General features: G+C 43.7%; 1 protein-coding gene across 1 annotated transcript; it reads right to left on the bottom strand.

Annotated features, from left to right (window-relative positions):
- Nucleotides 1-19,737: 19,737 nt before the first annotated feature.
- Nucleotides 19,738-181,736, bottom strand: LOC126474303 (prolactin-releasing peptide receptor-like). Its single transcript, XM_050101769.1, has 3 exons — nucleotides 180,165-181,736; nucleotides 62,057-62,896; nucleotides 19,738-23,193 (listed from the first exon to the last, which is right to left on the bottom strand). Exons 1-2 carry the CDS (start codon nucleotides 180,495-180,497, stop codon nucleotides 62,057-62,059), a joined length of 1,173 nt encoding a protein of 390 aa, XP_049957726.1. The 5' UTR covers nucleotides 180,498-181,736; the 3' UTR covers nucleotides 19,738-23,193.
- Between the last annotated feature and the right edge of the window lie 106,622 nt (nucleotides 181,737-288,358).

Below are 288,358 nucleotides of genomic sequence, written 5' to 3' on the forward strand. Positions count from 1 at the left end.
GTGTAGTACTGCAGTGGGAAACATAAGTTATCTGGTGCAAACCCTGCATCATTCTGAGACGATCCCTGGATGAATAAATAAATCAAAGCACATGACTAACTAGATATTACTAGACTAAGTAGATAATAATAATGGCATCCGTCCATCCTTGAGGGATGATGGTGTAGCATGCTTGGTTCAGAGTCTGCAGCGTCTGCTGTGGCTAAAAAGTCCCACTCGAGAGTGGCAGTCCCTACTGCAATTTGGACATGTGAAATTTGAGGGGCTTCGAACAGAAGCCGCTCTGTCTCCTCGCCTTGTCCTCTTCCTGATTTGTTCCTGTGTGCGTTCGTCCTCTGAGAGCTTGACGCCGTTGCGCACAGTTACTCGCGACTTGACACGGTCATCTGCAATGCTTTCCCAGCAACTTGGATTGATTCTGGTCTTGGTCAGGTCTCTCTTGCAGACATCCTTGAAACGAAGATGCGGTCGTCCCACTGGCCTCACACCTTCCTGAAGTTCGCCGTACAGCAGCTGTTTCGGTATCCGTTCAGGATCCATGCGCCTGACATGTCCCAACCATCTTAGACGTCGATAACTGAAGAGTGCAAAGATGCTGGTTGTGCTTGCACAATGAAAGACTTCGATGTTGGGTACTCTATCTCTCCAAGAGATCTGAAGGATCTTCCGGAGACAGCGGAGATGGAAGGTGTTGAGCCGAGATTCATGCCTAGAACGAGTTCTCCATGTCTCACAGCTATAGAGAAGGGTGCTTATAACACAAGCGTTGTAGACTTTAAATTTAGTTTTTGTGGTAAGCAGTCCGTTGTTCCATACTCTGTTTTTCAATCTAGCCATGACAGTTGATGCCTTTGCGATTCTGTTAGTAATTTCAGTGTCCATGGACAAGTTGCTACATATTGTGGATCCCAAGTAGGTAAAGTCATCAACTACCTGGAGAGGATTGCCATCAATGCTGATGGATGGAAGGTTGGTACAGCTCTGCGCCATGATCTTAGTCTTTTGAAGGCTGATGAGTAGACCAAATTTTTCACAGACATGTGATAATTTGTTGATTATATACTGCAGCTCATCTTCTGTGTTAGCTACTAGAGCTGCATCGTCCGCATATAACAACTCACGGATAACAACTGCATTTACTTTGGTCTTGGCCTTGAGGCGAGCAATGTTGAAAAGATTTCCATCAGACCTCGTATGTAGATACACTCCCTCCTCACAGTCTTCTAAGGCAAATCTGAGCAGAAGGGAAAAGAAAATCCCAAATAATGTAGGAGCTAACACACACCCCTGTTTCACACCGCTATTAACAGGGAATGCTTCTGATGTTTTACCGTTGTAGCAGATTGTTGCTTGTGTTTTCTCACGGAAAGAGACAATTATCTGTAGTAGTTTAGGTGGGCATCCAATCTTCTGCAACAGTTTGAAAAGCCCATTTCTGCTCACTAAATCAAACGCTTTAATAAGGTCAATGAAAGCAATATAAAGTAGCCTCTGCTGCTCACGACATTTCTCTTGTAGCTGTCTTAAGAAGAAGATCATATCTTCGGTTGATCGGCCGGGCCTGAAGCCACACTGAGATTCTGGGTAGATTCTGGAAGCTAAGATTTGTAATCGCATTAGGATGACTCTTGCATAGGCATAAGTAGATATTACTGCAGTATTCACTGGATAAAATTTCCACATAAACTGCTGCACGGTATGCAAAAAGCTTGAGATTTCAAGTGATACTTTCCGCAAAGACATTACTGTATAACATGGACAGCCATGGTCCTATTACACTCCCCAGCGCAGATATTGCTTCAGTTTCTGTAGATGACCGTGCGTTCAGAATAGCGTGCTGCGTCACTCGGAAATTCTCGAACCAATCGTAGAACTATTCAGGTATGCCGTAGTAAAGGATTTTCCTTAGGCGACATTGATATGGTACTGAATCAAAAGCTTTCAAGCAGTCTAGAATCACCGAATCAATTTGGCTTTCCCTGTAAATGGCACTGAGTTTATCATGTGAGAATGTTGCGTGTTGACTTCGTGAGCGATGTTTTTGGAATCAATTTTGATTCCGATTTTGTTTCGAGACAAAAGTGATGAAAATAAGGAAGGAGGAAGCTCCAATTAAAATAGTACTAAGCGTAAAAAAACTCAGAAGAACTAAAATTCCTTCGAGTAGCTGGGAAGTGTAATGCCATGGAATGGAAGCTGTACAGAAGACAAAGAGGGAAGATTTGTGTGGGAATGAGAGCATTAGGAAAGGTGAAGCAGGTACTAAGATCTAGAAGAAACTATTTGACAAATATTACGTCTACAGTGTCGTGTTACACAGCAGTGGATCATGGACAGTTAAAAAGAAAGAAGAAAGATATTTAGAAAGTCTTGAAACATAGGTATCGAGAAGAATACTTAGGGTAAAGTGGACTGAAAGACTTAAGAATGAGGAAGCAATGAAGATAATAGGGGAGGAAAGAAGATTATTGGAAGTGATCAGAAAGAGAAACGTATCTTTGCTGGGACATATACCGCGTAGGAATCGGCTGCGACAAAGAATTATAGAGGGAAAAGTGGACGGAGTGAGAGAAAGAGGTAGGAAGAGAACTGGAATGATGGACGACATTAGAAGAGGAAGAACGTACAGGTGAAGGAAGATGCTCAGAAAAGGACGCGATGGGGAGCCTCTAGTTGAAACCTATTAAAAGATAGGTACACTAGAGGAGAATAAGGTAGACCATTATGTTTGGTCTACGTCAGTAGCTGAAAGGCCAAAGCGCCTGACTGCCATATGTAACATCCAAATTCGATTCCCAGCACTACCAGAGCTTTCCCGTTGGTGGGAGGGCAGGAATGGGACCCAGTCACCCTTGTGAGGCCAACTGAGCTATCTGAGTGAAAGGTAGCGGTTCCTAGGCCAAAAAAGTCGACAACGGTCAGGAAATGTGGTGTGCTGAGTCCACTCCACTCCATACCTCAACTGAATGATGTCATAATGTCAGGGGACGACACGGCAGCCGTTCGGCATCGCGTCGTCCTCTGGGGACTGATCGCGGAGTTTAGTTTTTTTGGTTTTCGCCCACAGTTTTTGAAATGTGAATGGTATAGGACGGTAGTTACGTGGATTAGTTCTCCTTTCTTCTTTAGTGATGGGTGTTCTAAGCTCTTTCCCAAACATGCGAATTTACCTCTGGTCAAGGAATCTGAGGTACTGTAGGGTTAGGTGCTCAGTTCTCACAAATGTTGTATATAGGACATGACAGGGACTCTGTCAGACTCTGGAACCTTAGTGAGATTTTGTGATTTGTCCTCCTTTTCAACACCGCAGTTATTGATTACTATGTCAATCAACGGCGGCATGGACATTGAATGACGTAAATATCACTTAATTTCCGTTTGTGAATTAATACATTCCAAAACAAAGAAAAAAGGGGCACCACGAAGGAATTATCCGAATGACAGATGCGATGTACATCTGCAGACAAACAAATGATAACAATTCCAGAAGAACTGGGTGATCTGTTCAAGAGAAAGAGCTTCTCAAATTGTTCACGTCAATAACGTGTAGCCGGCCGCGGTGGCCGTGCGGTTCTAGGCGCTTCAGTCCGGTGCTGCGGTGCTGCTACGGTCGCAGGTTCGAATCCTGCCTCGGGCATGGATGTGTGTGATGTCCTTAGGTTAGTTAGGTTTAAGTAGTTCTAAGTCTAGGGGACTGATGACCTCAGATGTTCAGTCCCATAGTGCTTAGAGCCACTTGAATAACGCGTAGGTCCGCCTCCGGCCCTTGTGGAAGCATCTATTCGACTTGGCACTGATTCATAGAGTTATTGGGTATGTGCAGAAAGGAGAAATTGCAATCTGCGCCGCATTCGTGCAATGAAATAACTCCTTGACGACAAATGAAAATTGTACCAAGGACGGCATTCGGAGTCACGTCTCCTGCATTCTGGGCAGATGCGTTAACGATCTACGCCACCTTTGCACAGTGATTAGGCACAACTGCACGTAATCCAAGCACGCCTCCGTCCTCTATCCAAATTCCCATTTGCCACACACAACCCAAGTAGCGTCTCATAGCCCTTTTTCCTCTTTTTGCTCGTCGCATCACGCCAAGTCCCACACGAGGTCGGGCCAAGAGTACTCTGCACTGAATAATGGTATTAGCCTTCTGGGCAGATATGTATATATAAAAGAGCAGCCACCATTCATATAATGTTACTGGATGTCCTCTCGAGGGATATAATCCCAAATGCTGCCCAACTGACACGTTAAATCCCCAACTTGGACAGCTCTGCTCCAAACGTTCTAAACTGGGGAGACATCTAGCGACCTTGCTGGCCTAGGTACGGTGTGGCAAGCATGAAGACAGCCAGTAAAAATTCTCGCCGTTTGGGGGCTGGCATTATCTTGCTGAAACGTAACCCCAGCATGGCTTGTTATGAAGGGCCACATACGGGGCATAGAATATCGTCGATGTACCACTGTGTCGTAAGGGTGCCGTGGATGACAACCAAAGGGCCTTCGACCTGGAATCTCATTGGCTGTAGCAGAACAGTCTTCAGTGGCGAGTCTTGCTTTGAACTGAGCCCCGATGAGCAGTGGAGATGTGTCAGTAGCAGCCCCAGACAGCAGTGGTGTACCAACTTCAGTGTTGCCCGTCATACGGCCCGACAACCAGAAGTGATTGTCACAGCGGTACTTCGACGATATTCTACGCCCCGTTTTGTTACCCTTCATTGCAAGCCATCCTGAGCTTACATTTCAGCAAGATAATGGCCGCCCGCACGCAACAATAGTTTCCATTGTTTGTCTTAGTGCTTACCAAACTCTACCTTGGCCAACAAGGTTGTGGGTCACTCATCAATTCAGAATGTTCGGACCATTATGGGCAGGGCCCTACAACCACCTCGGGATTTTGACGACCTAACGCACAAGTTGGGTAGAATTTGGGACGATATCTCTGAGGAGGCCATTCAACGACTCTATCAATCAGTGCCAAACCGAACAACTGCATGCGTAAGGACCAGAGGTGGAGCAACGCATTATTGATGTGCTCAGTTTGTGAAGCTCTTTCTCTTGAATTGTACTTTTTTCTGAAACTGTAATCATTTGATCATCTGTACATGCACATCACATCTACCGCTTTCCGTTCTATTCAGATAATTCCTTCGTGGTATGTCGTTTTTTTTTTTCCAGTTTGCTACCTCATTCCGTCTCATTAACTGAGTTTTGTGCTCCTCACAGACGTAACATACGATCAGAATTTCTTTGAGTTTCTAGACAGATTCCGTGTTGAGTCTACATAATACGAGTATATAAAAGTGCATTCGGCTGACCCTGCAGCATATAAAACGGCACACGTCATGTTTCCGGCTACAGTACTCCATTCTCCCCCCCCCCCCCACCCCCCCACCCCTCTGTCCACCGGTTACCAGTTTTCTTGTCAGGCGAGCTGTCATTTGGCGCTGAAAAAGCTCGCTTTATTTGTTCACCCGAGGCGCCTTCATTTCCGGGTCGATCGTAACTCTCCGTGGAAGATACGACGCCAGAGGGAGAGAGAGACACACACAAATAGAGATACCAGAACAATAGCGGAGACAGGCGAGTCCGTATCTCTTCGTAACTGGGAGTCAACAGATAGTTGCGATCTGGTGGCGCAGGACAAGTTGTGTGGCTCCTCATTCACTGGAGTCGGCATCGTATGTCACTTCCAGTCTGAACGTTACACCACGAACAGAAAATCTAGTAACAGGATGCAGTCAGACGGCAGAGGCGGGGTTGGATTGTCCGCGTATATTCCCAAAGGTATAGACATCAAGAGACGTATATTATTATAAAATATTCATATCTAAGGAGTCATTATTAATTTCTAGTTTTTGTCGAGAGAGTCATTAACGCATTCTTCGGAATTTTAAATATAAATCCTTAGATGCTTGAATCAAATTAACATCATCACTGAAAATTATCAAATACTATTAGAAGAAATATAAACTGTATTTGCGTTATGTTTTTGAGACTTTAATAGGCAGACGCTGAAAGGTGACAAAATAGGTGCCAAAAAAACATATTTCTTTACTCCCTGTAGCTCACCACATCACAAGGATGGGGCCCCTCCACGCCCACACCAACGTGGTGACCAAACCAAAAGTTCTACTGTCACCTCCGTAAACATGTTAGTTTTTGAATCAGGCGTCACAGGATGCGGGCTGTGATGTTGTCCAAGCGTCTGGGTAAGATTACTCATTAACATGGTCCATCAGGAGATAGAAGTGGTCGAAAACGATTGAAGGGTAGCGGTTGTAAGGTTCAAATGGTTCAAATGGCTCTGAGCACTATGGGACTCAACTGCTGGGGTCATTAGTCCCCTAGAACTTAGAACTAGTTAAACCTAACTAACCTAAGGACATCACAAACATCCATGCCCGAGGCAGGATTCGAACCTGCGACCGTAGCGGTCTTGCGGTTCCAGACTGCAGCGCCTTTAACCGCACGGCCACTTCGGCCGGTGCGGTTGTAAGGGCAGAGGAAAAAAAGTGCCAAGGCAAGAGCTAAGGGAAAAAAACCTCTGCGACAGTAGGACGGGTAGTAAGGGCAGTAGCGGCTTGCTATCTGCGACAGTGCATGCAAGGTGTGGTTATGTTAGTTCGAGGTATCGTGCATCGTTACCTTTGTCGTTGTTGGAGCTTGTTGCGGCGCTTGCTGCAGTTGCTGCGTCCCTGCAACAGTTCAAGGTCGTTGTGGATTAGTGGGCGATCGGTCATAGATCGGCTCACAGACTGTGTAGGGGGTGTGTGTGGCTGGTTTGCGTGCTGTGTACAGTACGGTTTCCCTGCGGTTGCCTGTTTTTCGGCTAGTCGCACATCTGGGCTTCCAGTAATAACTGTGTTGCAGGGGCTCGCCAGTACTGTCGGGTTAGCGTTCTATAGACCATAGATGTTCAGTTCCTAGCCAGTAATGTCTTTGGTCTGTTATGCTTCCATCTATGGTTGTGGTCGTAGTTACCCAGAGAAAGGATAAACGGGTTGCGCGAGTGTCTCGTGTTATTGTACAGTCGTGTGGAGAGTTTTTGGAATACCTGCAAGATAGTATCTAGCCGGTATTCCCGGTGAAGGTCCGCGATGCGTGTGTAGCGCGGAGCGTTGCTTATGATTTTGAGTACTTTGTTTTGTATGAGCTGCAGACGGCGCAGGCGAGTTGGCGCAGCGTATCCCCAGACAGGGGCTGCGTACGTCATCAGGGGTCTAGTAAGTGTCATGTACATGAACCTAGACACCCTCCTGTTCAGTGTGCTACGCCTGTTAAGCATAGGGTAGAGTTGTTTGAGCCTCGCGTTAGCTTTGTTGGTCACGTGTTGAATGTGGTCCCCCCCAGAGTAGTTCCCTGTCCAGCCAGACACCGAGGTATTTGACCTTCTCGCGGAAACGTATTGGGCGTGTGTGTAGTGTTATTGGGTTGCAGTGCTGATGTTTGCGCAGTTGCTTCGGTCTTCTAGTGAACAGAACGGCCTCGCACTTGTCGACGTTTACTCTAACACGCCATTTCACCAGCCAAGGCTCCGCCGTTCTGAGTGCGGTCTGTACTCGTGAGTTAATGTTAGACGGCTTCCAATCTTGCGCAAGGATGGCAGTGTCATCCGCGTAGATTGCTACCGTTGTGTTATGTGTAGCTGGGAGGTCGTTAATGTAGAGGTTAAACAGTAACTTCCTTGGGGTACTCCTGCCTGTATACCATGTCGTGTCGATTGTTTGCCCTGCACGTCAGTGTTGAAACTCCTGTCCGTGAGATATGAGTGTATGAGACGTACGAGCCCGTCAGATAACCCTGCGTCACTAAGTTTGCGTATTAGGCCGTTGTGCCATAGACGATCGAAAGCCTTTTCGATGTCCAGGAACACCGCCCCAGTTGCCTTGCTTGTGTTGTATCCGTGTGTTATGTATTCAACGACGCGGAGGAGTAGTTGTGTTGTTGAGTGGTGATCCCTGAAACCGAATTGCTCCGGTCTCAGGGTGTCGTTTGTGATGCAGTGCCTGGTCAGTCGTTTTAATATTACCTTCTCAACGATCTTGCTGAGCGCGCTCAGCAGACTGATGGGTCGGTAGTTTTGTGGGAGGGAGTGGTCTTTCCCCGGCTTCCTGAACATCAGGACCTTGGCCGTCTTCCAAAAGGCGGGGAAGTGTTGGTGCTTGAGTATGGCATTCGTAATGTGTGCTAGGTAGTCTACAGCTTTGTCCGTGAACTCCTGGAGGACCGGTTTTGAATGCCATCGTGACCAGGGGCCTTCCTAGCGGTGGTATGCATGATGGCCCATTTGACTTCAGCTGTGCTAGCTTGTCGGATAATGTTGTGCGCTGATTGGGCCAAGATGCGTGTGACCTCCTGGTCCGTAGCAAGTGTGAACGCCGGGTCTCAGGGATCCAGGTTCGGTGTGAATGACGCTGCGAGTGTGAGGGCCATCAGTTCCGCTTTTTCTTCCGCAGAATATGCTGGTCCGTCTGGCCCTTGTAACGTGGGGGTGTGCAGTTTCTCCCTGGTGAAGTGTCGGGCTAGCTGCCACACGCCAGGCCGCGTAGTGTCTAGCCCTTCGAGTTTCTGGTCCCACTGTTGTGTCTTGAATGTTTGTATTTTTTCCCGGATTATACCCTGGAGCCTGTTAATGTGCCGTTTGAAGTGCTGGCGCCTGGTACGCTGCCAGTGTCTCCTGAGGCGGTTCCTCATTGAGATCAGGCCCAGGATTTCCTGGGGCAGGGCAGGACTGTGTTGTTGTGGCGTGCGGATTGGTATGGTGTCGGCTATTGCGTCCTGGACGGCGCCGGTGAGGGTTTAGACTGCCTCGTCAATTTGGGCTGTCTCGTTAATCGCGTGGGTTGGTGGGATGCGACTGTCAAGCGTTTCCTTGAACTGGGTCCAATTCGCGCGCCTGTGGTCTAACATCCTGCGTTGTTCCATGTTCTGCAGTGTTTCTTCAACGTACAGTATAACGGGTTGGTGATTTGAGGGCAGATCGTTTTCAACGGCAACGTTGAGTGTCGTTGTTATGCCCTTGATGAGGGCCATGTCTAACACGTCTGGCCTGTGTCCCCTCCGGTAGGGAATGTGCGTCGGTTCGGTCGGCGCTAGTGTGATGTAGTTTCGTCCTAGTGCGTGTTCGTATAGTTTCTTGCCGTTGGAGTTTCGTATTCGTCAGTTCCAGTCCGGGTGTTTTGCGTTAAGATCCCCAGCGGCTATTACGAGCGGTGATATGTTGAGTATTGTGCTGATGTCGCGTGTATTGATGTTTTTAGGGTTGTTGTATACTGACACCAGTGTAGTGTAGGCTCCGTTGAACATGACCCTGACGGCGGTTGCCTCTAGTTTTTCGAGTTCAGGGAGCACTATGTTTGTGTGTTCTATGTCTTTGTGTATGATGATGGCTGTTCCGCCGTGACCGGAGCCGTCCGGTCGGTCGGTACGATAGACGCAGTAGCCGGTGAAGTTTAGTTGGTTGCGTGGTTTGAGCTTAGTTTCGCTCAGCAGTGCGATAAGGATACCCTTACGCTCCATGAGCGCGGCAAATTCCGCCCTTTTGTTGTTAATCCCGTCTGCATTCCAGAACAGGATCTGTGTCAGTGTCTGGTTGTTTGCGATGGGGGCGGGGTGTGGTGTGTTATCCATGTATGGGTGTAAACAGTGTGGTGAACGCTGTTTGTATGGCAGTCAAGTACTGCCCGGGTTGAGCAGTCGTGAGCTGTGTGAAGAGTGTGCCGACGGCCGCCAAGATCTTGTGAAGGGTCTGGGTGGTCGTGTGACGGGGGAATAGTGTTTCCAATAAACCCCCAGATGTTGTGTTGGCGTTGTGTGTGTCGGCCTGTGGCTCGGTTGTGGTGCTGGCGGCCGCTGGTGCGGGTGTTGGCGTTATGGATGGGCTGGCGTTTGTGTTGTTGTTATGTGGAACATTTTGAGGTGCCTGTGTGTCAGACGTGGTGGGGGGTGGAGTAGTGCGTGTGCTGGTATTACTGGCTTGCTGACTGTGTGTCTGTGTGTCAGTGTTTTGTTGTCGCTGGGTACTTTGTTGTGGTGCACGTGTGTTCCCGCTCCTGTTTCCACGTGGTCGCCTACGCCTTCTCTGGGTTTTTGGTTCTGGGGTTCCTTGTGTTAGTGTGTTTTCTTGTGTGTCATGTGTAGGTTCGCAGGCAGTGGCTACAGGTGGTGGGGTCGTGTTGTTTCTGGGGGCTGGTGTTGGTACCGGTGTGGGTGCAGTGTCGTGTGTTGGCTGAGACGATTGTGTTGCTGTCGCAGCGGTTGTGATAGGTGCGTGTGCTGGGCGCAGAGGTTCCGCGGCCTGCACCGCTCCTCCAGGGCGTGTAGCCATGGCGAACGACACTCCGTTCCTGACAGGGTTTGGTGCGGGCGTTGGTCGTGTTATGACGTTGGGTGGCTTCGACTGTTGGTTTTTGCGCCTCTGCGCCTCTCTGTATACGTTGCAGCCCCTGTAGTTGGCCGCATGGGCTTGGCCACAGTTGGCGCAACGGCGTATGTTTTCGTGTATTAGTGTACATGCGTTGGATGCGTGCTTGCCAGGGCATCCGCGGCAACGGGGTGCCAGGCCGCAGCGGAGGGCCGAATGACCGAACCGCTGGCAGTTGTTACATTGTTGAGGGACCTGTGGCGGTTCGTAGATTTCTACCCTTACGTCCATCCGCAGAAGGCTTTTTATCTGCAGAAGGCCGCGGGAGGCGGCCGTGTCGGCCATCTCGACCAGGTAGTGTGGTAGACGGTGGTGGGAGCGGAAGCCTGTCATCCTGGAAGCACTTTTGCAGTCGAATCCAAGGAAGTTAACCGCCGCTTGTACTGTGTTGTTTGGGGTGTTGGGGTCCACTCCCTTTTACCACGTACTGCTGTGTCCGTTCTTCGGCGGTCCTGTACGCATAGTGTTCGATTTCCTTTTCTTTGAGGAAGATAAGGAGATCTTTATATTCACTGTTAGTTGATACGTACAGTGAGGCCCTATCCCCAGAGTACTTCGTGTGTAGCGTGCAAGGTGAGTGCCTTTCCGCGAATGTTGTGTTGAGGACGCTGAGGTCCCCGTAGTTCTGGATTACGACTGGGGGAAAACCAGTCCTCTGTTGTACGGGCGTAGCTGCGGTTGGTACTTGCGTGGTGTTGCTGACCGCAAGTCGGGTCGTGTTTGTTGTTGTATTGGTGTTCCTAACTGGAAGTGCGGGTTTTGGTGTAGGTAGCAGCGCCTTTCGGCTACCTTGCGAGTGTGGTGGCTCGCTTGTTTGCGTGGTGTTTCTCTGTTTGCGTCGTGGGCCCTCCACCTGCCAGGGCCCAGTGTAGTGTTGTTCTGTGTCCGCATCTGCGGCTGCTGGTTCCGCCGTTGGAGTCAGCTGCCGCAGTGGGACAGTGGTGCATGAGTCACCAGATGCAGGTGAATGTAGTGTTATGTGCAGTGTACTTGTCCGCGTGGGGGACTCACTTGTGCCGCAGAGGTCGGTTATCAATCGACGCTGGCTCAGCAGTTCCTGCGCTTGCGCAGCGATCTGCCGGTCCTTGTCGGCCAACACCTCCTCAACGGCGGCAAGCGGGACGCTGACGTCGACGGGAACAGCCGACTCTCGCGCCTCTTTAGCTGCAGCCTTGCTGCGGGTTAGGGCGGGGGAAACACCGGCGGAATCTGCCATCGTGGTGTTTGCAGGAGCTTTATTTGGTATGGGTGGGCACGACAATTATGCTTTTTCTGAAAAGAAAAGGCTAATAGTAGGTCCTACAGAAGAGGGGGAATACCCTACGGCCTAGCGTGCGCCGTTGGTGCAGTGGCGCGGCACCTAAAGGAGGTGCGGAGGAAGAGAAGTGGCCTACAGTACGCGGGGTGGTCCGACGTGAACGGGCCCCTGGCACTGATCAACCCTAACACAGAACGAGAGAGTCTCGCTAGGTTTGTAACCGAAGTTACGGGTTACTGTGAGTCAGTGACTCTTGACGACAATAGAGCTTCTCCGCGAGCTACGCGGCTTTTCGACGAAAGGGAGCAAGCTCAACCTTCCGCCGATCCACCGAGCGCTACTGGCGCCTCGAAAGGAACTCTCTGGAGAGCAGAGCGGTCAGCGAGGCCTAAACTCCAATAGCTACCGTTGCACCGGCCATCACCGGCTGAGAGCTCCTTCCGCTACGACGGCAGGAGCGCGTCTTGGGGGTAGCTCACCATGTCTTTTCTTGATTGTCCTAAACTCTGTGTGATATTCTATGGATTCTACCTCCAGCTGTTTTTCAGTTGTTTTGAGAAGAGCTGCAGAAGAGTAGCTCACCATGTCTTTTCTGCAGCTCTTCTCAAAACAACTGAAAAACAGCTGGAGGTAGAATCCATAGAATATCACACAGGGTTTAGGACAATCAGGTCCTGTGCAGAACAAATCAACTATCTGAAGCTAATGTTTCATGAAAGGACTAAGAGACCGAAAGAATACTGCTATACATACGTAGATTATAAAATGGCATGCATCTCTATATACAGGCTGTTTTCATTCAGAAACCTGGAAGAATTTGGAACAGATAAGAAAAAACGGAATTCTTAAAAGAAAAACTAACAGGAAAAATTTCGGATCAGTTTGCGATTGAACACGCGTTTTACAAGGCAACGGCCAATCTCCAATGTTTTTCAACCATGTACTTGAAAAAGAGATTCGAGAGCAAGAAACTGACAGCATCTAACATCGAAAGTGGAATATAAATTGAGCAGAAAAGAGATAATGTCAAATTTGATTTATAGATTTCCTGCATGCTGGACTAGTTACGGGACAACAACTTGTGTCAATCAGTTTGACGTAGAACACAGCCAAAGTTGCAACATTTAGTTTTTTTATTTAGTAGATGATTAGTTTCAAGTCACCTGAACCCATTTTCAAATCATCCTGTGACACAGAAAGTTAATATTACAATTTCTCCAATAAATTATCATTAAAACTGAGTGCAGTTACAGGATACAGGGTATTGGCGGAGTACATCGGGAAAGCTCAAAGAAGGGCAGCACGTTTTGTATTAACGCGAGGTAGGGGAGAGTGTGTCACTGAAATGATACAGGATTTGGGATGGACGTCATTAAAACGAAGGTGTTTTTTGTTGCTGCGGAATCTTCTCACGAAATTTCAATCGCCAACTTACTCCTCCTAATGCGAAAATATTTTGTTGACGCCGACCTAAATAGAGAGAAACGATCACCATAACACAATAAGGGAACTCAGAAATCGCACCGAAAGATATAGGTGTTCGGTTTTTTCACGCGCTGTACGAGATTCGAATAATAGAGAATTATTCTGAAGGTGCTTCGATGAAGCTTCGGGCAGGCACTTAAATGTGATTTGCAGAGTATCCATATAGATGTAGATGTATATCATACCAGGAATATACATACCAAACAGACAAAATGGTATAGTCTGTAATAGTGTGCAAACCACGTTAAGATTGTACATACGCATATATCAAAATAAAATTTTACTATGAACATTGGCAGGACAGGCAAATAACTGATTGTCTACTCTCTACACTGCCTCAGGTTGTGAGTGCCCTACGAGAATGCAGGAAATTTCTTTATTACAACTTCCACTCATCAAGAACAAAAAAATTTAATACAGTAAAAATACAGGTCAACTACCACATTCCAACTTTTAAATTTTCCCAGAAACAGCAGTTCATTTAAAAGCTCTTTAATTTTTTTTCTGAAAAGAACAGGACATCTAAAAACAATGAATAGTAAAAAATGGCTCTGAGCACTATGGGACTTAACTTCTCAGGTCATCAGTCCTCTAGAACTTAGAACTACTTAAACCTAACTAACCTAAGGACATCACACACATCCATGCCCGAGGCAGGATTCGAACCTGCGACCGTAGCGGTCGCGCGGTTCCAAACTGTAGCGCCTAGAACCGCTCGGCCACTATGGCCGGCAATGAACAGTAAACAACGGCAGCGTCACATTAGCGTATACAAAGAAAAGTCCTATGTACAGCGACAAATAACATCGTCCATTGTAATCCGTAAATACTGTGGAAATAAAGATAGTATCACACTGAAAAAAACATCACCTTCCGAATTATTTCGCTCTTGTAAAACATCTAACAAGAAGCAAACCTAACAGAAAACATATCTATAAATATATGTTTAATAACACTTCATAGGTAAAACAAAAATTAAAATGCTGGGTTGTCTCTTCCACTGTACCAAATGCTTTCCCTTCACCTTCCCTAGCCCCATCCCCCACGTTTTTCTTTTCTTGGAAGTGCTTCCATTCCTTATCACTCCACAGGATGCCCGTTGATCTTTGACCTTAACCCAATACATATTTTACACATCTGACATCCCTACACTACTGTTGGATTAAACAGACAATCAGGTTTTCATGTGTCGTTACAGCCCCCGAATTTGGTACTGTGGAAGAGGCAACCTGGCATCTTAATTTCTATTTTACTTACGAAGTGTTATTAAAAATATTTTTACAGATACATATTGTGTTAGGTTTGCGTTTGATTGGGTATTCTACGAGTACAAATTAATTCGAAAAATGATTTTTTCAATGTCATACGGAGTCTCTTTCCCAGCTATTTATGATTCACAATGAACGACGTTATGTGTCGCTATGCTTACGACTTTTGTTTGTATACGCTGTATGCAGCGCTGCTGTTGTTTACTGTCCATCGCTTTTAAACGTCTCGCTGTTTTTTTAAAAAAAGAACTTATAGAGCATTTAAATGTCCTGCAATTTCTGGTAAATTTTAAAAAGTGGGAATGTGGTAGTTGACTTGCTTTTTTATCGTATTAAATTTTTTGTCTTTGATGGATGGAAATAGTAATAGACAAATTTCCTGCATTATTGTAGCCTTGGATCTATCTTACATTCAGTGGCAAGTACCTGAGCTACCATGTATGAAGACATGCAGATCCAGTAATACACAGTTTTTGAGGATATACTTACCTTTCAGATTTTAGTTCATTTCTTGTAGAGGCACAGGTCCACAACTTGTCATCACACTTTAAGAGGTTTCTATTGCCGAATAGCCAAGTGAATAAAACAACAGAAAAACTTTGCTTAATATCTGTTTATCACTAACACAACAAAAACATATTAATGCAGATAAACAACCCTTGTGTTGACAAGAATGGGAACAACTCCTCAATATGTTCTTACTTGCTGGTCATCACAGCACATGGCATATGTATAACACAAAAAACGCGAACACTGCTCCCAGCCGCAACTGCATTACCTTCATATCCCTAAAAGAATGTCCCAGGTCTTATCCTAGCAACCCTTGCAACACGTTACAACATCATACTCTCCACAGGCTGTAAGTCATACAAAATCTTCATACTCCTGATTTACCTCTAACTCAATGAGTACTATAACCATACTTCCTCACATTTATCCATCAGCACTATCTCAGTGTTTATCAGGGTCTTTATCCTCTCTCAACACAACCATAAAACCTGAACCAGCTCCTATCCCTTCTTTAACCAGAGTGGATTCTTCTGCAACTTTTTCTCTGATGTCGGGCAACTGCTGTACCCAAGAAAAGAAATAAACGCGATTTTGGTGTCCTTTGACCTCGGAAAAGCCCATGAGCATGTGTGGCATTATGATCTCCTCTTCAAAGTGCTGACATACATTATGTAATTAAAAGTATCTGGACACCACCAAAAACATACCTTTTTCATATTAGGTGTATTGTGCTACCACCTCCTGCCAGATACTCCATATCAGCGACCTCAGTAGTCATCAGACATTGTGAGAGCAGAATGGGGCGCTGTGCAGAATTCATAGACTTCGAACGTGGTCAGGTGATTGGGTGTTAGTTGTGTCATACGTCTGTAGGCGAGATTTCCACACTCCCAAACATCCCTAGGTCCTCTGTTTCTGATGGGATAGTGAAGTGGAAACGTGAAGGGACACGTACAGCACAAAAGCCCACAGGCCGACCTCATCTGTTGACTGATAGAGACCGCCGACAGTTGAAGAGCGTCGTAATGTGTAATAGGTAGACATATATCCAGATCATCACACCGGAATTCCAAACTGCATCAGGACCCATTGCAAGAACTATACCAGTTAGGCAGGAGGTGAGAAAACTTGGATTTCATGGTCGACCGGCTGTTCTTAGGCCACACACCACGCCGGTAAATGCCAAACGACGCCCCGCTTGGTGTAAGGAGAGTAAACATTGGACGATTGAACAGTGGATAAACGTTGTGTGGAGTGACGAATCACGGTACATAATGTGGTGATCCGATGGCAGGGTGTGGGTATGGTGAATGCCCGGTGAACGTCATCTGCCAGCGTGAGTAGTGCCAACAGTCGGAGGCGGTTGTGTTATGGTTTAGTCATTTTTTTCATGGAGGGGGCCTGCACCCCTCGTTGCTTTGCGTGGCACTATCACAGCACAGGCCTACATTGATTTTTTAACCATATTCTGGCTTCCCACTGTTGAAGAGTAATTCGGGGATGGTGATTGCATCTTTCAGCACAATGAGCATTTGTTCATAATACACGGCCTGTGACGGAGTGGTTTCACGACAATAACATCCCTGTAATGGATTGGCCTGCACAGAGACCTGACCTGCATCCTACAGAACGTGTTTTGGAACGCTGACTTCGTGCCAGGGCTCACCGACCGACATAGACACCTCTCCTCAGTGCAACACTCCGTGGAGAATGGACTGCCATTTCCCAAGAAACCTTCCAGCGCCTGACTGAACGTATGCCCGCGAGAGTGGAAGCTGTCATCAAGGCTCAGGGTGGGCCAACACCATATTGAATTCCAGCATTACCGATGGACGGCACCACAAACTTGTTAAGTCATTTTCAGCCAAGTCTGCGGATTCTTTTGATCACATAGTGTATTCTCTTCCAATTAACTGTGCTCACTTTATTGTTTCCGTTCTTTGTCGTTAATAACAATACCTGTTCACGTATCTACATATCTAATACACTCTTGCAGTTGTGCCCCGATTCTCTGTCCTCTCTCCTTTCCTTCATTTATCCTCTACGCTGCCAATACGCCTAAATCACCTTCTGCTTTGCACTTAATTCAGTACACTGAAGACATTGCTTTCCTAGCCCTCTAACCAACACTCCAGAAGTCCAAACAGTTGATCCAACTCCATTTTACACAGCTTTTTTCTGGTGTAACCAGTGGCTATTGAGATAAAACCCCTCCTAAACCCAGGCAATAATTATAAGAAAGCCCACACAGAATTTCCGTAGCCATGGCATTTACGTGTGTAGCCATCTGCGAATGGGCTGTTGGTGCTTAGTATCATCTTTAGATTTCAGATCTGTTCTGCCCACGATATGTACTGTAGAAACTCGATATTAACCTGTCTGTTCTGTCTCTTACTTAAAGTATATTGGCATTTCATTACCAACCGTGCTTAGCTAATTTTTTAAGGTTGAATAACAAGTACACAGTTTTGGTCTACTGATTTTCGTTTACTTCTAACGAGTTTTCTGCTTATTAGGTCATCTTAGGGAAGCAACTGACTACCGTTTGCAGGGGACACTATTTCTTAGATAACCAATAATTACAAGCAAAGATGCTGTTCACTTGCACAGAATGTTGCGTACCAAATTTGTTTTTTAACGTTGAAATTTCACTTTAGGCAATGTAAACGTTAAAAACGAATTTGGTGCACAAAATTGTGTGCAAGTGGATTGTATCATATTGTGGATAGAGTCCCTTGTGTACGCTAGTCAGTTGTTTCTTGAAGATGGCCTAATAAGCCGAAAACTAGTTATAAATTTTAACAAAAATCAGTAGAAAAAACAGTGTACTTGTTATTCAACCTTAAATATGGAATTTTTATAACAAGAAGTAACAAAAGAATCCATAAATAAGACTAATTTATTACTGTGAGAAGGATTGGTCTATATTTATTACTGTACACTGTTTGTACTGAAAGAGGCTGAAAGAGTGCAGCCCTTAATATCAAAACAGTTTACTGGCACAGCACCAGTTGTTTTCAACTGTTTACATCGTTTAAAATATTGTCAGAGTCAAAGTAGTACCTCACGCCCAACATGCTTTTCTTATTACTTCAGTAATTTCAGTTAAAATTTCCTTAGATTTTTCCTAGCACACTTACCTTTACATATGCACCTGCTGCACACGTAAAACAGTATTCGATCACACCACCAAATTAACTGAGCGCCAAGCGCCAGCATAAACTATAAATTGCCCATTGCAAAACATAAACTGTTCATGGCTGCCATGCTACAAAGCCTCTGACACTCTCAAAAGTAAAAAAAATATCTGTCTATCTATGAGGTGACGTCTTTATCTTACAACTTCAAAGGAGATTTGCCACACCCAGGAGCCACAACTTCTTATTTTGTCACTTCTGTGGCTCTAAATGCCATCTTCTCACAATGTCTTTCATTCGCTACCCCAAACTTTCCCTCAGTCCATCTCATTTCTTTTTCTTTGCAGGGCTGCATTTTCGAGTTACCTGTGGCAGCTCCTCCGTCAATAAACTTATGTCACAATACCATGGTAACTGCTTCTCTCCTACAGCATCACAAAGTTATTTTTTAAATTTGCAATTTTCTCTCAATTTCAGTCAACCCAATTTTATCTCGTAACGTCATCTCACAGCATTGTCTACAAAACCTGTTTCCTACTCTCCTGATTCCTGATTTTATTTTGCTGGAGAGGATCCATACTTGTGAACCGTAGGTGACAGTGCTCTCCAGAGATGATGTGGACGTATGGCCTTTTTCTTAATGTTAGTACTACACAATGATTAGTTTAGCTGACTCGTTACAGTTGTTCCTAGTCCAACTTTATATATATCGTTTTCATCAGTGACTCCCCAATCAACTGAATTTCTGCGTATTTTTTTATTCTTCATAGTTTTCTCCAAGTTGTTTTCGATGTCTGTTTCCCTGTATTGCACATTCCTCAATGCGTTTTGTCACCATCTTGCACAGCCAGGTCATCAGGAAACGATAGGTCATGTGGGTATCTTTCTCCATGGTGAACACTCATTTTTCTAGAATAGTGTTCAGGTTTTTCACTAACACATACTTTAAAAAGTGTTTGTGAAAGATATGAACATAGTCTGTGGCCCTCATTTATGAAGACGTGACCTGAAAACCCTTTGCATATTTTAGCTTTAGCCATATTATCATATAAGCATTTCACAGTATTAACATGTTTTGTATGTATACCACTTGACGCTATTGCTGTACAGAATTTAACTATTAGTACACAGTCAAGTGCTCTTATAGTTAAGTGAATAATAAGTTTAGTTCTTAAGACACTCCAATGTTTTCTCTGTTATTTGTTTACGAATAAACAGATACTATTGACACTGATGGTGCTGAGAGTACAAAATTATTTTCATTTACGCCTAACCGACATTTAGACACCCTCTCTCTCTCTCTCTCTCTTTCTCTTTCTCTCTCCCTCTCTCTCTCTCTCTCTCTCTCTCTTTCTCTTTCTCTCTCTCTCTCTCTCTCTCTCTCTCACACACACACACACACACACACACACATACACTGTTAGGGATACCTAAAGGTAAATGTACAAATCTAAAACTAATAATATACAAATCGTTAGCAGAAGGAAAAAAAAATTAATAATAACTGCAGGGTGTTGCAAACTCGTTTCTGCTCTACATACCAACGTTATCTTTATTGTTATAAAGAAAGAGGCAACGTCGTTTCTGCTGTAAAAAAACAGTTAGTTTTATTGATAAAGTGAAAAATGTAATGAAACAATAACTTTTTCCTCAAATATGTTACGTACATTCATTTGTGCGACAGACATTTTGGATAAGTACCAAACATATAGACTAGTCATAGATGTATTTCACTTGTGTATTATTGAATCCAGAGTAGAACGAGCATACATTTAGTTGTGTTCATGTCACTGTTGTTTCGTTCAAGGTACGAATGCTAGATGCAATAGAAAAAGCAAATAAATTCTACATCATTTCCCAAAATTACTGTCTTCTTAACAGAATCGCTCGTTGTGTTTCACAGTTTGAATGGTGAACGTATGTGACAAAATTATCGTATAATCAGACATCAAACTGTCAGACACTACACTTATACAACTGTTACAATTATCAGGTTACTTGGAGTAGACAATACGAAAGTTTGCGAAACTCAAGAATAAAAAGAAATTAAATCAAGGCTGCATTGCATCTTTTTGCTGCATACAGTATGTGTGCACACTAAAATAAAGAGGTTATAGTAGTTTAATAGAGCAAGGAGAAAATCAACTAAAACAATGAAGAGGAAAGGCAAAGTGAAACAAATGTGCACACAGTTGGTAAGGAAACTTTGTGATTGACAGCTGGGGCAGAAGGATGCGGTGTTGCTAGTTGGCATGCAGTTAGGATGCACAATTGCCTTGTCAACATTACTTTCTACAGAAATGATAACTGAGTGGAATGAAGACCAAAAGAATGCCTGAAAGAGAGCCTTTAGGAAGATGGTATTTCTCACTGTTATTCTAAATAATCACTTGAACCAAATAATAATATCCATAAACACTAGAGATTTGCAGAAGCATCACATAGTAACCGCTATGCCTGGAAGTAAACTTCGATTACATTATTCCATACATGATAATGTAGTTATGAAACAAGCTTTCTACATTCATTACACATAATCTACATTAGCTGAAGTTTTTACTTGCTTTTGTGTGAGATCTGGCCACTTATCATCACAGCAAGTACTACTCAGTTCACTCTATTCAAAAATGCGCAGAACAGATGCTTTTCACACAGACTTAGTGGTACACTTCTGACTAGCAATGGTGTCAATACTGTTACATCCCTCTGTGTGGTAAAGGGATTATTGATACAGAAATACAAAAGCAAAAATGCACTGCATCTCTGAAATGTATTGCATGCAAACCAATGAAAACACCAGCAATATTTTTATGGATTACATATAACCTTAACAGCTGTGAAAAAACCACACATTGTAGACGAATCTGAAGTCTTCACAAGTCTCTTGCTGAGAGTTAGCTGTTAAGTCAATGAAGCTTAGCATGCCATTCAACACTTGACATATTTGGGGTACATGTTGATTAATGCATGAAATTTTTATTTTCTAAAGTTTTTTTTTGGCACCACAGTCATAAAGTATTTCACAGAAAAATATTCAGTTTGAGACAACATCCACTTTCTTTAATTTGTGATGAGAAGGAGCGGTACACTTCAAAGCTACATTATCAACTACTTGTAGTGTATCAGTATATCATTACTTTAATTGCCTCCAATTTCACTGAATAAAAGGACTCAGTTGTTTGCGATAATTATTTATGAGATTTATCCACAATGTTTAATAATGATAATTACAATATATTATACACACAACCCAATTTGAGTGAACATGCTTCCGTCAGGAGGCAAAACCCACACAAGAATCTTACAGACAAAATATAAACAAACAAATAAAAACAAACAAATGAAATGGATTTTATTTGTTTGCTTCTCTTATTAACCTACAGATGGCCAAAGTAAACTAAAACTGGCAATTTCTGTGAACAGTGAAATGTCAGTCTGGTTTCGTCAGCAATGTAATCACTTTCTGTGGTGTCATGTTCGTAGTGATCCTTAACTTGTTTTCGTTTCGGATTGTGGAGAAGATTCTGAAGGTGACCAGAAGCTCTTTGTCAAGTTGTTACACCTACTGGGCTTCAGAGGTGAATGGCAGAAAAGGGTGAATGCGATAACGGGGTGCACGTGTAGAAAATTCAGTACTGACGTGGCTGCTTCACCATCATATGATAATTTTACAAACCATTTCTTCCGTGCTGTGACTGTTGCAAATAGCGATTTTTTCTTCTTATATATTCACAGTTCATAATCCTCTAAAAGAGATTCAAACGCAGTTAAGGAAGCCAACAAATGCGACGCCCCATACTAAGTGGTGCTATGAAATGACTATGATAAAAGTGGGCAGACAAAAGACCATTACTGGGGAAAAAACCAGAATAGTGTACACAAGGAACCGATGGCAAAATGGCGAGTTCCAGCAACGCAAAAACGTTTTCTGAGCTGGAAGTACCATTAGCTTGGTGAACATACATCGAGAGAAACAGTGTCTCTCCAAATGGCAGTTAAATGTGAACATAGAGTGAAAATCAGTACTCATACAAGCACATTGAACGTTGGAAATTCTGACCCGTTAGCATTACGTGGTGTATGTTCTGTTTGTTGACGTTTTGCCTCAGTTTTCTCTTGACTGCTGCCCCTTTCTCTGTATATGTATTACATGTGCAAATATGTGGTCCCTCCTTTATATGAGATTGTTAAAAGAATGTATTTTATAGGCAAGGTTATCAAGCTATTGTAGGTTCCCACATCTTTACTGCACCAAGGCGAAATTTTAAAATGGAGAGCGGTCCAAAATAAGTCGTTCTGAAAAAAAAGGATAGTAGTGAAGCTGAAGGTGTCTCACGATGATGTCACTCAAACATTGGTTGAATTGGGGATATAGGTAACAACAGAAATGTACAATAAATTTGCATAGCAGTAGGGGACAATGAAAGCGTAACAGTAATTCTTAAACATGATGTTCCTAAAATTACTATTGCCTATAGATTTTGAGGATTATAGAATTGCGTATGCACTTAACGGGTTGTCTGTGAAAGGGCCTCAGTTGTACATAAAGCTAGCATCCTACATACAGGTATAAGGACTTTCGACTTTCGACCTTCTTTGTTTTACAAACACTAAAGATGCACAGAAATATTCCCACTGAGCTGAATGATTTTGTAAGTATATGGTCAGCCAGTATCTTCAAATCATTTCGCTAGTTCTGTTGTATTAGTAGGTGACAGCAGTGGGACAGATCTATTGAGACTTGTTAGATGTGCACGCCTGAGGATTTTTTATAGGCCTTCCCACTGTTTATTCATACACCAATGTTCCATGAAACTGTATTTCAGAGACCTAGTCTTATATGCGTAGACTGTTGACCTTATTGGTTTTGCAACTGCCCTAGAGGAGGAAGTCTTCCAGTAGGCGATCTGTATCGTAGCCCATCTCTGGTGTGCCCAGTAGCTCGATATCATGGTCATTACTATCTGTAAGAGGCAGGTCCTTTGCGTAGAATGGCTGTGGCAGACTCTGGATGGGCTGGACTCCCACAGATGTGGCTGGAATATAGGCGGCCTGGTCGTGCGGGGTAGAGGCACTGTCAGGCGTCTCGATCCCAGCCGGACACCAACCCTGTGGACAGCAAATCCCATGATCAGACTCCTGTCCACTAACAGCCAATAGTCCTCATTTGGCTAGGAGAAAGCCGTCTCAATGAAAAAAAATTCTGTTTTTTCATTCTTTTCTACATTTCCTGTTTTTTATTACTAATTAGTTTTTATATTGTGCATTACAACATTTCAGCTATGTAGTCACTCTCCAGGAAAATGATTTAGCATTTTGCTTGAGAATGGGTACTACTAGTTAATGAGTTAAACATTTAGCTAGAGGATGACTACAAATCCAAAACATTGCAGTACACAAAATAAAATAGTAATAAAAAACAGAAAATGGAGTAAATTTCTTCCTTCAAGAAATTTATGGCAGGTGTGGACCCTAAAATGTTTGTAATTGTATGATGTTATGCCACTGTCAGGAATATGGTATGTCAATTGTATTTTCTATTCTTTTAGTGTCCTACATGGACTGTCAATGTACATACAGGGTGTGCACATACCCACCACATTGCATCATTGTTAGGGAAGCTATTATATTTTGAACTTTCCGTTCTGTTGTGCAGATCATGATTTGCTGACAAATGGAAGCAAACAAAGCAATTTTTATTTGATCTAAGTAACTTTAGCATGTGTATTTGTTCGAAACAGCTCATTATCTGCCGAAACACCAGACAAAGTGTGCCTGACAACTGTTTAGAGAGACACAGAGGTCCCCAAAAGGAAAACACCAGGAAACTTTACAGGCAGGTTCCTTAAACGAAAACAAGAAGCAATGTACACTTAACACGGGCTTTAAAATACATACCATAAGAGATGTGAGTGCTTGTTGGGTAGAAGAAGAGAGGTAGTTCACACTAGTGAATGTTAAATTTAGGCAGATAACTCAGTTTTACAAACATTTGTAGGCCAGCATCTCCGGCGGAATATGTGACTTCACAGTCCAGTACTATCGCTAAATCGTCCACAGAAGCAAAGCAAGAGATCTGAATGTCATCTTTTGGTCTCCAAATTAGGTAGGCTTCAAGAGATTTTGGCTTTTTAAATCATTTTCCCTTTTCCTTATGCCTTGTCTAGGATGAGTCTGAAGGCGAGTTGCAACATTCCATCTCCTTGGCGAACACCGTCGTTAATTCTTGTGGGCTCTGATCTTTTCCCATAAATTTTACTTTGCACTTCTTGTCCATGAGGGCTTACTGTAATTGACGATTGGAAATTGACGATATATATATACAGGGTGTTACAAAAAGGTACGGCCAAACTTTGAAGAAAGAAAATACGTTATGTGGACATGTGTCCGGAAACGCTTACTTTCCATGTTAGAGCTCATTTTATTACTTCTCTTCAAATCACATTAATCATGGAATGGAAACACACAGCAACAGAACGTACCAGAGTGACTCTTCAAACACTTTGTTACAGGAAATGTTCAAAACGTGCTCTGTTAGCGAGGATATATGCATCCAGCCTCCATCGAATGGAATCCCTGATGCGCTGATGCAGCCCTGGAAAATGGCGTATTGTATCACAGCCGTCCACAATACGAGCATGAAGAGTCTCTACATTTGGTACCGGGGTTGTGTAGACAAGAGCTTTCAAATACCCCCATAAATGAAAGTCAAGAGGGTTGAGGTCAGGAGAACGTGGAGGCCATGGAATTGGTCCGCCTCTACCAATCCATCGGTCACCGAATCTGTTGTTGAGAAGCGTACGAACACTTCGACTGAAATGTGCAGGAGCTCCATCGCGAATGAACCACATGTTGTGTCGTACTTGTAAAGGCACATGCTCTAGCAGCACAGGTAGAGTATCCCGTATGAAATCATGATAACGTGTTCCATTGAGCGTAGGTGGACGAAACTAAAATGAGTTCTAACATGGAAATTAAGCGTTTCCGGACACATGTCCACATAACATCTTTTCTTTATTTGTGTGTGAGGAATGTTTCCTGAAAGTTTGGCCGTACCTTTTTGTAACACCCTATATATGAAAATGAATATATTCTATGAAATCGTTTTTATTATTTTCAACCCTATCTACCAATAACAGCACACACACTTGCTGTTTACAAAGTGCAAGCAGCTGACTTTGCAGTTGCAGAGTCTTTTAACTGTCAGCTATATCACGTTTATAAATTGGTGGTACTGGTTGTACGGTCTGGGATTTGGTAGGACACACCAGATCTGGAAATTGGTAAAACTGGCTGTAAATTTGGCAGTTAGATAGGATGCCAGATCGCAGAAACAGTAAACTGGATATATAACTGGTGAACTGGCGTCATACTCCACGTATGCCCCAACTGCTCCACAGTCTCACCACAATTACGCTATGCATAAGCCTCAGATACGCCAAAGAATACACCACGTACACACCATACATACACCATACATAGACTGCACACAGGATGTGTGTATGCCATACATACATGGTGGTAAGACAGTACTAAACAATGGGATCACAGCATACAGCACATCTCAGATATCATACATTTGCTGTTGAGTCTCTCTCCAGTTGCGTGATATACATGGACAGATCCATTTGGTGAGCTGGAAAATACCGTCTCAACGTAAATATAACTTGGTCCCAGTACGAAAGCTGCTTCCTTCTGTACGCCAGTACGAAGTTTAATTCAGCAGCCTTATGCTACTCTTTCAAGATTTCCTTAACGGCCGATTTTCGTCCATACCTTCCTTTCTCGTTGAGATGACAATGTATATTCAAGCTGCTCATGCACAGCTGACGGGTGTTCCTAATTTCTGTGCTGATCGTGAAAGTATCTTCATAACTACAGTGGAATACACTAGTGTCTTGATCCTTCATCCACCATCCTCTTTGTGCAGTCCTAAAGCATCGACTGCACACAGACCAGTGCAGCGCCACGAAACGGCATCAAGAGGCGCTGACCCACGCGCCACTGGAAAGAGCGGGCAGCGCCACACCTCCACGAAGACAGAGTTCAGCGCCCCCTGTCAACACTGATGTAATCAGCCGCCAATCGCTGGTCGGCCTCAGTTTAGTCGCAGACTGCGAGAGCGTCAGTGGTTGAGTAATAGGAAGACGTTACTTAGCTGCGATGTGCGAGTAGAAATGTGAGTGATGTGGCTGCGTGTAGGAGGCACAGGAAACACAGGAGAAGTTAAGCTCATTTCTTATTAGAAGTAAATTGTTCATTTCTTCAAGTGTTATGTACAAATCTACATCTACATAGATATCTAGATGTATAATCTGCAAATCACATTTAAGTGCCTGGCAGAGGGTTCATCGAACCACCTTCACAATTCTCTATTATTCCAATCTCGTAAGGCGCGCGGGAAGAATGAACACCTACATCATTCCGTACGAGCTCTGATTTCACTTATTTTATCTTTGAGATCGTTCCTCCCTGTGTAAGTCGGTGTCAACAAAATATTTTCGCATTCGGAGGAGACAGTTGGGTGATTGGAATTTCATGAGAAGATTCCGTCGCAACGAAAAACGCCTTTCTTTTAATGATGTCGATCCCAAATCCTGTATCATTTCTGTGACCCTCTCTCCCCTATTTCGCGATAATACAAAAGACTAATAGAAGCCGACCTCGGGGAAGATCAGTTTGGATTCCGTAGAAGTGTTGGAACACGTGAGGCAATACTGACCCTACGACTTATCTTAGAAGAAAGATTAAGGAAAGGCAAACCTACGTTTCTAGCATTTGTAGACTTAGAGAAAGCTTTTGACAATGTTGACTGGAATACTCTCTTTCAAATTCTGAAGGTGGCAGGGGTAAAATACAGGGAGCGAAAGGCTATTTACAATTTGTACAGAAACCAGATGGCAGTTATAAGAGTCGAGGGGCATGAAAGGGAAGCAGTGGTTGCGAAGGGAGTGAGACAGGGTTGTAGCCCCTCCCCGATGTTATTCAATCTGTATATTGAGCAAGCAATAAACGAAACAAAAGAAAGTTCGGAGTAGGTATTAAAATCCATGGAGAAGAAATAAAAACTTTGAGGTTCGCCGATGACATTGTAATTCTGTCAGAGACAGCAAAGGACTTGGAAGAGCAGTTGAACGGAATGGACAGTGTCTTGAAAGGAGGGTATAAGATGGACATCAACAAAAGCAAAACGAGGATAATGGAATGTAGTCGAATTAAGTCGGGTGATGCTGAGGGAATTAGATTAGGAAATGAGACACTTAAAGTAGTAAAGGAGTGATATAAAATGTAGACTGGCAATGGCAAGGAAAGCGTTTCTGAAGAAGAGAAATTTGTTAATATCGAGTATAGATTTAAGTGTCAGGAAGTTGTTTCTGAAAGTATTTGTATGGAAGTGAAACGTGGACGATAAATTATTTGGACAAGAAGAGAATAGAAGCTTACGAAATGTGGTGCTACAGAAGAATGCTGAAGATTAGATGGGTAGATCACATAACGAATGAGGAGGTATTAAATAGAACTGGGGAGAAGAGGAGTTTGTGGCACAACTTGACAAGAAGAAGGGACCGGTTGGTAGGACACGTTCTGAGGCATCAAGGGATCACCAATTTAGTACTGGAGGGCAGCGTGGAGGGTAAAAATCGTAGAGGGAGACCAAGAGATGAATACACTAAGCAGATTCAGAAGGATGTAGGCTCCAGTAGGTACTGGGAGATGAAGCTTGCACAGGATAGAGTAGCATGGAGAGCTGCATCAAACCAGTCTCAGGACTGAAGACCACAACAACAACAACAACAAAACATGCTGCCTTTCTCTGAACTTTTTCGATGTACTCAGTCAGTCCTATGTGGTAAAGATCCCACACCGCGCAACAGTATTGTAAAAGACGACGGACAAGCGTAGTGTAGGCAGTCTCCTTAGTAGACCCGCTGCATTTTCTGAATGTCCTGCCAATAAAACGCAGTCTTTGGTTAGCCTTCCCCACAACATTTTCTATGTGTGCCTTCCAATTTAAGTTGTGTGTAATTGTAATACCTAGGTATTTAGTTGAATTTACGGCTTTTAGATTAGACTGATTGATCGTGTAACCGAAGCTTAACGAATTCCATTTAGCACTCACGTTGATAACCTCTCACTTTTCGTTATTTAGGATCCACGACCAATTTTGCGCACCATAGAGATATCTTTTCTAAATGGTTTTGCAATTTGTTTTGATCTTCTGATGACTTTATCAGTCGATAAACGACAGCGTCATCTGCAAGCAACAGAAGACGGCTGTTAATTTTGGATTCCTGCCTTTGGCCATTGCAACTTCTCTCCTCCCTTGTTTGTGTTGCTGTGACTCCCACAGTAGCCAACATAACTCTTCACCCAGAGATGAATCACAGATTTGCTGTGTTCTAGGGGACGGCAAATGTCACTGGTACAGTATCCATCTTCATAAAGTGCAAGAATGCGACCTTAATAAAATTCCTTCAGGTGTGACATATCGCCATGACGCATGTAAGTACCTACTGAAGCACTTCGGAAAAGATTCATAAATACCTTCCTCGTAAGTATTACTTCAAATGTTGTGGAAATGTATTTTTTCTTTAAACATCACAGCTAGTAATAAAGTCAGGCCTTTCAGAGACTGAAAGTGAAATTTAGTGAATCAGGTCATATTGCTAGAGCTATCGCATGCTTTTAGTCAACTGTGCCACCCGATGTTTCAGACCATGCAAGTCGATAACAGCACCGCACTTAAGTGAAAGAATGGAGTAGTGAATTAAGAGGTAAGTCGAAACCTATAACTGTTGGGTTCGAATTCTGCTAGTTTTAGAAATTTTTATTCGTTGTAAACAAAGAATTATTAGTTTAAGAGGAGAACGTAGTTGTGGCGTTCAAAGTATTCATAGTGTTGTGTACATTTGAGTGTATGGACTCCAATTCTCACTCGAGGAATGTGTACACAATTAGTCTCCACTAGCTGCCATATTTTAAAGACGCCTCAGTTTGAGGATAAACTCAGCATTCAGTTGATTATCTTATTCTAGTTTTAGCAAAACCGTGGGGGTGAAGCTGATTCCTGCACATGGTGCCCCTGCATAGGTATCTGAAATAGGTACTAAACTGAACATCAGCATTCCAGAAGCACTTATGAGTTCAAACAAGACACGTGTAAATAAACGGTTCTTTTTAGAAACTGTTCTGACAGTTATTTCAGTAAATACTGAAGGCATGTCACAACCTAAGCGACAGCTGCTTCAATAACTGCGCCATGAACAGAAGTGTGACGTACTGTGCATACAAGAAACTCACAGAGATACCCAGCAAAGACGACCGAAAATACCTGGTTTGCAGCTAGCTGCAGAAACACCTCATGCTTAATATGGAAGTGCTATTTTGGTCAAGCCAGAAATCCAAGTCTTGTGTCCCTATTGTACACTTGACAATAAAATCGAGGTCATCACCTTGGAACTCAGCAACTGTGTGATCACATCAATGTACAAGCCTCCTTCCGAACAATTCTCCTTTGTTCCTCCTAAAAACTTTGATTCGCGGAAGATATCTGTGGTAATAGGGGATTTTAATAGCCACATCCATGCCTGGGGATACACTCGAGAAACATGAGAATGGTGAAGCCGTTATATCTTGGGCTGAAACTAACTCCCTCTCCCCCATTCATAATAGTAAACTACCTCCAACCTTCGACAGGGGAAGGTGGCAACGAGGATACAACCCTGACCCTTTATTTGTGAGTGAAACTGAAGCGCAACAGTGCCACAAATCAGTGTGTCATCCCATACCTAACACACAACATAGACCAATAATGTGCGGACTTCTTCCAATCATAAGACCCCGAGAAATTGGTTTTAGACGAACGTATAATTTCAAGAAGGCAGATTGGCCGATACTTTCTAAACTGCTGGACGATAAAATTCATACAATTAAGACTGTGCCTGAAGAGTATGAACACTTTATTGAGCTTGTTAAATTCTGCTCGCGAGCATGTATCCCGAGAGGCTGCAAGACAAACTGCCTGCAGGGTGTAACTTCAGAAACAGCTACATTGCTCGAGAAGTATTATACCCAATACAATGAAAACCCATTCAGTGAGGAAACTCCCCAAATAGCTAGATCTGTCCTCTCCTCAATCTCCGAGGCAAAGAGAACACAGTGGGAGAAACCGATGGAAGACTGTGATATGAGTAGAAGTAGTCACGAGGCCTGAAGGCTCCTACAACGCTTGAATAATGATCCTTCACAGACGAATATGCATGTAAATGTCCGAGCTGATCAAATTGCACACCAGCTCATACAAAATGGGAAACTACCTTATTCAACCAGGGCTGGTAAGAAGACATGTGAGAGACGACCCGACCAAGAAACCAATACTCTGATTCTGCCATTTACCCAGACTGAGGTGGATCACGCTTTGAGTAAGTGCAAAAATGGGAAAGCGGCAGGCCTTGATGATATAAGAGTTGAGCAGATAAAGAACTTTGGGCCGATAACAAAAGCATGGCTGAGAGACCTAATGAACAACTGTGTCCAATCCTGCAAGATTCCTAAACTCTGTAGGAAAGCCAGGCAAGGACCAAAATGATCCTAAAAGCTACCGCCCTATATCTCTCCTATGTCATCTGTATAAACTTCTTGAAAGACTCATCCTACACCGACTAACGGAGAAGCTAGAGACAATATACATTCCACAGCAGGCTGGATTCAGACAGGGTAAGAGCTGCACATCTCAAGTGTTGAAATTAACACAGCACATCGAAGATGGTTTTGAAAGGGAAGAGATCACAGGAGCTGTATTTATAGGTCTAACAGCAGCTTATGACACAGTTAATCATAGAAGACTTCTTATGAAGCTGTACAATGACACTAGAGGCTACCAGCTAACCTGTTTCATAAGGAATCTCCTTGAAAATAGAAGATTTTTTGTTTAATTCCAGGGCAAGAGAAGCAGATGGAGATCACAGAAAGACGGATTACCCCAGGGAAGCGTGCTTGCTCCAGCTTTGTTTTACATCTACACAAATGATCAACCACTACCTGAAGGAACACAGAGCTTCATCTATGCAGACGATTGTGCTATCACCGCCCAAGCCCGCTGCTTTGAAAGTGTTTAAGAGAATCTGTTCAAAGCATTGAGAGAACTGTCAGCATATTACAGGGAAAACCAGTTGAGACCAAATCCTGGAAAAACACAGACTTGCGCTTTCCATCTTAAAAACCGGCAGGCAGTTAGAGCCCTCAAAATCACCTGGGAAGAAACATCACTAGAACACTGTACGTATCCCAATACCTAGGGGTCACCCTTGACCATGCGTTAACATATAAGAGGCACTGCCTAAATACCAAGCACAAAGTGCAGCCAGGAACAATATCATCAGAAAGCTAACAGGCACAACGTGGGGAGCACACGCCAACACTGTGCGAACCTCTTCCCTTGCATTGTGTTACTCTGCCGGAGAATACGCAAGCCCAGTGTGGCTAAATTCTTGCCATGTCAAAACCGTAGATGTCGTTCTTAATGATACTTGTCGTATCATGACCGGGTGCCTGAAGCCTACTCCTCTGGATAAACTGTACAGCCTCAAGGGAATTGCGCCCCCCGACATCCACCGAGAGGTAGCAGCAAAAAGTGAGAAGAAAAAATCAGAAAATTCTGAAGCTCACCGCCTATATGGATATCAACCAGCAAACCCACGATTAAAATCCGATTAAGAGCTTCCTCAGATCAACCGAGGCTCTAGCTGGGGCACCACAGCAATGCCGAATTGAAGTATGGCGTGCAAGGCTTACCAGTACTGTGGGATGGATTACACCAATCGAAAGACTACCACCCGGCTACACAGAGAAGTGGAATACATGGAAATCCCTCAACAGACTACGCTTGGGTGTCACGAAATGTAAGAGCAATTTGACTAAATGGGGTTTCCTAGTTGAGCCGCCGCTCTGTGAGTGTGGAGCAACGCAGATGACCTTCCACCTGCTCCAGTGTACCCAATGTCCAGCAACATGCACAACAGAAGACCTGCTACATGCAACGCCAAATGCAATAGAGGTCGCTAACTTCTGGGCGGTAAAAGTGTAAATAATTGTCTTGTAAATATAAATACACACGACATGTAAATAGTGTACATTATTTTATACATCGTAAATGCTTCTGACACGAATAAATAAATAAATAGCAGAACTGTACCCATAGGTATGAAACACATTTGCAGCTAATAATTTCCACAGCAACAGGGACACGACTATTGTGTGTTTAAAATTACTTGACAGTTGATGTCTGTCACTTTTCGCTACAGTCTTGCCAAACCGGTCGCCGGCTACTGCTCGGTTCTAGGTAACACACAATCACGGCCAGCCACTTCAGAAATGCTGTTAATGCGGAGCAATTTTTGAAGTGGCCTCCGCAAGGTATGTCGGAAACGCGAGATTCTCTGTCAATAACTGACTTTAAGTCGAATGACAACTGTGACAGGAGACTGATTTTGTAGCCCCGAATTTAAACTCATGTTCTAACAAAAATCTCGTGCGTTGGAACCGAGAAAGTGGTGGTCAACAATCTGCAGAAGAACTAAAATCACGTTCGCTTTGATCACGGTTATGAAAGCTAACCTCTACGAACAAACCAAGGCAGAAAAAGTTCAGTTTTAGCTTCAAAAGCGAACTGTAAGTCATTGCTATCATTGGTTACCTAAAACTGGCTACAAGACCTGTCACGTTACCAACTGATCAGCAGTTCTCGTTGGCACTTGGTTGCAGATTATAGATGACACAGGCAGATTCCAGACGAAAGTAGAACGTTAGGTAGAAAAATAAAAAAGTCAATACGATGATGAAAATGGCGTGGCAAACAATTAGAAATAAAAAATTACATTTAAATCGATTAATTAAATAAAAATGATGATCAAGCTCTTTTGATTAGATTCAGAAATAAAAAGAAACCCTGGTATTTGATGAGATTCGAACCTACGACCTTCAACATTACAACTTTTTACGCTAACACTTGCGCTATGGCACAACCCTGAGTGACAATGTTGTATTTTTAACTGTAATCATGCAGTTCGTAATGATGAATTTCAGCCTTATAAAACTCGGGTTCACGCAGTGTCGTCCGAAACTTATCTAATGTAAGCCATCTCTGTGTTTATGATAACCGCATAGGTGACGTTGAATCGCGTCTTGAGCGGAAGCATCCAATAGTGTTTAGTTAAGGTGTGTATGAAACGTATGTATTTCATTAGCATCGTTATTTGTGTGTTGTTTGTGGCGTGATTGTCATTTATGATGAAATACGATATAAATGTGCCAGACCCATGATTCGGGGCACATAACACATCAACAAAGAATGCCGGACAAGGAACTTGAAGTGATCTGACGAATTATTGTGGCAGTTTTGCAATGGTGAACGGACGCTGAGCGCTCTGATTGGACGAAACCAGTTCCAACGCTTCAAGTGTCAACTATCAAGTAATTTTAATCGGACTGTTGTGTCAACTCTTACGCAAAATACTTGTGGTGTGCTACCAGACGAAACGATCGATCTGGCCTAAGATATGCAGACTTTGTTTTTAAAACTCTTACTAGCTGAGTAACGAGCTTTTGTTATTAGATAGATTTGTGAATGTTGTTACTTTAGAAGTTTTTAGAGGAAACTAAGCCCCTTCACCTACGATGAACGTTAAAAGCTTCTTAACAGCAGTAAACAGGGGTTTGTGAATCGATTTACTGGCCTCATTTTGTTGCGTTTCGCTGGCTGAAAAGGAAAACCTGACTGACTGAAAATAGAAAAAAATTAAGTATGCGTGACGATCTGCTTCCGAACTATGCAACATTTTTTTTTTACATTCTTGAAGAGGATAGTCAGTTTAAACTAATTCAGGAAACTGTGAACTTGGACCACGTAGAATGCTAAAATTTGAGTTTATTGCAACGAAGACAGTTGAAATGCTGCAATATTTTATAGCTTTTTTTTTGAGTTATCAGTCTTCAGAATGGTCTGATGCGGCCCACCACGAATTCCTCTCCTGTGGCAACCTCTTCATCCCAGAGTAGCACTTGAAACCTACAGTTTTTGCCTTCTACAGCTCCGTCTAGTTCCATGGAAGTCACTCACTGATGTCTTAACAGATGTCCTATCATCTTGTCCTTTCTCCTTGTCAGTGTTTTCCACATACTCCTTTCCTCTCCAATTCTGCGAAGAACCTCCTCATTCCTCACCTTATCAGTCCACCTAATTTTCAACATTCGTCTGCAGCGCCACATCTCAAACACATAGATTCTCTACTGTTCCGGTTTGCCCAGAGTCCATGTTTCACTACCATACAATTCCGTGCTCCACGCATACATTTTCAGAACTTTCTTCCTCAAATTAAGGCCTATGTCTGATACTTGCCAGACATGACCTTTTTGCCAGCGCTAGTCTGCGTTTGAAGTCCTCCTTGCTCCGCTTATACTATTTGAAATAGGTGACGTCAAGGAAATCATCTGGGAAGAATGATCATAGCAATTACCGGAAGACATTAACATCGTCTAGCTTTTGATTCGGCATTTACCAACATTTTCAGCATTCTACAAGCGTCATTTCTAAGTGGAAGAAACTGAAGTAATGCAGCACGATTTCTGATATCAGTTAATTTAGTTTTAACGTAATGTCAATGAACAGTTAAGATAAGTCCGATACTAACTCGAAAAGTAGCAAAAGCAGTTAGATATGGAAAGAAATTACTTAGGTAGATTAGTTACTTAGAAATGGAATGAACTAACTAAATTAACTGTTTAAGGGCAGTTGCTTCTAAAAATGGCCAAAAAAGAATTAATTTAAATTTCACGCCCTTCTGAGCGTAAAATTGAAACTGAATGACATTTGGATCTCGGTGCTGAGGAATATGTGTACCAGGCTCCCACCATGGGGTGACAGCAACAGCGGACGACGACAATCGACGACGGCGAATTGCGCTCGGGTATTCGAAATGTGTGACGTAACGCCACAGCGCGGCAGCACGCCTAAACGGAATTTTGCTGCAGTCAGTAGGGAGCCAGGGTGAGAATGGGACACTCGAAAAAGCTTATACCCCCGTTGAAAATTTCCTCTGAATATGGTAACGAAAAGTTGGTTATGAATGCGAAATCCATTCGACCACGGCATAATAAACTACTGGCTATTAAAATTGCTACACCACGAAGATGACGTGCTACAGACGCGAAATTTAAAAAATGGCTCTGAGCACTATGGGAATTAACATCTGTGGTCATCAGTCCCCTAGAACTTGGAACTACTTAAACCTAACTAACCTAAGGACATCACACACATCCATGCCCGAGGCAGGATTCGAACCTGCGACCGTAGCAGTCGCGCGGTTCCGGACTGAGCGCCTAGAACCGCGAGACCACCGCGGCCGGCCGCGAAATTTAACCGACAGGAAGAAGATGCTGTGATATGCAAATTATTAGCTTTTCACAGCATTCACACAAGGTTGGCGCCGGTGGCGACACATACAACGTGCTGACATGAGGAAAGTTTGCAACCGATTTCTCATACACAAACACCAGTTGACCGGCGTTGCCTGAGAAAACGTTGTTGTGATGCCTCGTGTAAGGAGGAGAAATGCGTACCATCACGTTTCCGACTTTGATAAAGGTCGGATTGTAGCCTATCGCGATTGCGGTTTATCGTATCGCGACATTGCTGCTCGCGTTGGTCGAGATCCAATGACTGTTAGCAGAATATGGAATCGGTGGGTTCAGGAGGGCAATACAGAACGTCGTGCTGGATTCCAGCGGCCTCGTATCACTAGCAGTCGAGATGACAGGCATCTTATCCGCATGGCTGTAACGGATCGTGCAAGCACGTCTCGATCAGCAGATGGGGACGTTTGCAAGACAATAACCATCTGCACGAACAGTTCGACGACGTTTGCAGCAGCGTGGACTGTCAGCTCGGAGACTGTGGCTGCGGTTACCCATGACGCTGCATCACAGACAGGAGCGCCTGCGATGGTGTACTCAACGACGAACCTGGGTGCAAGAATGGCGAAACGTCATTTTTTCGGATGAATCCCGGTTCCGTTTACAGCATCATGATGGTCGAATCCGTGTTTGGCGACATCGCGGTGAACGCACACTGGAAGCGTGTATTCGTCATCGCCATACTGGCGTATCACCCGGCGTCTCGGTCACCTCTTGTTCGCACTGACGGCACTTTGAACATTTCAGATGTGTTACGACCCGTGGCTCTAACCTTCATTAGATCCCTGCGAAACCCTACATTTCAGCAGGATAAAGCACGACCGCATGTTGCAGGTCCTGTACGGGCCTTTCTGGATACAGAAAATGTTCGACTGCTGCTCTGGCCAGCATATTCTCCAGATCTCTCACCAATTGAAAACGTCTGGTCAATGGTGGCCGAGCAACTGGCTCGATACAATACGCCAGTCACAACTCTTGACGAACTGTGGTATCGTGTTGAAGCTGCATGGGTAGCTGTACCTGTACTTGCCATCCAAACTCTGTTTGACTCAATGCCCAGGCGTATCAAGGCCGCTATTACGGCCAGAGGTGGTTATTCTGGGTACTGATTTCTCAGGATCTATGCACCCAAATTGCGTGAAAATGTAATCACATGTCAGTTCTAGTATAATATATTTGTCCAATGAATACCAGTTTATCATCTGCATTTCTTCTTGGTGTAGCAAGTTTCAGTGGCCAGTAGTGTAGCCCGAAACATTTAATTAACTGTCAGCACCTCTTCTACAGACGCCAATCTGAAGGATAAGTATAGCGTCGCCAGCTACCGGAACTTCATGAAACTACAGGGACTGCAGAGGGAATATTTCAAGACGCCCTACAACAAATTCTTTCATTTTTGAACCGCAACTGGAAGAGGAAAAAAAAGTTGCTTTAATTATTGAGTGCCCCTCGTATAATAGTGTCCAGTCACATCAATGTGACCACCCGCCTTCAACGTGCAACAGCCACTCACCTGCGCCAGGTGGCAGCACTAGCAGTGGAGATTACACAAAGCGTGTCGGGGGATCGCAGACAACAGTGTAGTCTTTGTTGTAATGCGGAAACAGAGTGATTTATCTGACGTCCAAAAGGACGTGCCGAGGGCGGAAGCATTTCCCAAATGGTTAAGTTTGTAAACTGTTCGCGTTCTGCGATGGTTAAGGTATAGCGTACACGTCAAAACGGCGCTATCGAAAACTGGTGCCGATGCAGTTGGGTTGCATCACGGGCCATAGGTGACAGGGGTGAATGACGGCTGCGGAGATTTGTACGGGCGAGTAGACGAGCAACTGTTGCGCAACTGACCGCCCGGGTGAGACAAGGGGCTGCCAGCAGTGTCTCCTCAACGATCGTTCAGCGAACGTTGCTGCGCACTGTAACGCTTCGCACGTGTAGGTGAGTGATTCGGTCATACACTATTGGTACGGTGTAGGAATGAAACTGTTGTACCGCTGAACGGTACCAGGCCCAGGGCTCAGGGCGCGCTAGGCGACCGGTACGGGCGAGTCCAGGTACAAAGATGAGCAGCTTTGCAAGAAATGGGAAGGTAACAAAGCTGGAAATTTGGAAGGCTGTTGCTCGCATGGCCTTCGTGCAGACGATGCTTCAAGAAATGGCGGATGTCAGACAAGCTGAAAGTTGGCTTTTTGTAGCTTCATAAGTATCTACAACAACTCACAGTCAAGTATTAAAGCAAATCTGAACACATCTGCGATCTCAGATACATGAGGCACATCCAATGATACATCAATATTTCCAATATCTTTAAAACTACAGGAGTTAATACTTCACAGTGACTGAACATTTTCACAGTGAACCTCTGAATTAACAACTTTTAAACGGTTCAGGTGATTATAACATTCGATACTCAGATGATAGCATAGCTGTCATCTCTGAAAAGTATGGATCTGTATCTATTTGATTTATTAGATTTTTATATCTCTTCAAATGGTTCAAAATGGCTCTGAGCACTATGCGACTTAACTTCTGAGGTCATCAGTCGCCTAGAACTTAGAACTAACCGCGGTTCCGGACTCAGCGCCTAGAACCGCTAGACCACCGCGGCCGGCTTATATCTCTTCATTATGCAAATATTTGTGAGAACTTGTAACATTTTCCTCTTGTGTAAGCTGACTATGTGTTTGAATTACCCGTCTGACAGACACAATCTGGACTTGTACCTGTTTGTGGCATGAGAAATTGTGGGGACATGTATTTACAAGCGGCTTCTGGGTTAGTCGGGATCTGTATTTTGTGGCTGATGGGTCAATCAGGACTTTTATTTATTGGTGGTTTAGCAAACAGGTCGGACTTGTAATTTTTCGTGGATCTTTAAACAGGGGCTTATTTTGAGTATCGGCGCAGACGATTTAGAAACTTTACAACGTATGAGGTTCAAATAGCTCTGAGTACTATGACCCTTAACTGCTGAGGTCATCAGTCCCCTAGAACTTAGAACTACTTAAACCTAACTAACCTAAGGACATCACACACATCCATGGCCGAGGCAGGATTCGAACCTGCGACCGTAGCAGTCGCGCGGTTCCAGACTGTAGCGCCTAGAACCGCTACAATGTATGAGGACTCGTGAGTCAGTCTACAGACTTTTAAATTTTTTAAGCACGCTTGGCGCTGGTTTGTACTAGTGGGACCAAAATGAGAATTATGGTTTACAGTACGTAACAGTAGCTAACGTTGTGATACTTCCAAATAAACTCAGGTATTCAATCGCAAATAGTTTTTCTCGACTAGAGTAATTTATAATAATTTGTTGTCACCATCATAGTATTTACTTATTGTACACTTCCAGGAAATTGCGTGCTAGTATTTTATTTATTATTCTGCCTGTAGCTGACGTAATTACCCTATAGACAATTAAGAACTGAGAAAAAATAGTGTGGTTGCATTTTATTTCAAACGGTGTTATGATAGCCGCACATTACGTGATATTTTTATTATTGGCAGCCACAGATGCATTACAAGGTGCAGACGAAAAATGCATTGCAGTTCACCCATTCTCACGATCTATAGCCGTAGATTTACTCTGTTTCTGGTAAAAGTTAGGTGCAAGTCTTACACAGACATCAAATACGGACTCTTCCCACTTTCTGACGCCACTATAGCGCCATGGACCACAATTCAGTACACACCTCAAAGAACAGCAGTTTGAGCATAAAGTGCCAACGCATCTTACAACCAAGCCAGGTACCTGCAATGCTTAGCAAGACGCTGGACCACCGCATGTAACTCGTGATGTTTCCAGGTGGCCAACAGTGTCGTAATCAGGACAACATTTATTGAATACAGCAGTGGGCGGACAAGCATTCATATAACCTCTGTCCCACGCCGTGGTTTTTGTTGTCATAGACTCCCCTGTCTCACTTGGCGGCCAGAGCTGCCTCTGAGTCCACGGCAGAGGGCTCCAAACACTGTCCTGCGTTCCCAATAGGCACCTCTATGTTTGACAAGACCCTGAGATCAGCAGGATGTGCCTAAGCAGGCATTGACAGTAGCGCCAGCAACAGCAGTCAGTCTCTACACAGAGGCCCCTACTTTCCAATCAGGCAGTTCCAGCAGGTGACAGTCCCCATTTACCATATGAGGTTGGGAGGTTACACCACTGGAGCTGCAAAGTCCGTGGCTTGACTGAGTGAGGTCTTCCGTTGAGTGGGCCCTGATAAACCTAGAGCCGTCTGATCTGGGCCTAGTTCATCAGCAGGCCTCTCGTCGACTTCTTATGGACATCATCCGTCATACCGAGCACTCTGTGAATGTCAACCCCTCTCAAGATGATCCCAGCCCAGTTCCAGGGCGGAGGTCGACTTGCATAGCCAGCACTAGGATCCGCATTGCTGCCACTGGTGGCAGATACCGAAATTTTTGGGGAGGATCATGGGGTCAATCAACGTGCAGCTATCGAGGATAAATCTTCTGGCCCTTCCAAGCTCAGGCACAGACCTGTATGTTCCTCATTATACTATGTGTCACTTTTACCTTGTGGCAGAAAATTTATTGTAGGAATTGCTTATTGAGGTTGGGTTGTCATTAACATAGCGTTTAATCGTTACTACCTGTTCTTTAGAAGAGAATCATTTCATAATACTGAGTCCAAATATTCCGATAAACTGTAGGAGGAGTGGCTAATAAGATACTCTTTTACTCTGGTATTGAACTCTAGGGTTTCCAATTTTGTACTCAATGTCTATCTTCAACCCAGAGCAGAACTTTGCACCATATTGGGAAACGATATAAAGAGATTTCTAAGTGTAAAGCAGGCAGAACTGACGTTTTTGATCAATTTATTCACTAGTTTCCTGTTCTTCTGGGTGGCTGTAAGTTTCACACAGTTTCATTTATTGTGTGCCTATCGATCTCTGCTTCTGGTCAAGCTGTTCTTTGTGAACCAGTTGCAAGCCCCATGTACTATTCGACTGGGTGTATCTGGTATGGATACACTCCTGGAAATGGAAAAAAGAACACATTGACACCGGTGTGTCAGACCCACCATACTTGCTCCGGACACTGCGAGAGGGCTGTACAAGCAATGATCACACGCACGGCACAGCGGACACACCAGGAACCGCGGTGTTGGCCGTCGAATGGCGCTAGCTGCGCAGCATTTGTGCACCGCCGCCGTCAGTGTCAGCCAGTTTGCCGTGGCATACGGAGCTCCATCGCAGTCTTTAACACTGGTAGCATGCCGCGACAGTGTGGACGTGAACCGTATGTGCAGTTGACGGACTTTGAGCGAGGGCGTATAGTGGGCATGCGGGAGGCCGGGTGGACGTACCGCCGAATTGCTCAACACGTGGGGCGTGAGGTCTCCACAGTACATCGATGTTGTCGCCAGTGGTCGGCGGAAGGTGCACGTGCCCGTCGACCTGGGACCGGACCGCAGCGACGCACGGATGCACGCCAAGACCGTAGGATCCTACGCAGTGCCGTAGGGGACCGCACCGCCACTTCCCAGCAAATTAGGGACACTGTTGCTCCTGGGGTATCGGCGAGGACCATTCGCAACCGTCTCCATGAAGATGGGCTGCGGTCCCGCACACCGTTAGGCCGTCTTCCGCTCACGCCCCAACATCGTGCAGCCCGCCTCCAGTGGTGTCGCGACAGGCGTGAATGGAGGGACGAATGGAGACGTGTCGTCTTCAGCGATGAGAGTCGCTTCTGCCTTGGTGCCAATGATGGTCGTATGCGTGTTTGGCGCCGTGCAGGTGAGCGCCACAATCAGGACTGCATACGACCGAGGCACACAGGGCCAACACCCGGCATCATGGTGTGGGGAGCGATCTCCTACACTGGCCATACACCACTGGTGATCGTCGAGGGGACACTGAATAGTGCACAGTACATCCAAACCGTCATCGAACCCATCGTTCTACCATTCCTAGACCGGCAAGGGAACTTGCTGTTCCAACAGAACAATGCACGTCCGCATGTATCCCGTGCCACCCAACGTGCTCTAGAAGGTGTAAGTCAACTACCCTGGCCAGCAAGATCTCCGGATCTGTCCCCCATTGAGCATGTTTGGGACTGGATGAAGCGTCGTCTCACGCGGTCTGCACGTCCAGCACGAACGCTGGTCCAACTGAGGCGCCAGGTGGAAATGGCATGGCAAGCCGTTCCACAGGACTACATCCAGCATCTCTACGATCGTCTCCATGGGAGAATAGCAGCCTGCATTGCTGCGAAAGGTGGATATACACTGTACTAGTGCCGACATTGTGCATGCTCTGTTGCCTGTGTCTATGTGCCTGTGGTTCTGTCAGTGTGATCGTGTGATGTATCTGACCCCAGGAATGTGTCAATAAAGTTTCCCCTTCCTGGGACAATGAATTCACGGTGTTCTTATTTCAATTTCCAGGAGTGTATATTTGGGCCCTTTATCGACATATTTCCGTTTTAGAAAACATGGCAGCTTTTGAGGAGTCCACCGAAGGACATATAAATCATTTATATACTTTGAAAGAAGAGAGGACCAAGCGCCAGATTCCTGTTGAACACGATATTTAATGTTTCCACACTCTGGAACTAGTTTCATTCCTTTTGTATTATTTGTTAATATGGCCCTCGTGATTATATTGCTAAGATATGACTGTATTTATGCAAGAGGGACGGTTGCAAACAAGTAATATTTTTCGTACCAATGAAAAAGTTCGTATGCAAAGTTCCCTAATGAGTATGAGATTCTTCAACAAAATAAGCAAACGGCATAACGATTTATAATAAGTTAACGACTCCACGCAAAGTGTTTCGCCCACGTCCGGAAGACACATTAAGAATAACTCTTTTCTGCTCTGCTGAGTTACCTGCTTCTTTGTATACTGGTGAATTTCTCCTCAGTTGCCTGGCGTACTTACTTCCTCAGTCTGGAACGGATGCCCTCCTCAAGACAATAAGCTGAGGGCTGATTACGTAGCCGCAATTTGCATCGTGACGTAGCGTCCGCAGACACTTGCCGGGTTTCCGAGCTTGTGCATCGCTTCAGCACCCTCTTACGTACTCGGAAAGGGAATCACATGTCTCGCATCGCAAATAATGTCACATGCGTTAATCGGAGCTGGTAGTAAGAACGGATGGCACAGAAACACTCTGGACTCCTCCAAGAGGAGGAACATGACCTTGAACTGCATTAACACGGAAAAACAAAGCTGTTTACACGAAAGTTTGTGAAGTTAGCTTCTACCTAACAACTTTCGCAGTTAATACCGTCCTCGATGACAAATTTAAACAATATGAATAGCAACGGTTTCCAGTTACACGTTCACCAAATAGCACACTGGTGCCGGCCCGTGTGGCCGAGCGGTTCTAGGCGCTTCACTCTGGAACCGCGCGACCGCTACGGTCGCAGGTTCGAATCCTGCCTCTGGCATGGATGTGTGTGATGTCCTTAGGTTAGTAAGGTTTAAGTAGCTCTAAGTTCTAGGGGACTGATGGCCTCAGATGTTAAGTCCCATAGTGCTCAGAGCCATTTGAACCATTTTTTAGCACAATGGTGCAAACACAAACGGGTGATTACGTTGCAGTGAAACGTAGTGCCGTGGGCTCGACGAATCGCAATATGCAGCAATATTTCATGGCGCAAATAAATTGTTGTTAACTGGAGTCTGTAGTATGAGACACGTAAGGTTGTATGGTGATATAAGGACGCTGTTATATCGTACATTTCTATCTACACTGCCTGATCCAAAGTATCCTGACACCCCTGTGTAATGCGGAATTGACCACTAGATGTCACGAGTGTTGACCCACCAGTATAAAAGGAGGCGATGAGTGTTGTGTTGTCAGTAGAGAAGCAACAACAGTAGAGTGAGTCCTTCAGGACAGCTCAGCGACTTGGAACGTGGACTACTCACTGGATGTCCTCTGGGTAACAAATCCATCACGGACATTTCAACCCTTACAGAGCTACCCACATCCGCTGTTGGTGAAATCACTGTAAAGTGGAAACGCGGAGGAACAACGACAACGACACCAAGACCAGGTAAACCAGATGTACTGACGGACAGGGACATTTAGTAGTGCGTAGGGTGGTTGAGAAAAATAGCATGAAAACAGCGGAAGAACCATTCATGAGTTACAAATTACTACCATCGGGCTAGCTAGCGCAGTGACTGTACGTAGGGAGTTAAAAAGAATGGGCTACAATGGTCAAGTAGCTCCTCCTAAGCCACATATTTCTGAAGTCAGCGCTAAGCGACATTTGAGGTGGCGTAAAGGGCGACCACACTGTACACTGGATGACTGGAAATGGATGAGGTGGAGTAATGAATCACGCTATAGCCAGTGACAATCCGACTGAAGGGTTTGGGTTTGTCGAATGCCTGCAGAACGTTACAAGCTACGATGGGCTGAGCCAACAGCGAAGGTCGGGGCAAATGGTGTTACGGTATGGGGGTGTTCTTGCATGTGGTCCCCATATTGCGCTTAAGCAAATACTAAATGCGGAAGGATGCGACAACACTTATGTACTGCGCACAGTAGAGCAACACTTCTGGGTTGATGATTGTTTGTATCAGCATGCCAAGGAACAACGTCATCAAGCAGTATCTGTTATGCAACGGTTTGTGGACAATAACATTTCTGAAATGGTTCAAAATGGCTCTGAGCGCTATGGGGCTTAACATCTATGGTCATCAGTCCCCTAGAACTTAGAACTACTTAAACGTAACTAAACTAAGGACATCACACAACACCCAGTCATCACGAGGCAGAGAAAAATTTCTGAAATGGACCGTCCTGCCTAGATTCCCGAGCTGAGCCCAACAGACCATCTTTTGTTAAAGTCAGAAGGCCGACTTCGCTCCAGACCCAAGCGTCCAGCAGCATTACCCTCTCTGGTTTCGGCTCTTGAGTAAAAATGGGCTGCCATTCCTTCACAGACATTCAAACACCTCATTAAAAGCATTCCCAGCAGAGGTCGTGCCATTACTTATTAATGTCCACTGCTAGGTGTCCAGACACTTTTCACCAGACAGTGCATACACCGTTGCCCACATCTGAAAGACTCTAGAACTAATCGGACTGACAAGTGTCCAATAATTTTCCGTTTTCAGCATACTCCCTAAGCTGCATAAGTCCGTGTGAAGGACAAGCTGGACCTTTCAGCATCGAGCTTTACATTTTCCACCTTCTTCAGCACAGGACTAAAAATCATCATTTTATGTCTATAGAGCGAAGCAGTGAGTGAAAACTTATACCAAGGCTGGGAATCGCACCCGGGTCTCCTACTTACAGGACAGCTGCTCTAGCCGCTAAGCCAGCTTGGCACAACAGTTCGCACAGCTGCACGGATTGTCCATCCAGATTCTCACTGCCGCCCCAGTTTACTTTAAATTTCTCCTTAGACACGAACGGAATTACCGAGGCTCTCCACGTTCTGAAATAGCACCTCAGCACCGAACGTAAATGAGGGATCCAGCCTGAACACTGGAGCAGGTACTTATACAAATGAAATGACACAGTTTCATAGACATTAGTTGTCTCATGCAGATGTGATTTTATATATATATAGATTGAAGCGGCAAGTGAAAATTTGTATCAAGACCGGGAATCGACTGGGGCGGCAGAGAGAATTTGGATCGAGGAGGGAGGTGTGCGAGGGTAATCGGTGCAGTTGTGCGAAAAGCCGTGTCAATGTGGCTTAGTGGCTAGCGCATCTGCCTAGTAAGCAGAAGACCGCACTTCGATTCCCGGCCTTGGTACAAATTTTCACTCGCCGCTTTAGTCTATATAAATACACTACTGGCCATTAAAATTGCTACACCACGAAGATGACGTGCTACAGATGCGAAATTTAACCGACAGGAAGAAGATGCTGTCATATGCAAATGATTAGATCTTCTCTATTTCTTTGTTAAGGCTAGACTGACTCGCGAAGTCAAGAATAGATCACACGAGGGTTTTTCTTACACCCAAAGCTCCAGATGTCAGACTCTCAGATCGGTACCAAACGTCGTATGTCGATACAGGATCAACCAAAACACCGATATAGTTCGTACTGTGTGCCGTCGTCCAGTAGAACATGTGTGAATTGTAACTGAAGGTAACATCAGAACTACGGAGCACAGGAAATGCGTATCTGTGAGTGACTAACATGTATAGCTTCCGTGGGGAAGTGGTAGAGCGTTATATCGTCATACAGACGGACGTGGTGTCATACCCAATGATGACCTTTTTTTTACTGTATTATGCGTCAGAGTGTTATATGTGACTATTGATACTTCCGCATGTGGGGTGCAATAGTTTTTTATTCTACTGTTCCGATTGTTTATGTTTATTCTGTGAAACTACTAATGCACTAACTGCTTCGTCACGAATGTTGTCTGTTCTCTTGTACATGCCCAGTACAGTATCACACCTATCTGTACAATTGTACAAGGTATACAACTTTGCTTCCGCCTTTTTTTCCCCAACATATGAGGCTGTAAGGAAACAAATTTGTTACACATGTATCATTCAAAGTATTTTCCATCGCTGGCCACTACCTTCTCCCATCTTTCGGCCAGTTTACGAATCCCGCGCCGAAAAAATTGTTCATCTTTTGAAGCGATCCACGAATCGATCCAATTTGTGACTTCATCATGAATCGGAAGTGTTGGTCCGACAGGCCATGCGCCATTGATCTAAACAGGTGATAGTCAGAGGGAGCAATGTCTGGTGAATACATCGGGTGGGGTAGGACTTCCCATTTTAACGTTTCCAAGTATGTTTTGACCTCTTTTGCAACATGGGATCAAGCGTTGTCGCGCTGCAAAATCACTTTATCGCGCTTCCTGCTGTATTGCGGCCGTTTGTCTTTTAATGCTCTGCTCAAACGCATTCATTGCGTTCGATAACGAGCACCTGTGATGTTCCACTTGGTTTTAACACCTCATAGTACACGACGCCGAGCTGGTCCCATCAAATGCAGAGCGTGATAGAGCCGTGAATACTCGGTTTGGCCGTCGACGTGGATGCATGGCCGGGATATACGCACGATTTTTTGCGTTTAGGGTTATCGTAATGAAACCATTTTTCGTCCCCGGTCACAATGTGATGCAGAAATCCCTTCCGTTTTTGCCTCTGAAGCAACTGATCACAAATACACAAACGCCGTTCAACGTCTCTTGGCTTCAGCTCACACGGGACCCAAGTTCCTTCTTCCTGAATCATGCCCATAGTCTTGAGACGTTTTGAAATGGCTTGCTCTGTCACCTCCACTAATCGTGCCAATTCTTCTTGAGTATGACGCGAGTCTTCACTCAGCAATGTCTCCAATTCTGCATCTTCAAAAACATTCTCTCTTCCACCACTATGCCGGTCTACGACGTTAAAATCGCCGTTCTTGAAGCGTTGAAACCACTCAAGACACGTTCTTTCACTAATAGCGTCCTTACCATACATACTTGACAGCATTCGATGAGACTTGCCCGCTGTTTTCTTCATACTGAAACAAAACAGTGCCACCTCCCGCAAATGAAGAGAATTAGGCTCGTAAACTGACATTGTCAATCAAGAACAACTTTATGATGCAGACACAAATCAACTAATGTTTGAATGAGGTTATATTGACCAAGGTCTAAACTAACTGACTGACGCCTGCGATCTGTTTCTTTCGACCGCTACTTACCGTTGTCGCCACCTATCGGCAAATGGCGGAGGCAAAGTTGTACACCTTGTACTCTACAGGTTTCCTACTTTCAACTAACGAAGCAGACTTCCAAAAGAACATTGCTACAAATTCCGAAAAGTTCTTTTACGTGCCATGAAGATGTTCTCCCATAGAACAGTTACACGCGTAAACAGATAAATTAAATAGTCATCAGTGGGGTTTGAATGCGGAACTTTTGCCGTGATGGCCTCACCCTCTACCCAGGCACCCACGCGAGATCTACAAAACGATCACTCACAGATATGCTTCTTATGTGCTCTGTAGGTCTGGTGTTACTTTTAATTGCCGTTTACGCACGTTCTACTGGACGACAGTGCATAGTACGAACTAAATCGGTGTTTTGCTTGATACTCCATGCTACGGCGTAAAGTGCTGCATGACAAAGCAGAGGTGGCTGTGAGAAGAAGTCAGCCAATCGCATGCTGACAGGACCTCCCTCCAGGACGACAACGCAGCAGCGGCCCCTATGTGAAGAGGACATAAGCACCGCAACCAGTTGGTGACGCCTCCTCTCTACCCCCCGCCCGTTTCCGCTCTTCTATCGCTGTATCCCTCACTCTCTCCACCTCCACACCCTCCTTCATCAGGGCAACTTCCAGCGCCTCCCCCCCACAGATGATGAACTTTGCCGGGACATATACCCTTCCTTCCAACTGTAACCTGGCCTTGTTCCCCCCCCCCCTCCCCAGGGCCCCCTTTTTCCTCTCCGCTCCTTCTCCCAGAGCGGATTTTCCTCGTTCTGCGCCGCCCCCCCCCCCCCCCCCCCAAGACCCCGTCCTCACCTCTTTCCCTTCCACGTCCCTCCCTCCCTGGCCCTCTTTGGCGCGACCCCCGCCCATCTCCCACCCTCTCTTCTCCTCCCTCCCTGCTTCCCTTCTCCATTATCTTCTAGCGCCTGGCAGATCCTCCATTTTGATCATCATCAGTGTGCCACATCAGTGTTGTGTTTAGTGATGTTTCTCCTGTGTGGCAAGAGGTGTGATTTTAATTGTGTGCTGGCCTTGTACTTAGTGTTACTGTCAGTGATTGTTCTGTGCTACGCCATCCGTCGATCCTTTTACGCTCTGGTCATACTGCGCCTTGTGGTCTTTTAGTTGTCCCAGTGTGTGGTTTTTGTGTGCGCTACTTTTTTATGGTTTTTATCTCCGTTTTACAGTCGCCCCTTTTTGCCTATTGTCTTCCATATTTCCCCTTTTTTATATCTATGTACACCATGTTTTCTCCTTTATGTTATTTTTAAATGTCTTCTATTGTTTGTTCTATGTTTTTCGGCTGAAGAGCAGAGTATATGCTGCTGCCAGCTCGCCCCGATGATTAATTGAAATACAATAAAGAAAATAAAGAAAAAAAATTAAAAAATTGGTGAAGCCCCGGTTCAACAGAAGCTTCAAGACTGGCGACTTGGATAGCAGCGTCAGCTCTAGTAACTTTGCTTGCATTTTCTATGTAGCAGAGACTTGGGGTTGTTTATGCGAAAGAAGATTAATTACTTTCTATGTCGTTCTTTGCTTGTGACACATGTGTGTAATTGCAAAACTGTATTGTAATTTTCTTTTTGTAATAAAACTCGTTAATGCGACTTGTTTGTTTGTCTAACGATCCGAGTTGGCAGGCTTCCTAGGCACCACATTCGATCTACATACAACCTTTGGCACCGATCTCAATGTCTCACATCTTGAGATTGGGGTGTTAGCTTCATGGGGTGGACGAAAATATGGAAGCACCAAAGCACAAAATATTAACACGCCTAGTACGGTCTAGGAAAACCAATCGCATTCAAAACAGCTTCCTGTCATCTCACAGTGCATAAATATAGGTTCTGTATGGTTTTCATGGGGATTGTATTCCAATCTTCCTGCAAAATAGCGCGGAGTTCAGGAAACGATGAGGCGGAGAGCGATCACGCACGCAAAGTAGACCACAAAGGCTCAATTGGGGACTGTGATGGACAAGGCAGACGCGACCTTTCATCCTGGTCCCCACAAAACCAGTCGTGCACGATGCGAGCTTGGTGAATAGTGCCCCTGTCGTCATGGAATACAGCTTCACCCTAAGCTGTACCACGGGATGGACCTGATCCGCTAAAATGATCTCATAATACCTGGCAGTAATCCAACACTGTAGGATAGCCATGTGGTCCATGGAACAACACAATACGGCTGCCCAAAACATCACCGAACTCCCACTGTGTTTCAATCTTGGGCCATGTAAACTCGTCCAGAAGTTGGAAACAGTGGAAAAGAAGACTGTTCCGACCAAATGCCTCTCTTCCATTGCTCCACAGTCCAGGTCGCCACGTTTTCCTGTTACAGGTACTTGCATCATTGATGAGTGTTTTGGGATTCCAGCTCGCTCTAGAATTCCCTACTTATGGAGCTCCCTTGCTGACAGACATCGCGAGGGGGATATTCAGCTCTGCAGTGACCTTTTCAGCTGTCGTCCTCTTAATGTTTCGTCACAATCCACTTCAATGACCGTCCGTCACGATCACTCGAAACATACACTCCTGGAAATGGAAAAAAGAACACATTGACACCGGTGTGTCAGACCCACCATACTTGCTCCGGACACTGCGAGAGGGCTGTACAAGCAATGATCACACGCACGGCACAGCGGACACACCAGGAACCGCGGTGTTGGCCGTCGAATGGCGCTAGCTGCGCAGCATTTGTGCACCGCCGCCGTCAGTGTCAGCCAGTTTGCCGTGGCATACGGAGCTCCATCGCAGTCTTTAACACTGGTAGCATGCCGCGACAGCGTGGACGTGAACCGTATGTGCAGTTGACGGACTTTGAGCGAGGGCGTATAGTGGGCATGCGGGAGGCCGGGTGGACGTACCGCCGAATTGCTCAACACGTGGGGCGTGAGGTCTCCACAGTACATCGATGTTGTCGCCAGTGGTCGGCGAAAGGTGCACGTGCCCGTCGACCTGGAACCGACCGCAGCGACGCACGGATGCACGCCAAGACCGTAGGATCCTACCCAGTGCCGTAGGGGACCGCACCGCCACTTCCCAGCAAATTAGGGACACTGTTGCTCCTGGGGTATCGGCGAGGACCATTCGCAACCGTCTCCATGAAGCTGGGCTACGGTCCCGCACACCGTTAGGCCGTCTTCCGCTCACGCCCCAACATCGTGCAGCCCGCCTCCAGTGGTGTCGCGACAGGCGTGAATGGAGGGACGAATGGAGACGTGTCGTCTTCAGCGATGAGAGTCGCTTCTGCCTTGGTGCCAATGATGGTCGTATGCGTGTTTGGCGCCGTGCAGGTGAGCGCCACAATCAGGACTGCATACGACCGAGGCACACAGGGCCAACACCCGGTATCATGGTGTGGGGAGCGATCTCCTACACTGGCCGTACACCACTGGTGATCGTCGAGGGGACACTGAATAGTGCACGGTACATCCAAACCGTCATCGAACCCATCGTTCTACCATTCCTAGACCGGCAAGGGAACTTGCTGTTCCAACAGGACAATGCACGTCCGCATGTATCCCGTGCCACCCAACGTGCTCTAGAAGGTGTAAGTCAACTACCCTGGCCAGCAAGATCTCCAGATCTGTCCCCCATTGAGCGTGTTTGGGACTGGATGAAGCGTCGTCTCACGCGGTCTGCACGTCCAGCACGAACGCTGGTCCAACTGAGGCGCCAGGTGGAAATGGCATGGCAAGCCGTTCCACAGGACTACATCCAACATCTCTACGATCGTCTCCATGGGAGAATAGCAGCCTGCATTGCTGCGAAAGGTGGATATACACTGTACTAGTGCCGACATTGTGCATGCTCTGTTGCCTGTGTCTATGTGCCTGTGGTTCTGTCAGTGTGATCATGTGATGTATCTGACCCCAGGAATGTGTCAATAAAGTTTCCCCTTCCTGGGACAACGAATTCACGGTGTTCTTATTTCAATTTCCAGGAGTGTATTTTCGTCAGCGTTGTGACTTGGGAAATGACGTTTTTCCGCTTTCTCTGTCTGCGCTATAAATCTTCGAGATGGTGTCTCCTAAAACGTGAGACATTTGAGTTATCTTGGGTTACCGGACTACCCACCACACGAGCAACAACACTTTGCCCACGTTCGATCGGTTTGTCTGTAGACACAATTATGGCTGTCACGGAAATGGATTGGATGTGGGCGGGGCATGGAGCCACATCTGGCTGTTTTCGAAGATATAGCACAAGAAGTTTATAAAACGTGTACAGCGACGATCTCTTACCATAATTTACTTCACGTTCGCCGAGGGGATCATACAAAAACAACCTTACGATACCATTTGGCGCCGGCATTACGTACTGACACATACACAGAACACTGTTCCGACCCCCTCTGGCAGTTGAAACCTGTTGAGGACATTCCACAGGTGCCGTTAGTGGCGAAACAGAGCAGCGTAACCTGCTGGCTTTGCTAGCATCTGCATTTATGTTCAAGCATTTTCACGGCGTTCCCATATTTTTCTATAACCCCAGTGTATATACGGCGAGTCCCTACACCAAGCACGATTCCTTTGTTTATATTCCTACACTTTGCTACAGTTTTCTGGCGTTGCAACTTTCCTTCCGACAACGGCACCACCTGCTACGTCACGGAACTTCCTACAGTATCGACCGCATAATTCACACGGTGACAATTATTGAACTATAGGGAAAAAAACGAAACTAGTTACAAATTACGGCGTGCACACTCTTCATTCAACATGTAAACTTCACTACAGATATTCGGATTTACACTACTGACCATTAAAATTGCTACACCACGAAGATGACATGCTACAGACGCGAAATGTAACCTACAGGAAGAAGATGCTGTGATATGCAAATGATTAGCTTTTCAGAGCATTCACACAAGGTTGGCGCCGGTGGCGACACATACAACGTGCTGACGTGAGGAAAGTTTCCAACCGATTTCTCATACACAAACAGCAGTTGACCGGCGTTGCCTAGTGAAACGTTGTTGTGATGCCTCGTGTAAGGAGGAGAAATGCGTACCATCACGTTTCCGACTTTGATAAAGATCGGATTGTAGGCTATCGCGATTGAGGTTTATCGTATCGCGACATTGCTGCTCGCGTTGGTCGAGATCCAATGACTGTTAGCAGAATATGGAATCGGTGGGTTCAGGAGGGTAATACGGAACGCCGTGCTGGATCCCAACGGTCTCGTATCACTAGCAGTCGAGATGAGAGACATCTTATCCGCATGGCTGTAACGGATCGTGCAGCCACGTCTCGATGCCTGAGTCAACAGATGGGGACGTTTGAAAGACAACAACCATCTGCACGAACAGTTCGACGACGTATGCAGCAGCATGGACTATCAGGTCGGAGACCATGGCTGCGGTTACCCTGGACGCTGCATTACGGACAGGAGTGCCTGCGATAGTGTACTCAACGACGAACCTGGATGCACGAATGGCAAAACGTCATTTTTTCGGATGAATCCAGGTTCTGTTTACAGTATCCTGATGGCCGCATTCGTGTTTGGCGACATGATGGTGAACGCACATTGGGAGCGTGTATTCGTCATCGCCATAGTGGCGTATCACGCGGCGTGATGGTATGGGGTGCTATTGGTTACACATTTCAGATGTGTTACGACCCGTGGCTCTACCCTTCATTCGATCCCTGCAAACCCCTTCATTTCAGCAGGATAATGCACGATCGCATGTTGCAGGTGCTGTACGGGCCTTTCTGGATACAGAAAATGTTCGACTTCTGCTTTGGCCAGGACATTCTCCAGATCTCTCACCAATTGAAAACGTCTGGTCAATGGTGGCCGAGCAACTGGCTCGTCACAATACGCCAGTCACTATTCTTGATGAACTGTGGTATCGTGTTGAAGCTGCATGCGCAGCTATACCTGTACACGCCATCCAAGCTCTGTTTGACTCAATGCCCAGGCGTATCAAGGCCGTTATTATGGCCAGAGGTCGTTGTTCTGGGTACTGATTTCTCAGGATCTATGCACCCAAATAGCTTGAAAATGTAATCACATGTCAGTTCTAGTATAATATATTTGTCCAATGATTACCCGTTTATCATCTGCATTTCTTCTTGGTGTAGCAATTTTAATGGCAGTAGTGTAGTTACAAACTACGGTGTCCACACACTTTATTCAACATTTAAAAATCACTAAGATATTCGGATTTTGGTTATGATATGTTCGATGTATCTTCCATCATTGGCGACGATGTGGCGCAGACGAATAGCGAAATTCTGCATGACCCGCTGAAGTGTCGGAACATCGATGCTGTCGATGACCTCCCTAATGGCTGTTTTCAGCTCAGCAATGGTGTTGGGATTATGCTGTACACCTTATCTTTAATGCAGCCCCACAAAAAAGTAGCATGTATTTAGATCCGGAGAATATGGCGGTCAATCGAGGCCCATCCGCCGCGCGGGATTAGCCGAGCGGTCTTGGGCGCTGCAGTCATGGACTGTGTGGCTGGTCCCGGCGGAGGTTCGAGTCCTCCCGCGGTCATGGGTGTGTGTGTGTGTCCTTAGGATAATTTAGGTTAAGTAGTGTGTAACCTTAGGGACTGATGACCTTAGCAGTTAAGTCCCATAAGGTATCACACACATTTGAACATTTGAGGCCCATTCCAGTCACCTCTGAGTACCCCAGAGCCAGAATGTGGTCCCCGAAGTACTCCTCCAGGACATCAGACACTCCCCTGCTTCCATGGGGTCGAGCTCCGTCTTGCATGAACCACATCATATTGAAATCAGCGTCACTTTTGATAATGGGGATGAAATCGTCTAATAGCCTACCAAAACCTTCACTTACCGTCATTGTGCCATCAGGGAATATCGCACCGATTATTCCGTGGCTGGACATTGCACACCACACAGTCACTCGTTGAGAGTGAGGAGACTTCTCGATCGCAAAATGGGGACTCTCAGTCCCCCCAATTCGCCAATTTTGCTTATTGACGAACCCATCCAAGTAAAACTGGGTTTCGTCGTTAAATCAAACCGTGCAATTCCCATCATGCCCCGCGGCCAACCGCTCAGTTTGAACGCCCTAACGCAAGTCGTTCAGAAGTTATGACGATTTTATTTCATGTAGTTCAATAATTGTCACCCTGCACACAAATGATGTAGCGGAAGGGGTAGCCAGCGGTCTAGAACGATTTTCTGGTGATGCTGTGGTCTATAGTCAGCTGGTGTCCTTGGTGGACTATAGGAGGATACAATTTGACTTAGAGAAAATTTCTATTTGTCGTGGTGAATTGCAGCTAGCTGTAATAGGAAAATGTAAGTTAATGAAGATGAGTAGGAAAAACATACCCATAATGTTCGAGTACAGCATTAGTAGAGTTCTGCTTGGCACAGTCACGTCGGTTAAATATCTATGCGTAGCGGTGCAAAGTAATGTGAATGGAATGAGCATGAAAGAATTGTACTTGGGAAGGCTAATGGTCGACTTCAGATTACTGGGGGAATTTTAGGAAAGTGTGATTTCGTCTGTAAACGGGACCGCATATAGGACGCTGGTGCGACCTGTTCTTGAGTACTGCTCGAGTGTTTGGGATCCGTCCCAGGTCGGACTGAAGGAAGACATCGAAGCAGTTCAGAAGTGGGCTGCTAGATTTGTTACCTGTAGGTTCGAACAACATGCAAGTGTTGCGGAGATGCTTACGGAACTCAAATAGGAACCCCAGGAGGGAAGGCGACGTTCTTTTCGAGGAGCATTATTGAGAAAATTTAGAGAACAGGCATTTGAGGCTGACGGCAGAACGATTCTACTGCCGCCAACGTACACTACTGGCCATGAAAATTGCTACACCACGAACATGACATGCTACAGTCACGAAATTTAACCGACAGGAAGAAGATGCTGTGATATGTAAATGATTAGCTTTTCAGAACATTCACACAAGGTTGGCGCCGGTGGCGACACCTACAACGTGCTGACATAGTAAAGTTTCCAACCGTTTTCTCATTCACAAACAGCAGTTGACCGCCGTTGCCTGGTGAAACGTTGTTGTGATGCCTCGTGTAAGGAGGAGAAATGCGTACAATCACGCTTCCGACTTTGATAAAGGTCGGATTGTAGCTTATCGCGATTGCGGTTTATCGTATCGCGACATTGCTGCTCGCGTTATAGATATCCAATGACTGTTAGCAGAATATGGAATCGGTGGGTTCAGGAGGGTAATACGGAACGCCGTGCTGGATCCCAACGGCCTCGTATCACTAGCAGTCGAGATGACAGGCATCTTATCTGCATGGCTGTGACGAATCGTGCAGCCACGTCTCGATCCCTGAGTCAACAGATGGGGACGTTAGCAAGACAACAACCATCTGCACCAACAGTTCGACGACGTTTGCAGTAGCATGGACTATCAGCTCGGAGACCATGGCTGCGACTACCCTTGACGCTGCATCACAGATAGGAGCGCCTGCGATCGTGTACTCCACGACGAACCTGGATGCACGAATGGCAAAACGTCAGTTTTTCGCATGAATGCAAGTTCTTTTTACTGCATCCTGATGGTCGTATCCGTGTTTGGCGACATGATGGTGAACGCACATTGGAAGCGTCTATTCGTCATTGCCATACTGGCGTATCACCCGGCGCAATGGTATGGGGTGCCATTGGTTACACGTCTCGGTCACCTCTTGTTCGCACTGACGGCACTTTGAACAGTGGAAGTTACATTTCAGATGTGTTACGACCCGTGGCTCTACCCTTCATTCGATCCCTGCAAATCCCTACATTTCAGCAGGATAATGCACGACCGCATGTTGCAGGTCCTGTACGGGCCATTCTGGATACAGAAAATGTTCGACTGCTGCCCTGGCCAGCACATTCTCCAGATCTCTCACCAACTGAAAACGTCTGGTCAATGGTGGCCGAGCAACTGGCTCGTCACAATACGCCAATCACTACTCTTGATGAACTGTGGCATCGCGTTGAAGCTGCATGGGCAGCTGTACGATCCATGCAAGCTCTGTTTGACTCAATGCCCAGGCGTATCAACGCCGTTATTACGGCCAGAGGTGGTTGTTCTGGGTACTGATTTCTCAAGATCTATACACCCAAATTGCGTTAAAATGTAATCACATGCCAGTTCTAGTATATTTGTCCAATGAATACCCGTTTAACATCTGCATTTCTTCTTGGTGTAGCAATTTTAATGGCCTGTAGTGTGTATTTCGCGTAATATCCACGAAGGTGAGGCTAGAGAGATTAAGGTTCGTACGGACTTATGTAGACTCTAGTTTTTCGCTTGCTCTCTTTGCGAGTTGAACAGGAAAGGAAATGACTAATAGTGGTGGAGTATATCCACCGCCACAGCCCATAAGGCGGCTTTCGTGTACGAATGTAAATGTAGATGGTTTACCTATTACTGACCCTATGTTATTGTTCAATTTCATACCGTTACGGAGGTGAAAATTGGTGATTGAAATTTCGTGAAAAATTCTCACCGCATCTAAAACCGTCTCTTTTTTAATGATTGCCACAAAAAATCGTGCATCATATCCGTGCCACTCTCTCCGCTATTTCGCCATAATACGAAACGAAACGCCCTTCTTAGAACTTTTTCGATGTCCTCCGTCAATCCTATCTGGTAAGAATCCCATATCGCACAGCAATACTCCAAAAGAAGACAGACAAGTGTAGTGTAGGCACTCTCTTTAGCATCTTATAAGTGTTCTTCCAATAAATCGCAGTCTTTGATTCGCTGATGAGATCGTTCCGTTTTAAATTACTCATAAGCGTAATCCTTGCGTATTTAGCTGAATTAACATCTTTAGGTTTGCATTATTTGTCGTTCAAAGTAAATTTAGTGGATTCTTTTTAGTACTCTTTTGCATGACCTCACACTTTTCGTATTTAGAGTCAATTACTCCTTTTTGCAACATACCGATATCCCGTCTAAATCATTTTGCAACTGATTTTTAACGTCTGATGAACTTACAAGATGGTAAACGATAGCATTATCTGCAAACAGAGCCCTAACACAGTTCCATGTGGCACGCATGAACTTGCTTATACATCTGCCGACGATTCCCCGTTCAAGATGACACGCTTCTTCCTCCCTACCAATCCTATCACGATTAAATATCTCAAAACTTATTTTCCGTCTCAGTCAACAAGAACAATAATGTAGTGATAAACGGTGTAGCACGAACAGGAAGTCACAAATCTTTTGGCTCAAAGTTATGCAGACTGTCGAGAATCGTACATTGAGTTCTTTCAGCTAAACAACCAATGGTCGTAAATGTGTATTTAGTTCATTATTGATATAGGCGAGTTATACTGAAACAAAAACCCTTCAGAGAAATAACTACCAGTCTCAATATGCGCGTAACAGCATATTCCATTGAAGAAACTGATTTCTGGGTTCAGAATCACTTGACCCCATCGTTTGTATACTGAATTCCTGCTCTACCAGCAGTCTTCAAACATTGTATTTTTCGAAGCGTGCTCTATCATGGACATAATGTGTGCTCATTGATGAACCTACTCTCACATGCTCCAACGACGATTCTACAAATTCTACTGTGCAGATCTTCCTTATCGAGATCCTTGACATACTCTGTTGACTGAATGACTCAGTTCCAGTTAAGTTTCCGTCCATAGCGATAAATTTCCTGGAGTTACTTCGATGACCATCACGAAACTTTTCTTTGCAAACAGGTTTGGCCTGGCATGCTCTAGATATTGTTACACCATACGTTATATGCATGTCAGTTTGCAAGTTCTTCTAACCTGTAACGTCACGGATTTGACAACTATTCAAGAACTGAAACTTCCTGGCATATTAAAACTGTGTGCCGAACCGAGACCCGAACTCGTGACCATTGCCTTTCACGGGCAAATGCTCTACCAACTGAGCTACCCAAGCACGACCCTCTACCTGTCCCCACAGCGTCAATTCTGCCAGTACATCGTCTCCTACATTCCAAACTTCACAGAAGCTCTTCTGCGAACCAGATGCCTGCACTTGGATGCCGGACTGTTTGGGTCTGCCAAGCGTTGTTGTACAGGGGGGTGTACTCAGCCCCTGTGAGGCCAATTGAGGAGCTGCTTGAGTGAGAAGTAGCGGTTCTGGTCAGGACAATTAACAATGGTCAGGAGAGCAGTGTGCTGCCCACATGCCCATCCATATTCACATCCAGTGATGCCTATCAAGTGAGCATGACACGGCAGTTGGTCAGTACCGTTGGATCCTCTGAGGCTTGTTCAGATGGAGATGGAGAGAGAGAGAATGAGAGAGAGACAGACAGACAGACTTATGCCACCTATAAACAGAAGATATTTTGAATCACCTCCCATGTTTGATGACAGATGATTGATAAATAGCGTGTAGCAAAAATACACAGACAAATTTCAAGGTTTGCAGAGGCTGTAGGAAAGACAAGGAGATGATAGAAACCTATATCTAAAAACGATGCTCTACAGTGTCATGCTTATGGAGGTCTGTGTCTGCTGCTAGGCCACCTATTTGGCAGCAAATGTGAGCTACGAGAAGAGGGGACGTGTTATGAATACCATCAGACCTGTTGCAAGGATGTTTGTTTTTGATCTGACAGTGTATAACCTCACATTCGCTTCCAACGGTGAGGTCTATAACATTTTTGTGGTCTGTAGTATTGCTGAATGACTCTTAAGGACTTGAGCTTCTAACTCAGTTGGTTCATCAAGAAACCGTCTAGATATTGAAGTTTGATACTATAATGGGCTCAGAACAGAGCCCTGTGGGACCCCACTTCTTGTCCAACAGTAATCTGTAAAATGTATATTTCAGGTGTAATATAATGAGTGCATATTATTGAGAGTCCTCAATGTATAGATAAGTAAGTTTTCAGTGACTCATTTTCGTTTGTCATAACATGATTTCTGGAAATCCTGCAAGTGTTTCACGATTTAAACAAAAACTACAGCATTTATTTATTTTTTCATGATTAGCGGAATGCATTTAGAGAATTTATTCCAATTTTCATGGGCATTTCTTCACAATATTTTTTTTTTTTTTTAGGTTTGCAAGTGTGATTTTCCTTCTCTCTTGCATTGTACGGGGTGTTCAGAATGTCTCTCTGCAGTGCCTTATTATTGTTAACCGCGTGTGCCATATGCTCCAGTGAATATACCGAAATGAAATTCATTGAAATACAAGTTATTACTTTACTGAATATTCATTTTTACTTATAAATTTTCACATTAAATGTGGAAAGTGCCCCCCCCCCCCCCCCTGTTGTTGAATACACTGTTCAGTTCGTTTAATCATGTTTCCAAACACAAGCTGTAACATTTCTTCTGTAACAGAAGCAGTGAAAGTGGATATTGCAGTTTTCAATTCATCGATGGATTTTGGATGGTTTTTATAGACAGTTGCATTCGTTTCACCCCAGAAGAAAAAGTCAGGTGGTGTTAAGTCAGGCGATCGTGGAGGCCAAAGTCGCTGTGAAATTGTGCGATCACCAAAAACATCAGCAAGCAGTGACATTGAAACGCGAGCTGTATGCGCGGTTGCACTATCTTGTTGAAAATAACCGTTCAGTATTTCACTTAACACAAGTTCTGCTATGAATGGGTACAGAATATCACTGCAATATCGTTGTGCGTTTATTTTTTCGTTGACAAATATGGGACCCACAATCCGACGCCTAGAAGTTGCAATTCAAACTCCTATTTTTCACAGAATGAAGTGGTTCCTCATGAATACACAATGGATTTGCAGCACTCCCCATGCGAGAATTTTGCGAGTTCGTGAACCCAGATAAATGAAACCATCCTCATCAGTGAAAAACGTTTCATTAAGAATATCCCTTCCATTTTGTTGAACGAAATTTTAGAATCATTGACAGTAACACAGTCTCTTGCCATGCTCAGTGTTTTTCAGTTTCTGCACGTCTGTCACTTTGTATGGGAAAAGCTCTAATTTTTTCCTTACAGCTGTGTGGGCCGTTCCGACACTAACATCGATTTCCTGGGCGAGTTTTCTTACTGACTTGTTCGGACTCATGGACATTTTATCGGAAATATCGAGTAGTTTATACACAGACAAAACGTTAGAACGATCGCTTCTCGGTGCATCTGTCACTGAACCTGTATTTCGAAATTTGTTAATCAAATCTCGCACAGTATCGCGAAGTGGGAGTGTTGTCTCCGAGAAAACTGAATTAAATGTTTGACGAACTGAAACTGTGTATTTACCGCCAGCTTTGAACACTTATTCGACTAAAAACACACGTTCTTCAATTGTTAGCATTTTAACAGTGACAAAGACGAAACAAGCGAACAAAGGAACTAAACTCAAACGTTCACGTCAATAAGTAACGACACACATCAACGATACTACTGACGCTGGCTGAGATAAACGAAACAGTGGAATGTTGGGAGAGTCCACTTGGACGGAAGTATCCCAGGCAGGCGAACAATCATACGGCACGCGTGGCAAACGATCGTACGGCACTCTGGAGAGACTTTTTTGAACACCCCGTAGTTTTCTGTAGGAGGTTATAGTACAATCGGTTAATTGCACAAAATGGAATCTTCTTAGATGCTCTGTTTGAGATTGTATTTTTGTTTGTCTGCTTCCAAGATTGTGACTCCTCCATTACGGAGAAAATGACACAGGCAAATCATTTATAATGTTTTTTTTTTTTTTTGTTTTTGTAATCGAAACATGCTACAGAGGTATTACGACATTATGGTTTCGTAAAGACTTTGCACACAGCCAGAGGTGTTATACTTTATGTAGATTATATTATATATACGAAGACGTTGAATATAAAATTTATTTTGCCATCATTGCTCTCTCTCTCTCTCTCTCTCTCTCTCTCTCTCTCTCTCTCTCTCTCTGAGAAAATGTACATATTTATGAAACTTAGTACTGTTATCACACATTTAGAAAGAAATTTTTAAAAAATTACTGATTCGCTATGCACTTTACCACTGAATCTGTTTTCAACTAACTTTTTGTGCTGTACAATAATTTCGAGCTGCACCATTAAACACCTTTGACTGTGGACAAACTCTTTGTGAATCCATAATGTTGTAATACCTCTGTAGCTTGTTTTGATGACAGAAACAAACAGTGTAAATGATGCTTTGCTTCTGGGTGCTATTCTGAGTAATGGTGGAGGCACAATACTTGTCAACAGAAAAACAAAAATACCATCTCAAACACAGCATAGAGGAAAATTTCGTTTTGTCCTATTTCCCAGTTGCACTATAGCCTCACAAAGACAACTACAACGCAAGACAGGCAGAAAAACAGATATGAGAACGTCAAAAAAACATTTATGTAAAAAATACATTTGGAAATGAGAATAGATTCTAGAAACGTGTTGTGCTAAGCATTAAAAAATGAATGACAGGTGCAGTTTTTCATTCTTTAGATGGTGAAGTTTTCAATATATGAAGAATACCGGATCTATGTCCACCCCTGGCAGCCGAAGAAGGCGCATGAAGGAGAGCGAATGGAAGGGCTAGAAGGGGAGATGGGAGGCCCTAAGGGAAAGGAAAAAAAAAGTGGTCAGTGTGACAGAATGTCAATCCTAAGGGCCCGGGTTCGATTCCCGGCTAGGTTGGAGATTTTTTCCGATCAGGGACTGGGTGTTTCCTAATCATCGTCATTTCATCTCCATAGACGCGCAAGTCGCCGAAGTGCGTCAAATCTAAAGACTTGTACCTGGCGAACGGTCTACCTGACGGGAGGCCCCAGTCACACGACATTTTTACTGGATCCATGAGGAGTAAATTGTGGAGTTTTTCATTATGTAGATGACGAAATTTTCGATATATGAAGAATACCAGATCTACAAGGAATGTCAGTTATGGAGACTGACCTAGATGGAGGGAGAGAGGTCCAGCAGGTTCTCGACAGTCGAGAAGTGGACGACCTCGCCAGAAGCGCAGTAGGAAACGACGGGGACCGCGACGACGCCGACGTCGGACTCTGGCAGCAGCGTCTGCGCCGACTGGCCGGGGTCGCAGGCGCCGGCGACGACGTCATCGGCGTGGGCACCGCCCGCGCCCACGCCCCCGCAGCAGCAGGGCAGCAGGCGGCGGAACTCGCGCCGGAAGTTGTCGTTGAGCCAGGCGTACAGGAATGGGTTGTAGCAGGCCGAGCTGGTGGCGAGAACGTGCGCCACGAAGAAGCCGAGGTGGAAGAAGCGCCAGCGTGTGGCGCGCGCGCTCAGGTCGGCGGCCAGGTTGAGCAGCGCCAGCGGCAGCCAGCAGGCGGCGAACACCGCCACGACGGCCACCAGCAGGCGCAGAGTGCGCCGCGCGCGCGCTCGCGCAGCCTCGCGCACCGCGACGGGCGGGCTAGCGGCGCTGGCTGCGCGCCGGTCGCGCTCCCGCGCGCGCAACCGCAGCCAGACGCGGCCGTAGCAGAAGGCGGCGACGGCGAGCGGCACGGCCAGCTGCGCGCAGAAAGTGGCTGCGCCGAAGGTGGCGCGCGCGCGCGCCGACGGCCAGTGTTCCTCGCAGGCGCCGTCGGCCGGCCGGTGCTGCACGTGCAGTGCGTACGGCAGCGCGCCCGCGCACGCGCACAGCCACACGGCCGCCACGGCGAGGAGGCAGCAGGCGCCGCGCGGCCGCGCGCGCAGCGGCTGCGTCACCGCCACGTACCGGTCCGCAGCCACCACCGCCAGCGACAGCGACGACACGTACACGCTGGTGCCCTGCACACACGCACGCATAACAGGCACATGCGCGCGCTCCGCTGTCACGACAGCCGCTCTCCTCCCTGCACTACATCAGCACTTGACATCACAGTAACATCCACCACACCCAGAAGGGTAAGAAGAATTGGGAGCATTTTGGGCCGCACACAGACCAAGAATGAAGTGCTAAGACACAGATGCAGTCTTTCGACCCTACTGTTCAATCTCTACACCGAAGAAGCAATTATGGAAACAAAAGATAGCTTCAGGAGTCGAATTAAAATTCAGTGTCAAAGGATGGCAACAATACAATTCGCTGATGACATTGTTGTCCTGAGTAAAGTGAAGAAAAATTACATGATCTGCTGAATGGAATGAACAGTGTAATGAGTACAGAATATGGACTGAGAGTAAATCGAAGAAAGAGGAAACTAATGAGAAGTAGCAGAAATGAGAACGGCGAGAAACTTAACATGAGAATTGATGGTCATGATGTAGACGAAGTTGAGGAATTCTGCTACCTAGGCAGCAAAAAAATTAATGGCAGATGGAGCAAGGAAGGCATCAAAAGGCATTCCTGGCCAAGGGAAGTCTACTAGTATCAAACATAGACCTTAATTTGAGGACGAAATTTCTGAGAATGTACTTTTGTAGCACAGTAATGTATGCTAGTGAAACATGGACTGTGGGAAAACTGGAACACAAGAGAATCTAAGCATTTCAGATGTGGTGCTACAGACGACTGTTGAAAATTAGGCGGAGTGATAAGGTAAGGAGTGAGAAGGTCCTGTGCGGAATCGGAGAGGAAAGTAATGTGTGGAAAACACTGATAAGGAGAAGGAATAGGATGATATGGACATCTGTGAAGACATCGAGGAATTACTTCCATGGTACTACAGGGAGCTGTAGAGGATAAAACTGTAGAGGAAGACAGAGATTGGAATACATCCTGCAAATAACTGAAGACATATATTGCAAGTGCTAATCTGAGATGAAGAGATTGGCTCAGGAGAGGAATTCGTGATGGGCCACATCTAGCTAGTCAGAAGGCTGATGACTCAAAAAAAGAAAAATCGCACAATGGGCACCAAATTTATTCTGGCAAGATTACAGTCAACTCGCTGCCATGTCTATTATAGATCAGAAATGAGGTCTGTTGCTCATTTTAAACTAATGAGTGTCACCTACAATGTTACCGCGCTGGGTAGCCGAGCGGTCGGGTGCGCATTGTCATGGTCTGCGTGGCTCCCCCTGTCGGAGGTTCGAGTCCTCCCTCGGGCATGGATGTGTGTGGTTGTCCTTACCGTAAGTCAGTTTAAGTTAGATTACGTAGTGTGTAAGCTTAGGGACCGATGACCTCAGCAGTTTGGTCCCATAAGACCTTACCACAAATTTCCCACTTTTTAATGTTATTTATTTATTTATTTTTTATTTATTTATTTATTTATTTATTTATTTATTTATTTATTTATTTTTTTTTTTTTGCCTACATTGTCACCTCCGAACTCACTGCTTTGGTATACTTGGAGACTCCACTGACCAGTCTTACGCCACTGCCCATTTAAACAAAAATTAGTCACTTGAGTCTTTCGTTGGCTGCAAGTGGCCTATCCCAGTACAGAATTTCGTTTTATTGGCAGGACACTTAGAAGATGTAACAGACCTACTAAGGAGACTGCCCACACTACACTTGTCCGTCCTCTTTTAGAATACTGCTGCATGGTGTGGAATCCTTACCAGATAGGACTGACGGAGCACATCGAAAAAGTTCAAAGGAGGGCAGCACGTTTTGTATTATCGCGAAATATGGGAGAGAGTGTCACAGAAATGATACAGGGCTGGAAATCATTAAAAGAAAGGCGTTTTTCGTTGCGACAGAATCTTCTCACGAAATTCCAATCACCAAGTCTCTCCTCCGAATGCGAAAATATTTCACTGTACATAATGTCAGCCCTATATGTATCTTCGATAACAACTGTATTACAACAATTGGTCTATAAGACCACAAATATGTTTTTTTGATGATGACATGTCACAGACCAGTCTGAAATATTTTAATATTTCAAGATGTACTTGAAAAGGCTATAATGACGAAAACATGATTGTGTAAAATACATGAACAATGAAGTCAAATGGTGTACATTGGTCAGAAAACTTTTCACATGATTCGCTTGATTACGAATGACACATCTGCGAATGCACTGCCCTTTCATACCCTGTATACGCGATACTACCACCATCTGTATACAGGGTGTTACAAAAAGGTACGGCCAAACTTTCAGGAAACATTCCTCACACACAAATAAAGAAAAGATGTTATTTGGACATGTGTCCGCAAACGCTTAATTTCCATGTTAGAGCTCATTTTAGTTTCGTCAGTATGTACTGTACGTCCTCGATTCACCGCCAGTTGGCCCAATTGAAGGAAAGTAATGTTGACTTCGGTGCTTGTGTTGACATGCGACTCATTGCTCTACAGTACTAGCATCAAGCACATCAGTACGTAGCATCAAGAGGTTAGTCTTCATCACGAACGTGGTTTTGCAGTCAGTGCAATGTTTACAAATGCGGAGTTGGCAGATGCCCATTTGATGTATGGATTAGCACGGGGCAATAGCCGTGGCGCGGTACGTTTGTATCGCGACAGATTTTCAGAACGAAGGTGTCCCGACAGGAAGATGTTCGAAGCAATTGATCGGCGTCTTAGTGAGCACGGAACATTCCAGCCTATGACTCGCGACTGGGGAAGACCTAGAACGACGAGGACACCTGCAATGGACGAGGCAATTCTTCGTGCAGTTGACGATAACCCTAATGTCAGCGTCAGAGAAGTTGCTGCTGTACAAGGTAACGTTGACCACGTCACTGTATGGAGAGTGCTATGGAAGAACCAGTTATTTCCGTACCATGTACAGAGTGTGCTGGCACTATCAGTAGCTGATTGGCTTCCACGGGTACACTTCTGCGAATAGTTCATCCAACAATGTGTCAATCCTCATTTCAGTGCAAATGTTCTCTTTACGGATGAGGCTTCATTCCAACGTGATCAAATTGTAAATTTTCACAATCAACATGTGTGGGCTGACGAGAATCCGCACGCAATTGTGCAATCACGTCATCAACACAGGTTTTCTGTGAACGTTTGGGCAGGCATTGTTGGTGATGTCTTGATTAGGCCCCATGTTCTTCCACTTACGCTCAATGGAGCACGTTATCATGATTTCATACGGGATACTCTACCTGTGCTGCTAGAACATGTGCCTTTACAAGTACGACACAACATGTGGTTCATGCACGGTGGAGCTACTGCACATTTCGGTCGAAGTGTTCGTACGCTTCTCAACAAAAGATTCGGTGACCGATGGATTGGTAGAGTCGGACCAATTCCATGGCCTCCACGCTCTCCAGACCTCAACCCTCTTGACTTTCATTTATGGGGGCATTTGAAAGCTCTTGTCTAGGCAACCCCGGTACCAAATGTAGAGACTCTTCGTGCTCGTATTGTGGACGGCTGTGATACAATACGCCATTCTCCAGGGCTCCATCAGCGCATCAGGGATTCCATTCGACGGAGGGTGGATGCATGTATCCTCGCTAACGGACGACATTTTGAACATTTCCTGTAACAAAGCGTTTGAAGTCACGCTGGTACGTTCTGTTGCTGCGTGTTCCCATTCCATGATTAATGTGATTTGAAATTCTGAAGGTGGCAGGGGTAAAATACAGGGAGCGAAAGGCTATTTACAATTTGTACAGAAATCAGATGGCAGTTATAAGAGTCGAGGGGCATGAAAGGGAAGCAGCGGTTGCGAAGGGAGTGAGACAGGGTTGTAGCCTCTCCCCGATGTTATTCAATCTGTATATTGAGCAAGCAGTAAAGGAAACAAAAGAAGAATTCGGAGTAGGTATTAAATCCATGGAGAAGAAATAAAAACTTTGAGGATTGCCGATGACATTGTAATTCTCTCAGAGACAGCAAAGGACTTGGAAGAGCAGTTGAACGGAACGGATAGTGTCTTGAAAGGAGGATATAAGATGAACATTAACAAAAGCGAAACGAGGATAATGGGATGTGGTCAAATTAAGACAGGTGATGCTGAGGGAATTAGATTAGGAAATGAGACACTTAAAGTAGTAAAGTAGTTTTGCTATTTGGGGAGCAAAATAACTGATGATGGTCGAAGTAGAGAGGATATAAAATGTAGACTGGCAATGGCAAGGAAAGCGTTTCTGAAGAAGAGAAATTTGTTAACATCGAGTATAGATTTAAGTGTCAGGAAGTCGTTTCTGAAAGTATTTGTATGGAGTGTAGCCATGTATGGAAGTGAAACATGGACGATAAATAGTTTGATCAAGAAGAGAATAGAAGCTTTCGAAATGTGGTGCTACAGAAGAATGCTGAAGATTAGATGGGTAGATCACATAACTAATGAGGAGGTATTGAATAGGATTGGGAAGAAGAGGAGTTTGTGGCACAACTTGATAAGAAGAAGGGACCGGTTGGTAGGACATATTCTGAGGTATCAAGAGATCACAAATTTAGCATTGGAGGGCAGTGTGGAGGGTAAAAATCGCAGAGAGTGACCAAGAGATGAATACACTAAACAGATTCAGAAGGATGTAGGTTGCAGTAAGTACTGGGAGATGAAGAAGCTTGCACAGGATAGAGTAGCATGGAGAGCTGCATCAAAACAGTCTCAGGACTGAAGACCACAACAACAACAACAATAAAATGAGCTGTAACACGGAAAGTAAGCGTTTCCGGACACATGTCCACATAACATATTTTCTTTCTTCGTGTGTGAGAAATGTTTCCTGAAAGTTTGGCCGTACCTTTTTGTAACACTCTGTATGTGCATATTATTATCCCATGACTTTTATTTTCTCCTGTGGCCTTTTCCTAAAAAAAAAAAGAATGGCTCTGAGCACTATGGGACTTAACATCAGTCCCCTAGAACTTAGAACTACTGAAACGTAACTAACGTAAGGACATCGCACACATCCATGCCCGAGGCAGGATTCCAGCCTGCGACCGTAGCAGTCTGTGGAATTGCATCACTGCCACTGATTGCGTATTCTTTGATTTATAGTGTTTTTTTACAAATATACGTCGCGTCAGTTCTTTCGGACATGTCTCGAAGGACAGGCACTATTTTGATCCATCTGTTATTACTAATTAGACCCAAAAGAATTACAGACATTAGCTGTGAGCTATTGATTGAAATCGATTAGGAGAATTGAACATTAGTGTCAGACTGGGATTCGAACCCAAACCTCTTGCTTACTAGGCAGATACTTTGACCACTAATAATCCGAACACATTAGTCATTGCAACCGCGTGGACTACCCTAGCACGCCAATCGATTTCAATGAATTCCCGCTCGCAACCAATGTCTGTCATTTATTTGTGTCTTTGTTTACAAGTGGTTGCAACGCAGTAAAGCTTACGAGAGTTGTGTGTAGATCTATTACTACAATCTGCGCAAGCCTCCTTCCAGTAAAGTATAATTACTACACTTTAATAAAATGAGTTTAGTTGCGGTCAGCCCGCAGCTCGTGGTCGTGCGGTGGCGTTCTCGCTTCCCACGCCCGGGTTCCCGGGTTCGATTCCCGGCGGGGTCAGGGATTTTCTCTGCCTCGTGATGGCTGGGTGTTGTGTGATGTCTTTAGGTTAGTTAGGTTTAAGTAGCTCTAAGTTCTAGGGGACTGATGACCATAGATGTTAAGTCCCATTGTGCTCAGAGCCATTTGATTTTTTTTTTAGTTGCGGTCTGGCTGTAACGTCATCCGACGCATCCCGTAATGCGATGTTTGACTGACATGGACCTTATGGTAGCTGGGTGCGAAGTGAATTTAAGTCACTGCCTCTCTGGCTGTATTTATATACAAGCGCAGCGGACGGCCAAGGGAACGCCTGTTGTCATCCGCCTTATGCCACCAGTCGTAGCCTCTAAATGGCCGCTTCTTCGGACAGATAATATTTTATAACAATGCCATGAATCAATTTAGAATCTTCGTAATTTTTGTATGAACGGCTAAAATCATAGAAAAAGTTTTAGCTCGACTGCATTTAAACTTTCCAGTCTAGAATTTTTTGAACGGAACTGACAGTAGCACATGAGCTCTGAACTACGAGTTTAAGTGACCTTACATTTGTTTTTATTTACATCCAGGTCTTGAAACTTGCCATAGCGCTATTATGTAATAGGTCTCATTACGTGTTGTAATCAGACCTTTCTAGCATTAATATAACAGATACATAATTTACTACAAATAAGGACGTTGTTCTTCCAAATTTAGTTTTCAGTAAATTATTCGAAAACCATTGGAGGTAGCTTAATGGGGGTCATGTAGTTCCTATTTTTATGCTAAACTGAAGTGTCACACAAATTTTCATATTTCTAAGTCTAATATTTAGCGCCTTCAATTTTTCTTAGAAACGTAGATTGTGACCAAAAGATTGCTGTAAGCCCGTTGACACTTATACCAGTTAATTTTGAAATGCATCTGCAAATTATAGCTTTATTATTTAGCACCACTTATTTTTTTCTTAATGCCATGTATTTAGAGAAAGATACTTATCCGATTAATCTCAGATTTGAAAGTTTAAACATTAATATGCTAAAACACATGCCGACAAAATTAGGAAAAGCAACTTTAACTTTTAATTTCATTCTTAAATTATGGGGCAATGCTCATGTACTACGCACAGACGCATTAAGGTGACGTGGCGCTACTAGCAGTGAACTGGGGTAAGTCCCGGCACACTCGCTCGCCTGTGTATCTCTCAAACAATACAGCGCTTGTTTCGCCACAGTGTGAATGTAATGAGTTTTAGATTGTGTAATTGTGAATGTTTTTAAGGAACGTGTTCATTGCAGCACTAAAGCGAATAATCTTTCCAATGACACATGTGCTAGAACATCCTACGTACCCGTCTGTGGCAGCTTTCGTAAAATGCTAAGTGACAGCTGACCATGTAGCCGAAACAGGTCTGGTTCAGCCGTAAGGCAGCTGCTGGTGGAATGGAAACAGGACGGATGTATCATATTGTGAAAATGGAGAAAGATCGCTACGTCGCTATCTTCAGTTATTCAGATGTGAAGAACACATTTACCGTCTCCAGGATAAGGCGCATTCAAGCCAATATTGCGGGATTCCGTAGCTAATGGGTAATAATAATGACTTAAACAACAATAAGGATTCCTGTCGGTTGCTTTTAATGCAAACATAGACGAAAATCACAGTCGTGATACTATTTAATCCATAACTACTGTGAATACCCGCAAGTGTAAGGTCGGATATCCGCATCTACGCAGATTTTTGTCTTCACAGTTAATAGGAGTGGAGTTCAATAACGTTCTATGTGTAGTTGATCGCAAACCGCTATTTCAGCGCTATGGTGTCCTCGGTGGTCCGTTGCATGTCCCTAAACTTGATCCAGTTGCCAAACCATGGAGAGTCTTCCAAACATGAATTAGTGCAGGGGACAGGCAAAATAATGCGAGGGTGGTTGTCTTTGACGGTCAACAATGCAGGTAAGGCACGTCGCGCTGGACTGTGCGTGTTCAGAATGGACTTGGCATCAGTGCAAGTTGTTAACGAGTAGTGCACTCGGTCTTCAGGCTACGAGTGGCCTACCGGGACCATCCGACCGCCGTGTCATCCTCAAGGGGGATGCGTATAGGAGGGGTGTGAGGTCAGCACACCACTCTCCCGGCCGTTATGATGGTATTCTTGACCGAAGCCGCTACTATTCGGTATAGTAGCTCCTCAGTTGGCATCACGAGGCTTAGTGCACTCCGAAAAATGGCAACAGCGCATGGCGGCCTGGATGGTCACCCATCTAAGTGCCGACCACGCCCGACAGCACTTAACTTCGGTGATCTCACGTAAACGGGTGTAACCACTGCGACAAGGCCGTTGCCTTATGAGTAGTGCACACTTCGTGTTCGCGTTCAGAGACCGAGGTCGACATGCAGTTAAAAGACCCATCTGAGTTCTAAAGAGAGCAGATTGTGGGCGCCCGATTAGCTGGAGCATCAGTAACCGAGACAGCCAACTTATTAAATATTTCAAGAGCAACTGTTTCGAAAGTCATGACAACCTTCAGAAAAGATGGAAAGTCATCATCGTTGAAATGTAATAGTGGGCGCAAATCAAAATGACAGAGATCGTCATACGCTAACACGTATTGTGTCAAAACAACACAAAACTACGGCGGCTAAAGTGACTGCAGAGCTCAATAGCCATCTTCGAGACCCCGTATCTATCGACACTGTTCGCCGAGGACTCCATAAAGCGAAAATTAATGAACGAGTTGCTATACCGAAATCAATAGTGACGACAACCAACGCAAAGAAGCGTAAAACATGGTGTCTTGGTCAGCTGATAAGTGGAAACACGTCACATGGTCCGATGAGTCAACGTTTTCGTTATTTCCAACATCGGGCAGGGTTTACGTCTGGAGAACGCCAAGAGAAGCCGATAATCCTGACTGCTCGATTCCAACGGTTAAGCATGGAGGTACAAGTGTGACGGTGTGGGCAGCCATGACATTGTATTCTGCTGGTCCCATTATTACTCTCAAAGGCCGAGTTACAGCCAACGATTATGTGAACATTTTAGATGATCTGGTGCACTCCATGATTCAAATGTTGTTCCCAACAATGAAGCCATATTTCAGGACGATAATGCACCCATTCACACAGTCAGGGCAGTACAATCGCGGTATGAGGAGCATGCAACTGAACTGCAGTGTCTTTCCTGGCCAGCACAGTCCCCGGACTTGAACGTTATCGAACCCTCGTGGTCGGTATTGGAGCGCAGACTCCGTAGCAGATTTCCGCCTCCGTCATCACTGTAGGAGTTCGAAGAAGTTCTGATCGAAGAGTAGCATAACATTCCATTACGCAGTCATTATATGCCAGTATTCCAAGATGAATCGCAGCTATATTACGGGCAAATGGCGGTCCAGCTCCTTATTAATAAACCATTTCCATGTAAGTACAGGTATTCACATTATTTTACCTATCCCCTGTAGATGGCGCATGGTTTTTGTGTCAAGCGCCCGCATCTCGTGGTCGTGCGGTAGCGTTCTCGCTTCCCACGCCCGGGTTCCCGGGTTCGATTCCCGGCGGGGTCAGGGATTTTCTCTGCCTCGTGATGGCTAGGTGTTGTGTGATGTCCTTAGGTTAGTTAGGTTTAAGTAGTTCTAAGTTCTAGGGGACTGATGACCTAAGATGTTAAGTCCCATAGTGCTCAGAGCCATTTGAACCATTTTTTTGCGTCAAGCTGTGCTTCCCTTTGGGGATCTAAAATTTAAAACACATGAGAAGTGGTTTTTGTTGACTAAAGCTATATTTCTGTATGTATGTCACCACAAATAAAACGTGTTACATCAGTATTAATGGCACTTGGAAGAAAAACTACCTTTTTGATATTTAGCTGGAAACTCACATTTTAGAGTCCGTGGTTGTGTACAAAATAGGAGTCTTGCAAAGACGAAATCAACAACCATCCACTTTTAGTAATGTTATTTATCTACGAAGACAGACACGTTCATCATCAGACAGCTGCTCACGTATATATTAGATTTGTTGATGTTTACACTAGTTGTTGAAAAATAAACGGGCAACTAATGTACACAACAGCAAATGTAATATAAACGTGAACAACCATCTGAAGATGAAACAGTCGGTTCGAAAACCGATGTAACGGGACATCCTGCTCCAGCATTACTTTTCTTCAACAGTAGTTGTCAATACCAGTATTATTTTTTTGAATTTTGGACACGTCAGTATTATCTCAATTGCTTTTCTGAAAACTTGCATTTAATTTTATACACAGTATATTATACTTCAAGCTAAAATTTAAGAAAATGAATTACTAAAATAAGATGTTTTAGTCTTGATGTTATATTCGATAAGTACTAGTTCTAAATGTAGGGTTAAAATTATTTTTTTTAGAAACATTTGAAATTACAAACTATTGGCACATTTAAAATTTTTTTATTAATTACGCAATACTGTACTGGTTACTATGGTTATTTCAGGATTCATTTATGAAATAATAGTCGAAAGTAATAATATAACAGAAACTAGTAGAAATTCATTTGTTAAGAAAAATTGTAAACCCTTCGGAATATAGTTATTTTCGCAGAGTGTGAGAATCGTAAGCATGCCTCTGATGTGATCGGACGCATTTTTGTATTTTGTGCGAACAATGTACTCTCGGCTTTGTTAATGTGAAAAATCAAAAAACTCTATGGTATACTAAAATGTGAGAAAATGTAATTACGTAAAAACAAAAATTCTGCAACAACGATCTTCAAATTTATTGAGTTCAATCCAACCGCGAGGACCTAAAACGTGACATTTTGAGCTTCGAGAATTAGACCCCTAGACAAGAAGAATTGGAGCCTACTCTGCGTGACAAGCTAAGTAAACTAGAAAGCTTATTGTAGTCTTCCCTCCTCTCAAATCTTCATAAAAGACTAATGTGAGCAATAGATAGAATTAGCAAGGAGGGGGGAGATTAAACCGGTAGCGGCGCTGTTTATGTAAATATGAGGGCTACTTTTTTTTTCTTTTTTTTTTTTTTTTCAAGGTCTGATCTGTCGCGGAATAGAAACCACAGTGATAATCAAAAATGTTTTATTTGTAACATTTTTAAAAGGTATCAGATAGATTATATAATGGTAAGACAGAGATTTAGGAACCAGGTTTTAAATTGTAAGACATTTCCAGGGGCAGATGTGGACTCTGACCACAATCTATTGGTTATGACCTGTAGATTAAAACTGAAGAAACTGCAAAAAGGTGGGAATTTAAGGAGATGGGACCTGGATAAACTAAAAGAACCAGAGGTTGTACAGAGATTCAGGGAGAGCATAAGGGAGCAATTGACAGGAATGGGGGAAATAAATACAGTAGAAGGAGAATGGGTAGCTTTGAGGGATGAAGTAGTGAAGGCAGCAGAGGATCAAGTAGGTAAAAAGACGAGGGCTAGTAGAAACCCTTGGGTAACAGAAGAAATATTGAATTTAATTGATGAAAGGAGAAAATATAAAAATGCAGTAAGTGAAACAGGCAAAAAGGAATACAAACGTCTCAAAAATGAGATCGACAGGAAGTGCAAAATGGCTAAGCAGGGATGGCTAGAGGACAAATGTAAGGATGTAGAGGCCTATCTCACTAGGGGTAAGATAGATACCGCCTACAGGAAAATTAAAGAGACCTTTGGAGATAAGAGAACAACTTGTATGAATATCAAGAGCTCAGATGGAAGCCCAGTTCTAAGCAAAGAAGGGAAAGCAGAAAGGTGGAAGGAGTATATAGAGGGTCTATACAAGGGCGATGTACTTGAGGACAATATTATGGAAATGGAAGAGGATGTAGATGAAGATGCAATGGGAGATATGATACTGCGTGAAGAGTTTGACAGAGCACTGAAAGACCTGAGTCGAAACAAGGCCCCCGGAGTAGACAATATTCCATTGGAACTACTGACAGCCGTGGGAGAGCCAGTCCTGACAAAACTCTACCATCTGGTGAGCAAGATGTATGAAACAGGCGAAATACCCTCAGACTTCAAGAAGAATATAATAATTCCAATCCCAAAGAAAGCAGGTCTTGACAGTGTGAAAATTACCGAACTATCAGCTTAATAAGTCACAGCTGCAAAATACTAACACGAATTCTTTACAGACGAATGGAAAAACTAGTAGAAGCCAACCTCGGGGAAGATCAGTTTGGATTCCGTAGAAACACTGGAACACGTGAGGCAATACTGACCTTACGACTTATCTTAGAAGAAAGATTAAGGAAAGGCAAACCTACGTTTCTAGCATTTGTAGACTTAGAGAAAGCTTTTGACAGTGTTGACTGGAATACTCTCTTTCAAATTCTGAAGGTGGCAGGGGTAAAATACAGGGAGCGAAAGGCTATTTACAATTTGTACAGAAACCAGATGGCAGTTATAAGAGTCAAAGGGTATGAAAGGGAAGCAGTGGTTGGGAAGGGAGTGAGACAGGGTTGTAGCCTCTCCCCGATGTTGTTCAATCTGTATATTGAGCAAGCAGTAAAGGAAACAAAAGAAAAATTCGGAGTAGGTATTAAAATTCATGGAGAAGAAATAAAAACTTTGAGGTTCGCCGATGACATTGTAATTCTGTCAGAGACAGCAAAGGACTTGCAAGAGCAGTTGAATGGAATGGACAGTGTCTTGAAAGGAGGATATAAGATGAACATCAACAAAAGCAAAACAAGGGTAATGGAATGTAGTCTAATTAAGTCGGGTGATGCTGAGGGAATTAGATTAGGAAATGAGGCACTTAAAGTAGTAAAGGAGTTTTGCTATTTGGGGAGCAAAATAACTGATGATGGTCGAAGTAGAGAGGATATAAAATGTAGGCTGGCAATGGCAAGGAAAGCGTTTCTGAAGAAGAGAAATTTGTTAACATCCAGTATTGATTTAAGTGTCAGGAAGTCATTTCTGAAAGTATTCGTATGGAGTGTAGCCATGTATGGAAGTGAAACATGGACGATAAATAGTTTGGACAAGAAGAGAATAGAAGCTTTTGAAATGTGGTGCTACAGAAGAATGCTGAAGATTAGATGGGTAGATCACATAACTAATGAGGAAGTATTGAATAGGATCGGGGAGAAGAGATGTTTGTGGCACAACTTGACCAGAAGAAGGGATCGGTTGGTAGGACATGTTCTGAGGCATCAAGGGATCACCAATTTAGTATTGGAGGGCAGCGTGGAGGGTAAAAATCGTAGAGGGAGACCAAGAGATGAATACACTAAGCAGATTCAGAAGGATGTAGGTTGCAGTAGGTACTGGGAGATGAAAAAGCTTGCACAGGATAGAGTAGCATGGAGAGCTGCATCAAACCAGTCTCAGGACTGAAGACCACAACAACAACAACATTTTATACCTTCCACCTACTTATCTACGTAATCGGTACTCCGACTTAATGCTCTGCAGTTCGTTCGTTGTCTGTGTGTTCCGAAGTGAAAAGTGCGACATGACGCGATCGACAGGCGTATCAGGGCTACTGCGCAACACATCTGCGCAAAGATTCATCGGATTTTCAGTGTGGTTTAATTTCGCGACCGCTCAGACCTTGAAAAACGAAATAGCCCCCGTAAACAGTAGTATCAGCAGTCGCTTGTTGTTTTCTTCTTCGCAACAATCAGCTTGTAAGACCTTTCGTATTGGTACTTAGAGCCCGCATCTCGTGGTCGTGCGGTAGCGTTCTCGCTTCCCACGCCCGGGTTCCCGGGTTCGATTCCCGGCGGGGTCAGGGATTTTCTCTGCCTCGTGATGGCTGGGTGTTGTGTGCTGTCTTTAGGTTAGTTAGGTTTAAGTAGTTCTAAGTTCTAGGGGACTTATGACCACAGCAGTTGAGTCCCATAGTGCTCAGAGCCATTGGTACTTAGAACCAGTCAGTTTTCTGCTGTGGCGCTTAGAACGGTCTTAATAAAGCATTTATTTTCTACTTTGTTTTTGCGTTGACTCGAGGAACAGCATAATCCTCAATTTTTGGAAACAAATCAGATATGTTCAAACAGGGATATGTTATTATTATTATCATTATTATTATTACTCGAAAAGCTCCCAGAGTGGAAGACGCTAAGTAAAGATGGTTCACTTTCCGTTCTTCTTGTTCTTCTGATTCTTTTTATTTGCCCACCAGTTTCTCATTGTTTGCGAGAATTTAGCTCTTCTTCCATCGCTCCATTTTGTTCCGGTTCTTCGGGCTTTTGTCTCTGGATTAATCTCCCAGTTTTCTACTTTTATTCTAAAATTTTTCCTTACGTCTATTTCTTCTTTAGTGATTTTGGCTAATTCCAAGTCTTTGTTAACATTTTGGATCCATTCTCCTCCATTAGCGAGGGAATCTACGTATTTTACTATTCTTTCTGTTAGTCTGTGTTCGGGAAGCCTCGTTATCTAGCCACAGAATTTCAGGCGTCATTTCCTCATGTCCGTCTCTGTGTTAGAATATTCTTCAATTTTGGACGTTTCCTGTAGTCTATATCCATTCTCGGTCTATCTTGGTCCCAAAATTTTTCTAATTATTTTTCTTCTTTCTTTAGATTTTCTATATCAGTTTTCCTGTTTAGTGCCAAGGTTTCGCTGGCATATAACATTTACGGTTTAATGACTTTTTTGTAATGTCTAATTTTGGCATATAAAGACAAGCATTTCTTATCATAGAGGTTTTTCACTAATCCTATACTTTTTGTATTCTTTCTTGTTGTGCATATTTTCAAAGATGATTTCTCCTAGATATTCAAAGTGTGATTCTATGTTAATTTCTCCGTATTTGGTTTGTAATTGGAAAATTTCTAAATTTGTTGTTTTAAACACTGTATTTTCAAACAATATCTACAGGCCGACTTTCTCTGCACATTCTTTTAGAGTTTCTGTTTGTTTTATAGCCACCTCACAAGAATCTGTCATTATTGCGAAATCGTCCGCAAAGTCTAAGTAGGGGATTCGTAGGTTATTTTTTTGGCTCCTAATGAAATTGGTTTCCAGCAATTTTCTTCTTCAGGTTTCTTTTCCCATTCTTCCATGACTCTATCTAGAACTACACTGAACAACAAAGGCGATAACCCATCACCTTGTCTAACCCCAGGTTTCATCTCGAATGGTTTTGAAAGTTTTCCCATAAATTTCACTTTGGATGTTATTATTTATTCTCCACGTAAATGTCAGATTTTGAACTTACAAGTTTTTGTTTTACTGAGAATATCGGTATTTATCTACATCTGAACAGAGTCCTGTCCATACCCTTCTAAGTGTACGTATGCTCAACAGTGAAGATTTAATTAAAGAAATAGACAACATACTTAACCCAATAGCATGGCTTAAGAATAAACAAAGCAGTGAAGTACACCAGTGGCCACTAAAATTGCCACACCACGAAGATGACGTGCTACAGACGCGAAATTTAACCGTATTGACGGCACTTTGAACAGTGGACGTTACATTTCAGATGTGTTACGACCCGTGGCTCTACCCTTCATTCGATCCCTGCGAAACCCTATTTTCAGCAGGATAATGCACGACCGCATGTTGCAGGTCCCGTACGGGCCTTTCTGGATACAGAAAATGTTCGACTGCTGCCCTGGCCAACACATTAACCAGATCTCTCACCAATTGAAAACGTCTGGTCAATGATCGCCGCGCAACTGGCTCGTTACAATACGCCAGTCACTACTCTTGATGAACTGTGGTATCGCCCGCCGAAGTGGCCGTGCGGTTCTAGTCGCTACAGTCTGGAGCCAAGCGACCGCTACAGTAGCACGTTCGAATCCCGCCTCGGGCATGGATGTGTGTGATGTCCTTAGGTTAGTTAGGTTTAATTAGTTCTACGTTCTCGGCGACTGATGACCTCAGAAGTTAAGTCGCATAGTGCTCAGAGCCATGTGAACCATTTTTTGAACTGTGGTATCGTGTTGAAGCTGCATGGGCAGCTGAACCTGTACACGCCATCCAAGCTCTGTTTGACTCAATGCCCAGGCGTATCAAGGCCGTTATTACGGCCAGAGGTGGTTTTTCTCGGTACTGATTTCTCAGGCTCTATGCACCCAAATTGCGTGAAAACGTAATCACATGTCAGTTCTAGTATAATATATTTGTCCAATGAATACCCGTTTATCATCTGCATTTCTTCTTGGCGTAGCAATTTTAATTGCCAGTAGTGTAGTAAAGGAAGAATAGTTGCAACGCTAATAATGATCTGGAGCGCCACAATGACCAAAGAAATGGAAGTGTTCTCTTATCTTGGAAGTAAGATCACAAAGAATGGACGAAGCAAGGCAAGTATCAGAAGTCGATCGCCGTAGATGAAGAAAGCTGTCCTCAGCAAAACGTGTACTGGTACCAGATAACCATATGCAAATGAGGAAGAAGCTGCTGAAAGCGTAGGTCTGGAGGTCGACGTTGGACTGTAGTGATAACCTCTGCCTGCGCGAGTTGTGGTCAGCCGCAGCCTTGTCATAACAGGCAGACGCTAAGGCCACTGCGTCTGCCTCTGCAGAGCCACACAGCTCTATTAATTCACAACAAAATCTGCGGCTAAATTCTACAGAGCGCCGTCCACTTGTCGCGCTTGTCCTCGGTAAGCACAGATGTCGCCAATGCGTCTCGTTGTCAGTTTGGAGGCAATGGGATACCATAACATGCAGTAAATTTTTGTGCTTACGATACTTTGTTAGGCAACGGCCTTGCCGCAGTGGATGCACCGGTTCCAGGGAGATCCCCGAAGTTAAGCGCTGTTGGGCGTGGCCGGCACTTGGATGGGTGACCATCCAGCCACTATGCGCTGTTGCCATTTTTCGGGGTGCACTCAGCCTCGTGATGCCAATTGAGGAGCTACTCGACCGAATAGCAGCGGCTTCGGTCAAGAATACCATCTTACGACCGGGAGAGCGGTGTGCTGACCCCATGCCCCTCCTATCCGCATCCTCCACCGAGGATGACACGGCGGTCGGATGGTCCCGGTAGGCCACTCGTGGCCTGAAGATGGAGTGCTTTTTTTACGATACTTTGTTCAAGAGTGTAGAAGGCTAAAGAAAGCATTAAGTGAACAATGCCACAAGTATTACATGTCAGCAAACTATACATATGACAATATAAATGTACTTATTGTTTCTCTTGTTCCTGAAAACGTGAGCATTACGATTTAAAAATAAAAAAATCCTTTTCAGAACATTAAGTAAATAATTCTGTCATGAAAAAGCAAATCGTTTGGCAAATGACATATGTTGTCAAGGTTCACTGATAATGTGTTCGTCAATATTTCGAACGAAACGTGTTTTCTTTTGTTTCCAAAAACAACTAACAGGTATTACGGCAACACAACCACGCTGACAACGTTAAACTATTGTACCAGAATAACGAAGGAGTAAAGTGGTTGTTACGTTAGTACTCAATATTTTGCCGGCCGGTGTGGCCGTGCGGTCTAGGCGCTTCTGTCTGGAACCGCGTTACCGCTCCGGTCGCAGGTTCGAATCCTGCCTCGGGCATGGATGTGTGTGATGTCCTTAGGTTAGTTAGGTTTAATTAGTTCTAAGTTCTAGGCGACTGATGACCTCAGAAGTTAAGTCGCATAGTGCTCAGAGCCATTTGAACCATTTGAACTCAATATTTTCCCACGGTCGAACGAAAACATAGTTACGTCACTGGCAATACAAGTCAGCTCTTTCGCCATCATAACTTCCCCCAATCGGTCGCAAGGAAAGTTTACAACATAGAGCGCTAACGACACGTCGTATACTTTAACCAAATCGGTATACATTTTGTGGGAGTTTCGTATATGTTCCACAGCAAGTTTGCGAATTTCAATTAAAAATGCGCTATTATCTCCCACGAATTTACATTTCTGTTGCGCTGACATCACAATGAAAGTTCGTCGGAATGCAGTTGAAGCCGTACAGCGGCAACTGTAGTTCCGAATTTACACTGACTGATGGACCTCAGAAGTTAAGTCCCATAGTGCTCAGAGCCATTTGAATCATTTTATACTGTTGAATTTCTACTTTTCCTTCAATTGGCTCAGCAGCGCAATTGTCTGTTTACAGCAAAATGTTGTCAGCTAAGGGGCAGCACGAGTGTAGCTGCAGTGTGTTGAGTCCGGGAGTCTGCCCTAAGGGCGTGAAAGGCAGTTTGTGAACGAGAAGGCGGCACCTGGCGCAAAGGGCAAAAAAAGGAACGGCAGGGCAATTTTCTGGTCGCAGTTCGCTTCTTGAAAAGGCACAGTGGGGGCGGAGTTTCACCGCCACGCATTCACTGGGACTTGAAGTCGGCTTTACATTTCCAAGAAACGCAAGAGCCCACGAAGGGCTTAATAACCTTCTCGGAAAACGACTGCCGAAAGTATGTAGCTGCCGCACATGCGACTGGACAAACTTACAAGATTACACCTAATTGTGGAGTTAAAGCTTGGTATTTATTGAAATCCACAGCCTCCAGATGCTTAATAAACAAACATAGCCCATAGAAGAAATTTGCGCAGTAATATTTTATCTCAATGTAGGGTGTCTAAAGTGTTAGTTATCCGTGTGACACATGCAGACAATGTAGTGCTTTTCAATGTTGGTGTTACAAGTACTTGATAATGACAAGTAGTCGAAATTAGCTAATCGTACGATTAAATAAAAGTCACGCTACGGCTTACTACGGACCGTGTTTACGTTTATTAACTGTGAACTGCTGGATCAGTTTCGTAGTGACAATTAAACGACACATTTTAGCATAAGTGCATATACCGGTATGTTACACGTTAGTTTTGAAGTTTACGTCTTTAATATCAAAGAAAAAAAGAATATTCTGCCATATTTGATTCATACTTTGAGAAAAATAAAAGAGACAACGTTTACAAAATGGAAGCCTAGCTGATATCTTCCGTTCAGTTCTGCAGTTTAGACCTTTCCCCTTTTACTCGTTATTTATCGGTCTCTTCTCTCGATGTCACTTAGTAGGAATATCTATGCAGTGACCATAGTGGACTACACATGTCGGAAACATAAAACTGCGATTGTCACGTGACTTCCGTATAACGCTGTTTACTTACGTTTTGCACCAAGACTAAAACGCTTGCCCTGTTTTTACACATTTATTTATCAGTAGCAGCAGTCGTGAATCACTGTTGTTGCTATAGATGCAAATCCACATACGCCATGGCGGGAAACAAATATTCGTACCCAAGTACAACTAAGGTCTAATCACAGTTAATCATACTAGTTAGAGGCGGTATATGAAATATATCGAGACACAGTCTATAAATAGTTAATACTGTAGGGTTAATTTATATGACTGTAGCCGGCCGTTGTGGTCGAGCGGTTCTAGGCGCTTCAGTCTGGAACCACGCAACCGCTGCAGTCGCACGTTAGAATCCTGCCTCGGGCATGGATGTGTGTGATGTCCTTAAGTTATGTTTAAGTAGTTCTAAGTTCTAGGGGACTGATGACCTCAGATTTAAGTCCCATAGTGCTCAGAGCAATCATCCATATGACTGTATAGCTGTTTACTGACGAGACAATTGCTAGATAAATCTGATAGTGCGCTGTCCGTCAAACTGTACAATGTACACACATTTCAAACAGTTTTAACCGGCAGGTAAGATTTGTATCTAAGAGATCTGTTCAAAAATTCCGGAACATTCGTAGTTTCGCGCCAGTGGTGTGTTGGAGCGAAATGCGGTTGGCAGCCTTGCACACGCCTGTGTTTAAAGTGGAACTGCCGGAAGTTTCATTGTTGTACGTCTGTTAGTTGTTGTTCAGTGCTGTATTGAGTAGAAAGTTGTGTCGCACAGTTTGCGAATTCCGAGATGGCAGAGTTAGAGGAGCAACGCGTCTGCATTAAATTTTGCGTGAAACTCAAGAAGATGATTATGGCCTTGAGTTCATGATACGACATTTATTTATATCAGGAATACAACAGATGGAGACTGCAAATGAGTCTAACAAAAACAGAGTATCTGGTGGTGATTAGTGATGCTGAATTTGACGTACACATCAATGACAACGCAGTTATGACACCAATAGAGAAATTTAAATATCTCGGGGCACATATTGATAAAAATGGATAGGGCCATACAGAAGTAAAATATAGAATACCGCAAAGCAGAAATGAGTTAGGGTGTATTAATTCTTTTTGTGGCATAAGAATAGTTCCAACAGCAATAAGAAAAGAGTAGGTAAGATAGTTGTTGAATCTGTGGTATGATATGTATCAGAACTATGGAGCTTAAATGCGGATCTCAAAAGAAGACTAATAGCTGTGGAAATGGATTATTTGCGTAGGAGTGCCAGAATATCAAGGATCGAAAGAAAAACTAATGAGGAAGCAAGAGCTAGAATGAAGGCAAATGATGCAGTGATAGAATTGAAAGAAAATCATTAAAATGGTTCGAGCATATGATGAAAATGCCAGATCATCGGTGGCCAAAGGAGGTTTATGGATGGAAACCACCCTGCAGACGTTCTTGGACAGACCACATAAATTGGAGTAATGGAACATAGCAGCATCGACAAGGGGTTTGGGGTTGTTTGGGGGAAGAGACCAAACTTCGAGGTCATCGGTCTCGGGAAGGACGGGGAAGGAAGTCGGCCGTGCCCTTTCAAAGGAACCATCACGACATTTGCCTGGAGCGATTTAGGGAAATCACGGAAAACCTAAATCAGGATGGCCGGACGTGGGATTGAACCGTCGCCCTTCCGAATGCGAGTCCAGTGTGTAACAACTGTGCCACCTCGCTCGGTCATCGACAAGGAAGATGCGCTGGATAAAGAGGCTTGGCATAGGATAACAGGAATACAACAATATGTTGTTATTAATTAATCTTTGTATTGATTAATCGTGTAATAATAATAACAAACTCAAGAAAACATTTACAGACAGACACCAAATGATGCAGGAAGCCTATGGTGATGAGTGCTTTAGCCGTACTCGGTGTTTCGAATGGTTCACACGGTTTAAGAATGGCCGGACGGAAGTTAAAGACAAAACCATCGTTCAGGACGTCCTTCGACGTCTACCGACGACGCTCATGACAGGAACGTAAGCGAAATTGTGCGTGCCAGTCGAAGACTGACTGTCTGAGAGACTGCAGAAGAATTTCAGTTGAATCATGCCGCGAAATATTGTCAGAAGCAAACGGCCTGAAACCTGACGAGACAATTCATGGCCCCTGAGTCAGTACAACGCCCCCGGACAATTATCCCTGTAGGTGTGTGACTGTTGCACAAAAAGCGAAATCACTGAGCTGCCTCATCCTCCGTACTATCCAGACCTGGCCCCTTCGAACTTTTTTTTATTTCCAAAGTTCAAAACCTTGCAACGGCAGACAAGATAAAGGAAAATTCGCAAACGGTGCTTCGCGCGACGCAGCAAGAGGCGTACAAAGACTGCTTTCGGAAGAGAAAACGGCGTTGGGCACGATGGAGGAGAATATTTCGAAGGAGACTACGCACAATAAGTAAAAGGTAAGCGTAGAAAAATTTTGTGGAAAAGTTCCAGAATTTTTTGAACAGTCCACGTACATCTACAGGGTGGTCCATCGATCGTGACCGGGCCAAATATCCCACGAAATAAGCGTCAAACGAAAAAACTACAAAGAACGAAACTTGTCTAGCTTGAACGGGGAAACCAGATGGCGCTATGGTTGGCCCGCTAGATGTCGCTGCCATAGGTCAAACGGATAACAACTGCGTTTTTTTTTTGTTTTTTTTTTTTTTTAATGGGAACCACCATTCTTTACGTACCACACGAATATGTAATAAAAATGGGGGTTCCTACTTAAAAAAACGCAGTTAATATCCGTTTGACCTATGGCAGCGCCATCTAGCGGGCCAACCATAGCGTCATCTTGTTTCCCCCTTCAAGCTAGACGAGTTTCGTTCCTTGTAGTTTTTTCGTTTGATGCTTATTTCGTGAGATATTTGGCCCGGTCACTATCAATGGACCACCCTGTATACGTACATGACTATCTACACTTCATAATTAAGAGCCTGGCAGAGGGGTTCATCGAACCATGCTCCACTCTCGAACAACGCCTGAGGAAAAGGAACACTTGAATCTTATCGTACGAGCTCTGATTTGTCTTATTTTATTACAATGATCATTTCTCGCTAGTTATGTGGGAGCCAACAAAATATTTTCGCGTTCAGAGGAGAAAGCTGGTGATTGAAATATCGTGAAAATCTCCCGTCACAACGAAAAATGCCTTTGTTTTATTGATTGTCACTCTACATCGAGTAACATATTCGTGGCACTCTCTCTGTTTTGCAATAATACGAAACGAGCTGCCCTTCTTTGAACTTTTTCGATGTCATCCTCAATCCTATCTGATGCGGATCCCATATCCCGCAGCAATACTCCAGAAGGGGACGGACAAGCGTAGAGTAGGCAGTATCTTTAGTAGATCTGTTGCAGCTTCTAACTGGTCTGTCCATGGAGGTATAATAAGGGGAGTTGTAATTACGTCACAAACTGGGAGCTGAGTTCCGTCATATTAGTTGTCTCAAACATTAGCTTCTGATGGAAATGCTTTGATCACAGCTGCCATCCTGGGTCATTTACAGATGTACTAATCATTATGATTATGGTCTCAAGTGCTATGAAATCACATTTCATTCATAAGTGGGCCCGTTAAGCGATATACCGGATGATCAAAAAGTCAGCATAAATTTGAAAACTTAATAGACCACGGAATAATGTAGATAAAAATTGACACACATGCTTGGAATGACATGGAGTTTTATTAGAACAAAAAAAAAAAAAAAAAAAACGCGTGAAAGATCTCTTGAGCGTGTCGTTTGGTGATGATCGTGTGCTCAGCCGACACTTTCGTCATGCTTGGCCTCCCAGGTCCCCAGTCCGTGCGATTATTGGCTTTGGGATTACCTTAAGTCGCAAGTGTATCGTGATCGACCGGCATCTCTAGGGATGCTGAAAGACAACATCCGACACCAATGCCTCACCATAACTCCAAACATGCTTTACAGTGCTGTTCACAACATTATTCTTCGACTACAGCTATTGTTGAGGGATGCGGTGGGCATATTGAGCATTTCCTGTAAAGAACATCATCTTTGCTTTATCTTACTTTGTTATGCTAATTATTGCTATTCTGATGAAGCGCCATCTGTCGGACATTTTTTGAACTTTTGTATTTTTTTGGTTCTAATAAAACCCCATGTCATTCCAAGCATGTGTGTCAATTTGTACCTCTCTATCTACATTATTTCGTGATTTATTCAGTTTTCAAATTTATACAGACTTTTTGATCACCCGGTATTTGCTTATTTGTATGAATTTTGGTTCCGCTGTAATTTTACTGTACATAGTGCTTTTATTTCCGCCATTCAACTTTAGATTTCCTGTCAGTCCAACTCGAAACTATCGCTGAGTGAACGCTGTGAGAAGGAAAGACTGGAAATCGACTAAAACATAACTAAATATGCTCAGAGCATTTTCGGGAACAGGGCATAGAACGTCAATTACTTTACTCCGTGTTTAAGAGAATACCGAATTACGTAAGCAGCCTTTTCATATCACATAAATCTCTTCTTGGTTATTCGAAACGTGTAACAAAAAGAAATTTACGTTAACATTGCGAAATGCGTCGTATTACTGGGTCAAATATGCTCTTAAGACCAGAAAAATGTCTGAAAATGTCTTATAGACGCTGTGTTATTCACTAAAGCATTATAACATTTTCTACGTAAAACAACTGCTGCGTGCGCACGACAGAAATTAAGAACAAGAAGTAATCGTCTGCTAATGTTGCGGAGCATCTAACATGGCGACGCCGGCTTCAAAGCAACGTACAGTATGTATCGTCATTTCTCCTTATTATACCTCCATGGTTCCGCCAACAAATCGCTTTCACCGAGCGATGTGGCGCAGTGGTTAGCGAACTGGACTCGCATTCGGGAGGACGACGGTTCAAACCCGCGTCTGGTTATCCAAATTTAGGTTTTCTGTGATTTCCCTAGATCACTCCAGGGAAATGCGCGATGGTTCCTTTGAAAGGGTTACGGCCGATTTCTTTCCCCATCCTTGACACCACCCGAGCTTGTGCTCCGTCACTAATGACCTCGATGTCGATGGGACGTTAAACGCAGTTTTCATTCCTTCCTTGGTTCAGTTTGCGCACAACATTATCTGTGTTCGTTACAACTAAATTTATTCTGAAATATAATCCTTAAAATACTTAACTGAATTCAAAGCCTTTACATTTACGTGATTTATCGTGCAACGGAAAGCATTGGGTTCCTTTTAGTATTCATGTGGATGACTTCATACTTTTCATTATTTAGAGTCAGCTGCCACTTTTCACACCACACAGATATCTTGCCTAAATCACTTTGCAGTTGCGTTTGATCACTTGATGACTTTACGAGACAGTCTAAGTGATTTTATTCGTGTTATTCACATCTCCAAACCATTCCGCTTGTTTTAAAGTGGTCATAAAGATCGTATGATGTGGTGAACGATTAAGCACGATTCATATTTTAGTTTGTCAGGATGAACAAAAATTTAAAAGGTTGTACCAGAAAATAGAAATGGAAGAATTTCGTTCATAAAAATATTTCAAAGAGAAATTAAACGCTAATTTTCCGCATATTATAGCTCCAAATTCGAACTTTTTGGGACACTTTCTCTCTGGCGTACTAAGAACACATTTCGCAATGTCACCGAAGCATCATTTATTAAAACAGACTCGGCAATATGATCAAGTGCAACATCTGATGTGTTCCACTCGTCGCAAACAAGTCCCTTCTTCTCTTCAAAGGTTTAAGGTTTTAGCTAAGTTCGTTGCAGATGTCGAAAGTAAATTGTTAAGATACATATGAATACAAAATTGACGACACTTTTGAAAGAGACCTGCTTTAAATAGCGTTGCAGTTACACTCCGTATCTGCACGGCGTCTCTGGAGAGTCCTCAACGCTGTAGTACGGTCACGTGACTTTGGAGGCAATGTATAAATGTTGTCGATGAAAATATTGTTCTGTGCAACTCAAAGACCTTGTAAAAACTAACTAGACTCACTGATGGCGCTGCAGTCGCGGGATAATTCAAAACCTTCGGCTGGACGCCATTATAGTGGTTGTAGTCTGATGTGTTGTGTAGTATTGTTGTTTATGAAGACCCTGATTCAACGTTTTATATTTATTGGGGCGTACATACAGTATTTGTTACTTGTAATTCAACTGTCTGTACGTTCCAATCAAAAGAAGTACAATGGTGAAGAGTTGTGCAGCGATTAATTGTACAAATAAATTCGAGTAAGGAACGAATATTACATTTCACAGATATGAGAATATTTTAAGTTGTTTTGTTTGTCAGTGCACTTGCTTAATAAATGTTTTTGTAACACGGTATTAGCATAATGTCTGTGCATCTATTTGCAGGTTTCCTTTCTCAAAACCACAGCTGTTACAAAAATGGTTACAAGCTGTCAGGAGGCAAGATTTCCGACCGACAGAATACCATTTTATATGTTCTGTTCATTTTGAAGAAAGTTGGCTGATCGGTAGTGTTTTCATGGTCTAGATTAGGTTGAAACTTGATAATTTGGTCGTGAGTTGCCAAAGCACTATGCCATATATAACGCACTTCTCGTCATAAAATCTAAAGCAAGGTAGAGTCAGAAAATGTCTATTAATATAGTGGGCAAATCTTCGAGTATTTTGATGCATTTTGCGTACATCTATCGTAAATGAACTACGAAAAATGCTAGGGGTCCAGTGCATAACTTTTAGCTACGGCAGATTCCATGTAGTACGTAAGATAAATTCATAAACAGTGACTAGTTGCTGTTTGTTCATAAATTAAGAAGTATAATGTAGTAACGTATTTAAATGAGGCATTATGTTTGTGACCTAACTCAAGGGAAGGCATTTTATAACCAAAAGCGATGTATAAACATTCGAACTCCGCGCGTCAGTTTACCACTCTAATGGCCGCCGTCCAGCTATTCAATTTGTCCGCTCTTCACAGTCGACCACTTTTGCGGTTGTGGGGGCCTGGTGCAACTGTATGCTCACTCCATAGATGTTCTTACCGTACTCTATTCTGTAGCCAGAGAACTCACTTGAGAAATGATGCAACAGTCAGATGTCTCCGAAACACGAAGACAAGAGAAAGGAGATCGGCAAATTATTCGCTTGTAGGAACAGAAATAGCGTGACTGATTTCTTTCATTTGTAATAAGTAGTTACTACAATTCGAATTTTATCATTATTATTAATATACAAGCCCTCAGATCTTTAGCGATGTGTAACGAGTCGCGATATACGTTGGCACAAGGTAAGTAAATCATGGACTGTATACCGTATCAACAGTAAACTGGCAATACGGTATTCTTGCTACTGCCTGCTAATTTTAATTAACTACTTTGGAAAAAATATGTTGTCATTTCAGTTATACTGAGTAGCTGCTGTTCCTTTCCTATTGGTAACTTAATATTCCTTTGCTTATATGGCCATTTTTCAAAGAAAATGGTTATCCGCATCTGTAAATATAGAGCTCTGACTCCAGTACATTACAAATTGCCATGTATCTTCAAAACGAACGCTGCTACTTGCCATGTTACTATCAGAAATTTTCGATCTTTGAATCTAGATATTCAGATAATTTGCTAATGAGGTAGCTTACGTTATTAATTTTCTTTTCAACTGGCTAAGATTCTCAATTTTTTGCTTTCTATTACTTGGAAGTTTCTTGAATGTATCTGCACCAGAGTTCGTAGCTTCACTCTGAGTCGTAGACAGGGAGGCAAAGTCTACATAAAAATTACTTTTGTGCCTTACATTTTGATTGTGAAGATGACAGTTCAGCTGAAATTGATTTTTATTAGCAGAACTAAAAACCTTTTAAGTAGTAAACGTATGGGTAAGTGAGTGCAAGAATTCCAAGATTCTTAAAAACTCTTTTGTAAGATGCACAATGTTTCTACTGCCTACTTCTGCAGATTAAACATTATTTATTCTTGTACTATTTTATTTTTGCCCCAGAAGACAATTCCATAACACAACGAAGAATAAAAATATGCAGAATAAACCAACAAATTTGTCTTCAGGTAAACGCATTGAGTGATACCTCTAAGGATAAAACAAGCTTATCTGAGCTTCGTGTTTAATTTATCATGTGTTGACTCCACGTTAACTGGTTATTCAACTAGACCCCAAGGAATTTTACACATTACAGTGCACTATGTGTATGAGGTTTAATGCCTATTTATGATGCTATAAAGAAGTTTTTTTAGCTTGTTTGATACCGCATAACACTAATATTTGTGATATTGAGACTTAAACTGCTAAGAAGCACTTTTAGGAGTGCTGAGCTGTTATCTGAACTGTGTCTAGCAAGGTTGAGTTTGGACTTTTGATTATTATGCTTGTGTCAACAGCAACCATAACAGTTTTTGAGCAGTTCTTTGAAGTTGGAAGATCATTTTTGTACGTTAGAAACAAGAGTGGACCCAAAGCAGATCCTTGTTAGATCTCACACACGTTATTACGCTACCCTATTTTGAGCTCAGTTTAATGTTTGTGACTGTCTGGCCCTCTGATTTCTGTTATAAAATTAAGCTCCATCTATGCAACAGGGATGCTGTTAATGATGCAGGCCTTACTCTTTAGTTCGTAAAGTAAAATTCTGTGATCCACACAATCAAAAGTTTCGCCAAGGTCACGAAATATACCAACAGGGTACTTTTTCTTGCTTAACTCTGCCTGGACTACATTTGTAAGCTATTGCATTGCTTTCTCCGGGGATAATCCTTTACTGAAGCTAAACTGAGAGGCAGTTGACAATTTGTGCCCAAATAAATGAGTATTCTGTCCTAGACCATTTTATGTAACATTTTTTAAAAGACTACGCAGACTGGAATAGTTACGTAACTAGAGGTGGTTTGCTTTGCTTCAGTTCAATAGATGGTATTACTATAGCATATCTGTCTTTCAGGAAATACGTCCTGATTGATTAAAAATAGAAGATAAGGGGAAGTCTATCAATTCAACACAAAATTTTTAATTTTCTGCTAGAAATATCATCATTGTTATCAGATATACAACTTTTAGTTACTCGAATTTCGTACTCTTCTTACGGGTTGTATTTTCGAAGGAGAAAACCATTTGTGTTCGTAGCGTCTGCTCAATCAAATCTAATGCATCTGTATTTGATTGTATATTAGCGGGTGCAACGCTTGCTGCTACTCCAAGAAATTAATAATTTGAAAGTGTTACCATTTCTACCAGAGCTATTTTCGGTGGGTTCAGCTTTATTTAGGTCGCTATTTATGTTTGTAGTTTGTTTAATAACTTTCCAAAATTTTTGTCTTACTGTTGGAGTATTTTATTTGGAGTTACTTACAGTATTACTGGTATTGGAGTTTCAGGTGTTGACTACAACTTGTCTTCTGAATTGGGTAGATCTCTCTCTTCTTAGCACAAGATACTTTTAGCCAAAGTGTTATCCATCCTTGATCGTAATTTACTACTCTTGTTATTTCAATGCGATAAAAAGACTCAGAGTGCTGTAGGAATATGTTTAACTCTTCATTACTGTGTTGGAGTTTCATACACAGCAGTGGATGTAGTTCTCAATATTGTCATGAGATTGCACATAATTTGTACTTGAACACTTCGGCAGCTATTTTTTTAGTTATTATTATCTGCAGATGACGTTACTGTAGCTAATGTCAATTTGGCTTCGTTTGTGGAGGAAGATAGACGCATTTTTCGTCGCTGGTATTTGTCAAAAGCGAATTTTGCTGCAGCCAATGTACATGTGGTACTGTTTTCAAACACTGGACCTAATATGAAGAGAAGCGAATTCCTAAATACTTAAGGTGGTAGAAATTTGTATCCAACGCAAAACAAAAGTCATCAAGTAGATTGCCAAGAGATCTTCGTCTCAGGCAGAAAAGGAAATTTAACACAATTCGAGTTAAACTGTCTCTAAAATAAAATAATCCGAAAGCATGTGCATGGCATGTCTTTGATCCAAAGATAGGAGCGCCAGACATCAGTGCCGTATGTATAGTAAATTTTTGTGTTTAGAATATATTATTCCAACGTATGAAAGGTGTTATCATAATGAAGAAGATACTGAACGAACACTGTTCCAAATATTATATGTAAGAAAGCTATACATTATAATTAAAATTAGAACAATATAAGCATACGTATTATTCGTCCTGTTTTTGACAATAATATCATTATGACTGTAAATTACAAAACTTTTCAAAACTTCATGAAAATACTGTAATGCTGTTACGGAAAAATCAAAACTTTCTGTAACTGATGTATGTTCTGCAGGCTCATTAATCATAATAGGGGGAGCTGTAACTGATTAATCAGTAAATCAGGACTCCAACTCACGAGTATAAAACAACTTCAAACGTCTGATTATTTTACAGACGACCTGATGTGTTGAGTATTTGAGGTTAGATTCGAAACGAGGAAAATATCAGGAAAAGTTTGAAATTGTGTCTAAAGTTTGTTGGGTGTCGATAAGTGTTCTCACTATCGAATACTGAGTGAGCACAGTCCGGCTAATTCGCGCTCCGTTTTAAGCAAGAGGTAGTTTTTCACGTTTTTCAATCTTTATGATGATCCAGAGTGAGATTTTCACTCTGCAGCGGAGTGTGCACTGATATCAAAACTTCCTGGCAGATTAAAACTGTGTGCCCGACCGAGACTCGAACTCGGGACCTTTGCCTTTCGCGGGCAAGTGCTCTACCATCTGAGCTACCGAAGCACGACTCACGCCCGATACTCACAGCTATACTTCTGCCAGTATCTCGTCTCCTACCTTCCAAACTTTACAGAAGCTCTCCTGGAACCTTGCAGAACTAGCACTCCTGAAAGAAAGGATACTGCGGAGACATGGCTTAGCCAAAGCCTGGGGGAGGTTTCCAGAATGAGATTTTCACTCTGCAGCGGAGTGTGCGCTGATATGAAACTTCCTGGCAGATTAAAACTGTGTGCCCGACAGAGACTCGAACTCGGGACCTTTGCCTTTTGCGGGCAAGTGCTCTACCATCTGAGCTACCGAAGCACGACTCACGCCCGGTACTCACAGCTTTACTTCTGCCAGTATCTCGTCTCCTACCTTCCAAACTTTACAGAAGCTCTCCTGCGAACCTTGCAGAACTAGCACTCCTGAAAGAAAGGATACTGCGGAGACATGGCTTAGCCACAGCCTGGGGGAGGTTTCCATAATGAGATTTTCACTCTGCAGCGGAGTGTGCGCTGATATGAAACTTCCTGGCAGATTAAAACTGTGTGCCCTGCAGGAGAGCTTCTGTAAAGTTTGGAAGGTAGGAGACGAGATACTGGCAGAAGTAAAGCTGTGAGTACCGGGCGTGAGTCGTGCTTCGGTAGCTCAGTTGGTAGAGCACTTGCCCGCGAAAGGCAAAGGTCCCGAGTTCGAGTCTCGGTCGGGCACACAGTTTTAATCTGCCAGGAAGTTTTATGATGATGTTTGGATTGTGGGGCGCTCAACTGCGCGGTCATCAGCGCCCGAACAAAGTCCCAATTTTTACACAGTCCAACTCCTACACAATCCAATCTAGCCACTGCCACGAATGATGATGATGATGAAATGATGAGGACAACACAAGCACCCAGTCTCCGAGCAGAGAAAATCCCCCAACCCGGCCGGGAATCGAATCCGGGACCCCGTGATCCAGAGACAGCAACGCTAGCCACCAGACCACGAGCTGCAGACTTCAATGTTTATGATGTCTTATCTCCATGTCGTTTAATGAAATAATTCTGCGTGTACGATCAGTGGTATATGTGGAAATTATCTGCAAAATGAATTGTATGCTGAGCTTTACTGTACATATAGCGAAAATATGCTAACCGATAAACTGCTTTTCTTTCATCATTTTGTGGGGGTTGTCAGCGAGAAAAAGTTTCGTAAAGGATTGAAATTATTTGTAAAGTTTCATTTGGCTCTGAAATTTACACCGTTTTCTAATTACTTTACGAAGCGTTTCGGTCTGAATTGCAGACTGGCTTTGTAAAAAACGATTCCATTTACGCAATACATCCGCACTTCATTTCGTGTTGAAAATTATTGCAAAAATTGTTCTAACCACCAGCTAACTTCAGGGAATATTTCTGGTACATAACACTACTGCAGGAAACAGTATATTCTGGAAGAGTAAGTGAATGGCTGTTCCATAAGAACTTTGTTTGGTGTCTGATGTGGGAACACAGGATTACTTTATCAAGGAGTAGCGACTTGACGATGTTGAAGACTCACATTCTGCTCCAGTAAATAAGATGAGCGTTCGAAATGTTGGGTAACGTTTTGTTTGTGATGTCATCTCAGAGCGAACGAGGAAGAGAGATTTCCGATATTCTTCTAGTCACAATAATGAATTGAAGTTGAAAGAATTTTCAAAACTTCATAAATGTTTTGGCTGACAAAAGAAAACCATTTATTCCAGACACTACAGAAATTGTAACTTACATGGTTAATAGACTGTAGCTAGATGAAAATTGGCACTGAAACTGGTAACAAAATTTCGAATCTGTCGGAAACTCTAATCTTGTTCACGTTCGTCCCTGTTAAACTCAAACTGGAACAATTTTTAGTGTAGTTTTCCCATATTGTTGTACATATATTCACTAGCTGCCTAAAGTTTGATTTGTTTTAGTACAAATCATTTACCCATATTTGATAACAGGTTTGTGACGTATTTAACTGGAAGAGATCGTGAATGTAGTAAATCGTTACTAAGCAACCATAACTTTGGAATGTGCGCAACACTATGGTGAATGTAACAGGGCATGGTCAACAAATAAGGAGATTAGTAAAAGATACTAAAAAAGCCCTCATTTATGTATAGCTCAATTTACCTTTTTTATTTGTTGAAATAATATAAATATACCTACAAGCGCACTCCGCAACGGCGAGCCGCAGAGGGCATATGATATACTGGAATCAGTTTATTCATTTCTTATGCTATTGGTCACTTCTTTCATGCGAAGAAAGATTATCCTTTTCTATAGCTCCAATTTCTCTTATTTTACCCTTGTGGTGATTGGACGATATGTAAGTTAAAATAAATAATACAGTGCTCGCCATTAAAGTTATGATATCAGGACGGATAGCAATAATTAATAACGAAATTTTACTTATTGTATTTATACACTATACTAGGAGGGATTGAATCTCTAAGTGATTTGGGCATATACTGGGTGCGAAATTCAGCGCACAGAGCCACCATCTCTTGCAGCAACAGTCGCTTTATTGTGGCTTGGTATGGAGTGGAACTGAGCCTGGATGAGAGATTCAAGCAAATCATTCGTGCTGTTTCAGCTCTGCGCGACAGTTAGTCAATCGTAGTAACTGATGAGAGGCGGTGTGTCAGTTTCTCGTCAGCCTGGAGATGCCGAGGTCCGGAGAACGTAGTGACCAGGGTAAAAGTCGAACGCCGTTCTACGTATATGGAGGCAGGCCACGGCAGTACAGCCAACACGCAACATACAGTCCTGTGTAAACGCCACAGAGACTTCGAAGTTAGGAATGAAACGTCTACTGTCCAAATTACTGTCTATGCAAACCAAACGTGATCTGTTGTGTAACCATTGGTACCTTATAACCACCTGCACTGGGTTATGGTCCGTATGACGAACGCAATCGGGATAGGTTTGTTATTATCAGAGCCCCCGTACATGTGATGCTGCAAGCAGAACGGGGTTTCGCCCTAGGAGACAATGTGGTGTCACTCCTCTATCAGTCCACTCTTGTCGTTGGGCGCACCACTGCCTCTGCTGCTACGTCAAAGGGAAGCCGCAACAACAGTCGTATTGACAGTTCGTAGTGCCCCAGCTGTCGTGGATACTTGTCTTACTGCAGACAAGCCCATTTCCTGGCTCAAAGTAACTGACACGCTGTGCGATCCTGTGCAGCTGAGCGAAGAATACCTCTATCCTCTCAGGCGCTAGTCGCGTGCGGCCTTAAAGATGCTGATTGAAATTACTGTGCCCTCCTGAAACCTCTCATTCAGTGTTTGCGCGACAGTCGCTGTATCACGACCAAAAGAGAGCAGCAACATCGCAGATCGATAAACCAGACCACTGTATCGAGAGGCCACAGTGTCGACCTCATGGTGGCAGACGTGGCACAGACGAGGCATAGTAGGATATTCTCAGGAGCAGTCAACAGTCAAATACGCTTTCTGTGTGGGAAACCCGCTCCGTAATCTCTCCTTACAAGCAGAATGTAGAAAGCGTTAGTGCTTACTGTTTCACTTCATTTTAATTTGACATTTATTGCATAGTCTACACTGTTGCAATTTTTATAGCCAGCAGTAGGCAGAGTGAATCTCTGATGTATACTGGTATTGACTTACTAGTGTCTGTTGCAGGGTGTTTTCTTTCAGACGTATCACACCGTACACCTTTCGCCACTTAGTGCACGTGTAGTTGAGGTATTGGCATACAAATTGCAGCCTTGATCGCCAATGAACAGCAGTCAGCCTCAAGGGCGCCCATACTGTAGTTTGCAGGGGGTGGGGGCGAGAAATGGGGCTGTGGAGGATTCTTAAAATCTTGGAACACTAATGGTGACTTGTAAGTTGCTATAAAAGTGTTCAGTTCCAATTCTGTTAAAAACCTGCATAATACCAACTTTGTAATAATTTTCCTGAAAGAAAATCACGTGGCTACACTATTTTTTTTCCTTTCCCTGAGAGGTAGTGGGAGCCCCCCTCCCCCTTTCTTGCTCCCAGTATGGGGACCCTTGCTCAGCATGGGTGCATGAACCAGGCGCGGAAGTACATACCCTGCAACGTTCGCTTAACGGTCGTCCACGAGACACTGCTGGTGGCCCCGTGGTTCATCTGCGCGGTCAGGTGCTCGATAGTTGCATGTCTACTAGGCCGTACACATCTCCGCAGCCGTCGTTCACCCAGCTATGTGGCCTGTGATGCACCACAGTTGACTCCGCGCCGATTTCGAATACCGCCATTTTGCCATGCACGGTATTCTTTCACCGCGGCGACACCCAGACAGTTTTCGAACATAGCTGTTTCGGGAATGTTTCCAAGCTTGACCCGAAAGGCAATGATCATGCCGGCCGGGGTGGCCGAGCGGTTCTAGGCGCTACAGTCTGGAACCGCGAGACTGCTACGGTCGCAGGTTCAAATCCTGCGTCGGGCATGGATGTGTGTGATGTCCCTAGGTTAGTAAGGTTTAAGTAGTTCTAAGTTCTAGGGGACTGATGACCTCAGTAGTTGAGTCCCATAGTGCTCAGAGCCATTTTTTTGCAATGATCATTCCCTTATGGACTTCAGATAAATCTCCCCCTTTCTGCATTTTGACAACAACTCCGCTGTTCTTCCGGGTCCCCCCCCCCCCCCCCCCTAACATGCTTTATAAGCCCTCCACTGCTAGTGCTGCCACGTGTCTTCTGTAAGTGGTTACTACACTCTGACGTCGCACATATGCATCGGTCACATTTATATGAGTGGACCGTCTCTATCTTTGAACAGTACGCTGTCCGGGAAGCCAACAAGCTTCTTGTAGCGTATTACACTGCCGTTGGTTCCGTAAACTTACGGTGCGTGAAGGTAACATTCGGCCACAGTTCTAACAATAAATACGGAAGTACGAGTATTAACAAAAGCATCAGACGTTCTACACTCATGAGCAGTACCTGCATTAGGGGTTAAAATTGACGCAGAGGGATAGAGAAACAATTAAAATCGCTCAAAAGAGGAAAGGCCTCTGGACCTGATGGGATACCAGTTCAATTTTACACAGAGTACGCGAAGGAACTTGCCCCCCTTCTTGCAGTGGTGTACCGTAGGTCTCTAGAAGAGCGTAGCGTTCCAAAGGATTGGAAAAGGGCACAGGTCATCCCCGTTTTCAAGAAGGGACGTCGAGCAGATGTGCACAACTATAGACCTATATCTCTAACGTCGATCAGTTGCAGAATTTTGGAACACGTATTGTGTTCGAGTATAATGACTTTTCTGGAGACTAGAAATCTACTCTGTAGGAATCAGCATGGGTTTCGAAAAAGACGGTCATGTGAAACCCAGCTCGCGCTATTCGTCCACGAGACTCACAGGGCCATAGATACGGGTTCACAGGTAGATGCTGTGTTTCTTGACTTCCGCAAGGCGTTCGATACAGTTCCCCACAGTCGTTTAATGAACAAAGTAAGAGCATATGGACTATCAGACCAATTGTGTGAATGGATTGAGGAGTTCCTAGATAACAGGACGCAGCATGTCATTCTCAATTGAGAGAAGTCTTCCAAAGTAAGAGTGATTTCAGGTGTGCCGCAGGGGAGTGTCATAGGACCGTTGCTATTCACAATATACATAAATGACCTTGTGGATGACATCGGAAGTTCACTGAGGCTTTTTGCGGATGATGCTGTGGTGTATCGAGAGGTTGTAACAATGAAAAATTGTACTGAAATGCAGGAGGATCTGCAGCGAATTGACGCATGGTGCAGGGAATGGCAATTGAATCTCAATGTAGACAAGTGTAATGTGCTGCGAATACACAGAAAGATAGATCCTTTATCATTTAGCTACAAAATAGCAGGTCAGCAACTGGAAGCAGTTAACACCATAAATTATCTGGGAGTACGCATTAGGAGTGATTTAAAATGGAATGATCATATAATGTTGATCGTCGGTAAAGCAGATGCCAGACTGAGATTCATTGGAAGAATTCTAAGGAAATGCAATCCGAAAACAAAGGAAGTAGGTTACAGTACGCTTGTTCGCCCACTGCTTGAATACTGCTCAGCAGTGTGGGATCCGTACCAGATAGGGTTGATAGAAGATATAGAGAAGATCCAACGGAGAGCAGCGCGCTTCGTTACAGGATCATTTAGTAATCGAGAAGCGTTACGGAGATGATAGATAAACTCCAGTGGAAGACTCTGCAGGAGAGACGCTCAGTAGCTCGGTACGGGCTTTTGTCAAAGTTTCGAGAACATACCTTTACCGAAGAGTCAAGCAGTATATTGCTCCCTCCTACGTATATCTCGCGAAGAGACCATGAGGATAAAATCAGAGAGATTAGACCCCACACAGAGGCATACCGACAATCCTTCTTTCCACGAACAATACGAGAATGGAATAGAAGGGAGAACCGATAGAGGTACTCAAGGTACACTCCGCCACACACCGTCAGGTGGCTTACGGAGTATGGATGTAGATGTAGATGTAGATTTTTACATTGTAGCAACATAACTTTATTTTTTTAAATTTAAATTTGTGGTAAGGTCTTATGGGACCAAACTGCTTAGGCCACCGGTCCCTAAGCTTACAAACTACATAATCTAACTTAAACTAACTTACGCTAAGGACGACGCACACACCCATGCCCGAGGGAGCACTCGAACCTCCGACGGGGGGTAACTTCACTCTTGACGAACAAAAAACAAAAAGTAATCAAGTATTATATTAAGGTCGATGTCCAGTAAATAAAAGCTTGGAACTTTTCTTACAAAGCCTATAACAGATGTTAAATAATCCGATTTAAATGAAACACTGTTCGATATTCGGAGTTGGCAATGTATCACTTATTTTGATCCTTTACGGAAAATTGTGTACTCTGAGGTGGGAGGCAGTGTTTGCTTACAAGCGCGGTCGACTTTCCAAACAGTGCAGTGCCACGCAAAAATAATACCAGTTTTGATATAATGACAGCTTGTGATTTTTCACTACGCGAAAGGTGAATCGCCGGTCGTTGTGGCCGAGCGGTTCTACGCGCTTCAGTCTGGAACCGCGCATCCGCTAGGGTCGCAGGGTCGAATCCTGCCTCGGGCATGAATGTGTGTGATGTCCTTAGGATAGTTAGGTTCAAGTAGTTCTAAGTCTAGGTGACTGATGACCTCAGATTCTCATAGTGTTCAGAGCCATCTGAACCATTTTGAAAGGTGAATCAAATAGACAAATTGATGCTGCGCTCAACAGGGCTAAGAGTACAGGGGTCAGAATACGGTGACAGATATCGTCAGACGATTCAAAAACGAGGACCGTATAGACTGTTTACCTCAAAAGGGCCAACCGAAGAAGGTGGATGCACGTGAAAAGTCGATTTTAATACCAAAAATAATAAAAAATTATCTTACATTCAGTAGACCCAGATTAGGAAGCGAGCTGCTAAACGAGACTAGAAAAAAGGAACATCTTCAAACGATTTACAGAGCATTGAAAGGTAGTGACTGTAGTGGAAGAGTGGCTAGAAAGGAACCGTATGTGAATGAACTGAACCGAAAGAAGAGATTGGACTAAGGTGATGACTGTATTAGGAGGCATCGTGAACGAGTCATTTCACCGCCGAAAGTAAATTTAACATTTTTATGTCAAATGGACTAAGGATGGTGTCGGAAGAAGAAGAGTCAAGAGTTTATTGTCACAAATATTAAAGTATGGAGCTAGCAGTGTTATTGTCTGGGGCTGCATATCCACGTTTGGACGGAGCGAATTAGTGTTCATGGACGGTATTACGGGCAAACATGTCCATATGAACGCACTAAAATGCAATTTGCTGAAAAAATGGGGATACTAAACACGTTCACATTTTACTAGAGTAATGACCCGAAACATAAGGCTCGCATTCTGCACGGATATTTGTTGTACAATTGCCCGAAAGTCTTACAACCACGACCCCAATCACCAGATCTCCACCCTACTGAGAATGTATGGGGAGAACTAGAGCGACGTATTAGAAAAACACCTCTATCCTAAAAGAAACTTCGAAGCATTCATTAGAAGAAGACTGAGTGGGCCTATGTACTGACTATTTAAAAAAGGTCATCAGTAGTACGCCCCAGCGTTTGAAAGAAGTGATACAACAGAACGGCTACCCGACAAGATATTGAAACACAAATTTTTCGTAAAAATTTCTCTTCAAGTAATTAGCCCTGGAAAGTGTCCGAACATTAAAGTAATGTAAAAATAGGACCTAGTTTTATCTAAATCGTATTACTAAACAACTTTTGTAACTGACGTTAATAAAGATTATTCTATTATTCACAAGATATAAAACTTCATATAACACTTGGTTATGTTTTCTGTTTGTTTTGTTAAGAATGAAGTTATGAGACTACAAAGTAAAAATCTCATAGTGGCCGAATATTAACGTTACTCAATGTATTAGAAACACTCTCCCTGAGTAAAACAACACGGAGACTTTCTTTGAATCTTATCCTTTTTTCTCTCTCTGTTTCAAGGATAGGAAAGGCTACCAGCATGAGGAACAGCCCTTAAGAACTGGTCAAAGATGAGTTTTTATACGTGACGTAGTTTTCTACGTGATCGATGGGTGATTTGTCTGTCGGTCGCGCAGACAGGGAAGACCTGGCGTTAAGCCATTTATTTTCCGCTCCTCGCCTCTCGCCGGCTCGCGGATTACACTTGTAGATAGATGTGTATTATTTCAACAAAGAACACGATAGCAATAATACATAAACGCGTAGTATTTTTTATTTTATTTTTATATTATTTATTTTGCTGTAACACATTAACTGCGCTCAACATGCTGTTGCTCAGCCGCCAAGGAAGCCGTCGTTTCCCCAAGAATACGTCCACATTTTTTGGTAAATGTTGCCGAGCGTTGTTGTGGTGACATATAGCATGTGAGGTTGCTTGAATGCCGTACAGAGCTTTAGGTTCTAAAACCTTCCAAACGAGATGGAACTATCTAGATCTCTCTCTCTCTCTTTGTCTCTCTCTCTCTCTCTCTCTCTCTCTCTCTCTCTCTCCCCCCCCCCCCCCCCCCCCCCACACACACACACACACACATTGAGGTCCAAAATGTTGTTTTGTACGCAATGGCTTGAGGTATGTGGTGATGGAGATAAATGCTGGTAATCATTGCTTCGATGATAAAAGCCTTCGTCGAGGCGGATATCCCAGGACGCAACTACCGATACCCGCAGTAATAATTAGTCTCTGGCACCGTCGATATTACGAGTCTACATGAGAGCGATCGCAGCGATTACGTGAAGATGAACATCAAATGAAAACCGGGCATCTAAAGATATTTGCGAATGTTTGTGAAGCCCACGCTCAGCAGAAGTTCTTTTCGTCCTTAATTTTTTTCATTTTTGCTTTTGTACAGAGTCAATTAATTTAAATTGTGTTTTAATAATCATTTTTGAATTTTAAAGACATTGGTTCACCCTGTTATTTCATCTTAATCATATTCCTTTATAGGCATCCTTCCTGGTGTTCGATTAATCTGAATATCCTGTTTTATTGATTTATGATGTGCCAAGTTAATACAAAGAGGCACCGTTTAAGTTGTTTTTGTGTAAATGGTTCAAATAGCCATAAGCACTATGTTACTTAACACTTAACATCTGAGGTCATCACTCCCCTAGACTTAGAACTGCTTAAACCCAGCTAACCTAAGGACATCACACACATCCATGCCCGAGGCAGGATTCGAACCTGCGACCGTAGCAGCAGCGCGGTTCCGGACTGAATCGCCTAGAACCGCTCGACCACAGCGGCCGGCATTGCGAAAATAATGAGAAAGTTTTCTTAACTATTGCAAAGTGTCATCGTAAAAGTTTGCTTACGTAAAATTAAATCAGAATGTAGCCAAGTTACTAGAATCTGTTAAATGACTAAACTGAGTTAGTTCAAAGAATAATAGCTTTTGAAAGTAAATTCCAGTAAGAAAGAGTTTTTGTTGAAACGAAATGTTCAGTATAAAAAGTGCGCGCTTTAGTATCTAAATATTTTAGCATTTAAGTTTGTTGATTATGGAAAGTGCCTTCTAACGGTCCTTCCTGGACAAATTTATTTTAGCTTCCTTGAAGTTATCTACTGGACTTTTTCTCCTTTCAAAAGCCTGTATAAGGGTGTAGTCCAACATTGTTATTGTGGATTAACATTTATTTGAAGAAGCAACTTAAACAGTAGCAAGAAAATAGGGAAAATACATAGTTCTGCTTTTCCAATACTTCACTGTTTCACTGGTTCAAATGGCTCTGAGCACTATGGGACTTAACATCTGTGGTCATCAGTCCCCTAGAACTTAGAACTACTTAAACCTAACTAACCTAAGGACATCACACACATCCATGCCCAAGGCAGGATTCGAACCTGCGACCGTAGTAGTCGCGCGGTTCCGGACTGAGCGCCTGAACCGCTAGACCACCGCGGCCGGCCTGTTTCACTGCCTGGATAGGTTGGCGACCGTTAGCATGCATCTCAAACTTGGAACTGGGTTCTCCTAGCTTCAATATAATACTATTCATACCGCGTTTCTTTCTAACCGCTGGGTAAGATCTTAGGAAAAGAATTGAATAGATTTACTTTTCCACTAGATACAAGACACGGTCAAATCCTGTAAAAAGGGTAATTTTATTGATTAAGTTTTATTATTAACAGGACTATTCTCCTATAGTGTACTTTATATAGTAAGGGGGGTTATACGTGGCAACATAGAGACAGGAGTTTTGTTATTTAGGTAAAAGCATACTAAATTACAATAGTAGTGGTAGGGTTATAAGTAGCGTCTGGAAATCAGTGAAAGCCTATAAAATGACTTTTATCTTAATAATATGAATATTTATATATGTGTTTGGAGAGAGGGACATTGATTTTTGATTGAGATATTTACTTTAATTCGTAACTGGTACCTGAATTTTGGTTGCTGCCTCCTTGAATGATAGGCTTCTGCACCAGTTGATGACGTATTATAATTTAGAGGAAGTTATTGGTCTTTGAGGTTTAAAATACGACTCTGTTGGTTACTTGGCCGTATTGCGGATAGCTTTTCATACCTGAGGGACCACTGTTGTAAATAAATAAGATCGTGAGGAAAGGAGGTTGCTTGGCACACAAACTTCCTTCAAACTACGCGTCCTGCTGCATCAAAATTGGTCAGTGGAGTTCAGCACCATACTATTATACAAGAACATAATCCAATTACTGCAATTAAGAAATTATGAGAGGTTGTTAAGTATTGAATGAAAACTATAGAGAATGCATTTCCTTTCCTGTTTTTAGTGAACTTTGTACACTTACAATTCTGTCGATTGGTAGCCGGCGACGACAATGAAGTTCACCTCCTTTTCCAAAAACAAGATATTTATATTCTTCTTTTCTAGAAAATTTGTATACATTAATGGTTGGCAAATATTTCATATACTTTACTCGCTTTTATCACTGAAACAGCAATTTTCCTTAAATGTAACAATACGTTCTGAGCGACGGCCTAGCAACACGCCCTCTTTCCACAAGATACAGTTTAACAGTTCTCTTTTTTTAATAAATAATTTTTTCTTCAAGAGTCCGTCCTCAAAGATTCACAACTACTATCGTTGCGGGGATTGTGCTCTAAAGATTTTCTTGCTGTCCAGCTGCGCTTCACTTCACTTCAAGTACTTTTTGAATCAAATTTACATACACGGTATTTACATATATTATTGAGCTTCTAAGAATAAAATTAGGCACAAATTAGTTAAGAAAATGGCAGTCAGGCTCGCATAACATGGCTGGATTTGAATGGTCACCATTCCGAATACAAGTCCGGTATCCTTACCACCGCCTTACCCACCATGCGCAATCTTATTACGGGGTGGTTGTAATTTAACTTTCGCTACTTGAGCCAGTTACACGGAAAACTACACTACTGGCCATTAAAATTGCTACGCCACGTAATGACGTGCTACAGACGCGACATTTAGCCGACAGGAAGAAGATGCTGTGATATGCAAATGATTAGCTTTTCAGAGCATTCACATAAGATTGGCGCCGGTGGCGACAGCTACAACGTGCTTACATGAGGAAAGTTTCCAACCGATTTCTCATACACAAACAGCAGTTGACCGGCGTTGCCTGAGGAAACGTTGTTGGAATGCCTCGTGTAAGGAGGAAAAATGCGTACCACCACGTTTCCGACTTTGATAAAAGTCGGATTGTAGCCTATCGCGATTGCGGTGTATCGTATCGCGACATTGCTGCTCGCGATCGTCGAGATCCAGTGCCTGTTAGCAGAATATGGAATCGGTGTGTTCAGGAGGGTAATACGGAACGCCGTGCTGGCTCCCAACAGCCTTGTATCACTAGCAGTCGAGATGACAGGCATCTTATATGCATGGCTGTAACGGATCGTGCAGCCACGTATCGATCCCTGAGTCAACAGATGAGGACGTTTGTAAGACAACAACAGTCTGCACGAACAGTTCGACGACGTTTGCAGCAGCATGGACTATCAGCTCGGAGACCAAGGCTGCGGTTACCCTTGACGCTGCATCACAGACTGGAGCACCTGCGATGGTGTACTCAACGACGAACCTGGGTGCACGAATGGCAAAACGTCATTTTTTGGGATGAATCTAAGTTCTGTTTACAGCATCATGATGGTCGCATCCGTGTTTGGCGACATCGCGGTGAACGCACATAGGAAGCGTGTATTCGTCATCGCCTTACTCGCGTATCACCCGGCGTGATGGTATGGGGTGCCGTTGGTTACACGTCTCGGTCACCTCTTGTTCGCGTTGACGGCACTTTCAACAGTGGACGTTACATTTCAGATGTGTTACGACCTATGGCTCTACCCTTAATTCGATCCCTGCGAAACCCTACATTTCAGCAGGATAATGCACGACCGCATGTTGCAGGTCCTGTACGGGCCTTTCTGGATACAGAAAATGTTCGACTGCTGCCCTGGCCAGCACATTCTCCAGATCTCTCACCAATTGCAAACGTCTGGTCAATGGTGGCCGAGCAACTGGTTCATCACAATACGCCAGTCACTACTCTTGACGAACTGTGGTATCGTGTTGAAGCAGCATGGGCTGCTGTACCTGTACACACCATCCAAGCTCTGTTGACTCAATGCCCAGGCGTATCAACGCCTTTTATTACGGCCCGAAATGGTTGTTCTGGGCACTGATTTCTCAGGATCTATGCACCCAAATTGCGTGATAATGTAATCACATGTCAGTTCTAGTACAATATGTTTCTCTAATGAATACCCGTTTATCATCTGCATTTCTTCTTGGTGTAGCAATTTTAATGGCCAGTAGTGTAATTACCGTGTGGGTAAGAGTAATGTGCCAACGACCTTGTCGCAGTGGTAACAGTGGTCCCGTCAGATCACTAAAGTTAAGCGCTGTCGGGCTTGGCTAGCACTCGGATGGGTCATTGTCCTGGTTTGCTGAGTGCCGGTGGCAAGGGTGGTGCAGTTGGCTCTTGGGTGGCCAGTTGAGGAGCTCTTGATAGAGAATTAGTGGCACCGGTTACGAAAACTGACAACGGCCGGGAGAGCGGTGTGCTGACCACATGTCCCTCCGTATCCGCATCCGGTGACCCTTAAGGGCTGAAGATGAGACGGCGGCCGGTCGGTACCGTTGGACCTTAAAGACCTGTTCGGACGGTGTTTCTTTGTTGTTTGAGTGGGAATGATGTTCAGACTTTGCGCCTCAGGTTTAGCGCTGTCAGTAGTGCTATTGTCATCACTTACCGTTAGGGTGGTTCACAGCAAATGGATTGTCACTGAATTTTGACAAGACCCAGAAAACCTCGCTCTATAAATATAACGTATTCACACAATTAAATTAAAGCAGTAGACAGTGTCAAATTTTTAGTGCTACAAATAGATCACAACCTAAATTGGAAAACTCACACTCTAGACTTAATGAAACGCCTTAGTTCAACTACATTTGCAGTACGCATGATAGCAGAAATGGATGATTTCAAAATGAAGAAGTTAGTTTATTCGGCCTACTTCCATTCACTAATGAGTTATGGAATCATCTTTTGGGGAAACTCCTCTCAAAAAGAGAAAATTTTCATAATTCAGAAACGAGTCATTAGAATCATATCTGGTGTCAGTCCTAGATCATCGTGCAGAGACCTCTTTAAGAAACTTGGCATTCTAACTACTACTTCTCAGTACATTTACTCACTGATGTCCTTTGTCATTTTCAACATGTCTCTTTTTACACAAAATAGTGCAAAACATGATTATAATATCAGAACTAAAAACAATCTGCATAAGGACTATAAAAACTTAACATTAGTACAAAAAGGAGTCAAATACATGGGTACTCATATATTCAATAACTTACCAGAGCATATCAAAGGTCTTGTTAGTGATAAAGATCGGTTGCAGAGTGAATGAAAGAACTTCCTGTTGGCCAACTCCTTCTACTCCATCGATGAATATCTTCACAAGTATTATTGCTCATAACTGTGCCTGCATTAGAATTGTACAATATCCATGTACCTGAGAAAGAATAAAAAAAAACATCCCGGAGATTCCTCTCCAAGGGATGCATGGGAAACGATAAATGTCATGTAATGTAGGCGCCGGTACTGGTACGGCGACACAGCGTCGAAACACAAGCATCGGTGTGTATTACAGTCAACATGGGCGTGGACAAAGTGACCAGTTTACTCGTAAAACTGTTTTATCAAAACAAAAGCAATAGTGCTGCTGTTCTTCTTGACTGTGAACGCATTAAAGGGATACGGGGAGGTCCTCTTTCCACAAGGGGATTGAAGAACATGATTCGGGAGTTCGAATTAACTGGCGTTTTACAAATTACTCCTGGGGGAAGCTGACGGCCCATTTCGCCACAAATCGTCGATGAAGTTACTGTTGTCATTGCTGAGAATGCTGGACGCAATGTGCGGGCTTCAAACAGTGTACGAACTGTGTCACGACAGCTGAACATTTCGTAGTCGACCGTTCAAAAAGTACTGCGAAGAATTGTAAAATTTATCACTAGTTCGGTTCCAGGCTGCCGTGGATGCAGATATTTGTCACATGGACCAACGTTTGTAACCTGGAACGTTAACACATTACGCGATTAACAAATGTTACACTTTCATGTGAGAATTAAAATGTATGTTTCTTTTCAATCGTGTATTAGTTAGTCCTCTTTCGCATGTCCTTACATATGTTCCGGCCGCTGTGGCCGAGCGGTTCTAGGCGCTTCAGTCCGGAACCGCGCTGCTGCTACGGTCGCAGGTTCGAATCCTGCCTCGGGCATGGATGTGTGCGATGTCCTTAGGTTAGTTAGGTTTAAGTAGTTCTAAGTCTAGGGGACTCATGATCTCAGATGTTAAGTCCCATAGTGCTTAGAGCCATTTGAACCATTTTTTAACATATGTTCCCACAAAGTTTAATCGTCCTACGATCGCTGGTTTTTCGCGGTGGCCCTCTCAAGTCGTGAAAGTTTGATTGTACCACCTCGTAAATCGAGAAGTGAAGCACGGTGGGATGATAATGGTGTAACGTACATTCCGTGGATAACATGTAACAGTATGCAAGATGTGACGACAACTTGTAGTACACCTTCATTTAACTTCACAGTGTTTCTGAAACTTTCCTCAGCAAGTTTCAACTAACCCGTTTCTCTAATTACGACACGTAGTTGTAACTTACAGAATGCATCAAGAATATCACAGTTTTAAACTCCGCGATCAGCCCCAGAGGGCCACGCGATACCGATCATTCGTCACGCCAACTCATGACATATGACGTCATTCGACAGCGGTGTGAGAGGGGTGGGGACAGCAGACCACTCTGCCGGCCACGGTCATTGTCTTCTTTTCGTTGAGGCTGCAGTCCGGTTGACATCATGGGACTGACAAGAACCCGGTTCAGTCCTCCCACCGAGGAAAAACCCCTTGTAGCACCGGGAATTGAACCCCAGCCCAAAACGCGACAGTCAGACTCACTCAGCTACGAATGTGAATGAAATGAATTGATAGTATAGCTGGGTTCCCACTGGTATGAACTACTTACACTTGTGATTCTCGAGTTTCTCCCGGCGTATTTGATAATCAAAATATCCACGGGTATGCTGCCGGTCTATAGTGTCCAACGGGCACAATATTTCGGCCATCATACATGTCGCCATCATCAGGTGAACTGACGGACTGAGCTCCTGTGAACGTGCCGGCACGGAGATCCTTACGCTATGGCTGCTCAGAGGGAACTGTGTTCGGTCGCGGCGACGGTCGATTTAAATACCCACCGCCCGCGGCGCGCTCCCTCCGCCGTCCGCGCCTCGCGCCCCGCGCCACGGTCGCGCGGTGGAACAGATTGCGACGGCGTCTGAGATGATGTCGGTGTGATGGCTCTGCCCGCCGTGGCCGTCACAACTATACGTTTGCTCGATTTACTCTTGATTAACCCGATCGCTGGTTCCCAAGCCTTGCTAAGATTATAGCCACAGTCACGGTTTATGAGGTCGTCATTGGTGCGAATTTCGATGGCCTCTCTAACAACGCTGTCCCAGTATCTCGACGTCTGTACCAGAATCCGCATGCGGTCATACTCCATGGCGTGATTTTCCGACAAACAATGTTCAGCGACCGCCGACTTGCTCGGATACATCATTCGAGTGTGCCTCTGGTGTTCACGGCAACGATCCTCGACGGTACGCATCGTCTGACCAATATACGACTTGCCACATTGACACAGAATCTGGTACACGTCGGCCTTCCTCAAACCCAGGTCATCTTTGGCGCTCCCCACCAGTGCACGAGTTTTATTTGGAGGACAAAACACAGTTCCGACCCGGTGTTTCTTCAGAATGCGGGCGATTTTCCCCGAGAGTGCGCCTGTGTATGGAATAAATGCAGTGCCTACCTCCTCCCTCGTGACTTCATCCATCTCAACAGGTTGTGCTGCTGTGGTTGGGCGGAGAGCACGTTGAATCTGCCACTCTGAGTACCCATTTTTTCGAAGTACAGTTCTCAGATGTTCCAATTCCTGGGGTAGACTCTCTGCGTCAGAGATAGTGCGCGACCTATGTACTAGAGTTTTAAGTACGCCATTCCTCTGTGAAGGGTGGTGGCAGCTGTCTGCGTGCAAATACAGATCAGTGTGCGTAGTCTTCCGATACACCCCATGACCTAGGGTGCCGTCAGCGCTTCTCTTGACCAAGACGTTAAGGAAAGGTAATTTACCCTCCGTTTCAGTCTCCATAGTGAATTTGATGTTGGGGTGTATGGAGTTTAGATGTGTAAGTAAGTCAAGGAGTTTATCCATACCATGTCGCCAGATGACGAACGTGTCGTCCACGTAACGGAAAAAGCAAGTAGGTTTCCATACGGATGACGACAGGGCTTCCTCCTCGAAGTTCTCCACGTACAAATTCGCTACCACCGGTGAGAGTGGGCTACCCATGGCGACTCCCTCCGTTAGTTCGTAGTATTCTGCATTAAAAAGAAAATACGTGGAAGACAAGACATGCCAAAAAGGTCAGTGGTCTTCTCGTCAAACTTCTGACTAATCAATTCTAGTGACTCTCGCAGGGGTACCCTCGTAAACAAGGAAACGATGACAAAACTCACCATGATATCTGACTCATCCAACCTGAAGCTATCAAGGCGTTTAACAAAATCCACGGAAATACGGATGTGATGAGGGCATTTACCCACATAAGGACTTAATATTCCCGTCAGGTATTTGGCCAACAAGTATGTAGATGCCCTGATGTTGCTGACAATGGGGCGTAATGGTACCCCCTCTTTGTGAACATTCGGGAGTCCATATAGTCTAGGCGGTACCGGACCTTGGGGTAACAATTTCTTAGCGTCACCCTCCGGTAAATCTGCGTCCTTGAAAAGCGCCCTCGTCTTGTTCTCCACCTTCTTTGTATCAAATACACCGGGAGAAACTCAAGAATCACATCATACACCTTTGTATGATGTGATGTACTGAGAAGTAGTAGTTAGAATGCCAAGTTTCTTAAAGAGGTCTCTGCACGATGATCTAGAACTGACACCAGATATAATTCTAATGACTCGTTTCTGAATTTTGAAAATGTTCTCTTTGTGAGAGGAGTTTCCCCATAAGATGATTCCATAACTCGTTAGTGAATGGAAGTAGGCCGAATAAACTAACTTCTTCATTCTGAAATCATCCATTTCTGCTATCATGCGTACTGCAAATGTAGTTGAACTAAGGCGTTTCATTAAGTCTAGAGTGTGAGTTTTCCAATTTAGGTTGTGGTCTATTTGTAGCACTAAAAATTTGACACTGTCTACAGCTTTAATTTAATTGTGTGAATACGCTATATTTATAGAGCGAGGTTTTCTGGGTCTTGTCAAAATTCAGTGACAATCCATTTGCTGTGAACCACCCTAACGGTAAGTGATGACAATAACACTACTGACAGCGCTAAACCTGAGGCGCAAAGTCTGAACATCATTCCCACTCAAACAACAAAGAAACACCGTCCGAACAGGTCTTTAAGGTCCAACGGTACCGACTGGCCGCCGTCTCATCTTCAGCCCTTAAGGGTCACCGGATGCGGATACGGAGGGACATGTGGTCAGCACACCGCTCTCCCGGCCGTTGTCAGTTTTCGTAACCGGTGCCACTAATTCTCTATCAAGAGCTCCTCAACTGGCCACCCAAGAGCCAACTGCACCACCCTTGCCACCGGCACTCAGCAAACCAGGACAATGACCCATCCGAGTGCTAGCCAAGCCCGACAGCGCTTAACTTTAGTGATCTGACGGGACCACTGTTACCACTGCGACAAGGTCGTTGGCACATTACTCTTACCCACACGGTAATTACACTACTGGCCATTAAAATTGCTACACCAAGAAGAAATGCAGATGATAAACGGGTATTCATTAGAGAAACATATTGTACTAGAACTGACATGTGATTACATTATCACGCAATTTGGGTGCATAGATCCTGAGAAATCAGTGCCGAGAACAACCATTTCGGGCCGTAATAAAAGGCGTTGATACGCCTGGGCATTGAGTCAACAGAGCTTGGATGGTGTGTACAGGTACAGCAGCCCATGCAGCTTCAACACGATACCACAGTTCGTCAAGAGTAGTGACTGGCGTATTGTGATGAGCCAGTTGCTCGGCCACCATTGACCAGACGTTTGCAATTGGTGAGAGATCTGGAGAATGTGCTGGCCAGGGCAGCAGTCGAACATTTTCTGTATCCAGAAAGGCCCGTACAGGACCTGCAACATGCGGTCGTGCATTATCCTGCTGAAATGTAGGGTTTCGCAGGGATCGAATGAAGGGTAGAGCCATAGGTCGTAACACATCTGAAATGTAACGTCCACTGTTGAAAGTGCCGTCAATGCAAACAAGGTGTGACCGAGACGTGTAACCAACGGCACCGCGTACCATCACGCCGGGTGATACGCGAGTAAGGCGATGACGAATACACGCTTCCTATGTGCGTTCACCGCGATGTCGCCAAACACGGATGCGACCATCATGATGCTGTAAACAGAACTTAGATTCATCCGAAAAAATGACGTTTTGCCATTCGTGCACCCAGGTTCGTCGTTGAGTACGCCATCGCAGGCGCTCCTGGCTGTGATGCAACGTCAAGGGTAACCGCAGCCACGTCTCCGAGCTGATAGTCCATGCTGCTGCAAACGTCGTCGAACTGTTCGTGCAGACTGTTGTTGTCTTACAAACGTCCTCATCTGTTGACTCAGGGATCGAAACGTGGCTGCACGATCCGTTACAGCCATGCATATAAGATGCCTGTCATCTCGACCGCTAGCGATACAAGGCTGTTGGGAGCCAGCACGGCGTTCCGTATTACCCTCCTGAACCCACCGATTCCATATTCTGCTAACAGTCACTGGATCTCGACGATCGCGAGCAGCAATGTCGCGATACGATACACCGCAATCGCGATAGGCTACAATCCGACTTTTGTCAAAGTCGGAAACGTGATGGTACGCATTTTTCCTCCTTACACGAGGCATCACAAGATCGTTTCCTCAGGCAAGCCGGTCAACTGCTGTTTGTGTATGAGAAATCGGTTGGAAACTTTCCTCATGTGAGCACGTTGTAGCTGTCGCCACCGGCGCCAATCTTATGTGAATGCTCTGAAAAGCTAATCATTTGCATATCACATCATCTTCTTCCTGTCGGCTAAATTTCGCGTCTGTAGCACGTCATTACGTGGCGTAGCAATTTTAATGGCCAGTAGTGTAGTTTTCCGTGTAACTGGCTCAAGTAGCGAAAGTTTAATTACAACCACCCCGTAATAAGATTGCGCATGGTGGCTAAGGCGGTGGTAAGGATACCGGACTTGTATTCGGAATGGTGACCATTCAAATCCAGCCATGTTATGCGAGCCTGACTGCCATTTTCTTAACTAATTTGTGCCTAATTTTATTCTCAGAAGCTCAATAATATATGTAAATACCGTGTATGTAAATTTGATTCAAAAAGTACTTGAAGTGAAGTGAAGCGCAGTTGGACAGCAAGAAAATCTTTAGAGCACAATCCCCGCAACGATAGTAGTTGTGAATCTTTGAGTACGGAGTCTTGAAGAAAAAATTATTTATTAAAAAAAGAGAACTGTTAAGCTGTATCTTGTGGAAAGAGGGCGTGTTGCTAGGCCGTCGCTCAGAACGTATTGTTACATTTAATGAAAATTGCTGTTTCAGTGATAAAAGCGAGTAAAGTATATGAAATAGTTGCCAACCATTAATGTATACAAATTTTCTGGAAATGAAGAATAGAAATATCTTGTTTTTGGAAAAGGAGGTGAACTTCATTGTCGTCGCCGGCTACCAATCGACAGAATTGTAAGTGCACAAAGTTCACTAAAAACAGGGAAGGAAATGCATTCTCTATAGTTTTCATTCAATACGTAACAACCTCTCATAATTTCTTAATTGCAGTAATTGGATTATGTTCTTGTATAATAGTATGGTGCTGAACTCCACTGACCAATTTTGATGCAGCAGGACGCGTAGTTTGAAGGAAGTTTGTGTGCCAAGCAATCTCCTTTCCTCACGATCTTATTTATTTACAACAGTGGTCCCTTAGGTATGAAAAGCTATCCGCAATACGGCCAAGTAACCAACAGAGTCGTATTTTAAACCTCAAAGAACAATAGCTTCCTCTAAATTATAATACGTCATCAACTGGTGCAGAAGCCTATCATTCAAGTAGGCAGCAACCAAAATTCAGGTACCAGTTACGAATTAAAGTAAATATCTCAATCAAAAATCAATGTCCCTCTCTCCAAACACATATATAAATATTCATATTATTAAGATAAAAGTCATTTTATAGGCTTTCACTGATTTCCACACGCTGCTTATAGCCCTACCACTACTACTGTAATTTAGTATGCTTTTACCTAAATAACAAAACTCCTGTCTCTATGTTGCCACGAATAACCCCCTTACTATATAAAGTACACTATAGGAGAATAGTCCTGTTCATAATAAAACTTAATCAATAAAATTACCCTTTTTACAGGATTTGACCGTGTCTTGTATCTAGTGGAAAAGTAAATCTATTCAATTCTTTTCCTAAGATCTTACCCAGCGGTTAGAAATAAACGCGGTATGAATAGTATTATGTTGAAGCTAGGAGAACCCAGTTCCAAGTTTAAGATGCATGCTAACGGTCGCCAGCCTATCCAGGCAGTGAAACAGGCCGGCCGCGGTGGTCTAGTGGTTCAGGCGCTCAGTCCGGAACCGCGCGACTACTACGGTCGCAGGTTCGAATCCTGCCTTGGGCATGGATGTGTGTGATATCCTTAGGTTAGTTAGGTTTAAGTAGTTCTAAGTTCTAGGGGACTGATGACCACAGATGTTAAGTCCCATAGTGCTCAGAGCCATTTGAACCATTTGAACCAGTGAAACAGTGAAGTATTGGAAAAGCAGATCTATGAATTTTACCTATTTTCTTGCTACTGATTAAGTTGCTTCTTCAAATAAATGTTAATCCACAAAAACAATTGGGGCATGGACGTGTTAAGAAATTCAGGCCTCTGGAAACTCGACATATGGCAATATTGGCTTGGAGATCCCCCCCCTCCCCACCTCCACTCTCCCTGTGACGTCGTTCGGCCGCCTATTTGAAGCCACTTCGGTGACCTGCGCGTCGGTGATGATCAAATGATCATGAGGATAAGACAACAGAGTCCCCCAGCGGATAAAATCTCCGAGAATCCAACCCGGCACCCACTGATCTACAGGCTGCAACGAGCTGCGGACACAAAAGTGGATAGCAGGCTGAAGAGGTTTATAAAAATTTAATAGCCACAAACACGGATAAAAGACTTGCGGATGGGGGTGAGAGACTAGCGGATTGCATTTTATTGTCCGCGGAGGCGGCTAGAAATGACGTTTGGCACTCGATGATGTCGACTATTCGACCATGAAAGCCACGATGCATGCATGTATGCGGCCATCCCGTGTGATATAAGTCCAATTATTTGTTATCCATCATGCGTAATAGATCGATTGCTTACACAAAGTTGATGACAGGGACTACTGCAGACTGGAATATCTTAAGTTCGTTATATTTCAGTTACATTTCGATTACACACACGGCAGTTCTCACAATACCATAATTTTAATCATAGTATTCCCATATATTTGATACCAGACAAGCTACCTAACAAGAGAATAACAAAAAACCGTAATATAGGAACTTATTTGGAACCATTATTTAGCGCAATTATTGTATACGCCTGACAAACATGTATTACAGGCGACTGAAGATATTCCACAAGTAAAAAGAAGACAAACGTGTGTGCTACGAAACAAACAACTTTCCATTTGTTTGCATAGACGAACCACATCTCCAAGAATACAGAAGCAGCAAAAGATGACGAAACTAAATACATTTGCTCATGTGGATATCTGTGAGTGAATGAATTCAACACACATGTCCAGTTGACAGTTTTGTGTTGACAACAGAATAATGCTAGCTTTAAAGGAAAACAGGAGAACATGCAGTTCTTATCCTCATCATCATTTGATCATCACCAACGCGCAGGTCACCGGGAGGGGCGGGGATTTCCGAGCCAATATTGCCATAAGCCGAGTTTCCAGGACAGTTTCGTTTCATTACCCGTCTGACATGGTGATGTGCATAAGTCGTACTACATAATTTGGTTACATTACGCAATAGAGTGGTTAACTTACATGTTAGTGCAGACAATGCATGTATCAGATTACATAGATACAGAAAATTTAATGCAAGTAAGATGTATTTTAATTAATAATCAGCTAATTAATACAATCAGATTAAATCATTAATTACCTCATATAGATTTATTACAGGAATGCCAGAAAACTCAGTCGCACATACTGAAAGTGAAGTACAGACATTCGAAAATTATTTTTATAGTTGTGAATTTGAGGGTAAAGGCAGTTATTCTTACTTTGAAATGCAACTCATGTTTCCTTGTTGCGAATCCAGTTGTTAGACAATTATAAATAAATGTTCCAAACCAGAAGAACTGTTCCAGTGTGGGGCACGCCTGCGAAAACTACGCCCTATTAATGTATGTTTAATTCTGGTCTTTGGTATAAATAAATAATGGCGTGTGACGAGGGCCTCCCGTCGGGTAGACCGCTCACCTGGTGCATGTCTTTCGATTTGACGCCACTTCGGCGACTTGCGCGTCGATGGGGATGAAATGATGATGATTAGGACAACACAACACCCAGTCCCTGAGCAGAGAAAATCTCCGACCCGGCCGGGAATCGAACCCGGGCCCTTAGGATTGACCTGGTCTTTGGTCAAAAGTCATGTTAGTCAAAATACCTTCTGGCTCATGATCAGTCATAAGCATTGAGTTCTCTGTAAAAAGAACCTCTGAAGATCATTGTTGTTACTGCTCCCGTATGAGCCTCGGATTAATTTATTATTGCCGCCTGAGGAAGCCTTTTCTTAATAATTGAAGGTTGGCACATGTTTTCCACGTATGTTTCGTGTGGGAAGTGGCCAGAAAGTCGCACACTGTAGGTCAGGCTGGAGATAGGAAACACAACATTTTCCTACCTAGCCACCAGCGACTGTGCTCACAAGACGGTTGCAGTCAGCACAAACAAATCGACATTCACCGCAGTTCTCCAGCGTCGGGCCAAACTTTCTGTATTATGTACACTGGCTTCCAAAATTAAAGCAAAAATCGGAAATTTTACAAGGTTGCATTTATTGTGCCACAAAACAGTACAAACAGATGACAGTAAAATTGAAACACTGTAAAGAATATAGAACGAAAACAACTGCAACATGCATAAAGGTGGACAAAAATGTTCTTCGTTTTTTTTTTCAGTTTGAACGGATTTGCACGAATTCCGACAATTGTTAAACTACTCAATGACCACCTCTGGCAGCAGTATAGGTCTGACAAACGACAGGGCACGCTGGCAATGATGTAATCAGTCTCACGTTGAGCCAATAACTCCCATTCTGCCTGCAAACCAGCTCACAAGTCTTGGAGAGTGGTTGGTGGATGCTGACGTGATGCAAGCGGTTTCCCTAGTGCATCGATTCAAATCAGGAGGGCGATCAGGCCACGCCATGCGTGCAGTATCATCCGTTTCCAAGAAAATATCAACCACCCATGTTCTATGAGGTCGAACATTAACGTCCATCAGTACGAAGTCTAGGCCCACAGCACCTCGTTACAACCGCAGATGAGGTCCCAAGATCCTGTCACGATACCTGACAGCAGTTAAACCTTGTCGATTCACTCGTACAATTTCATGAAGACGCGTTCGAACGATAAAGATAATCCCTGCTCACACTGTTAGGGGTTCTCCTTGATATCGGTCTCTTTTCACAATGTTTGGGTCCAGAAATCGTGTTCCACGTTCCGTCCAGATGCGAATCCATCGAGAATCACTCTCCAGACTAAATCGGGACTCGTCTGTGAAAAGCACATTGGTCCACTGTCCGAGCGTCCAGGTGGCATGTTCATGACTCCACTCTAGACGTTCTCTTCTGTGAAGATGCGTCAGAGGTAGACACACAGCAAGTCTCCGACAATAAAGGCCACTCTCCTGAAGCCTTCTGTACACCGTTTGTCTCGATATGTACCGTCCAGTGGATGCTGCGAGGTCAGATGCCAGTTGCCGTGCAGCACTAGGGCGGTACTCTCGTGGCCTTACAGCCAAATAATAGCCCTCTCTTCTGAAGCTACGCGTGGTCGGCCCTGTCCTGGTCTCTGGGATACAGTTTCGTTCTCTGTAAACTGTCGCCACATCCGAGGAACAACAGAAAGATTCACATTAAGCCATCGCACCACATCAGTTTGTGACTGTCCTGCTTCCTTTCTGTCTATGGCCCTCCACCGAAGAGAGTCTGGTAGGCATCTTCTCTGTGCCATACTGCATCGCCAGTGACTGTGTACACAGCGATGTGGATGTGGGACTACCCGACGAACACCCGTCTGATAGGTGCCCTGACGTCATTGCTGGTGTATTTATCAATTGAGCGGAATGTTATCTTCCGTGCAGAACACGATCGTACGGACATCTGGTTGACAGTTTGTATGATTATAACGTGAATCAGACACAGGACGGGAAAATAGCGGTTTGTTACTTTAATTTTGGACACCAGTTTAGGCTACCTCCCGGTCTTTAGCTGCGGAGCTGGCTACTGGTTTTACTGCATCAAAGCATCTGCAGTTGAATGTTGATTCTTTAAATAATTAAGACAACGTAAATACCGGAAAACCTCGCTGTATTATCGATCTGTTGCAAATACGTGCTCGCTGTTTGTCTTGAGTCAGGTCTACAAGTTTGTAACGTCTTTCACTTTCGTTTATTTCTGTTTTCTCCGGCCGGCCGCTGTTGCCGAGCGGTTCTAGGCGCTTCAGTCCGGAACCACGCGGCTGCTACGGCCGCAGGTTCGAATCCTCCCTCGGCCATGAATGTGTGTGTTGCGAAATGGTTCAAATGGCTCTGAGCACTATGGGACCTAACATATGAGGTCATCAGTCCCCTAGAACTTAGAACTAATTAAACCTAACTCACCTAAGGACATCACACACATCCATGCCCGAGGCAGGATTCGAACCTGCGACCGCAGCGGTCGCGCGGTTCCAGACTGAAGTGCCTAGAGCCCCTGGGCCACATCGGCCAGCCTGTGTGTTGTCCTTAGTTAGGTTTAAGTAGTTCTACGTCTAGGGGACTAATGACCTCAGATGTTAAAGTCCCATAGTGCTTAGAGCCATTTGAGCCATTTGTTTTCTCCGGTGATAAGTGAAAACGAATCAGCAACAGAGAGGTATTTTTTCTAAAGTGAGCGCCTAATCGCTGACAAAGATACGAAATGAAAAATAATACATGTGTAGCGCTTACTTCACGAAACTATACAAATGGTTCAAATGGCTCTGAGCACTATGGGACTCAACTGCTGAGGTCATTAGTCCCCTAGAACTTAGAACTAGTTAAACCTAACTAACCTAAGGACATGACAAACATCCATGCCCGAGGCAGGATTCGAACCTGCGACCGTAGCGGTCTGGCGGTTCCAGACTGCAGCGCCTTTAACCGCACGGCCACTTCGGCCGGCGAAACTATACAATTGATCATCGTGGGTATTAATATACCGCTTAGGCTGTATTTAGTCTTTTTATTTCTAGATCACTACCGGTCTCGTGGCAATAAAAACCACATCTTCGGATGAACATATAGCTAAAACATTAGAGCTGAAGGTGGCTTTTAGAGCCACGAAACCGTTAGTGATCTAGAAATAAAGGACGAAATTCAACTGAAGCGGTATATTAATACCCAAGATGACTACTTATAGCTGTGGGTGCCCCATCTACAAGGTTGTCTGCAGGAAACGATTTTCATTACATCGCATGCGCAGGTTGTGTGTAACAAACATAATACGTGGACGACGGAGGATTGTCCAATATGTGCATTGAGCCCCGTTATAACTCACGTGTTCACTTCCACGTCGCCGCGGCCTGCTGGCACTCGCTCTTAACGCTTTCACGTAGCTTTACGCTCTTCACAAACTGAGCTTGGCGTAATAACTGATCACACCACAGAGCGCGCAGCTAGGCCTAAGTTGCCGGCCGTTATCTATTGTGACCTCCAGAATGACAAGATCACCCCAGGAAATGCCACGAAAATATTCCCTGACCATAATGCTGCCGGCCGGTGTGACCGAGCGGTTCTAGGCGCTTCACTCTGGAACCGCGTGACCGCTACGATCGCAGGTTCGAATCCTGCCTCGGGCATGGATGTGTGTGATGTCCTTAGGTTAGTTAGGTTTAAGTAGTTCTAAGTTCTGGGGGACTGATGACCTCAGCTGTTAAGTCCCATAGTGCTCAGAGCCATTTGAACAATTTTTTGGGCCTAAGTTTCCGTCATTGTGGGGCACAAGCGGTATACGTTCATGAGCAAACACATTATGGCCACGTGCTCGGTAGCGATCGGTACACCTTCGGAACGCAATACAGCAGGTCTTCTCCACGGCATGGACCTACCAAGTGATATTTCTGGCTTTCGTAGCCATCACATCCAGCCCCAAGATTCTGTTCTCAGAGCAGAAAAGTCTGTTGCACTATGCATGTGATGCAGTCTGTGGGGTGAGGCCTAATAGCAGATGGTACCTTTCTCGTGGAAAACACAGCCAGAATTGTAGTCTATCAATGTGCTTAGCTTGCATGTTCGGAGGCTGCGCACCAAAATGCTAACTTCCTTTTTTTAATATTGTAATGACGGTGCATGAAACTTACTTAACATTCTGGAGTAAGTATCTCTAAATAGCAATCTATCGCCTACTTGCTTCTAAGGTCAGAATTACGTTCATAACTAACAGCAAAAGCTAAACGATAAGACAAATGAAGCTCCCAGGGTGTCTTCGGAGCTTCGCCTAGAACAGGGTCCCAAGTGAAGTAGGGGCACTGCCTTATCAGATTGGAAGGGGGAGTCATGATGGACAGACTTCCTGTTGCGCGAGAATAGTGATGTTTCATTTGTATGTAAATTCATCGGGCAGAGATGTGTTGTGTGGAGCGGCTGGTCGAATCTTAATTTTGCGCAGGTCTAACGAACTTGAAGATTTTAAGAATCCGGAAAATGTAATCAATTATTGGTGTCGTAACATAAAGTCTCTCCCCCCCCCCCCCCCCCCCCCCGAACCGTGGACCTTGCCACATATAGCCGAACCGTAGGTGCAACCACGATGGAGGGGTATCTGTTGAGAGGACAGAGAAACGGGTTGTTCCTGAAAAGGGGTAGCTCCAGGGACAACAGTCTGGATGATTGACTGAACTGGCCGTGTAACTTCAACCAAAACAGCATCGTTGTGCTGGTACTTCGAACGGCTGACAGCAAGGGGGAACTACAGCCGTCATTTTTCCCGAGGGCATGCAGCTTTATTGTATGGTTGAATGATGATAGCGTCCTCTTGGCTAAAATATTCCGGAGGTTAGTCCCCTCATTCGGATCTCCGCCGAGGACTACTCAGGAGGACGTCGTTATCAGGAGAAACAAAACTGGATTTCTACGGATCGGAGCATGGAATGTCAAATCCGTTAATCAGGCAGGTAGGCTAGAAAATTTAAAAAGGAAAATGGACAGTATAAAACTACACATAGTGGGAATTAGTGAAGTTGGTTGGCTGGAGGAACGGGACTTCTGGTCAGGTGAATGCAGGGTTGTAAATATAAAATCAAATAGGGGTAATGCAGGAGTAGGTTTAATAAGAAATAAAAAAATAGGAACGCGGACAAGTTACTACGAACAGCGTAGTGAACGCCTTAGCCTTGTAGCCTTACAGACCCGAAGAGCGCGCCTACCGCAGTAGTCCAAGTTTATATGGCAAGTAGCTCCGCAGATGATAAAGGTATTGAAGAAATGTATGATGAGGTAAAAGAAATTACTCAGATAGTCAAGGGGGACGAAAATTTAATAGTCACGGGAGACTGTAACTCGGTAGTAGGAAAAGAAATAGAGGGAAAATTAGTAGGTGAGTATGTACTGGGGGTTAGGAATGAAAGAAGAAGCCGCCTGGTAGATTTAATCTTAGCTAACACTGGGTTTAAGAATCATGAAAGAGGGTTGTATACGCGGAAGAGACTTGGAGACACCGCAAGGTTTCAGACTGATTACATAATGGTAATACAGAAATTTAGGAACCAGGTTTTAAATTGTAAGACATTTCCAGAGGCAATTGTAGACTCAGGCCACTGTTTATTGGTTATGAATTATTTATTGGTTAAAACTGAAGAAACTGCAAAAATGTAGAAATTTAAGGAGATGGGACCTGGATAAACTGAAAGAATCAGAGATTATACAGAGTTTCAGAGGGAGCATTAGGGAACGCTTGGCAAGAACAGGAGAAACGAATATAGTAGAAGAAGAATGGGTGCTTTGAGAGATGAAATAGTAAAGGCAGCAGGGGATCAAGTAGGTAAAAAGACGAGGGCTAGTAGAAACCCTTGGATAACACGTGAGATACTGAATTTTATCAATGAAAGGAGAAAGTATAAAAATGCAGTTAATGATGCAGGCGAAAAGGAATACAAACTTCTCAAAAAATGCGATCGACAGAAAGTTCAAAATGGCTAAGCGGGAATCGATAGAGGACAAATGTACGGATGTGGAAGCATATATCACTAGGGGTAAGATAGATGCCGCCTACAGGAAAATTAAAGAGAACTTTGGAGCATAGAAAACCACTTGTATGAATATCAAGAGCCCAGTTCTAACCATAGAAGAGAAAGGTGGAAGGAGTACATAGAGGGTCTATACAAGGGCGATGTACTTGAGCACAACATTATGGAAATGGGAGAGGACGTAGGTGAAGATGAAATGGAAGATATGATACAGCGTGAAGAGTTTGACAGAGCACTGTAAGACCTAAGTCGAAACAAGGCCCCGGGAAGAGACAACTTTCCATTAGAACTACTGATAGCTTTGGGACCGCCAGCCCTGACAAAACTCTACCATCTGGTGAGCAAGATGTATGACACAGGCGAAATACCCCCAGACTTCAAGAAGAATATACACTACTGGCCATTAAAATTGCTACACCATGAAGATGACGTGCTACAGACGCGAAATTTAACCGACAGGAAGAAGATGCTGTGATATGCAAATGATTAGCTTTTCAGAACATTCACACAAGGTTGGCGCGGTGGCGACACCTACAACGTGCTGACATGAGGAAAGTTTCCAACCGATTTCTCATACACAAACAGCAGTTTGACCGGCGTTGCCTGGTGAAACGCTGTTGTGATGCCTCGTGTAAGGAGGAGAAATGCGTGCCATCACGTTTCCGACTTTGATAAAGGTCGGATTGTAGCCTATCGCGATTGCGGTTTATCGTATCGCGACATTGCTGCTCGCGTTGGTCGAGATTCAATGACTGTTAGCAGAATATGGAATCGGTGGGTTCAGGAGGGTAATACGAAACGCCGTGTTGGATCCCAACGGGCTCGTATCACTACCAGTCGAGATGACAGGCATCTTATCCGCATGGCTGTAACGGATCGTGCAGCCGCGTCTCGATGCCTGAGTTAACAGACGGGGACGTTCGCAAGACAATAACCATCTGGACGAACAGTTCGACGACGTTTGCAGCAGTATGAACTATCAGCTCGGAGACCATGGCTGCGATTACCCTTGACGCTGCATCACAGACAGGAGCGCCTGCGAAGGTATACTCAACGACGAACCTGGGTGCACGAATGGCAAAACGTCATTTTTCCGGATGAATCCAGGTTCTGTTTACAGCATCATGATGGTCGCATCCGTGTTTCGTGACATCGCGGTGAACGTACGTTGGAAGCTGATTTCTCAGGATCTATGCACCCAAATTGCCTGAAAATGTAATCACATGTCAGTTCTAGTATAATATATTTGTCCAATGAATACCCGTTTATCATCTGCATTTCTTCTTGGTGTAGCAATTTTAATGGCCAGTAGTGTAATAATTCCAATCCCAAGGAAAGCAGGTGTTGACAAATGTGAAAATTACCGAACTATCAGTTTAATAAGTTACAGCTGCAAAATACTGTCACAAATTCTTTACAGACGAAAGGAAAAACTTCTAGAAGCCCCGCTGGATGAAGATCAGTTTGGATTCTGTAGAAATGTAGGAACACGTGAGGCCATACTGACCCTACGACTAATCTTAGAAGAAAGGTTAAGGACTGGTAAATCTACGTTTATAGGATCTGCAGACTTAAAGAAAGCTTTTGACAATGTTGATCAGAATATTCTCTTTCAAATTCTGAAGGTGGGAAGGATAAAATACGGGGAGCGAAAGGCTATTTACAATTTGTACAGGAACCAGATGGCAGTTATAAGAGTCGAGGTTCAGGAAAGGGAAACAGTGGTTGGGAAGGGAGTGAGACAGTGTTGTAGCCTATCCACGATGTTATTGAATATGTATACTGAGGAAGCAGTAAAGGAAAGAAAAGAAAAATTTGGAGCAGGAATTAAAATCCAGGGAGATGAAATAAAAACTATGAGGTTTGCCGATGACATTGTAATCCTATCAGAGACAGCAAAGGGCTTGGAAGAGCACTTGAACGGAATGGACGGTGTCTTGAAAGGAGGATATACGATGAACATAAACAAAAGCAAACGAGGATAACGGAATTTAGCCGAATTAAATGAGGTCTACATCTACATGGATACTCTGCAAATCACATTCAGTGCCTGGCAGAGGGTTCATAGAACCACCAATGATGCTGAGGGAATTAGATTAGGAAATGAGACACTTAAAGTTGTAGATGAGTTTTGCTATTTGGGGAGCAAAATAACTGATGTTGGTCGAGATAGAGAGGATATAAAATGTAGATTGGCTGTGGCAAGCTAAGCGTTTCTGAATAAGAGAAAATTATTAACATCTAGTATAGATTTAAGTGTTAGGAAGTCCTTTCTGAAAGTATTTGTATAGAGTGTAACGATGTATGGAAGTGGAATATGGACGATAAATAGTTTAGAGAAGAAGAGAATATAAGCTTTCGAAATGTGGTGCTACAGAAGAATGCTGAAGATTAGATGGGCAGACGACGTAACTAATGAGGACGTACTGAATAGAATTTGGGAGAAGAGGAATTTGTGGCACAACTTGACTAGAAGAAGTCATCCGTTTGGTAGGACGTATTCTGAGGCATCAAGGGATCACCAACGTAGTATTGAAGGGATGCGTGGAGGGTAAAAATCGCAGAGGGAGGCCAAGAGATGTATACTAAACGGATTCAGAAGGATGTATTTTGCAGTAGTTACTGGGAGATAAAAAGGCTTGCACAGGATAGAGTAGCACTGAGAGCTTCATCAAACCAGTCTTTGGACTGAAGACCACAGCAACAAACAAGGTAAAGTTTGTAAATATCTTCATAACGTGTGATTTCTTAAAAGCAGTTAATGCTGTTTGTAACTTTCAGTTTTTTGTTGTTGTTGTTGTAGTTGTGATCTTCAGTCCTGAGACTGATGTGATGCAGCTCTCCATGCTACCCTATCCTGTGCAAGCTTCTTCATCTCCCAGTACTTACTGCAGCCTACATCCATCTGAATCTGCTTAGTGTATTCATCTCTTGGTCTCCCTCTATGATTTTTATCCGCCACGCTGCCCTCCAGTACTAAATTGGTGATCCCTTGATGCCTCAGAAATGCTCTACCAACCGATCCCTTCTTCTGGTCAAGTTGTGCCACAAATTCCTCTTCTCCCCAGTTCTATTCAATACCTCCTCATTAGTTATGTGATCTACCCATCTAATCTTCAGCATTCTTCTGTAGCACCTGTGATATTCGCTATTTTTGACTTCATTAAAACAGCAAATACGAGTAGTTAATATTTTCAGCCAGAAGGCAAATACTTGTTTGTAAATAATGATTAATGTATAATGAGGAGTCGCATGGCGACTGTGGAATTTTCTAAATAATGTAATTCGTCTTTGGGCGGCAAACAGAAAAATACGGATAGATATGCGATCCTTCACTATTTTGTTCGCTGGAAAACAAATGAAGCCTTGAGCGCTAAAAAGACTTGTACTGTTTTTCTCAAGTAAGACGGACGCAGATTTGTGGCAGTCTGATCTAATTTTTACTACATGTATAAAAACGTGTTATGTCTAAGTTTGAGTGAAGTGTAAAGAACTGTTATAACTTACCGTGACGACGCACGAGCGACTCAAAGAAGACAATGGCTATATAAAAGAGCGCTCAATGGACATGATACGGTCATAAAAATCTACCGCCATTGTTGTATTAAGCTTAAGGTACGATATAAGTTTTAGTTATAATAAATATTTGTTCTGGGAATACTGAATCATTTAGCAGTGCTCATTCCTATCATCTCCTCAGTATTATTTTCATTTCAATTATGCATTTTGATAAGATTACAGACACGGAGATCAGCAGTCCAATGTGCGTGTTACATTGATAAAAAGAAAACTGTTTTATCGTCTTTTTGCATCAGCTTTAATATTGAATTTCCCTTTTGTGTGATGTTACAGTTGTTTTTGCGCCCTTAAGAACTTTCTGGTCCCTTAGGAAATTGTTTTGTCATAACAATAACTTCACAACCGGGTATGATCGTATCTACGATCATGAAGTAATTAGAAAGACGATAATGCAATTTCTTAATCAATAGCACGCTAGTTGTGACTGCCTCAAGCCACGCGAAACTGCAAGTAAAAACTATTCACATCTCATAATGCAATATTTTATGACAATGGTCAATCCACGATTCTTACGCCAATTGTGGTTGATAAAACAGTAAGCTAAATCTCAATTTCCAACTTTCCGTTGAATAACAACATCACTTTTATTTTGTAAACATCACACACCCCATTTCGAAAGCTTCTATTCTCTTCTTGTTCAAACTATTTATCGTCCATGTTTCACTTCCATACATGGCTACACTCCATACAATTAGTTTCAGAAACGACTTTCTGACACTTAAATCTATACTCGATGTTAACAATTTTCTCTTCTTCAGAAACGCTTTCCTTGCCATTGCCAGTCTACATTTTATATCCTCTCTACTTCGACCATCATCAGTTATTTTGCTCCCCAAATAGCTAAACTCCTTTACTACTTTAAGCGTCTCATTTCCTAGTCTAATTCCCTCAGCATCACCCGACTTATTTCGACTACATTTCATTATCCTTGTTTTGCTTTTGTTGATGTTCATCTTATACCCTCCTTTCAAGACACTGTCCATTCCATTCAACTGCTCTTCCAAGTCCTTTGCTGTCTCTGACAGAATTACAATGTCATCGGCGAGCCTCAAGGTTCTAATTTCTTCTCCATGGATTTTAATACCTACTCCGAACTTTTCTTTTGTTTCCTTTACTGCTTGCTCAATATACAGATTGAATATCATCGGGGAGAGGCTACAACCCCATCTCACTCCCTTCCCAACCACTGCTTCCCTTTCATGCCCCTCGACTCTTATAACTGCCATCTGCTTTCTGTACAAAGTGTAAATAGCTTTTCGCTCCCTGTATTTTACCCCTGCCACCCTAAGAATTTGAAAGAGAGTATTCCAGTCAACATTGTCAAAAGCTTTCTCTAAGTCTACAGATGCTAGAAACGTTGGTTTGCCCTTTTTTACTCTTTCTTCTAAGATAAGTCGTAGGGTCAGTATTGCCTCACGTGTTCCAAAATTTCTGCGGAATTCAAACTGATCTTCCCCGAGGTCGTCTTCTACCAGTTTATCCATTCGTCTGTAAAGAATTCGAGTTAGTATTTTGCAGCTGTGACTTATTAAACTGATAGTTCGGTAATTTTCACATCTGTCAACACCTGCTCTCTTTGGGATTGAAATAATTATATTCTTCTTTAAGTCTGAGGGAGTTTCGCCTGTCTCATACATCTTGTCCACCAGATGGTAGAGTTTTTTGTGTTCTGCTAAAATAAATACAAGTGGCATCCCTGAAAAAGAAGTGAACGAACTACTTAATTACATAACGTCAGTTCCTCTTTAACAGTTTGTTACATCCACAGGGTAACGGATCTACGACCGTAGTGCTGCTCTATGCACAGGAGAGATCTCTAGAAGACTGCGAGTTGGTCAGACCATTAGAACTCTACGCATTTCACTCAGGTTGATGAAAGGAACTAGGCATCTCACGTGTAATGCAATCCCAGAAGAAATAGGATCTTTTTCATGTGATTGGTAGGCGTCAGGAATACTAGCACCAGATGTCTCAGATGCCTACACACTGGTCACGAATTTCCCATGAATTCCTACCAGTGGTCGTAGGCGCTGAGTTGGCTCCCAATAGTCACAGGTGAGTTGTGTCGGGTTCAAGCCAGGTGAATTTGGTGGCCAAGAAGTCAACATGAGTTCACCATTTTGCTCCTCAAACTATTGTAGCACGGGGGGCTATCCTGCTCAAAGATGCCATCGCCATCACGGAAGACATGTCTTTTTTTTTTTTTTTTTTTTTTTTTTTTTTTTTTTTTTTTTTTTTTTTTTTTTTGAGGGATGTAAGTGGTCTCGTAACGAACGTAAAACGTGTACAGTGTAGCCATACATATTTGATTTCAAATTTCGACGTCATATGAATGAAACCTTGTGGTGAAATGTTTGTAATTATTTTATGTAATTTATTTGTCATAACTCTCATAGTTCAATATTGATTGTTCTCAATAGTTCATTGAAGAACGTAAAGATAATTATATTTCAACACCTCTCAGTGAGACATATATGGGAAGGGTGGGAGGGGGAGCTATGGCGCACCCGAAAGAAGTATTTGTAAAAAGATGTCATTTATTTCCGATACAATGGAAATGCTTTTGAGTTAAAGGGAGCGCCAAATCTCAACGCAAAAGCGACAAACAGTGCCTGTATCTACACTGGAGTACTCAGAACTCGCCTAACTATCCATATCATGGCAATCAGGTCAACCCCAAGGATTCAAGCAAGAAACAGCGAAGAAATGTTCCAGAAACAACTAACGATGGTTGATGAATAAGCATTCCCTACCACTACAACAAATCAAGTAGAGGTTCAATCGACAAAGGTGTCGATAATTACTATGTAACTGTTGTGGATTGGCAAGAGAGCCAACCCACTATGAGAGGAAGCCGAAAGGCACGCGTTTTAGCTCACGCAGGCTGGCGTGAGGTCTGGAACAGGACAAGGAAATTAGACTTTAGCAAAAAAGGACGTAGCTGTTGGAATACTTAACTTTAATCCGTAAATGGTGAACATCGCTCTTGACGGTACTTGTTTTACAGCATCAATAGTAACTGGTAATGGCGCCTTGCTAGGTCGTAGCAAATGACGTAGCTGAAGGCTATGCTAACTATCGTCTCGGCAAATGAGAGCGTATTTTGTCAGTGAACCATCGCTAGCAAAGTCGGCTGTACAACTGGGGCGAGTGCTAGGAAGTCTCTCTAGACCTACCGTGTGGCGGCGCTCGGTCTGCAATCACTGATAGTGGCGACACGCGGGTCCGACGTATACTAACGGACCGCGGCCGATTTAAAGGCTACCACCTAGCAAGTGTGGTGTCTGGCGGTGACACCACAGTAACAATATAAGTTAAACTCCAACAGAACGGCGCAAGCTACGTACATACAACATCGTACCGAGCACTAAGGGGGAATTCTTGTAACTTGCAAGAAAAGTAATATATGGACGCATGCGTTTGAGCTAGGCGTAGTATTGCAAGAAAATCCCTCCATAACCCACTGCAGCTTGTCCTGAAATTAGGTATAATGGCAGTGTACTCGGATCATGCTTTTGTGCCACACCAAGAGAAAGTCCACTGTGAGACGTATGTTCCGAAACATTACTATGTAGCGAGCTGTTAAAAGTTCACGACACGCACTACATTCACATTTCAGTATGAACATCTTAATGAATTTGATTAGTTACAAATATCACACGTTTATGTATCATAGCTGCTTTCTTTAGAGGCTACATTTCTCATAGTCAGCCCTGCGATAGTAGTTAAGAAATTCGTCCGCAGCTCGTGGTCGTGCGGTAGCGTTCTCGCTTCCCGCGCCCGGGTTCCCGGGTTCGATTCCCGGCGGGGTCAGGGATTTTCTCTGCCTCGTGATGACTGGGTGTTGTTTGATGTTCTTAGGTTCGTTAGGTTTAAGTAGTTCTAAGTTCCAGGGGACTGATGACCATAGTGCTCAGAGCCAGTTAAGAAATTCATTCAGTCAGTCGTGGCAAATTTTACTTAGAGAATGTCTTTCATGCTAAAAACAGCCCTCAGTTTACTAAGACATTGTAGATAATTTTATCCTGAAGTCTAGTAAGCACTGATTTATTATCCAGGCACGTTATCGCAATTCGTTATCCCTGACTCATAGACGCGGTGTTGCTGTTGCGGACTGTTTGTGGAAAACTGTTTCTCGCCCTGTAGAACCGAAGAGGAAACTGAATTTTCAGCCATATGGATCACTGTTTTATATAAATGAGGCACAGCTACATCCTTTCCTGAAATTAGTTTGTTCGGAAAACGTTTTATTATGCGCTCACAAAAGCTAAGATTACTGTCTTTGGATTTGCGTGGGGTTTTTCTTTTCGCTATGCAACGTGTTTCGTGTCATTTCATTAAAAAATTGGTATATTATAGCCGAACATTCGTGCTTGACGGTTATTAGTGACAGTTTTTACGATGTTTATAAATGAAGCACCATAATTCATTGAACGTAATTTGCAGGATGACCTCAATGGCTGTTTCACGTTTTGTGCAGTTAGTAGCCACATGTTGCAGCGTTTCAACTGAAGCTAACGTACCAAAGTAATTATCACTGTGGTAGGTAGGCTGTATCTCTTCAGTGAGAGTAAATGTATTCTATGTGTTGGTGATAAGCCACACGTGATAAGTTTCTGCACGCCATCAGAGTGCAGCGTGACAAGTCACTACACATAAGCAGTTCAAAATACTGAAACAAGGTTTTTAGCAAATAGTATGCCAAGAGATGAGTAGTTCTCTGTAAAATACATTCTTAGCTATTTTTACCTCAGAGCTATAATGCAGGTCAATGTTTACAATAAAACTTGTCGCAAAAACAGCAGCAAGTAAAAATATATAGTCGCTTTTGGCAAGAAGTTTTAATATACTGCGAAAGCGGCTTCATTGTTGCCTACTATACAGCCATTGAGAAAAGCATTCGTACACAGAAAACGAGATTTGACTTCTCTGTATTTCATATCAGTTTCATAAAAAATGTTACATGCAACGGGTCAAAAACATTGTTCAGTTTACTTAAATTGATTTAAAATTACTGGATGTTCAATGCCAAATAAACACAATAACACAGTGGTTTACACAGCAGTTCATCAGTAAAGAAATATGGTAGTACTCATAATCTTTGCAGCTGAAAAAATTTTTACTATTTGAGTTTCCCACTTTTAAATCATCAATCGCAATCGATTTGGTCTGAACTGTGCAAGTTTGTGTGTTTTATGTTAATGTTCCTCCTTTTGTACTGCAATATTGCTTTAAGGTCTGATTTGCACCCTCTTTTGTAATTTACTATAGAGATGTTCAATAATGTTTACAGTGATTCCTCTTACTCGCGACTCATACAATTAGTGAGTTACAGCGTCATTTTTTAATTCAGTATCAGAATTTTCGTTCTCTTTTTATGTGTACATCGATCTATGGGTCATGGTCGATATTTATATACGTTTATTACTATTCTGTTATTTTAGGTCTTGTATCGCACAGTCTCACAGACATCTATCAAAGATCGTTTGTATGAAAGTCGCCAGCCTTAGTCTGATAGTAGTAATATTAGACTGAGATACTTACAAGAAAGCACAAGCATTGATACTGGTAAACGAAACATTTTATGGTGAACGATAGGTGTTTCTTCCAATGCTTGTGCTATCATACTATTTGCTCACCGTTAACATACTTTGCTTATTGGAAGCTATTTTTATGTTAGTGTGACGTCTGCGAGATACGTCATGTTGCATGTTTTTATCCTTAACGATTTCAGGTAGAGGCGATGAACATAAAAGCTGTGGCATAGGACTGTCAAAGCTCTCAGACATCCCATTCTCACATTAAAATACAATGGGCTCTACTTCAAGCATACGTATTTTTGTAACAAAATTTCACCCGTCAAAGAAGCATAAGTTTCCACGAAGAAATCTAAGATCTTGTAAATCGGAATGGTTTGTGGCTTATCCGTAGCTGCATTACGAAGAAAGAAATGACAGTGTTTTCTACTATGACTGCCATTCGGTTCGTCAACTTAGTGAACAATGGAAGAGCACAGAAAGAGAGCTTTTCTTAACGAAGGTTTCTGTAACTGGAAAAAAGCTACGGAAAAGTTCAAGATACACGAGAAGAGTCTTTTCCAAAGAGAGTCTCTCGCAGTTCTTCAGCAACGTGGAAATAACACACCTCTGATTGCCCAAGTCGCGCGAGATCTTTTGACCGATCAGGATAAAGCTAGAACTGCTTTACTAGTAGTTTTATGTTCACTCAGGTTCCTGGGTCGAACAGGAAACGCATGGAGAGGTCATGAAACGGCCTCTGGGAACCTCATGACACTTCTCGATGAGAGGAAGAATGATGTGCCAGAACTGAAGATATGGCTGAAACGCATGACGCTTGGTTGGCGCCAGCAATATAAAACGTACTGGAAATTATGGCTCACATGATCCAGCGACAAATTATGCTGCAAATAAAAAGTTCCCAATCTTACGGAATAATGACTAATTCAACGACGGACGTGGCTGGCCAGTAGCAGCTCACTCTTTGTGTTGACCCAGAGACGCTCGAAATAAAAGACCTTTTTCCGGGTTTATATAGTCAGTTGGCCTCGCAAGGCACAGACGCTGGCAACTTCCATTAAAGACATCCTTCTAAGACTGTCACTATAAATTGAGTTTCTACGCGTCCACTGTTTCGATGGTGCAGCTAATATGTCTGGTCGGAACAAAGGCTTGAAGGAAATCATTCTTCAAGACCAACCAAAGAGTTATCACATCCAATGCAGCAATCACTGCTTGGATCTGGCACTACAGGAAGTTTAAGGAAGTTGTGATCCATTGTGCAATGCACTGGTAAATGTGAAAGACGTCTAGAATCAGCAAAAAGGAAAAACATGTACGCAGATGTTGTGCTACCATCTGGTGTCGATGAGACGAATCCAAAGATTATCCTAAAACCTAAATATGAAAGACCCAAATACGAGGGTTTTCCAGAAAGTAAGTTCCGATCGGTCACGAAATGGACACCACAGTGAAAACCCGATGAAGCTTTGCACAGTGTCTCTAGTATGACGCGCTTTTCAGTTGTGAGCGCACTGTGAGCGAGTAAAGGCGCCTAGAACGATGTCTCCCGCCAAGTAGGAGGGCCCGCTGAGAGGCTTCGCCTTAAGGGGATCCGGAAAGGCTCAAAATCATGAAAAGTTCAATTTTTACATTTTTGCGTTTTCTGAATCTGCAGACTATTACCTTTTAATAGATATATAATTTATTCAATTCCGAAGACTACAACTATTTTTAAATTTTTTTTGAAATGTGTTCTACATGGGCGTGACCCACTGTGCCGCTGTTAAACTGCTGTCAAATGGTGTTATTATTAACGTCCGTGTTCATCAGGTACATTTTAGTGATGTGAGATAAAGTATGTGTTGTGGCTAACCTGTGATGGTTCAATATATATCGCTGGTGTGATTGTCGATTGTTTCATGTTTATTTACTCTGTCGTTATCTCGAAAATATTCGTAATTAATTCTGTTTCTTGAGTCTCTGTTTTGTTGAAGTGTAATAATGAGTAAAAGTAAAGTTATTAGAAATCCTCTGAAGGCTTTTAAGAAAAGCAGAAATTTTGGAAAGCCAAAGGTATGTGTTATTACTGTAAACAATAAAGACGATAACCAAGTGAGTGAACCTAACCTCTCAAGTACACCTGCCCATAGCAGTCAAAGTGGGAAAGAAAATACTTCACAGAAGAAGCTTGGTTCAATGAGTGAAAACTATGAATGATTTATGGGCGAATCGGATGTGAATGAAATATTTGATATGTCGGTTCTCAAAGGAATTTTTTCAAACTGTGCAAGATGTATTCATTGTAGTGAAGTTGGTCTGGAACTCTCCATAATAAAGCACGTAGGACTTGCTAGTGAAATACAACTGAAATGTGATAAGTGTTCATACATTACCACCTTTTGGAACAGTGTTGCAGTAACTGCAACTGAAGAAAATGGTAGCAAAATCTACGAACACAACAACGAGCGATGCTTGCTTTAGACAAGGAACGCCTTCGGGCTGCAGACAGGGCTGTAAAGAGTCTTGAAATACAAGCAAGAGTAAACAGGAGGAGGAACAAGAGGAAGCTGGAGGAGGAGTTTGCAGAGGATGAAGATAATCCATCCTATGGACCTGGAATGCACTAAAAAGTTAATCCAATCTTTGTCGCTCGATTCCCAAAACTTTTCTCATACTAATTACATGTTTTCTAAGGATCTTCCAAACATATTTGTTTCAAACTTTCAGTAAATGTTAAACGGTACCTTCTGCATAATTTAACACAGCCTTTTTTCCAAAAAACTGTATATTTTTGAATATATAAATAAAAAATTGCAAAAAAATGTTGTGAATTTTCATTACAATTGAAAAAAAATCATCTTTAATAACTGAACTAAAATTTTGTAAAATTCCTGTGTTAAGTTGTAGCCCATATTCCAATAAATAATCTGTAAAAAGTTCAACTTCCTACCTCAAATACTTTGTGAGGAAAGATGTAATTTATAAGCGTTATTTTAACATTGCAAGTATACGGCGTTCCGGAGCCCCTTAATGAATGCAGCCCACCTAACACAACTGCCACGCTCTTCCTTCTTCATAGCAATTCTCAGCCGCACTCTGCAGGGGCAGTGAAGACGCTCCTGCAGCCTTTTCGATGGGAAGTGTTCGATCACCCGCAACACAGCCCTAATTGGCTCGTCCTGAGTATCTTCTCTGTTCGCATGAAACGCTGGATACGAAGACAAGACTTGAGCGCAGGCTACGCGCTATAGATCAGCGTAGAGAATTATCGGAAAGCACAGGGTGCCGCATTTTATGCCGATGGTGTTGGAAATTTGGTATAACGCTACTACAAATGTCTAAGTCGGAGCGGCGACTATGTAGAGAAGTATCTGGAAAGTGTAGCTAACTCTTGCAAATAAAATGTTTCTGATTTTCACTGTGGTTTCATTTAGCGACCGATCGCACTTACTTTGTGGACAACCGTCGTAGCAGGCCGAAGTGGCCGTGCGGTTAAAGGCGCTGCAGTCTGGAACCGCAAGACCGCTACGATCGCAGGTTCGCATCCTGCCTCGGGCAAGGCTGTTTGTGATGTCCTTAGGTTAGTTAGGTTTAACTAGTTCTAAGTTCTAGGGGACTAATGACCTCAGCAGTTGAGTCCCATAGTGCTCAGAGCCACAACCGTCGTATATCAAGGCGAAGAAAAATACCAGCGAAATTGCAACACACAGAAACACCGTCGGTTCCCAAAGAATTGGGAAAGATTTGTTTGAAATTTTTGATCTCCTTCTGAATGAGATTGATCGAAGGTTCAACCGAAAGGATCTAAAGCGACTATCCCATCTTGAAGAAATGCTTATTACGTCCTCCCAAACACATTCTCCATCTACACGACGTTTGGAAGAATTGCTTGGACTACAAACAACACACTTTAACCTGGACAAGCTCTTCATGCACAGCTCGAAATGCTGCGAACCATTACGACTGGTATACAACCATGTAATGTATTCTCTATTGGAAGAAAAGTTATTGCTGAATCTGGTAGGGTTAAAGAACTTTTGAGGAAGTAATTCTCCTCATTATTCTGATTCTGACAATTCCAGTGTCTTCAGCATCCTCTGAGAGGTCATTCAGCGCCTTGAGACGACATGAAACTTGCCTCGGATCAACAATGATTCAGTCGAGACTCACCCATCTATTCCTCCTCCATGTTCATCAAGACAGGCCTGGCAAATTTAATCTTATGGAAGTCATGAAAGAATTCGTTTCACGAACTGTCGAAAGGAAAACTACATTTGGAAATGTACGTAAATTTTTTTAGTTTAGATAAAAACAAAATAAATGCCTTTTTCTTTTTCAAACAAATTAAGTTCTTCTTCTTTCACTAAGATGTGATGCACAATGTTTGTAAAATAGTAATGGTAACAAAAGGTTTTTTTCTGGCTGACTGATATTGCACAGTCCCGCAGCACGCGTATAAAGGGGCCAATAGAAAATGGCGGAACCCGTTGATGAAGTGTAGTATACAGAGTGAATATTAATCAAACCGACATATTGCAGGGATGGATTCCTGATTGGAAATGGAGGAAAAAAGAACCTATTACGAACATGTATCCGAAAATGGGTGGTGTATGTGAAACGATAGCAAATCGTCCCGGAATACAGTGCTGCATCACATCCACGTCACAACAGATGTTTAAAGTGGCCTGCATGGGATGAAATGCACGCGGTTGTCATGCAGAATACTCGTAATCGCACTTTGCCTTACACAATGTTGGCGAGCCACTTACCTGGAGCATATACTAGGGTTTATCTCAATATCATGTAGGATCTGGACCTCCAAACGTAGAGTACGCATAGTCTGCCGCCTCCCTGTACGTTCGTCTGTCTGAAAGGGCCCATGACCATGGAAACGCCCTAGAAGGGCTTGAAACATTGCGTGATGTGGTTGGTGCCTGTGAGGCTACTTGTTTTGGTATAGCCATGCTGCCTCTCGACCGTTTCCATCTGCTGGGACGTACAGGAACACAATCTCGCCTTGTTCCCGACGTGAATACCGGACCATTCTGCTGCTTGCAGTACCCTGTGTCAACCACACAGTCTGCAACACACAAGGAACACACGTGACGTAATCAGAGAAACTGTCACTCGCCAGTGCCATCTACCGTGTCAACGCTGCTGTTCCAGACACAACTTCATAGGACCTTCCCTTCTTCCTCCATTGCTACTCAGGAATTGGTCCCTGCTGTTTGTCGGTTTTATTAATCTTCACCCTGTATTATTAATTTCACACGAACATTAAAAAAATGGTTCAAATGGCTCTGAGCACTATGGGACTTAACTTCTGAGGTCATCAGTCCCCTAGAACTTAGAACTACTTAAACCTAACTAACCTAAGGGCATCACACACATCCCTGGCCGAGGCAGGATTCGAACCTGCGACCGTAGCGGTCGCACGGTTCCAGACTGTAGCGCCTAGAAGCGTTCGGCCACCTCGGCCGGCGTGAACATTACATATTGCTTCATTAATAACAGGTAAACAACATACAGACCAGTGGTTCGTAATCTGCGGGTAATCACTCCCGAGGGATAAAATGAAATTTTGTGAACGGTGTAGCGAAAAGGATGTGATCGTGTGACAGTCATAAAACTACACTGACAGTAAAAAAAACCGCAAAGCCAAAAATAATTTATGTACAATAATTGTCTAGGTAATACATTTATATGATTAACACAGCAAGATCACATGTTAACGTACGCGCGAACCGGCCAGTGTAGCCGAGCGGTTCTAGGCGCTTCAGTCTGGAACCGTGCGACCGCTACGGTCGCAGGTTCGAAACCTGCCTCGGGCATGGATGTGTGTGACGTCCTTAGGTTAGTTAGGTTTAAGTAGTTCTAAGTTATAGGTGTCTGATGACCTCAGATGTTAAGTCCCACAGTGCTCAGAGCCATTTTGTACGCACGAGATAAGCAATTGCAAATGCGAAATGCTGGTGCATTAATAACCGGTGTAACTGTCAGAATGTTGAATGCAAGCATGCAAATGTGCGTGCATTGTCTTATGCACGTGACATACGTCAGTTTGTGACATAGAGTTCCATGCCTGTTGCCATTGGTCGGTCAATACACTTGCGGTTAATGAAGTTTGTGGAAGACGCTGGAGTTGTCATCCCATAATGTCCCGTACGTGCTCCATTGGAGACGGATCTGGTGGTCGAGCAGGTCAAGGCAACATGTCGATACTCTGCAGAGCATGTTGGGTATCCCAACGTTATGTGGGTGAGCGTTATGTTGCTGGAAAATACTCCTTGGAATGCTCTTCATGAACGGCAGCACAACAGGTCGAATTACCAGACTGATGTATAAATTTGCAGTCAGGGTAGGTGGGATAGCCATCTACATCTACATCTACATCCATACTCCGCAAGCCACCTGACGGTGTGTGGCGGAGGGTATCTTGAGTACCTCTATCGGTTCTCCCTTCTTTTCCAGGCTCGTATTGTTCGTGGAAAGAAAGATTGTCGGTATACCTCTGTGTGGGCTCTAACCTCTCTGATTTTATCCTCATCGTCTCTTCGCGAGATATACGTAGGAGGGAGCAATATACTGCTTGACTCCTCGGTGAAGGTATGTTCTCGAAACTTCAACAAAAGCCCGTACCGAGCTACTGAGCGTCTCTCCTGGAGAGTCTTCCACTGGAGTTTATCTATCATCTCCGTAACGCTTTCGCGATTTCTAGATGATCCTGTAACGAAGCGCGCTGCCCTCTGTTGGATCTTCTCTATCTCTTCTATCAACCCTATCTGGTACGGATCCCACACTGGTGAGCAATATTCAAGCAGTGGGCGAACAAGTGTACTGTAACCTACTTCCTTTGTTTTCGGATTGCATTTCCTTAGGATTCTTCCAATGAATCTGTCTGGCATCTGCTTTACCGACGTTTAATTTTATATGATCATTCCATTTTAGATCACTCCTAATGCCTACTCCCAGATAATTTCTGGAATTAACTGCTTCCAGTTTCTGACCTGCTATATTGTAGCTACATGTTAAAGGATCTTTCTTTCTATGTATTTGCAGCACATTACACTTGTCTAAATTGAGATTCAATTGCCATTCCCTGCACCGTGCGTCAGTTTGCTGCGGATCCTCCTCCATTTCAGTACAATTTTCCATTGCTACAACCTCTCGATATACTACAGCATCATCCTCAAAAAGCCTCAGTGAACTTCCGATGTCATCCACAAGGTCATTTATGTATATTGTGAATAGCAACGGTCCTACGACACTCCCCTGTGGCACACCTGAAATCACTCTTACTTCGGAAGACTTCTCTCCACTGAGAATGACGTGCTGCGTTCTGTTATCTAGGAACTCTTCAATCCAATCACACAAATGGTCTGATCGTCCATATGCCTTACTTTGTTCATTAAACGACTGTGGGGAACTGTATCGTACGCCTTGCGGAAGTCAAGAAACACGGCATCTACCTGGGAACCCGTGTCTATAGCCCTGTGAGTCTCCTGGACGAATAGCGCGAGCTGGGTTTCACACGATCGTCTTCTTCGAAACCCATGCTGATTTCTACAGAGTAGATTTCTAGTCTCCAGAAAAGTCATTATACCCGAACATAATACGTGTCCCAAAATTCTACAACTGATCGACGTTAGAGATATAGGTCTATAGTTCTGCACACATGTTCGACGTCCCTTCTTGAAAACGGGGATGACCTGTGCACTTTTCCAATCCTTTGGAACGCTACGCTCTTCTAGAGAGCTACGGTACACCGCTGCAAGAAGGGGTGCAAGTTCCTTCGCGTACTCTGTGTAAAATCGAACTGGTATCCCATCAGGTCCAGCGTCCTTTCCTCTTTTGAGCGATTTTAATTGTTTTTCTATCCCTGTGTCATCTATTTCGATATCTAGCATTTTGTCATCTGTGCGACAGTTTAGAGAAGGAACTACAGTGCAGTCTTCCTCTGTTAATGACGGTGCTCCTGCCGTCATACGAAATAGCACCCCAGGCCATAACTCCAGGTGTAGGTTCAGTACGTCTAGCCCACAGACAGGTTGGTTGCAGGCCGTCAACTGGTCTCCTAACCAGCACACAGCCATCACTGGCACCGAGGCAGAACGAACTTTCATCGGAAAAATAAACAACCCTTCTTCCCGACCTTCAATGAGCTCTCAAGGTCAGCGGAAAGCACGCTGTAGGACGACTGGCTCGGAGCTGTCCTTGTAGTAACGGATTTGTAACAGTTCGTTGTGTTACTGTGGCGCCAAATGCTGCTGAAATTGCTTCTGCAGACGCAGTACGATGCGCTAGAGCCGTAAGCCGAACACGACGGTCTTTCCTCTCGGTAAGGCCACGTGGCCGTCCGGAGCCTGGTCTTCTTGCCACCGTACGTTCTCGTAGCCACCACTGCCTGTAGTCACATACGAGGTGCATTCAAGTTCTAAGGCCTCCGATTTTTTTCTCCAGACTGGAAAGAGATAGAAACATGCGCATTGTTTTAAAATGAGGCCGCGTTCATTGTCAATACGTCCCAGAGATGGCAGCGCCGTACGGCAGATGGAATTTTACCGCCAGCGGCGAGAATGAGAACTGTTTTAAATACTTGAAATGGCATGTGGCATGTTGCCAAGCAATGTTGACGCGCAACGACTGCATGAATGGGACTTCCTTTTCATCGGTTGTGACAGTGGATGAGACGTGGATGCCATTTTTCAATCCAGAAACAAAGCGCCAGTCAGCTCAATGGAAGCACACAGATTCACCGCCACCCAAAAAATTTCGGGTAACCGCCAGTGCTGAAAAAATGATGTTGTCAGTGTTCTGGGACAGTGAGGGCGTAATCCTTACCCATTGCGTTCCAAAGGGCACTACGGTAACAGGTGCATCCTACGAAAATGTTTTGAAGAACAAATTCCTTCCTGCACTGCAACAAAAATGTCCGGGAAGTGCTGTGTGTGTGCTATTTCACCAAGACAACGCACCCGCACATCGAGCTAACGTTATGCAACAGTTTCTTCGTGATAACAACTTTGAAGTGATTCCTCATGCTCCCTACTCACCTGACCTGGCTCCTAGTGACTTTTGGCTTTTTCCAAAAATGAAAGACACTCTCCGTGGCCGCACATTCACCAGCCGTGCTGCTATTGCCTCAGCGATTTTCCAGTGGTCAAAACAGACTCCTAAAGAAGCTTTCGCCACTGCCATGGAATCATGGCGTCAGCGTTATGAAAAATGTGTACGTCTGCAAGGCGATTACATCGAGAAGTAACGCCAGTTTCATCGATTTCGGGTGAGTAGTTAATTAGAAAAAAAATCGGAGGCCTTAGAACTTGAATGCACCTCGTACAGTGGCTACATTCCTGAAAAGCGTTTCTGCAGTATCGCAGAAGGAACGTCCTACTTCTCGTATCCCTATTAAATGACCTCATTCAAACTTACTATGTTGATAATACTTTGTCGCCTTACAGGCATTCTTGACTAATGTCAACTCATCGTGCTACTAAATTGTTTGTAAATTTGTGATTACTTCTTAAGTAATGCCCAGTTCGTTGTACTCGATGGTGAGTGCTCATCGGAGGTGAGGGTATCATCTGGAGTGCCCCAGGGAAGTGTGGTAGGTCCGCTGTTGTTTTCTATCTACATAAATGATCTTTCAGATAGGGTGGATAGCAATGTGCGGCTGTTTGCTGATGATGCTGTGGTGTACGGGAAGGTGCCGTCATTGAGTGACTGTAGGAGGATACAAGATGACTTGGACAGGATTTGTGATTGGTGTAAAGAATGGCAGCTAACTCTAAATATAGATAAATGTAAATTAATGCAGATGAATAGGAAAAATAATCCCGTAATGTTTGAACACTCCATTAGTAGGGTAGCGCTTGACACAGTCACGTCGAAAAATATTTGGGCGTAACATTGCAGAGCGATATGAAGTGGGACAAGCATGTAATAGCAGTTATGGGGATGGCGGATAGTCGTCTTCGGTTCATTGGTAGAATTTTGGGAAGATGTGGTTCATCTGTAAAGGAGACCGCTTATAAAACACAAATACGACCTATTTTCGAGTACTGCTCGAGCGTTTGGGATCCCTATCAGGTCGGAATGAGGGAGGACATAGTAGTAGTTCAGAGGCGGGCTGCTAGATTGCTTACTGGTAGGTTTGATCATCACGCGTGTGTTACGGAAATGCTTCAGGAACTCGGGTGGGAGTCTCTAGAGGAAAAAAGGCGTTCTTTTCGTGAATCGCTACTGAGGAAATTTAGAGAACCAGCAGTTGAAGTTGACTGCAGTACAATTTTACTGCCGCCAACTTATATTTCGCGGAAAGACCACAAAGATAAGATAAGAGAGATTAGGGCTCGTACAGAGGCATATAGGCAGTCATTTTTCCCTCGTTCTGTTTGGGAGTGGAACAGGGAGAGAAGATGCTAGTTGTGGTAATAGGGACCCTCCGCCACGCACCGTATGGTGGATTGCGGAGTATGTATGTAAATGTAGATGTAGTTCTTATAGGACAAAACTGCTGAGGTCATCGGTCCCTAAGCTTACACACTACTTAATCTAACTTTAACTTACGCTATGGCCAACACACACACCCATGCCCGAGGGAGGATTCGAACCTGTGACAGGAGGAGCCGCGCGGACCGTGACAAGACGCCCCAGACCGCGCGGCTACCCCGCGCGGCTCATGCTACTAGCGCAACTCTTATGCGACTGTGCGAAATTTGAAGAGATATCTTTCAGATGTGGAAATACGCCCGCCAACTTTCCTTTATGTTGCACAACCCTTTCTTCCTGCTGCGATTTTTGTCCGTCAGTGTACATTTTTTTTAAAGTCGATGGTGTCTTGTAAGTTATCAACAATTGCATTACAGCGTGGCATTGTGCGGTGGAAGTTCCTACATAGTCCACTCACTACACACACACTTTGTGGTTTATGCCACACATCGATGATGATGATGATAGTGAGAGGTATACGTAACAAACTTTAATATCTGATGAAAATATGTTCTCCAAGTGATACTTAGTTGCCACATTAGAGTAGAAATAGGTTCACACTCGCTTTGAAACACACGAGTGGAGTAGCTGAGAGCCCAAAACAACAGTAACTACATAAATGCTACTGTAGTGTTGTACACAGTATTATTATTCTGATTACTTTTTTAAATTCCGAATTTGGCTAATTAAAGATCGCTTAGAACGTAAGACAAAGTAACAACCTTTTTCTTTTTACGTTCCCAAAACTTCTTCATGCGTTGGCTGATGAACTGCCCTGGCTCTGTTCGTTTGACTTCACCCTCCTAGGTTGTGAATTCCGTTGTTGGACAGGAAATTTTGCACCACTGATCAGCGTCCTGAAACTTTCTCTGTTCTGCATGGTATCTTCTGCGATGCTAATTTTTGTCAAGTCCTTTCTTGTCTCTTGCAGCCAACCGTGGTGTTTTTTTTTTTTTAAATTTGGAAATTAAATTAAAAATTTTCTTCGTTAGCCTATTGTCATTCATTCTGTAAATATGACCGTAAGGCTTCAGTCTCCTTATTGTGTCTGTGATTGTTTCTCTGTTTCTGTACAGATCTTCATTTCTCCTCTTCGTCCAATTGGTATCTTTGTTCTTTTGTAGTCCCGCAGTCTTTCTGAGTATTCTCCCTTCTTTCTGTTCCAGTTTTATGTGTTCACCGTTTTTATTCATTGTTAGGCATTCCGATCCATAAAGTGCTTATGGTTTAATTACTGTTGCGTAGTGTTTAATTTTTGCCTGGAATGATACTGATCCATTATTATATTGCTTTTGGGCGAGTTTGTATGCTACTTCTCTTCTATCTTTCCTTACTTCTGGTGTTATTGATTGTATCCAACTTATCAACTCCTGTGATTTTTCCGTGTTGCGTTTGTGTATATTTTCCGCTGTTGTGTTTAAGTTCATGTACTCCGTTTTCTCATATGATATGAGTAGTCTGGTTTCAGCTGCGATTTTGTGAAGTGTTTCTATCATTTATAAACTATAGAGCGCAGCAATCAGTCGTCCTTTTTTGTAGGTTTCATTACGCAAATCCAGATTTCGGCTAGTGCCTAGCCATTATCAATGCCAAAAATACAAAAGTACATGGTCAGGTGATGCAATAAAATGTTACAACTTATGACATAACCTCTATGGCTTATATTTTAGATTACATACCAACATTTTCTAATCTCGATCCATATTAGTTCCCTGTTGTTCGGGCGTCAGTCACAGTTCTTTGAATACTATTGAATGAAGAAGGTAGGTTGTGTGGGGAACACATCGATTAATCATTTTGCGCCCAGTGTATGAACTACTTATACAGCATTTAAAGGAAAGTGAGAAATTCGAATATGCATGGGAATTACATAAAGTAAACCACAAATAAAATTCTTTACATTGCTGTCCGACTTATTTTACATTTGCCAGTAAACAGAAAATATGAGAAAATTTCCAGGTTCACTCCTTGTGAGTCAGTTGTTTCATTCTTTAAACACATATGTAATGTCAGATGGGTAAAACCTTTTTTTTAAATTATTTCTAAGACACAGGGAGGCACCTGCTATATGCAACTATTAGACTTGATCTGATTTAACTATTTTTATCGTTGTACCATTTTTTCTCTTTAGTTAAACATCATGACAGGTGTGTTGTTGCTCTTATCTACTGAAGAGTTCATAGACGGCGCTATGCCAGATGGATGGTTGGTATGGCTTGGTATTCCGCTACAGATGTAGAGAGTACTAAACTCTGTGTCGCTTCAAACAGATTTTACTTATAAATACAATAAAACCAATATACCGAATTGCTGTTATTAACGATGTTCCCGGACTAGGAAGAGGTAACATTGGGACATTGTTCTCTTTGTTGTTGTTGAGGTCTTTAGTCCAAAAACTGGTTTGATGCAGCTCTTCACGCTACTCTATCCTGTGGAAGGCTCCTCACCTCCGAATACTTACTGCAACCTACATACTTCTTAATCTGCTTACTGTTTTCATCACTTGGCCTCCCAGTGTTAAACTGGTGATCTCTTGATGCCTCAGAATGTATTCTGCCAACCGATCCCTTGTTCTAGTCGGGTTTTGCCAAAAATTTCTCTTCTCCCCAATTATATTCAGTACCTCCCCATTAGTTACGTGGGCAACCCATATAATCTTGAGCATTCTTCTGGTAGCTGTTGTCTTAAAAAGTGAGCAATGTTGCAGAACAACACAATGAACTCAGTATTAATGTGATGAAGTGGGTATGGTATTGGACTTAGTGCTAGATTTCGGAGATGGCTGAAACAGTCACACACCCCACACACTCAGGTCCCGATGTCCACGCGCAGTACCCCAGGTCGGACAGTCGCGCAATGCTACACTACTGGCCATTAAAATTGCTACACCACGAAGATGACGTGCTACTGACGCGAAATTTAACCGACAGGAAGAAGATGCTGTGATATGCAAATGATTAGCTTTTCAGAGCATTCGCACATGGTCGGCGCCGGTGGCGGCACCTACAACGTGCTGACATGAGGAAAGTTTCCAACCGATTTCTCATACACAAACAACAGTTGCCTGGTGAAACGTTGTTGTGATCCCTCGTGTAATGAGGAGAAATGCGTACCATCACGTTTCCGACTTTGATAAAGGTCGGATTGTAGCCTATCGCGATTGCGGTTTATTGTATCGCGACATTACTGTTCGCGTTTGTCGAGATCCAATGACTGTTAGCAGAATATGGAATCGGTGGGTTTAGGAGGGTAATACGGAACTCTATGCTGGATCCCAACGGCCTCGTATCACTACCAGTCGAGATGATAGGTATCTTATCCGCACGGCTGTAACGGATCGTGTAGCAACGTCTCGATCCCTGAGTCAAAAGATGGGGACGTTTGCAAGACAACAACCATCTGCACGAACAGTTCGACGACGTTTGCAGCAGCATGGACTATCAGCGCGGAGACCATGGCCGCGGTTACCCTTGACGCTGCATCACAGACAGGAGCGCCTGCGATGGTGTACTCAACGAAGAACCTGGGCGCACGATGACCGCATGTTGCAGGTGCTGAACGGGCCTTTCTGGATATACACTCCTGGAAATTGAAATAAGAACACCGTGAATTCATTGACCCAGGAAGGGGAAACTTTATTGACACATTCCTGGGGTCAAATACATCACATGATCACACTGACAGAACCACAGGCACATAGACACAGGCAACAGAGCATGCACAATGTCGGCACTAGTACAGTGTATATCCACCTTTCGCAGCAATGCAGGCTGCTATTCTCCCATGGAGACGATCGTAGAGATGCTGGATGTAGTCCTGTGGAACGGCTTGCCATGCCATTTCCACCTGGCGCCTCAGTTGGACCAGCGTTCGTGCTGGACGTGCAGACCGCGTGAGACGACGCTTCATCCAGTCCCAAACATGCTCAATCGGGGACAGATCCGGAGATCTTGCTGGCCAGGGTAGTTGACTTATACCTTCTAGAGCACGTTGGGTGGCACGGGATACATGCGGACGTGCATTGTCCTGTTGGAACAGCAAGTTCCCTTGCCGGTCTAGGAATGGTAGAACGATGGGTTCGATGACGGTTTGGATGTACCGTGCACTATTCAGTGTCCCCTCGACGATCACCAGTGGTGTACGGCCAGTGTAGGAGATCGCTCCCCACACCATGATGCCGGGTGTTGGCCCTGTGTGCCTCGGTCGTATGCAGTCCTGATTGTGGCGCTCACCTGCACGGCGCCAAACACGCATACGACCATCATTGGCACCAAGGCAGAAGCGACTCTCATCGCTGAAGACGACACGTCTCCATTCGTCCCTCCATTCACGCCTGTCGCGACACCACTGGAGGCGGGCTGCACGATGTTGGGGCGTGAGCGGAAGACGGCCTAACGGTGTGCGGGACCGTAGCCCAGCTTCATGGAGACGGTTGCGAATGGTCCTCGCCGATACCCCAGGAGCAACAGTGTCCCTAATTTGCTGGGAAGTGGCGATGCGGTCCCCTACGGCACTGCGTAGGATCCTACGGTCTTGGCGTGCATCCGTGCGTCGCTGCGGTCCGGTCCCAGGTCGACGGGCACGTGCACCTTCCGCCGACCACTGGCGACAACATCGATGTACTGTGGAGACCTCACGCCACACGTGTTGAGCAATTCGGCGGTACGTCCACCCGGCCTCCCGCATGCCCACTATACGCCCTCGCTCAAAGTCCGTCAACTGCACATACGGTTCACGTCCACGCTGTCGCGGCATGTTACCAGTGTTAAAGACTGCGATGGAGCTCCGTATGCCACGGCAAACTGGCTGACACTGACGGCGGCGGTGCACAAATGCTGCGCAGCTAGCGCCATTCGACGGCCAACACCGCGGTTCCTGGTGTGTCCGCTGTGCCGTGCGTGTGATCATTGCTTGTACAGCCCTCTCGCAGTGTCCGGAGCAAGTATGGTGGGTCTGACACACCGGTGTCAATGTGTTCTTTTTTCCATTTCCAGGAGTGTAGAAAATGTTCGACTGCTGCCCTGGCCAGCACATTCTGCAGATTTGTCACCAACTGAAAACGTCTGGTCAATGGTGGATCGCCACAATACGCCAGTCACTACTATTGATGAACTGTGGTATCGTGTTGAAGCTGCATGGGCAGCTGTACCTTTACACGCCATCCAAGCTCTGTTTGACTCAATGCCCAGGCGTATCAAGGCCGTTATTACGGCCAGAGGCGGTTGTTCTTGGTTACTGATTTCTCGGGATCTATGCACCCAAATTGCGTGAGAATGTAATCACATGTCAGTTCTAGTACCGTTTATCATCTGCATTTCTTCTTGGTGTAGCAATTTTAATGGCCAGTAGTTTATGTTGGTGCATACACAGCACAGACTTTAGTTATCAATAATATATTCTCCTACAAAATCAGACTAAGAGCAGCCGACCAGTTGCAAAGGATAAAGTAATCTTTACCTAGGTTTCAATAGATATAAATCTATCTTCTTCAGAAGACGGCAGTATTATAACAACATGAAGTGATATGTCCTTATCGTTTAGGCAAACATCTGCATAGTTACATCAATCATATAAAATATAGCCCTGAAAACAGGGTTTGTCAGACAAATAAAATAGGTACATAGAAGTTGCAGAGCGCCTAAGCGACTGAGTTTAAAGTACTGATATTCTCATACAGTACTTACAACAGTCTGCCAACGGTGCTGTAACTTCTCGGTTCCGTGACTGTAGAAATCACGTGGTTTTGGGGCGAAGAAATCGTCAAGCCATGTTGTGAGAGCGTTTTCATCCAGAAAGGAAGTTGCTTGAAAGTTGTCTGATAGAGAGCGGAAAAGGTGAAAATCTGAGGGCACAAGTTCAGGTGAATGAGGTTATCGCGGAATGACGTTTCAACTCAGCTCCTGTGTAGAGCTTTCTGTCGGTCTAACAGAATGCGATGGTCGTTATCGTGGAGTCACATCTCTTCACGCCGTCGTTGTTCTTGGATTGCGTCTGCAAGACGTCTCAGTTGTTGACAGTAGGTGCCAGTAGTGACGGTTACACCTCGGGGAGGTGCTTGGTAGTGCACCACACCGTCGCTGCTCCACCAGGTGTATAACATCAGCTTTTGTTTATGCGCGCAGGTCTTAGTGACGAAGAGCTGCTGCCTTGTTTGGACTCAACCGTTCCTTTCTTTTCCATGTGCCAGCATAAAGACACCATTTCTCGTCACCACAGTAACGATACAGGACAGGAATGGATGGTGTTGTTCACGAGCTAACTGATGACGAGTAATCAGAGATGCACATATGGCCAACCACAGATTTTTTGATTTTGGCTTAGAGCATACAGTACGCGTATAATGAATTTTGGAGCCTTCTCCATTGCGTGCAAACATCGCACAGTGGTGGAATGATCACAGTTCATCGCATTTGCAAGTTTTCGAGTACACTGACGTGGATAATTGTGGATTAATGCGTTTAAACGATTTTCGTCAAACCCCAAAGGTGTTCCTGAACGTGGGGAGTCGCTAAGTCAAAACGATCCTCTTTACATCCAGAATCGATTTTCTTGCTGTGTCCAATGGAATTGCCCTATACACGGCGTAAATGTGTCTGGTGGCCTCCGCTGCTGTCACCCCTGCATTGGATTCAAACAGAAGAATATGTTGAAAATGATCCGATTTTTCAACTCGGTACTCAATATTCTAGCGTCTACAGCTCCAAATGACGATATGTAAACTCATATAGCAACAGTGGACTGCAAATAAAAAATGACAATCGATAAATAGACCCATAGCAAACCGGAATACCAATACCGAAAACAAAAACGCTACGAACTTATGGACCAACCCAATATGGAATAACTCTCAGACAGGCTGAGAGATCTACTTTAATGTTCCCTATTTTGCTGCGGTTTTACTCACATTACCATGAAGCGAAAATCATTACTTTAGCAGTACACGTGATGATTATAACAAATTTATCACACTGCAGATGAAAGTTAGATGTGTAAGCTACAGTCTCATAGATAGTCCGCGCCGACTCCTTTTTTTATTTCTATGTTTTTTTATGGGAGCATAAGCTGTTATCAATAGAAAAACTGATGTTCTGGTGGCTTAGTCTCTTTCACAGTGTTACGTGCTGCACACCATACCACTCACCAACAGGAAATGAGTCACACGAAAAAATTGTGAAGTCTCTAATGCCTCTACAGTGGTCTTGACTGGGAAGTTTCTGCGATGGTGTGGTATCCACCTGGAATCCACCGTTAAGAAACACAGGTGTGTGGAGCGTCCTGCCACTTTTCCGTACCCCCGGTGTCACCACCGCGGCAGAAGCAGGAAAACAATCAGATGATACCTGTAACAGTCCGACCCTGGCAGCTGAGTGGTCAGCGCGATGGAATGTCGTGCCTAACGGCCCGGGTTCGATTCCCAGCTGGGTCGGAATTTTCTCCACTTAGGGACTGGGTGTTGTGTTGTCCTTATCGTCATTATTTCATCCTCATCGACACGCAAGTCGCCGAAGTGGCGAACGGTCTACCCAACGGGAGGCCCTAACCATACGGCATTTCCATTTCCATACTTGTAACACAGGGTGCCCCAGAAAAACACCGAAAAATGGTTAGTATGTTGTGTGGGAAGGTAAATTGATCAGTTTTCAAGAAGGAACCCACATCTGGAAATGTACAGCATGGGCAGTGGAGAGCGTCGAAGTCTGAGGAAGAACGGTTGTGACGGTTTGTTCCGATTTGTTTTGCTGTCTGCAACCTGTAAGCCATCTGTGTACTGAGGGTGGATGATCTGAGCCCAATAACATACCAACGCATGTGCTAAATTCCTCCGCACAGTCCTTGTCCGCATCCTACGGCGGACGTTGTGTGGTCTGCGAGAGCAGTAACGTTGTAGACAGCAATGCGATATGTACCAGCATACGGCTGCGCAAATGACCGTCGTGGTGCTGCAAGACTGTATGCGGGACGTTGTCTAAACAGACGTACCCCATATCATTCCACGTTCGCAGCCATCGAGAGACGCCTCAGAGAAGCCAGAAAGTTGCATGTAGGTATTTTCTGCTTGAAGTGTGTCCATTAGACAGAAAATAAGTAGCATTTTGTGCCTGCTACTTGCGAATACTATTCCCAATATACACTCATGCTCATAAATTAAGGGTAATTGCAGAATGTGGTGCCACACAACTAGGCACTACATAAAACTGGCGCTAATAACATGGGCACATAAGGAACACACCCAACAATGATCTGTAAGTCCACGGTATTGGTGATAAGTTGAGAAAACCTTCCAGAAACATATGTGTTTCCTGCCCATATACCTCGACATTAATATGGGATATGATCACCATGAGCACGTACACAGGCCGCACAACGGGTTAGCATAATCTCGATCAGGTGGTCGAGCAGCTGCTGGGCTATAGCTTCCTATTCCTGCACCAGTGCCTGTCGGAGCTCCTGAAGTGTCCTAGGGGTTTGAAAACTTGCAGCGATACGTCGACCGAGAGCATTCCAGACGTGCTCGATGGGGTTTAGGTCTGGAGAACAGGCAGGATACTCCATTCGCCTGATATCTTCTGTTTCAAGGTACTCCTCCACGATGGCAGCTCGGTGGGGCCGTGCGTTATCATCCTTCAGGAGGAAGGTGGGACCCACTGCACCCCTGAGAAGGCGGACATACTGGTGCAAAACGACGTCCCGATACATCTGACCTGTTACAGTTCCTCTGTCAAAAACATGCAGGGGTGTATGTTCACCAATCGTAATGCCACCCCACCTCCATACAGGTCCCTTTCAAGGACATTAAGGGGTTCGTATCTGGTTCCTGGTTCACGCCAGATGAAAACCTGGCGAGAATCACTGTTCAGACTATACCTGGACTCATCCGTGAACATAATCTGGGACCACTGTGCCAATGACCATGTGCTGTGTTCTTAACATCAGGCTTTACGCGATTTCCTGTGGCCAGGGGTCAGTGGAATGCACGTTTCAGGTCTCCAGGCGAATAAAACCTTTTCTGTTCAATCGTCTGTAGACTGTGTGTCTGAAGACAACTGTTACAGTGGCTGCGGTAAGGTCCCGAGCAAGGCTACCTGCAGTACTTCGTGGCCGTCTGCGGACACAGATGGTGAGATATCGGTCTTCTTGTGGTTTTGAACACTGTGGACATCCCATCCTGTAGCGCCTGGACACGTTTCTTGTCTGCTGGAATCGTTGCCATAATCCTGAGATCACACTTTGTAGCACATGGAGGGCCCGTGCTACGACCTGCTGTGTTTGACCAGCCTCCAGTCGCCCTAGTATTCTACCCCTCATAACGTCATCAATATGTGTTCTTTGAGCCATTTTCAACACACAGTCACCATTAGCGCGCCTGAAAACATCTGCACACTTACTCGCTGCACCGTAGTCTGACATTTACCGACACACCTCTTTGTATGTGGACTGCTGCCAGCGCCAACGTGCGACGACCGCAGGTCAAACGCACCGCATGGTCATACCCCGAGCTGATTTAAACCCGCAAACCTCCCACCAGAGTGTTGTTTCACCTTGTATCAGCATTATCTTTAACTTACGAGCATGAGTGTATTATTTGTCCCCTGGTAGGCCCAGAAACGTGATGCAGGTCGTCCACATTCAGCTCGACCACTAAGGTTGGAGGAGGACGTCCTGACAGTATTCGAAGAGGACCCAACCCAGCACTCCGCAGGTGGCACAGGCGCTGCATACAGGTGAAAATGCCGTGTGGTGTGTTATCTTTGAACACCAGCTCCATCGAAAACACCTGTAAGAATGTACAGGTGTTACGAGAGGAAGACTATTCACGACAGATACAGTTTGCACAGTGGTATTTACAACAATGCACACTCCAGACACGTTTTCCGAGCTTGGAAGTATTCAAGCGTGAATGTACGTTTGCTAGAGATGGCATATTAAACTTGCACAACATGCATGTTTGGCTCGACGGAAATCCGCGTGTGCAGCTAATTCAAAATCACCAACACAGAATCTATATTAACATATGATCCAGGGTAACTGGTGATCATATCATTGGGCCATATCTACTGCCGAACAGACTAACACGATTGATGTACCTCACATTTATTACAGATTTTTTGCCTATCCTGCTGGACGTTTTGCCATTAGCGTTCAGATCGGCATGTGGTTCCAACACGGCGGATCCCCAGCGCACTTTGATATCAATGTGTGGAATCACCTCAACGTTGCATATCCCAGTCGATGGACTGGTAGAGGTGCATCAGCTCCATAGCACAGTCACCTCTCGACTGTTCTCTGTGGGGTAATATCACCAGTATGGGTACCGCGCATGTAACGTTAGCAGAGGACCTTACTGCTCCAGTTCAGGAAGCGACTGAAGTACTTCAAAGACAGCAGCACGTATTGTCTCATTCGCTTGAGGCTCAGCACCGCCGATGTGGGCTCTGCATTGTTGTAGGAGATATTCAGTTCGAAGCCCGATTGTAATGTAAACAGTGCGATGTGCTACTAATGTTGTGATTACTGATTTAATGTGGAACCACTCGGCATCTCGTCCGAGTTCTGCATCCATGCACCGATAACAGACCCACGGCCCATCAGTGTGCAGCTCACCACCACACCACAATTACGCTGACCCCGTCCGCTGCCCTTCCGTCATCTAAATTTACACCACTGCAAGCAACTTGACTGTGTGTGACAGGGGCTACTTCTGTTACCACTAACCGATCCCCCACGCCCTGTTCCACTCGTAAATAGCTCGTCGATGAATGACTGTCGGCAAGCCTCTGTATCAGCTCTAATTTCTCGAATTTTCTCGTCGTGGTCATTTCGTGAGAAGTATGTCGGAGGAAGTAATACGTCGTCCGACTCTTCCCGGAAAGAACTCACTCCTAATTTCGGTTGTAAACATTTCCATGATCTATATCTACAGATACATACGCTGAAGAGCCAAAGAAACTGGTACACCTGCCTAATATCGCGTACGGGCCCCCCGAGAACGCACAAGTGCCGCCAACACGACGTGGCATGGACTAGACTAATGTCTGAAGTAGTGCTGGAGGGAATTGACACCATGAGTCCTGGAGAGCTGTCCATAAATCCATAAGAGTACAAGATGGTGGAGGTATCTTATGAACAGCAAGTTGCAAGGCATCTCAGGTATGCTCAATAATGTTCATGTCTGGGGAGTTTGGTGGCCAGCAGAAGTGTTTAAACTCAGAAGAGTCTTCCTGGAGCCACTCTGTAGCAATTCTGGAGGTGTGGGGTGTCGCATTGTCCTTCTGGAATTGCCCAACTCCGTCGGAATGCACAATGGATATGAATAGATGCAGGTGATCAGACAGGATGCTTACGTGTGTGTCACCTGTTCGAGTCGTATCTACAGGGTGTTTCAAAAATGACCGGTATATTTGAAACGGCAATAAAAACTAAACGAGCAGCGATAGAAATACACCGTTTGTTGCAATATGCTTGGGACAACAGTACATGTTCAGGCGGACAAACATTCGAAATTACAGTAGTTACAATTTTCAACAACAGATGGCGCTGCAAGTGATGTGAAAGATATAGAAGACAACGCAGTCTGTGGGTGCGCCATTCTGTACGTCGTCTTTCTGCTGTAAGCGTGTGCTGTTCACAACGTGCAAGTGTGCTGTGGACAACATGGTTTATTCCTTAGAACAGAGGATTTTTCTGGTGTTGGAATTCCACCGCCTAGAACACAGTGTTGTTGCAACAAGACGAAGTTTTCAACGGAGGTTTAATGTAACCAAAGGACCGAAAAGCGATACAATAAAGGATCTGTTTGAAAAATTTCAACGGACTGGGAACGTGACGGATGAACGTGCTGGAAAGGTAGGGTGACCGCGTACGGCAACCACAGAGGGCAACGCGCAGCTAGTGCAGCAGGTGATCCAACAGCGGCCTCGGGTTTCCGTTCGCCATGTTGCAGCTGCGGTCCAAATGACGCCAACGTCCACGTATCGTCTCAAAATTCAAACGCGGCAACCCCTCAGCGCCGCTACCATTGCTTCACGAGAGACATTCGCTAACGATATAGTGCACAGGATTGATGACGGCGATACGCATGTGGGCAGCATTTGGTTTACTGACGAAGCTTATTTTTACCTGGACGGCTTCGTCAATAAACAGAACTGGCGCATACGGGGAGCCGAAAAGCCCCATGTTGCAGTCCCATCGTCCCTGCATCCTCAAAAAGTACTGGTCTGGGCCGCCATTTCGTCCAAAGGAATCATTGGCCCATTTTCCAGATCCGAAACGATTACTGCATCTCGCTATCTGGACATTCTTCGTGAATTTGTGGCGGTACAAACTGCCTTAGACGACACTGCGAACACCTCGTGGTTTATGCAAGATGGTGCCTGGCCACATCGCACGGCCGACGTCTTTAATTTCCTGAATGAATATTTCGATGATCGTGTGATCGCTTTGGGCTATCCGAAACATACAGGAGGCGGCGTGGATTGGCCTCCCTATTCGCCAGACATGAACCCCTGTGACTTCTTTCTGTGGGGACACGCGAAAGACCAGGTGTACCGCCAGAATCCAGAAACAATTGAACAGCTGAAGCAGTACATCTCATCTGCATGTGAAGCCATTCCGCCAGACACGTTGTCAAGGGTTTCGGGTAATTTCATTCAGAGACTACGCCATATTATTGCTACGCATGGTGGATATGTGGAAAATATCGTACCATAGAGTTTCCCAGACCGCAGCGCCATCTGTTGTTGACAATTTGACAATTGTAACTACTGTAATTTCTGTCTGCCTGAAAATGTACTGTTGTCCCAAGCATATTGCAACAAACGGTGTATTTCTATCGCTGCTCGTTCAGTTTGTATTGCCGTTTCAAATATACCGGTCATTTCTGAAACACCCTGCAGACCCATATCACTCCAACTGCACCCCCCCCCCCCCCCCCCCCGACGACCAGCTTGAACAGTCCCCTGCTGACATGCAGCGTCCACGGATTCATAAGGTTGTCTCCACACCCGTACACGTCCATCTGCTCGATGCCATTTGAAACAAGACTCGTCTGATCAGGCAACAAGTTTCCAGTTATCAACAGTTCAATGTCGGTGTTGACGGGCCCAGAAGAGGCGAAAAGCTTTGTCGTGCAGTCATCAAGGCTCTGAAAACCCATATCGATGATGTTTTGTTGAATCATTTGCACGATGACACTTGTTGATGGCCCAGCATTCAAATCTGCAACAATTTGTGAAAGCGTTGTACTTCCGTCACGTTGAACGATTCTTCTCAGTCGCCGTTGGTCCTAGTCTTGTAGGACCTTTCTCCGGCCGCAGCGATGTGGGATATTTGATGTTTTACCAGATTGCTGATTTTCACAGCACACACGGGAAATGCTCGTACGAGAACATCCCACTTCATCGCTACCTCAGAGATTCTGTGTCGCATCGCTCGTGCGCCGTCTATAACACCACATTCAAACTCACTTATATCTTCATAACCAGCCATTGTAGCAACAGTAACCGGTCTAACAACTGCGCCAGACACCTGTCTTCTATAGGCGTTGCCGACAGCAGCACCGTATTCTACCTGTTTACGTATCTCTGTATTTGAATGCGCACGGCCATAACAGTTTGGCGCTCCAGCGTATATTCGCCGCAAACTACCATATGGTGCGTGGCGCAGGGTATACTGTACCACTACTACTAATTTCCTTTCCTGTTCCACTCTTAAATTCAGCGAGGGAAAAACGAGTGTCTGTGTACCTCCAGACGTGTTGGTTCAAATGGCTCTGAACACTATGGAATTTAACATCTGAGGTCATCAGGCCCCTAGATTTAGAACTACTTAAACCTAACTAACTTAAGGACATCACACACATCCATGCCCGAGGCGGGATTCGAACCTGCGACCGTAGCAGCAGTGCGGTTCCGGACTGAAGCGCCTAGAACAGCTCAGCCACACCGGGCGGCTTCCATACGTGTCCCAAATTCTCTAATCTTATCTCCATGGCCCTTAGGTGAAATGTAAGTTGGCGGCAGCAGAATCGTTCTGCAGTCAGCCTCAAATGCTGGTTCTCTAAATTTTCTCCATAGTGGTCCTGGAAAAGAACGTCGCCTTCCCTCCAGTGATATCCATTTGAGTTCCAGAAGCATCTCTGTAATAATTGCATGTTATTTGAAGCTACCGGTAATAAATCAAGCAGTCCGCCTCTTAACTTCCTTTCTTCCTTTACTCGGACTTGGTGCCGATCCTAAACACCCGAACAGTATTCAAAAATGGGTTGCACTAGCGCACTATATACGGTCTCCCATACAGGTGAACTGATCTTTCCTAAAATTCTCCCAATAAACCAAAGTCGACCATTCACCTTCCCTACCAAAGTTCTCGCATGCTTGTTCCATTTCATATCACTTTGCAACGTTATGCCCAGATATTTAAACGACTTGACTGTGTCAAGCAGGACAATAGTAATACTGTACCCGAACATTACAGGTCTGATCTTGCTACTTGTCCGTATCAACTTCCATTCTTCTAAATTTAGAGACCACATGAACTATAAATTTTATTTAAGTCATCCTGCATCGTCCTACAGTAATTCATTGGAGACACCTTTCCATACACCACAACAGCATCATCAGGACACAGCCGCAGATTACTGCATACCCTCTCCGCTAGATCATTTATTTACACTACTGACCATTCAAATTGCTACAACACGAAGATGACATGCTACAGACGCGAAATTTAACCGACAGGAAGAAGATGCTGTGATAAGCAAATGATTAGCTTTTCAGAACATTCACGCAAGGTTGGCGCCGCTGGCGACACCTGCAACATGCTGACATGAGGAAAGTTTCCAACCGATTTGTCATACACAAACAGCAGTTGACTGGCGTTGCCTGGTGAAATGTTGTTGTGATGCCTCGGGTAAGGAGTACAAATGCGTACCATCACGTTTCCGACTTTGATAAAGGCGGTTTGTGGCCTATCGCGATTGCGGTTTATCGTATCGCGACATTGCTGCTCGCGTTGGTCGAGATCCAATGACTGTTATCAGAATATGAAATCGGTGGGTTCAGGAGGGTAATACGGAACGCCATGCTGGATTCCAACGACCTCGTATCACTAGCAGTCGAGCTGACAGGCATCTTATCCGCATGGCTGTAACGGACGGGGAACCACGTCTCGATCCTTGAGTCAACAGATGGGGACGTTTGCAAGACAACAACCATCTGCACGAACAGTTCGACGACGTTTGCAGCAGCATGGACTATCAGCTCAGAGACCATGGCTGCGGTTACCCTTGACGCTGCATCACAGACAGGAGCGCCTGCGATGGTGTACTCAGCGACGAACCTGAGTGCACGAATGGCTAAACCTAATTTTTTCGGATGAATCCAGGTTCCGTTTGCAGCATCATGATGGTCGCATCCGTGTTTGGCGACATCGCGGTGAACGCACATTGAAAGCACGTATTCGTCATCGCCATACTGGCATATCACCCGGCGTCATGGTATGGGGTGCCATTGCTTACACGTCTGGGTCACCTCTTGTTCGCATTGACGGCACTTTGAACAATGGACGTTACATTTCACATGTGTTACGACCCGTGGCTCTACCCTTAATTCGATCCCTGCGAAACCCTACTTTTAAGCAGGATAATGCACGACCGCATGTTGCAGGTCCCGTACGGGCCTTTCTGGATGCAAAAATGGTCGACTGCTGCCCTGGCCAGCACATTCTCCAGATCTCTCACCAACTGAAAACGTCTGGTCAATGGTGGCCGAGCAACTGACTCGTCACAATAAGCCAGTCAGTACACTTGATGAATTCTGGTATCGCGTTCAAGCTGCATGGGCGGCTCTACCTGTACACGCTATCCAAGGTCTGTTTGACTCAATGCCCAGGCGCATCAAGGCTGTTATTACGGCCAGAGGTGGTTGTTCTGGATACTAATTTCTCAGGATCTATGCAACCAAATTGCGTGAAAATGTAATCACATGTCAGTTCTAGTATAATATATTTGTCCAATGAATACCCGTTTATCATCTGCATTTCTTCTTGGTGTAACAATTTTAATGGCCAGTAGTGTATTTAGAACAGACTAGCGTTTCTGTCGCATTTGCATCGGGTACTTCAGACGATACGCTTGTCTCTGATGAACACTCGTCGTCTAGGACAACATACTGCATTCTGTTGCGTAAATAGTCGACGTACAACGCCTCTCTTGTGACGCCTGCCAGTGGAGTTTGTTTAGCACGTCCGTAACGCTCTGTCGCCAGCTAAACGACCCCGTGATAAAACCCACCGCTCTTCGTTGGACCTTCTCTCTCTCTTCTATCTGTCCTACCTGGTGAGGATCCCACATTAATGAACGGTACTCAAGAATGAGTGGAACAAGCGCCTTGTAACCTACTTCTTTCGTGAATGAGTTACATTCCCATAAAATTCTTCCGATGAATCTCAGTCAGGCACCTGCTTTCTCTACTATTTGTTTGATGTCGCCCTTCCACTTAAGGTCACTCTGGATAGTTACTCCTGATTATTTTACGGTAGATACCGTTTCCAGGAGTTTGTCATCATTGGTATAGTTGTACTGTAGTTGACTTATTTTCCTACGTATGCGCAATATTTTATATTTATTTACGTTCAGGGTCAACTGCCAGAGCCTGAACAATTCAACAGTCCTCTGATGGTCATCCTATAAATCGATACTGTCGTCTGGCGTTGCTACATTGTTATAGAGAACCGCATTATCTGTGAACAGCCTTAAAGAGCATCCGACGCTTTCTACTAAGTCATTTACACTACTGGCTATTAAAATTGCTACACCAAGAAGAACTGCAGATGATAAACGGGTATTCATTGGACAAATATATTATACTAGAACTGACATGTTATTACATTTTCACGCAATTTGGGTGCATAGATCCTGAGAAATCATTACCCAGAACAACCACCTCTGGCCGTAATAACGGCCTTGATACGCCAGGGCATTGACGCAAATAGAGCTTGGATGGCGTGTACAGTCACAGTTGCCCATGCAGCTTCAACACGATACCACAGCTCCTTAAGAGTAGTGACTGGCGTATTGTGATGAGCCAGTTGCTCGGCCACCACTGACCAGACGTTTTCAATTGGTGAGAGATCTGAATGAAATGTAGGGTATCGCAGGGATCGAATGAAGGATAGAGCCACGGGTCGTAACACATCTGAAATGTAGCGTCCACTATTCAAAGTGCCGTCAATGCGAACAAGAGGTGACCGAGACGTGTAACCGATGGCACCCCATCCCATCACGCTGGGTGATACGCCAGTATGACGATGACGAATACACCCTTCCAATGTGCGTTCACCGCGATGTCGCCAAATACGGAAGCGACCATCATGATGCTGTAAACAGAACCTGGATTCATCCGAAAAAATGACGTTTATCATTCGTGCACCCAGGTTCGTCGTTGAGTACACCATCGCAGGCGCTCCTGTCTGTGATGCAGCGTCAAGGGTAACCGCAGCAATGGTCTCCGAGTATCGAGACGTGGCTGCACGATCCGTTACAGCCATGCGGATAAGATGCCTGTCATCTCGACTGCTAGTGATACGAGGCCGTTGGGATCCAGCATTCCATATTCTGGTAACAGTCATTGGATCTCGACCAACGCGAACGGCAATGTCGCGATACGATAAAGCACAATCGCGATAGGCTACAATCCGACCATTATCAAAGTCGGAAACGTGATGGTATGCATTTCTCCTCCTTACACGAGGCATCACCACAACTTTTCACCAGGACACGCCAGTCAACTGCTGTTTCTGTATGAGAAATCGGTTGGTAACTTTCCTCATGTCAGCATGTCGTAGGTGTCGCCACCGGCACCAACCTTGTGTGAATGCTCTGAACAGCTAATCATTTGCATATCACAGCATCTTCTTCCTGTCGGTTAAATTTCGCGTCTGTAGCACGTCATCTTCATGGTGTAGCAATTTAAATGGCCAGTAGTGTATATATATTGTAAACAGTAATGCTCCTATCACACTTCCTTTGGCACTCCGAAAATTACCTTTACATCTGACAATCTTGTTCCGTTAACAGCGACATACTCAGTTCTGCCTGCAAGGAAGTCTTAAATCCAGTCGCAGATCTGGTCCGATACTCGATAACCTTGCATTTATTCCACTAAACAGCAGTACGGCACGGTGTCAAACACCTTTTTGAAGTCAAGCCACACGGCATCAACCTGAACGCCGTTGTCCACTGCGCTGTGGATCTCATCGAGGAGCGGAGCAAGCTGAGTTTCACATGATCTCTGTTAGCCAAACCCATGTTGATTTTTATAGAGGAGATTTTCACTCTCCAAAAACGTCAATTTCTTGAGAATAAAACACGTTCCGTAATTCTACAACAAACTGACGTCATCGATATAGGAATATAATTATGTTCCTCTGTCCTATGACTCTTCTTAAAAACGAGAATGACCTGTGCTTTCTTCTAAACCATAAGTACCCTTCGTTGTTCAAACGATCTACGATAAGTTACTCCTAGAAGGGGAGCAAGTTCTTTCGCATAATCTTTGTAGAATCTTATAGGTATATCACCCAAAAAAATTTGGTCGTACGTAAAATCTATGAACGATACAAATAATTCAATACCTTTTCTTACTGAAAATACCGGTAATGTAACAGATGATGATGGCCGAAATTCTAAACCTAGCTTTCAGAAACTGCAGTACCGTTCCCCCTTTCAATTATCTAACAAACGCAAGGATGGCTGACATAGTGTTTAGTGTATCTGGGATTGTAAAACAGATAAGATCCTTAGACGCCAGGAAGGCATCTGGCCCAGACTGTATCCCCGTAAGATTATATGTTGACTATGCTACAAATATAGCACCATTCTTATCCATCATATATCAGAGATCATTGGAACGGCGGAAAGTTCCACGGGACTGGAAGAAGGCCCAGGTCATAGCAATCTATAGAAAGGGTAAAAAATCGGATGCACATAATTACCGACCACTTTCACTGACATCGATTTGTTGTGGAATCATGGAACATATTTTGAGTTCAGACAGAATGACCTCTCTAGACTCAGAGAAGCTCATCTCCAGAAACCAGCACGGTTTTAGGAAACACAGAGGTCATGCGAGACAGTTGGCCCTCTTTGTGCATGATATACAATAGGCTCTAGATACCGGCTCCCAGGTTGGTGCCATATTTCTCGACTTTCGAAAGGCGCTCGACTCGGTTCCGCACTGTCGCTTGCTCCAAAAAGTGCGCGCTTACGGTCTATCCGATGGACATATGCGGTTGGATAGAAAGTTTTCTAATAGACAGGGAGCAGTATGTCGTCCTGAACGGGGTAACTTCAACAGAAACAAGAGTAACTTCAAGTGTGCCACAGGGCAGCGTAATAGGACCGCTGCTTTTTACGATTTAATAAGCAATCTGGTTGATGGTATTGACAGCGGCACTAGATAGTTTGCCGATAATGCTGTAGTCTACAGGAAAGTAGTATCACACGAAAGTTGTGAACAAATCAATCAGGATTTGCAGAAAATAAATGCTTGGTGTAATGACTGGCAGTTATCTCTCAATATTAGTAAGTGTAACCTACTGCGTATTACAAGGCGAAAATCCCCATTAACGTACGAGTACAAAATAAATGACCAGTCTTTGGAAGCGGTAACGTCCGTCAAGTATCTGGGTGTGACTATTCGAAATGATCTCAAATGGAATGATCAGATTACACGAGTAACAGGTAAGGCGAACTCTAGATTTTGGTTTAATGGTAGAATCCTGAAGCGATGCAGTCCTTCAACAAAGGAAATTGCTTACAATACGTTAGTTCGTCCAGTCTTGGAGTATTGTTCGTCTGTATGGGACACGTACCAGTTGGGTCTGATTCAAGAAATTGAGAAGGTCCAAAGAAGAGTGGCTAGATTCGTGACTGGTATATTTAGCGAGAGCGTTACATATCTCATAGAAAGTTTGAAGTGGGGCACACTTGCAGATAGACGGCGTGCTAAACAGAAGGGGCTGCTCATTAAATTCCGAAATCCGATCTTTAACGAGGATGCGGAGCATATATTATTACCACCAACTTTCAAATCGCGCAATGTTCAACATTCAAAGATAAGGAAAATAAGAGTTCGCACTGAGACCTTCAGACAGTCGTTTTTCCCTGGCGTGATCCGCGAGTGGAACAGTGGGGGGGGGGGGATATGACTTTGGCGCGAATTGTGCCCTTCGCCACACACCGCTTGGTGGCTAGCGGAGTATATATGTAGATTTAGATGTAGACCTGGTCCTAAAGCGTTTACACTACTAAACAACTGTAGTTGCTTTTCTGTTCCTCGATCCGCTACCCGAATATTCACCATTTCGACGTTCGTACGATGATTGGAAGGAGAGGCCGTATTATTATCTTCCGCGGTGAAGCTATTTCGGAAGACGGAATTCAGTGTTTCGACCTTCTCTCTGTCATTTTTCGGTGCCTCTATGATGACTGGGTGAATGAACAGAGAATTTCGAACTGCTTACAGATTTTACGTGAGACCAAAACTTTTTATGGTTTTGACTTAGACTGGTTGACAATGTTTTACTTTCAAAGTCATTGAACGCTTCTCTCATTGTTATCCTTAAGCTTATTTTCGGTTTTTGACTTCTCTTGAATCCATGTTTAAGCTCTCTTTATGTAGCAAGTTTCTAACATAGTTATTAAACCAAAGTAGGTCTTTCCGACCACTTAAAACCTTGCTCGGAATATACTTGTGCAAGGCTTAATGAACGCTGCTTTTGAATTGTTTCCATTTGTCCACCATATCTTCTCCTCAGAAATGAATATTTGATGTTGACTACTGAAATACTCTGAAATTTGTTTACTGTCACTCTTGCTAACGCGCCTGAGTGCACACTGCATTCTTTCCCGCCATGCTTGCTGTTACCCTGGGAGCTCCACTACGCGCCGAATGTTGGAGCTTTCAAACACTAGCATACGCCCCCTCTACACTTGTCCGGACTGGGCAGGAAAATCGGCCGCTGGCCCAACAGGAGAGGCAAACCGTGCTGGCTCAGAAGTATTTTCAGCACTGGGTAGCACTTCGTACCTGCTGCTAAGGCGTAACAAGCCAGCCGTCCAGACTGTTCTCTCTTTTGCCTTCCGCTCAGTGGCACGCGAATCCACCACTGTCTGCCACACACTTTGGAGTGTAGAGAGACAGGTCAGATGTTGCGTATTTGAAGGCGCAGCGATAACCAGGTCACCAGGGGATTCCAATCGCCCTAACGGTGTCGCAGGTCTTGTCACTGGCGTCCCAATATCTCCACAGCTTTGAGCAGTAGAAAAAAGCCTATCGACCATGACCAACGCAGCTACCAGCTGTTTACGGACAACAGCCAATTCTCCTTGTGTCCGCTCACAGCGAAAACAGTACCTACCCATATCGTACTGTGTAAAAAAAAAAAAAAACTAATTACTATCTCAAATAATACAAACAAAGCAGGCAAGAGTAACTGAGAAAGTACAAACAGATCTCCCGCGGAAGAGAAAATTACCCAACTGACACGCTACTGAAGTTGGAACACACGAAAAATATGTTGTTGTTGTTGTTGTTGTTGTTGTGGTCTTCAGTCCTGAGACTGATTTGATGCAGCTCTCCATGCTACTCAATCCTGTGCAAGCTTCTTCATCTCCCAGTACTTACTGCAACCTACATCCTTCTGAATCTACTTAATGTATTCGCCTCTTGGTCTCCCTCTACGATTTTTACCCTCCACGCTGTCCTCCAATACTAAATTGGCGATCCCTTGATGTCTCAGAACATGTCCTACCAACCGATCCCTTCTTCTTGTCAAGTTGCGCCACAAACTCCTCTTCTCCCCAATTCTATTCAATACCTCCTCATTAGTTATGTCATCTACCCATCTGATCTTCACCATTCTTCTGTAGCACCATATTTCGAAAGCTTCTATATTTATCGTCCACGTTTCACTTCCATACATGGCTACACTCCATACAAATACTTTCAGAAACGACTTCCTGACACTTAAATCTATACTCGATGTTAACAAATTTCTTTTCTTCAGAAAAGCTATCCTTGCCATTGCCAGTCCTCTTTACTTCGACCATCATCAGTTAATTTGCTCGCCGAATAGCAAAACTCCTTTACTACTTTAAGTGTCTCATTTCCTAATCTAATTCCCTTAGCATCACCTTACTTGATTCGACTACATTCCATTATCCTCGTTTTGCTTTTGTTGAAGTTCATCTTATATCCTCCCTTCAAGACACTGTTCATTTCGTTCAACTGCTCTTCCGAGTCCTTTGCTGTCTCTGACAGAATTACAATGTCATCGGCGAACCTCAAAGTTTTTATTTCTTCTCCATGGATTTTAATACCTACTCCGAATTTTTCTTTTCTTTTCTTTACTGCTTGCTCAATATACAGATTGAATAACATCGGGGAGAGCCTACAACCCCGTCTCACTCCCTTCCCAACCACTGCTTCCTTTCATGCCTCTCGACTCTTATAAATGCCATCTGGTAAATAGCCTTTCGCTCCCTGTATTTGACCCCGGCCACCTTTAGAATTTGAAAGAGAGTATTCCAGTCAGCTTTGTCAAAAGCCTTCTCTAAGTCTACAAATGCTAGAAACGTAGGTTTGCCTTTCCTTAATCTATTTTCTAAGATAAGTCGTAGAGTCAGTATTGCCTCACGTGTTCCAACATTTCTACGGAATCCAAACTGATCTTCCCCGAGGTCGGCTTCAACCAGTTTTTCCATTCGTCTGTAAGGAATTCGCGTCAGTATTTTACGAAAAATATAAACGAGGTGACTAAACAAGCACTAAATCAGCTCTGCAAACTTCTCACTGCAGCCTAAGATTGCAACTCCTAAAACATAAATATATTTCTCTACTGAAAATGGATATACCAGCAGTTAATTGTTACTAGAAACTCTGTTTACACGAGAGATACTGCAGGAAATAAATATGCAAACTCTAAAGAACTGATTTAAACAATTGACTGTGTACTAACACGAAATTTAAAAGGAGTTTCGTGATATAGCGGTTCTGGCACCAGGAAGCTACACGAAAAAGTTGCCTCACACAAAGATATGCATTTGACAGACATTACTACGAACAGACTGATGACGTGCTTATAGGTAGTTCAAATGGTTCAAATGGCTCTGAACACTATGGGACTTAACATCTGAGGTCATCAGTCCCATAGAACATAGAACTACTTAAACTCAACTAACCTAAGGACATCACACACATCCATGCCCATAGGCAGGATTCGAACCTGCGACCGTAGCGGTCGCGCGGTTCCAGACTGAAGCGCCTTGAACCGCTCAGCCACACCGGCCGGCTTTACAGGTAAGTCCTCTGTCACATATGGTGTCCAATATGTAAACAGTAGACGTTGGGGACAAGGCACTAGACTGAACGCCATTATAACCGTTAGTCTTTTACAGGTACGTTGACAAAACATTCATAATTTGGCCTCACGGGAAAGATGAGCTTCAAGTTTCTTGCAGCATCTGAATATTCTATCCACAACCAAATTCAGTTTACCATGGAAGTGGATCAAAATGGTCAGCTGGCATTTCTGGATGTTCTGGTAGAGAGAAAACTGGACGAAACACTGGGACACGGCGTCTGTCGGAAGGAAACCCACATGGGCCAGTACCTCCACGCCTCTACCTGTCATCCGTCGTCACAGAAGCAAAGAATACTGAGCAAGGTGGTCCACAGATATCCGACGAAGAAAGCCCAAAACCGTCAGCGACGTGGTCCAGAGAAACGGCTATAGCGACCGCCAAATTTGACGCACCTTCAAGCAAGAGACCCCATCACAACCAACACCCGATGAAGACCAACTGTAAAAGATAGCCTACATTGCATACACGAGCACCGTATCTCGAAAAATCGATAGAATTTCACGACGGCAAAGTATCAAATGTGTGTACTGCCCACTGGCAACGACCAAATCCCTTTCAGAGACAGTAAACGATGACTTGAGACTTAGGAAATATGCGGTGTATTAGATACCACTGCTAATGTGAGAACACATATCTCAGACTGGAAAATGTCAAGTGTCACCAAAGAGATAAATTAGCTTTGAAAGTGCTGTCCTATGGTCACCAAACGCATTAAGTTCATCAAGAAAGACGGGAGAGTGTTTGTGTTCTAAATTAATAGACAGTTACTATCAATCTTCTTAACAGACTGAGTGCATTTAGTCCAAGTGTGACAAATGGAGAATAACTGTGGTCAAAGTTCAGACACATATTAATCCGAGCTCTAAAGTATATGCACCAAGAAAAGTAAAAAATTTTGGAAAAACAGTTTAATTACTGTTGCACAGTGTTTAATTTTTTCCTGGAATGATACTGATCTTTCATTATATTGCTTTTAGGCGAGTTTGTATGCTACTTCTATCTTTCCTTACTTCTGGTGCTATTTAACGCATTTGATTGTATCCATTCTCCCAAATACTTAAGCTTATCGACTTCTTTGATTTTTCCGTGTTGCGTTTGTTACATTTTCCTCTGTTCACAGGAACTATAGTGCATATAGAATACTGTGGCCAGTAGATGTTGTAGATGGCAGGGCACATGTGGGGAGAGTGATAGTGGTGGGGCTTATGGGCAGGCGATGTAGGGGAAATGCCGAGGACTGGAGGGGAAGTGACGTTCTAAACTGAAGCCTAAGCTCACATTTTCTGTAAATATTAAATGGAGCCCTCCATGTCCACACTTGCATGGTGGCCATTCCCAAAGATCAACTGGCCCCTCTGCTTTGGTTAGTATCTAAAAAGAATTTCGCTGGAAATACAGCGATTTGTTTTTGCCTGGCTTGTTAACCATTTATAACTGTCAGAGAAGCGTCATGAGTGGCGAATTTTGAGTAAAACCTACACATTTCTCTGGTTGCCATGTTAAAATCTGCTTCTTTCCCCAAAACTCAGCGGAGTTTACACAGTTGTACCTCACTAACATGATGTGCAGACCCAATTGTGAGAGAATTCTGAACTGTGGTTTATTAAGTTTATTAAGTGAGGAACTGAGGAAAAGTAAGGTCATTAGCTTATGAAGAGTCACATCCTTGGTACAAAAAAAACGTGTAATGCCTTCACTTAAGTTGTTCCGAAACCCATAGCATTTCTTGTCTCACAAGCTATCGATGGCGTTTAAAAATTACATTGTTTCATCGAAAAAGTCTGAAGTTATTGGAATATGACCGTACACAACGAAGTTTTACATAATAACGATGTGTGTTATCATTTGCCACAACCTCATTTTGATATCTGAATTTTTTTTATGAAATATGAGGAATGTCATGGGGATTTCACTCTGGCTTTATAGCTGGCGCAATCGCAAATGAGTCTGTTATGTCAGACCAATTTTCTCGAGAATGGTGAGAGATAGAAACCTCCAGCCAAGTCTAAATAAAAATTCAATATGTTAGCTAAATTTCATATGCTGCAACATATTGTGTAATATGCACCAAGCGCGATGTCATAGGGAACTCTAGTTTTCATTGCAAACTTTTTCGAATTGCGCACAGTGCCTTACTTCCATGTAAATATCACAATAACTTCGGCCATTAACGAAATGATGAGCATTTCATCATGAACGTGACATATAAAGCTATAAGCAAAGCAAAAATTAATTTTTTTACCAAATAGTTTCTTTAAAATCGTTTGAGAAGGTCTGCAAGGTGTGCGCCTCGATTCTGTCATCGTGGACAGGCCGAAAGGTTTCAGACACTATCGGCCTCCCATTCCAAACAAACGGATGAACTCGCCCATCCTTTTGGTCGAAAACTGGTAACTGCACATTGGGCACCGATTCTGTGCGGGCTATACTGTAGCGAATTTTAGATGGTTTTCAGTAGAAGACTGACTGACGAGGATGGCTTGTGGGTACTGGAGACAGGCTTATGGTAGCGCAACTTCAGCACCAGGCTAGCTAGAGCTACCACTGCTGGGAGGCCGACATGAGCTACTGACAACTTCCCAAACTATCTGCAGTGCAGCCACATGCAAGACTAACTCCCTGAATGTCGAAAATCCTACTGAAAAAAAATGGCACACCCTTGACTTGCATAGCCAAAGACTGCTGACCTGTGGTCACAAACATAGTACTAAGTGCAATACTAATAATATTTACTGCACATTTAGATTTTATATTGCGTAGACTATCATGCTGACAAAATAATGAGAACTTTATCGCCATGGACTCCACCATGTAGTATAATTTCCACAGCAGTTTCAACTTTGGTTCATTATTGAAGCTGCTCCTGCAAGCTTTTACCAGTACAGTGTACGTTACTGACATATGTACAAACCACGAATCCTCTTTCACGAGATTTTTTTTGTATCTGATACATACCATTGGTCTGTGGGAAGAATGCCGACGAGAGCTGCCGGCCGGTGTGGCCGAGCGGTTCTAGGCGCTACAGTCTGGAACCGCGCGACCGCTACGGTCGCAGGTTCGAATCCTGCGTCGGGCAAGGATGTGTGTGCTGTCCTTAGGTTAGTTAGGTTTAAGTAGTTCTAAGTTCTAGGGGACTGATGACCTCAGATGTTAAGTCCCATAGTGCTCAGAGCCATTTGAACCATTTTTTTGACGAGAGCCATTTAAACTCAGATCTTGTTTACTGAATTTACTAGTGTTGGAAACTTATGTATTTTAGACACCTTAACCACTTGTAAATGCCATATAAGTCGAAACTGCAGCAAACTAGCGAGCCCCCCCCCCCTCCCCTTGCTTCACATGGGTAGCACTAAGTACCTGAAGCCAGAGAGCTTCCTCACAAGGCAAGGCACTGTGAAGAATTGTTATTGAAGTTGAGAAAACAATATTAGGTATCTGAACATCAGGACAGCCATACACCGCCAAAAAAAACGCAACACCCTTATGGAGAAGGCCATTTTACTGAGATGTAATTTCAGAGATGGTTCATCATTGTAGGAGTGTATGATAACAAATTCGGACCAAATGAGACATGCATCGAGCGGTCTAAGGTGCTGCAGTCATGGACTATGCGGCTGGTCCCGGCAGAGGTTCGAGTCCTCCCTCGGGCATGGGTGTGTGTGTTTGTCCTTAGGATAACTTAGTGTGTAAGCTTAGGGACTGATGACCTTAGCAGTTAAGTCCCATAAGATTTCACACACATTTTTTTTTAGACACGCATATGTGTCCAAAGAGTCGTATCAATACACTGTGTGCCCCTTCTGGTGGCAATGCATACACGTATTTTCGCATCCAAACGATCATAAAGATTCCATATGGCACCTTGTAATAGGCTGTCCCAAGAATAATGTGCCTTTTGTTACAATAAGGCAGTGGCTATTCCCGACTCAGGAGTACATGCAAATTTCTACTTCATAATATCCCATATATAGTCAATTGGCAAAAGATCACGTTATGTTGCTGACCAGGGCTATTGTACCATGAAGAATACATAGCTCAGGGATAACATCCTGTGGAGTGTAGTGGGCATTGGTTTTGGTACTTTATCTTGCTGCAGTAATACCAAACGGAACTATGGGTTGTAGCTGATGGATCTCCACTCCAGGAAGCCTGGAACAGAACCTGCGTGTCGTGGCAGAATGCGCTCTGCAATAGGTAGCTTACCAGGCTTGCACTATACACATGTATGCTCATCATTTGCCTACTCTCATCCCTGGCGGCAACAGCGCACCATTCCACGAAGGTCCAGTCGGCTATTTCATGAAACCAGAGTAGCAATAATTGGCAGTGTCGTGGTGTCAGTGGTAGCCCAACCAGAGGCACACGTGATCTTTGTTCTGCTGCAAGCAGACTATTCACTGTGGTTCCTGATAACACAGCAGATCCAGCATTGTCCTGCTGGAAAAGCACTTTTCTTAGGGTAGGCTCGCTCCCTTTCTGCCTTCCTTATTCAACTCTCTGTGGTTTGTCAGTTCTACCTGTGGTGTCATGAACCACAAAGGGTTTGTGGTTGGCTCCAGGCACAGTCAGGCTGTGAGTGGGCACCTCTTCCTCGCTGGTGTGCTCTATCCAGTCGAACTGGCTGGATGTTCATCCAGGTGGATTAGCCCACAGACAAGCAACTGAAAAGTAACCTGCTTCAAGAATAGCCTGTAATTCCTAGAATATCTCGCCATTTCCGACACTTAGTTTAGATACATTATTCGTCAAGCGAGGACAAAGAAATTTGGGTACTGATATAGGAGTGCGGGTTAGCTACTACAAACAGCATAGTGAACGCATTATTGTGGCCAAGATAGACACAAAGCCAATGCCTACTACAGTAGTACAAGTTTATATGCCAACTAGCTCTGCAGATGATGAAGGAATTGATGAAATGTATGACGAGATAAAAGAAATTATTCAGGTAGTGAAGGGAGACGAAAATTTAATAGTCATGGGTGACTGGAATTCGTCAGTAGGAAAAGGGAGAGAAGGAAACATAGTAGGTGAATATGGATTGGGATGAAGAAATGAAAGAGGAAGCCGCCTTGTAGAATTTTGCACAGAGCATAACTTAATCATAGCTAACACTTGGTTCAAGAATCATGAAAGAAAGTTGTATACCTGGAAGAATCCTGGAGATGCTAAAAGGTATCAGATAGATTACATAATGGTAAGACAGAGATTTAGGAACCAGGTTTTAAATTGTAAGACATTTCCAGGGGCAGATGTGGATTCTGACCACAATCTATTGGTTATGAACTGCAGATTGAAACTGAAGAAACAGCAAAAAGGCGGGAATTTAAGGAGATGGGACCTGGATAAACTGAAAGAACCAGAGGTTTTACAGTGTTTCAGGGAGAGCATAAGGGAACAATTGACAGGAATGGGGGAAAGAAATACAGTAGAAGAAGAATGGGTAGCTCTGAGGGATGAAGTAGTGAAGGCAGCAGAGGATCAAGTAGGTAAAAAGACGAGGGCTAATAGAAATCCTTGGGTAACAGAAGAAATATTGAATTTAATTGATGAAAGGAGAAAATATAAAAATGCAGTAAATGAAGCAGGCAAAAAGGAATACAAACGTCTCAAAAATGAGATCGACAGGAAGTGCAAAATGGCTAAGCAGGGATGGCTAGAGGACAAATGTAAGGATGTAGAGGCTTATCTCACTAGGGGTAAGATAGATACTGCCTACAGGAAAATTAAAGAGACCTTTGGAGAGAAGAGAACCACTTGTATGAATATCAAGAGCTCAGATGGCAACCCAGTTCTAAGCAAAGAAGGGAAGGCAGAAAGGTGGAAGGAGTATATAGAGGGTTTATACAAGGGCGATGTACTTGAGGACAATATTATGGAAATGGAAGAGGATGTAGATGAAGATGAAATGGGAGATAAGATACTGCGTGAAGAGTTTGACAGAGCACTGAATGACCTGAGTCGAAACAAGGCCCCAGGAGTAGACACCATTCCATTAGAACTACTGATGGCCTTGGGAGAGCCAGTCATGACAAAACTCTACCATCTGGTGAGCAAGATGTATGAGACTGGCGAAATACCCACAGACTTCAAGAAGAATATAATAATTCCAATCCCAAAGAAAGCAGGTGTTGACAGATGTGAAAATTACCGAACTGTCAGTTTAATAAGTCACAGCTGCAAAATACTAACGCAAATTCTTTACAGACGAATGGAAAAACTGGTAGAAGCGGACCTCGGGGAAGATCAGTTTGGATTCCGTAGAAATGTTGGAACATGTGAGGCAATACTAACCTTACGACTTATCTTAGAAGAAAGATTAAGAAAAGGCAAACCTACGTTTCTAGCATTTGTAGACTTAGAGAAAGCTTTTGACAACGTTAACTGGAATACTCTCTTTCAAATTCTGAAGGTGGCAGGGGTAAAATACAGGGAGCGAAAGGCTATTTACAATTTGTACAGAAACCAGATGGCAGTTATAAGAGTCGAGGGGCATGAAAGGGAAACATTGGTTGGGAATGGAGTGAGACAGGGTTGTAGCCTCTCCCCGATGTTATTCAATCTGTATATTGAGCAAGCAGTAAAGGAAACAAAAGAAACATTCGGAGTAGGTATTAAAATCCATGGAGAATAAATAAAAGCTTTGAGGTTTGCCGATGACATTGTAATTCTGTCAGAGACAGCAAAGGACTTGGAAGAGCAGTTGAACGGAATGGACAGTGTCTTGAAAGGAGGATATAAGATGAACATCAACAAAAGCAAAACGAGGATAATGGAATGTAGTCAAATTAAATCGGGTGATGCTGAGGGGATTAAATTAGGAAATGAGACACTTAAAGTAGTAAAAGAGTTTTGCTATTTAGGGAGTAAAATAACTGATGTTGGTCGAAGTAGAGAGGATATAAAATGCAGACTGGCAATGGCAAGGAAATCGTTTCTGAAGAAGAGAAATTGGTTAACATCGAGTATAGATTTAAGTGTCAGGAAGTCGTTTCTGAAAGTATTTGTATGGAGTGTAGCCATGTATGGAAGTGAAACATGGACGATAACCTGTTTGGACAAGAAGAGAATAGAAGCTTTCGAAATGTGGTGCTACAGAAGAATGCTGAAGATAAGGTGGGTAGATCACATAACTAATGAGGAGGTATTGAATAGGATTGGGGAGAACAGAAGTTTGTGGCACAACTTGACAAGAAGAAGGGATCGGTTGGTATGACATGTTTTGAGGCATCAAGGGATAACATATTTAGCATTGGAGGGCAGCGTGGAGGGTAAAAATCGTAGAGGGAGACCAAGAGATCAATACACTAAGCAGATTCAGAAGGATGTAGGTTGCAGTAGGTACTGGGAGATGAAGAAGCTTGCACAGGATAGAGTAGCATGGAGAGCTGCATCAAACCAGTCTCAGGACTGAAGACCACAACAACAACATAGGCTATGCTAAAATATAATCACTTTTACTACACTGTTGCTTGGGAGGAAGGTTTGTGGCCCATCATGTCGCAGACCTCCCCTGCCCTCTTGCATACACACCTGGCATGAAACATTATCAAGTATACGATCATATGTGGTATCAAGGGAAATTTGTGACTGGAAGTAGCATCAAGTGTGCCTCAGGGAAGTGTGCTAGAACCCTTGCTGTTCGTGTTGTATGTCAATGACCTAGTAGACAATACTAACAGAAAATGCAAGCTTTTTGTAGATGATTTAGTTCTCTATGATTAAGTACTGTTGAAAAAAGCTGCTGAAACATTTGTTCAGATCTTTATAAGATTTGAAAGTAGTGAAAAGATTAGAAACTTGCTTTAATTCTTCAAAAATGTAAACTGTCTACGTCACAAAACGAAAAAAACTGAACCATCCTATTGCTACGCCATTACTTAATGGCAAAAGCAATCAGACAACTCATAAAAATACATCATAATGACAACTTGTGAGGATATGAAATGTAGTAATTACATCAACCCAGACAGAGGTCAGAGACGGCAGACTTTCATTCTATGGTGTATACATGCAGACTGATGCGCCAAATGAAAATTTGTACCACGGCTGGGATTCAAACATGGGTCTTCTCCTCACTAGGTAGACGTGCCAGGCTCTACACTACCCTGACACAGTGGCTCTGCACAACTGCAAGTAGTATCCTAGCATGCCTTCCTCCTCAGTACAAATTCCCATGGATGCATCAGCCCACTTGGCATTCCCCCTAAACCCGAACAGCATTGCAGAGCCTTTCCAACTGCTTTGATTAAAGCACCTATGCCTGGGTTTCTGGCAGAATTCCCTGTTTCGTTCGTTGCTGAGGTGCTATTCCAATACAGCAGGAGAGCCTCTGCAGTGCCGTTCAGTTTAGGTGGTGGTGGTGGTGGTTAGTGTTTAACGTCCCGTCGACAACGAGGTCATTAGAGACGGAGCGCAAGCTCGGGTTAGGGAAGGATTGGGAAGGAAATCGGCCGTGCCCTTTCAAAGGAACCATCGCGGCATTTGCCTGAAACGATTTAGGGAAATCACGGAAAACCTAAATCAGTTCAGTTTAGGGGAAATACCAAATGGGCTGATGTGTGAATGGGAATTTGGATTGAGAAAGGACTCATGCCAGGGCAGTGTGAGGAGTTATGCAAAGCCACTGTGACAGGGTGGTGTAGTGTCTAGCACGTCTACCTAGAGAGCAGGAAACCCAGCTTTGAATCCCAGCCTTGGTACAAATTTTCATTTGTCGCTTCAGCTCCAGTGTTTGGGACCTGTGCAAAGTAGGACTAACAGAGGATATTGAGTGAATACAGAAAAGGGCAGCACAAATGTTCACGGTTTTTTTTTGCGACACGGAAGAGTGCCACAGCGATATAGAAGCTGAACTAAAAAAATGGTTCAAATGGCTCTGAGCACTATGGGGCTTAACATCTCAGGTTATTAGTCCCCTAGAATTAAGAACTACTTAAACCTAACTAACCTAAGGACCTCACACACATCCATGCCCGAGGCAGGATTCGAACCTGCGACCGTAGCGGTCGCGCGGTTCCAGACTGAAGCGCCTAGAACCGCTCGGCCACAAAATCTGAACTGGGAGATGCTTGTATGTAAGTACTAACTATCACGTGAAAACCTACTAACAAAGTTTCAGAAAGGAGCGCTCTTTGATTAATTTTGTGACTGACAGACGTGTGTGGTGGGAAGCAGATTTGCTGGCTCATACACAACGTGCCATATGCTCATTCAGCAAGGCTGTAAGCAGGGTATACCATGGCGTGCCAAACCACACACAAGACCGATGTGCAGGCCACGTGCAGATAGATGCTTAGCCTGTCTAGGCTATGCTCTCTCCTTCTCGGAAGTACCAGGCACAGTGTGAGATATCATTTAGCACTGCAGTGCACCATGTTTTGGTCAGCATGACTTTCTCAGTTTGGCAGAATTGCTGTGTTAGCGATGTTTATCCTTCGCTATTTGTTCGTGGTATAAGCAAAGTTCAGATGTGCAGTGGCTGTTTGCCCAAAAAGAAGCAGGTAGTGATCAGTCGTTACAAGCGTTCAAAATGAATGGAAATGACAGGAAGAAGGATGAGAATTCTCAATAAATATTATGCAGCCGTATAATAGACAGGTACCTCAGATTTGCTATGGAACTATATTGCAACACCCTGTGGAAAGAATTTGAAGATTTAATTGACGATGAAAGAGTAAAAGATTGCACTGATCAACAGACAAGTTTCATTGTTCTGTACATCAGGAAGCACTCTGCACTAAATTTGCAGACATGGAGAACGTTTTGGAATTTTGTGGTATGTATAGTAAATTTTCTGAAGTTGCACAGGTTATAATACTGTAAGTTGCAACAGTTTTCGATGGAACTGTTTGAAGAGTATGGAGACTTTATATAATACCCCAAAGTACGTTGGTTAAGCCAAAGGACATACCTGAAACAATATTTCGATTTAAAACTCGCTATTGTTGAATCTTTGGAGGAAGGAGAGCAAGGACCAAAACTGGAATGAATTGCACACTGCCTACACTGTAGGGTAAAAAACAAATATTTCTGAGTTGATGGGAATGCATTAAAAAAGAAAATCGCATTATGTGACCAAATGCTGGCAAAAACGCCGTCCTATTCCCTAAACTCACTGGCATAAAAGAAAACATGGGTTTTGAAGAAGTCATTATGGCCTTGAAAGTATTACAAGGGTAGCTTTCTAAATGTTTTTAGCGCACTGCCAGTCTTACATCTGTCTTCGAGATCTCAGTTTCAGTTGACAGCGCCACTTTGCATGTGTGGATATAACTGGTTGATCTGCAGGGTAATTCCTCTTTAAAACGCAAGTTCTTTTACTTTAAAAAGTCCTTGAGGTCGTCATTATTTTCCTCAAGAAGAGTTTCCATGCCTCCATACTGAGGATGCAAATGTGATAAAATATTACGATCAACATACGAGCGGTGTTCCAACAGTTATGTAACACATTTTTTCTCGGCCAGTTTCCGTTGAAAAAATGTAGAATTTGTTGTGCAATGTGGTGGAACATACGTACTTCTACCCCTATAGTTTCATGAAGTCATGAGAAGTGGCAGCAGTATACACACCGTAGCCTTAAAAATGGCGTTTGTGATGGTGGTGCATTCCAAACAGAGAGCTGTAACTGAGTTTCTTTCGGCGGAAAACCAGATATTCATAGGCGCTTCCAGAATGTCTACAGACACTTCACAGTGAACAAAAGCTCATTGAGCCTTTGAGTAAGGCGTCTGCCATCATTGCAACAAGGTCACGCAAACCTATCTGATATCCCATGTCTTGATTTGATGCACACAGCTGTGTTACCCTCAGGAAACTGAAGAAACTGCTACAGCATGTTAGGCGGCACCCTAGAGGAGCTCACAAAAATTCATCTAATTGTTCTTCCTCATTCACAATACATCCCAGATCTCGCACCTTCTGCTTCCGTCTGTTTCGCCCAATAAAGAATGCACTCCATGGGAAGCAGTACATGGATGTTGGGAAGGTTATTGATGCAGCAAGACGTTGGTTATGACGTTGGATATTAGAATGGTACCATGTGGGCATACAACCCATCGCGATTAGGTGGCATAAAGGTGTCACATTGTACAGAGGCAAAATATTCTACCAAGAGTCAATCAATCACTGGGGATTATGTTGAAAAACTTGGTTTTGCAGCCAGAAGATTAGGGAATAATCTGAGGTACTGGAATCCCAAAGAAATACAACCTGGATTCAGGAAGCAGATGTGTTGCATTACTTCTTGAATGCCCCTCATATGTTCTGTGAAGAGTTTTTTTTTCGATTATAAAACTAAGTCACTATCATGTGGCAACCTGAGTGTAAAAATCTGTGAAATTGTCTGTGTCTGTCTGTATGCTGTTAATTTGTACCAGATAAAAATTATGTTATGCCTTCAGCGTGCTAAAAATAACTAAATAACGCTGAAAATTTGTTTCTCTTTTGTGATCTGTTGTTGAGCAGTATGAAATATAAAAAGTTACAATGAAATGAATACCACTGGCTGCATACAGGCGTTGATATAAGTCAACGGGGACAGTTGACAATGTGTGCCCCAACTGCGACTCGAACCCGGGCTCTCCTGCTTACATGGCAGACGCTCTATCCATCTGAGCCACCGAGGACACACAGAACAGTGCGACTGCAGGGACTTATCTCTGGCATGCCTCCCGTGAGACCCACATTCGCAACTTATTGTCCAGCACTATATTCATAGTGCCCCTGCCCATCGTACTCATTACTCGCGGTTTTACTGCCGATTCTCGTAAGAGTTCGGATACTGTTTGTGCATCTGCACAGAAGAAGATGGTCAAATGGCCGGTGAGCCTTAACTATATATATATATATATATATATATATATATATATATATATATATATATATATATATATGAAGATGGTATCTGTTCTTTCGGACAGATACGATCTTCATAAGGCTCACCGGCCATTTGACCGTCTTCTTCTGTGCAGATGCACAAACAGTGCCCGAACCTTTACGAGCATCGGCAGTAAAGCCACGAGTAATGAGTATGATGGGCAGGGGCACTATGAATATAGTGCTGGACAATACGTTGCGAATGTGGGTCTCACGGGAGGTGTGCCAGATATAGAAAGTCCGAAAGAACAGATACCATCTTCATATAAATATAAAAAGTCTCATACAGTGCGACTGCATTGCCACTTAATGCAGCACTTTCGCAGTTTCCTCCTCAACAGCGTCTGCACACTCACACAGTGTAGCACGGAAGTAGAGGCAGTGTGCAGCCAGGTAGAGAACTGTGCCACTCATGTGAGGGCATGGCTCAGATGTCAAATTCTCTGCCATCCCTGTACGCTGATTGTGCCTGTAGAACAGACATCACAGGAAGCGCATGGACTCCAAGGAAGAACTGGGAATAGCTAACACCCAGTCCCTACCACTGGGCGTGTTGAAACGCCAATGGTAAACCTATTTTAATCAAAGTATAAGCGAGGAATCAAGGTACCACAACCATAGGTGGAAGCACAAGCGGCCAAAGACTCTACTAGCTAGGGCATAGCCACCTATGGTGAACTAACATACACAAACAACCGACAAACGTCGGCAAGCCCCTGCATATCAGCAACACTGACGTAATTATCAGCTACTATTATAGCCGACCAATAGGCCACAGCAGGGACAACGACGAGTTCGCCCACTGACGCACAAACAATTCGCCATCACCCTACACTGTGCATCCGACATATGACCTACCGGACACAAAAACGATGATAAACCTATCTGTTGCAGGTTGCTGACGCTGAACGAGAGCTCTACACCTGCACCCACCCAGCGGCAGCCCCTGAGCAACACCACCGCACAACGTCAAAGGGTATCGACATGCATGATACCCACTACTAACAAAGGCTATCCTTGCACGAGCTATCGTAGGCAGCAAGACATCCGCTACTGGTCTTACCACCCGACCTAACTATCGCAGAGGTGTTTTTCCCTTGGCTCTTGCCTTGGCACTTTTTTTCCTCTGCCCTTCAAACCGCTACCCTTCGTTCGACGTCGACCCAATTTATCTCCAGGTGAGCGCGTATTAATGGTTAACCTTAACCAGACGTACGTAAACATCGCAGTACCCACATCCTGCGACACCTCACTTTAGTGAATACTAACCCTTATGCAGAGATGGCAGTAGACCTATTGAGTTGGCCATCATATCGGTGCGGGCGTGGAGGGGCTCCACCTCTATTTTTAAAAAAAGGAATCAAGGATAAAAAATAGTTCAAATGGCTCTAAGCACTATGGGAATTAACATCTGAGGTCATCAGTCACCTAGACTTAGAACTACGTAAACCTAACTAACCGAAAGACATCACACACATCCATGCCCAAGGCAGGATTCAAACCTGTGACCGTAGCAGCAGTGCGGTTTCGGACTGAAGCGCCTAGAACCGATCGACTACAGCGGCCGGCAATCAAAGAGATACTACAACCTCCTATACATCACACCTGTAGGGGCCACAAAGCAAGAGTAGTGTAACTGGAGCCGGCATGCAGGCATTTATAAATTCTTCTTGTGCTCCATATGTGAATGGAATGGGAAGAGACCTAATAACTAGTTCAGTGGGAAGTAGCCTGTGCCTTGCACTTTGCCGGCTGCTGTGGCCGAGCGTTTCTAGGTGCTTCAGTCCGCAACCGTGCTGCTGCAACAGTCGCAGGTTCGAATCCTGCCTCGGGCATGTATGTGTGTGATGTCCTTAGGTTAGTTAGGTTTAAGTAGTTCTAGGTCTAGGCGACAGATGACCTCATATGTTAATTCCCATAGTGCTTAGGGCCATTTCAACCATTTGTAATGGTTCTTAGAGCACAGATACACAGGCTGTTACAAAAAGGTACGGCCAAACTTTCAGGAAACATTCCTCACACACAAAGAAATAAAATATGTTATGTGGACATGTGTCCACAAACGCTTACTTTCCATGTAAGAGCTCATTTTATTACTTCTCTTCAAATCACATTAAACATGGAATGGAAACACACAGCAACAGAATGTACCAGCGTGACTTCAAACACTTTGTTACAGGAAATGTTCAAAATGTCCTCCGTTAGTGATGATACATGCATCCACCCTCCGTCACATGGAATCCCTGATGCGCTGATGCAGCCCTGGAGAATGGCGTATTGTATCACAGCTGTCCACAATACGAGCACGAAGAGTCTCTACATTTGGTACCGGGGTAGCGTAGACAAGAGCTTTCAAATGGCCCCATAAACGAAAGTCAAGAGGGTTGAGGTCAGGAGAGCGTGGAGGCCATGGAATTGGTCCGCCTCTACCAATCCATCTGTCACCGAATCTGTTGTTGAGAAGCGTACAAACACTTCAACTGAAACGTGCAGGAGCTCCATCGTGCATGAACCACATGTTGTGTCGTACTTGTAAAGGCACGTGTTCTAGCAGCACAGGTAGAGTACCCCGTATGAAATGATGACAACGTGCTCCATTGAGCATAGGTGGGGCCCAATCAAGACATCACCAACAATGCCTGCCCAAACGTTCACAGAAAATCTGTGTTGATGACGTGATTGCACAATTGCGTGCGGATTCTCGTCAGCCCACACGTGTTGACTGTGAAAATTTACAATTTGATCACGTTGGAATGAAGCCTCATCTGTAAAGAGAACATTTGTGCTGAAATGAGGATTGACACATTGTTGGATGAACCATTCGCAGAAGTGTACCTGTGGAGGCCAATCAGCTGCTCATAGTGCCTGCATATGCTGTACATGGTACGGAAACAACTGGTTCTCCCGTAGCACTCTCCATACAGTGACATGGTCGACGTTACCTTGTACAGCAGCAACTTCTCTGACGCTGACATTAGGGTTATCGTCAACTACACGAAGAATTGCCTCGTCCATTGCAGGTGTCCTCGTCGTTCTAGGTCTTCCCCAGTCTCGAGTCATAGGCTGGAATGTTCCGTGCTCCCTAAGACGCCGATCAATTGCTTCGAACGTCTTCCTGTCGGGACACCTTCATTCTTGAAATCTGTACTGATGTGCTTGATGCTAGTGCTGTAGAGCAATGAGTCGCATGTCAACACAAGCACCGTAGTCAACATTACCTTCCTTCAATTGGGCCAACTGGCGGTGAATCGAGGAAGTACAGTACATACTGACGAAACTAAAATGAGCTCTAACATGGAAATTAAGCGTTTCCGGACACATGTCCACATAACATCTTTTCTTTATTTGTGTGTGAGGAATGTTTCCTGAAAGTTTGGCCGTACCTTTTTGTAACACCCTGTAGATGTTGGAGTGTAGGCCTTGAGTATATGCATTTGATTTGTCAACGTGAGTGAGCGACTTTCAGGATTGCCCTCAGTTCGAGTGAGGTACTGACCTGTGCCAGCACGACTACGCGGCAGAGGAAGGCGCCAAAGACCCAGCGGCCCATGAAGGTGTAGAGCGGCGTGAAGGGCACGCACAGCAGGCACAGCATGAGGTCGCTGAGCGCGAGGTTGCCGATGAACAGGTTGGTGAGGGTGTGGGCGGGCCGCGCGCGCGCCACCACCACCAGCACCAGCAGGTTGCCCGTCACCCCCACGACGAAGATGGCGCCGTAGAGCAGGCCGAGCAGCGCCTGCACCCAGGCCAGCTGCACCGGGTCCTCCTCGTTCACCCACAGTGTGCCGTTGTACTCCAGCACGTCCGCCAGCTCGAAGGGCGCCTCCATGATCTCCCACACCCACAGCTCACTCACTCCCGTCACGAACGCACGATGCACGCTCCCAGCTCAACTACTGACAGTATACGAGCCATCCTCGGATCACTGAGTGTCCCACATTTTCACCATCCAAAACAACACGCGAACACTTTTAGGACTCACATGGAAGCATCAGTGGATGAATTAAATTGGAGTGATGTGACACTACTGCCCTCCACTGCACACAACACTGCCTGTCAAACCACCGTATTTCCCACTGTCACGCTCTTAACTTCTCTTTGCAATTCAAAACTTTTGGCCTTTCATGAAAGTATCAGAGAATGGAATAAACTTGGGGTGAAAAGGACACTATTGGTCTATATATCGTCAGCCACAACCAAATACACACGACGTGCTGGCTGTCTGGTCACTGTGTGTTCTCAGTCTTCATGAGCTGAACACCTCTTTGCAAGTCATCGCGTTCGGGTCTGCACAATAGCGAAATGACAGTTCCTATTGTGCCACAACTAACAATGAAAGGAGCAAGACTGACGTAAGAAGGACACTACCGAGCAACGTACCCTTGCCACACACCACACAGTGGCTTCCTACAGACGTAAGAACCACAACTCTTTTCAGTGAAACAGAAAGACCTAGAAATCATTTCGGCTCGCTTAACCTGTAATCACAGCAACGCTGTGGCATACTTATCACGATCGTGGGTAGGGTACATTGCTGTTTCTTTCATGCTAAGTTACGCTAAGATGTCTTCACATTCAGAAAAAAATATGGGCTATTTTTGTTATTTCTTACTGTTCAGAAACACCTGAAAGAATCAAAACACTTTAGCTTCCGATTAGTAACTTCCATTCGTGCATTGTTTACTTTCCAAACAATGCTGCTACAATGCATATCCGTCCTGCGATTTTATTATCGGTGTACGCCATCGAAACATAGCTGGGCGTGCAGGTACTGAGCAAGAGAATCGAATCTGGTAGTGATACAGCAGAGCATCTGAAGAGCCCCTCAGCTATCAAACAATCAATGTTTACGTGCTCTATCTACTGCAGCACATCCCAGAAAACTTCCCCTTTCTGTTAGCGTTTCCTCCAAAAGAGACTTGGACCTTCACACGTATCAGTCTCACGCTAAGTATCACTATTCAGTGATCGCAAAAGATACGAACGTTTGAAGCCAAACAGTGCGATCGTAAACGCGACCGCGACGTTCCGCAGAGCGTGGCGCGCGCTCCGGCTTCGACCGCACCGACGCACGACTGGTCGTAGACTGAGCGTCGTTTCTCCCCCAGGCGTGGTCCACAGCCCTGTGCTCCGCGCATGCGCGGCAGCAGGACCGACCGCAGCGCTGCCGGCGTCGCGCGGAGACTGCCATCAACTACGGCGCCTCTAGATGCCGGAGGATGCTAAGTTCACCGGACTTGGATACGATGTGACGTCATTATGACGTATACACGCTACATCGAAAACGATAGAAACCGTATATCGACTATTCGACTTTTGTGAACTTTCGAGAGGTTGTGACAGGGTAGCGCTGTGCTCTGCACCATTCGTTGACATGTGTTTTGCGTTCCTTGCGTTTAAATCGTGTATTGTACTGTGTTTATGTCCTGTGCGTTGTTTTTCGTTTGCTCGCCTCTAATTATGTGTTCAGCATTCGAGAGACTAACGAGAGAAAATCTGAAAGAGTTCAGCATCGATGACGACAGGCAATTGCGTGGTTATTGTGAATCTCAAGCAGAAATTGATGTACTTCTGACCCAGCTGAAGTGCGTCGGTTATTTGTACTCGGAGAGAAGAAGCACTCAGCAGCCAAAATCTTTAGATGCGTCAAGACACTAATCTTTCGTTAAGATTACATTGAGAAATCCACTTCCCCTCGTATTTCATCTCCGGTCGACGATTTTTCTTCAGCAATGCCTCATATTTTTCTTTTTAAGTTCGAAATTCAATCATTCTACACACCAGTCATTACTGGACACTAAGGTACCTGTCTCTGCGGTCCGAGTGTAAAATTACTTGGAATTATGGTTGATAAAAGACTATCCTGGGATGGACATATAAATTACTTAGCAAACAAACTTGCACGAGTTCTCTTTCAGCTATATAAATTAAGAAAAAAAAGTCAGCAAGAGTATGCTGCTACAATCTAATATGTACTGACAAGACCAACTGTATGAAACCATACTAAAATATTGATAATAAATAAATATTATTTTCGGCGTAAGCGTTCAATACAACAATCACACAATCTAATCTGGTCAGGACACAAGAAGACTTCACTTTTTTACGAAACGTGTTGTCCGTGGTGTTTTCAAGGCCACGGTCAGGAATATTTCTATTAATATCCAGCTCTTTTATTTTTGCGAAATACATATACGCTGCCACACTGAGCTGTTATCGGAATTGCACGTGTCAAAACAAACCATTAGCTGACGACAGTTTAGAATCTCGAACGTTCGTAAAAGTCGATAGGTGTGTTAATCGACTAAAGCGTGTTACGTCATAATGACGTCACATCATATCCAGGTTGGGTGAACTTAGCATCCTCCCTAGATGCCTGGTAGCGAAATTCACTCTCCTCTCCTGTCGATGGATGCACTTCTTTACATATAAAAGGACACACACAAGATCGCGTGTACGGTGTTATCATTTGCACATTATCGAACTGCCTTTCCTGCTGCGCCAGTCATTCCTAATCTAGCGGTAATCACCCCGCGAGAAGTATACAGTGTCGCTGTAAATAGAAGTTGCCCTGAAAACGTTAGGAAGGTGTTCATAAAAACGTTCTAGCAAACATGGGCCCGCGTTTGTGAGATAATTTCGAATTTACGGACCACCACTGATTTCACCATTAAATAATGTTCTAGTTAATACAAACGTATTTAAAACGTAAACTTTTCGATTATGTTCCCACCTTATTCGGCTCAAAGTTAATAAAAGCCATTCAGCGCCAGCCTCTCAACAGGTACCACGAACAGCTCCAGAGTCATTCGTCATCTGGCTTTTGAGGAATAATTTATTCAGAGTGAGAACCACAGTAATGTATAGTCAGTTGTATGTAGTTTGCGTTCCATAATAAACAACAGATATCAGAATGAGCATTTTGTCTAAACTACGTCTTAAATATACAGAATCTGCGGCCTGAGAGGGACGTTGTGTAAACCACGAGAAAGATAGGTTAATATACAGCAAAGCTTTCCTGGTATATTTTCTTACGTAGTTTTGTAATACATTCTCTAAAGATTATTTAATAAATAATTAACAAAATGACAATTACATCATCTCTTAACCCTAGAACATTATAGAGGGTGGATGTTACATTGTTGCACACTATCGTAAATTTTACTACTCCATATTTTATTCTAAGGAACTGATAATTTACAGTTTATGGTATATCACATACAAAATAAGTACAAACTGTCCTACACTAACAGTACCAGATTAGTAAGAACTGCAAATTGGTACCAGTTGCAACTATAAATTTTACGAGGTTTTAGTAATGTAGGTTTAATGTGAGCCCCTCCTGGAGCTGAGAGTGACGTACATTAAACTTTCCGAGCGCTGAAAAGGAAACTAGTTCAGCTGTGGTTTAGTCGTTTCTCTAAATAATTTTTATAAAGTAACCTGCAGGATCATCACCACGATAATTAGCCTTTTGACATGCATAATTGTGTACTAGAGTTTTCATGTAATAAGGAATTGAGATACTCACATCGCAGTTGCTCCTATCAAGTCTTCTATTAACGTTAACTGAATTTTTCTTCGCTGCTCGGCGGAACATAATAGTACCATTAAATAGAAAAATACCTTCTAATATTGTGCAAAATTACGTTTATTTGGTTATGAACCGGATTTCGGCTTCTTATGCCATCTTTGGACGACAACTGAATGTCACAAACGCAGACAAAAATGACGTGCAACTTACACAGATATTATTTGTGCAGAAGATACGAAAATGACGTACAGTGTTTACATAGTAAAACATTGCACTTCCTATGCAAATACTCTACGTGATTTTTATATCTTCTTACAGGTCAAATTTTATTTTCCAGGACGTTAAATTTTTAAAAAATACGCTGTAACACGTTTTTTATTTCTAACTGAGAAGCCAAATACAAATTATCGGAGTTTTAAAAATGCTTCAGTGATGAAATATTTCAATAAAAACGTTCATACCGTATTTCGCCCCTTTAGTGGTTGAATTTCCAAAACACTGATACACATTTTTTTTATTTCTAACCGAGAAGCCAAACACCAATTTTCGTAGTATAGCTCTATTACTACTTTAATGTTGTTGTTGTTGTGGTCTTCAGTCCTGATACTGCTTTGATGCAGCTCTCCACTCTACTCTATCCTGTGCAAGCTTCTTCATCTCCCAGTACCTACTGCAACCTACATCCTTCTGAATCTGCTTAGTGTATTCATCTCTTGGTCTCCCTCTACGATTTTTACCCTCCACGCTGCCCTCCAATACTAAATTGGTGATCCCTTGATGCCTCAGAACATGTCCTACCAACCGATCCCTTCTTCTAGTCAAGTTGTGCCACAAACTTCTCTTCTCCCCAATCCTCTGCAACACCTCTTCATTAGTTATGTGATCTACCCATCTAATCTTCAGCATTCTTCTGTAGCACCACATTTCGAAAGCTTCTATTCTCTTCTTGACTAAACTATTTATCGTCCATGTTTCACTTCCATACATGGCTACACTCCACACAAATACTTTCAGAAACGACTTCCTGACACTTAAATCTATACTCGATGTTAACAAATTTCTCTTCTTCAGAAACGCTTTCCTTCCCATTGCCAGTCTACATTTTATATCCTCTCTACTTCGACCATCATCAGTCATTTTTCTCCCCAAATAGCAAAACTCCTTTACTACTTTAAGTGTCTCATTTCCTAATCTAATACCCTCAGCATCATCCGACTTAATTCGACTACATTGCATTATCCTCGTTTTGCTTTTGTTGATGTTCATCTTATATCCTCCTTTCAAGACACTATCCATTCCATTCAACTGCTCTTCCAAGTCCTTTGCTGTCTCTGACAGAATTACAATGTCATCGGCGAACCTCAAAGTTTTTATTTATTCTCCATGGATTTTAATACCTACTCCGAATTTTTCTTTTGTTTCCTTCACTGCTTGCTCAATATACAGATTGAATAACATCGGGGAGAGGCTACAACCCTGTCTCACTCCCTTCCCAACCACTGCTTCCCTTTCATGCCCCTCAACTCTTATAACTGCCATTTGGTTCCTATACAAATTGTAAATAGCCTTTCGCTCCCTATATTTTACCCCCGTCACCTTCAGAATTTGAAAGAGAGTATTCCAGTCAGCATTGTCAAAAGCTTTCTCTAAGTCTACAAATGCTAGAACCATAGGTTTGCCTTTCCTTTATCTAGCTTCTAAGATAAGTCGTCAGGTCAGTATTGCCTCACGTGTTCCAACATTTCTACGGAATCCAAACTGATCTTCCCCGAGGTCGGCTTCTACCAGTTTTTCCATTCTTCTGTAAATAATTTGTGTTAGTATTTTGCAGCTATGACTTATTAAACTGATAGTTCAGTAATTTTCACATCTGTCAACACCTGCTTTCTTTAGGATTGGAATTATTGTGTTCTTCTTGAAGTCTGAGGGTATTTCGCCTGTCTCATACATCTTACTCACCAGATGGTAGAGTTTTGTCAGGAGTGGCTCTCCCAAGGCCGTCAGTAGTTCTAATGGAATGTTGTCTACTCCCGGGGCCTTGTTTCGACTCAGGTCTTTCAGTGCTCTGTCAAACTCTTCACGCAGTATCATATCTCCCATTTCATCTTCATCTACATCCTCTTCCATTTCCATAATATTGTCCTCAAGTACATCGCCCTTGTATAGACCCTCTATATACTCCTTCCACCTTTCTGCTTTCCCTTCTTTGCTTAGAACTGGGTTTCCATTTGAGCTCTTAATATTCATACAAGTGGTTCTCTTTTCTCCAAAGGTCTCTTTAATTTTCCTGTAGGCAGTATCTATCTTACCCCTAGTGAGATAAGCCTCTACATCCTTACATTTATCCTCTAGCCATCCCTGCTTAGTCATTTTGCACTTCTTGTCAATCTCATTTTTGAGGCGTTTGTATTCCTTTTTGCCTGCTTCATTTACTGCATTTTTATATTTTCTCCTTTCATCAATTAAATTCAATATTTCTTCTGTTACCCAAGGATTTCTACTAGCCCTCGTCTTTTTACCTACTTGATCCTCTGTTCCCTGCACTACTTCATCCCTCAAAGCTACCCATTCTTCTTTGCTGTATTTCTTTCCCCCATTCCTGTCAATTGTTCCCTTACGCTCTCCCTGAAACTCTGTACAACCTCTGGTTCTTTCAGTTTATCCAGGTCCCATCTCCTGAAATTCCCACCTTTTTGCAGTTTCTTCAGTTTCAATCTACAGTTCATAACCAATAGATTGTGGTCAGAGTCCACATCTGCCCCTGGAAATGTCTTACAATTTAAAACCTGGTTCCTAAATCTCTGTCTTACCATTATATAATCTATCTGATACCTTTTAGTATCTCCAGGGGTTCTTCCATGTATACAACCTTCTCTCATGATGCTTGAACCAAGTGTTAGCTATGATTAAGTTATGCTCTGCGCAAAATTCTACTAGACGGCTTCGTCTTTCATTTCTTACCCCCAATCCATATTCACCTACTACGTTTCCATCTCTTCCTTTTCCTACTACCGAATTCCAGTCACACATGACTATTAAATTTTAGTCTCCCTTCACTATCTGAATAATTTCTTTTATTTCGTCATACATTTCTTCAATTTCCTCGTCATCTGCAGAGCTAGTTGGCATATAAACTTGTACTACTATAGTAGGCGTGGGCTTCGTGTCTATCTTGGCCACAATAATGCGTTCACTATGCTGTTTGCAGTTTAATAATGTTTAATAATGTTGTTTTTAAAGGCTTTCACCCACTATAGCACCTCCTTAGCCGCTGAATTTGCAGAAATGCTGACGCAATTTTTTTTCTTCTGATCGAGAAACGGAATACCAGTTTTCATAGTTCTAGCTTCAAACTGCCTTAATTGCGACATATCCTCAAAAAGCCCTTTATCTCCTACTTCGTCTCCTTAGGGGTGGAATTACGAACAATCCCCTAGTAAGCGATGTGTACAGTACAAGATCAACACCCTCTGCAGATTTCAAGTTTCTATCGTTCGAGGTTTGGGATTGGTGGTGAAGAGTCAGTTAATTAGTCAGGCCCTATTTCACCCTCATTGGGTCGAATTTTCCAAAAACACGTATTTTTTTAAATTTCTAACCGTGAAGTCAAATATCAATTTTCATAGCTGTAGGTTTAAAAATGTGCAAGTACTTCTTTAATAATGATTTATTTTTTAAAAAAGTTCACCCCCTACTTTACCTCAAAAATGCAGAAACACGTATTTCTTTTTTTCTGAGCGAGAAATCAAATATTAATTTTCGTAGTTGTAGCTTCAAAATTACCTTAACAGCGACATATTTTCAAAAACTTTTCATCCCCTATTTCACTCCCTTAAGGCTGAAATTTCGAAAAACTCTTTCTTAAACGATACCCACCGTATAAGGCCAACACCCTTTACGTATTTAAAATTTCTGTCCTTGGCGGTTTGTGCTGGGCGATGATGCATCAGCCGGGCAGGACATTTTCTGTTATAGAAAGAGATTATGCGCCAACCAGATACCTATAAGTGCAAATCAGTTCCATTAAGGAATACATCAAAGCTGCCTCCTAACGGAGCTGAAAACTATGATTTAAACTGCGCTAAATAAAATGCAGTTTTCATGGACCATCAAAGGTTCAATACCTCTAATTTGCTGGAATTTCTTCCACTCACGTCGTTCCAGTTAATACAGAAATCACTTTGAGTTTTTTAAGTTGGGGTACTTTGCGTAATACTGGTTAATCATTGTAAATGGAGTGAAAGGATTAGTAGGTATGAGCTGTCATAGAATTCTGCGGAATTCATGATTCCGTAACACTGAAGGATCCATACGAAGCACTCGATCTGACCGAATGATTCCAACTGAAGCTCTTTCTTTGTTTAAGCAAACGGAAATCACTCACTTCAAGTTGATCCTGACTTACCACGGGGTGTCCGGGTTAGAGGTATACAAAGGCATTTGTTCATGTTTCAGTACATATAATTTACCACAAGGTGTCCGGCTTAGATATGTGCAAAGGCATTTATTTATATTTCAATACCTATTAAGGTTTGTCTCTTACATTCGTCCAACGCTGTACACAGAAGCTCAATTTTGTTAATGCATGTTGATAACAGTTCTCGCCACAGTTCGTAAGCACGACAGGTTAATGATGCAACTTATGAAACTGAACTATTATACCAAGTTCTACTTAATATCTGTTATCCATTTCATACAAATTGCAATTATGTTAACAATAAATTATGAAATATGGCTGACAATTTTATTTTTCTTTGCTACTGTGACGAATGTGCACATTCACCATTACTCTTCATTGTAGTGATGGATGATATAATGAATACAGTAGCACAAATAATTGGTGAAAGGAAGATGAAAGCTATGGTGTTTGTAGATGGTTCAAATGGCTCTGAGCACTGTGGGACTTAACATTTGAGGTCATCAGTCCCTAGAACTTAGAACTACTTAAACCTAACTAACCTAAGGACATCACACACATCCATGCCCGAGGCAGGATTCGAACCTGCGACCGTAGCGATCGCGCGGTTCCAGACTGAAGCGCCTAGAACCGCTCGGCCACACCGGCCGGTTGTTTGCAGATGATCTGATGATTTGGGGCAATAAGGAGGAGGAAGTACAAGAGCAGTTGGACGTATGGGAACAAACAGTACAAGAATATCGGATGAAATTTAGTGTAAGTAAGAGTGAGGTGATTATCACAACAAGAAAGAAAGAGAGAGGAATAACTGGAATAACAATTGGTGGGGAATGATTGAGGAGAGTGGAGAGTTTCAATTACCTAGGAAGCCTGATACAGGAAGATGGAAAAAACGACAGAGAAATAAACGAGCGGGGGAGAAAAGCAGAAGCATTTCGGAAGAGTGTCAGAAGCCTGATATGGCGCAAGGATGTACCCCAAATCAGTAAAAAGGTTATATACCGGTCATACTATGTCCCAATCCTGACATATGCATCAGAAACCTGGGTTATGAAAGGAAGAGAGGAAAGCAAAATACAAGCTAGTGAGATGAAATTCTTGAGAAACAGTATTAGAGTGACAAAGATAGACAGGTTAAGAAATGAGAGGATCAGAGAGTTAATGAAGGTGAAACCATTACAGGAGCAGATAGAGAAATCAAGGCTGAAATGGTATGGACATGTTAAGAGAATGGAGGGGAAGAGGATACCCAGGAGGATACACGAGATGAAACTGGAAAGAAAGAGACGGAGAAGAAGACTGAGAGACAGATAGCTGAAAGGAGTAGAGCAATGCGTCCAGAAGAAAGGAGAAGACTGGACCAATGTGAAGTCGGAGAGATGGGACAAGACAGAAGACGATGGAAAGGCCTATATTCCATACAGACCCGGCCAGAGGCTGGAAACAGTCCAAGAAGATGATGATGATAATGATGATTATGACTGTGACGAATGTGTTAAAAGTACTGACTGCAATTTTCCTCAGGGATATAATACAGAGTTGAAAAGGTATTTAAACAAGTTTCATTTCATAAACGGTGCAGTTCCAAGAGTGAAATATATACAAGATATCTGTAGGGCCTTCGCACATTTGGTTCGTGGTGTTGCTGACGAATCTGCATCGCAGTCTTACACGCAAACCTCAAGATGTCAGACACTCAGATCGGTACCAAACGTTGTGTGTCGACAAAGTATCAACCAAACCAAAGATCTAGTTCGTGCTTTATGCTGTCGTCCAGTAGAGCATGTATAAGTGGTAATTACACTACTGGCCATTAAAATTGCTACACCACGAAGATGACGTGCCACAGACGCGAAATTTAACCGACAGGAAGAAGATGCAGTGATATGCAAATGATTAGCTTTTCAGAGCGTTAACACAAGGTTGGCGCTGGTGGCGACACCTACAACGTGCTGACATGAGGAAAGTTTCCAACCGATTTCTCGTACACAAACAGCAGTTGACCGGAGTTGGCTGGTGAAACGTTGTTGTGATGCCTCGTGTAAGAAGGATAAATACGTACCATCACGTTTCCGACTTTGATAAAGGTCGGATTGTAGCCTATCACGATTGCGGTTTATCGTATCGCGACATTGCTGCTCGAGTTGGTTGAGATCCAATGACTGTTAGCAGAAAATGGAATCGGTGTGTTCAGGAGGGTAATACGGAACGCCGTGCTGGATCCCAACGGCCGCGTATCACTAGCAGTCGAGCTGACAGGCATCTTATCCGCATGGCTGTAACGGATCGTGCAGCCACGTCTCGATCCCTGAGTCAACAGATGGGGACGTTTGCGAGACAACAACCATCTACACGAACAGTTCGACGACGTTTGCAGCAGCACGGACTATCAGCTCGGAGACCGTGGCTGCGGTTACCCTTGACGCTGCATCACAGACAGGAGCGCCTGCGATGGCATACTCAACGACGAACCTGGGTGCACGAATGGCAAAACGTCATTTTTTCGGATGAATCCAGGTTCTGTTTGCATCATCATGTTCGTCGCATCTGTGTTTGGCGACATCGCGGTGAACGCACATTGGAAGTGTGTATTCGTCATTGCCATACTGGCGCACTACCCCGCGTCATGGTATGGGGTGCCATTGGTTACACGTCTCGGTCACCTTTTGTTCGCATTGACGGCATTTTGAACAGTGGACGTTACATTTCAGATGTGTTACGACCCGTGGCTCTACCCTTCATTCAATCCCTGCGAAACCCTACATTTCAGCAGGATAATGCACGACCGCATGCTGCAGATCCTGTACGGACCTTTCTAGATACAGAAAATGTTCGACAGCTGCCCTGGCCAGCACATTCTGCAGATCTCTCACGAACTGAAAACGTTTGGTCCATGGTGGCCGAGCAACTGGCTCGTCACAATACGCCAGTCAATATTCTTGATGAACTGTGGTATCGTGTTGAAGCTGCATGGGCAGCTGTTCATGTACACGCCATCCAAGCTCTGTTTGACTCAATGCCCAGGCGTATCAAGGCCGTTATTACGGCCAGAGGTGGTTGTTCTGGGTACTGATTTCTCAGGGTCTATGCACCCAAATTGCGTGAAAATGTAATCACATGTCAGTTCTAGTATAATATGTTTGTCCAATGAATACCCGTTTATCATCTGCATTTCTTCTTGGTGTAGCAATTTTAATGGCCAATAGTGTAAAAGGAACACCAGACCTACGGAGTACAGGATGAGCTTTCGCCACGAAAAGCTTTGTTAGGTGAGTTGGTAGAGTGTCAGCTCATTGTACCAAGGTTCCGAGTTCGAAACCCATTGACAGTAGAATTTTTTTCTTACAGATTACGTTTGAAACTGTTACAAGGGAGAACATCTTTGTGGCATCTAAAAGGACGTTTCGAAGTTTGTGGCACTGTTCTTTTGGAAGTCTGCCTTCGCTTCATTAGTTGAAAGTAGCGAACCTGTAGAGTACATTTGTATACATAGGTGTGGCATTATCTGTATAGATGTACGCTATATGTTTGCTGCCGGCCGGTGTGGCCGTGCGGTTAAAGGCGCTTCAGTCTGGAACCGCGTGACCGCTGCGGTCGCAGGTTCGAATCCTGCCTCGGGCATGGATGTGTGTGATGTCCTTAGGTTAGTTAGGTTTAATTAGTTCTAAGTTCTAGGCGACTGATGACCTCAGAAGTTAAGTCGCATAGTGCTCAGAGCCATATGTTTGCTACTTTCAACTAATCAAGCGAAGGCAGACTTCCAAAAGAACAGTGCCACAAACTTCGAAATGTCCTTTTAGATGTCACAAAGATGTTCTCCCTTGTAACAGTTTCAAACGTAATCTGTAAGAAAAAAATTCTACTATCAATGGGTTTCGAACTCGACTGCCAAAAGAACAGTATTACAAACTCCGAAAAATCCTTTTAGATGTCAGAAAAATGTTCTCCATTATAACAATTTGTCACACAAACTATTTAAAAATATTCGCCTTCGGTGAGTCTCGATCCCGTGACGTTTACTAAGACGACGTGACGCTCTACCAACTCACCCACCAATGATCGCAGCTACAGCTCGCAGGTACGCTTTTCCTACATCGTGTAGTTCTGTTATTTTACTTACCGTTTACGCATCTTCTACTGGACGACAGCACACAGGATGAACTAAATCGGAGTTTTGGTCGATGCTCTATCCACATACAACGCTTGGTACCGATGTGAGTGTCTGACATTTGGAGGTTTCAGTGTTAGGATACATTGGAAAGCGTTTTTGCCGATGACTCTAGTGATCTGCTGTACGGCTGCGCATCGTCGATCCAAATGATAACTGAATTGCACTGGATCAGTTTCCCAAGCCTCTATGAGAAGTCCTAAATATTCCCAGCAATTTACAGGCGACCGGCGGCCTGCAATTGCTCCTACGGAACAACATCGTTGAGCAATGTTAATTATTTTCTTACAGTTCTCGGCAGGGACTACTGAACTTTCCACGACATGTAGGGAGCTGTCTAATGAAGAGACAGTGAAGGCAGTCTGTATTTTCTCTGAACAGTTAACAAAGAAAACGATTTTATCTCAATTGAACCTTAATGAGAACCTTTCCTGTCACGAAATAATTTATTTTCAAAGGTCTTGCGTGTTAGTTAACTTCATAATTATTTTCTTCAGTTGATATTTTTCCTTCAGATGTAGGAATAGTAAAGCAAGCGGCCAACTTAATTATTTAACTAATCCCCCAGCCACATTTTAATTCAAATTAAAGGTAATATCATAACGGATGTTATGGTTTCTGTCTCGGCGTAGATCCGCTGTCTCAAATCTGCCAAATCTCGAGCCTTGTTCGGTAAACAATGTCCTTGATAAACTTGTATGCACTGAAACCCAGCGGAATCAGATCGGGAGACCGAGGGGGGCGCGCAATGGGAACCCTCCTCCCCCTCCGATCCAGGATCCAGCGCTGAGGGATCGTCTTATGGAGAAGGGTAGTAGCATCCCACCCATGATAGGGGTGAGGGGGGGGGGGGGGGGGAGGACACCATCCTGTTGGAAAATGGAATCGGGAGGCATCAGTGGAACTGCATAGATCGCCATCGGGTCGAGATAGATGTTCCCTACCAGTGGCGCACATGCACCATGCATCTCAGCGCTGTTCATCAAATGGTGAGGATCACGTCTGGGAGTGTCGCTGTCGACTGCGTATTTACCCAGCACCACAAAATGTCTAGCTCTCTCGTTATAAGGATTTGTTTTAGTATGCTTCTAGCCCGGACACTCCGTTAGTCATTTTACACGTGTTTACTCTATAAGTAGCCGTCGTGTGATTCAAGTATCGCTTTCACTTTTCTGTTTAGAAATTCTGTGTACCGTCAATAACATTTGCTGAAAGTCAAAAAGACATTTCATTCATAGCGAGATGACAGGTTCAGTGGGGGATAGATTCCATTATTCGGTTCAGTAGGGGATAGGTTCCATTATTCAGTCCCACCAAGCCTGAGGAAATGTCCTGTCTCGCTGGCTCACTGATTGACTCATCATCGGCCAGCCCATACCACGAAAGATAGAAACTTGAAATTTGGAGACGATGTTGATCTTTTACTGCAGGTATCGTTTGGGAAGGTATTTTTCGTTATTCCACCTCCAGGGGGGTGAAGTAGGGGACGAAACAGCATCGAAATTATTTATTTATATTTTTTTTAGGAACAAGCGTTTGAAATAATTATCTTAGTCAAAGCAAGAGGTGAAAATAAATTTATTCAGACAGCTAGTTTCTCATCCAGTGCGAATTAATATGAGATAAAACATGAAACATAATACTTGGTCTATTTTGCAGATTTTTTTCCCTTCATCAAAATTTGATGTCACGTTCCTAATACACAAATCAAATACAATAAGAACGGTCCATTCAATTTTAATTTTCCAATTTTATGAAAAATTAGTTTTTTGTGTTTTTAGCACTTACATCCCCATGTCAGCGCGGTTCTACTGCTAATTTAAACTGTCAAGTAATTTTCTGTACGACTGAGCGCATCATGACGATAATTATTTAAATAAAAAGATTTTTATGTAAGTTGAACGTGGAGGGGTGAGAAAGGAGAGGAAAGGGCAAGGACTGGTGATATAAGCTGCATTGGGACTTAATGCGGAATCGGTGGCGACGAGTGAAAAATGTGTGTTGAACCGGAATTCGAACTCGGGATCTTCTGCGTACCAGGTAGCTGCGTCGAACACTGCGCTATCCGGGCGTAGTGTTTAGCAAGGTGCACAGGCTGTCTCAACACGCCTCTCGGCAGACTCACGTTGACAACCAGCGCCACCTCTGCGCAGTCCCCGTCCATGCCCTCAATCAATTACGAGGGTGGTTTGAAAAGTTCTCGGAATCACCACGCGAGGCCAACGCTAGCGCAAGTAGTTGTTCATATATTCATTGGACTGTTGCCTGTAAACACGTGCCACGTCAGTGCTCTTGGAAGAGAGCTGTGGCGGTGACGTGGTTCTGTTGTTGTTCCCACGTAGAGACTTGCGAAGATGGAAAAAATCGAGATTCGAGCAGTGATTATGTACTTCGTAAAGAAAGGTATGAAAGCAGAGGACATTCATGTCGATTTCCATAATACACAGGGGGACTCTGCTCCTCAACTGTTGCCAAGCGGACAAATCAGTTTAAATTTGGTCGGCACAGCTTACATGATTATCCGAGCAGTGGTCGGCCAAGATGTGTCACTACTCCAGAAATCATTGCAAAAGTGCACAGAATGGTCATGGAGAATTGCCGATTCAAAGTGCTTGAAATTGCTCACGCTTGACAGATGTCATCTGAAAGGATATATCACATTTTAATTGAAGAATTAGAAATGAAAAAATTATCTGCAAGATGGGTGCAGCGACTCTTCACGTTCGATCAAAAACGCATGAGAATGGACATATCGGAACAATGTTTGGCGTGCTTTAGGAGAAACGAACAAGATTTTTTGCGCCAGTTTGTGACATCAGATTAAACTTGGTGTGGTGTCACCGCCAGACACCACACTTGCTAGGTAGTAGCTTTTAAATCGGCCGCGGTCCGCTAGTATACGACGGACCCGCGTGTCGCCACTGTCAGTAATTGCAGACCGAGCGCCGCCACACGGCAGGTCTAGAGAGACTTACTAACACTCGCCCCAGTTGTACAGCCGACGTTGCTAGGAAAGGTTCACTGAGAATTACGCTCTAATTTGCCGAGACGATAGTTAGCATAGCCTTCAGCTAAGTCAACTGCTACGACCTAGCAAGGCGCCATTTATCCTTTGCTATGTATCTAATGAAGCATGTACAGTAACAAGACCAATGTTCACCAATTGTGGATTAAAGTTAAGTATTCCAGCAGCTACGTACTTTTCTTTATAGCATTCATTACGTATCCTGTTTCAGACCTCACGCCAGCCTGCGTGAGTTTAAGTGCGTGCCTTTCGGTTACCCGTCACTGTGGACTGGCTGTCTTGTCAGTCCACAGCACTTGGTTGCACTACTACACCCCAGAGACAAAACAAGTCAGAGAGACAAAACAACAGTCAAAGCAGTGGACACATGCTGATTCTCCGCCACCAAAAAAAGCAAAGACATTTCCTTCGGCAGGAAAGGTCATGACACCAGTGTTCTGGGATGCAAAGGGGATTCCGTTTGTAGATTATCTCCCCACTTGGGAAACAATTACTGGAGAATACAATGCTAACCTCCTGGACAAATTGCAACAAAAGATACGCAAAAAAGGCAAGGTTTAGCAAGGAAGAATGTCATATTCCATCAGGACAGTGTGCGCCCACACACATGTGCTGTCGCCATGGCAAGATTACACGAACTAAGGTGCGAATTGTTGTCACGCCCGCCTTATTCACCTGATATGCCTCCGTCAGACATCCATCTGTTTCCAAAACTAAAAATTTTTGTTGGTGGACGAAGTTCACTTCAAACGAAGAATTAATAGCTGGAGTTGACAACTATTTTGCAGGCCTGGAGGAAACTAATTTTCGAGATGGGATCAAAGCTCTGGAACATCGTTGGACGAAGTGCATTAATCTACAAGGGAGTCTACATTGAAAAATAAAAAAAGATTTCAGTGATGTAAATACTTTTTTTCTATTCCGTTCCGAGAACTTTTCAAACCACCTTCGTATATGACTACGTGGTGTCTGTTCTTTTAGACATGTCTGAAAGAACAGACATCATGCATACATATAAAAAACTTTTTAATACAACACGTTTTTAAAACTGACAAAACAGCATAAAATTATGAAATTTCAATGAAATCACTGCGCTTAGCTGCATACAGGCGTTGATATACGACAACGGTGACAGTAGGAAATGTGTGCCCCGTCCGGGACTCGAACCCGGGATCTCCTGCTTACATAGCAGACTCTCTATCCACTTTTTTTGTTGATCTCATTTTTGTTCTATATTGTTCGTTGAATATGTTCGTGGCGGACGTCCGATGACACCCGTTCGTGTTGTTCGTTGATCCTTTCACTCAGTTTTTTTATTACAGAGGATAGCTAAACCCTCCGACCGAACACGCTGAGCTACTGTGCCGGCCGTCCCGCATTATATTCATAGTGCCCCTGCCCATTGTACTCATTATACTCGCGGCTTTCTGCCGATTCCCGTAGGAGTTCGTCCACTGTTTGCGCATCCGCACAGAAGAATATGGTCTAATGGCCGGTGAGCCTTATATATATATGAAGATGGTATCTGTTCTTTCTGTTCCGAAAGAACAGATACCATCTTCATATATGCATAAAATAATTTCTCCTAGCCCTATACAGACTCCTACCCCATAGAGACAGTGTAAAATTTATAAGAAAAAAAGTGGGGCACATGCAAGTTCACAAACACAAATTTTCAGGACTGTATATATTCGGTTAGGGACCTGTATGAGCCTAATAGAAATTATTTTATGCATTTTAATCTGTTTTAAACTGGTGTTATATTTTTTTTAAATTAAGTAATAATTTTTCTGCTTTTTAGTGTTTTGTGAGTGACATTCTTCAATCGATTTCATATATTTTGGTGAGATTAGAACAGAAATAAGTGGTAAATACGAGATGTATTTCGGTTTCTATCCTCTAGAGTCAACCAACGCGTTGTATTGCTTTCTCCTACATAAATCTCGTGAATAGATCGTAAAGGTGAGTGTAGTGTAGTGTCACCGCCTTTAAATCGGCCGCGGTCCGTTAGTATACGTTGGACCCACGTGTCGCCACTATCAGTGATTGCAGACCGAGCGCCGCCACACGGCAGGTCTAGAGAGACTTCCTAGCACTCGCCCCAGTTGTACAACCGACTTTGCTAGCGATGGTTCACTGACAAAATTCGCTCTCAGTTGCCGAGACGATAGTTCATAGCCTTCAGCTACGTCATTTGCTACGACCTAGCAAGGCGCCATTACCAGTTACTATTGAGATTATGAATAATGTACCGTCAAGAGCGATGTTCACCATTTATGGATTAAAGTTAAGTATTCCACCAGCTATGTCCGTTTTTTCTAAAGTCTAATTTCCTTGACCTGTTCCAGACCTCACGCTAGCCTGCGTGAGCTAAAACGCGTGCCTTTAGGCTTCCTCTAATATCACGGTGTTGGCTCTCCTGCCAACCCACAACAGTGAGCGGACTCGATGGCTTACCAACTAAGGCTCTCATTGCAAAACAATTGGTGGCCGGAACAGGAAGAGACATAAATAGCAGTGCTACACAACGTACCCTCCACCACACACAGACACGAAAGCGAGTTAATATTGCATTGTTATCCAGTTCCAAGCTATGTAGGAAATTTCCAGTCTCAAAAGTTAGTCCGAAATAAATTGTAAAATTTGTACCGAACAGGCAGACACATAGAAAAATAAAGCACCTTCCGCCACACACAAGGCACGAAATTGAGTTAATACTGCATTGTTATCCAGTTCTGAGCTACGTTGAAAGTTTCATAGGAAAGATTAAAATGAATTGTGAAATTTGTATTGAACAGACAAACGGACAAGAAAGCAGTCCAATAAAAACGTATCAAAAACAGGTGACCCTCACAAAGTGTCGTCTCGCTTTGCGTGCAGACATGTTCAAAATATGTTTCCTGTGACCTTGTATCAGGAAATTATCTTCTTTGCAGCATTGCAGGTAAGCACACGAAGAGGGAAAAGACTTGTGGAGCACCATGGAAACTCGCAGTGGGGTCCAGTGTTGCGGCCTGCCTTAACATGGAGCTAGAGAAAGCACTGCTAGCAGTTGTGCGTCTAGCAGCACTTGGCACAGATGTCGCGGAGGTCACGTAAGGTGAGCAGGTCGCATTCGCCATAGTGACACAGGTCCAGTAAATGCCGTGATGGTGAGGGGTGTCATGGCGTACACGACACCATCACCTCTGGTTCACATATCTAGTTTCTCTGAATAGCAGCTGTCACCTTCCTGGCATGTTAAGACCAGAGATGGGCAAACTCGTTCATCTATACTGAACTAGTTCACTGGCGATCGCTCTTTTTTGGGAACAGTTCATTTTTACTCGTTCACCGTTCATTTGTGCATGGTATATAGTTCTTACGAAAAATTATTAGCATAGATGACTGGAGATGGAAGGCGCCAAGAGGGGGCACTTGCCTCCCTCCTGGAGTACAGAGTTTTTATACATAACAGAATTCTCACACACTTGTAGAAGTAATTTTCATGATTCTGCAAAACCTCTCGTGTAGCCAATTGTGGCGTTATGTGGCTAGTCGCAGTGAAATAATATAAGATGGCGCACAAAAAACCGGCCCCGAGTACAGATTGCTCGCCAATTACGCACGATTTGTTGACCGCTACGAGCAGAATAGATAAACATGTAATAAGGAGCCAGTAAAGAAATAACATATAAACTAACGCAAACAACTTCGAAACAATAGATGACGATTAGTGGACGACAATGAGCAGTCTAGTACTCGGGACTGATTTTTCGTGTGACACCCTGTACTACTGAAATAATATTGTAGGAGTTATTATATTCTCTTCACAAAATGTGAAACCAGACACTCGATTATGGAGCGCGGACTTCATTCGGTTGTAAGTCGGTCTGCCTTCCGTAGCAATGAACATGCTGTTTTACCGTAGATCAAAAAAGAAGGAAGATGGCCACTCGTGTGTGCAGTACCGATTTCCTTTGCATGTGTAATAACAATAAAGGTTGCCTTTTTATAATTATGCCCTTTGCTGTTTATCGAATTAGTGAAGTAAGCTGTCACGCCCTTTTGTTACCTGAAAAGACGAATATTACATACTACGTAATTTTTATGTAATTTACACAGCTGCAAAATACTAACACGTATTCTTTACAGACGAATGGAAAAACTGGTAGAAGCCGACCTCGGGAAGATCAGTTTGGATTCCGTAGAAATATTGGAACACGTGACGCAATACTGTCCTTACGACTTATCTTAGAAGCTAGATTAAGGAAAGGGAAACCTATGGTTCTAGCATTTGTAGACTTAGAGAAAGCTTTTCACAATGCTGACTGGAATACTCTCTTTCAAATTCTAAAGGTGGCAGGGGTAAAATACAGGGAGCGAAAGGCTATTTACAATTTGTACAGAAACCAGATGGCATTTATAAGAGTCGAGGGGAATGAAAGGGAAGCATTGGTTGGGAAGGGAGTGAGACAGGGTTGTAGCCTCTCCCCAATGTTATTCAATCTGTATATTGAGCAAGCAGTGAAGGAAACAAAAGAAAAATTCGGAGTAGGTATTAAAATCCATGGAGAAGAAATAAAAACTTTGAGGTTCGCCGATGACATTGTCATTCTGTCAGAGACAGCAAAGGACTTGGAAGAGCAGTTGAATGGAATGGACAGTGTCTTGAAAGGAAGATATAAGATGAACATCAACAAAAGCAAAACGAGGATAATGGAATGTAGTCGAATTAAGGCGGTTGATGCTGAGGGAATTAGATTAGGAAATGAGACGCTTAAAGTAGTAAAGGAGTTTTGCTATTTGGGGAGCAAAATAATTGATGATGGTCGAAGTAGAGAAGATATAAAATGTAGACAGGCAATGGCAAGGAAAGCGTTTCTGAAGAAGAGAAGTTTGTTAACATCGAGTATGGATTTTAAGTGTCAGGAAGTTTCTGAAAGTATTTGTATGGAGTATAGCCATGTATGGAAAAGAAACGTGGACAATAAATAGTTTGGACAAGAAGAGAATAGAAGCTTTCGAAGTGTGGTGATACAGAAGAATGCTGAAGATATGATGGGTAGATCACATAACTAATGATGAAGTATTGAATAGAATTGGGGAGAAGAGGAGTTTGTAGCACAACTTGACTAGAAGAAGGGATCGGTTAGTAGGACGTGTTGCGAGGCATCAAGGGATCACAAATTTAGCATTGGAGGACAGCGTGGAGGGTAAAAATCGTAGAGGGAGACCAAGAGATGAATACACTAAGCAGATTCTGAAGGATGTAGGCTGCAGTAAGTACTGGGAGATGAAGAAGCTTGCACAGGATAGGGTAGCATGGAGCGCTGCATCAAACCAGTCTCATGACTGAAGAGCACAATAAAAGCAACAACGTAATTATAAAATACTTTTTAATTAACGGGCTTGGACGCAAAATATAATGCGAAAAGAACCAGAAATTCAGAGTTCAAAAAAGGTTTGATACAGATCTAGAATGGGCATGCGAAGTGGACGAAACGAACAACAACTCGATACTGAACTATGAGGAGTCGGTAGTGGAACTTTCGAGTGGCCACGCGAAGGAGGACGAATCCGGGCGAGGGAGACCGAGACCGGGACAGACGGGAACGGGACCGAGGCTAGAACGAGACCGGCCGACGCGCCATTGCGGGAACGAGACCGACTGTTTCCCGTTCCCGGGAACTGTAAGTAGAAAGCCTCGACCGAAGTGAACTATGAAAGATCGTTCCTTAGAATTCGTTCCTCGCTCCTTCCCTTCATCTTGGTGAACCGTTTCTTTGGACCCGTCGGTTAGCGAACGATCCATCTCTAGTTAAGACCTCTGTAGCCGTCCTGACCTACCTCTCTTCACGCGATGTTTGTCTGTTGCCCCGGCGAGCGCGTTCTCCATATCCCTCACCCACTGAGAACATCTGCTCATGCGCTGCTGAGGTGCTAGCACACCACTGCGTTGTACACGGTATTTCCGTAAAAGCGTACAAAAATTTAACAGGACATAGAGAATGCTTCACTGAACAATATGAGGCAAGGAACCAGGGGTCGGAGGAGATAGCTTAAGGTGTAAGTAGACTGTATAGGTTTTTTTATTGGTAACGCCACATAGCGCTCTGTATGAAAATCACTGGCTGTGCTGTGTGCAGTCTGTGGCTGGTTTGCATTGTTGTTGGCTATTGTAGTGTTGGGCAGTTGGCTGTTAACAGCGTGTAGCGTTGCGCAGTTGGAGGTGAGCCGCCAGCAGTGGTGGATGTGGGGAGAGAGATGGCGGAGTTTTGAAATTTGTAAGACTGGATATCATGAACTGCTATATACATTATGACTTTTGAACACTATTGAGGTAAATACATTGTTTGTTCTCTATCAAAGTCTTTCATTTGCTAACTATGCCTATTAGTAGTTAGTGCCTTCCGTAGTTTGAATCTTTTATTTAGCTGGCAGTAGTGGCGTTCGCTGTATTGCAGTAGTTCGAGTAACCAAGATTTTTGTGAGGTAAGCGATTTGTGAAACGCATAGGTTAATGTTAGTCAGGGCCATTCTTTTGTAGGGATTTTTGAAAGTCAGATTGCGTTGCGCTAAAAATGTGTTTAACCACAGTCATGTATAATTGTTCTAAGGGGACGTTTCAAAGGAAATACGGAAGTAAACTTGTCTACCTCTTTGTCTAGCATTACTGTTTTCCAGCTTACTTACAACTAACATGCGCACAAGTTTGCACGTACTGTGCTGTTTATTTACGTGTAGATCCTTTATTTCCTGCAAGGAAACAAGAAAGACGAGCCTGATTACCAAGAAGTCATGATCCATGTTTTGTTTACTTTACTTGTCCATAAGGTGGCTCTGTTGTATCGTATTTACTTGCTATGAATCAACGACAGACCAATTCATTACTCAGTGCCCTCGCAGCTGACAGACTGTACACGGAACAATTTCCTAACAGGCATGATCCGCCACGACGAGTGTTTACTTCTCTCTGAGCTGGTGCGTTTCTGGCGCCAGTTTCCATCGATCGTCATTTTGATCTTTGAGTCGCCTTCGATGCTTATTTGTCTTCTGCTCATCTTCGGCGGCGCGGATTTAACGGAAACGCGTGCGCTCTGCTGGGGAGGTGTGTCGGGATCGGCGGTGAGCGAGAGTCACGTGGGACTGTGTACGTAGGCAGGACGGCAAGAGGACGGGTCGGACAACGAAGGAGCGGGGCCAGAGGCTACGGCGTGTTGAGTCGTGAGTGCAGATCCACCGCCCACGGTGATCTGGTTTTCCTAGAGGTCGGAAGGACAAGCTCCTTCGAGTCTGTTATAAGCTACGCCGGCCGATTGAATTGGAGTCGCCGAGTTGCTTCGGTGGGTTGTGTTGTGGCGCAACAAGACAGCTACGCCACACTGAAGCAGCCGAAAGGCACGCGTAATCTCACTTAGGCTAGATAGAGGTCTGAAACAGGATACGTAATGACTGGTAGCAAGAAAAATACGTAGCTGCTCTAATACTTAACTTTTAATCTATCCTTGTTGTATACATCGTTCTTGATGAGACATTTCATACGATAACTATCAAACTATGTAAGGCTAATGGCGCCTTGCTAGGTCGTAGCCATGGACTTAGCTGAAGGATATTCTAACTGTCTCTCGGCAAATGAGAGAAAGGCTTCGTCAGTGTAGTCGCTAGCAAAGTCGTCGTACAACTGGGGTCGAGTGCTAGTCCGTATCTCGAGACCTGCCTTGTGGTAGCGCTCGGTCTGCGATCACACAGTGGCGACACGCGGGTCCGACATGTACTAAATGGACCGCGGCCGATTTAAGCTACCACCTAGCAAGTGTGGTGTCTGGCGGTGACACCACAGGTTGCGTGCGGCTTAGTTGAATATGCCAGTGTACTAAAAATCCTTTCGAATTGTTTTAGTTGTTTATCACCTACCTCGGTGACGGCAGTTGAGGAAGTGTGGCTACGCCCAACCAACCGACACGAAGTGGCCGGCCGAAGTGGCCGTGCGGTTAAAGGCGCTGCAGTCTGGAACCGCAAGACCGCTACGGTCGCAGGTTCGAATCCTGCCTCGGGCATGGATGTTTGTGATGTCCTTACCTTAGTTAGGTTTAACTAGTTCTAAGTTCTAGGGGACTAATGACCTCAGCAGTTGAGTCCCATAGTGCTCAGAGCCGTTTGAGCCGACACGAAGTGCTGTTAAAGACGTAGCTAGAAGTGCAACGAGTAGTGAGTAAGTCCGACTCTGGCGTTTCAAGACACGCCGAGATACATCCTCTATTCTAACTTGTAGTTCATTTGGTAGTTTGGCGTGTAAATGTACGCCGAGACAATTCTTGGCATCTTAACTTTAGGGCATGAGTTTTAGGGAACTTATTAATCAAAGTTTAAGGGCTGGCACTGGCCAAGTAACTCACGGAGGCTAAATTGTTTCTGATCAGTTGTATTGATCACCAGTTCTCTAGATAAGATTGTGTAGTTTATGTGTCAGAATATTGTCTGCCGCTGATGTGTGTTGTGTTACAGATAATTGGCAGCAGTCGACGCGAGCATACTGGGAGCAGAGCACCACGAAGGCAGAGATATATTTAAGGCCCTGTCCTCTCCTTTACATCTTGGGTTATGTTGTCAGTTTTGCGTGATTCCATCTTTCCGGTGGAGAATTATAGCATCTGCAGTTCAATTGCAGTGCAAAGTTGAGTACACTTCTACGTCATTTCCTGTCTCGTGGATCTCTCGCATTGATTGGAATCCTTGATCTGCTTGCGTCTATCGCTAATTCACGCGCAATATTGAAGCGACCTCATTTTAGGGGTATCGTCATATGGTCATGTTCTAGTTGTAATCGTTCTAAGAATGTTGTTGAGTAATCAACTGAGTAAGTAAATTTGAAGATTGGTTTGGTCAAAATTAAAGCACCTCTTTAATTGTTTTAGTCATTTGTATATAGTTTTGTTTAGGATTGTTTAGGAAAGTTGGCTAGCCAAACCTTAAAAGATCTGTGTTCTTACCCTTAATTTGTTCTTCAGCTGATTCGAAGTAATGAGAGTTCTGATGGGAATTGTATGGACACTTGTACTATTTAAGTAAAGTTTTGCCTGGGTATATTTACCTAGTCATATTCAAATTTCAAGTTTTATGGGACTTGTTTCGGTTAAAGAAATTTATTTGTTATTTGTCCAAGTGATCTGGCCTTGTAAGGCAGTGTCCTGTATTGTTGTGATTGTGATTTTATAATGCTTTTGATTGTAATAAAATATGTAGCAACTACAATGAATTAGTATCGTGATTTTGGTGTGTCACTACCATTACACGTTCCTCTCTCTGTCGACGAATTTGGGAGACTGGTTCATCAGAAAGACGAAACGAGGGACCTGGTAACATGAGAACCGCTCGCACATCCGATTTCGAAGAGGAGCTGCTGGAACGTGCTGTAGCGGATCCCACACACACGAAACGGGTGTTGCACATACTACCGTGTGGTGAGTACTCCGCGAACAACAATTACACCTATATCACCTACAACGAGTCCACGCAATGCTTCTGACTGACTTCGCACCAAGGGTCACACTCTGTTAGGGGTTTGGTCCAACAATGGATTCATCGACCAGATTTCCTCCAAATCGTGTTGTTTACTGACGAAGGATCATTTGATCACGATGGTATTTCGAACGGCGGGAATAGCCATGTGTGGAATGAGGGAAACCCTCACGCTGTAATATGGTCACACCATCAAGTACGTATTGCTGTGAATATCTGGGCCGCCAATGTAAGCGACAATCTCATTGGGCCATATCTTCTACATGGCCGTCCGAATCCCACCTGTACTTGAGGTTCGTGCAAGAAGTTCTACCTGAGTTGTTGGAGAACGTTCGTAAGAGGATGTGGATACACCATGATGGTACACCACCTCGACCATCTGAATGTGGTATTTCCTGGTCGCTGGACTGGAAGTGGGATCCTATACCATGGCCTGGCAGGTCATATGACTTGAGTCCCCTTGATTATTTCCTATGGGGATTCTAAAGTTACTTGTGTATGAGACCTCAATAGATACGGAGATAGAGTTAATTGCCAGAATCGTAGCTATCTGTGATGTGATTCGAAACACACCAAGGATATTTGTCAGAATGCGTCAGAATCGTGTTCGCGGATGTCATGCTTGCATTGAGATTGATGACCGACAGTATCAGCACACTTTGTAAGCTACAGTGCCAATAGTACGTTCACTGTGTCAATGACGGTATTTGCACTTAACTGTAACTAATGTAAATAAAAACGTACACAGCCGGCCGAAGTGGCCGTGCGGTTAAAGGCGCTGCAGTCTGGAACCGCCAGACCGCTACGGTCGCAGGTTCGAATCCTGCCTCGGGCATGGATGTTTGTGATGTCCTTAGGTTAGTTAGGTTTAACTAGTTCTAAGTTCTAGGGGACTAATAACCTCAGCAGTTAAGTCCCATAGTGCTCAGAGCCATTTGAACCATTTTTTAAAAACGTACACAGTAATATTATTTTATTCTTATTATCTCCTTAGGCTGGCTGCTCGGACCACAGAATCTCTACAAATCGTCCAGTGGAGCATCCTCTATGTTCTGTTAAATTTATGCACGCTCTTCCCGAAACGCCTTGCATAAAGTCGGGAACAGAGCTAGAACAGCATAGAGTGTGGTGCCAGTACTTCTCACACAAGTTCTTGTCGCCTCAGTGGGCAGCCAAATTAGAACTGCTGTTCATTCCAGACATGGGAGCTCTGTGTATCACATATCGTACACTATATATTCCCAAATGATTTACAAGTTTAATCATGTATTATCCTTACTATATAGCAATCGCACAATAAGTAAAATTTTATTTAATATCCTTCCTGTTATTCCAATCTTATTTATTGCTCATTTACCCTGACCAGTTTAGAACCTTAAGGCATTCTCTTAGATCTGACCAGGAACGGCACGTACAGAAAAATACTACATGACAATAAAAACAACAATAATTGGCAATAATAATCTATGCTACTATACAAAGAGAAGTCTTAGTTAAACGTAATTACCAAAAATCTCGAAAAGTAGTTGACAGATTTACTTCAAATTTTTACCTGATACTCCAATAAATGGTCAGACGGACATAAGGGACACTTTTTTAATATATATAATAAATACGTGTTCCAATGCTTTACTGACCTTCAAAGTAGTTACCAGCACTGTGTATAGCCTGTTGCCAGGGATGTGGAAATCGTAGGATACTCTTAGCAGTGCCAGTTGTGTTGGCAGTTCGAGTGGCGCGGTCTATTGCCCGACGAATTTGTAGCAGTTCTGAAGCGAATGCCGTGAGGTGCTTCCTTCAGTTTAGAAATCGAGTTGAACTCACGAGGGCTTAAGTCAGGGGAGTGCAGTAGGTAGTATAGCACTTAGCAGCCCCGTCAGTCAAACAAATCAGTAACAGCTTGCACAGTACGTGCTTGAGCATTGTCCTACAAAACGATTGTCAGGTCCTGCAGAAAGTGTCATCACTTCTGTCTCTATTCTGTTCATTTTTGGAACACAGCCTAAGACCAGCCTAGAGATAGAAGTGATGACACTTTCTGCAGCACCTGACGACCATTTTGCAGGACAATGCTCAAGCACGTACTGTGCAAGCTGTTACTGATTTGTTTGACTGATGGGGCTGCTATGTGCTATACCACCTACTGCACTCCCCTGACTTAATCCCTAGTGAGTTCAACTCGATTTGTAAACTGAAGGAAACACTTCACGGCATTCCCCTTAGATCTGTCACAAATTCGTCGGGCAATAGACCGCGCCGCTCGAACTGTCAACACAGCTGGCACTGCTAAGAGTATCCTACGACTTCCACATCGCTAATTTGAAGGTCAGTAGAACTTTGAAACACGTATCTGTTTTGTACGGCTTGTAAATAAATAGTTCCACTATTGTAATTCTGTCAGAGACAGCAAAGGACTTGGAAGAGTAGTTGAACGGAATGGATGGTGTCTTGAAGGGAGGATATAAGATGAACATCAACAAAAGCAAAACGAGGATAATGGAATGTAGTCGAGTTAAGTCGGGTGATGCTGAGGGTATTAGATTAGGAAATGAGACACTTAAAGTAGTAAAGTAGAATCGGGAATCTCAAAAACGTCGGTGTTTAGAATGCTACATCAACATCGATTGCACCCGTACCATATTTATATGCACCAGGAATTGCATGGCGACGACTTTGAACGTCGTGTACAGTTCTGCCACGGGGCACAAGAGAAATTACGATGACAGATTTTTTGCACGTGCTCTATTTAGCGACAAAGCGTCATTCACCAACAGCGGTAACGTAAACCGGCATAATATGAACTATCGGGCAACGGAAAATCCACGATGTCTGCGACAAGTGGAAGATCAGCGACATTGGCGAGCTAATGTATGGTGCGGCATTGTGGGAGGAAGGATAATTGGCTCCCAATTTATCGAAGGCAATCAAAATGCAATGTATACTGATTTCCTACATGGTGTTCTACCGACGTTACTACAAATTGTTTCACAGCATGACAGAATGGCGATGTACTTCCAACATGATGGATGTCTGGCATAGCTCGCATGCGGTTGAAACGGTATCGAATAGCATATTTCATGACAGGTGGATTGGTCGTCGAAGCACCATACCATGGCCCGCCCGTTCACCGGATCTGACGTCCCAGGATTTCTTTCTGTGGGAAAAGTTGAAGGATATTTGCTATCGTGATCCACCGCCTGACAACATGCGTCAGCGCATTGTGAATGCGAACATTACGGAAGGCGAACTACTCGCTGTCGAGAGGAATGTCGTTACACGTATTGCCAAATGCATTGAGGTTGACGGACATCATTTTGAGCATTTATTGCATTAATGTGGTATTTACAGGTAACCACACTGTAACAGCATGCGTTCTCAGAAATGATAAGTTCACAAAGGTACATGTATCACATTGGAACAATCCACATAAAATATTGAAACGCACCTACGTTCTGTATTTTAATTTAAAAAGCATACCGGTTACCAACTGTCTGTCTAAAATTTTGAGCCATATGTTTGTGACTATTACAGCGCCATCTACCACAAAGCGAAAAAAGTGGTCCACCTAAAACATTCATATTTCTTTACGTACTACACGAATACGTAATAAAAAAAGTGCGTTCCTATTTTTTAAAAAACGCAGTTGATATCCGTTTGACCTATGGTAGCGCCATCTAGTGGGCTAACCATAGCGCCATCTGGTTTCCTCCTTCAAGCTAGACAAGGTTCGTTCTTTCTAGTTTTTTCGTTTGACGCTTATTTCGTGAGATATTTGGCCCGGTCACGATATCCTACAAAGAACCCACCTTCCTGACGGATGTTTTCTCGTCTTGTTGCGACGCTTTAGGGAACGGTAAGTTTTAACCCACGACAACGCAATCGTCGCAGCACGCGCACACGCGAAGCTGCCCAAGTTACTGTACTAGCTTCCACTGCTATGAATCCACATGTGAGCACACGAGAGCTTGAACACAAGATTGGCATTCCTAAAACCAGTGTAGATCGTATTCTTACACGTCACCGGTTCCACCCTTACGATGTACACCTGCATCAAGAATTGCATGGAAATGATTTCCAGTATCGCGTACAGAATGAAATTTTCACTCTGCAGCGGAATGTGCGCTGATGTGAAACTTCCAGGCAGATTAAAACTGTGTGCCGGACCGAGACTCGAGCTCGGAACCTTTGCCTTTCGCGGGCAAGTGCTCTACCAGCTGAGCTACCCAAGCACGACTCACGCCCCGTCCTCACAGCTTTACTTCTACCAGTATCCGCGAAAGGCAAAGGTCCAGAGTTCGAGTCTCGGTCCGGCACACAGTTTTAATCTACCAGGAAGTTTCTTTAGTATCGTCTACAGTTCTGTCAGTGGGCACAGCAGCAAATCCTCGCCAACCCGAACTTATTCTCCAACGTTCTATTTACTGATGAATGTTCCTTCTCAAACAAAGGACAGGTAAATACAAGGAACATGCATTATTGGTCCAGCGACAATCCACTACAGCGTCAATGGAGAGTTACGGTCTGGTGTGGGATGCTTGGTACTACAACTATTGGCCCTTATTTTATCAATGGTAGTCTAAACGGCACAGCGTATGCCAACTTCCTCAGACGAATTCTTCCTCTTCCTATGGATGAAGTGCCGCTAAGAACCAGAACGCTTCTGCGGTATCAACACGATGGATGTCCAGCACATAATGGCTTACGTGCACGTCGTGTTCTGGACCGAAGGTATCCTGCCAGATGGATTGGTCGAGGAGGAACAGTTACTTGGCCTGGTAGGTCTCCTGATTTAAATCCTCTGCGCTTTTTTATTTGTGGATCGATTAAAGACGTTGTCTATTGCGCTATTCCAACAACTCTAGGGGATATGCAGGAACATATCGTGCTTGCTTGTAATTTTCTTCAGCAGGCAACAATGGAAGCGGTAAATAATTCTTTCATTCAACGACTGCACCAGTGTATCGGTGTACAGGGTCACTATTTTGAGCATCTTTGAATGTTTTACTCCTGGGCAATGGTACAGGAGAGTCAAAGTCAATTTTGTGTTATGTTTTTACTTGGTTTCCATTTGTTTTCTGACAACTCCAGCAAGTGGACGATTTTACGATCCCGGGCTCAAAGTCATTGCTGTGTTAGGTAATTAATAATGTTGTGTTTCAGAGCATAGTACACTGAGATACATTTTTGAATAGGTCTTTAGGAGAGGAAATGAATTACCGAATAAAGATACAGGATGCCATTTAAAAAAGTCATACTGCTGTTCATATCTTTGCAAAGAAACAAAGCTACAAAGAAGGCAATCATGCTGATTGACGTCCCCCTGACGGCTAAACAACATAGAAACATTTTGCAATTTGCATCTGAACAACAGTTATTTAAAGTGGTCAAGATAAATGGGATTATATATACAGGGTATTACAAAAAGGTACGGCCAAACTTTCAGGAAACATTCTTCACACACAAATAAAGAAAAGATGTTATGTGGACATGTGTCCGCAAACGCTTAATTTCCATGTTAGAGCTCATTTTAGTTTCGTCAGTATGCACTGTACTTCCTCGATTCACCGCCAGTTGGACCAATTGAAGGAAGGTAATGTTGACATCTGTGCTTGTATTGACATGCGACTCATTGCTCTACAGCACTAGCATCAAGCACATCAGTACGTAGCATCAACAGGTTAGTGTTCATCACGAACGTGGTTTTGCAGTCAGTGCAATGTTTACAAATGCTGAGTTGGCAGATGCCCATTTGATGTATGGATTAGTACGGGGCAATAGCCGTGGCGCGGTACGTTTGTATCGAGACAGATTTCCAGAACGAAGATGTCCCGACAGGAAGACGTTCGAAGCAATTGATCGGCGTCTTAGGGAGCACGGAACATTCCAGCCTATGACTCGAGACTGGGGAAGACCTAGAACGACGAGGACACCTGCAATGGACGAGGCAATTCTTCGTGCAGTTGGCGATAACCCTAATGTCAGCGTCAGAGAAGTTGCTGCTGTACAAGGTAACGTTGACCATGTCACTGTATGGAGAGTGCTACGGGAGAACCAGTTGTTTCCGTACCATGTACCGCGTGTGCAGGCACTATCAGCAGCTGATTGGCCTCCACGGGTACACTTCTGCGAATGGTTCATCCAACAATGTGTCAATCTTCATTTTAGTGCAAATGTTCTCTTTACGGATGAGGCTTCATTCCAACGTGATCAAATTGTAAATTTTCACAATCAACATGTGTGGGCTGACGAGAATACGCACGCAATTGTACAATCACGTCATCAACACAGATTTTCTGTGAACGTTTGGGCAGGCATTGTTGGTGATGTCTTGAGTGGGCCCCATGTTCTTCCACCTACGCTCAATGGAGCACGTTATCATGATTTCATACGGGATACTCTACCTGTGCTGCAAGAACATATGCCTTTACAAGTACGACACAACATGTGGTTCATGCACGATGGAGCTCCTGCACATTTGAGTCGAAGTGTTCGTACGCTTCTCAACAACAGATTCGGTGACCGATGGATTGGTAGAGGCGGATCAATTCCATGGCCTCCACGCTCGCTTGACCTCAACCATCTTGACTTTCATTTATGGGGGCATTTGAAAGCTCTTGTCTACGCAACCCCGGTACCAAATGTAGAGACTCTTCGTGCTCGTATTGTGGACGGCTGTGATACAATACGCCATTCTCCAGGGCTGCAACAGAACATCATGGATTCCATGCGGCGGAGGGTGGATGCATGTGTCCTCGCTAACGGAGGACATTATGAACATTTCCTGTAACAAAGTGTTTGAAGTCACGCTGGTACGTTCTGTTGCTGTGTGTTTCCATTCCATGATTAATGTGATTTGAAGAGAAGTAATAAAATGAGCTCTAACATGGAAAGTAATCGTTTCCGGACACATGTCCACATGTTATGTCCGGAAACGCTTACTTTCCATGTTAGAGCTCATTTTATTACGTCTCTTCAAATCACATTAATCGTTTTATATATATATATATATATATATATATATATATATATATATATATATATATATACTCCTGGAAATGGAAAAAAGAACACATTGACACCGGTGTGTCAGGCCCACCATACTGGCTCCGGACACTGCGAGAGGGCTGTACAAGCAATGATCACACAGACGGCACAGCGGACACACCAGGAACCGCGGTGTTGGCCGTCGAATGGCGCTAGCTGCGCAGCATTTGTGCACCGCCGCCGTCAGTGTCAGCCAGTTTGCCGTGGCATACGGAGCTCCATCGCAGTCTTTAACACTGGTAGCATGCCGCGACAGCGTGGACGTGAACCGTATGTGCAGTTGACGGACTTTGAGCGAGGGCGTATAGTGGGCATGCGGGAGGCCGGGTGGACGTACCGCCGAATTGCTCAACACGTGGGGCGTGAGGTCTCCACAGTACATCGATGTTGTCGCCAGTGGTCGGCGGAAGGTGCACGTGCCCGTCGACCTGGGACCGGACCGCAGCGACGCACGGATGCACGCCAAGACCGTAGGATCCTACGCAGTGCCGTAGGGGACCGCACCGCCACTTCCCAGCAAATTAGGGACACTGTTGCTCCTGGGGTATCGGGAGGACCATTCGCAACCGTCTCCATGAAGCTGGGCTACGGTCCCGCACACCGTTAGGCCGTCTTCCGCTCACGCCCCAACATCGTGCAGCCCGCCTCCAGTGGTGTCGCGACAGGCGTGAATGGAGGGACGAATGGAGACGTGTCGTCTTCAGCGATGAGAGTCGCTTCTGCCTTGGTGCCAGTGATGGTCGTATGCGTGTTTGGCGCCGTGCAGGTGAGCGCCACAATCAGGACTGCATACGACCGAGGCACACAGGGCCAACACCCGGCATCATGGTGTGGGGAGCGATCTCCTACACTGGCCGTACACCACTGGTGATCGTCGAGGGGACACTGAATAGTGCACGGTACATCCAAACCGTCATCGAACCCATCGTTCTACCATTCCTAGACCGGCAAGGGAACTTGCTGTTCCAACAGGACAATGCACGTCCGCATGTATCCCGTGCCACCCAACGTGCTCTAGAAGGTGTAAGTCAACTACCCTGGCCAGCAAGATCTCCGGATCTGTCCCCCATCGAGCATGTTTGGGACTGGATGAAGCGTCGTCTCACGCGGTCTGCACGTCCAGCACGAACGCTGGTCCAACTGAGGCGCCAGGTGGAAATGGCATGGCAAGCCGTTCCACAGGACTACATCCAGCATCTCTGCGATCGTCTCCATGGGAGAATAGTAGCCTGCATTGCTGCGAAAGGTGGATATACACTGTACTAGTGCCGACATTGTGCATGCTCTGTTGCCTGTGTCTATGTGCCTGTGGTTCTGTCAGTGTGATCATGTGATGTATCTGACCCCAGGAATGTGTCAACAAAGTTTCCCCTTCCTGGGACAATGAATTCACGGTGTTCTTATTTCAATTTCCAGGAGTGTATATTAATAAGTCACAGCTGCAAAATACTAACACGAATTCTTTACAGACGAATGGAAAAACTAGTAGAAGCCAACCTCGGGGAAGATCACTTTGGATTCCGTAGAAACACTGGAACACGTGAGGCAATACCGACCTTACGACTTATCTTAGAAGAAAGATTAAGGAAAGGCAAACCTACCTTTCTAGCATTTGTAGACTTAGAGAAATCTTTTCACAATGTTGACTGGAGAGCTCTCTTTCAAATTCTAAAGGTGGCCGGGGTCAAATACAGGGAGCGAAAGGCTATTTACAATTTGTACAGAAACCAGATGGCAGTTATAAGAGTCGAGGGACATGAAAGGGAAGCAGTGGTTGGGAAGGGAGTAAGACAGGGTTGTAGCCTCTCCCCGATGTTGTTCAATCTGTATATTGAGCAAGCAGTAAAGGAAATAAAAGAAAAATTCGGAGTAGATATTAAAATTCATGGAGTAGAAATAAAAACTTTGAGGTTCGCCGATGACATTGTAATTCTGTCAGAGACAGCAAAGGACTTGGAAGAGCAGTTGAATGGAATGGACAGTGTCTTGAAAGGAAGATATAAGATGAACATCAACAAAAGCAAAACAAGGATAATGGAATGTAGTCGAATTAAGTCGGGTGATGCTGAGGGAATTAGATTAGGAAATGAGACACTTAAAGTAGTAAAGGAGTTTTGCTATTTGGGGAGCAAAGTAACTGATGATGGTCGAAGTAGAGAGGATATAAAATGTAGACTGGCAATGGCAAGGAAAGCGTTTCTGAAGAAGAGAAATTTGTTAACATCGAGTATAGATTTAAGTGTCAAGAAGTCATTTCTGAAAGTATTTGTATGGAGTGTAGCCATGTATGGAAGTGAAACATGGACGGTAAATAGTTTGGACAAGAAGAGAATAGAAGCTTTCGAAATGTGGTGCTACAGAAGAATGCTGAAGATTAGATGGGTAGATCACATAACTAATGAGGAAGTATTGAATAGGATTGGGGAGAAGAGAAGTTTCTGGCACAACTTGACCAGAAGGAGGGATCGGTTGGTAGGACATGTTCTGGGGCATCAAGGGATCACCAATTTAGTATTGGAGGGCAGCGTGGAGGGTAAAAATCGTAGAGGGAGACCAAGAGATGAATACACTAAGCAGATTCAGAAGGATGTAGGTTGCAGTAGGTACTGGGAGATGAAAAAGCTTGCACAGGATAGAGTAGTATGGAGAGCTGCATCAAACCAGTCTCAGGACTGAAGACCACAACAACAACAACATATATGTGTGTGTGTGTGTGTGTGTGTGAATCGATTTCAAATATTTAATGGCGCAATAGAAGAGACATCTGGTAAATTTCAGGTTTATTGCAGTTTTGAAGACAATTGGATAAGAATTTTTCGAGATCATTGGTAACGTTTCCCCATTATAACAGTTTACTTCAAAATTGTTACCGGTACTCTAATAAAAATTCCAGTGGACTTAGACTACATATTTTTATACATACAGTACATGAAAATCAATACATTATGTAATACGCAAATTTTGTAAACAAAAATCTCGAATAATCCTTGATCGATATAAGTAAAATTCAGAGTCACATTCAGAGTCACATAGGTTATATGCTGCCGTTTGTGAAAAGTACAACATCGAGAAGGAATAACCCGAATAGCGCCACACTTGGTGGAAGTGACGACGGGTGTGGAAGCAATACGTGACGCGTTTTGCAGAGAGATGGGGTACACGTGTACCAAGCCGAGCCCCGTCGTGTCGGTCAGGCAGGGTCGGTATTGCGTCTAGTGTAGTCGGTGCAGAGCTCCCACACAAGGTGGAAAGAATACAGTGAGTGCCAGTATGCCTCGTCGACGTCAAAGGGAGCCATATCGGCAAGTGAACGAGTTCCAAAGGGGCAGAATGATCGGTCTCCGGGAAACAGGGTCGTCATACCGTGACATTTCGGCTCGCACAGGGCATGCCACTATGACAGTGATGCGTGTGTGGAAGCAGTGGATAGTAGAATTTCGTACGCAGCGACGAGAGGGAACTGGACCACGGAACACGACCACAGCACGGGATGACCGTCATCATGTGCGCATGGCCATTACGGACCGTACAGCGTCATCCACAGTGTTGGTTCGTTGCTGGAACACTACGACGCGGGTGAACTTGTCTACATCGACGGTTCGTCGCCGTCTACCGCAGGTTGCACTGGTTGCACGCATGCCATTACGTCGGCTTCCATTGTCCAGAAACCACAAGCTCCTCCGACTGCATTGGGAACGTGAACACCGTCACAGGGGTGCTGAGTGGCAACATGTAATCTTTTAGGATGAGTCCCCTTTCAACGTGTCCTACAGTGATAGCTGCATACGTGTCCGGCGGTACCGTGGTGAGAGCAACATGGAGGGCTGCATTGTGGAGCGGCACAGTGAACAAACACCAAGTGTGATGAAAATATCAGCGCACACTCCGCTGTAGAGTGAAAATTTCATTCACCAGGTATGATGGTTTGGGGCCCATTGGTTACAACAACCGATCTCGCCTCGTACGTATTGCGGGCACTTTGAACAGCAACCGGTACCTAACGGAGGTTGTGGAGCCTGAGGTACTCCCCTTGCTTCAGGCGTCTCCACAGGCTACATTTCAACAGACAATGCCCGGCCACATACTGCGAGGAATGGGCAGGCCTTCTTCGAAGGGCGGCGGGTACCATAGCTTCCCTGGCCTGCACGTTCGCCAGACATGTCGCCCATTGAACATGACTGGGGTATGGTTGGTCGGCACTTGGTCCTTCACGGTTCTCCAGTAACTGGCGTCACGGATTTGTGGGCTCGGATACAAACTGCGTTGAGGGGAATCCCTCAGGAACGTATTCAGAACCTTATTGATTCAATGCCACGACATATAGCAGTTCTAATTGCATCGCATGGTTCAAATGGCTCTAAGCACTATAGAACGTAACATCGGAGGTCATCAACCCCTAGACTTAGAATTACTTAAACCTAACTAACCTAAGGACATCACTCGCATCCATGCCCGAGGCAGAATTCGAACTTGCGACCGTAGCAGCCGCGTGGTTCCGGACTGTAGCGCCTAGAACCACTCGCTCACAGCGGCCGGCGGATATAACTGAATAACAGGGCTTAAAGGACGTGTACAGATGTGAAACGGTAATCATTTGTTACTTGTCATGTACCTAACATGCGGTATTAAATTAATTGAATTCATGCGTTTCCTTCTTGGTGCTGCAATTTCCACAAGCGGTAGTGTATATACTTTTTTAAACAACAATGTACACGGTTGCTGTTACGACTACGAGAAAAAAATGCTGTGCTGCGTTGTGAAAATGTGCGGTTTACTTTTCTTTCTCGAAGCCAGTTTTAACTACGATATGACAGCATTTAAAGCATTAAACAATGTTCTCTCCTATATAAATTGTTCCTCCTTATACAGGGTGTTACAAAAATTTACGGCCAAACTTTCAGGAAACATTCCTCACACACAAAGAAAGAAAATATGTTATGTGGACATGCGTCTGGAAACGCTTACTTTCCATGTTAGAGCTCATTTTATTACTTCTCTTCAAATCACATTAATCATGGAATGGAAACACACAGCAACAGAACGTACCAGCGTGACGTCAAACACTTTGTTACAGGAAATGTTCAAAATGTCCTCCGTTAGCGAGGATACATGCATCAACCCTCCGTCGCATGGAATCCCTGATGTGCTGATGCAGCCCTGGAGAATGGCGTATTGTATCACAGCCGTCCACAATACGAGCACGAAGAGTCTCTACATTTGGTACCGGGGTTGCGTATACAAGAGCTTTCAAATGCCCCAATAAATGAAAGTCAAGAGGGTTGAGGTCAGGAGAGCGTGGAGGCCATGGAATTGGTCCGCCTCTACCAATCCATCGGTCACCGAATCTGTTGTTGAGAAGCGTACGAACACTTCGACTCAAATGTGCAGGAGCTCCATCGTGCATGAACCACATGTTGTGTCGTACTTGTAAAGGCACATGTTCTAGCAGCACAGGTAGAGTATCCCGTATGAAATCATGATAACGTGCTCCATTGAGCAGTACATACTGACGAAACTAAAATGAGCTCTAACATGGAAATTAAGCGTTTCCGGACACATGTCCACATAACATCTTTTCTTTATTTGAGTGTGAGGAATGTTTCCTGAAAGTTTGACCGTACCTTTTTGTAACACCCTGTATATAATTTTAAACAAAATCTGTGTACACAACAGTGTGCTGTTTCGCTTTGTTCCTCGCGGTTTGTTTTAACAGAAAACACCAAAGTTGTATTTTTGGATTATCGACTTATGATTACAACAGTATTATGCGATCACAATCGTCAGACACTTTGCAGTCCCACCCATAGACAGATTAAAACTATGAGAAATACTACGAAGCCATTACCCTCACTGGTCCAGCAGCTGGAGAGGTCTCTCTGATACCCCGTATGCTAATGAGCCCAACTGATTTACCCAGGGCCGGATCTACGGGGAGGGGGGGGGGGGGGGACAAAGGGGGCAGCTGCCCCGTGCAGCAGAATTTGGGGGGCGTCAAATTTTGGAAGGGATTTTTTTTTTCTTAGGAAGATTTTCTTAGGGAGCTTCTTAACGTTGCATTCATACTATTGTGGCTATCTAGTAGACAGTTCTTTGGAATGAAATGTTCAGATTAAGATGCAATACATACAGTACTAGTGCCTTTTTGAGTTCCATTACAAGTCTACGTTATTGCAATGACAATTTGTTGAAAAACCGTCCCATGATAAAATCCTGGTTGCGCCTGTGAAGTGCGATAGTTATTCGAGAAACCACTGTTGTCGCGCTGCAGCCTTATTATACCAAATGTCACGCAGTTGCCAGCAATAATCAGAATACTGACTCAAGCAGTGTATTAGGCTATATGTTCTAAAGGTCCATTTACGATATTAATACCATCATTAACTTATTGGAACTTCTTTCTTGAACGTAAATATTTTAATAACAATATGCATCAAGTAAGTTGAATTATTTAATTGTATTTGCAGCAATACAAGAAAACTGCCAGAATTTCGGCTGTCGACTAACAAAAACATTTTCCGGCTTTGTTTTCCTTAAATAGACGAGCATCAGCCGAAAATCGGCTAATACGTCAACACCGGCTGACAGGGAATAGTTTCACACTAAATCATAATTAATTGAAACCCTCACTGCCTACAGGTGTTGTTGATATACTTCGATGGGGACAGCTGAAAATGTATGCCCCGACCGGGGCCCGAACCTGGGATCAACTGCTTACATTCCCAACTGTCCACATATCTATTGGGAACATTACGTATGTAGAATGTGGACAGTTGGGAATATGGGTCTCACGGGAAGCGTGCAAGTGATAAGTCCCTGCAGTCACGCTATATATCTGTGTCCTTCGTGGCTCACACGGATAGAGCGTCTGCCATGTGCGCAAGAGATCCCGGGTTCGAGCCCCGGTCGGGGCTCCCCACCGAAGTATATCAACAACATCTGTCGGCAGTGAGGGTTTCAATTAATTATCATTTATTCTAGAGAAGCTGCATGGTCATCAGTGGTATCTGTTCTTTAGAGAACAGTTACTATCTTCAATTACAGTAGTTCACACTAAAGCTCTCAAACATGATGCGCACACAGCCTACCCTCTCCCGTCACCATGTATTGTTTGGGCACGAGGGCGCTACATGGCGTATCATTGTTTCCTGTTGTATTGAACTCTGTTGTATATTTAAATTTGTTTAATAACTTGTATAGTAATGGATGGTCGAAAACGGAGTAGTGGATTGACGTATAGAAAAATAGCAGGAGAGAAGAAGAAAAAAATAAGTGAGGTGTTATCTCAGACACGAAACTTGGATTCCTATTTCACAAAGTCTGCTGTCAGTAAAGAAAAGAAAACATCAGGTTACATTATGTAATATAAATTGAATTGAGGGTATTTTGCGTAATGGACAATGTTGTAAGGGAGACTTTTCTAAAACCAAGCATACCAACTGCCATGTTGTAACTTAATCCCAATCAGAGATCTTCAAATTATCGCTAACGTCTCCAAACTGGAAAATCGTCTTGCAGTTACAAATAAAAATGACCGCCATTCAGTAACAGTGCAAGGTAACTTTCTTAAAGCTGTTTTGAACTTCTCAATTATAGGGTAATCACATAAAAAAATCAAAATACTTAAAAATGGTCAAGAAATTCTCACTGGACCACATCATATAATTGACTCAGGAATCAATCCCATACAGTTACTGTAACACTACCACAACAGAGAAGGACGTAAGCAAATTACTCAAAGACAGTAAATCTCTCAAGTTCAGTATGGATTATATACTTCTTGGTTTCAGGTGAAACTGAAGATGGCCCGAGTACGAAGGTAATAGATGACACTGTGAAGGAATGTGAAACACTACTTCCTGGAGCATCAGCTAGTGTTCAGCAAAAGGATGAAACTTCTGAGTTTCAGTTTGATTTTAACGATCATGGTACATGGCCGAAGAGGTTTTCTGACTCTGAAAGATGTAACATTATAAAAATGAGAGCAGAAAACGAACGTGATCTTGACAACAGTAAGAGCTACAGAGAAGGTCGCCATGTAAGTAAAGTTTGGTTCCTAAAGCAGTTAAAAAATTGGACAAAAGTTAAAACATCATGGCTAGGTTATAGCGAGAGCAAAATCGCTTTATATTGTATTCCCTGTAGATTATCTTGTCACTTAGGCTCAGATTATGAGTCAAAATCATTCTTTGCTAAAGAGGAAGGGATTGTTAATTGGAAAAACTTAGTGAAAAATTGCCTGCCCATGAAAATTCACCAAACCATACATTTTGTTTTTGCTCTTGGAAGGCTCTAGAGTCTTCTGTCGGAAGCGGAGGCATTGATAAAGAGCTGCCAGACTAGATAAAAAAGCAGGAATCTCACTGGAGAGCAGTGTTGATGCTGTCGGTTTTCTAGGAAAGCAAGGAAGTCCGTTTAGAGGAACTAAAGAAGTTGGTGCTTTTGGTGATCCACAGAGTGGGAAATTTCTAAATACCATTGATATCACACTGTAGTGTCCCGCTTCGTCTGCATATTGAACGCCACAAGAAACGACAGATTAGTTATTTTTCCAAACATATACAAGATGAGTTCGTTGACTTGATTGCCGACAAAATAAGACAAGGCATAATTAAAAATGTTTTAGATGCTACATACTTCTCATTGATGTTTAACTGCACTCCAGATATCAGCCACAATGAGCAGATGACTCAAGTAGTTCGCTCTGTCAAGGCAAATAGAGGTTGTGGAGGGTTTTGTTGACTTTTTTATAGTTACAAACAGGACAAGGTCTTAGTCAAGAAATACCGAAAAAAATAGAACAAAATGGGTTGAACATTAAATACTGCAGAGGTCAGTGTTATGGCAACGCGGTAAACATGGCTGGAAAGTACAAAGGGATCCAGTCAAATATACTTGAGAGGAATAACCTGGCCTATTTCGTACCATGTGCTGCACACTCTTTAAATTTAGTAGGAGCACATGCAGCCGACACATCTGCTGGATCCCAAACGTTTTTTGGAACTGTCGACCGTTTGTATCTATTCTTTGTGGGTTCCATATCAAGATGGGGAATCTTACAAAAACATATACCCACAAAATTAAAGCCCTAGAGCAAGACTAGGTGGTCTGCAAGAGCAGAGGTTGTTGAAGCAGTTTATAAGCATTTTCATAAAGTTGTAAAAGCTCTGAAAAAAATTGAAACTTATAAATTCTCAACGCCAGAAACAAAACCAGAGGCAAGGTCTATTTTAAAATATATGAGAAAACTCAAATTTATTGCCTTAATTTGTTTCTGGTATGCAATATTGAAAAAATAGATCATGTTAATCAGTTTCTGCAATTGATAAAGCTGTTCGAAACATTCAGGGCCTTTTGAACTTTCTGAAAACTTCCAGAAACTCTTGTACCTCTGAAGATATTTCTGAGGCCAAAGTGCTAGCAGAAGATAATGAGATATCAACTGTATTCTCACAAAAAAGAATCAGAAGAAAGAAAAAAAATGATCGATGAGCTTTGTGAGGATGAAGTATCCAAACATTCACAGGAAGATTTGTTCAGGATGTCCATGTTAGAAATAATTGACAGAGTGACAATGGAGCTGAGTACCCAGTTTACTTCACTGGAGAACATTAGTGCAAAATTTAGTTTGCTGTGTGGTGTCCAAATTCAAGAAATCGAAGTGGAGGACTTAAAGGCCAAAGCAGCAGAACTGTCTGATACCTACGTAGAAGATCTAAACAAGGAAGAATTTATTTTTGATATTGAAAGTTTGAAACACTATGGCCTGGTAGTGGAGAGAGACTTGCACAGTGCCACTGCATTATCCACATTAAGTTTGATTTATAAAAATAAATTGGTAGAGGGGTATCCCAACATTACTACATCCTTAATAATATGTAAGAAATTATCAGCCTCTATTGCTTCTTATATATTAGATTATCACGATTGCTGATTATACTACAATGTTGAAAGTACAAAAACATCCTTAATAATATTCCTTACCATACCAGTTTCTGTTTCCTCTGAAGAAAGAACTTTCAGCAAGCTGAAACTAATAAAAAATCGTGTGAGGAGCGTGATTGCTCCACAAACATTAACAAACCTCAGTATAATCTCCATAGAGCACAAACTAGCTGCTTCCATAAACTTTGATGATATCATAAACGTTTTTACAGCCGAAAAAGCTCGGAAAGCGAGGTTATAAATTGATTATTGTATGAAATTTATGGTCTATTCTTGTATATTTTAAAATTGTTTATGTTTGTTTTCTTTGACGTTAATTCATTTAATAAAACAAGTTAATGTTGTCAGATACTGACAAATTACTCTCAAATTTTTTTGATTTTTATGAGTGAGGGAAAAGCAGGGGCGGCGAATTTTAGCTTGCACCCCTTCGTAAAATTCCTAGATCCGGCCCTGGATTTACCCATTCATTTTAAGCGACATCAGTTCCCAATGTAGGTATCTTTGCAACACAAAAATAATTCAGTGTCAGAGAGAGGGTGGAAGAGGAATTGGACAGAAAGGAGGAGGACATGAACATAGAGAATGGGAGGAGGAGAACGCTAGAGAGAGGGAGAAGGAGGTGGCAAACAAAGGAAGAAGGAGAAGCAGATGCACAAAACGAGGGAGGAGGAGGTGATTAGGATGTACATCCAGCTGACATACATACTCGTATTTAGCAATTGTAAAACATTGCCAGGTTCACTAGTAATAATGATAATAACAGTAGAAATGATGATAAAATAGGGGAAGAGTTAAGAATGATATTGATTATAATAATTTGTATTATTAATGAAAAGAAACAACTGGCAATAATAATAATAATAACAGCTACAATAACAATAAAATAATTGAGGCATTAAGAATGACACTCATTAATTTAGCACTATTGAAGCCTTGATTGGCTTTGTAAGAAGTGGGAGGGATAGTGAAAGACGAGAAGATTGACAGTGACGGTGGCTGCTAGGAAGAAGAGAATTTCAAAATGGAACTCTGTAGGCAAGGGGAGGGAAATGCTATAGGAAAGGACAGGTTGATGAGAGAGAGCTGCAGAAGAGATATCTATTGTGACAGAAGGTGCACCATTAGCTTTCTTTAGAAGTTAGAAAGGATTTTAATTTCTCTAATATTTTGAGAAAGATGTTAATAGTGGACAGTGCATTATTCAGCATTGCCGCGGTATTTATTTACAGCTGTGCCCGAGACTTCGCACAGATGGAATTTATTTTTTACTTATAAAGCTTGCTGGTATACAACGCTCGAAGTATTATGATTGGGGACGTGAGCGAAGAGTTTGTTTGGTTCACTGACACGGAAGACGGCCACTTAGAGCTGGACGTGTGAAAAGCAAGTGACACTGAGGTCTACACCTACAGCATCCAGCGCCTGGCTTTGTGGTTTGTTTAGGGTCCTGACATGACATAAGCTCACCGGGAATTGTACACATTTAAAGCGAAATGGTAAATCGTTAGGAATAACCATGATACGTGGTGTAAGATATCTCTCACCTGCAACACATCCCACCAAAATTTCTGCTTGTATTATGCGATGCTGGAGAGGTGTAATTTTAAGCCTCTGTCACTAAAGGGTTCTGAGGAGCAAGATAATGCATGAAGCTCTCCGTCAGAGTTCCGTCGCACCTCAATTTCGGAAGGAGTTTCCAAACAGCGGGTTGAAGCCTGGTTTTATCGAGCCACTGCGAGTCTCCCCTCACTATCTTCATTGGATTCTTAAGATTGCAGTCTCCAGTCTTTTGCCTTTCTCGTGTATTGAGAAAGACTTATTCGCACACAAAAGGAAATCAAAATGTACTAAGTAGGCACGCAAATCACAAAGAAAACACAGTAAATTAGTTTTCGCGAGGAATAAATATACGTAAAACCTATAGAAAGAAGGTAATCCGTATATCATAGCCAAGTAAATTCGCTGTTAGTTTGTACTCGTAAAGATAAGAGTGTGGCGGTTAATTCTGTCACTGACATAAACATCCAAAAATGCATCTCAAACCAAGTTAAAAAAACGAACAGCACAATCTATTAGTTCTTTGCTTTATTATGCCATGATGATTAAACATGCGAACTAGTAAGCTGAGCGGATGGTTTTAGATAAAACTTTAAATTCGATGTCTTTTTTCGTATGTTCGATTTTGATGAAATAAGGTGTATATGTTGTCCCAAACCACGCTCTAGTCATCTGTGAGAACCCCATGAAAATTTCCCTAGTAATTTTAGAAATTAGACATGAGATTTTACGGTTTTATTGTTACTAAAGGTACAGCTGTATGAATTCACTACTATTTCCTTCAGGCGAATAACCGTTTTCGTTGAGCGCGGAAATGAGGTTCCCATAGACCCTGCTGCGTTGTGTCGTGGAGTGGTGGTCACCAGCGGTTGAAGTGATGGACGAGTCGTGTTTGGAAGGATGACGTTTTATATCTCTGACCGGCCATCCAGATTCAGGTCTTCGTCTGTCGGTTTCCTAAATCGATAAAATGAATCACAAAACGATTCACTAAAAAAGAACGCAGCCGATTTCCTTTCCTGTTGTAACATATCTTCTTATCGTGATATACAGTGCTACACAAAAAAAGTGAAGCACGCAGAAGACAAGGTCGAATATCAGTGAAACTTCGTCAGGTACACACCATCGGCGGCTGTGTAAATGATTATAGAGATGCAGTTCTCTGTGAGAGACAAACAGCCACTAGACTGCATTAGTGTTGTTTGTGTTTAGTGTTATTACTGGGCCTGGCAGAGTATATAACGAACGTCATTAGGATCGGATGTTGAATGATCATTGTGAAGGACACGTAGATGCCACATACTCGTGTGAGACAGCCTTATCAGCACCTGAAAGAGTTCGGAAGGGGCCTCAGTGTGGGATTCCATTTGATCAACCGCTCGAATGGCGCAATGACGAGATTTGTGGGACATTACGATGTGATAGTTTCCTAGTGTTGAAATGCATGGACATGTAAGGGCAGCTCCCCTTGTGGTCAAGGTTCTGTTCGACCATCACAAGAGAGAATCACCCAGTTGTCGTAGCGAGATTGATTTTGTAACCCCCAAACCCTCCAAAAATAAACAAAAACAAATACAAATGAAAACAAACAAAAACAAATAAAAATTCACTTGACGCCTTCCTGGGAGACAATCTCCACTCCTTCCAAATTAACAGTGTAAATGTACACCAGATGTAGCTTCGGTTCAAAGAAATAGCAACTGAGAGATTAACAAACGACGGAGCTGATCCTCCTTCGTACACAAAACGGGTCAGAACACTGTTGCAAAAACAACGAAACAAACATGCCAAATTTAAACGGAATCAAAATCTCCAAGACTGGCGATCTTTTACAGAAGCTCGAAATTTAGCGCGGACTCCATGCGAGATGCTTATGATAGTTTCCACAACGAAACTTTTGTCTCCAGACTTTGCAGAAAATCCAACGAGATTCCGGTCGTATGTGAAGTATGCTAGCGGCAAGAAACAATCAATGCCTTCTCTGCGCGATAGCAATAGAGATACTATCGAAGACAGTGCTACCACGTTGAGTTACTGAACACAGCCTTCCAAAATTCCTTCACCAAAGAAGACGAAGTAAATATTTCAGAATTCGAATCAACAACAGCTGTCAACATGAGTAACGTAGAAGTAGATATCCTCAGAATAGTGAAGCAACTTAAATCACTTAACAAAAGCAAGTCGCCCAGTTCAGACTGTATACCAATTAGGTTCCTTTCAGAGTATGCTGATACAGTAGTATGCCAAAGGGTCTGTACGGAAAGACTGGGAAGTTGCACAGGTCACACCAATATTCAGGAAAGGTAGTAGGAGTAGTCCACTAACTTACAGGCCCATATCATTGACGTCGATAAGCAGCAGTATTTTGGAACATATATTGTGTTCGAACATTATGAATTACCTCGAAGAGAACGGTCAATTGCCACACAGTCAACACGGATTTAGAAAACAACGTTCTTGTGAAACACAACTAGTTCTTTACTCGCACGAAGTTTTGAGCGCTATTGACAAGGGATTTCTAATGGATTCCGTATTTCTGGATTTCTGGAAGGCTTTTGACACTGTACCACACAAGTGGCTTGTAGTGAAATTGCATTCTTATGGAATATCGTCTCAGTTATGCGACTGATTCGTGATTTCCTGTGAGAGAGATCACAAATGTTCAAATGTGTGTGAAATCTTATGGGACTTAATTGCTAAGGTCATCTGTCCCTAAGCTTACACACTACTTAACCTAAATTATCCCGAGGGAGGACTCGAACCTCCGCCGGGACCAGCCGAGAGAGATCACAGTTCGTAATAATTGACGGAAAGTCATCGAGTAAGACAGAAGCAATTTCCAGCCTTCCCCAAGGTAGTGTTATATAGCCTTTGCTGTTCTTTATCTATATAAACGATTTAGGAGACAATCTGAGCAGCCGTCTTGGGTTGTTTGCAGATGACGCTGTCGTTTATCGGCTAATAAAGTCATCAGAAGATCAAAACAAATTTTAAAACGATTTAGAAAAGATATCTCTATGATGCGAAAATTGGCCGTGGATCCTAAATAACGAAAAGTGAGAGGTTATCAACATGAGTGCTAAATGGAATTCGTTAAGCTTCGGTTACACGATAAATCAGTCTAATCTAAAAGCCGAAAAATTCGACTAAATACCTAGGTATTACAATTACACACAACTTAAATTGGAAGGAACACATAGAAAATGTTGTGGGGAAGGCTAACCAAAGACTGCGTTTTATTGGCAGGACATTCAGAAAATGCAGCAGATCTACTAAGGAGACTGCCTACACTACGCTTGTCCGTCCTCTTTTAGAATACTGCTGTGCGGTGTGGGATCCTTACCAGATAGCAGTGACGGAGTACATCGAAAAAGTTCAAAGAAGAGCAACACGTATTGTGGACACTATTGAAACAAAGGCGTTTTCCGTTGTGGCAGAATCTTCTCAAGAAATTCTAATCACCAACTTTCTCTTCCGAATGCGAAAATATTTTGTTGACACCGACGTGCTTCGGGAGAAACGATCACCATAATAAAATATGGGACCATCGTTGTAACTGCCGTCTGCTGCACATCTCCTGTGCAGCAAGCTAAGTAACATTAAGCATTAACCGTGTTTTTCTTACTTGCCCTTTTTTCCTCGTGTTTTTGCTTTTAGGAAGGTTTAATTGTCGAGTACTAGTAACAGTGTTCCATAGATTTCGTGTTTGTTTTGAATACAGTCCAGAGACAGTGCTTATTTTCATTGTTTCCAACAAGAAGTGTCTAGCAACCACAGTTCAGTCAGCTATGAGCCGCCTTTAGTGAATTAGCAGTCTAGTTAAAAGTTGATTACTTAACTCTCTACAGTAAATAGCTGATTTCTTAGGATGGATAGGATGTGTGACTGCTGTGTACGGACGTAGGAGGAGCTGGCCACTGTTCGCGATCAGCTGAACGTGTTGATGGCCACGGTCAGCCGTCTTCAGGCTGCTGCCTCGGAGTGTAGCGGCAGTGGGGAGTCTGGTGCGTCGCATGGTACACCCCAGGTGTTACATGCTTCACCCACTGTCTCTGCTGTCGAGACATCTTCGCGGGTACCGGGCGCGGTTGGGCCACCCTCTCCCCAAGGGGAGTGGCGGGTTCAGCGGCGTTCGCGCCACACGGGGCGGAGGGTCAATGCGGAGGCTGGCCATGTGGCATCAGTCGCTCTGCCTGTGAGTGGACATGTGGCCGCTCCTTTAGCAAGGTCCAAACATTGGGAGCTCCAATGTTAGGCGGGTGATGGAGCCCCTAAGGGAAATGCGGAAAGGTAGGGGAAGAAGGGCAGTGTTCACTCTGTCTGCTTGCCAGGGGGTCTCATCCGAAAATGTGGAGGAGGCACTGCCGGCGGCGATAGAGAGCACTGGGTGCACCCGACTGCAAATTGTTTCTCACGTCGGCACCAATGACTCCTGCCGTCTGGGTTCAGAGGTCATCCTCATTTCATACATGCGGTTGGCGGAGTTGGTGAAGGTGGAAAGCCTGGCTCGCGGGGTGGAATCTGAGCTATTTGTAGTGTCGTTCCCAGAACCGATTGCAGTCCTCTGGTTTGGAGCCGAGTGGAAGGCCTAAACCAGAGGCTCAGACGATTCTGCCGAGATCTGGGCTGCAAATTTGTCGGCCTCCACTATCGGGTGGAGAAATGTAGGGTCCCCCTGAATAGGCTAGGCGTGCACTACACGCAGAAAGCGGCTACAAGGGTAGCGGAGTACGTGTGGAGTGCACAGATGGGTTTTTTAGGTTACAGAATTCCCTCTCTAGGCCCGACAAGACGCCTCCTGAGACGCGACAAGGTAGCAGTAGGCAAAACGCAACAGGGAATGACAATATTAATGTGGTAATAGTAAACTGCAGGAGCGTCTATAGAAAGGTCCCAGAACTCCTCTCATTAATAAACGGTCACAATGTCCACATAGTACTAGGGACGGAAAGTTGGCTGAAATCAGATGTAAACAGTAATGAAATTCTAAACTCAGATTGGAATGTATACCGCAGACTCAGGCTGGACAGTGAAGGGGGAGGCGTGTTTATAGCGATAAAAAGTGCAATAGTATCGAAGGAAATTGACGGAGATCCGAAATGTTAAATAACTTGGGTGAAGGTCATGGTTAAAGCAGGCTCAAACATGGTAATTGAATGTCTCTGTAGGCCCCCTGGCTCAGCATCTGATGTGGCAGAACATTTCTCGATGATGTTATAGTTTCGGGTGGAAATTTTAATTTACCAGATAATTGTAGACTGGGAGACACAAACGTTTATAACGGATGGCAGGGACAAAGAATCCAGTGAAATTTTTTTAAGTGCATTATCTGAAAACTACCTTGAGCGGTTAAACAGAGAACCGACTCGTGGCGATAACATATTAGACCGATCCGAACTATTTGAAACAGTTAACGCAGAACAGGGAATCAGCAATCACAAAGCGGTTACAGCATCGGTGATTTCAGCCGTAAACAGAAATATTAAAAAAGGTAGGAAGATTTTTCTGTTTAGCAAAAGTGACAAAAAGCAGATTTCAGAGTACTTGACGGCTCAACACAAAAGTTTTATCTCAAGTGCAGATAGTGTTGAGGATCAGTAGACAAAGTTCAAAACCATCGTACAATATGCATTAGATGAGTATGTGCCAAGCAAGATCGTAAGAGATGGAAAAGAGCCACCGTGGTACAACAACCGAGTTAGAAAACTTCTACAGAAGCAAGGGGAACTTCACAGCAAACATAAACCCAGCCAAAGCCTTGCAGACAAACAAAAATTACACGAAGCGAAATGTAGTGTGAGGAGGGCTATGCGAGAGGCGTTAAAATGTCAAAGCGGTAGGTGGATCAAAACAAAATGTCCACTCTGTGACCAAAATGGTACTGAAACAGAGGATGCCAGACTAAAGGCCGAAATACTAAATGTCTTTTTCCAAAGCTGTTTCACAGAGGAAGACTGCACTGTAGTTCCTTCTCTAGATTGTCGCACAGATGAAAAAATGGTAGATGTCGAAATAGATGAATGAGGGATAGAAAAACAATTACAATCGCTCAAAAGAAGAAAGGCCGCTGGATACCAGTTCAATTTTACACATAGTACGCGAAGGAACTGTCCCCCCCCCCCCTTACAGCGGTGTTCCGTAGGTCTCTATAAGAGCGTAGCGTTCCAAAAGATTTGAAAAGAGCACAGGTCATCCTCGTTTTCAAGAAGGGACGCCAGACAGATATGCAGAACTATAGACCTATATCTCTAACGTCGATCAGTTGTAGAATTTTGCAGCACTTATTATGTTCGAGTATAATGACTTTTCTGGAGACTATAAATCTACTCTGTAGGAATCAGCATGGGTTTCGAAAAAGACGATCGTGTGAAATCCAGCTCGCGCTATTCGTCCACGAGACTCAGAGGGCCATACACACGGGTTCTCAGGTAGATGTGTTTCTTGACTTCCGCAAGGCGTTTGATACAGTTCCCCACAGTAGTTTAATGAATAAAGTACGAGCATATGGATTATCAGACCGATTGTGTGACTGGATTGCAGAGTTCCTAGATAACAGAACCCAGCATGTTATTCTCAACGGAGAGAAGTCTTCCGAAGTAAGAGTGATTTCAGGTGTGCCGCTGGGGAGTGTCGTAGGAGCGTTGCTATTCACAATATATACACTCCTGGAAATGGAAAAAAGAACACATTGACACCGGTGTGTCAGACCCACCATACTTGCTCCGGACACTGCGAGAGGGCTGTACAAGCAATGATCACACGCACGGCACAGCGGACACACCAGGAACCGCGGTGTTGGCCGTCGAATGGCGCTAGCTGCGCAGCATTTGTGCACCGCCGCCGTCAGTGTCAGCCAGTTTGCCGTGGCATACGGAGCCCCATCGCAGTCTTTAACACTGGTAGCATGCCGCGACAGCGTGGACGTGAACCGTATGTGCAGTTGACGGACTTTGAGCGAGGGCGTATAGTGGGCATGCGGGAGGCCGGGTGGACGTACAGCCGAATTGCTCAACACGTGGGGCGTGAGGTCTCCACAGTACATCGATGTTGTCGCCAGTGGTCGGCGGAAGGTGCACGTGCCCGTCGACCTGGGACCGGACCGCAGCGACGCACGGATGCACGCCAAGACCGTAGGATCCTACGCAGTGCCGTAGGGGACCGCACCGCCACTTCCCAGCAAATTAGGGACACTGTTGCTCCTGGGGTATCGGGAGGACCATTCGCAACCGTCTCCATGAAGCTGGGCTACGGTCCCGCACACCGTTAGGCCGTCTTCCGCTCACGCCCCAACATCGTGCAGCCCGCCTCCAGTGGTGTCGCGACAGGCGTGAATGGAGGGACGAATGGAGACGTGTCGTCTTCAGCGATGAGAGTCGCTTCTGCCTTGGTGCCAATGATGGTCGTATGCGTGTTTGGCGCCGTGCAGGTGAGCGCCACAATCAGGACTGCATACGACCGAGGCACACAGGGCCAACACCCGGCATCATGGTGTGGGGAGCGATCTCCTACACTGGCCGTACACCACTGGTGATCGTCGAGGGGACACTGAATAGTGCACGGTACATCCAAACCGTCATCGAACCCATCGTTCTACCATTCCTAGACCGCCAAGGGAACTTGCTGTTCCAACAGGACAATGCACGTCCGCATGTATCCCGTGCCACCCAACGTGCTCTAGAAGGTGTAAGTCAACTACCCTGGCCAGTAAGATCTCCGGATCTGTCCCCCATTGAGCATGTTTGGGACTGGATGAAGCGTCGTCTCACGCGGTCTGCACGTCCAGCACGAACGCTGGTCCAACTGAGGCGCCAGGTGGAAATGGCATGGCAAGCCGTTCCACAGGACTACATCCAGCATCTCTACGATCGTCTCCATGGGAGAATAGCAGCCTGCATTGCTGCGAAAGGTGGATATACACTGTACTAGTGCCGACATTGTGCATGCTCTGTTGCCTGTGTCTATGTGCCTGTGGTTCTGTCAGTGTGATCATGTGATGTATCTGACCCCAGGAATGTGTCAATAAAGTTTCCCCTTCCTGGGACAATGAATTCACGGTGTTCTTATTTCAATTTCCAGGAGTGTATAAATGACCTTGTAGGTAACATCGGAAGTTCACTGAGGCTTTTTGCGGATGATGCTGTAGTATATCGAGAGGCCGTAACAACGGAAAATTGAACTGCAATGCAGGTGGATCTGCAACGAATTGGCGCATGGTGCAGGGAATGGCAATTGAATCTCAATGTAGACAAGTGTAATGTGCTGCGAATACATGGAAGAAAGATCCTTTAACATGTAGCTACAATATAGCACGTCAACAACTGGAAGCAGTTAATTCCATAAATTATCTGGGACTAGGCATTAGGAGTGATCTAAAATGGAATGACCATATATAATTAACCCTCGGTAAAGCAGATGCCAGACTGAGATTCATTGGAAGAATCTTAAGGAAATGCAGCCCGAAAACAAAGGAAGTAGGTTACAGTACACTTGTTCGCCCACTGCTTGAATACTGCTCACCGGTGTGGGATCCGTACCAGATAGGGTTGATAGAAGAGATAGAGAAGATCCAACGGAGAGCAGCGCTATTCGTTACGGGATCATTTAGCAATAGCGAAAGCGTTACGGAGATGATAGATAAACTCCAGTGGAAGACTCTGCAAGAGAGACGCTCAGTATCTCGGTACGGGCTTTTGTTGAAGTTTCGAGAACATACCTTCACCGAGGAGTCAAGCAGTATATTGCTCCCTCCTACGTATATCTCGCGAAGAGACCGTGAGAATAAAATCAGAGAGATTAGAACCAACACAGAGGTATACCGACAATCTTTCTTTCCACGAACAAATCGAGACTGGAATAGAAGGGAGAACCGATACAGGTACTCAAGGTACCCTCCGCCACACACCATCAGGTGGCTTGCGGAGTATGGCTGTAGATGTAGATTTGGAAATCAGAGCTCGCAGGGAAAGATATAGGTGTTCGTTTCTTCCGCGCGCTTTACATAATTGGAACTATAGACAATCGTGAAGGTGTTCGATGCACTCTCTGCTAGGCACTTAAATGTGATTTGCAGAAATCCATGTAGATGTAGATGTAGATTGTGCACCAAGCAGATCGTAACCCCTTCACATCTTCGCCTCCCATTCAAGAACAAGTAAAGGGCTCGGAACATTGAGTGTCAAACCTGCACAGCTGCTCGGAGACCGCAGCAGTTGGACTAGGGAATTACCGTGCCACGTGCTGGCTGTCGTTAACACCACAATACGGACGCCAGTGTTCGGTGTGGTGTAGTGACCGAAAAGCAAAGACTTTTGAAGAATAGCGTCGCATTGTGTTTAGCGATGAATCGCGGTTCTGCACTGCTGCGGATCGCCACCGTCGGCGAATATGGCGGCAACTTGGGGAAAGGTCCCATTCGTCAAGTATTGGAAGAAAAAAAAGAAAACGAGAGAAGGAAGATTAGAGTTAACGGCTCGTCGACACCACGTGCTCGGATTACGAAAGGATGGGCAAGGACATCGTCCGTACCTTTTGAAACGAACCATCCCAGCATTTCCCTGAAGCGATTTAGGGAACACAGACAAAAACTAAATCTCAATGATCGGCTGGGGATTTGAACCGTCCACCTCGAGTTCAGTGTGGTAACGACTTTTCCCGCTCGCTCGGTTCCGTTGTTTTACGCATTGTAGTGCTCTGCTGGTGCCATGACATGGGGAACCATTGGGTATGGCGTGAGGTCAAGAACTGAAGCGCCAAAGAAACTGGCATTGGCATGCTTATTCACATACAGAGATATGTAAACAGGCAGAATACGGCGCTGCGGTCGGAAACGCCAGACACGTGTCTGGCGCAGTTGTTAGGTCGGTTACAGCTGCTACAATGGCCGGTTATCAAGATTTAAGATAATCTGAACGAACAGTTGTTGTCGGCGCACGAGCGATGGAACACAGCACCTCCGAGGTAGCGATGATGCGGGGATTTTCCCGTATGACCATTTCACGAGTGTACCGTGAATATCAGGAATCCGGCAATAAAAAAAAAGTTCAAATGTGTGCGAAATCTTATGGGACTTAACTGCTTAAGGTCATCAGTCCCTAAGCTTACACACTACTTAACCTAAATTATCCTAAGGACAAACACACACACCCATGCCCGAGGGAGGACTCGAACCTCCGCCGGGGTCAGCCGCACATTCCATGACGCCAACGCCAAAGACCGCTCGGCTAATCCCGCGCGGCTGTATTAGCGTAAGATTGTTTAAGTTAGATTAAGTAGTGCGTAAGCTTAGGGACCGATGACCTCAGCAGTTTGGTCCCATAAGACCTTACCACAAATTTCCAAATTTCCACATATAATTGCATATGAGAAGACACCCTCACGCAAAAATATACACATTGAATTTCTCAGTTTGGTTGCTATTTTCTTTTAAGTAACATAATTGTTTTTTCTTTCTTCTTGTTAAACAAAAATGTAGAACGTCCGTTCAATTTCTTATTCTTAACTACACAAAAAACAAATTTCCTTTACTTTACGTCTATAGTCACAAATTTTTTGCCATTAGACTACCGGTTTCATCTGCAGATCTGTCTTATAGAAACAGTAGTGGTGCTGACAAGATGACTCTTGTGTACACCATTACTTATATACATTTGACTATACTGGCGCTGATTTCATGTTTTAGCACTTGAAGATGCCACTATGGCGCCAGTACATTAGGACATGTTTTTATAAAACAGATCTGAAGATACTGATCGTAGACCGAAACCCATAGCCCGATGAAAAAAAATTGTCACCATAGACGTAAAGTAAAGGAAATTTATTCTATATTCCGGTCACTGTTCAATTCCCGACTATGTCGCAGCTTGGGATACACAAAAAACGTTACATAAATTTCTGAAACCTACACTCTCATCTCTAAAATTGATGCTGTTGCCCTACAGAATCTTTAGGAATACCAATTATCTTCAACCAGTATTCCTATTTTAGTATCTAAGCTTTCTAACATTCTCCTATTGCGTCTTCATTGTGAACGAAACTTTTTCTTTGTACTTAAACATTCCGCTTTAAAATTCTTATCAGATCGCTGACGCAGAGGTGCTGCCTTCTAAATCGCTGATGATAGGTACGTTCATTTTGCTGTTATCGGTTTCACTACAATGTTAAAAGAGCGCATTTTCGACAGCTGGTAGTATAGTTCCGCGTTTCGCAGTCACAACGAATAAATAAATTTAATTCCGTTCCTTAAACACTTATCATTCCTCTTTGAAACAAATTCATTATGTTGTTTCCTATATTATTTCGTTCATAATTTTTCAGTATGTGCATTCGTCACTTATCCCCGCTCATGACAAAAAGCACTGAAAAATTAACGTTACTCTTATCGAAAACCAAAAAAAATTGTTGTATCAACGTTCGATACGACACTTGTTAGGGGTTGCAGTTATCGACCGGGGTCCGTATTAGTATCGTTGGACCCGCGAGTCGCGACCAGCGCCTCTAGTGCCGCTCCGCGGCTTGTGACAAGTATCTAGCGAGCTCTCGTCCACTCTTGCTCGGGACGTCAAGTAGTAAAGTAGCACAGCCTTCAGCTGATAGGAAGCAACCTCTAACAAGGCGCTTAGTAAAATACGGCTTAAGTGAGGCCTCAATAGCTATCAGTTTATAATTATATGTATGCAGGCAAGAAGAATCCTGTACAACCAGTTAAGTACAATATATATTACTTTTTACCAACGACTTCTAATTATTTTAGTCGTTGCAGATCCAGACCATGCAGCCAGAACCTTATCGCCATTACCGACAAACGTGCTGTGATTTATGTATTTCTATTCAGCACTGGCCACCAGTCAACACTGGTGACGACTCGTTTGTCGTCAACGTAACAAGAAGGATGTAGAATATCAGGACAAAGTGTTCGCTGAGACTGACCTTATCATTTCCAAGATAGCGGCCCGCACCAGTGACCACATGGTCGACGTTAAGCTTCCTAATTTCTGTTATCTCCTCGTTATTCGGAACCCTAAACAACTGCCATCCAAAATAACGTTTTGGCACGAGCAACATTTACGACAGACTCGACACTTCCACTTTAAAATGCCTTTAGTTTCTCCTCATATAATAAATTATTACGCCTAGTCCTTCCATAGTATAAAAAGTCATCAGTGAAATAACTCTTTGAAGCGCGTATCACAGGAAAATAACAACCTCATCACTTCTTTGCCTTTGATTCTATCGCGGTAAAAGTTCCTATTTCGTGTTACAGTTATTATGGTGTATATCAACAGCGTATTAGCACGAATAGCAATAGCTTGTTATGGAAAAGTATTTATGTCTGCGTTCTAAACTGTAAGGATACTAAAAAGGTGCCTGTTGCTTTCCTCTCGGGGTCTTCTGCCGACGTTTCTTTAATGATCTTTTAACGTTTCGACATCAGAAGTGGATGGCTTTGACAAAGATTCACCCTACACTGCTAGTGGGGGACTGAGGTCGAGTCAGTGGCCAGAGGCTATACGGTAAGTGTACTCTCCGCCCTAACGTCCTGGAGTTTCTCTGGCCGTTGTCGCTGTAGCCCTTCCGTTGATACCTGCGGCGGTTACGAGTTGCAGCATGAGAATCTACGATCCGTTTATCTTGAGGCATTCTTCTTTCAAATTGTAACTAGTGTCATCTGCGTGAATTTCAGTGGCGTCCTGAACAAACTGGCGTGTCAGCTCTTCTTCACGGCGACTAGCTACTGACTACAAACGGGCCGTACGTTAACAAGTGGCCAAGAAAGACTCGACAGTTTTAAGGGCACTGCTCCGCATATAGTAAGGCCGGTAGTCGCTAATCTCAAATGGTTAAATAACTAAAGAAATGTATACAGGGTGGTCCATTGATCGTGATCGGGCCAAATATCTCACGAAATAAGCGTCAAACGAAAAAACTACAAACAACGAAACTTGTCTAGCATGAAGGGGGAAAGCAGATGGTGCTATGGCTGGCCCGCTAGATGGCGCTGCCATAGGTCAAACGGATATCAACTGCGTTTTTTTTTAAATAGGAACCCCCATTTTTTAATTACATATTCGTGTAGTACGTAAAGAAATATGAATGTTTTAGTTGGACTACTATTTTCTCTTTGTGATAGATGGCGCTGTAATAGTCACAAACATATGGCTCACAATTTTAGACGAACAGTTGGTAACAGGTAGGTTTTTTAAATTAAAGTACAGAACGTAGGTACGTCTGAACATTTTATTTCGGTTGTTCCAATGTGATACGTGTACCTCTGTGAACTTATCATTTCTGAGAACGCATGCTGTTACAGCGTGATTACCTGTAAATACCATATTAATGCAATAAATACTCAAAACGATGTCCGTCAACCGCAATGCATTTGGCAATACGTGTAACGACATTCCTCTCAAGAGCGAGTAGTTCGCCATCCGTAATGTTCGCACATGCATTGACAATGCGCTGACGCATGTTGTCAGGCGTTGTCGGTGGATCACAATAGCAAATATCCTTCAACTTTCCCCACAGAAAGACATCCAGGGACGATAGATCCAGTGAACGTGCGGGCCATGGTATGGTGCTTCGACGACCAATCCACCTGTAATGAAATATGCTATTCAATACCGTTTCAACCGCACGCGAGCTATGTGCCGGACATCTATCATGTTGGAAGTACATCGCCATTCTGTCATGCAGTGAAACATCTTCTAGTGACATCGGTAGAACATTACGTAGGAAATCAGCATACATTGCACCATTTAGATTGCCATTGATAAAATGGGGGCCAATTATCCCTCCTCCCCTAATGCCGCACCATACATTAACCTGCCGAGGTCGCTGATGTTCCACTTGTCGCAGCCATCGTGCATTTTCCGTTGCCAAATAGTGCACATTATGCCGGTTTACGTTACTGCTGTTGGTGAACGCCGCTTCGTCGCTAAATAGAATGCGCGCAAAAAATCTGTCATTGTCCCGTAATTTCTCTTGTGTCCAGTGGCAGAACTGTACACGACGTTCAAATTCGTCGCCAAGCAATTCCTGGTGCATAGAAATATGGTACCGATGTAATCGATGTTGATGTAGCACTCTCAACACCGATGTTTTTGAGATTCCCGATTCTCACGCAATTTGTCTGCTACTGATGTTGCGGATTAGCCGCGACAGCAGCTGAAACACCTATTTTTTTCCCTTTATTGTGATTTTAAACACCTTGTACAAAGGTGGGCTGTCAGTAGCATAGTACGCTGCTCTTCAGCCTTGAGTGGTACAATATAAGACATAACGGAGGCACAGATGATACAATACAAATGGTGGGCAAAAAACTGTAGACACAGGCAACAATATACACGAAGCTGTTCACTGGACAAGAAAAGACACTAAAACCTGTTGACACGGCGCACACACTGACGACTCCGACGGCACAGGTGAACGGTGGAGCTGACGGCGAAAGAACACTAAACACAAACACGTAGGCACACACACGAGACACTGATGGCAAAGATCTCCAGCGCGTGAATGTCCACTGAGCGTGTACGAGTCCGGGGACCTGCCAAGAGAGGAGGAGGAGGGTGGGAGAGGGAGAGGGGAGAGCAGAGATGCCAAGGGCAGGGGAGATAGGAGCGAGGAAGGAAGGGAGGAGGGGGGGAGGGGAAGCCTGAGGGAAGAGGGGTGGAAGAAGGGGGGATGGAGGGAAAAGGAGAAAGAAGGGAGGGAGGGTGCCCAAAGGCAAGAACACAGGAAGTGGGAGGGGAGGATAAAAGTTGATAGGAGGAGTAGATGGAAGGGAGGAGGGCATCATCAGGGAGGGGGAGCTGGCGGAAGCCACCTTGGGAGAGGGTAAGGAGGGTGGAGAGATGGAGAGCAGGTGGGACGTGGGAATACAGGCACGGCAGCGGGCGGGGGTGGGAGAGGATGGGTGAGACAAGCGGGTGAGGAGGATCGAGTTTACGGGAGGTGTAGAGGATCTGTATTCGTTCGAGGAAAAGGAGGAGGTGGAGGAACGGAATTAGGTTGTACAGGATCCGCGTGGGGGAGGGGAGACGGATGCGATAGGCGAGGCAGAGAGCATGGCGTCCAAGGATCTGAAGGGATTTGTAAAAGGTTGGGGGGGGGGGGGGCGGAAATCCTGGCCGGATGGGCATAACAGAGGATAGGGCGGATGAGGAATTTGTAGGTGTGGAGTATGGTGGAAGGGTCCAGACCCCATGTACGGCCAGAAAGGAGCTTGAGGAGACGGAGTCGGGCGCGTGCCTTGGCTTGGATTGTCCGGAGGTGGAGGGTCCAAGAGAGGCGACGGTCGAGGGTGACGCCAAGGTACTTAAGGATGGGGGTGGGGCCGATAGGACGGCCATAGATGGTTAGATAGAAATCAAGGAGGCGGAAGGAAGGGGTGGTTTTGCCTGCAATGATCGCCTGCTAAAACACCTACTTGGGCATCATCATTTGTTGCAGGTCGTGGTTGAAGTTTCACATGTGGCCGAATACTTCCTGTTTCCTTAAATAACGTAACTATTCGGCGAACTGTTCGGACACTTGGATGATGTCGTCCAGGGTTCTGAGCAGCATACATAGGACGCTCCTGTTGGGAATTTTGATCACAATAGCCATACATCAACACGATATCGACCTTTTCCGCAATTGGTAAACGGTCCATTTTAACACGGGTAATGTTTCACGAAGCAAATAGTGTCCACACTGGCGGAATGTTACGTGATACCACGTACTTACACGTTGGTGACTATTACAGCGCCATCTATCACAAAGCGAAAAAAGTGGTTCAACTAAAACATTCATATTTCTTTACGCACTACACGAATATGTAATAAAAATGGGGATTCCTATTTTAAAAAACGCATTTGATATCAGTTTGACCTATGGCAGCGCCATCTAGCGGGCCAACCATAGCGCCATCTGGTTTCCCCCTTCAAGCTAGACAAGTTTCGTTGTTTGTAGTTTTTCGTTTGACGCTTATTTCGTGAGATATTTGGCCCAGTCACAATCAATGGACCACCCTGTAGATAAGTTATTTTGTAAACTGGCGTGCCTTTCGCAGGGTAGCACCATTTGTTTCGTATGGCAAGGAAAATTTCTCATACAGAAATGATAATCTGGAGTTTCCTCTAGAAATGAAACTCTCCTTCTAAATCCTAGGCGACGAATAAACTACACTGTTGTAAGACAGCATACGAAATTTGTAAATTTACGCCTTCACCACATTGTCTTGGATTGCTATAGAAAGATCACTACGGTAACAATGAAAAAGAAACTATGGTGTGTGTCAAAACTGACTTGAAACTGGAACCTCGCCTTACGCGAGCAATGATCTTACCAGCTGTGCTAGCCAGACACATCCCCTAGTATCACAGCTACAAATGTACCAGTTTCTCCTACTTTACAAGCTTAACAGAAGCTTTCTTGAATAGTTTGGTAGGTTGTAAGTCGCAACTGTGTAGCTAAGTCGTTAACAACATTGCGTCCGAAAGGTAAGGATCCGGGTCGGCGCATCGGCCGGCGCACAGAGTCCACTGCAGAGAGAATGTTTCATTATCTCGTCCTGTGCAACTAAAGCAACCTACGTCTATTTGAACTAGCTTCTATGTTCAAGCCTTGGCTTTCCTATACAACTTCTGACCCTCTCCATTCCATATTTCCTTTCATAACCTAACTGACGAATCTTGATCCCTCCTTTTCGTCACGTGTTGCCAAAACTTTCTTTTTCCACCAGTTTGATTCACAACGCCCTCAAAAGTTGTTCGATCTACTCATCTGATCTTAAGCATTCTTCTGTAGCACCACAATTCAAAATGTTTTATTCTCTTCTTGCATGGACTACTTTCGGGCACCTTTCACTCCCGTATAAAGAGCTACACTCCACACAAATACCCTGAGAAAGACATTTAAACGTTGAAATGTGTGTTCTGTGTTAAGAAATTTCTCTTTTTCGAAAACGCTGTTGTTGCTATTGGCAGTATGCATTTTGTATCCACTCAACTACGTCCATCGTCAGTTATTTTATTGGCCCAGTAATCAGACTGATTGACTACCTTCAGTGTCTCATATTCTAACCTGATTCTAACAGCATCGCCTGATTTTATTCGACAACATTCCATTAACTGTGTTTTACTTTTGTTTATAGCGATCTTATAACCTCTCTCCAAGACATCGTCCATTCCGTTCACTGCTCATCCAAGTCCTATTTTGTCTCTTACAGGACAGAGTCGCCGACAAACCAAAAAGTTTTCGTAATTCCTCCCTGAACCTTAATTCTCTTTCTAAATACGTATTTTGTTTCTTTTACTGCTTATACAGTTTGCAGATTCAGTAACATCGGGGTTAAACTACAACCCTGCCTCCTTCTCAGCAACTGTTTCCCTTTCATGCCCTTCGGCTCAACATACGTTCAAAACCGCATTGAGCCATTCTGGATTACATTTTATGCTATTTCCCCAAATCTCTTGAGGTCAAAGGCTGGTATGGTTTCTTTGAAAAATACATATAATATCGCAGACAGACTAGGCATTTCTTCTTATGGCAACACAGATACTGCATTGTAATCGAAATTCTTTTATTTTGCTTTTCAGCTTTGAATTATAATAACTGGTTTCGACTCACTGGCAAATTTTCATCAGATGGTCTGTTTACAAAGAAGGAAAGATAGGAGTAGTAAAATTTAAAAAATACACTAACTGCCACACACAAGAACTAGTACTTGTAATTGAACTATGTAACGTATTCAAGTACGTGTAGCTGTGTATAGTAGTAAGTTTGGCTTCGTAAATAACATTCCTGCTATATATCTGCCCGCTTTCTGTTTCAGTTTTAAACAAATCATCTGAAAAATACTTTCTAAGAAGATAAAACCAGTTATGATGCCATTTGTGTAACTCAAGGCTGAAAAAGTAAATAAAAATTGGATTTCGTCAAATTTCTTTCCCCAATTAGTATCCAATCTGCGGCTGTGCTCCGTCTCTAAATAGGTTGTTGTTGACAGGATGTGAACCCGTAACCTTCCTTCTTCGTTTCGTTCTTTCCCGCCGAATCGCATAGTTGTCATGCTTGGGCAATACCCCGGAGATGACACGTGCTATGTTGCGCCTGCTGCGTAAGCGTCCCAACACGCGGCGCTGAGTTGCAGAGCAGCCTACGTAGACGGCGACACACGACGGAGATGCAGCCAAGTAATCAATACGGCGAGGACAGACGTGGAAGACCGGCGAACGGCCTTAAGTCTAGACGGGGTACCGGGCGGCCGCTATCCTCTCTGCCTGCTTCGCGACTCTATACAAGCTACCCTGTGCTGAATACAAGCATTGCGCGTTGTGACCGCACTACGGACACCTGCCAAACACAAACAGAGCACAGTTTCTTAATTTATTTATGTTGGCAAGACTAGGATTGCCACATATTATAACAACTCTTAAATTTAGTATGCACATCAGCACTTAGCAGCAACTATAACATACACTGCTCAGCCGGAACATATTGACCACCCGCCTATTAGCCGGTATGTCCACTTTTGACACGGATAACAGCGGCGACGCTTTGCGGCTTGGAAGCAATGAAGCGTTGGTAGGTTGCTGGAGGAAGTTGGCACCACATCTGCACACACAACTCACCTAATTCTGGGTAGAGGGGCTATGAGCTCTCACGACACGTGCAATCACATCCCAGATGTGTTCAATCGGGTTCAGATCAAGCGAATTGCGGCGCCAGCATATCTACAGCTACATGGATGCTCTCCAAATCGCATTTAACTGCCTGGAAGAGGGTTCATCGAACCACCTTCACAATTTTCTATTATTCGAATCTCGTATAGCGCGCGGAAAGAATGAACACCTATATCTTTCCGTACGAGCTCTAATTTCCCTTATTTTATCGTGGTGATCGTTCCTCCCTATGTAGGTCGGTGTCAACAAAATATTCTCGCATTCGGAGGAGAAAGTTGGTGTTGGAATTTCGTGAGAAGATTCCGTCGCAACGAAAAACACCTTTCTTTTAATGATGTCCAGCCCAAATGCTGTATCATTTCTGTGAAACTCTCTTCTATATTTCGCGAGAATACAAAACGTGCTGTCTTTCCTTGAACTTTTTCGATGTACTCCGTCAGTCCTATCTTGTAAGGATCCCACACCGCGCAACAGTATTCTAAAAGAGGACGGACGAGCGTAGTGTAGGTAGTCTCCTTAGTAGGTCTGTTACATTTTCTAAGTGTCCTGCCAATGAAACGCAGTCTTTGGTTAGCTTTCCCCACAACATTTTCTACGTGTTCCCTCCAATTTAAGTTGATCGTAATTGTAACACCTAGGTATTTAGTTGAATTTACATCAAATGGAACCCGCCACTGTGTTCCTCTAACCACTATATCACACTTCAGGCCTTGTGACATCGTGCATTGCCTTGTTGAAAAATGCCACTGTCGTCGGGAAATTCAATCGTCATGAAGGGATGTATGTGGTCTGCAACCAGTGTACGCCACTACTTGGTCGTCATGGTGCCTTGCGCCAGCTCCACTGGATCCGTAGATGCCCAAGTGAATGTTTCCTAGAGCATAATGGAGCTGCCGCCAGCTTGTCTCCTGCCCGCATCTCGTGGTCGTGAGGTGGCGTTCTCGCTTCCCACGCCCGGGTTCCCGGGTTCGATTCCCGGCGGGGTCAGGGATTTTCTCTGCCTCGTGATGGCTGGGTGTTGCGTGCTGTCCTTAGGTTAGTTAGGTTTAAGTCGTTCTAAGTTCTAGGGGACTTATGACCACAGCAGTTGAGTCCCATAGTGCTCAGAGCCATTTGAGCCAGCTTGTCTCCGTCGCGCTGTACACATGTCAGCAAGCTGTTCCGCTGGAAGACGACGAACTCTTGCCCTCCCATCGGCATGAAGAAGGTATCGGAATTCATCAGACCATGCAACGGGCCGTGCGGTTCTAGGCGCTACAGTCTGGAGCCGAGCGACCGCCACGGTCGCAGGTTCGAATCCTGCCTCGGGCATGGGTGTGTGTGATGTCCTTAGGTTAGTTAGGTTTAATTAGTTCTACGTTCTAGGACACTGATGGCCTAAGAGGTTAAGTCGCATAGAGCTCAGAGCCATTTGAACCATGCAACGCTCTGCCACCGCGCCAACGTCCAGTGCCGATATCACGTGGCCATTTCAGTCGTAGCTGCCGATGTCGTGGTGTTAATATGGATGGATCGTCGGCTGCGCAGGACCATCGTTAGGAGTGTTCGGTGCATTGTATGTTCAGACACGCTGTACTCTGCCAAGCACTAAAGTCTGATGTTCGTTCCACCACAGTTCACCGCCTTTCCTGTTTTGCCAGTCTGTCCAGCCTACGACGACCGGCGTGTGTAACGAGGGGTGGCTACCCAACCCAACCACGTCATTTTCACGAAATTTGGGTGCATAGATCCTGAAAAATCAGTACCCAGAACAACCAACTCTGGCCCTAGTAACGGCCTTGATAAGCCTGGTCATTGAGTCAAACAGAGCTTGGATGGCGTGTACAGGTACAGCTGCCCATGCAGCTTCAACACGATACCACAGTTCATCAAGAGAAGTGACTGGCGTATTGTGACGAGCCAGGTGCTCGGCCACCATTGACCAAACTTTTTCAGTTGGTGAGAGATCTGGAGAATGTGCTGGCCAGGGCAGCTGCCGAACATTTTCTGTACCCAGAAAGGCCCGTACAGGACCTGCAACATGCGGTCGAGCATTATCCTGCTGAAATGTAGGGTTTCGTAGGGATCGAGTGAAGAGTAGAGCCACGGGTCGTAACACATCTGAAATGTAACGTCCACTGTTCAAAGTGCCGTCAATGCGAACAAGAGGTGACCGAGACGTGTAACCAATGGCACCCCATACCATCATGCCGGGTGATACGCCAGTATGGCGATGACGAATACACGCTTCCAATGTGCGTTCACCGCGATGTCGACAAACACGGATGCGACCATCATGATGCTGTAAACAGAACCTGGATTCATCCGAAAAAATGACGTTTTGCCATTCGTGCACCCAGGTTCGTCGTTGAGTACACCATCGCAGGCGCTCCTGTCTGTGATGCAGCATCAAGGGTAACCGCAGCCATGGTCTCCGAGCTGCTAGTCCATGCTGCTGCAAACGTCGTCGAACTGTTCGTGCAAATGGTTGTTGTCTTGCAGATGTCCCCATCTGTTGACTCAAGGATCGAGACGTGGCTGCACGATCCGTTACAGCCATGCGAATAAGATGCCTGTCATCTCGACTGACGATACGAGGCTGTTGGGATCCAGCACGGCGTTCCGTATTACCCTCCTGAACCCACCGATTTCATATTCTGCTAACAGTCATTGGATCTCGACCAACGCAGGCAACAATGTTGTGATACGATAAACCGCAATCGCGATAGGCTACAATCCGACCTTTATCAAAGTCGGAAACGTGATGGTACGCATTTCTCCTCCTTACTCGAGGCATCACAACAACGTTTCACCAGGCAACGCCGGTCAACTACTGTTTGTGTATGAGAAATCGGTTGGAAACCTTCTTCATCCCAACACGTTGTAGGTGTCGCCACCGGCACCAACCTTGTGTGAATGCTCTGAAAAGCTAACCATTTGCATGTCACAGCATCTTCTTCCTGTCGGTTAAATTTCGCGTCTGTAGCACGTCATCTTCGTGGTGTAGCAATTTTAATGGCCAGTAGTGTACCTATAGTAGGTCGGTGGTCATAATGTTCTGGCTGATCGGTGTAAATGGTGTAAAGACTGGTAATCATAGCAGATAAAAACACTTCATATAAATGCAGTGATAGTGTAACAGGTGCGTAGATTCAAACCGAGGCACTGACAGCGATAAACGTGAGACGAGGGGTCTGTGAAAGGAGAGGAGGAGGAATGTGGTAGGAACAAGAGTAATGGACAGCGAAGGGGCGCAGATGACTGAGAAACGAAAGGAGGAACTGACACACCTCGGACAAGACTGGAGATTTTGTTCGCTGCTTAACGGAAAAACGCTAGCCGTACGTACTACACTACTGGCCATTAAAATTGCTACACCACGAAGCTGACGTGCTACAAATGCGCAATTTAATCGACAGGAAGAAGATGCTGTGATATGCAAATGATTTGCTTTTCGCAGCATTCACACAAGGTTGGCACCGGTGGCGACACATACAACATGTTGACAAGAGGAAAGTTTCCAACCGATTTCCATACACAAACAGCAGATGACCGGCGTTGCCTGGTGAAACGTTGTTGTGATGCCTCGAGTAAGGAGGAGAAATGCGTACCATCACGTTTCCGACTTTGATAAAGGTCGGTTTGAAGCCTATCGCGATTGCGGTTTATCGTATCGCGACATTGCTGCTCGCGTTGGTCGAGATCCAATGACTGTTAGCAGAATATGGAATCGGTGGGTTCAGGAAGGTAATACGGAACGCCGTGCTGGATCCCAACGTCATCGTGTCACTAGCAGTCGAGATGACAGGCATCTTATCCGCATGGCAGTAACGAGTCGAGCAGACATCTGCAAGACAACAACCATCTGCACGAACAGTTCGACGACGTTTGCAGCAGCATGGACTATCAGCTCGGAGACCACGGCTGCGGTTACCCTTGACCCTGAATCACAGACAAGAGCGCCTGCGATGGTGTACGCAACGACGAACCTGGGTTCACAGATGGCAAAAAGTCACTTTTTCGGGTGAATCCAGGTTCTGTTTACAGCATCATGATGGTCGCATCCGTGTTTGGCTAAATCACGGTGAACGCACATTGGAAGCGTGTATTCGTCATCGCCATACTGGCGTATCACCCGGCGTGACGGTATGGGAGGCCGTTGGTTACACGTCTCGGTCACCTCTTGTTCGCATTGACGGCACTTTGAACAGTGGACGTTACATTTCAGATGTGTTACGACCCGTGGCTCTACCCTTCATTCGATCCCTGCGAAACCCTACATTTCAGCAGGATAATGCACGACCGCATGTTGCAGGTCCTGTACGGGCCTTCCTGGATACAGAAAATGTTCGACTGCTGCCCAGGCCAGCACATTCTCCAGATCTCTCACCAACGGAAAACGTCTGGTCAACGGTGGCCGAACAACTGGCTCGTCACAATACGCCAGTCACTACTCTTGATGAACTGTGGAATCGTGTTGAAGCTGCATGGGCAGCTGTACCTGTACACGCCATCCAAGCTCTGTTTGACTCAATGACCACGCTTATCAAGGCCGTTACTAGGGCCAGAGTTGGTAGTTCTGGGTACTTATTTCTCAGGATCTATGCACTCAAATTGCGTGAAAATGTAATCACATGACAGTTCTAGTATAATATATATGTCCAATGAATACCCCTTTCTCATCTGCATTTCTTCTTGATGCAGCAATTTTAATGGCCAGTAGTGTATATGATGAGATACATCCGGGCACCCCTATGTAATGCGGAACTGACCACTAGATGTCACTAGAGGAGGATGGGCCAGTATAAAAGTACGCAGAGAGTCTTGCGTTGTCAGTAAAGGTGCAGTAACCGCAGAGTAGCTCGGTCAGGAAAGCTGAGTTGCTTTGAACGTGGCCTGCTCCCGGGATATCGCCTCAGTAACAAATCCTTCAGGAACAAATCAATCCTTCATAGTGATGCGATTCTGAAGTGGAATCGCGAGGGATCAACTACAGCTGAATTAAGACCAGGCAGATCTCATGTAAAATTGTGTGATTGGATTGAAGAGTTCCTAGATAACAGAACGCAGCATGTCATTCTCAATGGAGAGAAGTCTTCTGAAGTAAGAGTGATTTCAGGTGTGCCGCAGGGGAGTGTAGTAGGACCGTTGCTATTCACAATATACATAAATGATCTTGTGGATAACATCGGAAGTTCACTGAGGCTTTTTGCGACTAATGCTGTGGAGTATCGAGAGGTTGTAACAATGAAAAATTGGACTGAAATGCAGGAGAATCTGCAGCGAATTGACGAATGGTGCAGGAAATGGAAATTGAATCTCATTGTAGAAAAGTGTAATGTGTTGCGAAGACATAGAAAGAAAGATCCTTTATCATTTAAATACAACATAGCAGGTCAGCAACTGGAAGCAGTTAATTCCATAAATTATCCTGGAGTAGGCATTAGGAGTGATTTAAAATGGAACGACCACATAAAATTAATCGTCGGTAAAGCAGATGCCATACTGAGATTCTTTGGAAGAATCCTAAGGAAATGCAATCCGAAAACAAAGGAAGTAGGGTACAGTACACTTGTTCGCTCACTGCTTGAATATTGCTCACCGGTGTGGGATACGTTCGAGATAGGGTTGATAGAAGATTTAGAGAAGATCCAACGGCGAGCAGCGCGCTTCGTTACAGGATCATTTAGTAGTCGCGAAAGCGTTACGGAGACGATAGATAAACTCCAGTGGAAGACTCTGCAGGAGAGACGCTCAGTAGCTCGGTACGGGCTTTTGTTGAAGTTTCGAGAACATGCCTTCACCGAGGAGTCAAGCAGTATATTGTTCCCTCCTACCATGAGGATAAAATCAGACAGATTAGAGCCCACACAGTGGCATACCGACAATCTTTCTTTCCACGAACAATACGAGACTGGAATAGAAGGGAGAACCGATAGAGATACTCAAGGTACCCTCCGCCACACACCGTCAGGTGGCTTGCGGAGTATGGATGTAGATGTAGATGTACTGATGGATAGGAACAGTCGAGCACTGCGGAGCGTGGCTGGAAAATGAAGCACGGAATTAGCGGAACGAATCATTCGTGTATAGGTTGACTCTTACATAGAAGATTACAGCAACCAGCCACTTCTTACAATGTTATTTAAACAGCGCCGTTACCGGTTTCGAACCGACAGATTCATCTTCAGACTGCCAGTTCACGTTTTACATTACGTTATGTTTCCCCAACTGACGAAATTTCCTTGGGGTGGTAGTGCCCCACAACAAAAACGAGATGTGAGACGATGTGTTGTTTAACAGCAATTGTGCCTCCCAACGATTTTAAGTGATGTAAACAGATTATTAAAGGGAAGATGTTTCGGTTACTTACGAAGAAGAATCTGCGCCGTTATGTTCCAGTGCAGACTGCTTATGACCTTGTAGGACACTAGCCTGCCGTGACACGAGATAATGTTACCCTCCGAGAGGATTTGGGAAATTTTACCGTGCGCGTATCTACTGGATCAAGGTATCGGACTAAAATTTTGAATATATTGCAATTAACGGAAAAAAACTAAACAGTCTTTAACTTTGGCGATTAATGAAAGTAGAGAAGTTCATACATGAATAAAAGAAATGAACGGTCACCAGCCCAATTAGGAACATTAATTCAGAAATATATGTTTAAGAAAATTGAATATTAGTTATTATAGAGACTTTCATTAAGATTTCCCTTTGAATAGAACATAGAATACAATCTGACACAGGACACTCTGAACTGTGGGGAGCAGCACCTACCAATAATGCACAAACTAGTAATCATGGCTAGCAAAGATGTACCAAACTCATACTAATAAACTCAAGATCACTACTTGGATCAGTACTGAAAATCTACTGCAAGAAATGCAGAACCAAAATTGGCCACGAGGGTCTTCTGGCTTAACTAACATGTAACAACCACTGATAAAAAATTAAATAATATCAAAATTACACTGTTTATACTACCATTGGAAGAAATATATCAGCTTTCTTTGGTAGCAATAATATTCCAATTATATTTCTAATATGAGAAGAATATGGTGGTGACCCATTAACTTCTATAGTATCAACAATCAAACCCTATGATCACTTCAGTAGTAAAATTTAATTCAACTAAAGTTAATTCTTAGCTTAACTTGGAATAGTTTATATTTTTACTTTTCAAGGCAAATTGCTAAATACTGAGCTCAATTTACTTTAAAAAATCATTCATGGTAATAATCAAGGCTAAATTATGTTTCAAATAAATTTAACTTATGTGCCTTTTTCATCACCTGTGAATCAGGTATTTAGACTGAATTTTTGTAAAACGATACCTTGCAATAACTGAGAGCACTTTAGCAACATTTTAACTAACTTCAACTCTTGCTAATCCTTTCACATTTGACAAACATAAATAAATCTCTAGTTCATTTAAAACAGGATACTCGGTTTTCTGAACTCTTAGGACACTGCATAGGTTCATAATCAAGATAGAAGATATGGTACCAAAAACAGATTTGTAGTACTTGGATTATTATTGAAATCATTCACAGAAATTAAGTGGTCCACGCTCTGATATACATCCGTATGCATGAAGTTCGTGGAGTAGTGGCAAAGTTGTGGTGGCAAGCGACATGGCGGCTAACTGTACTCATGGGTCTTGATGTTTGAATGCTCTATAAAATTTCTACATGGCGGCGGATTGTTAATGTGTTGGAGCCATTCCTTACTGCCGAGAATACCAAGCAACAGCCAAATCTACATCCGAGACAAAATTCCTTGCAACGCGGCTTCCAATTGCCTCCCTTGGTCAATGTGTACCGTGCAACGACCAGCCTCTGTCAGCGTATCCTTCACACCATGGAGCCGCCCAGTTCGACCACCAAAACCACCTTTTACATCGCGCCATGCCACTTAGTTGTGGAGGCACTTCACTACATCTTTTACATTTTACAATACAAGTGTCCTAAGCATGAGCCAGCTTCCAATACACGTTGTTTATCTTACAAACTTAGTTATATTATACAATTTCATTATTTTAAACAATCATTTATCTTTTTCCGTATGTGTATTGCACATTACAAGCTTTAAATTTCATGTCGCAGATCAATGGCCTTAACTAACAAAGAATAAACACTTCTGTCTCTAAGCTGTTCGTAGGTTGCGTTCCAAAAACAAACAGCATAGAGACAGAAGTGATGACACTTTCTGCAGGATCTGACCATCATTTTGCAGGTCAGTGCTCAAGTACGTACAGTGCAAGCTGTTACTGATTTGTTTGAATGATGGGGCTGATAAGTTCTATAACACCTACTACACTCTCCTGACTTAAGCCCTAGTGAGTTCAACTCGATTTCTAAACTGAAGGAAACATTTCACGGCATTCGCTTCAGAACTGCTACAAATTCGTCTGGCCATAGACCGCGCTGCTCGAACTATCAACACAACTGGCACTGCAAAGTGTATCCGACGACCTCCACATCGCTGGCAACGGGTTATACACAATGCTGGTGACTACTTTGAAGCTCAGTAACACTTTGAAATACGTATCTATTTTGTACGAGCTGTAAATAAATAGTTGCCACTATTAAAGTTCCAACCCTCGTACATAACAAAACCCAGTTAACATCTCATCTCACCATTATAGCAATACAGTTGACAGAAGCGGTAAAAAAAACACTAAGTATGCAGTTCAGCAAGTTTTTCACCCTTAGATCTGCAGGGTACAGAACCAAGGTACCGGCAAGACTTATACGCAAGAAGTTGTCTTATAATTTCTTAGTGATTGTCGATCTACCTGCTAGTGGCTCCTCCACACAGCAAGAAAAAATCTTATGGTCAGAGAGATTAGAGCCGAAAACAAATGCAGCATGTTGCTTGAAGGGCGAACAAGTTACCGCTGCGCTAGCATAGAACTGCATCAAACACCGCCCCTTGTTGTCCCAGTGATGGACAACAAAAAGAGAATTCACAACGCAAATGGCGAAATAAGTTGCAGTTTCTGTTGAACGAGCTTTGCTGGACTCAAAACCATACATTTTCCACCTATGTGTCATTCCGTAAGTAAGAATAATTCGGAATATTCAGTCGAAGGGACAAGAAAATATCGAGTGAATTTAGCAGAATAATTCTGAATGAAGTAAATCGATCTCAGCCGATGTGGATCTTGAGCTCACTTGCACCGAGTTAAGTTGATTTCCCGAAGACATGGTGTCGCCGGCAACCATTGTATTGACTGGAAGCAGAATTAGCAAATGGATTTTATTCGCATTTCTGTAACTATGATTTGGATCTAAAACGTAGATATGAATCATATCCAGGTGCACCGACTGCGAGTCGAACATGACAAATACAGAGCAGGGAAAATTATTCTGTGGTTGTCCTCCACTGTAGCTGTAATAGGTATTTCTGTATTTCTGCATTAAGCAAACTGCAAACTAAAAATCTCAGTCACTGGAAGCGATTCGCTTTCTTAGCGTCACGAGATGCTATTTACATAATGAGTAAATAACACTCATTTTAAAATTATATTCTCGAAAACAGTATTCTAAAAGAACGCTTCCATTGGCACCACTTGTAATACATAGTACCACAAATGGAAAAGACTAGAGAGTACAGCTTGTGGATGCTCGCGTAATGTGGCGTGCGGTTAGGATTACGGTATTTTACAAATCGTGGGCAGGACTAAAACAAAACCAATTACTTATGATTAGTGTAACATGAGGTTTCATTTAATCACTGCCTCTCCCGGCTAAAGATAGTTACCCTGTTAAAGATATATCCACCTGAGAACGTGTAGCCAGCTGGAGTGGCCGTGCGGTTCTAGGCGCTACACTCTGGAGCCGAGCGACCGCTCCGGTCGCAGGTTGGAATCCTGCCTCGGGTATGGATGTGTGTGATGTCCTTAGGTTAGTTAGGTTTAATTAGTTCTAAGTTCTAGGCGGCTGATGACCTCAGAAGTTAAGTCGCAAAGTGCTCGGAGTCATTTGAACCATTTTTGAGAATGTGTGTCAATGTTGTCTGTCAAGCAGTGTAAATGGGAACAAATTTGTTCACAAGAGTGATCTCACACAATTTTGCGAACTATTATACAAGATGGCAACATTTTTCGTTAACAAAACGATTTTTACACACAATACCACACGCGCACAACACTAATGTATTCTTTCCTGTCAAAAAACATTTCCTAATAGTTCTTACGAAATAATCAGGCTTCATACATTATCAGAGAACAATTTCACCATGTAAGATATTGTTTGCACCATATTTAAAGATTATTCATAATCTAAGTCGTATTTTGTGATTTCTGGGTGGGTTCTGGGCCACCAATACACAATTATTATTGTGAAAATTGACCATCAAGATTCTTGTGTTGTTAGTAGTTTGATGTAAAACTGCCGCTGCAATATTTCACTAAGATGGCGATCAACATAAGACAGTCACATTTCAATTCTGGTTCACGTGTTGTTTCACTCACAAAAAATAATGTATATGTTAAATCTTTTCTGTACCTTAACTATATACATTAACATTAAAAATTGTTTCTCCATATTAATCACTCATTATTCAGCACTTTACCAATAATCCGCGCTGTAGATCAATGGGGCTGATGGCTGCGCTGCACTGTAGCTGAACAGAGAACTTTACATTTATGTAGGACGAGAAACATATTAAAATAAAAATTCAAACACACGTATTGATTTCAGTTACACAGAAACTCTATTTTTCAAATATTACTTAACAACATAATACAGTTTTTTACAGACATCAATGGGCGTAGGATCATTACAACAGCTCGAACAAGAACAAGGATTTTTGTAGAAGTATCATAGATAACAAAAGATGAAGATTTCCATTATTTTTTTCCATGAGTATTGTCTGAGACACAATTTTCACAGAAAATTAAATTATGTCACTGACAATAATTAATTATTATTATTTTAGTAGCGATGAAGTCCTTCTTTATTAATATCACGAGAATGTTCGCTCAAATTGCACACACCATGCCGTCGTGAATATTGTTCTGAATAAAATATAGTCGGGGATATTATAGCGTTATGTAATCAAATTTCGTGTGCTACACAGAACATATACTCGTAGTTTCAAATCACAAAAGCAAACCGTTCAAGCGATTCTTTGAAACGACAAAAAAAGAAGAAAAGAAAAAATGATTCAGAAATTGGGAAGATTACCAAGTGAACGACTGCAGTGCATGTAAGATTTCATATTCTGACAACATGAAAGGAGAAAAAGTCGTGATGAGAATATCAAACAAGGAACAAAAACTGATGACAATAATGCGTCAGATATGTCATTGCTAAGCAAAACTGTCATTAAATCTATAGAAACCAAGGAAGTGTATTGTCTAATCAAAATGATTTAAATGTAACTGCCGGTGGTGCTTTGTTAGTTACAGCGTAAACTACCTGGTGAATGAGATTTCCAGTTGTCAGAAAGCTTAAAAGAGAGAGGAACCAGAGTAACGGGAAGAGGTTACCCAGGGTGAGCCTGTCCCGTTTCTAGCAGCTAGCGCATTTTCTCGTAGTTTATTTCTCTGTTGTTTCAGGCTAACGACCCCTGTAGGCTATCATAGCACTCACATGTGAATTACCGCAATGTAATTGTTAACAGAGACTGCTGTTCGAAATATTATGGTACTTGTGGTGGGATCTGACTCAGTGGACAACGATAATTGGAATTTGTTTAATCTTGGTGACTGTTGGAAAGGCTTACTATACCTTTCAGGATACTCATTGTGCACATGAACTTATCTCAGTTTTCGCTTGACTAAAATGTCAAGGGTCACATTCATTGGGGCGACTCCATGTCGTAATTGGTGGGGGGGGGGGGGGGGGGAGGTGACCTGGTACTGTCGCCTTCCCAGCCGCAGCCCACGTGCGATGCAATCTCCATCTATATTCCTATGGTTTTATCGAAAAGCTGAGCAATCACATAATTTCATGAAATATGTCAGTTTCCATGGAATCGATATGGTTTAATGTTACTTTAACAAGCCTAATTACATCATAGTAGTCCTGATGAATGCATGATGTCACGATTAGTTTCTATGGTATATTAGTTCGTCAAGAACGACATTTGCTGCTCGTAGCTATGTTTCTGGTATGGATAAACTGCCAAGAACTCTGTGTTACACGCGCGGCTGTGGAGTTACATCGGTTGTTTTCTGAAACAATGTCTTACGAGGAGGTGCAGCAACACGTCGCGCTCTCGCACAGTCCAAGTTTCGCTTGGTGAAATAAGGGCGAAAATAAATGCGCACTTATTTTGTCTTTTGTGCCAACACTCAATAGTTTCAAAGAAGTGGCAATCAAAGCTCTGACGTTGCTACATCAGTTCGCACACATGCTATTATAGTGAACGAGTTGGTAGCCTAGTGGCTAACAGCACAGGTTCGAATTTTTGCCAACTGTGTTTAAATCCAATCTTATGATTCTTTACATTGTTGCCAAAGTATGCGAGGTCAATGACATGAATATTTTTGTGACATCGAGAAATACAGCGGAATTATTTACAAAATAAGTAAGCAATACAAACGTTATTGAAATCATATTCTATCATAACATATCTGATATACGAGTAGCCTCACGTGAGTAAGAGTAATAGAAAATGAAAACATACAAATTATAGTATTTCATAGGGTGTAGGAAAATTTTCGCTACCAGTTACGGAGTTCAACACTATGGATAAAATTCATTTACAGTAAATCAGTTTTTGCTTCTATTTTTACTTTTATAGTACAAGAGACCCAGTCTATTTCATAGGGCGATATTTATCATGCAAAGGTTCAAAGTTAAGAAATCGAAGCATCATCAGCAGGAACATGTGAGGGCACACATGTCACAACCACTTTCTTTAATGTGATTCAAATGGTTCAAATGGCTGTGAGCACTATGGGACTTAACTTCTAAGGTCATAAGTCCCCTAGAACTTAGAACCAATTAAACCTAACTAACCTAAGAACATCACACACATCCATGCCCGAGGCAGGATTCGAACCTGCGACCGTAGCGGTCGCGCGGCTCCAGACTGTAGGAAAAGCAACTTCGTGAACGTTATAAATACCTCGTGATCTGGAGACAATTTCGCGGCAGACCAAGAATTTCCTCGAAAGCTAGAGCCTGCAATTGGTTACTGACCCGTGGGGTATATTTTACTAATTTTGTCGTGTCTACCTGTGATTTGCGTTTGCTGTACGGTGAGAGTAGGGCACTTTTGTAGTGAGCGGACACAATTTTTCACCTGTCAGAAAAAGTGTCCATCATAGGGTTGACAGAACAGTGTACATTTTGGCAGAATCACTTTTAATTAACACATCGACATTCTGATTTCATCGACAACCAGACCATCGTATAAGGATCGGATGGCTTTGCGCACACAACTAGTCAATAACGTGCAGAAATGACTCCCTTTTTAGTGTTCCGAACTTCAACCGGTAAAAATGCGTCCTTTATAGTATCACTTCGTTGTGAGTCTGACACTTTTTTTCAGGAAAGGGCAGACATAACTTACTCAGTGACTAAAGTCTATGGTTCTCGGAGATGTAAATAATTCAAGCTTCTAAACCAATGTAGTCAAACTATATGGCGATATATGTCACATATTTTCATGCTCGCAAACTCATTCATCAAAACCTATGGATAAATTATCTTCAAAGTGGTCGGACGCGGTGGTCTAGCGATAAGGCGGATGTTTCTATACTGAGAGATTGTGGGGTCGAATCTCGTTGAAACCAAGGAGTTTTCGTTTTAGCGTAGCCTTCCCCTCTCAACGGTGTTAAGAGTTGTCAGAAATAACAGGCGGTTCGGATTCCACGTCAAACTGTAGGTTCCCTGTTCCGAGTTGGATAACTGGGATAGTTTAGGGATAACGCAAGACACCAAAGCGGCGTCCAGTAGAAGAACTAGCACCAAGCAACTGATCCACGTTAAATTATTGTATTTATCATCATCATCATCATCATCATCATCATCATTTAAGACTGATTATGCCTTTCAGCGTTCAGTCTGGAGCATAGCCCCCTTATACAGTTCCTCCATGATCCCCTGTTCAGTGCTAACATTGGTGCCTCTCCTGACGTTAAACCTATTACTTCGAAATCATTCTTAACCGAATCAAGGTACCTTCTCCTCGGTCTGCCTCGACTCCTCTTACCCTCTACTGCTGAATCCATGAGTCTCTTGGGTAACCTTGCTTCTCCCATGCGTGTAACATGACCCCACCATCTAAGCCTGTTCGCCCTGACTGCTAAGTCTATAGAGTTCATTCCCAGTTTTTCTTTGATTTCCTCATTGTGGACACCCTCCTGCCATTGTTCCCATCTACTAGTACCTGCAATCATCCTAGCTACTTTCATATCCGTAACCTCAACCTTGTTGATAAGGTAACCTGAATCCACCCAGCTTTCGCTCCCATACAACAAAGTTGGTCGAAAGATTGAACGGTGCACAGATAACTTAGTCTTGGTACTGACTTCCTTCTTGCAGAAGAGAGTAGATCGTAGCTGAGCGCTCACTGCATTAACTTTGCTACACCTCGCTTCCACTTCCTTCACTATGTTGCCATCCTGTGAGAATACACATCCTAAGTACTTGAAACCGTCCACCTGTTCTAACTTTGTTCCTCCTATTTGGCACTCAATCCGTTTATATTACGAGGGTCAGTCAAAAAGTAATGCCTCCTATTTTTTTTTCTACGTTTAATTGTCAGGAAATTTAAATGCAATTACATAGGTTGAAAACCACAACATTGAGGATCATTTTGTCATTTTTCAATGTAATCTCCGCCCATCTCTACAGTTTTGGTCCATCTTTGAACAAGGGCATGTATCCCAGCACGGTAAAAATCACAGCTCTGCTTCCTAAGCCATTGACGCACGGATGTTTTGACGGCCTCCTCATCTTCAAAATGAATCCCACGATGAGCTTCTTTTAGTGGCCCGAACAGATGGAAGTCTGATGGTGCCAGGTCAGGGCTGTATGGGGGATGAGGCAAAACTTCCCATCCAATTTTGACAATCTCGTCAGAGGTGTGACGACTGGTGTGTGGTCTTGCGTTGTCATGCAAAAGAAGAACATCTGCCATTGATTTTGTTGGGCGAACTCGCTGAAGACGTGCTTTAAGTTTGTTGAGGGTTGTGACGTATTGAACAGAATTTATTGTGCATCCCTGCTCCAAACAAATCAACCAGAATCACACCCTCTGTATCCCAGAAAACTGTTGCCATAACTTTCCCTGCCGATCGCACAGTTTTGAATTTTTTCTTCCTCGGCGAGCTTGTGTGACGCCACTCCATTGACTGCCTCTTTGATTCGGGTTCAAAAAAATGCACCCATGTTTCGTCCCCGGTCACAATTTTTTTCAGAAACTCATCTCCCTCCAAACGGAAGCGCTGCAAGTGTTGGGAGGCTATTGTTTTCCTTGCCTCTTTATTCTGATCGGTTAACATTCTTGGAACCCACCGTGCACAAACTTTTGAGTACCCCAATTGTTTAATAATCGTGATCACACTGCCTTTACTAAGAGAAATAATGCGACACACTTCATCTGCAGTCACCCGACGGTCACCACGAATGATGTCATCAACTTGCTGAATGTTGTGTGGAGTCACTGCACTCACCGGCCTGCTGCTCCGCTTTTCGTCAGTCAACGGTGTTTGCCCTTCAGCTTCCTTACAACGACGAACCCATCGTCTAACAGTGCTGACATCCACTGTCACAACACCATACACCTTCTTCAGTCTTTCATGAATGCGTATGGGCGTTTCACCTTCTGCATTCAAGAATTCAATCACACAACGCTGTCTCAAACGAACATCGATGTCGGCCATCTTACAAACTTCTGCTGTGCTGCCACCTGTTGACACAGAAAGTTACTACTGCAGTGGATTGCAGAAGAAGGTTTGAGGAATGGCGCCAAATTCAAATTTTTCACTTAACTTAATTTCTTTAAGTAGAAAAAAAATGGGAGGCATTACTTTTTGACCGACCCTCGTACTTTCGTTTTGGAGATGCTAATCTTCATACCATAGTCCTTACATTTCTGATCTAGCTCTGAAATATTACTTTGCAAACTTTCAATCGAATCTGCCATCACAACTAAGTCATCTGCATATGCAAGACTGCTTATTTTGTGTTCACATATCTTAATCTCACCCAGCCAGTCTATTGTTTTCAACATATGATCCATAAATAATATGAACAACAGTGGAGACAGGTTGCAGCCTTGTCTTACCCCTGAAACTACTCTGAACCATGAACTCAATTTATCGTCAACTCTAACTGCTGCCTGACTATCCATGTAAAGACCTTTAATTGCTTGCAAAAATTTGCCTCCTATTCCATAATCTTGTAGAACAGACAATAACTTCCTCCTAGGAACCCGGTCATATGCCTTTTCTAGATCTATAAAGCATAGATACAATTCCCTGTTCCACTCATAACACTTCTCCATTATTTGCCGTAAGCTAAAGATCTGGTCCTGACAGCCTCTAAGAGGCCTAAACCCACATTGATTTTCATCCAATTGGTCCTCAACTAAAACTCGCACTTTCCTTTCAACAATACCTGAGAAGATTTTATCCACAACGCTGATTAAAGAGATACCTCTGTAGTTGTTACAATCTTTTCTGTTTCCATGTTTAAAGATTGGTGTGATTACTGCTTTTGTCCAGTCTGATGGAACCTGTCCCGACTCCCAGGCCATTTCAATTATCCTGTGTAGCCATTGAAGACCTGACATTCCACTGTATTTGATGAGTTCCGACTTAATTTCATCCACCCCAGCCGCTTTATTGCACTGCAATCTATTGGCCATTTTTTCCACTTCCTCAAATGTGATCCTATTTCCATCATCATTCCTATCCCATTCTACCTCGAAATCTGAAACATTACAGATCGCATTTTCACCTACATTGAGCAACTCTTCAAAATATTCCCTCCATCTGCCCAAGGCATCCACAGGTTTCACCAGCAGTTTTCCTGACCTGTCCAAAATACTTGTCATTTCCTTCTTACCTCCCTTTCGAAGACTACTAATTACACTCCAGAATGGTTTTCCAGCAGCTTGACCCATAGTCTCCAACCTGTTTCCAAAGTCTTCCCATGATTTCTTCTTGGATGCTGCAATTATCTGTTTGGCTTTGTTTCTTTCTTCAACATAACTTTCTCTGTCTACCTGGGTTCTGGTATGTAGCCATTTTTGATATGCCTTCTTTTTCCTTTTACAGGCTGCCTTGACTGTATCATTCCACCAAGCTGTTTGCTTCATCCTACTTTTACACACTACTGTTCCAAGACATTCTTTAGCCACTTCTAGTACTGTGTCCCTGTACCTTGTCCATTCCTTTTCCAATGACTGTAATTGACTACACTCAACTAACTGGTACCTTTCTGAGATCGCTGTTATGTACTTGTGCCTGATTTCCTTATCCTGAAGTTTCTCCACTCTTATCCTCCTACATATGGACCTGACCTCCTGCACTTTTGGCCTCACAATCCCAATTTCACTGCAGATTAAATAATGATCAGTGTCATCAAAGAATCCCCTGAATACACGTGTGTCCCTCACAGCCTTCCTGAATTCCTGATCTGTTATTATATAGTCAATGACAGATCTGGTTCCCCTGCCTTCCCAAGTATACCGGTGAATGTTCTTATGTTTAAAAAAGGAGTTTGTGATTACTAAGCCCATACTGGCACAGAGATTCAAGAGTTGTTTCCCGTTCCTGTTGGCCTCCATATCCTCTCCAAATTTACCCATAACCTTTTCATACCCTTCTGTTCGATTTCCAATCCTGGCATTAAAATCACCCATGAGCAGAACACTGTCCTTGTCCTTTACTCTAACAACTACATCACTGAGTGCCTCATAAAACTATCCATCTTATCTTGATCTGTCCCTTCACAATGCGAATATACTGACACAATCCTAATTTTCTTGCTAGACACTGTCAAATCTATCCACATCAGTCGTTCGTTTACATACCTTATTGCAACTACACTGGGTTCCATTTCTTTCCTGATGCAAAGCCCTACACCCCATTGTGCTATTCCTGCTTTGACTCCTGACAGGTAGACCTTGTATTCTCCCACTACCTCTTCTTTCTCACCCCTTACCCGAATGTCACTAACAGCTAAAACATCCAGCCTCATCTTACTTGCAGCCTTTGCCAGCTCTACCTTCTCCCAGAGTAGCCCCCATTGATATTAATAGCTCCCCATCTCATTACCATTTGTTTGCCAAGTCGTATCTTAGGAGTCCCTGGTTTGTCAGTTAGAGGTGGGACACCGTCACCTCCAAAGGTCCGAGGCATTTTGCTCTGATTGTTGCCAGCATCATATTTAAAGTACCAGGGAAGCAGGTTGCTAGCCTTACTTGCCCCGAGTCCCATTGGGTTTTACCCCTAACGGCTGAGGGACTAACCGGTGGATTTGGTAGTCTTTGCCGTATGAGCACAAAGCTGACCACGACTCAGAATATGTCCGAGATGCCCAGCCTTATTCCAAAGTAACTGGTATCCCGACTGTCGGGACCACTTACTTGGCCACTCATACGTTGCCCGTGCTTCATGAACTAGGACATGACTACAGGAACCCACACCATGAACCACTTTTGTGTATTTATCTATATACAAAATTTGGACGGTACCCTCAGAGCAATTATTATATTTTACATGTCTACTTCCGTAGGACCAAACTGATGAGCATATCTCGAAGGTCATGAACGTGTCAGTACATGAAATTACAACATAAAAATAATGACAGATAAAATAAAATGTTTATGATTCGCCGGCCAGATGGGCCGAGCGGTTCTAGGCGCTACAGTCTGGAACCGCGTGACCGCTACGGTCGCAGGTTCGAAGCCTGCCTCGGGCATGGATGTGTGTGATGTCCTTAGGTTAGTTAGGTTTAAGTAGTTCTAAGTTCTAGGGGACTGATGACTTCAGATGTTAAGTCCCATAGTGCTCAGAGCCACTTGAACCATTTTTTGTTTATGAATCCAAAAAAGGACAATCCATAAGTTTATGTAAACGAGAACAACAATATAACACAGGATTCAGCTTAATATTCAACGAATTCCTCCAGAGAATAGAAGGAGTGACTCTTTAGTTCCGATTTGAAAGCGCGTGGATTACTGCTAAGATTTATTAATTCTTGTGGTAGCTTATTGAAAATGGATGCAGCAGTATACTGCATGCCTCTCTGCACAAGAGTCAACGAGCTGCGATGCAGATGCAGATTGGACTTCTGCCTAGTACTGAGTGAAAACTGCTAATTCTTGGAATAAGCTGATATTGTTAACATGAATCGACAGTAAAGAACGTATATACAGAGAGGCTAATGTCAGACTACCTAGATTAATAAACAGGGGACGACAAGAGGTTCGTGAACTCTCACCACTTATTGCCCCGCCGTCCGTTTCTGAGCCAAAAATATTCTTTGAGAATAGGAAGAGTTACCTCAACATCTAATACCATGTCATAAGCGAATGAGAATAAGCAAAGTAGACTACCGAACTATCACTTACTTCAGATGCCGTTCGAATAGTAAAAATTGAACAAGATCCTGAACGTGGACGTTCCATGACAGTTTTCTATGTAAGTGAACACCCAGAAATTTGAACTGTACACTTTCACTAATCATATGCCCACTATGTGAAATAAAAATGTCGGCTTCTGTTCAGTTGTGTGTCAGAACCTGTAAAAACCGAGTCTTATGTGGTTTAACGTTAGTTTATTTTCTACAAGCCATGAACTTATATCACGAACTGCTCTGTTTGACACAGTGCCAAAGTTGCACACATCATCCTTAACTACAAAGCTAGTGTCATCAGGAAACAAATATTTTAGAGTCACCTGTAATATTACAGGGCATATCATTTATATAAATAAGGAACATGAGTGGCCCTAGTACTGATCCCTGGGTCATCCCCTATTTAACCATGCCCCACTCAGACCCCACATCATAGCCATTCTAAACACTGTGGATAATGTCTGCTCCTGGTAGTTGAGTGGTCAGCACGACGGAATGTCATACCTAACGGCCCGGGTTCGATTCCCGTCTGGTTCGGAGATTTTCTCCGCTCAGGGACTGGGTGTTGTGTTGTCCTTACCATTATCATTTCATCCCTATGGACACACAAGTCGCCGAAGTGGCGTCAATTCGAAAGATTTGCACCAGGCGACCGGTCTACCCGACGGGAGGCCCTAGCCACACGGCATTTACATTTACTGTGGATAATGACCTTTTGCTGTCTGTTGTTAAAGTAAGAGGTGAACCAGTAGTGAGATACTCCCCGTATTCCGTAATGGTCCAACTTCTGGAGCAATATTTTGTGATCAACACAATCAAACGCCTTAGTTAAAGCAAAAAAGATAGCTAGCTTTCGAAACCTTTTGTTTACCTCACAGAGGAAAGATAATATAGCATTTTAAGTTGTTAAACGACTTCTAAAACCGAACTGTACATTTTGTAGAAAATTACGTGAAATAAAAGGATCGATTCTCCGTACATGCACAGCCTTTTAGATAACTTTACCAAAGACTGATGGCTTAGAAATAGATCTATAACTGTCTGCATTATCCCTTTCACCCTTTTTATAAAGCGGCTTTACTAATGAGGTCTATAATCGTTCAGGAAATTGACCATTCTTAAAGGAAAAATTACAAATATGGCTAAGTAAAGGGCTAACATGTGCAGTACAGTACTTTAATATTCTGCTAGACACTCTATCATATCCATGGAAGTCCTTAGTCTTCAGTGATTTAATTATTGAGTCAGTCTCTTTCTTGTCAGTATCACAGAGAAGTATTTCAGACATCACTCCGGGAAAGGCATTTTTCAAGAGCGTTATATGATTCGCCACAGAAAATAGTTTTTTATTTAATTCACCAGCTATGTTCAGAAAGTGGTATATTTGACTCATCAGTAATAGAAACATTTTTACTACAAACTGACTTTATATTGTGGACCTTGTGCTGCTGACCAGACACTTGCTTCACCGCCGGCCGCGGTGGCAGTGCGGTTCTGGCGCTGCAGTCCGGAACCGCGGGACTGCTACGGTCGCAGGTTCGAATCCTTCCTCGGGCATGGGTGTGTGTGATGTCCTTAGGTTAGTTAGGTTTAAGCAGTTCTAAGTTCTAGGGGACTTATGACCTAAGATGTTGAGTCCCATAGTGCTCAGAGCCATTTGAACCATTTTTGAACTTGCTTCACCACTGACCATATGGTTTTAATTTTATCCAGGGAATTAGCTATTTTATTTGCGTACTGCATACTCTTTGCCTTGCCAATAACATTTTCAAGCATCCTTATCTCTCTATTCAGACACCAAGGCTGCTTTTTACTGCTACTACCCTGTTTAGTACGTTCTAATAGAAAGCAACTTTCAAAGAGCATGACAAATGTGTTAAGGGAAGCATTATACACTTCTGGCCATTAAAATTGCTACACCAAGAAGAAATGCAGATGATAAACGGGTATTCATTGGACAAATATATTATACTTGAACTGACATGTGATTACATTTTCACGCAATTTGGGTGCATCGATCCTGAGATATCAGTACCTAGAACAACCACCTCTGGCCGTAATAACGGTCTTGATACGCCTGGGCATTGAGTCAAATAGAGCTTGGATGGCGTGTACAGGTACAGCTGCTCACGCAATTTCAACACTATACCACAGTTCTTCAAGAGTAGTGACTGGCGTATTGTGACGAGCCAGTTGCTCGGTCACCATTGACCAGACGTTTTCAATTGGTGAGAAATCTGGAGAATGTGCTAGCCAGGGCAGCAGTCGAACATTTTCTGTATCCAGAAAGGCCCGTACAGAACCTGCAACATGCGGTCGTGCATTATCCTGCTGAAATGTAGGGTTTCGCAGGGATCTAATGAGGGGTAGAGCCACCGGTCGCAACACATCTGAAATGTAGCGTCCACTGTTCAAAGTGGCGTCAATGAGAACAAGAGGTAACCGAGAAGTGTAACCAATGACACCCCATACCATCACGCCGGGTGATACGCCAGTATGGCGATGACGAATACACGCTTCCAATGTGCGTTCACCGCGATGTAGCCAAACACGGATGCGTCCATCATGATGCTGCATCCGAAAAAATGACGTTTTGCCATTCGTGCACCCAGGTTCGACGTTGAGTACACCATCGCAGGCGCTCCTGTCTTTGATGCAGCGTCAAGGATAAGCGCAGTCATGGTCTCCGAGCTGATAGTCCATGCTGCTGCAAACGTCGTCGAACTGTACGTTGTCTTGTTGTCTTACAAACGTACCCCATCTGTTGACTCAGGGATCGAGGCGTGGCTGCACGATCCGTTACAACCATGCGGATAAGATGCCTGTCATCTCGGCTGGTAGTGATACGAGCCCGTTGGGATCCAACACGGTGTTCAGTATTACCCTCCTGAACCCACCGATTCCATATTCTGATAACAGTCATTGGATCTCGGCCAACGCGAGCAGCAATGTCGCGATACGATAAACCGCAATCGCGATAGGCTACAATCCGACCTTTATCAAAGTCGGAAACGTGATGGTACGCATTTCTCCTCCTTACACGAGGTATCACAACAACGTTTCACCAGGCAACGCCGGTCAACTGCTGTTTGTGTATGAGAAATCGGTAGGAAACTTTCCTCATGTCGGTTAAATTTCACGTCTGTATCACGTCATCTTCGTGGTGTAGCAATTTTAATAGCCAGTAGTAACGTCGCAAAACTTTATCCAAAAGGTGACAACTTCCTTGCTTCATTTAATAACAGCTGTTTCTGTAACCTTCTCGCTTCAAAACCATACCATTCTCTTACTAGATTGTGATACATCCTCTATGACCTGTACTTATCACTAAATCTGTGTCGAATTCAGGAATTATAGTCGAGGTCTGAAGTTGAAAGAGTGTTGCTGTTTCCAGTAATTCATCAAACGCAAGCTTCTTAATGGTGCTGACGTATCTGGTGACATGAAGCGGCCCAATTCTGTTTTATCTTGAATAAATAGCATCAGGTGTTTGAGGCTTTGAATTCAGAATTTTCCGACAGCAATGAGGCTGCTGCAGACACTGACCACCGCCACAGTGCTCTTGTAGTAACCACCCATTGTCCATTGCTTTTACGAAACGATCTAACACACATGAATCTATCATTTTGTATTTGTCTCGACTCGATCCTCTGCTTGTCACTTGGATCCTATATTGTGACAACTGTTGTGTACTTATGACCTTATGCACTAGAACACAGCCTAGAATGGATTAACACCTTCCGAAATCCTCTCACTAACAGTTTTTGTTCGTCTCCAAGAAGACAGTGGCAAATTCAGACCTCGAGTCCAATAGCACGTAAACCATCCAATGGAACGGCGTCACAAATGCGTGCGAAACAGCTGCAGAATCTGAAAGGCTCAGAAAAGACATCTATCGTCAATTTTAGGAAGACGTTTTGTGTCCTCACGTACAATTGAGCCATTTCTGTACCTCACTGACACGCAGGATGGGAAAAGCTATCTCTCCTTATTCGACGGCCATGTTGTCGATGAATCTAAATATCGACTTGTTCATTAAAAATAGTTCCCCCAATGCGTATGTCGTTGTGTCAACCCTACGACGTACAAAACTGGCAGGCAAAAAATTATTTTTACAAACGTGCCCTATCCTCATAGCACGGTAAACGGTAAACGCAAGTAGAAGCTATGAAATTAGTAAAATACGTCCCTGGATCCTTAATCTATTGCAGGCTCCAGCTTTTGAGATAATCCTTAAGTATGCTTGGTGTGCTGCGCAACTATCGCCATATTACAAGGTACTTAGAACGTTAACGAAGGTGCCTCTTCTAATAACATTCACTGTGCCATGTGTGCCTTAGCACGTTGCTGGTGGCGGTTCGATATTTTTATAATGTGAACGTTTTTATGATAGGTATCTTCGCTCTGCGGTATAAACTGGTTCTCTTGAAGAAAAAAAATTGAAAAAATCAAAGCAAAAAAAGTAGTGTACTAGCATTTAAATGTTTTTCATTTACAATTACTGTTAGTTACATGAGTTACGTATGATTTTGTGATGATAAAATCTAACTTTAATAATTTTCACTCTTTACAGCGAAATGTGTGCTGATATGAAACTTCCTTGCAGCTTATAACTGTGTGCCGGATCGATGCTTGAGCTCGGGACCTTTGCCATTCGTGGGGAAGACGAGGCGCCGGCGGAAGTACAGCCGTCAGAGCGAGCCGTGAGGTGTTCTTGAGTAGCTCAGGTGATAGAGCACTTGCCCGCAAAGGGCAAAGGTCACGATAACGAATCTTAGTCCGGCACACAGTTTTAACCTGCCAGTAACTTACAATATTTGAAATGCTTATTTATTTAGGAAATAATTCCGTAGTACTTCTCAATGTCACAAAAGTACTGATGTCATTAACCCGAGAACTTCCATGACAATAAAAGGATAAAAGTGGCTTAATAAGATTGTATTTTAACAAGGAGTGCAAAAGTTCCAACCTGTACTGTTAGCCACTACAGTACCAATTTGCTCGCAACAACACCATGTGTGCGAACTGATGCAGCAGCGTCAAAACTTTGACTGTCACTTTCTTGGGAACTATTGAGTGTTGGCACCTATGACAAAATAAGTGTTCGTTTATTTTCTTCCTTCTGTCGCCAAGCGAAAATTGGACTTTGCCAAAGAGCGACCTTTTGCTGCCCCTCCTCCTAAGATACAGTTTCAGGATACTACCAATGTAACTCTACACCTGAGTATGCAATGTGGAGTTCTTGCAGCATATCCGTACCAGGAACATAACGACTGGCAACAAATTAGTCCAGTTTCGGGGTGCGCGTATTGTGTGTACAGTGTATTGAACCAGCGACCTAGAAAGACGGTATCCCTCAGCGTTTCACAAACTCACAACCGACCACAGCAGTCCACCCACCCCACCGCCGCCCCACGCCGAACCCAGGGTTATTGTGCGGGTTCGGCCCACGGTGAAGCCACCCCCCCCCCTCCCCGACATAGTGTAATGGCTCTGAGCACTATGGGACTTAACAGCTATGGTCATCAGTCCCCTAGAACTTAGAACTACTTAAACCTAACTAACCTAAGGACATCACACAACACCCAGTCATCACGAGGCAGAGAAAATCCCTGACTCCGACATAGTGTAACTGAGGCGTAATAAGGGGAACCAGCTCTAATAATACCATCACTTGCAAAGTAGGTTAGAAATAAGATTAAAAATGTTGCTCACGCAGCATATGTTCGCTTTATCGGGCAACAACAAAGTTATTGACTGTGGATGGTATCGTCAGAATGGAAATAATGAAGTCATTGTAAAAAAGTAATTAATTTTGGCACTTACCTTGAATGGATTCCCAAGTAGATTTCGTCGAAGTTGTTATGGATCATCTTGTTGATTCTAGGGTGATTCTACTTTGACTGCTAAAAGGTCCAGATCTGTATTTTAGCAATATTTGAAGACCCAACAAATGCGTTTTTCAGGAAATTCTTAATGATCAAACAATCCCAGATCAGACCAATGGTATGGTAGAAATAATTTTTGACTTGGTGTTCACGATCCACATTTTTATTAAACTTCTTGTAAATTCACATAAACTTCTTCTTAATTGTCACAACACCAAGAAAAGAGTTTTGTATCAATCTTCATATATATTTCCGCTTTAACCAAACACAAGACTTGACTTATCTTTTTACAAAGCGAAATAACAACTTAACTTCTGCAATTCTGCAAAGTGAAACAAAGACTGCACTGTGCGCATTCGCGCCAAAGCGGTTACAAGTAAGTCAAAGATGACAGTCTCACAGACATGAACACACACAAGAACCATATCGCTGTAATATATCGATACATCGGAGTACCTATACATTAATAAAACCACATGTGAATATTGTCACAAAAATATGTCTGTTACTTCGCTGAAAAGTAGTACGATATTACTGGTATCGAGAACTGGGGTTGGAGTGCCGTAATGGTCACATAAATAAAGAACCATTACACATCCCGCATTCGCTGAGGCAGATGGAAAACCGCCTTAAAAAGCATTCACAGGCTGGCCGGCACACCGGACCTCGACACTAATCCGCCGGGCGGATTCGTCCCGGGGACCGGCATGCCTTCCTGCTCGGGAAGCGTTAGACCGCGCGGCTAGCCTGGCGGGCCCAGTAACGGGGTACTTTTTGCTTGAAAAAACTAGGTAGAAGATTTTTTTTATCTTATGCATATAGTTATAGTATCGTGAATCCAAGTTTTCGACTTCAAAAACCGTCGGGACATCTTTTTCTGACCACAAAACCAAGAAATTTCGGCACTTTTTTCAGGTTTTCGCTCGCTGTTCGGAAACTATGCATGCAACTGAAAATGTTATTCTTATCAAAATAAAAGAGCATTAAATTTTGCGTCGAATGATCTGTTCAAATGTCAAAATCGGTGCAGCCGTTTGGCCGCAATCAGTTGTCAAAGTTCGTTCATTTTTCCAGCTTCGCTAAAAAGTCGGCTCCCACTCAAAAACAGCTACTCCAAATGAAAAATATCGAGGTATAAAAGTTGTAGTGCGTGAAATTTCATGTTACAAAAGCATCTAGTTTTTTCAGTTTTAGACACTATTAAGCGTTCGTACACCTGAGAGCCAAAGTAATCCCATTTTGTTGTTTTTAAGTCACAGTTATTCAAGGAAATGAAATTTATAATTGGGCGACGGCTCTCTAATGAGCACATGTGTGTCCTCTTTATGTATTTTTTTAATTTTCTTCATTCATTTGTATTTTTATTCGTTTTTATCCATGCCTTAACTGGTAAGAGAGGGTTGCTAAAATAGAACCGAAGTACAGGGGACAGGCAAAATAATGTGAACACGTGTACTTACTTGAGAACGGTTTATTATTAAGGGGTTGGATCCCATTTGCCCGTAATACAGCTGCGATTCTTCTTGCAATACTGGCATATAATGATTGTATAGTCTCTAGTGGAATGTTATGCCACTCTTCGATCAGAACCTCTTCTAACTCCTGTAGTGATGGGGGAGGTGGAAATCTGCTATAGAGTCTGTGCTCCAATACCGGCCACAAGGGTTCCATAATGTTCAAGTCTCGGGACTGTGCTGGCCCGGGAAGACGCTCCAGTTCAGTGGCACGCTCCTCATACCACGATTGTACTGTCCTGGCTGTATGCATGGGTGCATTATCGTCCTGAAATGTAGCATCATTGTTGGGGGACAAAATTTGAATCATCTAAAATGTTCAAATAATCGTTGGCTGTAACACGGCCTTTGAGGGTAATGATAGCGCCAACAGAATGCCATGACATGGCTGCCCACACCGTCACACTTCCACTTCCATGCTTGACCGTTAGAATCAAGCAGTCAGGATTGTAGGCGATGTTCGAAATAACCAAAACGTTGACTCTTCGGACCATATGACGGATTTCCACTGATCAGCCGTCCAGGATTTACGCTCCTGGCACCATTTTATACGCTTGCTTGCATTGGTTGTCGTCACTAATGGTTTCGGTATAGCAGCTCGTCCATGAATATTTCCTTTATGGAGTTCTCGGCGGACAGTGCCGATAGGTACGGGTTCTCGAAGATGGCTATTGAGCTCTGCAGTCACTTAAGCCACAGTAGTTTCGTGTTGTTTTGACACTCTTTGCGTTACTGTTCGTCGATCTCTGTCATGTAGTTTTGATTTGCACCCACATTACATTTACACAATGATTTCTTTCCATGTTCCGTGTAGGCTGCCATGACTGTTGAAACAGTTGCTCTTGAAACATTCCATAAGTTGGCTGTATTGGTTGTAAGTAGGCTGCTTAGGTTTTTATGTTGGTAACGCCACGTAGCGCTCTATATAAAATTACTGACTGCGCTGTGTGCAGTCTGTGGCTGGGTGGCATTGCTGGAATTTTTGGTATTGTAGTGTTGGGCAGTTGGAGATGAACAGCGTCTAGTGTTGCCCAGTTGGAGGTGAGCCGCCAGTAGTGGTGGATGTGGGGAGAGAGATGGCAGAATTTTGAGACTGGACGACCTGGACGTGTGTCCATCAGAAAAAGGAAATTTGTAAGACTGTATGTCGTGAACTTATATATAATGAGTTTTGAACACTATTAAGGTAAATACATTGTTTGTTCTCTGCCAAAATCTTTCATTTGCTAACTATGCCTATCAGTAGCTAGTGGCTTCAGTAGTTAGAATCTTTTATTTAGCTGATAGTATTGGCGCTCGTTGTATTGGAGTAGTTCGAGTAACGAAGATTTTTGTGAGGTAAGTGATTCATGAAAGGTATAGGTTATTGTTAGTTAGGGCCATTCTTTTGCGGGGATTATTGAAAGTCAGATTGCGTTGCGCTAAAAATATTGTGTGTCAGTTTAGTGTTGATCAGAATAAGTAAAGAGAGAAATGTCTGAGTACGTTGTGTATTACTCAGCTGTTTCTGTATCAAATAAAGTAACAGTTTTTCCAGCACTGCCATTCCTAATTTTACAAATGGGACGTTTCATATGTCGGCCCTTTGCCGAGGACCCCTCGCTGGAATCTTCTGATTTTTTTCTTGTAGCTTGAGTTATTACTGTAGTTATTGTTTATTGCTAGCGCGTAATTGTAGAGAGAATTTCCTTTGTAGTTGTAGTTTTTCATTGTTGTACAGTAAAACAGTTGTGGCTTACATGTAGACTTGCACCAAATGTTTCGAAGCCGCGCTTGCAATTAATTAGATATTATTTTCAATGCTGTGTTAATGTGTTTTCTTATTTTTGCTCTTCAAATTGTGCTTTTCTGTGTTATCATGTGAAATGTTGTGACAATTACGATGTGCAAAAAACGTAATACTAGGCTCCAAAGTAAACTGAGAAATGCCAGTGAAGACGAAAGCAGTTTGTTAGCGCCACTGTGTAATGAATTAACTAATGTTCAACATAGTAATTTGGTAATTGTGCGTAGGGGAATGGACCAGGCAATAAATAATCTTGTAGACAATGAAACAGCTAGTGAACAGGGTAGTATTGTCGAAATAACAGGACACAATCTTGCAAATATCGTAGATTCAGGTTTTGCGTCCTCACATTTTTCTCAATTAAGTCGAGACACATTTTCTGCTTTTCAAAATGCAAATGTTGCAGGTGTAAATGCACAGTCGAACATGTTTCAGACACCAGGGCATTGTTATTACAATTAATGCAACAAATGGGACAAGAGCTTCAAAAGTTAGACGCAATGGAACATAATCAAAAACAGTCACAGCAAAAAATGGAACAAAATCAGAAACAAATTAAAGAAATACTTCAGCAAACACTTGAAGATTTAACTACTGAATTACATAACATCGAATCGAAATGTCAAAAAGTCTGTAATGACGTAAAAATACAAATTTGTGAGCATTTTCAACCTATTTTTTCGCGGCGTGAAAATGCATTACAGAATCACGAAGCAGCCATAAAAGAACTGCAAACTATTGTTCATGAAAAGCACGAGACCTTGCGGGCTAAAATAGATCAGTTGCATCATCCGATTCGGTTACGGAACTTGAAAAAACTCAGGAAAACTTAAAGGACACAGTAGATACTCTGAAAATTGGTTCAGAAAGACACATGGAGGAAATTAGTTCATTATCAGAGAAAGTAGTCGAACTTTCGGATCAGTTAAATAATTTATCTACGGAGGTAGATGATAATCTGAATGACGCAAGACCAGTAGTCTTTAATGACATAGAAGAGTACGAACAAATTAGGAAATTCAAACAAAATCAGAATCAAATTAATACGCAACACTAAAGAGAAATCTGGGAAGTACAAGATCAGTAGGCACAAGTAATACAAGATCTACATATTTCAGAGGAGACTCGAGCTCGAACACGGGAAGAGAAATACGGAAAAGCCATAAAATAATAGCGCAGGGCATTTAGGAAATTATGAAAGAAATTGCCAAGGTGCACCGAATTTTGAGATAGAACCGCCGAAACAAAGTAACAATGACCGATATGCTAATCGTCAATATGATGATTTTGACTGTAAGCTGTTCATTACTACACGAAAATTCAAAACATTTAAGAATTCTGGCAACGACATTCATCCACAAGCGTGGCTTCATCGATTCTCTCATTGTTTTCCTCCCAAATGGTCATTAGAGCACAGATTAGAATTTATGTGTGGCTATTTAGAGAATGAACCAGCTGTAAGAATGCGATTGGTCATTCACGATTGTCACAGTGAAGGGGAATTTTATCATGCCTTCCTCTTAGCATATTGGTCTCAAGCTACTCAAGACCGAGTAAAACATAGCATCATAATGACGAAACACTTTGAACAATCTGAATTTTCCAGTGTTGCCAAATATTTTGAAGACATGTTGCACAAGAATCAGTACCTGTCAAACCCGTACAGCTCCTCAGAACTCATCCACATTTGCTTAATCAAATTGCCTGAACGTTTAAGACATATTATCTTGGCAGGACGTTGCAAAGACAACATTGAAGTTTTTCGTGGACTCTTACAAGAATTAGAAATTGACACAGACAGTCGTGGGATGCGCAGACAGGAAAACAATCATTACAGGTCACATCCGTCACAATTCCATGACGACAGAAACAATAACTGGACACAACAAGGCTATTGTTACAACGCAAATCATGACCAAAACAGACACCACCCATATGACAACCACTGGTAGAGTAATATTAATTACAGGGAAAGATCACCTCTCCGCAGTAATGACTATGACAGAGACAATCAGAGAAACAGACAATATGGGAACCAAAATAATTATTATCAAGGGAGACTGAATAACTTCAGACGCAACGGTCCACCGCACAGTTACGATTCCAGGAGAAATTCTCCACCACATGACTGACAAAAAAGAAACTATGGAAACAACCGACATAACGACAGACCTGAATTTCATGAGAACTGGCGGGATTCAAACAGGGCAGGGCCCTCTTGGCAAGGTGAATTTATGGAAGTTAGGTCTCCTAATTCCAATAACGACGCGCGCCAACAAAGATACAGAAGGCAATGACTCATACAGCTGGCAGCCACAACAGGTACTTATGAAGCTGACGATGTAGCTGCTGTGGCTAGTAACCATGTAAAAATGGAAGACATTAGGGACATCTTATTCCAGAAACACGACGTAAAAAATAACAACATTGCATATCCTGTAATTAACATTACAGTAAATGACGTAACATTTACGGCAGTACTTGACTCTGGTAGTCCCATTTCAGTAATTAATGAAACAGCCTTCAGCAAATGCAATAAATCGAACGATTGCCAACACTTCCGTTACGTAAGATTAAATTGCAAGGTGTAATCGTTGGGAAAACTGTAGATGTACGCCAACAAACCAACTTAGAGTTCTTTAGTCAAAGCCACAGTTTCTCTATGAACTTTCTTATTGTTCTATTGTTGTCGACGGAAATTATATTTGGAGTAGACTTTTTGAATGAATACAACGCAGTCTTAAACTTTCACGATGCTGAAATAAGTTCAGAGAAAGAAGGTAAGTCAATAGCTTTGAAATCTGAAGATTGGCTCTCAAACCATGACGAGGAAATTAATCAGCTTTACCTCCTGTTAGACAACAGTTCGGAATTTTTGACGGAACTTGACACTAACAATCACTCTCTCAAGTATTGACAGGGATGACATCGACGGAGTATTTGATACTAATGAGTTAATTCAGAATAAAATTCAAACAACTGAGAATTGCAATGACACAGATAGGCAGGACCTTTTTGAGATTTTACAAGCACATTCCACAGTTTTTACTCACAAAACAGGAGCAATAGAGGGATTTCAATACCAATTTCGTGTTCGTGAGCATACTAAATTTTGTGTTAGACCATACGTAATTCCGGCACATTATAGCGATTGTGTTAGAATAGAATTACAATCTATTCTTGACGAGGGCATCATTGAGCCTGCAGTAAGCTCATACAACAATCCATTACATGTTGTTGAGAAGAAAAATGGATCGATCAGGCTTGTCTTAGATCGAGACAAATCGATACTATCATCATTCCTGAAACAGACAGGCCGCAAATGCTGGAAGAACTTCTTCAAAAATTTAATGGTGTAACAATGTTGTCTTCTATTGATCTCAGATCCAGCTTTTATCAGATCGAACTTCATCCGGAATGTAGAAAATGCACAGCTTTTCTTTGTTTCGGCGTTTGTTATCAATTTCGGGAACTTAATTTGGTTTGAACATTTCCTCGGCAGCATTCATTCGTGGGCTAAATTCCATATTACCTGAGTTCTTAAAACGTCACATCACCTTATATGTGGACGATATTCTGATAGCAGAAGCCTCATGGGAACAACATAATCGCATCCTCAACAGTTTGTTACGTATTTTTGCAGAATCTGGAATTACAGTTAACTTGGAAAAGTCTGAAATCGGTAGGTCAAAGGTGAGGTTTTTGGGACATATTATTTCTTCTGAAGGCATTCAGCCGGATCCTGAAAAGTTAGAAGCAATCAGAGCCATTCCAGTTCCATCCACAAAAAAACAAGTTCGCAGTTTTCTAGGTCTCGTAAATTTTTACCGTCGCTTTCTGAATATGCAAGTTCTAGTTACACCAAAACTTTGTTCTCTCACTGGAAAAAATACTATTTGAAACTGGGACGAACAGGTATGGTTGGAATTCAATTCTTTGACAGAAGCACTACTAAATGCGCCAATACTAGCTCATCCAGATTTGTCACAAGATTTCTGACTTAGCACGGATTCTTCTAAAGTCGGTCTTGGAGCCCATTTATTTCAAGAAGCCATAGAAAATGACACTACTGTTCAGAAAACCATTGCTTTTGCTAGCCGCGTGCTAACAAAACCTGAAAAAAATTATTCCGTTACTGGATTAGAAGCTTTAGCTATCGTTTGGGCATTTAACAAATTCCGTTTCTTTCTTTTTGGTAAACACATAAAAGTATGCAGTGATCATCGTGCATTGCAACTTCTTATGTCTTCAAAATTAAATCATGATAGGTTGGGTATTGTTTCTGCAAGAATTCCACTTCACAATAGTCTACATTCCCGGCAAGGAGAACATTGTTGCGGACGCACTATCACGTGCACCGGCTGGGATTGAGAAAAGTAACACAGAAGGTGGCAACCTCCAAAACAATTTCAGTATACTTTACATTCAGAAAGTCGCCTTTGAAAACTTCATCACCACACCTTTAAAGGCCATTGCTCATGAACAAGATAAAAATCCGATTTGGAAAGACAGCAAAAGTAAATGGCATGAAAAGACACACACGCAGATTCGGCATTATTATCTGGTTAGAAACAACATACTCTTCAAATGCTGCACTGTTTATGACAAGCTATGGGTACTTTGCATTCCTGACGATTTTTTTAATAAACTCATTTAGTACATTCATTTCAGCTACGCACCTTTTGGTCTACGAAAATGTTATCAAATTCTTCGGACGACTTGTTATTTTAACAATATGGAAAAGAGAATTCGAAGAGTCTTGTCTATTTGTAAACTTTGTCAAAAGGCTAGACCATCTACTATCTCACTTCGTACTCCGCTGTTTCCTATCATTCCTTCTAAATTAAAAGAATTTGCTGCTGTTGATCTCTTGGGACCCCTTGTCAGAACATCGAATGGATTTTCGTACGTTTTAGTCGCTGTTGAACTTACTTCAAAATTTGTTTCTTTCACACCGTTATGTAAAGCCACGGGATGGTCTGTATCCAAAGCCTTTGTTAAAAATTTCTTACTTGAAGTTGGACACGTTATTAAAGTCATTTCAGATAACGGTGTCTCTTCAAAAATAGGAAGATTATTGAAAAGACATAGAGTTAAATGTGTCTTTCGTCCGCCGGCAAAACTCAGAGCTCTCTTGGGCTCATCTAAAGACAGCCTTGGCCTAAGAAGTCCCGATGTTTACGAGATTCCTTGAAGCTGTGGCATGTCGTACATCGGACAAACTTGTCACACTGTAGAAGAGAGATGTACTGAACACCGACGCTACACTCGTCTGAAGCAACCAGAGAAGTCTGCAGCGGCCGAGCATTGTCTCAGTACAGGCCATTCTATAAATTATCAACACACCAAAATTCTCGCGTCGTCGAGTTCGTACTGGGACAGTGTTATTAAGGAAGCAGTGTAAATACGTAGCTCGACGAATCTCGTAAACAGAGACACGGGCTTTCATCTCAGTACAACTTGGGATCCAGCAGTGGCCATATTGAAGCCGCATCGAGCAGAGAGGAGTACTGCTGGTCATACGACGGATGACGATTCGCCAGCAACATAAATATTCTGTTGACAGCAGGAGGATAGTCACTCGCCTTACGCGGACGCGCATCTTTGCTTGCAGCTTCCGACAGAGGTCGCTGGGGCGGCCGATGGCAGCGCAGAGCAGCAGCGGCAGCCTCCACGCGTGCTCCGTAATCTTTGGTTCTTCACCCTGTAGGTGTCGTTGCTGTCCTTCCAGCTATCGTTTGATATCGTCGCTATTGGCCATCGAATTTGGCGCCTTCCACGCATGCGCACTTCCTTCCTAAGACTGGCATAAATAGGGGGCTCTAGTCATGCCTTTAATCACCCTCGACCGTCGCCTCTCCTGGACCCCCCATCTCCAGACAATCCAAGACAAGGCACGCTCCCGACTCCGTCTCCTCAAGCTCCTTTCCGGCCGTACGTGGGGTCTGGACCCCTCCACTATCCTCCACACCTATAAATCCCTCATCCGCCCTATCCTTTGTTACGCCCATCCGGCCTGGATCTCCGCCCCCCCTACCTTTTATAAATCCCTTCAAATACTTGAACGCCATGCTCTCCGCCTCGCCTATCGCATCCGTCTCCCCTCCCCCACGCGGATCCTGTACGATCTCATTCCGTTCCCCAACCTCCTCCTTTTCCTTGAAAGGATATGGATCCTGTACACCTCCCGTAAACTCGATCCTCCTCACCCACTTGTCTCACCCATCCTCTCCCACCCCCGCCCGCTGCCGCGCCTGTATTCCCACATCCCACCCGGTCTCCATCTCTCCACCCTCCTTACCCTCTCCCGAGGTGGCTTCCGCCAGCTCCCCCTCCCTGATGATGTCCTCCTCCCCTCCATCTACCCCTCCCATCAACTTTGATCCTCCCCACCTCCACTTCCTGTGTCCTTTCCTTTAGGCACCCTCCCTCCCTTCTCTTTCCTTTTCCCCCATCCCCTTCCTCCACCCCTCTTCCCCTGGGCTTCCCCTCTCCCTTCCTCCCTTCCCCCTATCTCCCCTGCCCATGACATCTGCTCTCCCCTCTCCCTCTCCCACCCCCCCTCCTCCTCTCTTGGCAGGTCCCCGGACTCGTACACGGTTAGTGAACATTCGTGCGCCGGAGATCAACGCCTCGTGTTTCTGTGTGTGCCGTCGTTTTGTGCTTAAGTGGTTCAGTGTTATTCGTTTTGTGCACCTACGTTCACGTGTGACACTTTTCGTCTCTGTATGTGTCCAAGTGTCTGAACAAATTTTATCTTGGACTCTACGCCCATGAACGGCTCCATGTATTTTAAAAAGTGTTTGTCTCTGATATGTCCACCATATTTTTTTCTCTAATTGCCCCCATTTGTATCTTCTGTGTTTCTCTGGGGCCAAAGAGCGGCGTAGTATGCTGCTGCAGGCCTGCCTGTAAAGAGGTTTAAAAATAACAATAAAGAAAAAAAACATTCCTCTACCAGAATCAACTTGAGCTTTTTGCCGCATAGTGTAACCAGTGGCTCCTGGAAATCAATCCTTCCAAGACCCAGGCAATCATCGTACGTCGTACCACTCGCTCCTTCCAGCTCCTGGATTTCTCCCTTACTGTCTGCACCCGTCCTGTCCGCCTCACCCCCACCCTCACCTACCTTGGCCTCACCATTGACTGTCACCTCACCTGGATCCCCCATCTCCGCTCCATCCAATTCAAAGCCCACAGCCGCCTCCTCTCTGGCCAGACATGGGGGTTGCACCTCTCTACCATCCTCCACACCTACAAATCCTTAATCCGTCCCATCCTCTGTTATGTCAGTCCCGCCTGGATATCTGCCCCCCACCCCCAAATTCTATAAGTCCCTCCAGATTCTTAAGCGTCATGCACTCCACCTCGCCTTCGTATACGCCTCCCATCCCCCACGCAGACCTCATTCCTTTCCCCCATCTGCTCCTATTCCTCGAACATATCTGCATACTCTACACCTCCCGCTGCCTTGATCCCCCACACCCCCTGGTTGCTCCTCTCCCCTCCCATCCTCGCCCCCTGCCACATCTTCACTGTTGTGTCCCCCCTACCCTCCATCTCTACACCCTTCATCTCCTTTCCCAAGGTGGCTTCCATCAACTTCCCCTCCCGGATGATGCCCTCTCTCCCTCCATTTATCCCTCCTATCAACTCTGATCCTCATCCCCTCTCCTTTCCTCCGTCCTTTTCCTGGGCTCCCTCTGCCCCCCTTCCATCCTCTTTTTCCCACCTACCCTCTCTCTGCCCCCCTTCTCACCCCCGAGTCCTTTTGCATTTCCCTCCTCTGCCTTTTCCCATTCACCTCTCGCATCTGCCCTACCCCTCCCCCCCTTATGAGTCCTCTCCCTCCTTTGGTTGCCCCCCTTTCGTTTTTCCTCTCCTCCCTCCTTGTTTTCCCCCCCATCTGTCCAGGTCCACCCCCCCCCCCCCCCCCCCCCCGCCATCTGCCCTCTTTGTGCCGACATTTTAGTGCAGTGTTTACAGTGGGTGTTCAGTGTAGTGTGTCTTTTCCGAAGTGTTGCGAACGGACATCATACTGTCGCTGGGTGTGATTTTTATATCTCTTGCGAACAGAAACCAGACTGTCGCCATGTTTTTTAATTGTGTGTCTACTGCGTTACCTGTCTGCTTCCTGTGTATTTTATTCGCTCTGCCAACCCTTTGCTGAATGTTTTAACTTTCCACAATTTTCCGCCGTTTTACAATTTAAGTCACCGTTTTCTCGCCTGATTTTATTGTTTCTTATCTTCTTCTTATGTCTGCAGCTCGTGGTCTTGCGGTAGCATTCTCGCTTCCGGCGCACGGGGTCCCGGGTTCGATTCCCGGTGGGGTCAGGGATTTTCTCTGCTTCGTGATGACTGGATGTTGTGTGTGTTCTTCATCATCATTTCATCATCATTGACTCGCCAGTCGCCGAAGTGGCGTCAACTAAAAAGGACTTGCAACACGGCGGCCGAACTTCCCCGCATGGGGTCTCCCGGCCAACAGTGCCAAACGATCATTTCATTTCATCTTCTTCTTACGTTTTAAAAAGTCTGTAGGCTGCAGAGCAGCGTAATAAGCTGCTGCCAGCCCGCCCCCTTCGGGGGGAATCGAGATTCAATAAAGGAGAAAAAAAAACATGCCTTAGCAGTGTGTTCGTCGCACCTGAAGATGTCGGCCAGTTGCGCTGATGAAATATTGTGGAGTTTTCACTATGACATCCGACGTCTTGCCCGAGATCCTTATATACAACATGTCCGTCGGGAAAGCCTCAAGCAACACATCTTGTTGCTCTTATTTGAGAGAAACGGCTCCTGTGCGACTGCAGCATTTGTATCTTCACCGAAAACGATATCTGATGAGAGACCTGGTGTCTTTAAACGACGAGATCTTTCAGAAGACTTTGTTCCCCTTTGTGAAGCATGACTTGGGTAAACAAAAATTCAGAAGTTGAACGTCTTCTTTCCTGATCAACGTTCTTGTCAGACTCCACAGCTGTGCAGCGAGAGACTGCCTTGATTCCTCCCGTGGAAAGGACAGTATTCAACCTCTCAATCACGCACATGTTAAAATCGGCGTTATCAGAGGTGAGCTGGACGAATCCTTCACTGTTTGTATTAGGATGCTCAGGTCGTGCGACTGAGGACATCTCAAATAGGGAAGCTTCCATTATTGAAGCTGCGAATCCAAATGCACTAAGAGCCTCGACAATAAGAATCTTTTGTACATGAATGTACCGAGGCCAGTCAATAGCCCGCAGCTCGTGGTCGTGCGGTAGCGTTCTCGCTTCCCACGCCCGGGTTCCCGGGTTCGATTCCCAGCTGGGTCAGGGATTTTCTCTGCCTCGTCATGACTGGGTGTTGTGTGAAGTCCTTAGGTTAGTTAGGTTTAAGTAGTTCTAAGTTCTAGGGGACTGATGACCATAGATGTTAAATCCCATAGTGCTCAGAGCCATTTGAACCAAAAGAAAAAGCGTTATTTCGACTTTAAAGTGTATGAACGCTTAATAGTACCTAAAACTGAAAAACTAGCTGCCTTTGGAAAATGAATTTTCATGGTCTACGAAATTGATAATTTGACATTTTTAATTTTAACTAGCCGTTTTTGAGTTACAGGCGTTGGAGGCAACTTTTTAGCTAAGCAGGTAAAAATAAATGAAGTTTGATAACTGATTGCGAGCAAACGGCTGCACCGATTTTGACATTTAACTTGGTTATTTGAGGCAAAATTTAATGCTCTTTCATTCTGGTAAGAGTAACGTTTTCAGTAGGACGCACAGTTTCCGACGAATAGGCCGGAAACCCGAAAAAAAGAGACAAAATTTCTTGGGGTTTTGGCCACAAAAAGTTATCCCGAGCGTTTTGGAGGTCAAAAACTTGGATTCAAAATACTGTCAACTATATACGCAAGATAAAAAATAAAATATTCTGCCTCATTTTTTGCAAACAAAGCACCTTCTTTGAGACGTCGTTGCTGGACTTTTTCGTTCTTGAAAAACTAATAAACTGTAGAAATTAATCGCCACATCCTGCATCCGTCAGGACTGCTATGATGTAATTACGCTTGTCGAAGTAACATTAAACGGTATCGATTCCATGGAAACTGACTCTTTTTGTTTTCTCAATTTGTGGACAATTTTATTCTCTCTTTTTGGCTCTCTTCCTGAAAGTACATAATTGCTGAGCTTTACGATGAAAGTGTAGGAAGCTAGTTGAGGAGTTCATCGCACCGAGACAGAAATGTCATTACCGGGAGGTGGTCACTTTTACACTGCGACCTCGAGTTGCCAAAGTGTTTAAAACGATTCAGAGTGGTTAGAGCAATATCAAAAACCAGAGAAATGGTTCAGGTTTCATGTGGAAATGTTTAATTGATTTAGTCAATCTCTTTTCATCGCAGTTCGTGCCCTACCAATGCTTAAATTTTTCAAGTTATTCCGCAGTGATGTAAAGAGCGAAGTGCCTAATCTTCATGCCTATTTCTTCTTCTGTTTTTGTCCTATTTACATGACCCTCAGCCTTTCAACTAAACAAGAACTGATGAGCAATTGTCTCATGAGACAAGTTGATGTGCGCAGTGAGTATCCTGAAAACGATAGTAAACCTATCCAGAAGTGTTCAAGGTGAAATGAAACTATGATTAGCGTCGTTCAGTGAGTCATATCCGGCCGCAAGTGCCATAATACTTAACACAGCAGCCTCTTTTAATAATCACACGACGATAGTTCACATACAAATGTGCCGTGATAGCCCAGAGCGGTCGTCAGTGTGAAACAACCAAGAAATGAACTACGAGCAAAATGCGCCAACTACAAAAATTCCGTCCCAGGCTCGTCTAGGGTAACCTCTTCCTGTTACTCTGGTTCTTCCTTCTCTTAAGCTGTCTGACAATTGAAAAGGTCATACACCAGGCCGGCCGAAGTGGCCGAGCGGTTCTAGGCGCTTCAGTCTAGAACCACGCGACCGCTACGGTCGCAGATTCGAATCCTGCCACGGGCATGGATGTGTGTGATGTCCTTAGGTTAGTTAGGTTTAAATAGTTCTAAGTTCTAAGGGACTGATGACCTCCGCTGTTAAGTACCATAGTGCTCAGAGCCATTTGAACCATTTTCATACACCAGGCACTTTACGCTGTTACCGACAGAGCACCACCAACAGATATATTTAAATCGTTATGAATAGACAATACATTTCGTCTCTTTGGTTTCTATAGGATTAATCACAGCTTTCTTCATCAATGACGTATTTGACGTATTACAGTCATGCTTTTGTGATTTTAAGCTACGAGTATATGTTTTTTGTAGCATATGAAATCTGATTACAAAACGTGACATCCATAAGTTGTGATATGTCGTCTTTTCATTTGTGTTGCTATGTATTAGAAGTTTTGACAAAGGAAGCGTTCTTTTAGAATACTGTTTTCGAGACTATAATATTAAAATGAGTGTTATTTACTCATTATGTAAATAGCATCTCATGATGCTAAAAAATCGAATCGCTTCCAGTGACTGAGATTTTTAGTTTGCAGTTTGCTTAATGCAGAAATACAGAAATACCTATTAAAGCTACAGAAGAGGACAACCACAGAATAATTTTCCCTGCTCTGTATTTGTGATGTTCGACTCGCAGTCGGTGCACCTGGATATTATTCATAACTACGTTTCAGACCCAAATCATACTTACAGAAATGCGAATAAAACCCATTGACCTCTTTGGTATTTCTGCTCCCAGTCAATGCAGTGGTTGCCGGCGACACCTTGTCTTCGGGAAACCAACTTAACTCGGTGCAAGTGAGCTCAAGATCCACATCGACTGAGCTGCCGTATTCTTCCTGTCGCCGGTCTAATGGAGAATTGGCAAAATTGTAGGAGACTTTTGGCAAATATTTAACTATCGATCTACTTCCTGGTTTCATTCAGAGTTATCCTGCTAAATTCACTCGATATTTTCTTGTCACTTCGACTGAATATTCCGAATTATTCTTACTTACGTAATGACGCAAAGGTGGAAAATATATGGCTTTGAGTCCAGCAAAGGGCGTTCAACAGAAACTGCAGCTTATTTCGCCATTTTCATTGCGAATTATCTTTCTTGTCTATCATTGGCATAGCAAGGGAGTGAATTCTGTCGCCAACTGTATATCTTGCGCAAAAACGACACTATAGTTATAAGAGTAGAAAGGCGTGAAAGATAAGCAGCAGTTGAGGGGAGAGTGAGACAAGGTTGTAGCCTATCATTGATGTTTGACATGTAGGCCGTACACTGAGTGGGCTGTAAAGGAGATCAACGAGAAATTTGCTGATGGGACTAAACTGAAGGGAGAAGAAATTAAAACTTTCAGGTTTGGCAGTGACGTTGTAATTCTATCAGAGAGAGCAGAGGAGTTGAAGAACAGTTGAAATGACTGGGTAGTACAATGAAATGAGATTATACGATGAACATCAACAAAAGTAAGACACAGGTAATGGAATGTAGTCGAAGTATCAGGCGATGACGAGGGAATTAGTTTAGGAAATTAAACAACAGAAGTAGGCAACGGCCTTGCCGCAGTGGATACACCGCTTCCTGTTAGATCACCGAAGTTAAGCGCTGTCGGGCGTGGCTGGCACTTGGATGGGTGACCATCCGGGCCGACATGAGCTGTTGCTATTTTTCGGGGTGCACTTAGCCTCGTGATGACAACTGAGAAGCTACTCGACCGAATAGTAGCGGCTCCGGTCAAAGAAAACCATCATAACGACCGGGAGAGCGGTGTGCTGACCACACGCCCCTCCTATCCGCATCCTCATCTGAAGATGACACGGCGGTCGGATGATCCCGATGGGCCGCTTTTGGCCTGAAGACGGAGTGCTAAACAATAGAAGTAGTCATTGAATTTTGTTATTTTCGCAGCAAAATAACTGAAAATGACCAAAGTGGTGAGACTATAAAATGTGTACTGGCCTAACACGAGAAAAATTTCTGAAAAGGAAGAATTTGTTAGCATTTAACATAAGTATAAGTGTTACGAAATCTTTTATGAAGGAACTTGTATGGGAAGTTGCTATGTGTGGAGGTGAAACATGACCGCCAAACTGTTTAGAACAGGAAGAGAATAGAAACTATTCATACGTGATACTACAGAAGAATGCTGAAGATTAGGTGGGTAGATCATGTAATTTTGAGGAGGTACTGAACAGAATTGGGGACACAAGAAATTTGTGGCACAACGTGAGTAAATGAGGGGATTATCGGCTCATAGGACACATTCTGAGACATCAACGGATCAGCAATTTAGAACATGAGGAAAGTGTGGAGGATAAAAATTGTAGAGGGAGACCGAGTGATGAATACAGTAAGCATGAATCGAAAAGATGTACGTTGCAGTAGTTATTCGGAGATGGAGAGGTTTGTACAGAATAGAGCATCATGGGGAACTGCATCAAATCATTCGTAGGAGTGAAGACAACAAGAAGACCATTTATGAATAAAAAACACCAGCGTCGCGTGTTTTTCATTCATAATGGGTAAAATGTTCTACCTAGAACGAGCGACCAGTCAGTCAGTATGACAACATTTATGTGATCGACGCGTCGAGTTCCCTACTTGTCGGGTGCTGACGTGTGTGGTGCAGACGGTAAACAGCGGCTTATAGACTACAGGCTGAGTCACGCCACGTGCAGTGCGGGAGAGGTCTCAAAGAGCGGTCTGAGGGCCTCAAGTGGGCCAGCACCGGAAGGCTTCGTTACGTCTGGAGGGCCCGGTCTGTCCGCATCTTCTCTCTCTCCCCAACCACCGCTGGTAACACGCCAGTCAGTGGAGCAAATCAGGATGTCAAGAGGACGCCCGCAGAACAAGTGAAATCACGCGCAGCGGGCATCCTACAAACAGAGCCCATAGACATACTTTTCCTGTGCCATCGAATATTTCGATAGTACAACAAAAACTGAGGATGTGCCATTTTGACTTTAGAAAAGGTAAAAATACCAGGGATGTTGTTATGGCTCATAACGGAAACATGACACTTTGATATGATTTGTAGGCGTAGGAAAAGGGCTCGTCAAATTAAAGTTATGTAAGGTATGTTGTCTTAATAAGACTTTTATTACAGTTGCAAAAGACGGCCGTTAACCTATACGACTTACTGTAAGGCATTTGACATCCTCAAAGAAAATTATGTATACGTAACAGGGCTAAAATACAGTGTAATGCTGTAAGTAGGCTGTTTAGGTTTTTATGTTGGTAACGCCACGTAGCGCTCTGTATGAAAACCGCTGGCTGTACTGTGTGCAGTCTGTGGCTGGTTTGCATTGTTGGAATTTTTGCTATTGTAGTGTTGGGTAGTTGGATGTGAACAGCGCGTGGCGTTGCGCAGTTGGAGGTGAGCCGCCAGGTCGCAGTGTGGGGAGAGAGATGGTAGAATTTTGAGAGCAGACGATCTGGACGTGTGTCCGCCAGTAAAAGGAAATTTGTAAGACTGGATGTCATGAACTGATATATATATTATTACTTTTATACACTATTAAGTTAAATACATTGTTTGTTCTCTATCAAAATCTTTCATTTGCTAACTATGCCTATCAGTAGTTAGTGCCTTCAGTAGTTAGAATCTTTTACTTAGCTGGCAGTATTGGCACTCGCTGTATTGCAGTAGTTCGAGTAACGAAGATTTTTGTGAGGTAAGTGATTCATGAAAGGTATAGGTTATTGTTAGTTAGGGCCATTCTTTTGTAGGGATTATTGAAAGTCAGATTGTGTTGTGCAAAATATATTGTGTGTCAGTTTAGTGTTGATCAGAATAAGTAAAGAGAAATGTCTGAGTACGTTCAGTTCTGTTCAGCTGTTTGAAAATCAAAATAACGTAAGAGGTTTATCAGCACAGTAATTCATTAATTTTTCCAAGGGGATGTTTCAATGCGTATAAGAACGAAGAGGGAACACTAGGAACCGAAGACCCGCACCCAACGAGAAATGCTCGGGTTAAAAAGGAGTAAGGCACGATTCCAGGAGTTCTCCTTTACTGTTGAAACTGTATGCCGAAGAAGTAACGTCGGAAATGAGAGACAGATTCACAAATGAGATTGAAATTAATGGTAGAAAAGTGCATATGATAAAATTAGCTGTTAACATTGCTTATCTCAGGGAAAGTGGGTAAGTATTACACGACTTGTTATATAGAATGAACAGTCTCACGAGCACAGAAAATGAACTGAAAGTAAATCAAAGAAACACGAAAGTATTCAGGAGTCACAGAAATGAGTTTAGGGAGAAAACACGAAAGCTGCGGACCATGTAACGGACGACATGTACGAAATGTATTACCTCTGAAGGAAAATAAAGCATGTTGTAGAAAGCAGGGAGGACACAAGAAGCAGACTAGCACAGCCCAAAGAGAGCATTCCTGGTCAAGAGATGTCTACTAATATAATATCAGACATCGGTCTTGAGTTGAGAAAGGAATTTCCGAGTATGTTTGTTTGGAGCACAGCATTGTGTGCACCTGACTTATGAACTATGGAAAACCTGGAAAGAAAAGTATCGAAGCTTTCGAAATGTGGTGCTAAATAAGAATGTTCAAAATTAAGTAGACTGATGAAACAAGAAATAAGGAAGTTTCGCGCAGAATCATCCACTAAAGGGTTAAATACACTAAAGAGCCAGAGAGACTGGTACACCTGCCTAATATCGTGTAGGGCCCCTGCGAGCACGCAGAAGTGCCGCAACACGACGTTGCATGGACTCGACTAATGTCTGAAGTAGTGCTAGAAGGAACTGACGCCATGAATCCCGCAGGGCTGCCCATAAATTCCTAGGAGTACGAGGGGGTGGAGATCTCTTCTGAACAGCATGTTGCAAAGCATCCCAGATATGCTCAAAAATGTTCATATCTGGGGCGTTTGGTGGCCAGTGAAAGTGTTTACACTCAGAAGAGTGTTTCTGGAGCCACTCTGTAGCAATTCTGGACGTGTGGGGTGTTGCATTCACCTGCTGAAATTGCCCAAGTCCAACGGAATGCACAATGGACACATATGGATGCAGATAATCAGACAGGATGCTTACGTAAGTGACATCTGTCAGAGTCGTATCTAGGCGTAACAGGGGTCCCATATCACTCCAACTGCTTATGCCCCACACCATTGCAGAGCCTCCACCAGCTTGAACACTCCACTGCTAACATGAAGGGTCCATGGATTCATGAGGTTGTCTTCATACCCGTACACGTTCATCCGATCGATTCAATTTGAAACGAGACTCGTCCGACCAGGCAACATTTTTCCAGTCATCAACAGTCCAATGTCGATGTTGTAAATGTTCGTGTCGTGCAGTCATCAAGGGTAAATGAGTGGGCTTTCTGCTCCGAAAGCCCATATTGGTGATTTTTTGTTGAATGGTTCGTACGATGACACTTGATGTCCCAGCACTGGAATCTGGTGGTCTTTATCAGACTAGTCAGGAGACTGATGGCAAAAAAGAAAAAAAAAGAAAAAACTTTCAGAGGCAGAGCGTTTCCCGTAAAAACGGGAAGCATATAGTGATGCAGAAATCATGTCCTTCTGCATGTACAGGGGTTGGATAAAAGTATAGAAACACCAAAAATACAACGGACTACAATTCCTAATACGGTGTAGAAAATAGCTGGCATTCAAAACAGCTTCCAGTCGTCTCGGAACGGATAAACAGAGGTCATGTATGGTTTTCAAGGGAACCTTATATCGTTCTTCCTTCACAAGAGTGGCAAGATCAGGTGACGATGACGGAGGTTGTAACGTCACAACTATACCTAAAACAACAAATAATAAATTTTTAATAATTAATTTCGATTCAACTGTCGATCTATTAATCTCGAAAATAGATGGGTATGTTGGCAAACGAGATATGTTTCTAAATATTATACTGACTTACTTTTAAACATTCAATTGCCAAAGAAACTGGTATAGGCATGCCTATTCGAATACAAGTGTCTGGCGCATTTGTTAGATCGGTTACTGCTGCTACAATGGCAGGTTATCAAGCTTTATGTGAGTTTGGACGTGGTGTTATAGTCGGCACAATAGCGACGGGACACAGCATCTCCGAGGTAGCGGGGAATTTTCCCGTACGAGCATTTCATGAGTGTACCGTGAATATCAGGAATCCGGTAAAACATCAAATCTCCGA

This window comes from Schistocerca serialis, chromosome 4, assembly GCF_023864345.2.
Source record: "Schistocerca serialis cubense isolate TAMUIC-IGC-003099 chromosome 4, iqSchSeri2.2, whole genome shotgun sequence".
NCBI lineage: Eukaryota > Metazoa > Arthropoda > Insecta > Orthoptera > Acrididae > Schistocerca > Schistocerca serialis.

What these genes read in the sequence shown, in the direction of transcription:
- LOC126474303 (XM_050101769.1), bottom strand. Translation starts at nt 180,497, where the DNA reads ATGGAGGCGCCCTTCGAGCTGGCGGACGTGCTGGAGTACAACGGCACA. An exon ending in GCGTAGTCGTGCTGGCACAG is followed by an intron (nt 62,897 to 180,164) that starts GTCAGTACCTCA and finishes GCGTGTGTGCAG; the next exon opens with GGCACCAGCGTGTACGTGTC.